At 43.8% G+C, this 288,358-nt stretch overlaps 1 protein-coding gene and 2 long non-coding RNA genes across 6 annotated transcripts; 1 reads left to right on the forward strand and 2 right to left on the reverse strand.

The window, feature by feature from the left end:
• Positions 1–4,988: 4,988 nt before the first annotated feature.
• Positions 4,989–150,202, forward strand: mib1 (MIB E3 ubiquitin protein ligase 1). Of its 3 annotated transcripts, XR_006311503.2 has the most exons (22): positions 4,989–5,339; positions 21,261–21,432; positions 26,929–27,058; positions 49,303–49,407; positions 55,089–55,155; positions 56,414–56,618; positions 56,741–56,924; positions 57,826–57,970; positions 59,559–59,692; positions 63,580–63,687; positions 85,294–85,491; positions 86,421–86,572; positions 130,747–130,879; positions 131,625–131,711; positions 132,077–132,238; positions 135,901–136,082; positions 137,632–137,824; positions 139,375–139,453; positions 140,403–140,516; positions 144,585–144,685; positions 146,598–147,228; positions 149,333–150,202. XR_006311503.2 is itself a non-coding variant. In XM_043689030.2 (21 exons), the coding sequence occupies exons 1-21, from the start codon at positions 5,111–5,113 to the stop codon at positions 146,736–146,738; spliced, it is 3,021 nt and encodes a 1,006-aa protein (XP_043544965.1). In that variant the 5' UTR covers positions 4,989–5,110; the 3' UTR covers positions 146,739–150,202. The 3 variants fall into 3 exon arrangements, 2 of the variants coding, with proteins under 2 accessions (XP_043544965.1, XP_043544966.1); XM_043689030.2 differs by having other exon boundaries at positions 146,598–150,202; XM_043689031.2 differs by having other exon boundaries at positions 140,403–140,489; positions 146,598–150,202.
• Positions 63,083–102,999, reverse strand: LOC122549358 (uncharacterized). The gene is made up of 3 exons (XR_006311504.2): positions 102,864–102,999; positions 90,073–90,186; positions 63,083–63,218 (listed from the first exon to the last, which is right to left on the reverse strand). It is a non-coding gene; the product is annotated as an uncharacterized LOC122549358 (long non-coding RNA).
• Positions 150,203–150,920: 718 nt separating the features above from the next.
• LOC122549356 (uncharacterized) lies at positions 150,921–175,381 on the reverse strand. Of its 2 annotated transcripts, none has more exons than XR_015756910.1 (4): positions 175,209–175,381; positions 172,263–172,341; positions 170,273–170,347; positions 150,921–151,017 (listed from the first exon to the last, which is right to left on the reverse strand). It is a non-coding gene; the product is annotated as an uncharacterized LOC122549356 (long non-coding RNA). The 2 variants fall into 2 exon arrangements; XR_015756909.1 differs by lacking the exon at positions 150,921–151,017 and adding an exon at positions 168,507–168,784.
• Positions 175,382–288,358: the final 112,977 nt, after the last annotated feature.

The following is a 288,358-nucleotide window of genomic DNA, read 5'->3' on the forward strand; positions in this document are numbered from 1 at the left end:
GGATGATCCAAGTCAGCTTCCTCCAGTGGTCGAGGAGAAAGTGAGGACTGCAGGTGCTGGAGATCAGAGCTGAAAATGTGTTGCTGGAAAAGTGCAGCAGGTCAGGCAGCATCCAAGGAGCAGGAGAATCGACGTTTCGGGCATGAGCCCTTCTTCAGGAAGAAGGGCTCATGCCCGAAACGTCGATTCTCCTGCTCCTTGGATGCTGCCTGACCTGCTGCGCTTTTCCAGCAACACATTTTCAGCTTCCTCCAGTGGAGGATTACTAGTCTTGAGCCAATTTGATTCAATCCCCATGATATCAAGAAACGGTGGGAAACACTGGATAGAATAGAGTAGAATCCCTAAAGCGTTGAAACAAGCCATTTGGCCTAACCAGTCCACATCTACCCTCCGAACAGTAACCTACCAAGACCTATTGCCCTACCCTAATACTCGACATTTACCCCTGACTAATACACTTAACCTGCACACCCCTATGGACTATTTAGCATGGCCAATTCAACCAAGCTGCACATCTTTGGATAGTGGGAGGAAACCGGGGCACACGGAGGAAGCCCACGCGGACAAGGGGAGAATGTGCAAACTCCACACAGTCACCCGAGTCTGGAATTGAACTCAGGTTCCAGCTGTTGTGAGGTAGCAGTGCCAACCAATGAACCACCATGCCATAGAGTCAACAAGAAAATATCCCACCATAAAGTCAAGAATAAATGAGACAGTAATACATGAATGAATAACAAAATGAGTAAAATTGATAGAAAAAAGGCATGCAACTAAATATATACGTATTGAGAGGATGATCAAAAGAATAAAAAATAATTCCAACCGACATAAAAAGGAATGCAGAGAGAAGCTAACAGCTAAATCTTATCATCTTTTTGCAACGTACAATTCTCATTGAGTTTCACTGATGGTTTCTGTCTTGAGGCTTGTCATCCTGTATTTGCATAATTAACTGCGTACCAAGTCCCTGTGGTGCACCTCTCATCCAAACCTAGCTCAGTTTTCTCACTGGCTGTACACAGAGGTATTCACCACTGTCAGGATATCCTGGGATGTCTGCTGCTGGTGCCAACTATAAAATACCATTGTGCATCCAGTCAAGCATTGAGAGACCAGACCTGCCCTCATGTCATTTAGCCGGGTATGGTAGATAAGGGGAAATTGTCACTCCACTTTGCAGACAGAGACCCTGAGTGACTGACCTTACACTAACCTCACACACCCCAAACTACACCTTTTCCAAACAACTTATACCCCTCTCCGAGACCTAACCCTGATTCCCCCTCATTGGCAAGATGTGACCCAATACCTCACATGCACATACCACTCACCTATACTGCCAAGGCCACTGCTATGAAAGAACTGTCAGAATGGAAATAATCCTGATCAGAATCTCTTCTTAGAAAGCTCTCTTCTTTCAGAGAAATGGCTGGCGTGGCAATCTGCCTGAAATTGCCACTCCTGGAAAATTTGGGGCTTATCCTTTCTTAACCTAGATCCAAGTTAGCAGCATAGAAATAGGAAAAGGCAAATCAGGTTCCATTTGGACCGTGTCTAATCCATATCCTAATTCCAAAGAGCTCTCAAATTTTGAAAATGCAGCTCCAATAAATCTACATAGAATGCAACATAAATAGCTTTTGATCATATTTGATCAATTTTGATCATAATTTTTCAGTATCTCAAATACTCTGCCTTCAAGCAATATTTCTTGATAAACTTCGGAAAGTACAGTAAAGGCAGTCAACCATTCAACTCCAATGTTGAATTATATACTAGCTGATTTGTATCTGCCTAGTCACCGTGCTTTGATAGCTCACAATACATAATTAACATGTAATTAGAATTTAGATAGATTTTTCACTTTACCTCACCAAAAACTGCTTTCCCAGATTTTTCTCTCCACCCAATTTACTATTTTTTCTGTGTCTGTAGGGAAAACTTATAAGAGGGCGGGGTTAGAGTTTTAACCAGTAGTTATTTTTTGATGGTTAATTACTTCTTGCTATGAAATGTAGTCATTGCGAAGTTCAGAAAGCATGATGACCAGGCAGATACAAATCTGCTAGTATCTAGCCACAGTCCAAATGTCAACTTGGGTCTAAAAGATAGGCAAATTGTGAAATTTTGAATACTTTGATAAAATTGTTAACTTTTGTGATGATTCTGGGAATAACAGGAGTGAATTTCCATTGTGCTACCCCAGTGAGGCGTGACAGAGTTAAGAGTGAGTACTTTGACATCAAGGTAACATTTATATAAAACTAAGAGCAAGAGAAAGTTATTTAGCCTATCGAGCCGCTCCACCATTTGATATGATAATGGTTGATCTCACCTTGGCCCCAAATCCACTTTCCATAACCATTCAACTTGTTGTTAATTAAAAATCTCTCTGTCTCCTCCTTAAATTTATTCAATGTCCCAGCATCCATCACACTCTGGAGCAGTGAATTGCACAGATTCACAATCCTTTGAGAGAAGCAATTTCTCCTCATCACTGTTTTACAACTGCTGTCCCTTATCCCAAAACTATGACCTCTCATTCTAGATTGCCCCACACATGGAAACATCCTTTCGAACAGCAACTTTATTGATCACCTTTAGCACCTTAAATACTTCATTAGATCTCCTCACATTCTTCTAAACTCCAAACAGTATAGGTCTCAACTGCTCAATCTCTCTGCATAAGACAAACCCTGCATCGCAGGAATCAATCTGCAAACAATCTTCTCTGAATTGCCTCCAATACAATTATATCTTTCTTCAAGTCAGGGGACCAATTTTTTCTATAATACTCCAGGTGTGTCTCACTAATGCCTTGAACAGTTGCAGCAACTTTTCCCTCCTCTTAGAAATAAATGTCAAAATTCCTTTTTCTTTCCTTATTACCTGTGCACTACTTTTCTGTGATTCATATACAAGGACACACTAAAGCATTCTGAAATTTCTAAAAACTGAAAGAACTGCGAATGTCTGAAATTTCTCTTCATTTAGGTAATAACTTGCTTTTCTATTCCTCAAACGAAATGGGTAAGCTCACACTTTATCCACATTAAACTGCATTTGGAAAAGTGCTATTAGTGGAAATTAGGAGGATACTACTTCACTGCTTGGAGTCACACCAAGCACAAAGGAAATGGTTACATCATTAGACACCAATCATCTCAGCCATGATATTGCTGCAGGCGTTCCTCATGGGCAGTGTTCAAGGACTAGCCCTCTTCAGCTACTTCATTTATGTCATTTCCTCCATTCTAAGGTCAAACATGGGAATGGCTGCTCTTGATTACTCCATTCCAGTATCATTTGCAACTCTTCAGATACTGAAACAAATTGTGTCCATATGCGGTAAGTGACTAACATTTATGCCACACAAGTGCCTGGCAATGTCCATCTTCAACAAGAGAGAATCTAGCCATTTCTCCTTGATGTTCAATACCACGATCATCACTGAATTCCTAGTACAACCGCTCATGCCCGAAACGTCAATTCTCCTGCTCCTTGGATGCTGCCTGACCTGCTGAGCTTTTCCAGCAACACATTTTCAACTCTGATCTCCAGCATCTGCAGTCCTCACTTTCTCCCCCGGTCAGTACCCCTACATTCAAAAGACTGCAGCGTTTCAAGAAGCCAGCTGACCACTCACTTCTCCAGGGCAGTTCGGCTGGGCAATGGAGATTGGTTTTGTCCTCAGTGTGCACATGCCAGCGACAGAGTCAGAAAATTAGGAAGGCAGAGTTAATAAGGCTCGGCCAAGAAAGGAGACTCGAAACAAAGAGAAAATTCACATCAGTTCATTTCCAGAGGAATAGGGTTGAAAAGCAGAGAAGTTGTGGTCACGGTGGATGGAACATCAATGGGATTCCACCTAGGGTTGTGAAGAAGCTCTTGATCGAGAATGTAGACCATCCTCAGCAAACAGATTGTTGACATTCTTGACAGTGTGGATGTGACTTTGAAAGCCATACAATTATTGTAATAGGGCCTCAAGGAACATATAGCACAGGGAATTTAACCACTGTAAGCATTGCCTTCTTGGCTTGAAGAAAAAGCTTCAAGTTGACAAATGGTAGGGTAACAAAAAAGAGCTGAGTGGGGGGGGGGGTGGAGGAGCAGGTGCTGCTAACTTTGCCCACATGAAAGATGTGGAGTGCCAGTGTTGGACTGGGGTGAATAAAGTCACAAGTCACACAACGCCAGGATATGGTCCAAAGGTTTATTTGAAATCACAAGGTTTTGCACCGTACCCCCTTCACCTGATGAAGGAGCAGTTGTCCGAAAGCTTATGATTTCAAATAAACCTGTTGGACTATTACCTGGTGTAGGAACAAATTACTGCAGATGTTGGAATCTGTACTGAAAACAGCAAAGAATGGAAATCACAGTGGGTGAGGCAGCGTCTATGGGGAAAGAGCAAGCTAACATTTCGATTCTGTGACCTGGAGGTGTCGGTGTTCAACTGAGGTGGGCAAAGTTAAAAACCACACCACACCAGGTTATAGTCCAACAGGTTTATTTGGAAGTACAAGCTTTCGGAGCGCTCCTCCTTCAGACCAGCTACCTGACTAAGGAGCAGTGCTCCGTAAGCTTGTAAATCCAAATAAACCTGTTGGACTCTGATCTCCAGCGTCGACAGTCCTCACTTTGTCCCTTTTGGAATATAACCTGGTGTGGTATCATTTAGGTTCTACAGTCACCTAGACTCGAAACATTAGGTTGCTCTCTCTATGAATGCTGCCCGGCCCACTGTGATTCTCCAGCATCTGTTGTTTTCAGGACTTTAAGCTGGCTTGTGACTTCTGACCACATCAAAGATGGCGGCGGGAATCTGCCCGTATCAAAGATGACGGAGGGGGTCTGCCCATATCAAAGATGGCGGCGACATCTTCCCCCTCCAGTTGAGGGGCCCCTAATGCACATGCGTCGTTTCGCTCTCTTCCCTGCCCCCCCCCCCCACCCCCAGTAGTTCCCGGATTGTGAACAACACACCGAGAGAGATAGAGGGAAAAAAAACCCCGGTTTGATCAAATCTCCCCGGTACCGGCGGATTTCTGCCCCCAACCCCGGGATTGCAGCCACCTCCCGCCGAGCCCAGGCCCCCACTATGAGCGGCTCTAGGAATAACCGGGTGATGATGGAGGGGGTCGGGGCTCGAGTGGTGCGGGGCCCCGACTGGAAATGGGGCAAACAGGACGGCGGCGAGGGGCATGTGGGCACCGTGCGGAGCTTCGAGAGCCCCGAGGAGGTGGTGGTCGTCTGGGACAACGGCACCGCCGCCAACTACCGCTGCTCCGGGGCCTACGACCTGCGCATCCTGGACAGCGCGCCGACAGGTAAAACGGAGCGAGCCGGAGGGCGAGGCCAGAGCCGGGCCCGGGCCCGGGCCCAGACCAGACAGAAGGCTGGCCGCCTCCCATTGTGTTCCTTTAGGCCTGTCTGAGGCGGTGGGCTGGGCTGGGCTGGGGAGGGGATAAACTGGGCGCAGGCCCCCAATCCCGGGAAGGCAATCACCATCCAAGAGCGACACCGCCGATTGGGAATGAATCCGCTCATTCGGGAAAATGCCTCCCTGTTAAGGGCATTGCGATTGACGCCTGGGCAAATGGATCATTGTTGCAGGGGCTGAGTGATGGGCACTTGAAGGGGCATCACCGTGTGAAGAGAGACGAGCGCCTTATTAAAATGCGACCTGGCTCAGGGAATTGATTTGTCCAAATTATACGCGAGTTTTTGGCGATTAATTCAGTCGCACGCAACCGTTTCCTATAATCGCTGCAGCTTTGTGTTGCCTCTCCCTTATCCACTTCCTCCGTTAATCGTTTTCATCACATCGTTTCCGACAAATTGTTCATTTTTGTGTTGTGTGCAGCACAGATTCATTCACGTGTGTTGTGCTCATGTGTTTACAGGCGTGATTAGTTGCATCACTTGATGTAAACAACTGTTTCAATATGGAAAACAAGCTGTGATTGAACGTTATCATTTACTGATAGAAACGTACTCTAGGGGGATGCTTTCACCCACAGTTGTTACGGTTTAATGATCTTGGAATGTAGTGCACGCATGAGTTGAATATCTTGCACGTAATTTAAGTAGACGTTCAATTTTCTGGGCCATGCTACGGTTCTCATCTATATTCGTCTTGTGATTTACAGCAATGCTTGGTTATTCTGGATCAGATGTAATAACTGTCTAAGAAAGTCGTTATCTAGAGAATGTATTTAGTGATCATTGTTATTTACCTAAAGGTCAGTGCAACACATATATCCACACTACTTGCATGTTATTACTAGAATCTGATGCAATAAGAACTCTGCAAATAATTTGTAATCACTTGAACCCATTGGAAATGAAACCATTTCTACAATAAATTGTGGTCTCTGCTTGAATTGAAGATTGGAAACAACATTTTATTTTTTAAATTGTTTTTAATAATCAATACTTATGCACACACTTCTGTTTGAAATTTATTCATCTTTTTTCTATCAATTATATATTTTGCTTTGAATATATAGTACAGGAACAATGTGCATTAAATTACTATGCATTGTTAAGATAATATGCGAAGATAATCACAAACCTTGTTCCTAGTTTCCTCTAAGTAAAATTTAATTCAGCTTTTAAACAAAACTTGATTAATTTTTGAGAGTGTTTAGTTAATTTGATAAATAAATCTAAGCAAGAATGTTTCCAAGATTAGACTGTCTTGGAACAGCTGCTATTCTGATTCATGAATATATTGTTGAGACAATAGAAGTCATCTTGAACTTAACCTACCGTCTGCACTGCTACTTCTAATAACTGCAATGATACTTAAACCTTTACGCCAGTGGCAGTCTGACAGTTTAGCAATGTATTTTTACCTTAGTTAGCTTGAATAGATTTCTGTTAAAACTAGGCGCTGTCAAAGTCACTTCAGAAATTGCATATGTCTGAGATACATTTACAGCTTTTTGCATTTGGCTTTCCAGTATTCTAATTGTTGCTGAAAACAAACTGCATTATAAACAGGCAAGAAGCATTTAGTTGAGCCTAGTATGCTTTGAACATGTGACATCCATGCTGGGAATTGACTACGTTTCACCTTCCCTTAACAAAGTGTGCCCACTATAGACATCTGGAAAGTGAAATGGCTCAATCACATCAACATTGGTAGCACAAGCAGAGGAAATACTAAATGTTCTGTGCTGAGTGGCTCACCTGCTGAACTCTGAAAGCCTCTCCTCTATCTTGCAGTCAAAAGATGAAAGTGTTCTTGCCAGTTGCATGTAAAGCTGCGTCACTTGAATATCAACAGAACATTTATCATTATTGCAGGATCCTGTCCCTGGATTCGAACCATCTCTTCCACCACTGGTGCACAAAGATTGCAATATATAACATTTATAGGATGCATATCACTAACTGGCCTAGGTTTCTGTAAAAAAGTTTCTTTTCCCTCATGACCCTTTTCCAGTTAGCAAGCTAGAAACTCTATGACATAACAACACCACTTGCTTCAAGCTGTATATTGGAGGCACACTTTCTAAGGCAAGACATTGTCAGAGGACAATAAATCTTTGAATTTATTACCTGACATTATGGAAAAACTATAATCTCAAGAACAACACCAGCTCAAGGGAAGAACACTATCATTTACAAAATACCGTGGAAGAACTGTGACAAACAGGCAGAAAGCTAGCTACCAGGATACATGAACATCAACTAGCCACAAAATAACATGACCCTGTCTCACTAGTATCCTTACGTACAGATTAGGAAGGACACCACTTTGACTGGGACAACACATCCATTCTAGGACAAGCCAAACAGAGACATGCACATGAATTCCTAGAAGCATGGCATTCCAACAAACACATCGAGTTAGACCCCATCTACCACCCCCTGAGAAAAGGAACAGGAAACAACATCACCAATCCAAGGCAACCCAAACATATAAATAGATAGCAGGGAACACCAGCAGTGCTTTGTCCGAAGGCTCACTGAAGATGTTACCTAGTATGGTGACAAAACATCTGAAAATGAACCTTCCAGCTCAGCGAGCAAACCTATATCCAGAACATCAATCTGAGCTACAAATCTTCTCAAAACTTACTTGAGATTCTTCAAATTAAGAACATACTTTTCTGAAATGTCTTTTTGAAAATCTAGTCTGGCTACAGTATGTTTTGCTTTATTGTTGAAAGCAATCTCTGATGTTGCAGACAGCTTGATATTGGTCATGGTTTATATGATATGGATTTTTATGTGTTTTTGACAAGAGTGTAAATTGAGACACCACAGATCACTGAGAACCACAGCTTCAATTCTGCAATATAAAGTGGCTTTAGCAATTTTACAATGCCTGTTCTAAAGGTTAAATGGTGCTGGAGATGCAGCTTTCATCTTGTAAAGCAGAATGGTGGACGCTGCTTCATGCCTACTTTGGGGAATAGCTCATGCCAGCAATAATGCTGTGCTTGAAGGCCAGGAAAACTGAAAACAGTTGCAGGATTACTCTCTGACATGTCCTGTCAATTGGTCATAAGAAGCTCTGAAACCGGTGATAATTTAGTCTTATTTCCCTAACTGTTTCCATATTTATGATGGTCAGTTATACTAGGACAACCAGAAAAGACTTGATAGTTGAATGGCTAATTGTTTTGTTAAATTTGCAATTGAGTGGTACATTGGACAATTTAGGAGAGGTGTATTTGAGTCCAAAACATTTCAGGAACTAAATTACCTTAAAGTTATAATGAAGACACATTGTTAAATGGTTTAGTCTTGAACTCATCAGGACAAATGCAAGAATGCCAAATTTTAAAGCGAGCAACAACTTACGCTGCCTGAGAAAAGGGTGCTGATTTGTTTCCAAGTCAAATTTGGTGAATTGTTTCCATGGCGAGTGCACCAGGGAATATTTTTTCCATGTAGCTTTTAATTCAAAAGTGATGTAATGATTAGACATTTTCCTTTTGCAAAGGACAAGTTTCCACTTTCGAATTTATGTAGCTTCTAGCAAGTGAAAATAGATTAGATTGAGTGGTGGGTTTCAATCAGTGTAGGCTGTAGTGTTTGGCCTATTGGGGTGGGGGAATTGGCTGTTGAATTGAAGTTTGGTGTCATGCCAGGTAAAGGGTTAGTTGGGGGTGTCAGTATAGGTTATTTAGGTTTCAGATTGAGTGCAGAGTGATGAGTTCATGTGAGTGGCAGGTTTGTTAGGTAGGTGTTGGGTGTCAGGGCAGGTCAGCAGACGGTGTCAGGTTGGGTGACAGTGAATAATCAATGGTGAATTGAATAGGGATTTTGGGGTTGGGTCATCAGTCATGTCTGAGGATGGAGTGGGATGGTGGATATTAAATCAGGGAGGGGAGTGGGGATGGATCACATTGAGGATGTGGATATTGGTTATTAAATTGGGTTTGAATGTTAGGTTGGCATTGATTCAGACTTGGAGTTGGGTGTCATGGTGTCAGAAGAGTTTTAAAGTTAGGTTGGGGTTGGTTAAATGGATGGGTGTGGAATTAAGAGTGGGATTTGAGGTGGTGGATAATGTTGGGCAAGTAGGCTTCAAACAGTATGGAGTGATTGCGAGGGGAGCGTTTGGGGCAGAATGTGAAGGCAGTTTGGTTAATTTGAGGGCAAGTACTCGGCTGTTGGGTAGAGTATTTTGATTGTTCGATTGTACGAGATGGGGTAGCATGGGTGTCATGATTGGGGTGGGGGTTGTGTGCTGGGGTTATGGGGCATGTGTTGAGAAACGTGGTCACTGTTGGGGTGTGTGTGTTGGTGATGGATGGCTTGGGGTTAATGGGGGTTAGGTGCTGTGGTTAGTGTTTGAAGGTTGTGTTGCAGGGCTGGTGTTTGGAGTATGAGTTGGATGTTACATGGTTATGGGGTGGGGTCATGTCAGAGTTGGATGCAGTAGGCATTGGAAAGAATGCGGTTTGGGCATTGTACTGCCTTTTGCTGTCAGGTCCGGGGTAGATTTTGGGTTGGAAGTGGAGAATTGGATCAAGTTAGGGCATGTGGGATGAATGCTTCATTAGGTCATTGCGTGAGTGTTAGATCGGGCCAACTGGGTTTATTGGTGGATGGAGGTCAGTGGTTGGTCAGGAGTAACTGTAAGGTCAGGCTTGAGAGGTGGTCAGGTCATGAGTAGTGTAGCAATGGGTTGGGACTCGGGCTGAATTGGCTCAGGGATCGAATGGGCCAATATTGGATCAGAATGAGTTTCCAGGCAGGAGAATGTGGGTCTACGGAGACCAAGGTGTTGGTATCAGATTGGAGTTGGTGTTGGATATTCCGCAATTTCGGATCCACGTCCTTCTGGTAGTGTGGCAACCAGAACTATACGCAATTTCCAAATATGGCCTAACTAAACATTTATACAGCTGTAACATAACTTAGCAACTTTGAGGGATCTGTGGACCTGTACACCATCATCCCTCTGTATGTCAATGGTCCGAAGGGTTCCACCATTTGTTGTATAATTTGTGCCTGAATTTGATCTTCCAAAATGCATCACCTCTCATTTGTCTAGGTTAAACTCCGTCAGTCATTGCTGTGCCCAAATCTGCAATGTATCTATACCCTGCTGTATCCTTTGACAATCCACCTCACTATCTGCAACTCTGCCAGTTTTGGTGTCATTTGCATGCTGACAAATCAGAGCACCTACATTTTTCGCCAGATCATTTTTACATATAAACAACAAAGGTCCCAGCAGTAACCTCTGGAACACTGCTAGTTACTGATCTCTATTCTGAAAACATCCTACTACTGCTACTCTTGGTCTTATGTAACCAAGCCAGTTCTCTATCCATTGAGCCAGTAAACCCCAGATTGCGTGAGACTCTACCGTTTGTACCAGCCTACCATGAGGTACCTTATTGAATGTCTTAGTAAAGATATGGACAACATCCACTGCTCTTCAGTCATTTTTGTCACCTCCTCAAAAGCTCTGATGTTTGTGAGATATAGCCTTCCCTCCACAAACCTATGCTGCCTGTCCCTAACAAGTCCATTTGCTTCCAAATGTGAATAAATCCTGTCTTTTAGTATCTTCTCCAACAGTTTCCCCACCACTGATGTCAGGCCTCCCGGCCTTTAATTAGCTGAATTATTTACGTTTCCTTTCTGAAACCAAGGAAGAACATTGGCCATTCTCCAGTCCTCTGGAACCCAGTCTGAGGCCAAAGAGCATGCAACGATAGCTGTTGAGGCCCCAGCTACTTCCTCCCTTGCCTCCTACAATATCCTGGGATAGATTCTGACTAGTCCTGGGGACTTGTCTACCTTAATGCATTTCAAGACACACAACACTTGCTCCATTATGTTGACTTGCCCAAGAGTATTCACCTTTCCCTAACCTCGGTATCCCTCACTTCTCTCTCTTGGTGAATACCGATGTATTAGAGTCATAGAGTCAGAGTCAGAGAGATGTACAGCACAGAAACAGACCCTTCGGTCCAACTTGTCCATGTCGACCAGAAATCCCAACCCAATCTAGTCCCACCTGCCAGCACCCAGCCATATCCGTTCAAACCCTTCCTATTCATATACCCATCCAGATGCCTTTTAAATGTTGCAATTATATTAGCCTGCATCACTTCCTCTGGCAGCCCATTCCACACACACTCAACCCTCTGCATGAAAAAGTTGCCCCTTAGGTCTTTTTTATATCTTGCCCCTCTCACCCTAAACCTATTTCCTCTAGATTTGGACTCCCCCAGCCCAGGGAAAAGACCCTGTCTATTTACCCTATCTCCATGACCCTCATGATTTTATAAACCAATATAAGGTCACCCCTCAGCCTCTGACACTCCAGGGAAAGCAGGCCCAGCCTGTTCAACCTCTTCCCTATAGCTCAAATTCTCCAACCTGGCAACATCCTTCTTAATCTTTTCTGAACCCTTTCAAGGTTCACAACATCCTTCCAATAGGAAGGAGACCAGAAATGCATGCAATATTCCAAAAGTGGCCGAACCAATATCCTATACAGCTACAACATGACCTCCCCACTCCTGTACTCAATACTCTGACCAATAAAGGTAAGCATAGCAAAAGTGACCTTTACTATCCTATCTACCTGCGACTCTACTTTCAAGGAGCTATGAACCTGCACTCCAAGGTTTCTTTGTTCAGCAACACTCCCTTGGACCTTATCATTAAGTGTTTAGGACCTGCTAAGATTTGCTTTCCCAAAATGCAGCACCTCTCCTTTATCTAAATTAAACTCCATCTGCCACTTCTCAGCCCATTGCCTCATCTGATCAAGATCCCATTGTAATCTGAGGTAACCTTCTTCGCTGTCCACTACACCTCCAATTTTGGTGTGATCTGCAAATTTACTAACTGTACCTCTTAAGCTCACGTCATTTATATAAATGACGAGAAGTAGTGGACCCAGTATCGATTCTTGTGGCATTCCACTGGTCACAGGCCTCCAGTCTGAAAAACAACCCTCCACCACCACCCTCTGTCTTCTACCTTTGAGCTAGTTCTGTATCCAAATGGCTAGTTCTCTCTGTATTCCAATGAGATCTAACCTTGCTAACCAGTTTCCCATGGGGAACTTTGTCAAACGCTCTACTGAAGTCTATATGGATGACGTGTACCGCTCTGCCCTCATCACCTCTTTGTTACTTCTTCAAAAGACTCAATCAAGTTTGTGAGACATGATTTCCCACACACAAAGCCATGTTGACTATCCTGAATCTGTCCTTTCCAAATACATGTACATCCTGTCCCTCATGATTCCCTCCAACAACTTGCCCACCACCACCACTGGTCTTTAGTTCCCTGGCTTGTCCTTATCACCCATCTTAAACAGTGGCACGATGTTAGCCAACCTCCAGTCTTCCAGCACCTCACCTGTGACTATCGATGATACAAATATCTCAGTAAAAGGCCCTGCAATCACTTCCCTTGTTTCCAACAGAAATCTAGCATACACCTGATCAAGTCCTGGGGATTTATCCACTTATATGTTTCAAGACATCCAGCACTTCCTTTTTTTTTGGACATTTTGTAAGATGTCACCATCTATTTCCCTACATTCTATATCTCCATGTCTTCTCCACAGTAAACACTGATGCAAAATGCTCATTTAGTATCCCCCCCATCTCCTGCGGCTCCACACAAAGGCCGCCTTCCTGATTTTGAGGGGCCCTATTCTCTCCGTAGTTACTCTTTTGTCCTTAATGTATTTGTAAAACTCCTTTGCATTCTCCTTAACTGTATTTACCAAAGCTATCTCATGTCCCCTTCTTGCCCTCCTGATTTTCCCTTTTAAGTATACTCTTCTAAGGATTCACTTGATTTACCCTGTCGAAACCCTCTGTTTCTTCCATCATCCAGTATTCCCTACATCTACCAGCCTTTCCTTTCACCCCAACAGGCATATACTGTCTCTGCACTCTCATCCCATTTCTGAAGGCTTCCCATTTTCCATATGTCCCTTTACCTGTGAACATCTGCCCCCAATCAGCTTTTGAAAGTTCTTGCCTAATACCGTCAAAATTGGCCTTTCTGCAATTTAGAACTTCAACTTTTAGGTCTGGTTTATCTTTTTCCATCACGATTTTGAAATTATTAGAATTATAGTCGCTGGCCCCAAAGTGCTCCCCCACTGACACCTCCGTCACTTGCCCTGCCTTATTTCCCAAAAGTAGGTCAAGTTTTGCACCTTCTCTAGTAGGTATATCCATGTACCGAACCAGAAAACTTTCTTGTACATGCTTAACAAATTCCTCTCCATCTAAACCCTTAACACTATGACAGTTCCATTCTGTATTTGGAAAGTTAAAATCCCCTACCATAACACACCCTATTATTCTTACAGATAACTGAGATCTCCTTACAAATTTGTTTCTTAATTTCCCTCTGGCTATTAGGTGATCTATAATACAATCCCAATAAGGTGATCATCCCTTTCTTTTTCCTCAGTTCCACCCAAATAACTTCCCTGAATGTATTTCCAGGAATGTCCTCCCTAAGTACAGCTGTAATGCTATTCTTTATCAAAAACGCAACTCCCCTTCCTCCCTTGCCTCCCTTTCTATCCTTCCTGTAGCATTTGTATCCTGGAACATTATGTTGCCAGTCCTGTCCATCCCTGAGCCACACTCCTGTAATTGCAATGATATCCCAGTCTCATGTTCCTAACCATGCCCTGAGTTCATCTGCCTTCCCTGTTAGGCCCCTTTGCATTGAAATAAATGCAGTTTAATTGATCAGCCCCACTTTATTCTCTGCTTTGTCCCTGCCTGCCTTGACTGTTTGACTCGCTGCTTTTCTCAACTGTACCAGTTTCAGATTGATCTCTTTCCTCACTATCTCCCTGGGTCCCAAGTCCCCACTTACTAGTTTAAATCCTCCCGAGCAGCTCTAACAAATCTCCCTGCCAGTATATTAGTCCCCTTCCAATTTAGGTGTAATCCATCCTCCTTGTACTGGTCACTTCTACCCCAAAAGAGATTCCAATGATCCAAAAATGTGAATCCTTCTCCCATACACCAGCTCCTCAGCCATGCATTCATCTGTTCTATCTTCCTATTCCTGCCCTCACTAGCTCATAGCACCAGGAGTAATCCAGACATACTACTCTCGAGGACCTCCTTTTTAAATTCCTGTCTAACTCTTTGTATTCTCCCTTCAGAATTTCAACTTTTTCCCTTCCTATGTCGTTGGTTCGAATATGTACAAGAGTCCTCTTCCCCCTTGAGAACATTCTGCACCCTCTCTGAGACATCCTTGGTCCTGGCACCAGGGAAACAACACACCATTCTGTTTTTTTCGCTGCTGGCACCAGCAACGTCTGTCTGTGCCTCGGACTAGAGATTCCCCTAACACAATCAATCTCTTGGAACCCAACGTACCCCTCTTTGCATTAGAGCCAGTCTCAATACCAGAAACTTGGCTGCTCACGCTCCATTCCCTTGAGAATCCATCACCCCCTACATTTTCCATAACAGCATACTTGTTTGAAATGGGAATAGCCACAGAACACTCCTGCACTACCAGCCTACCTCTCTTACCTTTCCTGGAGTTAACCCATCTATGTGACTGTATCTGTGACTTTACACCCTTCATATAACTGCCATCCATCACAACCCCTTGCTTTTGTAGATTCCTCACTGCCTCCATCTCATGCTCCAACCATTCTATTCGATCTGACCGGATTCGCAACTAACGGCATTTGTTGCAGATATAATCCTTGGTAACATGTAAAGTCTCCCTAAACTCCCACATCCAGCAAGAGCATGTCACTCTACTAAGGACCATTTTTGCTGCTTCCATCTGCAGAACTAGAAAATAGCCCTGTCTTATTCCTCGACAAAACATTGCTCCAGGCTAACTTATTACTTATGGCTTATATTTTTAAGTTTAATCAAGAGACATATCTCAATAAAACATATAAACAAGAAAGGACCCACTCTATTCACTACTGCAGACTTACAGCAAGGACTCAAGGCCACACGTGAAACTTATCTGCTTCTGTGCTGTAACCTCTCCCAAATAAGTTCCTCCAAGATCTGTTGTGAATTTCATTGTTTGTTAATTTTCCCAGATGCACTCCGATGTCCAGCGATACATGAATTCAACAGTAAAGGCAGTAATTGTGCAGGTTCAGTACTGTGTCAGTTAGCAGGGTGGGTTTCTTTCTCTCTTTCTCTCTTGCACTGACCTCACTATGTGCTGCCTTTGTCTGTTCCTCTCCCTTTTAAAACAGTTGTTGTTTTGACTTTTTTTCCCTCCGAAGTTCCAAAACAATGCAACAGCATACAAAACAGTAATTGCTGCTCATGGAATTGGAGGAAATCACCTCCAACACCCAAAATACCTCAAAAAAGGAGCAGCATGTTGCAGTCAGAAAGTTTTCCCATCCTCCATCTTGGATTACCCAGATCTCACCCATTTCCTTTGGCTCCACACACAACCTCGCTCCTTTATCCTTGAGTGGACCTACTCTTTGCAAGTTGCTCCTAATATATGTATAAAACGGCTTAACCTTGCTGGCCACGAACATCTCAAGGCCCTTTTAGTCGTCCTGCTGCTTTCTCTGTATTCTTCAAGCATTTTGTTTTTAGTTGTGTCGACCTTGAGTCTGCTTTTTTTTTTGACTGAGCTGATTATTTCCCCTGTCATCCAAGGTTCCTAAATCCAGCCATTCCTGTCCTTCATTTTCATAGGAACGTGCCTGTCCTGCACTCTAATCAACTGGTCTCTAAAAGACTCCAAGAAGTCAGATGTGGATTTACCCTCAAACAGAAGCTCCCATCCATATTCTCCAATTCTTGCCTAATTTGGTTATAGTTAGCCTTCTCCCAATTTAACACCTTCATTCACAAGGTCTATCCTTGTCCTTATCCATAAATAATCAAAACATGCGGAATTATGGCCACTATTCCCAAATTGCTCCCGCACTGAAACTTTGATCACCTGACTGGTTTCATTTCCAAATAGCAGCTCCAGTCTGGCCCGTTCCGTCGTTGGACTATCCACATACAGTTTCAAAAAAAACCCTTCTGGACACACAACAAATTGCTCCCCGTCCAAACCCCTGACACAAAGGGAGTTCCAGTCCATGTGGGGGGAAGTTAAAATCGCCCACCAGAACAATCCTGTTATTTTCACATCTTTCCAGAATCTAATTATATATCAGGGGAACCTCGATTATCCAAATACCAATTATCTGAAAATCGGATTATCTGAAGGAGATCTCTAGGTCCCGATGGAACCATTATATCAAAGATGTGTTTCCAACAGTGATTGCGTCTTTTGTCTACAGTGATTAAACAGGCACTGTCTCCAAATGACTGGGCTCCCACCCTCTCTCTCTCCCCACACTTTCTCTGGAGTTCTACAGAGGGGTATACCCTAAACCCCCCTTCCCCTGATAATCTCTCCAACATTGTTTTGTATACGGCAAAGCTGGAAACTGTCAAAACGTTGTGTGTGGCAGTGTGTGACTTACCCCACAAACACCAGGAGCAGTAGTCTTGTTGGTGTCCAGTCCAGCTGCCCTGGAGAGGGGACAGGGGTGTACTGGGTTGGGTGGTGGGGGTGTTGGATGGGGTTGGGAGCGGGGGGAGCGATGTTGGAGGGGTTGAAGGTGGGGGCGGTGTTGGACAGGGTTGGGGAGCTGAGGGGGTGGTGTTGGAGGGGTCAGGGGGCAGTGTTGGATGGGGTTGGGAGCGGGGGGAGTGATGTTGGAGGGGTTGAAGGTGGGGGCGATGTTGGACAGGGTTGGGGAGCTGAGGGGGTGGTGTTGGAGGGGTCAGGGGGCAGTGTTGGATGGGGTTGGGAGCGGGGGGAGCGATGTTGGAGGGGTTGAAGGTGGGGGCGATGTTAGCTACATTTGTTTCAGTCTCAAGCTCTTCCCCAGTCTTTATACTTAGTGACCTCCTGTTTCCCTTCCCGCCCCCCATCACACTCATTTAAACCCTCTTGAATTGTAGTGTCAAACCTCCCTGCCAGGATATTGGTGCTCCTCCAGTTTAGCTTCAAGCCGTCCTTCTGCTACAGGTCCCACCTTCCCTGGAAGGCATCCCATTACCGGAGGTCCTTCCCCCTACACCAGCTGTTTAGCCACATGTTCAATTACACTATGCCTCTGTTCCTCAACTCAGGAGCACATGGCACGGAAAGCAAATCCTGAGATTGCTAGCCTAGAGGCCCAACGTTTTTGTTTACTGCCTAACTCCCTGAATTGTCATTGCAGGATCTTGTTACTCTTCCTACCTCTATCATTTGTCCCAAAATGGATAATGCCTTCCTTCTGTTTACCCTCCCGTTTCAGGATGCCCTCTACCAGCTTAGAGACATCCATGACCCTGCTATCCAGGAGGCAACATGCCATTTTGGAGTCTTTCTTGCTGCCACCGAAGTGCCTATATGTGCCCCTGACTATCGCCTCTCCAATTACTGGTGGCCTATGCTTTGTCCCTCCCCTCTGTATAGCAGGGCCAGCCATGAGACCACTGCTCTAGCTGCTGCTGTCACCTGATAGCAGTTCACCCCCCCCCCCCCCCCAAGATATTCAGTATCCAAAATGGAAAAGTTAGAGCAGGTATTTAATCTTCAGTTTTCCTGAGTAATAAGCTGAAATGAATTGCATCTTGCTGACTTTGAGCTATTTTGGAGGGTTCCAGACTCAGGGTATTGCTCATCAAAATTTTGAGTTTGCTGGGTAACTCCCATGTAGTTAACTGAATCAAGGTTTACAAATGGTCCTGATGCGCAACTCTAGTCTACCATTGTTGGAATATCTGGGCCAACAATTCAACTTTCATGAATGTGCAGTTTTAATAGTTAGATTAAACTGCTTTGCAATGTTGACCTCAGTAGTTGCTGTCATACAGTATTCTCCAATTTTGCCCTACTCCATTAAATTGGATATTTAGTGTGAACAATCTCAAAATAGAAGTGTGACTACAAATAATTAGTGTTTGCATTAATTTTAGAAGTTTTGTTTCCTAAGACTAGACTTTCTTGTTCAGCTGAGGTGTGGTTATTTCTTTGGTATTATGTGTCTCGATTTGCCTTGTGTTTCAGAAATTGCTAGTGGCCCTGAGTTTCAGCTGTGGCAGATGTGACATGGAAATTTGATTATAACTGAAGTAAATACATTTGCAACAGTAGTTGTGGTATGGCAATGTCTTTTTTTTTTCCCCCCCTAGGACATCTGGATCTTTTTTATTTTGGAAGGGAATGTATTAACGCCAAGTCTAGTTCATGATCTGAAGAAATAAAGACAGTGTAGTCATGTTGTTAAACTAAAGAACTTTCGGTTAGGTAGGAATTTCAATTGATTCCATTCTCATAGAACTTGAAGAAAAATATTCAGCCCTGTAGCGTTTCAAGCCTTCTCATTCCAAGTTTAGTTTTGTAATTACTTTCTTCAACAAAGTCAATATCTGCAGATTAAGTTTGTAAGACAGGTGAAATTTCTTTACCCTTCCATCTGAATACCTAATTGAGAGTAAAGTTCAGAGTTTGCATCTAACTTTACTCTTCCATTACTCTATCTGAAGATATGTTTTCCTGATCTTTTATCGTTACTGACTTCCAATTCATCAAAAGCTTTTGTAAAGCACTTCATTGCCATGACATTATGGATGGTATCAATGCAAAGAACTGCTTCCTGGAAAACCTACTTATAAAGTTCTGCATATTGTGGGAAATTTAGTCTGAGTTAGGATTTTCAAACTGCAATATTGTGCCTTGGTTGAAACTCTGTCCTTGGATGATGTTTTCATTGGCTTCCTACCTAGATTTAGCAGGCTTTATGTTAATATCAATCCACCGCACAGGGAAAAAAAGTTAATACTGATTCTTGACTTGTGGGCTAGAATCAGTAATTGATAACATGAGAGATATCAAACTTGCTTTTAGGTGGGGTTAACCAGAAATGCACTTCTGACTCCAGAAACGCATCCAATTTTAGTAATCCCTTATTACGAAAGCTAAATCTATTTAAGTTGGAAGTGCAAAATTGTTTATTCTTCCATCCTCCCAAAGTTTCTTCTCATCTCCAACTTACCTCCTAGTATTAATCAATTTGTTTGCTTTGCAATTAGAATTTAACTTAAATGAATTGCTTAATTTTTCATTATTCAAGTGTGCTTTACAAAAATCTGGACAATTCTTTGTAAATAACATCTGAAAGAACTGGGTTGAGTTTCTGCAGTGGAAACAAACCCAGTTCACCACCACACTTTTCGTCGGATTCTGCATAACTAACTAATGTCTCAAATGGTATAACGTCAAACATGATTGGGCCTAAATCTGTGCTTTCTTATTTTTCTTTTTTTTTGTTTGTGCAATCTTTGTGAAAGGTAGCTTGAAATAAGCAAGTGCTGTAATATATGGCTTATGATTTAAATTCTACTTTTACTAGTTGGAGGGATTGGATAGTAATAGAAATAGAAATCCTGGGAACTGATATTCCCATGAGTTCTTTCTGCTTAATTTCCTTTCCATTCCATTCCTGGACTTGGTAAATGTTTTCAGTACAGACACCACTATTTAAGAAGGGCAAGAGATAAACTAATAAATTTATGGGCCTGTTTGATGAGGAAAAAATTATGGGAAAGTTGCTAAGATGTTTTTATTTGGGACAGTGTGACTGAACAGACCATGACTACTTTTTTGAGGAGGTCAGCTGGTAAATGATAAAAGTACATTTGTCTGGATGCTGGAAATCTGAAACAAACAAGGAGAATGCTGGAGGAACTGAGCAGGTCTGGCTGAATCTATGGAGAGAAACAGTTACTATTTTGAACTGTTCTTCAGAACTGTTTACACTGTTAACACTACCGTTGTGACCCTGTTAACAAACAGTAGAGTATGTTGATTTGGGGTAACCTTTTGGTTCGGGGAGTGAAATTAGTGGGGGTTCAGCTGATAGAGTCGCAATAATGGGTATGTACTCAAATTATAGGATATGACTAATCATCCCCCTAGTGGTATGTTTTGGGACCAATGGTTTTTCTTATATTTGACGACTAAATATGTTTTAGTTAGTTGTGTGGTACAATAAATAATGTACCAAGTATTGGAACATTCCATGGTGTGGTTGATAGATTAAGTGGACTGGCAGATGCAATACCGTGCAAGCAAAATGTGTGATCAGTCACTTTGGACGTATCCTGACCAGTACTTCTAAATAATGAGCAGATGCGAACTGAAGGTCCTTGAGATTGAGATGTTCATGTATAAAAGTCACTAAAAGCTATTGGACAGATTCCATAACAGAAAGTTTAAAATGCTGTTGGACTGTTTGTGCTCATCTCATGAGGATCAGAATAAAAAAGGGATAGATATTATGCTACAACGGTATTAGTCTCAGATCTTATCTGGAGTATTGTATTGCATTCTGGGTACTGCACCTCATAAAGGATTTACAAGTCTGTGTTGTGCAGAATGCAGTTGTGACAAGAAGGGTTAAGTTACGAGCATTGTCTTGTGTTCCTTGCGTATTGATGATGGAAGGATGATGAGCACAATTCTAATTGAATTGAAACCAATTCCTAGATTCTTTTTAGTTGAGGATGCTAACGGTTGCAAAACATTTGAGATCCTCTCAGACCTTATTGAGTGGCTTGAAGGGCTCAATGGACTGCTTATTTTACTGTCTTCCTATTCATGAGGAGAACCATCAGGTCCAATAGAGTGTTTCTAGACACTTGGACATAGGACTAGACACATTTTCTTAATTTACTCTGAAATTTTGCTAACTTCCTTTTATTTTTTTTAAACAAAAGGGATCAAACATGATGGGACAATGTGTGATACGTGTCGTCAACAACCAATTATTGGCATTCGTTGGAAGTGTGCAGAGTGTACTAATTATGACCTTTGTACAGTTTGCTACCATGGCGATAAGCACCATCTGAGGCACAGGTTCTATAGGATCACCATTCCTGGTAGTGAGAGGTAAGTTTACAGAAGAATTATGGGTCCTTTACTTTAGGAACCTTTACTGTTTATTCTGATAATTTTCTTGCCATGCAAGTTCAGCATTCTGTAAACATGGTTTGATGGTTAGATCATAGCATTATTTTTGTACTGAAATGGGTGGAATAGTTTGATTATTACTTGATGAGTTTATTTAGTGAGTGACTATTGTACACCAGTGTCCAAGATTTGATTGCTGACATGTTAAGTTGGCAGACCTTAGTTGATGTTGAAGTTGGTGATTTGGCCCTTATATTCAGCTTTAGTTAGGGGAGGGGAATATTGACCAAATATTTGTCCACCTTGTCAACATTTATTCACTATATTTGTAGTATGCACATGTTGGATGAGACAGGTTTGAGGTCAACTCTGATGTGACCTTCCATTTCTTGTTGCATAAGTTGTCAATACTCATTAATTATGTTTGCATACAGATAATGTCTACTTAGGTATCTGATTCATTCAGGTATGGGGATGCCATTTATTGCCTATCCCTAATTGCTGTTGAGAAAGTGGTAGTCAGCTACATTTTTGAACTGCAGTCCATTTGCAATGGGTAAACCTGCAACGCCATTTGGGAGGGAATTCCAGGATTTTGATCCAGCAACTGTATCTGATGTGATGATGCTTAATGTGAAAGCTGTGTGTACTGTTGGTCAGAGTTATTAGTGCAACTGACTTTTCACTCAGGTGATGTCTGAAATGTCAGCAGTAAATCATATTTTTTTAAAAATTTGTCCTTTTTCAGAAATTACTTGCATACATTGTCATTGTAGATCTTGGTATGTTGCTATCCTATTGTGGCATTCATTCTAAAATATATTGGTAATCCAACTGAAGTTTCATTTTAGTTGACATTATTGCTAAAAATGTGTGATATACTAAGTTAAATTAACTTACCTAGTATCCATATAGAAGTTCTTCGTAATGAAGTGGGTACCTGCTTTTTAAATGAATTGTTATTGCCCCTGGCTAAGACTTAAAATTGGCCTGTCAACCTGTTCTGTGTACAAGAGTCCAGGATTAATGCATCCAGTCCATCACTTGTTGAAGAAATATGGTCCACTTGAGCATGTCATTTTATTTGAATTCAGGGGATCAGAGTTAATTCACCTTTTAAACACATTTTCATATTTCAAATTGATATGAAGTTATAGAACAACTGTCACCAAAAAGATCTGTTTTAATCTGAATGCGTAAGATTTAATGCATGCTTATGCCTGAGCAATAAAAATAAAAAGCATTATCATTGCACCCTCGGTAAATGTAGTTATGATCTATATATTGTCTTGTCAGTGAATGCAATATATGCAATTCCTGTGGTTAGACAATTCCCACTTCTTTGATACACAGCAAAGCCTTTGGAATCTGATTTCACCCATTTGTTACCTTGCTATTGTTTGAATGACACATTGACGAAATACGCAATTCAATCTTAATGCCCAAGCCAGGTCAAATTTTCAATTAGATTACTTAGTGTGGAAACAGGCCCTTCGGCCCAACAAGTCCACACCGACCCGCCGAAGCGTAACCCACCCATTCCCGTACATTTACCCCTTTACCTAACACTACGGGCAATTTAGCATGGCCAATTCACCTGACGTGCACATCTTTGGACTGTGGGAGGAAACCGGAGCACCCGGAGGAAACCCACGCAGACACTGGGAGAATGTGCAAACTCCACACAGTCAGTCGCCTGAGTCGGGAATTGAACCCGGGTCTCTGGCGCTGTGAGGCAGCAGTGCTAACCACTGTGCCACCGTGCTGCCCACGAATCTGTAGCTTCTCATGATCCAACTCTGATCAGCTCTGAATTGTTTTGCTGCTGATGGCTGTCCAAATCAAGGAAAGCATGGTGACCTGAGCATTCAGTTATTTTGTCTTAGCTCATATTCGCGTCTAGGTTTTTGAGATGTGACTGTCAAGGTGTCAGTATTTCCTAGTTTTTATGCAACACCATGTTAATTTTTGTTGGATGACTTTTTTTTTTAAAGTGATGTGGTGCCTTTCTAAACCAACTAGTTGATGTACATGGTTTGTAAAGGCCTCAACTCTAATTTCCTTCAAGTTGCACCTCAGCCACTGGAAAGTTTAAACTTCCAATGGGCAATTACCCAGCATCTGAAACCCTCTGAAACAGCCTCTCACCTGACTTAGAAGTTAAACACTTCAGAGGGTTTATAGTCACCTATGCTGAAAATGTTAGAGATTAAAACCTGTTGTAACTTCTGGCAACGATAAAACTAACCTTCCTGACTCACTACTGACACATGCATATGCACATCCCTCCCCCTAGTGTATAGTTGTGCAGTCTGACTCATCCTTCTGCTCCCTGCTCACCTGCCACATAACCCAACCGATTACTGACTCACTCAACTTCTGCCTGTAATTTATGAAAATGCTTCTGCTACCTTTAAACCCTGGAATACAGCAGATACTGCTGTGAAAATAGAAAGGCTTCCAATGATGAATCTATACTGTGATAGAAAAATTGCACATTAAGTGCACTCCTCATTAATGGAGACACCTGGGTTGGAACTCCTACCTGCAAAAGCAGAGCTCCTGGGCAGGGTAAGAAACAAGTAATAAAGTGGTAGTCCAAATGTAAATGTCATTCCTTGAAATATTTGGCTGTTGGAGATACCAGAGGACTTGAACATGACTGTAGCATATGATCTTCCTTCTCTTTCAATCAATGGCTTTTAGGAAGCTGTGAAATAGCAAATTGCAAAGTAGTGTCAAAAAGGAAGGATGTTTCACGGAAAAAATATCCTAGTTATAATATAGAACAGACAGTAGAGAAACAAGCCATGAAGCCATTCTAAACTAATCCCATCTGCCTGCACCTGGTCCACATCCTTCCATTTCCTTCCGGTTCATGTGTCTGTGTAAATGCCTCTAAACATTGCTATAGTCTTTGCTTCTCCCTCCTCCCCTGGCAGCACATTCTAGGCATCTGCCCACCTCCATGTGAAAAAGCTTTCCATGCACATCTCTTTGGGAATTCGTGTCTCTCAGACTTGCTTGAGGTTTCTGAGGACCTGTGCTGGGAGAATAATGAGGGCAGAGCAGTAGGTGTTTGACAAGATTGTGCACGGGAGACTGGTTAGTAAAGTTGGTTCACATAGTATCGAGGGAGAGCTGCCAATTGGATACAAAATTGGCTCGATGGTAGGAGGCTGGTGGTGGAATGTTGGATTTTGGACTGGAGGCCTGTGACTTGCGATGTTCCGCAGAGATCAGTTGGGTGCACTGTTGTTTGCCATTTATATAAGCGATTTGGATGAGAATATAGGAAGCATGTGGATGACACCAAGATTGGTGGTGTGATGGACAATGAAGAAGGTTATCTGAGAGTACAACGGGATCTTGATCACCTGCGCCAGTGAGCCAAGGAATGGCAGATGCAGTTTACTTTAGATAAATGTGAGATGTTGCATTTTGGTAAGACAAAACAGGGCAGGACTTAATTAGTGTCAGGGTCCTAGGGAGTGTTTTTGTGCAGAGAGACCTAGAGGTTCAGGTATATAGTCCCTTGAAAGTGGTGTCACAGGTAGGCAGCGTGATGAAGAAGGCGTTTGGCATGCTGCCTTCATTGGTCAGAGCATTGAGTGTAAGAGTTGGAATGTCAGCTGTGCAGAATGTTCGTGAGGTTGAGGGGTAACCTTATAGAGTTTTATAAAATCACGAGGGACATAGATAAGGTGAATAGTGAAGACTTTTTCCCTAAGGTACAGGAGTTCAAAACTAGAGGGCATAACTTTAAGATGAGAGGAGAAAGATTTAAAAGGCAGCTTTTTCTCTCTCATCGTGGTTTGTATGTGGAATGAATTGCCAGAGGAAGTGCGTGATGCAAGTACAGTTACCACATGGAAATGACATTGGCCAGATGTATGTGTAGTGTAGTGCATAGCAGGTCAGGCAGCATCCGAGAATCGACATTTCAGGCATACGCCCTTCATCAGGAATCTGAATCTCACTCTAAGCACCAGCATCTGCAGACCTCACTTTCTCCAAGATGTATGCATAGGTAAAGTTTACAGGGATATGGGCCAAACGCAGGCAAATGGAACTAGTTTAGTTTGGAAAACTTGATCGGCAAGGTTGAGTTGGACCGAAGGGTCTGATTCATGCTGTATAACTCTGACTCCTTTAAACCTGTCAATTTAAACCTATGCCACCTAGTGTTTGACATTTCCAATCTCGGAAAAAGAGTCCCAACTATCCACCCTATCCATGCCCCTCATAATTTTACATATTACTGTCAGGTCATCCCTCAGCCTCTGATGCTCAAGGGAAAGCAATCCAAGTTTGTCCAAACTCTCCTTAAAGCAGATACAGTCCAATCCAGGCAACATCTTGATAAACCTCTTTTGCACCTTAACCAAATTCTCCACATTCTTCCTGCATTGTGGCAACCAGAACCGCGCACGACTCAAAATGTGCCCTAACTAAAGTCTTATACAGCTGCAACATGACTTGCCCAACTAATGAAACCAAGAATGTCATACTCCTTCACCTTGGTAAAAATAAGACTGCAGATGCTGGAAACCAGATTCTGGATTAGTGGTGCTGGAAGAGCACAGCAGTTCAGGCAGCATCCGAGGAGCAGCGAAATCAGCTTTTGCCCGAAACGTCGATTTCGCTGCTCCTTGGATCTTGCCTGAACTGCTGCGCTCTTCCAGCACCACTAATCCAGATACTCCTTCACCTTATCTACTTGTCTTGCCACTTTTAGGGAGATATGGACTTGATCCCCTAGATCCATTTGTATATGAATACTCCACAGGTCCTGCCACTTACAGTATACTTTCCTCTTGCATTTGACTTCCTAAAATGCATAACCTCATATTTGTCTAAATTAAGCTACATCTGCAATTTTTCTGCCCAACTTTACAGTAGATGATAATCTGCCTCACGATCCATAACTCCACAAACTTTTACGTCATCTGCAAACTTGCTGTTGGGGATTTTCTGCATGGCAATATGCGGGGGAGGTCTTGTCTCATACTTGATTAAATTTTTTGAGGAAGTGACAAACTGATTGACGATGATAGGACAGTGGATGTTGTTTACACAGACTTTGCAAAGCATTTGATATGGTAGGCCCGTCCAGAAGATTGAGTTGTATAGAATCCATGGTGAGACGGCGTTAGATGTAAAATTGGTTTGGACACACAGAGGGTAGTAAAGGAGTGTTTTTCTGACTTGTTTGAAAAAGGCATAGTTTAAGATGCCAAGGAAAGCTAAAATTAAGAGCCAGATATGACATTAATTTGGATTTGGCCTCATTGAACGGCATTTTAATTATGTTTGTGATCTCTGGAAACCTAAAGAGAAGACCTTAATAAATAATGGGGTGGGTTAGTAAAGCGAGTGGAGTAAGAAGGGATGGGTTGTATGGAGATCTGTATACATTTTCTTAAGAATATGTAAATTTCTTAAGCATTTAATCTTCATTTTCCTTTTGATTAGAGTTTTGCTGGAATCTCGACGGAAGTCAAAGAAGATAACTGCAAGAGGGATTTTTGCAGGTGCACGAGTGGTACGTGGAGTGGATTGGCAGTGGGAGGACCAGGATGGGGGCAACGGGCGTAGGGGAAAGGTGAGTGTTTGGATAGGGTGACTGCTCAACAGTTTGGATTAGGTCAGTGTCGCAAGAATTATGTGCTTACTTGAAAGCGGTGTCATTTTTCTTGAAGAGTTAGTACTAGAGTTGGAGCAGAATGATTGTGGATATATCAGTTTGCTTGATGCTATGACATATTTTCCACATGTGGAAATTAATTGTAATGTAACTAATGAGAGCAGTTAAGATATATGGTGGTACAACAAGCATTGCACGAATATGAATTGACTGAATATTTTGGGATGCATTCTCCTTGAACGGTTCTTGAAAAAAGAAACTAAGATATAGAAGTCAGGTTATGATTTGCTTTGTACCTTTTTTGTTTGATTTCAGCGAGGTTCGAGGTGGTGACCGATAGGAGTTGTGATGTTACTCTTGAAAAATCAAACTGAAAATTTTCTTTACATTTCAAAATATAATTGTCTTAAAACTTATCCAGAATATACCTGTCATGTGCCTGTGAAAAACAGTAGTTCACAGAATCTCACCTCAGATGTCACATTTCTGGGGCGAAAATATTACCTTTTTTGTCAACCTGTTCAGAAATGTAGTTACGCACCTCTGAAGCAATTGGGACCTGAACCCAGGTCTCTGGGGTTAGGAGTAGGGACACTACCAATGCACCACAAGAGCTATTTTCAGTTACTTAGGAGTAAAGCAAAGTTAGGCTGAAAATTGTTTTCTCAGAGGATGAATCTTCAGGTGCCTGACACTTAATTTGGTGTATTTGCTTGAGCTTTATCTGTTGAATTGGCTATTGCCTTTTACTTGAAATGATTTTCATTCTTTTACGTTTGTGTAATTTAAGTAGTACCCATCTGCTTTTCTTTCGCTGCATGTACCATCTCAGATGGGGGGTATCTGGCTTGACTTAATCGCTAAATGTTTTGGCCTCAGGTGTTTTAGAATCCATTAGACTTTGGCCAACCATGGCACTTGCTTGTGCTGAGCTTCTGTTTGTGTTGTATCTATTTGTGGTTTTCTCCTCAGTTAGAGCAGAATACATGGATCTGGAGTACTTGTGATTAGGCTGAAAGTGTAATAGCTGATCAATTTATAGGTAAAGAAATAATTTGTTTCAGAGCTAGTTGTGAGATGTTTGGATTGAATCCAGGTGTGTCATTGTAAAGATCTTCTGGTGTCAATTTTTCTGGCCTCACTGCTTTCATTACCTGCAGGCTTGCCATGTGCAGCCATTGCAAGTATTTCGTGACTCATCTATTTAACTTCCTCTTTGTCCAAATAGTTTTTCTGTTTGTTGCCTCAAGTGAATTTTGACAGTTCTCTTTTCTTATTTGTTAATGAGGTGAGCGTTTGCTGGTGAAGCCGATGTTTAATGCCCATCTCTAATTGCTCAAGAAGATGGTGGAAAGCCACCATCCTGAACAGATGCACCATGTGTCGGGTACGTGCTGGTTGATTGCACAGTGGGGACTGGTGAGGTGGAGGAAGGAGAGAGCAGAGAGCGTGTTTCAGCATTGTAAGACCATCAGAAATAGGGAGAGGTGTAGGACATAAGATTCCTTGATCTGCTCTACTTTTCAGTAAGATTATGGTTAATCTTAGTCTCACGTACATTTTCCATGTCTTCCTGACAACTTTTGAGTCTCTTCATAAGTCATAGATTTGTGATGCACAGTGAAAAGTTCCTTCTCAACACTGTCATAATTGGGCAGCTCCTTACTCTAAAACTATGTCCTCTAAGTCTAGAGTGCCCCAGGAGGGGGAACAACCTCTCCCCATCAAGCTCCCTCAACTGCATTCTTTTTAAACTTCAAATGATGATGAGCTCAGCCTTTTCTCATAAGGCAGCTCTTTCTTCCTCTGAATCGGATCAGCGATCCTTTTCTGATCTGCGTTTGATATGATACCTCAGAGTTATAAGGGTTGTAAGTTTCATGATTAGAGTGGTGCTGGAAAAGCACAGCAGTTCAGGCAGCATCCTGCTCCTCGGATGCTGCCTGAATTACTGTGCTTTTCCAGCACTACTCTAATCTAGAATCTGGTTTCCAGCATCTGCAGCCCTTGTTTTTACCTTGTAAGTTTCATGGTCCACAGGCAGAGAGAGACAGGGTGACTGCTGTACAGCCAGGCAGGAATGGATAAGGTAGGGGTCCCCAAATGCATTTCCCCCTCTAGCTAGTTTTCAGTTCTTAAGAAAATGATTTGATATGGTAAAATTGATCAAATAATACCTCCTCAGGAAAAAGCAATCAGAGCCAAGTCAACAGCATAGTATAAAGTGGGGAGAAGAAGGTCAACAAAGCATCTATGTTATGGGATTGAGTAGTGATGGAAATAAATGTGACTTGAGCATGGTGCGTTCACTCCCTGATGTCAGGGCTGTCACGGAACGTATGCTGAATTTTCTTGGATTAAGGGCAGCGACAACACAAGGTCGTAGTCCATGTGGTACTAATGACATAGCTTGAGAGTGGGGTAAGGCCTTCCCTGCAGATTTCAAGGAGCTAGGAAAGAAATTGAAAATTAATATCTCAAAGGCAGTATCTCTGAATTACACTTATTGTCATGTGCAAATGAATACAACACAGGAGGACAGTGTGTGTGACTGAGTGGCATGGTGCCGCGGGAAGACCTTTAGTTTCAGCAAAGGTAGAACCTAACTGTACAGTTGTACTATTTGGAGTCCTATTCAGTAATTAGTGGTATGCCTTGCAAGACAAGGAGTGTAGTGAGAAAGGCAGGTAAGCTGAGGGCACAGAGATATGATATCAAGCAATCACAGCAAATTGACTGAAAGAAAAAGAAAGACATCTGAATATTACTGCTTACTGGGTTCCAGGTGGGATAGGTAGATTTCAATTTTACAAAGACGGGTGTGAGATTCTTACAACCTCGGTTGCATGAACAATTCCCAGTTGTAAGGGGAGTGGTCAGCTGGAAGCAGCACCAAATGAAGCCTTAAATATTGAACTGAGGAACCAGGGATAATCCTATTGTTGGATACTGATGTACCTTTTAGGACCTCTGAACAGTTTGAGAAAGATAAAGAAAATATGATGGATAATTGCTGAGGCACAGAAAAAGGAGGGCAATAATTGAGGCTTTTTAACTAATCTAACAACTGTTCATAAAAGGTAATGAGCTCACAGAATTCTTCATGTATTCAGAACATTTATAGCCATTAGGTGCTAAGTATAACAAATGGAGGGGCTGTTCTGGACTTAGATTCAGGGAATTAATCAAAATCATAAATCAATCCTTTGCCGTGACAAAGGTAAATGTTCTCTCCTTATACTGCTCAACCTGTCTGCAGACTTTAATGTGATTGACCACATCATCCTCCTGCAGCCTATCTAGAGGAGCTAGGAGTATCATCGTTGGTCTGCAGACCACACTACAGGTTTAGATGAAGTGAATAGGAAAAAACAATTTGTTATTAGAGGGGGTCAGTAACTGAAGTATAGGTGTATGAGATGAAAGTAAAGGTTTTTTTTTCAGTCAAGGTGATGAAGTTCTGGAACTTGATGAATCACAGAATCCCTAGATTCTGTGGAAACAGGCCGTTTGGCCCAACACTGTCCACACCGACCCTTTGAAGAGTATCCCACCCAGACCCATTCCGCTATTACTCTACATTTGCCCCTGACTAATGCAACTAATCTACACATCCCTGAGCACTATGGCCAGTTCACCTAACCTGCACATCTTTGGATTGTGGGAAGAAACCAGAGCACCCAGAGGAAACCCATGCAGATACGGAGACAATGTGCAAACTCCACACTGACAGTTGCCTGAGGCTAGAATCGTGCCCGGGTCTCTGGTGCTGTGAGGCAGTAGTACTAACCACTGAGCCATCATGCTGCATTTGCAATATGCCTTTGTTTGTGAGAAATGAAAATCCCCAGAAATAATTTTTAAAAATTTCAAAAAATTATTTGCTCTTGAATTCTTCTGCTTAAACTTTATTTTGCTGTCATTAATTATAGCCAGAAGATGGAAGTGGATTTTGCACTGTTGGAGGAGCAGAGTGATTTATATTCTTGCAGGAGAAAGTATGAGGATAATCGTCACAGTTAATTTGTTTTGGATCATTGTGCTATCATTGCAAATGAATGTAATGTGATGATACTGTGGTTTTAACATGTGCATTCTGTCTTTTTTCTAACAATGCAAGGTTGAGTGATAATAAGCAGTCTGTTCAGAGCCAATAAAATAAACAACTTGAGACCTTGGGTATTTTTTTTAAGTTGGAACAATAGAAGCAGCCTGAATGGGCTAGCTCAGACTCCCACAGAATCAGGATTTTTAGTCTTACTATTTCCAGCAGTAGTTGATGCTTGATTTGGAAGCTGTTTTTCCTTTGTCTGTTATGGCTAAAGGCAGGAGTTCTCTTCCTGCTGCTTAAATTGTATGTGAGACAAGCTAATTTACTGAATTTCCCTTTGCCAAGCATGTGATCATAGTGTGTTACTATATTGGAACAGTTACTGTTTAATGGTTAAATAATCTTGTTATTCTGATAAGTTTTCCAGTAGAATTAAGTTATTCCAATTTCTTTCTTCCTTTTGTTGTCTTTTAACTATACATGCGAATAAAGTGTGTTTTGCTTTAAGAAGGGTAGTTTGACCAATCGAATTACATCTGGAATGTGATGCCTGGCACTTTCCTTAGGAGCATAGTAGGCCATTTGGCTCCTCTAGTCTGTAGAACTGCTTTGTAAGGTAATGGCTGATCTGATTGTGGTAGGCAGGAATGCGGAATTGAAGCCAAAATGAAGTTGAAACCTTATTGTGGTTTTGACAATTAAGATTTCTTTCAATAAACTCAGACCCTTGTGAGCTAACTTTATATGAACATGTTAAGCTCTTGTATATCCTTCACCATCACTCTCAATCATCAGCAATCTTCTTGCCATAAAGCATTTGAGCATAAGTATTATACATCTTTACTTCTGGCAACAGCAGAAAGGACATTACATTAATAACTATATGCTTCAGTTGTACAAATTTGTCTGATGTGCATGTCTGAAGTGTGTCACAAACAGCAAGTTTATCTTATTGTGCCTCAGGGTTGAATTTGTTAACTTTGTGCAAATTTAATGAATGTATATTTACATGAACAAAAAGACTGGCTTTTCTCAATTCTTATGGTATATGGTATCCACATTTTTGAATGAAGATTTACAAAACCTCAGAATTGTTATATATACCGCTGTCAGTATATTGAATTAGGCATGAAAAGACATTCATGAGATTTATAAAGATTTTATTCATTTTGCCCTCTAATTTTATTGTTTGCTGTGTGTGGAGCAACTTCTGAAAGCAGATGTCACTATGTTGTGCACGAGCAGTGAATGAGAAACCTTTGAGTGGCTGCTTGGCTGTGCAGTTTAGAGGGAGCATTGGATTTTATAAATCTGTAGTCTCGAGCAAACATTAATTTCTGTCTTTCTCTTCCCTATCCAGAAGCACTCTGGGGTAAAATGCACTTTTAAATAGACTACATATCACCAGCTCTGTAAATTCTGTAGCTGATCTGTTTGACCCTTACAACTCTCACAGACTCCCTTTCTTTTAAGAAAACAAGTTGTATTCATAAAAAATTCCATAGGTAGAAAAATCTCAAGGCGGAAGTTAATGTTTGTTCTAGACTACAGATTTATAAAAAACAATGCTCTCTCTGAGCTGCACAGCCAGGCAGCCATTCAAAGGTTCCCCACACACTGGCGTGCGCAACATATTCCCACCAGTACATGATGAAACATCTTTCTTCGTGAACCTTCAGCAATGTTTCTGTTGAGACATTCCTCTTATTGAAGTGATCTGACAGCTGATGACTAGTGACTACCCACCCAACCTTCGTGGTTTTTCTCCCTCAAGCATCTGCTTTTCAAAAATATATTTTTATTGAAAAAATAGATTTTTTAATATTACAAAAAGTACAAAACAGTACAATTCTAAACAGTGCAAAAAAAAACCCAAAAAATCCCCAAACCACCCTCATGTACACATGTATAAACATATATAGAAAAGTATAGAATTAAAAAACCCCAAACTGGCTATTTAACTAAATAAATAAATAAACAACAACAAACTAATAAATAGTAATAACTCAGCCCAGCCAAACAAAACACTCATACGTTCACAGTTCCTCCTCCCTAGATATTGGACTCATAAAACACAATCGTTATGGCTCCATAAAAGCCTTTTTTAGTGTGGCAGATAAATTTGTATCAAGGTATTCCAAAAAGTTTGGCTATGTCTTGTAAAAATTCTCAGTTTTGTGGTGTACCATATTTGTGAGAAAATCCAAAGGAATATGCTCCATAACAATCTTCCGCCAACCTGACAAGTCGGGGAATTTTCGGATATCCAAGACATTCTTTCTTGCACAGAACGCGAGGATATTGAAAAGTTTTTTCTTTGCATGTCTGCAGGAAATACGGTGGGCAAGTCTTCTCCACCCTTACACCCAAAATCCTTTCCATTGCACCCACCACAGCACTCCAATATGTTTGAAGCCTATCGCAAGACCAGAGACAATGGGTAAGAGTGCCCGTGCAGACCTTGCGCTTGGGACATGCTGAAGATACCCCTGGTTTAAATTTTGACAAACGATCCAGAGCCAAGTGGACCCTGTGGAGAATCTTCAACTGTAAAGCATGGGTCCTATTGCAAATTGATATCTTCTTTGCATTATCTCAAATATCGTTCCATGCCTCTGAGGAGACTTCAACATCCAGCTCTCTCATCCACATCCTGCAGAATCGATCAAACTCATCTGAGGTGGCACCCCCCAATTGATGATATAAAGTGCTGACAGAAAGTGTACTCTTAGCACTAAGCACCCCCCTCTCTATGTCAGATTTGTAGCGATCAGTCAAAAGTGTGACTTTTTTTTTTAATAAGATCCCTAACTTGAAAAAAATGAAAGCGGTCTCTATTAGATAACTCGTACTTCTACTAACTGTTTGAAAGACATCATTACATCACCCTCAAATAAATCACCTGTGCAAGGCACACCCGTAGCTGCCCAATGTTTAAATCCTGAATCTATCATCCCCCGTTGAAAACCCAGCATACCCACTAAAGGTGGAAACAAAGATGTTTTGCCAATATTGCCTTCCCTCTGCCGAATTGTCCTCCATGCTTTAACAGTATTGATGACTATTGGTTATGGCAATATTCCCTAACTGTCTTGGTTTTGTCCAAAAACAGCAAACTGGTAAGGGAGCACCTTGCCTGGGAGACTTTGATATTTAGCCATATTGAAAGAGGATGTCCACAAACCCAATCACTCACGTAGGTCAAAAGCAAGCTTAATTGGTAATTCTTAATGTCCGGAAGATCCACTTGCTCCAAGCTGTGAGGCAATTGCAGTTGGGCTTATTTAATGAGGGGCCGCTTACGATGCCAAATAAAGGAGCTGAACCAGCCATTCAGCCTCCTGAGTGTTTGCTTATTGAAAATCAGGGGGAGCATCCGTATAGGGTATAGTAAACAGGGGAGAATATTCATCTTATTAAGCACTTTCAGACCCAACCACGAGACTGGGAAGTGCTTTCCATCTTTGAAGATCTTGTTTCATTGGCTTTGAACAGCCGATCCAGAACTGGAGTAATGAATATGCCCAAATACACAAAATCCCCCTGTGACCACCTAAATGGGAATCGATAGTCACCCTCAAGAGTTAGCTCCTTCATAAGACCACCCATAGGCATGGCCTCTGATTTCACAAAATTAATCTTGTACCCCACAAAAGCACCAAACTCGCGAATGCATTGTATCTGGCGAGGCTCTGAAACTGCTGAATTTGTCAAAAAAATTAGGACATCGTCTGCATACAACGAAATCTTATGTAATTTTGACCCCACTTCTGGAGCTGGTATATAGCGATCCCCACGAATGGCCTCCGCCAATGGTTCAATCACCAACGTAAAAAGCAATGGTGAAATGGGACAGCCCTGCTGGCCGCCCCTAAAAATATTAAAATTGCTTGATCGTACCCCGTTGGTGATGACTGCCGCGAGAGGGCCACCGTAGAGAAACGTTACCCATCCTATGAAGACTTCGCCCAAACCAAACCGCTCTAGAGTAAAGAAAAGGTACGGCAACTCAACTCGGTCAGATGCCTTCTCTGCGTCTAGAGAAATTACCAATCCCTGTATTGACTGTTGTTGGCATGCTTGAATTACATTAAGCCTCCTGACATTACTGGATGATCGGCGATCCTTTATGAAGCCTGTCTGGTCCTCTTTAACAATAGAACGTAACACCATCTCGAGCCTTAACGCAAGAGTCTGAGAGAGGATTTTAAAGTCCGCATTTAGGAGCGAGATGGACTTGTATGAAGCACAGTCTTCTGGGTCCTTCCCTTTTTTAAGGATAAGTGAAATATTGGCCTGTCTCAGAAATGGTGGGCGACCCGGTCAGCCCTCTCTATCTTCCATCCTCTCATGCCAGCCTCCAAGTCAAGGAATTTCGGAAGCCAGTCCTCAACAAATTCTGCAGGCTGCTCACCTTCCTTACCCTCAGGTAGACCAATGGTCCAAATGTTTTTTCTCCTGTCCCTGTTCTCAAGATCATCCATTTGGTCACGCAAATTACGGACCTGCATCTCCAGGGCTTGGATCCTATCCTTGGATGAACTGGCATGAGCTTCCACCACTGTGACCCTGTGCTCCACCTCAACCGTCCTCTTGTCTAGGTCTCCCAGCTGATGCTCATGCTTCTGCAGCATGAGAGAGACTGGAGCCAGCTTCTCTTCAATCTGTATTCCCAGCATCTCACATGATTTCGCGACTCGTTCACCAGGGCCTGGAAAATAATTGATTCCGAGGATCCTGCAGGCTGATCTGCAGACCCGGCCTCGGATGTTCCTTTCCCTTTTTTCGGCATCTCTGGACAGCTGGAAACACAGGTAAGTTAATTTTTAGACGTTTCTTGGAACTCCAAGATATCGCGATGGCTTGAGTTTGGCGGGTTAGAGGTTCGTCCCGCTTGTGCTGCGATGCTTAGATTGCTGCCATCTTGAATCCCCCCGAAGTGTCTGCTTTAAACTTATTATATCCATCGCATTTTCGTAGAATGTATATTATCCGCAAAGACTATTGATGTGTGTACCATTCTATTGTGTTGTTGTCGAGACCCTTTTACACAGACCATTTCTTGCAAGATCTTAAAACAAATAAGATACCATATCAAAAGCATCAATGAGAGACCCTGTGTTTCAACAGCTAATGTGCTCTCCACCACTAATTTTCTTTATCTCTCTTGTCAAGGAGCAACATGTCCCACTTTATCCCAAAGCAGTATTACACATCTTTCTGCATTGGAAAATCCAAGAGTTTCATCTGACCATTATTATAATTCACAAAAACAGAAATTACTGGAGAAATTCATTTGATCTGGCAGAATCTGCAGAGATAGAAACAGAGTTAACATTTAGAGTCCAGTGACCTGAAGGTGGATCTTCAGAACTCTTCCGAAAGAGAATCATATTGAATTCAAGATGTTAACTGTGTTTCTTTTCCCATAAACACCGTCAGACGTGTTGGGTTCCTCCAGCCTTCTGTGTTTGTTTCACATTTCTAGCATCTGCAGTATTTTGAAATTAGTCTAGTTTGTCACAATTTCATGAATCAGCAACTAACATACCCATGAAATGATTTCAACCATAAACACAATATCACTTCATGTGAATCCAAATCATATTTACCCTCTGACCTATCTGTTTCGTAACCTGCTTTAAATACTTGACTCCTTATTTACAGATAATTCCTGACATAGTGACGTTGAGTCATGTGAGAAACATCTATTTTCTATTCCCCATTTGATTTCTAGGAGCACCTCTTAAAATAAGTGAATCGAGTAAAAATCAAATATTGTGAATGCTGGAGATCTGAAATTAAAAGAAGTGCTGGAGAAGCCGAGCAGGTCTGTGACAGCAAATGTGGAAAAAGAAACAGAATTAAAGTTTTGAGATGAACAATTATATCAGCTTTAGTGTTAGCTGTTTCTGTCTCCATATGTTGCCAGACCTCCTGACTTCTTCCAGCATTTTCTCTTTTACTTATAATGAGAGTCTGAGTTATGGCTAACTTTAATGATATTCTTTCACGTATGTTTAAAACGTTATTTTGATTTCTGATTTTTATTTAAATTCATTTACAAGATGTGGGTGTTGCCTTTGTGAAGGTGATGCTGAGCTACATGGAGGCTTGACAAAATGTCAAAAACTGTGACTGGATTTAAGGTTGAATGAAGTTGCTGCAGTTGTGGATCTAGAAGAATTTGCAGTTGGGTTTGTAGGGGATTATGCACTGAGTAGGGTGCTACCTCGCCATAAGTGACTGAAGAATGGAATACCGAACTAGTTGAATAATTAAAATAGTGGTCTGAAATTAATTTTATGTTTAACAAGTTATCTCATTTTGAGTAGGTTAAATAGTTAGTGTAGTGTTCAGTGACTTGCTCCATGGCATCACCTGGTGACCAAAGCCTGGAATTGCATAATGATCATCCCTGTAGAAAATGTTTTAAAGGTGTTGGTTATTGGAGAAACATGAAGAAATGCAGCCATAGATCTCCTAATCGGATCTAGATTCAGTTCTTATGTAGTTGTTTCATGTTGCATATGTGTAACCATGACCACCTGGAAATGCCTAAATGCATATTAGTGGTTAAATCTTAGTAGTGATTTTTAAAAAATCAGTCTAGACAAAAGTTTGTTGGCTTGGTATAAAGATTAATTTCTGGCTTGTGATCCTGTGTAACATATGGTTTTAGTATTTAAATCCATTCCAAATTAAAGGATGGCTGCACAAAGCATAATAATGTATAGTTACTCCCAGTACGAAGCTTTTCATAAAGTGTCTAATGTTGCTTAGTTTTGACAGATGCTAGTACCTTTTATTATCTCCCTCAAATGGGCATACTTGAACCTTTCTCTTAATAATATCAATCATATTGGAAGAGTGTTTCAAAGATTTTCAAACTCGAACAGAAAACAATTCTGCTCCTCTCGTCCCCCATCCCGCCCATTTTTAATCTGTCTGCTTTTGTTCGAGTCTATTGAAAAGGGGAAACATCCTTTCACCAACCACCCTGTCAGGTCTTGATACATTTCACTGAGATCATCTCTTATTCGTCTAAACTTCAGTGGATTCAGGACCAGCCTATCCAATCTTTTTCCCCACTATTTTAGATGTTTATTACTGTAAACTGAGCACTTAGGTTTGAAAACTGAACTTCAGAGTTAAAAATACATTGAACTTGATTTCAGTGTGGCATTGATAGTGAAACTGTTAGTGTGTTTTTTAAACTGTGGAACTTTGGATATGTCATCCCATTTTTGTATACCCGTATCAGTTGAAGCAAACACTCAGAAATACAGTATAGCTTTACATTCTTTACTTTTATTCCGAGCCATGGAGAGAGAGTGATCACCCACGTCAACAAAAACATGAGTTCTCAATCTTTCCTTGAACAGCAGATTCTTAAGGAATTACATCGTCACTTACAGGGAGTAGAATCCAAATAAGGTGACATCTATATTGATTAGATTAGATTACTTACAGTGTGGAAACTTGCTCTTCAGCCCAACAAGTCCACACCGACCCGCCGAAGCGCAACCCACCCAGACCCATTCCCCTACATGTATCCCTTCACCTAACACTACGGGCAATTTAGCATGGCCAATTCACCTAACCTGCACGTTTTTGGATTGTGGGAAGAAACCGGAGCACCCGGAGGGAACCCACGCAGACATGGGGAGAATGTGCAAACTCCACACAGTCAGTTGCCTGAGACAGGAATTGAACCGGGTCTCTCGTGCTGTGAGGCAGCAGTGCTAACCACTGTGCCACCGTGTGATTGGGTGACTGTTACAATCAGTAAGTACCAACAGTAAAGATTAAGTCATCTGGCATTACACAATGATATTCTTCACCTCATTAACTGGCATTGCACAATGGATGTTCTTCACCTTGATAAACCACTACCCTTGCTTCCAGCACCTCGTTATTTACTGCAAGTTCTTATCTGGTCAAAGTCGTGCTAGCTGAGCCTTTGTCAAGCAACCCTAAACTTAACTCTTTCCATATCTGATGAAGGGCTTTTGCCCGAAACATCGATTTTCCTGCTCCTCGGATGCTGCCTGACCTGCTGTGCATTTCCAACACGACTCTAATCTAAACTCTGGGTTCCAGCATCTGCAGTCCTCACTTTTGCCTCTTTCCGCACCTGCTCATACCTTATACACTTTCTCAGATATGCGCAGAATAATATGAAAATTCAGAAGGTGTCTGTTAGTTTTTGCTCCCCTGTACGAAGTTCCATAGAGTTTCCCCACAGATTGTAGTTTGCCCTTGCAATTGTTCCCTTTCCAAAAACTGACTACAGACACTGTAATTCTGTTGAACATCTGTATTGCCCTTGAGAAGCTAAAGTGATATAAATTTAGTTTGCTCGTGATCAAAAATCCCAAGCTATTTTCAACAGTTGTCAATAGAGTTTCTTCAGTTGAAAAGTAAATCAAAGTTGATAATGATGTGATTTTAACTTTCTGTTTACGATATGAACAGTTCAGTTTATCTTGTTGCTTAGCTTTTTTTAAAACATTCAGTACTGTTGATGCCAAGATATCTTTTGATTAACTGCCAGTGGGAGACAGAACGTTTCCACCACATTGATTATAGGTATTTGTAGTCAGCAACTGCTGACTTCAGGTTATAGTTCAACAGGTTTATTTGAAATCACAAACATTTGAAGCGCTGCCCCTTCGTCAGGTGATAATGAAAGGCTGTGCTCCAAAAGCTTGTTATTTAAAATAAACATGTTGGACTATAACCTGGTTTCATGTGACTTTTGACTTGGTCCACTCCAGTCCAGCACCAGCACCTCCACATCACTTGCTGACTTCAGCACTGAGTGTCCCTACTTTGTCCTGAATCTTCAAACTGGTGCAACCCACCTTCAGTGATTAGTGCAATGCAAGGAATTACAAAGATGATTGATCAGTCAAGAGAAGTGTATACTGGCTCATGCAACTACTTGGCTAGAGATTGTCTAATTATATGCTGAAGGAGCGACTGTGATTGCTGGGAAAAGGTACACCTACATGCTGAGATAAAACCTGTTCTCATTTCCTCGAAGGCATAATTCCCAATTTGGCAAAGTAGCATTAATATCAAGCCATGCGACTGAAATTGCCTAATGGGGTGAGTTGTTGAAAGAGAAGAGTTGTGTCCAGTTTAAAACCCTTCAATTTGTTTATTCTAATGTCCCCAAAAAATTGTGGAAGGTTTGACTCAAGTTAGAGTCTCCTGTGTGCATATGGTTGCAGCATTTAAGGACTAACCTGTTTGAGGGACTGATTGTCATGAGGATGTGGGAAGTATGTTCTTTTCCAGATTCCCTATCCTTCCTGTATGTTTATTGCATGGCTGGTAGCTAAATTGCTTTAACCTTAGATTTCAAAACAGAGACACTGAGATGTGAGGAAAATAATGTAATGGTGGAAACTGTCAGTGAATAATAGAGGTGGTTGCTTGGTGTCAACACAGACAAGTTAGCACCTGACCAAAATAGTTTCAAAGCTTCCGCACCCAAGTTAAATGCAATATATTTCTTTTGAATGGCGTTTCTTCTTGTTGTTAAAGACATTTTTACACCTAATCTCTAAAGATGGATCTGTGGCTGTGTCAAATTTCCTTATGACACCTGCCTCTTTTCGGTATCCTCTGAAGACACACCATTAAAACCCACAGCTCTGTTTTGCCACCGTCACTCTCGGCTCTTCCACTTTTGTTAATTGATCAGACTGCTGAGCTGACATCCAGTCCTTGGTATGCTGAAATATTTTCCTGTTAAGGAGGCAAGACTGCCACTGTGGGCTTTGCTCCTCAGTCTAAACTCTGTTCTCGTAGCTATTAACTCTGTTGTTCTCTCTGGTCACACTGAGACTAAGACAGTTTGTAAGTAATTTTGGCTGAAAATGTGTTGCTGGAAAAGCGCAGCAGGTCAGGCAGCATCCAAGGAGCAGGAGAGTCAAAGTTTCGGGCATGAGCCCTTCTTCAGGAATCCTGTTAGTAATTTTGGTCATATTTGATCCTACGATGAGTCTCAAATCATGTATTCATGTCATCATTCGAACCAACTAATCCACTTCGATAACATTATCTTACTTTGCCCCGCTACTGAAACTGTCATTCATGCTTTTGTTTCCTCTATTTCAAGCTACTCTTGACTAATCTTCAAGATTCAATTCTGTTGAAAGATGAAGTCATCCAAAGCATTGCTGATTGTCTTTTAACTTGCACTAAGTCTCATTTCCCTATCATCATCATGCTCAGTGTATTGTATGTTGCTTCCTGGTCAAGGAATATTGAATATCTCATCCTTGATTTTCAATCCTTATTCATCTCTAATCGCTTCCAGTCTCTCAATCCATCAAGATGTTTGTGCTTTTTAAATTCTTGAACATCTTTAATTGCTTCAGCACCTTCAGTTGCACAGAATCTTTGCTCTCGAATACCTTCCCTTTATGTAACATTAATATCAAGCCATGTGATTGAAATTGCCTAATGGGGTGAGTTGTTGAAAGAGAAGAGTTGTGTCCAATTTAAAACCCTTCAGTTTGTTTATTCTAATGTCCCCAAAAAATTGTGGAAGGTTTGACTCAAGTTAGAGTCTCCTATGTGCATATGGTTGCAGCATTTAAGGACCAGCCTGTTTGAGGGACTGATTGTCATGAGGATGTGGGAAGTACGTTCTTTTCCAGATTCCCTATCCTTCCTGTATGTTTATTGCATGGCTGGTAGCTAAATTGCTTTAACCTTAGATTTCAAAACAGACACTGAGATGTGAGGAAAATAATGTAATGGTGGAAACATTCTCCTTCAGTTGATATCTTCATATAATACTTCATAGTCTACCATTTTCACCAAACTTTTGGCAGCATTGGCGCCACACAAGTACCAATCAATGACCATCTCCAAAATAAAAATGAATCTAATAATCGCTTCTTGACTTTTAATGGCATTATCATCACTGAATTCCGACCTTGGTTCATCATCCTCAACATGACACTGACTAGAAAATGAACTAAAATAGTAATATAAATCCTATGGTTATAAGATCATTGGAACTATTAAATAGGGCATTTCTTGGCAACCACATGGTTCAAGATAATATCTAATCTTGATTGCTTGAACCCAGTTGGTGGCAAACAGTGAGTTTGTGGTGGTTCTGTTTGAACAGTGTTTTCAGTCTTGGATTTTGTGGTTGGAGTTTGAGTTGAGGTAAGCCTGCTACAGAACAATCTACTTAGTTCGTGTCTCCTGATTCTAAAATACCTTTGCGAAGAGATCAGATTAAAATGTGATTGTTCCTTTGAGTGACTCAGCGTGATTGAAATAATTTCTCAATATTGTATTCCTGAGCAAGCTTTGTTTGGCAAGATCGTAGAGTCAACAATGTGTTGTTATTGACTTGACCACTTGCAAGGATGCCATATTGTCCCACTTTGTTTCTTACTCTTTTTGCCTTCAAAAGTAACCATTATTGGCCAAAAGTGTTTTTTAGTGAATCTCTGCAGAGGGAAAAAAAAATCTGTTTTTCTCCTTTTATTTAAAGTTTGTTTTTTGGGTTATTTAGAGGGGTAAACATATATATTTTCACATAACAAGTTGTGTTAATTAACTGCATTTTACTTGAATGGGTTTTTTTCATAAAGAAATGATGATCTTGCATTATTTAAAGAAATCTGGTTGTTTGCATACCTGAGCAGCTGGGTAAAATATTTTTGTTTTTTGTTATGACCCATGGAGGAATGGGTTTACAGTGATAGTGCACTCTCCCATCTTGATGTTAACTCAAAGCATTTGTCCAATGTGAGTAAGAAAGGCCGAATAATGAACAACTCTGCCAAATCCAAATGATTATGGCCAGAAAATAGCCAAATGGAAGAATCAAAATGAGGGACAATGTCAGGGTTTGAATTTGTTGAGGCTGAGTCCAGAAGGCTAGAAAGAAGGAAAGATGCATTTGGTAGTTAAATCCTGCTCGGGTGTTGATAATAGTGGCAGATAATCGTTTGAATTGATGGAACAGCAAGTGAGGACAAGGGGAACCTTCCTACCATGTCTTCCCCTCCTATGTTGTGACAGCCTATTGATGAAACAATTCCTCTGTGATACTCTTCTTTCATTTTTCAAAATCCCATCTCTTTCTAGTGTCACCTTTGGTGCAATTTGTGAAGGCATGGACGGGTTGGACCGAAGGGTCTGTTTCCATGCTCTACATCTCTGACTCTATGACTCTAAGTATCATTGGCCCCTTTGCCACCTCTCTTCTCACTATCCAAGACCCCAAAACTCTTCCACATAAAGCAATACTTTACGTTTACCAGTATTCATTTGGCATGTTGTATTCATTGCTCAAAATGCTGTCACCTGCAAATTGGCAAGACTAAAAGTAGAATGGGTGACCTCTTTATGCAGCACTGCTAAGTCATATCCCTGTCTCTGAATTTCTGGTTGCTTTGCCCAATTAATTCACTATCTTTATGTCGGGTTTCTGTCTGCTGCACTTCCAGTGAAGCTTAATGCAAGCTCAGGGAACAGCATCTCATCTTCCTGTAAAAAGTTAACTTTGTTTTCCTCTCTCCCTATTTTCAGTATTCTGTTTTTAATTCAGGTTTACTGAGACACAGTTGGAACAATCTATTGACTTGGAATACAAGCATTTCATCTGTTAGCATTGGATATTTTCTCTTGTATATAAGCTGAGACAATAGAGTAAGGGTTAATAAGGTACTATCAGACATCATTCGGTGAAGAGGAATATATAGTATTGTTTCCAAAATTACTGAATCTGTACACAGAACAAATATTCAGGGAATGGATCATTTTCCAGGGGTAACATTTAGGGGCAAGAACATAATATTGCTGCACATTGATAGACAGCACTACTTGCAGATTAAGAAAGGATTGTAAAAAATATTGCAGATCAAGTAAAATGTAGGAAGCTTACACTATGGTTTGAGTATAAACACTGAGAGGACTAAACTAGTACAGGTAAAGGATTTCGAGGAGCTAGTGCTTCCAGATAAACCTGTTGGACTATAACCTGGCGTAGGTAAAGGAATACGTTGGAAGAAACTAGAGTGAGGATTGAAGTAGTTAGCATTGCACTGGAACAGATAGGTAAGTTTGTCTACTGAGGCCAAATTAATACCAGAAGATGGCAGATGTGATGGAGATGTTAAGAGAAGAATGGAGTTATGTTGGTTTAATTTTGAGAAAATGAAAAATGTAATCGCAAAAAATGGCAACATGGTGGCTTGGAGATAAGCACTGCTGCCTCACAGCGCCAAAGACCCAGGTTCGATTCCAGCCTCGGGCGACTGTCTGTGTGGAGTTTGCACGTTCTTCCGTGTCTGCGTGGGTTTTCTCCGGGTGCTTCGGTTTCCTCCCACAATCCAGAGATGTGCAGGTCAGGTGAATTGGCCATGCTAAATTGCCCATAATGTTAGGTGCATTAGTCAGGAGTAAATATAGTATCGTGGAATGTTTCTGGGTGGGTTACTCTTTGGAGCGTCGCTGTGGACTTGTTGGGCCGAAGGGCCTGTTTCCATACTGTAGGGAATCTAATCTATCCTAATTTAAAACTCCAGCTTGTAAAAAGGCAAAACAAAAAAAAATCTACTTTCTATTCACTTTGCTATATGTGTCAAAAACCCGGAGAGTAAGTAAAAATCTAAAGAGGAAAACAGAGGGCTTTATATGTATGCCAAGCATTCCACGTCTAGACTTTAAGATGAACAAAGACGTCCTTGAAATTGTAAGAGCAAAAGGAGATAGCAAGAAACTAAAATGTCAGTATGTTGACTATTCAACTGAGATTTCTACCAAAAGGCAGGGGGCAGCAGAAAGAAGGATCACCCCAGGTGTGGTTGCACGACAGATATAGCAAAGTGGTTGGACATGGCGTCTAGTGGCTGCATGAGAATTGAGTGTGACGTGCCATGAAAAGCAGACCTTGTGGCAGCAGTAACTGCAAGCAGCAGCAAAGCAGTATTGTAGCTTAAATGTAAGAGCAAATTTGTAAATTTGGAGCTGTAAGTAACAGACTGTTAGTACTTGCGCAAATAGCAAGGTGGTACATGGTTAATCTTTTTCCAGGCAACATTTGATGATTGTTCCTTCAGCAGAACTAATATATGATTAAAAAGTATAATTAGAGCCAAACATCTGCATGAAATTGAGGTTTTCTGTTCATATATTGCACAAGTAAACTCTTCACACCTGACTGCATGCAAAACAGATGTGTTAATTTTCACATGCTACCTAGAATTTAGGCCAAATATTTGTAAATAATAGACTTCAGAAGGAATATTTTGTTTCTCTATTTGATGAAACCTATTGGTAGAGATGTGCAATGTCATTGGGAGTAGGCAGGGCCACATTGTACATGAAGATAGACCAAATCACCAATATATGTGGAAAACCAACCTTCAGGTTTTGGATTATTGCAGGAGAAATAACAATTCTTCAACTTCACAGATAAAAATACTTAACCTATGAAGAAGTTTTTCTGTCTAATATTTTTATGCTGCTGTATATTTTCCATAATTCCCAAGAACACACTTGGGAATGTGTGCTTTTCTAGTTGTTGTTTTAGAATATAGTTTTTGGTTTTGGGAATTGCAGTCTTAACTGTAGAAAATTTGATCATTGAAATTAAGGAAAGGTTGGAGTTTCTTACATTAAAAGATGGGAGCAATGTTGACTCAAGGTTAACACCTAAAAGGTGAAGATCATGCAACTGCAGGTGCCTTAGGCTCCTTGGAAAATGGACCTGGGCGATAGTTATGGGGAACAGGTAATAGCAGAGGAGTTAGAGATATTTTGTATCGGTCTTTACAGTGGAAGATACTTTGAATATCTGATTATTACTAAAGAATACAGAGGAGAAATTAAGTCCAATCGCTATCACTGGAGAAGCAATATTAGTACCATCAGACAAGCTAATGGGGCTAAATATAGCTAAGTTCCTTGGCTTGCATTGTAGGAGCCTAAAATAAGTTGCTGCAGAGATAGTGAATGCATTGCTTGTAATTTTCCAAAACTCCTTGGTTTCTGGAGGAGTAGAGGATTGGAGAAATGCGACTGTGACAACCCTGCTCAAAACGGGAGGGAGGCAAAATGCAGGTATAGGCTGATTAATTTATTGCTGGAGTTAATTATTAAGGAAGTGATAGCAGTATGTTTGTACAATCGTAATCTAATCAAGCCAAGTCAGCTTGGCTTCATGAAGGGGAACTTGCATCTGACTAACTTATGAAGAGTTTTTCGACGAAGTCTCAACCAGATTGGATAGAAGGGAACCATAGACGGGTTTTAATTGGACTTCAAGAAGGCATTCAACAAGGTATCTCAGAAAATTAAATCCTAAGATAACAGGTGGTGTATTGGTGAGGATTCATGGGTGGGAAACAGCAAGTGGAGAGAAGGGATTCTTGTTCAGGTTGGCAACCTGCAACCGGTGGGGTTCCACAGAGATCAGTGCTGTGACTGCAACTGTTTACAATATATATTATCCTCTTCAAAGAAAGAAATGAATGTACTGTAGCCATATTTGCAAATGTCACAAAAATTGATGGAAAGGCAGATTGTGAGAGGAATGCAGTCAGTTTACTTGGAGAATTTGATATGTTAAATAATGGGCAAGTAGTTGGTAAATGGAGTTTAATGTGGCAAAATGTGCCATTGTTCATTTTTGGAGGACAAAAGAACAGTAGTATTTCAATTGAGAAAAACTGCAGACAGCTGCTTTACAAAGGGACTTGAGGGCACTTGTGCACAAAGCACAGAAAGTTAGCAGGCTGGTGCAGTTGGTCATCAGGAAGGCTAATGGAATGCTCGTCCTTATTTCAAGGAGTTTGGAATATAAGAGAAGTGAAGTCTTATTATAACTGTACAAGTGCTGGTGAGGCCACATCTGGAGGTACTGTAAGCAATTTTGTTCCTTAGAGGAAGATATTTTGTTTGAAGCAGTTCAAAGAAGGTTCACTGGAATGAATTATCCCATGAATGTGGCAAGTACTTTTTCCATGGTGGTGTTGCCCCTGTACCCTAACCACGTCTGTATCCTGAACTTCTCCACTGATAGGAGATTTTGAAATTTGGTGAGGAATCAAAGCTGGGAGATTGCTGAGACAAGGAACTTGAACAAGGGACTGAAGCATCTGAAGTCAAGAGGTAGTAAATGGGAGTTTTGCCTTTGAAAAGAGCTGAGCTGAGGAGAATTCTCATTGACTGTGGCCCTTTGGGTTTCCCTACAGAAGTAAATAGCTTTAAGAGATTCAAGTGTCTTCTAAAATAATTATTGTGGGAAGTAAGGAGTAGACATCAGTGCATAGCATAAATAATTCAAACCATGTTGATCGTATAGTTTATTTTATTTTGTTTAGAGTCATGGAGTCATAGAGATGTACAGCACAGAAACAGACCCTTTGATCCAACTCGTCCATGCTGACCAGATATCCCAACCCAATCTAGTCCCACCTGCCAGCACCCAGTCTATATCCCTCTAAACCCTTCCTATTCATTTATCCGTCCAGGTGCTTTTTAAGTGTTGCAATTGTACCAGCCTCCACCACTTCCGCTGGCAGCCTATTCCACACATGCACCACCCTCTGTGTGAAAAAGTTGCCCCTTGGGTCTCTTTTATATCTTTCCCCTCTCGCTCTAAACCTATGCCCTCTAGTTCTGGACTCCCCCCACCTCAGGGAAAAGACCTTGTCTATTTACCTTATCCATGTCCCTCGTGATTTTATAAACCTCCATAAGGTCACCCCTCAGCCTCCGACGCTCCAGGGAAAACAGCCTCAGCCTGTTCAGCCTCTCCCTATAGCTCAAATCCTCCAACCTTGGCAACATCCTTGTAAATCTTTTCTGAACTCTTTCAAGTTTCACAACATCTTTCCAATAAGAAGGAGACCAGAATTGCACGCAATATTCCAACAGTGGCCTAACCAATGTCCTGTACAGCCGCAACATTACCTCCCAACTCCTGTACTCCATACTCTGACCAATAAAGGAAAGCATACCAAACGCTGCCTTCACGATCCTATCTACCTGCAACTCCACTTTCAAGGAGCTATGAATCTGCACTCCAAGGTCTCTTTGTTCAGCAACACTCCCTAGGACCTTACCATTTACTTTGTATGCAATGCAGTTTATTTTGTTTCAATAAAGTAAAACCTTGTGGCATAGTTCTTTTGGTTAAAACAATGTGTTTAAGCTTTGCTTTAAATGTTGATAGTTCCGAACTGGATCGAAACATGATAAATGAAATTATAAGCTTCTCATCATCTTATCATACAATTGTAGTGATGACAATGAAACTACTTTGGATTGTCAAAAAAACTCATGGAGTTTAGTCATGTCCTTTTGGGAAAGAAATCTTCTTTCCTTTCCTGAACTGTCCACTATCATGTCGGACCAAGCCCCTTAATTATATCAAGTTGCTAAAAAAACTGAAAAAAGGACTGAAAGCAGACCCACCACCTGACTTTGGACGAGGTACTATAAATGACAGTGGCAGTTTTGATTCAGATTCCATAAAGTCTTATGGCATTGGGCCAAACATGGGGAAGGAAACCACCTTTTGGTTACTGTGTACTACTGTACTAATGATTATGTTGGAAGTAAATAAGCCTGTCTATTTTGGCCTAAATTTTCCATTGTGGGAAAGGGGCATAAATATTCTTCCACCTTTGTTTAGCCAGTGTGACAAATGCCTTTCCGTGGTGATTACTGCTCCCCTGCCCCACCCACTTGTGTGTAATCATTTCCAACACTGATAGGAGATATTCCTTGCATGTTGAAATTCTCCAGTGTACCATATCTCCCTTGTCCTCCCAGTAGCAGAGCCTAATGTTGCCTGTACCTAGGTTTCCTCTGGGTGCTCTGGTTTCCTCCCACAGTCCAAAAGATGTGCAGGTTAGGTGAATTGGCCATGCTAAATTGCCCGTAGTGTTAGGTGTAGGGTCTGGGTGGGTTGCTCTTCGGAAGGTTGGTGTGGACTCGTTGGCCTGAAGGGCCTGTTTCCACACTCTAAGTAATCTAATCTAATCTAATCTAATCTAATCTAATCTAATCTAATCTAATCTATCCTCTGATTTAGCATTGAAATTCTGCTTGTTTTTAATTTAATAGTCTAATAATGTGAATCTTGCTGGTTTCTTAGGTAACTGAAATTCAAGATTGGAGTGCATCTAGTCCTCACAGTGCAGCATATGTTTTGTGGGACAATGGAGCCAAGAACCTATACAGAGTGGGGTTTGAAGGCATGGTAAGTAGGATCAGAATAATGATGCAACATCTGAGTACATATTTGGATACTCAAAGTGCTGCAGTACGGTGATTGTGAAAATGAGAAAGGAGCTTTGTAAGTGAAGGTAGTCATGCATCTTTGTCAATGCAGAAATCATTAATGTGATCTGAGTTTGTTGGTACCAGTGGTTGTTATTTAGAATAAAATGTTCCATATCTGCTAATTTGAAACTCGAAATACACTTGCCTTGTCATTTAAGTTGACTGTCATGTATTCAATTACATTTTTACAATTAATTATACAATGTAGATTGAAATACAACCAAAATGTTACATATGGGAACCACAAATATGATTTAAACATATAAAGGAAACATTGAGGGCCCTTCAGAACGTCTTGTGTTACAAAATAATTCATAAGTGGGCAAGTGGCCTGAAACATACTTTCAAACAGATGTGCATTGTAAAATATAATGGCTGGATTTATGATAGGTATCATAGTGGGCCTAACAGTGCTCAACATGATAATGGAAATTTATAATTATTAATAGGCACATTTGTAATGTGCACGTCTGCTTAAACATGGAAATGCAGAATTTAAAAAAACTACCTGTTTCAGTGGAAGTTCCTCTGATTGAGCTGTTTCTTGCTGTGCTCACAAAAGCCTTGTTGAAAGAGTTATATTGGAACATTTCTTAAGCAGCGAGGCAGGTTTCTGGAAAGTAAGTGGTAAATCCAGTCTGGTATAAATTTTGTAATGTTCTGTGGTTAATGAAACCAATGTCCTGTACAGTCGCAACATGACCTCCCAACTCCTGTACTCAATACTCTGACCAATAAAAGAAAGCATACCAAACGCCACCTTCACTATCCTATCTACCTGCGACTCCATTTTCAAGGGGCTATGAACTTTGTTCAGCAACACTCTCTAGGACCTTACCATTAAGTGTATAAGTCCTGCCAAGACTTGCTTTCCCAAAATGCAGCACCTCACATTTAACTGGATTAAACTCCATCTGCCACTTCTCGGCCCATTGGCCAATCTGATCAAGATCCTGTTGTAATCTAAAGTAACCTTCACTGTCCACTACATCTCCAATTTTGGTATTATCTGCGAACTTACTAACTATACCTCTTATGCTTGCATCCAAATCATTTATATAAATGACAAAAGGTAGAGGACCCAGCACTGATTCTTGTGGCACTCCACTGGTCACAGGCCTCCACTACCACTCTCTGTCTTTTACCTTTGAGCCAGTTCTGTATCCAAGTGGCTAGTTCTCCCTTTATTCCATGAAGTCTAACCTTGCTAATCAGTCTCCCATGGGGAACCTTGTCGAACACCTTACTGAAGTCCATATAGATCACATCTGCTCTGCCCTCATCAATCCTCTTTGTTACTTCTTCAAAAAACTCAATCAAGTTTGTGAGACATGATTTCCAACGCACAAAACCATGTTGGCTATCCCTAATTAGTCCTTGCCTTTCCAAATACATGTATATCCTGTCCCTCAGGATTCCCTCCAACAACTTGCCCACCACTGACGTCAGGCTCACTGGTCTATAGTTCCCTGGCTTGTCCTTACTACCTTTCTTAAAGAGTAGCACCACGTTAGCCAACCTCCAGTCTTCCGGCACCTCATCTGTGACTATTGATGATACAAATTTCTCATCAAGAGGCCCAGCAATCACTTCCTTAGTTTCCTACAGAGTTCTAGCGTACACCTGATCAGGTCCTGGGGATTTATCCACCTTTGTGTTTCAAGACATCCAACACTTCCTCTTCTGTAATATGGACATTTTGCAAGGTGTCACCATCTATTTAGCTACTTTCTACATCTTCCATATCCTTTTCCACAGTAAATACTGATGCAAAATACTCGTTTACTCATTTTCTGCAGCTCCACACAAAGGCCGCATTGCTGATCTTTGAGGGGCCCTATTCTCTTCCTAATTACCCTTTTGTCCTTAATGTATTTGTAAAAACCTTTTGAATTCTCCTTAATTCTATTTGCCAAAGCTATTTCATGTCCCCTTTTTGCCCTCCTGATTTCCCGCTTAAGTAAACTCCTACTGCCTTTATACTCTTCTAAGGATTCACTCGATCTATCTTGTCATATGCTTCCTTCTTTTTCTTAACCAAACCCTCAATTTCTTTAATCATCCAGCATTCCATATACCTACCAGCCTTTCTTTTCACCCTGACAAGAATATACTTTCTCTGGATTCTTGTTATCTCATTTCTGAAGGCTTCCCATTTTCCAGCCATCCCTTTACCTGCGAACATCTGCCCCCAATCAGCTTTCGAAAGTCCTTGCTTAATACTGTCAAAATTGGCCTTTCTCCAATTTAGAACTTCAACTTTTAGATCAGGTCTGTCCTTTTCCATCACTATTTTAAATCTAATAGAATTATGGTCGCTGGCCCCAAAGTGCTCCGCCACTGACACCTCAGTAACCTTCCCTGTCTTATTTCCCAAGAGTAGGTCAAGTTTTGCACCTTCTCTAGTAGGTACATCCACATAATTGGTCAGAAAATTTTTTTGTACACACTTAACAAATTCTTCTCCATCTAAACCTTTAACACTATGGCAGTCCCAGTCTATGTTTGGAAAGTTCAAATTCCCTACCATAGTCAACCTATTATTCTTACAGATAGCTGAGATCTCCTTACAACTTTGTTTCTCAATTTCCCTCTGACTATTAGTGGGTCGACAATACAGTCCCAATAAGGTGATCATCCCTTTTTTATTTCTCAGTTCCTGATGAAGTGCTTTTGCCCGAAACGTCGACTTTACTGCTCCTCGGATGCTGCCTGAACTGCTGTGCTTTTCCAGCACCACTCTAATCTCGACCCTTGCCTTTTAGGCCCCTTGCATTAAAATAAATGCAGTTAACTTATTAGTCCTACCTTGTCCCTGCTTGCCCTGATTATTTGACTTGCTTCTGTTCTCAACTGTACCAGTCTCAGATTGATCTCTTTCCTCGCTATCTCCCTCAGTACCCCCCCCCCCTCCAGTAGTTTAAATCCTCCCGAGGCAGCTCTAACAAATCTCCCTGCCAGTATATTAGTCCCCTTCCAATTTAGGTTGAAACCATCCTTCTTGTACAGGTCACTTCTACCCCAAAAGAGATTCCAATGGTCCAAAAAATGTGAATCCTTCTCCCATACACCAGCTCCTCAACCATGCATTCACCTGCTCTATTCTCCTATTCCTGCCCTCACTAGCTCGTAGCACCGGGAGTATTCAAGATATTACTACTCTTGAGGACCTCCTTTTTAAATTCCTGCCTAACACTCTGTCCACGTTGGAACCAACAAAGTAGAAAGGGAAAAGGTGGAGACTCTGAAGGGAGATTACAATGACCTCCTCTGGCCCCTCTTCCCCCTTGAGTACATTCTGCACCCTCTCTGAGACATCCTTGATCCTGGTACCAGGAAAGCAGCACACCATTCTGATCTTTCTTTGCTGGCCGCAGCAACGTTTGTCTTTTGTCTGTACTGGAGAGTCCCCTAACACAATTGATCTGTTATCTCTTGGAACCCGACGTACCACTCGTTGCATTAGAGCCAGTCTCAATACCAGAATCTTGGCTGTTTGTGCTGCGTTCCCCTGAGAATCCATCACCCCCTACATTTTCCAAAACAGTATACTTGTTTGAAATGGGTATAGCCACAGAAGGCTCCTGCATGACCTGCCTACCTCTCTTACCTTTCCTGGAGTTACCCCATCTTTGTGACTGTATCTGAGACTTTCCCCCCTTCTGATAACTGCCATCCATCACATACTGTTGCTGTTGCAAATTCCTCATTGCTTCTAACTGTCTCTCCTGCTGATCCATTCAATCTGATAAGATTCACAACCAACAGCATTTATTGCAGATATAATCCACAGTAATCCTTAAACTCTCTTTAAACTCCCACATCGGACAAGAAGCGCGTATTACTCTGCTAAAGGCCATTTTTGCTCCTTCACAATCTACAGACCCAGAAAATAACACCGTCCTATTCCTCTACAAAACACTGTCCAAGGTAAATTAATAGTTATGGCTTATATTTTAAGTTTAATCAAGAGACATATCTCAAAAACTGTTGGAATATTGCGTGCAGTTCTGGTCTCCTTCCTATCGGAAAGATGCGGTGAAACTTGAAAGGGTTCAGAAAAGATTTACAAGGATGTTGCCAGGGCTGGAGGATTTGAGCTATAGGGAGAGGCTGAAGAGGCTGGGGCTGTTTTCCCTGGAACGTTGGAGGCTGAGGGGTGACCTTATAGAGGTTTACAAAGTTGAGGGGCATGGATAGGGTAAATACGCAAAGTCTTTTCCCTGGGGTGGGGAGTCCAGAACTCGAGGGCATAGGTTTAGGGTGAGAGAGGAAAGATGTAAAAGAGACCTACTGGGCAACCTTTTCATGTACGTGTATGGAATGAGCTGCGAGCGGAAGTGGTGGAGGCTGGTACAATTGCAACATTTAAAAGGCATTTGGATGGGTATATGAATTGGACGGGTTTGGAGGGATATGTGCCAGGTGCTGGCAGGTGGGACTAGATTGGTTTGGGATATCTGGTCAGCATGGGCAGGTTGGACCGAAGGGTCTGTTTCCATTTTGTACATCTCCATGACTCTATGACTCTAAGTGGATGTGGAGTAAAGTGAATCAGTAGTCTGACTTATATTTTCTTGAGAAGAGAACAAAAGTAAAACATGTTTTCTTTTCCTCGAACGGACAGCAGCTTTGAGAGTTTAAAGTTGAATATGGCACAGGCTTGATTGGCAAATTCTTAAGCAAATTAATACTCCCATTCATTCAGCCCATTCCTTGACAAATCTGAACTTGTACTCTTCCTGCAAGAGGTAAGGAATGTAACATAATATGCACATAATTTTAACTCTGAATTATTGTATTAATTGCACGGTGCCATCAAAATTTAAACGTTCTGTGTCATTTAGCTCGCTGTAGGGCTCTTATTCTTTGAGTTTTTTACTATGTCCAAGTGATAAGAAAAAAATTAAGAATTGACAGCTTTTATCATTTATGTCTTGTGGTAGATTAATGCATCTAAGAGGATTGGTAATAAAATTAATTTGTGAATTCATGCCCAAGATGATGATATGTATATAATTTTCTGATTGATCAAATTGGTGACCCTCCACTCTGACCCTGGAGACGATTTTGCCTGAGGAATTAAGATTAGCTAAATCAGCTCTGAGTAGTATTTGGATATGGAATCTTTATATTTCATTGTACTTGATCATTATTTTTTATTCACTCTTGGTGGAATGTAAGTCTCTCTGGCCTGGAGTCACATATAGGCCAGACCATGTAAGGGCAGCAAATTTCCTTCCCTAAAGCACATTAGTGAACCAAATGGATTTTTCCGGCAGTTGGCAGTGGTTTCATGTTCATTATTAGACCCTTAATTCCAGACTCTGTCATGGCAAGTTTTGAACCCAGGTCCGCAGAGCATTAGTGGAGTTTCTACTTAATTAATAGTTGAGCGATAATACGACTAGGTCATTGCCTCCTTTTTTTAAATGTCATACTGGATGACGTTGTTGAAACATTTTGAAAATGTTCACCCACTGTTAACTGAAATGAGCGAATGTATCCTTCAGTATTGACTTCGGTTTGTGTCAGTGTGAGGTAGATATTGTTTACGTGCGCATTGTTTAATCTGATCTTTTTCACCCTTTTCACCAGTCTGATTTGAAATGTGTCCAGGATGCAAAAGGAGGTTCTTTTTACCGAGATCATTGTCCTGTGTTGGGTACGTAAAGTCGCAATCATTGTTAAGCATTCTAAACACAAATTAGATGAATGCGGTGTCCACCATTGTTAGCTGATATGCTTCTGATCGCTTCACACATCCTGTCATCATTTGTGATCGCCAATCTTAATGTTGCCTTTGACATTCCCCAAAGTTCTTCTTTCTTTGATGTTATGTTATGGTCTGGATAGATAATGCTGATTAATTACTCCTTTAAGGACAGTGAGAAGTTGTAATGTTAAGGGATTGACAGCTGTTTGGATGTTGAACTGGTCAATTAAGGGAGGCCAGCAATTACAGAGAATGTTGAAAAAGAAAGAGAAAATAGCCTGAACTGGTACTGTCTGGGTTTTGGGTGGCAGAAAGTTTTCCTTCAGAAGCTGCTGGGCTGGCAAGCTTTTTTCATGTTTTTGCTGTCTGCAATCATTCTCCAATCATCAATTTGTTTGAAGTTGTTCAGTTGTAAGAAGTAAGTAATAGTCAGCAGAGATCTGTGGAAGCTGTTTGTATTGAGCAGTGGCCTCTGAATTCAAGCAAGTTATTTGGTCCTTATGCGTATAATACAACCCATCATCAAATGATTTCATGAAGGCCTGGTATTCATTGTTGAAACCATTATCAGACTGACAAATTACAATTATTTTTACTTCCTTTTTTTTAGTTAATCCCTTTACTTCAGTCAATACTGAAACTGGGGTTTGTGTTCATAAAAAAATTGGACTTAGATTGTCCATGTTAATTGTTTTCATCTGTGTTCTGCTACGTTACATGATTAATAATAAATTGTTAATTTTTGTTTGTTATGAACTTGGTGTCCAAGAACTGTTATTTGTCAAATCTAGTTAGGGACAATTGAGCAATTGTTGAAGTCATTGAATGTTTTAATTTCACTTCATTGCAGATCCATTGACAGGGAGGCTGATTTAGTTTGCTTTGCTCTCCCTGTTGTAATGGAATTAATGCAGTATTTCCATATGAACTTTGAAGGTTGAGCAGCTTTTATTGTTAGAGACCATTTGTTAGAAAATGTAATGATTTCAGTGTAACTGTACTCAAACCTATTTTGTATCATGAAGTGCCTATCGCCATTGCAGTATTTCTTGGTTGGAATGAAATTGTAACCACCAGGTGGTAGCATTGTCGACTTTATTGTTCAGACTTTCCATCAAACATTACAAGTCAGAGTTTTATTTCAAGAGTTTTATGCTTTTTAATATGCTAACCATTTCATTTTTCTCTTTACAACAAATGATACTAGGTGAACAAAATGGAAGTCGAAACCCTGGTGGTTTACAGATTGGTGATCTTGTAAATATTGACCTGGATCTAGAGATCGTTCAGTCATTACAACATGGGCATGGTGGTTGGACTGATGGTATGTTTGAGACATTAACAACCACTGGAACAGTCTGTGGCATTGATGAAGATCATGACATTGTAGTACAGTATCCAAGTGGCAACAGGTATGTAAGATAAAAATAAGAGAAAACTGCATAGTACTGAAGTATGGCAGAATTAATTATTTCCAGTTTATAGAATTTTGTTTCTTGAAGTGAAATGTCTGAAAGATTTTTTATGCCCCTAGGTGGACATTCAATCCTGCAGTACTGACTAAGGCTAATGTGGTTAGAAGCGGGGATGCAGTTCAGGGAGCAGAAGGTGGATCTTCACAGTTTAATGTTGGTGACTTGGTTCAAATCTGTTACGACTTGGAGAGAATCAAGCTTCTTCAGCGTGGTCATGGAGAATGGGCTGAAGCAATGCTCCCTGTATGTTGATATGAATTTTTATAGCTATGTTTTAAGAGTGCATTTGCACTGGAATTTTCATGTTTGTTGTACAATTTCTGTTTGCTTACACATGCTAAACCTGGCGATATAAACCCAGAGATGAGGAATAACCTGAATCTGGCTGACAAGGAGAGAGAGTTCTTTCAAGGAGCGTGCTTTCACTGTTTGATACTCTGAATTTGGTCCCTTTAAAATAGAAGTGAACTCTGTCAGCTTCTCAAATGCTGTTTTTAGTTCCTTGCAGTTTTTGCCTTTGTCTTTACATCCTTTTTACTATTTGAAATCAAAACTGAATTTGCCAATTACGAAAGCATTACTTTATGTTCTGAGAGATGTGTGCTTGTTAAATTTCAGTTAAGCTTTTTAAAGCTATCAAAATGTTCCAAGAATTTTGTCTGTCATCAAAAGTGGAAGAAACGAGAGACTTAAAAGTTGTTAAATCTGTAAGTTTTCATTAAGACGAAAATTCATCAACCTTAAAAGTTAATTCTGTCTTTCTCACTTTCTATGGATGTTGCCAGACCCTGCTAAGTGTTTCCAGTATTTTATCTCTCTTTCTGTTTCTAGTTTCCAGCATGTTCTTCTCATTTGTTTTAAAGCTTCTTTTAAGGTATACGGCACTGAAATGATGATCAAGATGTAGACTTTATAGCAACTTAAGCCAATGGTAGCATTAAAATCTTGTCACATGATCGGAGAGCTCAAATGAGAGAATCAAAAAATAATTAATCTGACCAGGAATCTATGAAATTTACCTGCTATTGGTTATGGGTGCAAATTAAATGCAATGTTGAAAATAGTGAATTGATCCACAACCCACTAACACCTGACCATACTAGCATATTGTCTAATCTGTGAAATGTTTTTGTTTTTAATGCAGACTTTGGGGAAAGTTGGGCGTGTTCAGCAGATTTACTCTGACAGTGATTTAAAAGTTGAGGTTTGTGGGACTTCATGGACGTACAACCCTGCAGCTGTTACTAAAGTGGCATCAGCTGGATCTGCAGTGTGCAATGCATCTGGTGGTACATATCAGCCTCTGAAAAATGTTTCTCTTGTTGTTTTTATACTGCACACCACCAGTTATACTGGATGTTAGTGTTGCTCACTGTACTGAAAGGCCAATATATTTTTGTTCATATTATTTTGGCTCAATTTTTATCACTTTCAGTTTTACACTGGAAAGTTCCATTTATTATTATATGACTGAACGTTTGACTGTATCCATTTTGAATGTACTTGTGCCTTTTGCCTACATAACATTTCACTCTGCCCCTCAGTGTTGCCAGCATACTAACAACCTCTGTACTCTGTAAATAAAGTGAGATTTAGTCTTCAGGGTGTAAAATGCAAGCTTTGGGTGTAAAGAGAAAATAGTGGGACAAAAAACCAAAAATAATTAACGCAAGGAGGCTGAGATCTGTATGGAGTAGACTGGCTGGGAGAGAGCTCACGGTTGGAATGGGCTGTGGAGAATGTTATGAAACTATTACTCGTGATCAAGGGTCAGAAGTGGCTGAACAGCCAACCAGTAAAAACAGAGGATGAGTGAAAGGAACTTGGTGGAAGTAAAGAGTAAGCAAGATGTGAAAAGTTGATCCTAAGACAGATGCATTTAGCTGTGAGCGGTACTGGCAAAATGTGCGAGTTGAATGCGAAAATTATTGTTCCCTGAATAATATTTAAGGTAAGATGTCTCCCTGTAATATGAATGAAGTCATGTCCATAACCAGTGTTCAACTTGTGTATCAATTTTGTAGATTTTTTTTAAGAACAAAACCATTGAAGCAGTCACGTCATGGGTAATAGAGACTGAGCTTTCGTTAGTGTTTGATTTGAATCCCTGTTTCTTTTTTAAGTAAACAAAATAATTAGTTTCCGATCAGCCACCATTACAGTAATCATTCATGCTGACCAAGAATTCATACCTTATCTCTAATAACTGGTGTTATGCTCACCTTCTAAAAGGCTTCAAGCACTACTTTCTACAGCTTGCTTCCTGATTTCTGGGACTTGGGTATGATGGTACCACTTTGTTATGACTTTTCTTCCCATCCTATAATTGTCTTTGGCCATCATAATTTCTTATTATTCTAGGCAAGTAATGATCAAGCTTAATGGTGAGCCACTTTTGTTCTTAGTTTTGGGAAAATTGACAGATCTTAATTGCTATTACTCAAATGAGAGATTCACGCAAAAGTCACATTTGAACAACTTTTTCTTTGTAAAGGTTCTTACATAAAGTTAACTCACTTTCTTTTCTAAGCACAGGGTTGGCTTTTTGTTTGAAAAAAAAAGTCCCTGATGTATAGAATATGACAACCATCAAAATGAGTTTGAGCAATCAAGATTGGGAGGAGCATGAGTCCTTAATGAGCTGTAGATAGCCAGTCACGTGGCCTAGGTCCATAATTAACACTGAATTAATTCTTTGTCTTGATGGTGCAGTTTTGTCCTTTTCTGGAACTTTGCTTCACAATTCATGAGCAATATTACAGCACCGTGAAAAAAATCTTCTAAAAAAAAATTAAGAAAATGCATTTTTTTGTTTCATTAGATTGGAGGGTGTACATTATTGTTCATTGTTCTCTTCACAATATTTTGTTTTATCAGAGCGTTTGTCCCAGTTGTTGAAAAAGCTATTTGAAACTCAAGAATCTGGAGACATCAATGAAGAGCTGGTTAAAGCTGCAGCCAATGGTGACGTTGCGAAAGTGGAAGAAATAATGGCACGACCCGATGTTGATGTGAGTCTTAAACATCTTATTCCATAGTGCCATTTGCATTGACAAATTACTTTTGTGGTAATTGGAACATGGGAGTAAAAAAAAATCCAAGTATTTCCGAAATTTTAAATCTTTACTGATACTTTGCAAAATGTAGCATTTTTAAAAATTCATTCACAAGATGAGGGTGTTGTTGGTTAGGCCAGCATTTATTGCCCTTCCCAAATGGCAGTTAAGAGTCAACCACATTGCTGTGGGTCTGGAGTCATGTATGGTCCAGACCAAGTAGGGTTCACAATTTCCTTCCCAAAAGGATATTAGATAGGCTTTTCCTGACATTCAGCAATGTAAATCCTTAATTTCAGATTTTATTGAATTTAAATTTCAATATTTGCTGTGGCAGGATTTGAACCTCGGTCCCCAGAACGTTACCCGCTCTCTGAAGTAACATTTCCAACAAGAGTGCCACTAGATCTTTGCCTTTCCTTGTCTCTGATCGATCAGGTGAACAGTGTGCAAACTGGCCTTTAATGTGGTTACCTGAGCAAAGTAGTAGACACATTTGAGTTTTGTACAGCTAGGAAAAGAAATTGGATTTGTTTTACTTCCAAGTGAATGCTTTGCTTTTCATTTTTTTTTCAGATTTTAAGAGCGATAGGCAGTTTACATATCACTATGTAAACAGAGGATGAGGATGTTGAATTACAAACTCTAACATATTGTGAGATTTATTTTGTCTCAGCATTACCTAAACTGCTTTCTTCATTCTCACTACAATTTGAACAGGTTATTTTATTAGTCCTTTAGTAATTACAAATGCTTGTCTTTCACTATTGTCAGCTTCAACAAAATGTGATGAGGAAATAGATTTTATATTCTTACATTAGGAAATGGGTTTAATTCTACAAACTTGTGGCATGTATAAGCTGTTACAAGGATATTTTGAATTTATTCAACTCTGTCTATAACTTCAATTCATATAATTCTGAGATAGTTTTGTATAACATGAGACGGAATTCAATTTTGGGACGTTGCAGCTGGTGTCATTTGGTCTGTCAAATGATATTCCAACATGCTACTTGTAGTTTGAAATTACGACTTGTTTTAAGTTTTAATAAGGAGCAAATGGTTCAGCACTGTTTTATTTCAATTTTTATTGAATTTTTTACTTATTAAATTTATGATCATCTTTATGTTAACACTCTAGCGATAATGCCACTTGATCATTGCCTCCCCTTGTCTCTGATCTACGATATGAATGATGTGCAAACTGCCTTTAATGTGTTTGTTGAAGCAAATTTACTTGAAATATCAAAGAGTGAAATACTTAGTTTTCTTGTTTTGTTCCATAATTGGCGTACAGTATGTCACTAAAAGTCTTGATCAGTTTTGGCTGAGTTGTGGAAGAGTATGATGAGTGGCAGTGTCTGTTTCAAGATAAGTAATTTTTTTAAGAAGTATGGATTTTTGTTGTACTCCAGGTGAAGAATATTATGCAATGAACAATACCTTTTATGTTTCAAAGTTAAAAATCACACAACATCAGGTCATAGTCCAACAAGTTTATTTGGAAGCACTAGCCTTTGGGAGTGCTGTCAGTTTCTTGTGTTTTGTCAGATGTAATTTTGTACAAAAAGATATAAAATCAAATTGTCCAATTCTGCTTTAAAGTTATGACTTTTGATCGTGCCTTATACCAGAAGACCAATTTTCCATTACTCATTCAGCCAACCTTTGGCTTTTGGGTGCTGTTAACAGTGGATCCCATGTTCATTCAAATTGTTGGCCCACATATGATATGGAATGGAATAAGACTGTAGAAAACAATCTCATCTTATAGCCAGTGTAGCAAATGGCATTAACTATCATTTTGCCTTTCTGCCTCAACTTTTGCATAAGTTTTGATGTTTCCTTTGTTTTAAATTCCTTATGCACACTTCTCTCTAACTTATGAAATTTCTATCAGCCTATTTAGGTAGCTGATGTACAGAATTTTTTTGTGCAGGAGCTGCTTTATTTGACTGGATCTGCACTAAATCAGCATTTTGTTTTTAAAAACGTAGATCCTTAATTGGCATGACTGTCTCTCAAGTTCCCAGCACAGTGAGTTATTAGACAGTGACTTAGTAACATGCGACTAAATTATTCACCCACACACAAGTGGACATGATACCGGTGTTTCTTGCGTGACTTTGTGAATATTCAAAAGCATGACCAGTTTCATTTAAGTCCCAAATGGATGTAGATAAGAGTTACATACCATTGCAAACCATTATTTAATTTAAGTAAAAACATAACTAGCAATAATATGATATTGTGTGAAATTTATAATTTAAGCTGATTTTGTTTTGGGTGGTAAAAGTATGTGAGGGTCTCTGAAAATAATATGATTGATATATGTTTGTAAAAATCAAATTTTGAAGACCATTTTTTGAGTCAAATGTAAGGGGTCTACTTTTACATAAGTAGTGTTTTTGACTGGCTTGCATTGAACTATGAAAAAAAACTGCCTGGTATGTAGAGTGTGGCTGTTAAAAAGAATCCCAAAGGTAGCGGTTGAAGTGATAACACACCAGCCATTTATTCTGTTGTGTTCACTTGAGTGCATTTTCTCTCATTCATGCTCCCTCATTTTGCTTTTTACTGTCTGTGTCTGGCTCCTTCTCAAAGATTTGCTGTCAGAATGTGTAATACTGAAGATCCCATTTCTTGGCCTAGCCCTTGGTGAAGGGTGATTGCATTTCGGCACTCGTGAGGCCCAAGCCTCCATATCCTTCCTCTTCCTAGAAAGGCTGGTTTTGATGGTTGATGACTCAAGGCTTGAGATTTTATTTATTTAATATTTGCTGTGTAAGTTAGTCTCTGCACACAGTTTTCATATGCACTGTTTACTACTCTTCACTCACTTCTCCATCTCCCCTCCCCCCAAAAAAATTGATATATGTTCTTTCAGTCTTCATTGACTCTTAGAAACTGAAGCAAATATGTTTAAAGTAACATTCTTACTGAATTAAGCTTTTTGTCTTCACATCTGCTTGTGGTGTGTGGGTAAATTATGATCTTGCAGACCTGAGCCAACCTTTACGTGAGATCATTTTGTAAGAGTATAACATAGGGTAAATGCTAGAATTCCTTATTAAGGAGGTAGGGTATTTGAAAAATCATAACACAATCAAGCAGATTAGCATGGTTATATGAAAGGAAAGTCATGAACATGGTCTAGGGCCAGTACATCTTCCTGAGATGTTGGGCCCAAAATTGCGCACAATACTCCAAATGTAGTCTGACCAGAGCCTTTTAGAGCCTCAGAAGTACATCCCTGCTTTTATATTCAAGTCCTCGCAAAATAAATGCCGTCATTGCATTTGCCTTCCTAACTACTGACTCAACCTGCAAGTTTACTTTGAGAGAATCCTGGGCTAGAACTCCTAAGTCTCTTTGCTCTTCAAACTTGTGAATTTTCTCCCCATTTAGATAATAAAAATGTTGGGGTGCTGTCTGTTGGGCACCTTTTCACCTTTCAATGTTGTTGCAGGAGTCCACGGCACTATTGGAAGAAAAACAAATATTTAGCCTCTCTGCTAGCTACTATGATATTTTAAGCAAAACTAGATGACAAAAAAAAACATCTGGCCGTTTGTATCATTGACTCAAAAACTGATGTTGCATTTGGTTTTGTGAAGTAATGTTGGGAACTTGTTTCAGGTGCTGCTTTCAAAGCAAATTTAGTGAATTTAAGGTGACCAAATGTAACACTAAAAATGCAATGAAGGATGTTATTATTACATTAATTTTCCATATAGTCATTTTATATTCTAGCACATTTCAATTTTGCAATGTTATTTTTGAGTTGGGATAGAATAGTATTTATGAACTTAAGCGGTGACAGCCAGTTGTTTTTATTGCAGGTGAATGGTCAGTGTGCAGGACACACTGCAATGCAGGCAGCCAGCCAGAATGGACATGTGGATGTTTTGAAGTTACTTCTCAAGCATAGTGTTGACTTAGAAGCTGAGGTAGGTTCTTGAAATGCTTTAAATTATTGACATTTGTCCTAAATGGCTCCCTACTTCAATCTATCAAATCTGTTTTGATAGTAATGTAGAATTTTTGTTAATGTTTTAGTGGTTAGAAAGCATTGTTTATTTACCAACATACTTGTAAAGTAGTTTAAAATATTATTTGTATATGTCTATTATTATGAGCATTAAATACAGCATTGCAGTATTTAAATTGCATTTTCAGTTAAATTTTAAGAAATAGCAATTAATGTTATTGGCTAAATAGCTAAATATTATTAATACTGGCCACCCCTAGGTTCGGGCCTCATGCCAAATTAAGAATTTTATACAGTATTGTGTATGTTATAAGAACTAAATATAGTCGCCCCCCCCCCCCCCCCCCCCCCGCCCTTTCCTGCAGGGGATATGTTCCAGGACCTACTGCAGAAGGGTGAAAGTGTGCATAAGAGCAAACCCATTCGTTTAAATGGGAAACGTAACTTTCCGGCAGCCTCCTGGTCCCTGGTTCTGCAATGTTCCCTTTTGTATGATCAGACTGCTGGCAACTGAAACCATGGAGAATGATTCTGCGGATATGGGGGTGTCCCCCTTTATTTAAATATGGAATGCAATATATAAACTCAGTGTTTTGAAGCTCATGTACATATTAGATGGTATGGCATGGCCATTGTTGAAATAAGGCTGCAATCTGACCATGATTTGTAGTTGAATATTCCAGGTCATAGTAGTCTGTGTTTTGCAGTCAGCAACAAATAATGCTCACTGTTTCTTATATTTACATTTACCCACAGAATTTCTGTGGACGGTTAAATGGCAATTTATGGTCAATGTGTATCAGAAACAGTGGAGGGCATTCTGCAGGGGTTCAGGGATCTTGTGAAAGGCAAGGAACATTTGTCCTACCTCCTTAACCACCAAGATTGAAGAATTCTCACTAAGACGTATGGAATCCTAAACTAGGGTGAACAAGAATTGAAAATCAATCAGCAGAAAATGAAATGGGATGAAAGATGAGATTAAGAGAATGAGACCAAAAGTAAGTTAAGTTCATTTTTAAAGAAAGAAAAACCTTCAGTAACTAAAATCTGAAGTATTGAGTTCAACGTTCCTAAAATTAAATTTTCATTCCCAGTGAGGTTGTTTGGCAATAGTTAAGATCTATGGGGCTGTTCAAAATTAATGCTTGCATAAGTGAATAATCTGTAACTTTTTCTGGTGTGTATCTATATAGATATCTATGGAACTTCACAATTTTGAATGTATTTTAACATCAAGTCTCTCAGCCAGATATTGATGCAGCAAATTGTGGCACGATGGCTCAGTGGTTAGCACTGCTGCCTCACAGTGCCAGGAACCCAGGTTCAATCTCAGCCTCGAACAACTGTCTGTGTCTGTGTGCAGTTTGTACGTTCTCCCCTTGTCTGTGTGGGTTCCTCCCAACATCCAAAGATCTGCATGTTAGGTGAATTGGCCATGCCCAGCTACCCATAGTGTTCAGAGATGTGTAGGTAAGATGCATTAGTCGGGGTACATCTAGAGTAACAAGGTAGGGGAATGGGTCTGGATGGTTTACTCTTCAGAGGGTTGGTGTGGACTTGTTGGACAAAATAGCTTATTTTCACACTGTAGGGATTCTCTGAAAGCTTGTGGGGAAGAAGGGAAATTGGAGTTAACTTCCTGAATTCTTTCCACTCTAAGAATGGTAAATGTTGAAGCTTTATCATTATTATTCTGTCAAATCCAAGCCATGGTCTTTTGAAAGAATTGGGAAGTAAGAAGAGAGGGAGCAATAACCTCTATTTATTAAAGGTAATAGAATAATCAAGGATATAAGTGAAGGAAGATTCTCAGTGAAAACTCATGGAATTGAACAATGAAAGGATTTAAAATATTAATGGTGGTTTCCTACGTGCCCTGAATGTCTCTTAGCAGCAGAAATGAAATGGCAGAATATATGAATTCTGCCGTGCAACAACAAGACCTTTTTTTTCCAATGGAATACTTGAGCAATATGTTCTTGAACCAATAAGGAGGTATGCCTAGCTAGATTTAGTAATCAGAGGAGAGCACTAATTGTTTGGCAGTTGATGTGGACAGCATTTATTGTCTTTCCCAAGATGTCCCTGAGAAGGTGGTGTGAGCTGCCTTCTTGAATAACTACAGACTACCTACTATGGTTTGACCCACAGCGCCGTTAGGCAGGGAATTCAATGAATTTGGTCCAGCGACAGTGAAGGATCTATGATACATTTCCAAGTCAGGCTGGTGTGTGGCTTGATGGGTACTTGCAGGTGGTGGTGTTCCTATATCTGCTGATCTTGTCCTAAATGGGAGTGGTCGTGAATTTGGAAGGTATTGTTTGAGGATCTTCGGTGAATTTCTGCAGTGCATCTCCTAGATATTACACACTGCTACTACTGAGTATTGGTGGTGGAGGGAGTGAATGTTTGTGGATGTGGTGCCAATCAAGCGGGCTGCTTTGTCCTGAATGGTGTCAAGCTTCTTGAGTGGTGTTGCAACGGCACTCATTGAGCAAGTCTTCCATCATACTCCTGACTTATGCCTTGTTGATGATGAGCATGCTCTTGGGAGTCAGGAGGTGAGTGACTTGCTGTTCTATTTCTGGCCTCTGACCTGAATTATACCACTGTTAATGTGGCGAGTCCAGTTGAGTTTCTGTGTTTGGATGGTCTATACCTTCCAGTCTCGTTCTGGTTATCATTAACTAAATTGTTGCCTTGCAATGGTGCCATATTCTTTTGCTTTGTAAGCCTACATTTGCCATCTTCTAACCCCTCAGTCTACCATCTACAATTTCCCTTCCTATTTCCCACTGTTGCTCTAGCATTTACTGTCTTCTTCAATTTGTGTTGGTTAAGTCATTTTCTTCTATACATCGCTCTTTTCTAATCAATGAACTATTTTTCTATTCGTTTATTTTCTCTGTTTAAACAGTGAAGCTAATCTGTCACTGTGCCCTAAAGTTTCGTCTAGTTTCTGGTGTTAACAGATTTTTTCCTGTTTGTTACGCAAAACCAATTCAGATATTGCATTTCTTGATGCACATTGATTCAGAAAAGATTCATGAGTGCATTCAATATATCACTCTCATTTTGTCTTCCTGCTGAATTTTTTTGTTGCAATTTATCTTAAGCAGTTGGTAATAGGTTTTAATTACCCAGTTATTTCTACACGTTTTGCTGAACTTTCTGCAGTTCTGCATGATTCCAATAAAATGCCTTTTCAATTATATTAATAGAGTCCTAGAGATGTACAGCATGGAAACAGACCTTTCAGTCCAACTCGTCCATGCTGACCAGATATCCCAACCCAATCTCGTCCCACCTGCCAGCACCCGGCCCATAACCCTCCAAACCCTTCCAATTCATATACTCATCCAGATGCCTTTTAAATGTTGCAAATGTACCAATCTCCACCACTTCCTCTGGCAGCTCATTCCATACACGTACCACCCTCTGTGTGAAAAAGTTGCCCCTTAGGTCCTTTTTCTATCTTTCCCCTCTCACCCAAAACCTATGCCCTCTAGTTCTGGACTCCCCTACCCCAGGGAAAGGACTTTGCCTATTTATCCTATCCATGCCCATCATAATTTTGTAAACCTCTATAAGGTCACCCCTCAGCCTCTGACGCTCCAGGGAAAACAACCCCAGCCTGTTCAGCCTCTCCCTATAGGTCAAATCCTCCAACCCTGGCAACATCCTTGTAAATCTTTTCTGAACCCTTTCAAGTTTCACAACATCTTTCCAATAGATTGTTGCATTCTGTTTTGCAATCTTTGCCTCAATTATTAAGGGAGTTATAATATGGCGTTTAGAAAATTATACAATTAGGCAGAGTTAACATGGTTTCACCAATAGTAAAGGGTGTTTGAAAGATTCATTGGCAGTGCAGATAAATGGATAAATGGATGTGTGGCAAACATTGTTAAAGTGCCACGTGAAAGATTGTTGCATAAAGCAAGCACTGATGGGGTTGAGGCCATATGTAAGCATATATAGAGGAAAGTTGAGAGAAAATGGTAGAATTAAACGTGTAAGTTTTGGGTTGGACTCTTAACAAATGGAGTGTTGCAGGGATTAGTACCGTAGCCTCAACTGTTCATCTATATTTATGACTCAGATGAAAGGATTAACTGTTTTGAATCCAAGCTTGTTGATTGTACAAAGCTGGATGTGAATTTAAGCTACTAAGAGACACAGGGTCTGAAATAGAATGTCAGTGTGTTAAGTGAGAAGCAAAAAGGTAGAGGATGAGTACAATTTTGTAAATGTCAAGTTTATCAGTTCGCTGGAATAAAAAAACACTTTTTAATTTGTGCAAAACTATTGATTGTTGATGTTTAGATGATTTGATTAGTTTTGTACAAGAAACAAAGCTAAAGTCCTGCTGCGGTGAGTTATTAGAAAGTTAAATGTTAGCCTTTACTGTGAGGGGCTTGGAGCACAGGAGTAGAGACATCTTGCTGCAATTATACTGAACTTTTGTGAGATCATACCTGCAGAACTATGTGTATGTTTGGTCCTACTACTTCAGGAAGGATATGCTTATATTGGAGTGAGTATGTCATTGGTTCACAGAATTTTCTGATTTGTTCCAGGAATGAGAATGTTGTCCTATGGGGAGAGATGGAGTAAAATGGCCTTATAGTGTTAGAGGAGTTTTAGAAGAATCCATGTTAGTCTTGTTGACCCATACAAGATCATGATTATGGTAATAGATTGGGAAAGGGGAGGTGTGACAAGATCTGAATGTCCTTGTACATCAGTCACTGAAAGTAACTATGTTGGCAGTGAAGAAGGCAAATAATGTTTTGGCCTTCATAGTAAGAGGATTCATGTGCAGCATCAGGGAGCTCTTGCTGCAATTGTGCAGGGCCTTGATGAGACCACACTTGGAGTATTGTGTCCTTATTTGAGGGTATATGTTCTGGCTATGGAGGAAAGACTAACATATCAAGGAAGACTGAATTGGTTAGGCCTATATTCAGTGGAGTTTAGAAGAATGAAGGTGGAATCTCATCGAAACCTGTTAAATCTTAATAGTATAAGGTAAATGCAGGATGGATGTCCTGATGACTGGGGGTCCAAAACCAGGGTTTATAGTCTTAGGATACGGAGTAGGTAATTTAGGACTAAGATAAGGAGAAACGTTTCACCCAGAGAGTTGTGAGCCTGTGGAATTCTCTGCCATAGTTAGAGGTGGGCTAAAGAGATCAAAGGGTATGGGGAGTTAAGTGGGCCAGGGTACTGAGTTGGATGATCAACCATGATCATGTTGAATAGCAGAGCAGGTTTGAAGGGCTGAATGGACTAATCCTCCTCCTAGTTTTTTTCTGTTTCTCTGAGAAGGCTTGATAAGGTAGATCTGAAAGAATGTTCTAGATGGAGAAACTATAACATGGTGACGTGGTGTTAGCCATTTTGGACTAAGGAAAGGAGAAATATCTATAGAGATTTATGTAAATCTGATGGTTTCTGCTGTGGATTCTCAGATATTTAAAGGGTATGGAGATTGGTTTGGGGTCTATTCTAAAGATTAATCATGATTTTTGTAAATGACAGAGCACTCTTGAGGGCCATATGGTAATTTGGTGCTGTTCCTTTTTGTACTCTGAATATCTGTTTTGCTGATAATATTTGAACTAATGCCCTGTTTGTATGAGTGTATTGATCTAACTAACGTGTAGAAGAAATTGAGATACAAGAGGATCATAAGCTTTTGCTGTTCGGTGGAATTCCAACTTTTGGGAAATAAGTTGTCTTTTTTTTTAAATCACCAGTCTGCCTAGTCCCGGGAAGCTGTCACTCAGCTTATATCTGTTGAATCTGCTACCGTTTTGACATACTGTTGTTGATTGGAAAGCAGCAAAGACCATGTTCCTAGTAGTCACTGCCTTCATCCATTTGTTAATGCTGGAGGTGATGCTCTTGATCTTGGGAAAGAATATTGGATGAGGGTTCTTGTAATTAGAACATAGAACTGTTACAGCATAGGAACATACCCTTGTCTCATCGTGTCTATGCCGACTGTGATGTCATCCTCCACTCACCTGTCTACCTGCATTTGGGGTTCGTATCCCTCTTTTCTGTCTGTTCATGTGCCTGTCTGAATGCCTCTTAAAATTGGATATTGTATCCTGACAGGAGGTTCCAGGCACCTACCACCCTTTCCCTTCCTCGCACATCTCCTTTAAACTTTCTTCTCCTCAACCACGCTCCCTGGTATTTGTCCACACTGGGGAAAAAGACTCTGACTATCCACGCTGTCTGTGTCTCTCAAGCTTTTATACACTTCTATAGGGTCACCCCTCAGCCTCGAAAGCTGTGGTGAAAACATTCCAAATTTGTTCAACCTCTCCTATAGCTAATATACTCTAATTCAGGCAACATCCTACTCTTGCACCATCTCCAAAGCCCCTACATGGGAGGCTTTCAAAAGGGTGATAATGAGAGTTCGGAGGCATTATGTTCTTTTAAAGTGAATGGTAAGACTGTAAGAAAAGTAGGAAACAATGGATAAATGTGTGGGTTTAAACTAATTCAGCAGGGGATGGGAACCTAATTTGTAGTTCAGGTATAGAGGAGGCTGAGAGTAGGGAGGTCTGAAATAAGGTTACAGGGTCGCAAAAGGGCGCCGGAAAGCCAGAAGTTGGTTTGAAGTGTGCCTATTTCAACGCCAGGAGCATCCGGAATAAGGTGGGTGAACCTGCCGCATGGGTCAGTATCTGGGATTTCGACATTGTGGCCATTTTCGAGACATGGATAGAGCAGAGACCGGGAATGGTTGTTGAAGGTGCCGGTATTTTGGTATTTCAGTAGGAACAGAGAAGATGATAAATGAGGTAGGGTGTGGTACATTAGTCAAGGGCAGTATTACGGTGGCAGAAAGGATGTTTGACGACTCGTCAACTGAGGTAGTATTGGTTGAGATTAGCAAGAGGAAAGGAGAGGTCATCCTGTTGAGAGTTTTCTGGGGGCCTCCGAGTAGATGTAGAGGGAAGGTTAGCAAAGATGATTCTTGAAAGGAGCAAAAGAAACAGGGTAGTTGTTATGGGGGACTTCAGCTTTCCAAATATTGACTGGGAATACCATAGTTCAAGTATTTTAGATGGGTCAGTTTTTGTCCATGGTGTGCTGGAGGGCTTTCTGACACAGTATGTGAACAGGCCCACAAGGGGCGAGGCCACATTAGATTCGGTACTGAAATGAACCCGACCAGGTGTTAGATTTGGAGTTGGGGAGCATTTTGGTGATAGTGACCACAATTCAGTTATGTTCACTTTAGCGATGGAAAGGGATAGGTATACACCGGAGGGCAAGAGCTACAGCTGGGGGAAAGACAATTACGATGTGATTAGACAAGATTTTGGGTGCATAGGTTGGGGAAGGAAACTGCAGGGACTGGGCACAATAGAAATGTGGAGTTTATTCAAGGAACAGCTACTGTGTGTCCTTGACAAGTGTGTACCTGTCAGACAGAGAGGAAGTTGTCAAGCACAGGAGCCGTGGTTTACTAAGCAAGTTGAATGTCTTGTCAAGAGGAAGAAGGCTTATGTTAGGATGAGATGAGAAGGCTCGGTGATCGAGAGTTACAAAGTAGCTAGAAAAGACCTAAAGAGAGAGCAAAGGTGTGTGAAGAGGGGACATGAGAAGTCATTGGCAGACAGGATCAGGGAAAACCCTAAAGCTTTCTGCAAGTATATAAGAGATAAAAGAATGATGAGAGTAAGATTAGGGCCAATCAAGGACAGTAGTGGGAAGTAGTGTGTGGAGTCAGAGGAGATGGGGGAAGTGCTAAATAAATATTTTTCGTCCGTATTCAGACTGGAAAAAGATAATGTTGTCGAGGTGAATACTGAGATACAGGCTACTAGACTAGAAGGGATTGAGGCTCACAAGGAGGAGGGGTTATAAATTTTGGGACGTGCGAAAATAGATAAAGCCCCTGGACTGGATGGGATTTATCTTAGGCTTCTCTGGGAAGCCTCTGAGGAGATTGCCGAGTCTTTGGCTTTGATCTTTATGTCGCCATTGTCTTCAGGAATAGTACCAGAAGACTGGAGGATAGCAAGTGCTGTTATCTTGTTCAAGAAGGGGAGTCGAAATAACCTTGGTAATTATAGGCCAGTGAGCCATACTTTGGTTGTGGGTAAAATATTGGAAAAAGTTAAACGAGAATGGATTTATAATCGTCTCGATAGGAATACATTGATTAGGGATAGTCAACATTGTTTCGTCAAAGGTAGGTCGTGCCTCACAAACCTTATTGAATTCTTTGAGACCAAACAAGCGGATGAGGGTAAAGCTGTTGATGTGGTGTATATAGATTTTTCAGTAAGGCGTTTGGTAAGGTTCCCCACAGTAGGCTACTGCACAAAATACAGAGGCATGGGATTGAGGGTGATTTAGCAGTTTGCATCAGAAATTAGCTAGCTGAAAGAAGACAGAGCGTGGTGCTTAATGGGAAATGTTCATTCTGGAGTTTAGTTACTAGTGGTATACTGCAAGATCTGTTTTGGGTCCACTGTTGTTTGTCATTTTTATAAATTACCTGATGAGGGTGTAGAAGGATGGGTTAGTAAATTAGCGAATGACACTAAGGTTGGCACAGTTGTGGATAGTGCAGAAGGATGTTGTAGGTTACAGAGGGACATAGAATTGGGCTGAGAAGTGGTAAATGGAGTTTAATGCAGAAAGATGTGAGATGATTCACTTTTGAAGGAGTAACAGGAATGCAGAGTACTGGGCTAATGGTAAGATTCTTGGTGGTGTAGATGAGCACAGAGATCTTGGCGTTCATGTACATAGATCCCTCAAATTGCTACCCAGGTTGATAGGGCTGTTAAGATGGCATACAGTGTGTTAGCTTTCATGAGTGGAGGAGTCAAATTTCTGAACCATGAGGTCATGCTGCAGCTGTACAAAACACTGGTGCGGCCACGCTTGGAGTATTGCATGCAGTTCTGGTCACCACATTAGAGGAAGGATCTGGAAGCTTTGGAAAGGGTTCAGAAGAGATTTACCAGGATGTTGCCTGGTATGGAGAGAATGTCTTATGAGGAAAGGCTGAGGGACTTGAGGCTGTTTTTTGTTAGCGAGAAGGAGGTTGAGAGGTGACTTAATTGAGACATGTAAGATAATCAGTGGGTTAGATAGGTTGGACAGTGAGAGCCTATTTCTTAGGATGTTGATGGATAGCATGGCGGGGACATAGCTTCACATTGAGGGGTGACAGATATAAGACAAATGTCAGAGGTAGTTTCTTTACTCAGAGTAGTAGGGGCGTGGAACACATTGCCTGCAATAGTTGTAGACCTGCCAACGTTATGGGCATTTAAATGGTCATTGGATAAGCATTTGGATGAGAATGGAATAGTGTAGGTTAGATAGGCTTCAGATTGGTTTCACAGGTCGGTGCAACATTGAGGGTGAAAGGGCCTGTACTGCACTGTTATGTTATTTGAATAGAGACATTTGAGGTTCTGGTCAAGAATAAGAAAGAGTCATATGTTTGATTTAAGTAAATGGCATCAAATGAATCTTGAAGAGTTTAAAAGGTGGAGGGGCATTCTCAACAGGGAAACCAGGAGGGCAAAAAGGGGACATGAGATAACTTTATCTGCCAAGGCTAAGGATAATACAAACCAATTCTGTAAGTATATTTAGAGCAAAAGAGCAACTGGGGAGAGAACGGGGCTCCTTAAAGATTAATAAGGTCATCTATGTGTTGACCTCAAGAGATGAGAGAGACATTATTTGAATATTTTGTGTCAGTGTTTACTGCGGAGAAAGAAATGGAGGTGAAATAAAGATTAATGTTTTATTAAAGAACAGCAAGTGCTGGAGGTCATAGAAGGCATAACGGTAGATATATTTTCAGGAACTGATCAAGTGTACTCAGGACATTGTGGGAAGTTAGGGAAGAAATTGCCTGCACAGAGATATTTGTATCATCGATAACCACAGGTGAGGTGCTAGAGAATTAGAGGCTGGTTAATGCTGTGCATTTAAGGAAAAGCCTAGGAACTGCAGGTAGACATAATAATGCAGGAGGCATTTGGTACACTTGCCTTTATTGGTCAATGCGTTGTGTATAAGAGTTGGAGGTCATGTTATGGCTGTATCGGACATTGGTTAGACCAGTTTTGAAATACTGCGTTCAAATGTGGTCTTCCTGCTATAGGAAGGATGTTGTAAAACTTGAAAGAGTTCAGAAAGATGCACAAGGATGTTGCCAGGGTTGGAGGGTCTGACTACAGGGAGAGGCTGAATAGACTAGGGCTATTTTCCCTAGAGCCGTTGGAGGCTGAGGGGTGATCTCAAAAGAAGTTTATAAAGTCATGAGGGGCATAAGGTGAAGAGCCAGGGTCTTTTTTCCAGGATAGGGGAGTCCAGAACTAGAGGGCATATGTTTAAGTTAAGAGGGGAAAGGTTTAAAAGGGACTTTAAGGACAACGTTTTCATGCAGAGGTGATGCATGTATGGAATGAGCTGCCAGAGGAAGTGGTAGATACAAGTACAATTACAATGTTTAAAAGGCATCTGGATGGATATCTAAATAGGAAGGGTTAAGAGGGATGTAGGCCAAATGCTGGCAATTGGCACTAGATTAATTTAGGATAAGTGCTCGGCAAGGACGAGTTGGACCGAAGGGTCTGTTTCCATGCTGTATAACTCATTAAGTCTATAAACCTATGAGTCTGACATCGCTGGTGGATAAGTTGTTGGAGGTGATTCTGAAATATAGGATTTACCTTCATTTGGAGAGGCAAGGAATCATTAGAGATAATCAGCATGGCTTTACGCATGGAAAATTGTGTCTCTCAAACTTGATTGAGTTTTTTGAGAAAGTAACCAAAAGAATTGAAGGCAGAGTGATAGATGTTGTTTACTTGGTCTTTGACAAGGTTCTGCATGGTAGACTAATTAGTAAAGTTCGATCAATTGGGATTCAGGGAGAGCTTGCCAAATGGATGCAAAATTGGCTTAACGGTCAGAGATAGAGGGTAGTTTTTTTTTGGACAACAAGCCTGTGACCATTGGCGTTCCACAGGGATCAGGATTGGCTCCACTTTTGTTTGTCATTTATATAAACAATTTGGAAGGGAATTTAGGAGGTATGGTTAGTAAATTCGCAGGTGACACCAAAATTGATGATCTCGTGGACAGTGAAGAAGGTTTCATTAGATTACAAAGAGATCTTGATCAATTGTGCCAGTTGGCTGAAGAGTGGCAGATGGAGTTTAATTTGGATAAATAAGAGTTGTTGCACTTTGATAAAACAAACAAGGGCAGTACTGATACAGTTAATGGTAGCACCCTGAGTAGTGTTGTAAAACAGAGTCACCTAGGGGTTCAGGTTCATAATTCTTTGAAATTTGCATCACATATAGACAGCATGCTTGACTTCATTTCTCAGATCTTTGAGCATCAGAGTTGGGATGTCATGTTGAGGTTGTGCAGCACGTTGGTGAGGCCACTTCTGATGTACTGTATATAGTTCTGGTCACCCTGTTATAGGAAGGACATTGTTAAATTAGAGTGTTCAGAAAGGAGTTACCAAAATGTGGCCAGGAATGGAAGATTTGAGTTGTAAAGATAGGCTGGCATCTTTTTCATTGGAGTGTAGAAGGTTGAGGGGTCATCTCGTAGAGGTTCATAAAATGAATAGGGGCATGGGTAAGGTGAGTAGTAAGGGTTGTTTTCAGTTGGGTTGGGAGTTCAAGCCTGGGGTGACATATTTTTAAAGTGAAAGGAGAAAGATTTTAAAATGACATGGGCAACGTTTTTACACAATGGTTGGGATGTGGGATGAACTGTCAGAGGAGATGGTGGATGCAGACGCAGTTGCAACATTTAAAAAGATACATGTATGAATAGGAGAGGTTTGGAGGAATATGGGCCAAATACAGGAAAGTGGGACTAGTTTGATTTGAGAATATAGTCGGTGTGGACTAATTGGACCTAAGTATGACCTATGATGTCCCTCCTGTAGTGTGGCAATCAGAACTACACACAGTACTTCAAATGAGGCCTCACTGAAGTCTTGTGCAGCTGCAACGTATCTTGCTAGCTTTTTTACTCAATGACCTGCATAAAGGCAAGCATGCCATCTGACTACTTTACTGCCTTATCCATTTGTGTTACCACTTTCAGGATCTGTGGACTTGCACTCCAAGTAGCCCTGTATATCAGTACTCAGAAGGGTCTTGCCATTTACTGTATATTTTCCTCTTGCATTTGACCCCCCCAAAATGCATCATCTCACACGTTTCTGGATTAAACTCCATTTGCCGTTTCTCCATCCAGTTTTCCATCTGACCTATATCATGCTGTATCCTTTGAAAACTTTCCTCACCATCCACAACTCCTCCAATTTTTGTCATCTGCAAATTTACGAAACAGACCACCTACGTTTTAATCTAAATTATTTACAAATGTCCAAACAACAGCGGTCCCAGTGCTGATCCTTGTGGAACAGTAGACTTGGTGGTAGACCTCCAGTCAGCAAAGCACCCCTCCACAACAGCCCAACCCCCCAACAGCCACCCACCCACGCACACATGCACGCACGCACATCTTCTATGACCAAGCCAATTCTGTATCTGACTTGCCAACTCTGATACAAAGCGGAGGTCAACATGCCTCTGATAATTAAAATGGAACCACCCAGAAAAGATCACCTCTCTGTGATAAAACAAGTCTGACAAGTGGTATAACCTATCTCTTAGCCTCCAATCTGTTATAAAGGAGTGGTTAAATTAACTAGAATCCTTTCACCCACTCTGTAATTGACAAGTAACAATTTATCTAACTCCAACAGTGAATAAAATAACAGAATTGCTAACAAATAGAATAAATCTCTTCTAACCACTGCTTATTCCCTTCCTGAATTAAATTCTAATAGGCATGCTATTTTAGTAAAACAGGTCCACTTATATAAATCCAGTTCATAAGAATAATGAATTAAAACTTAATCTCTCAAAGTTCACACTGGATTTGTCTTCCAGAATGTTTGTTTGTCTGTCCTCTCCAGCCTTTCTCCTCTGTCTCCCCTGTTGTCTTCCTCTGTTCGAAATGCCTTCTCAATCTGCCCAATTCAGGTGTCTTGAATAAGAGATTAATGTGCCGTGGTACCGTTGATGGATAGATGGTGCTTTTCTTTAAGAGAACGTGGAGATTTCTTGAGCGCGCCTGGTATTTCTTTCTCAGATGGCACTTTGCTCACACCTTTCAGATGGCAGTTGGCTCTCCCTCTCTGTCTAATTGCCCCTGTGTTATATACCCCTATCCATGTCAAATTCTGATAGTGTGATTGGTTTCAGTTTGTCAACACCATCAGATTTGAATTTAATTAGTCCTTAGTTTCCAAGTGCCTTTTTAAATTAATTGGCTGAATTTAAACTGTTGCCTGGGTAAAAATGCTGCTTGGTCCTGCCAACTGAACAGCTTTTTGATACATTGTGTCAATTCAAGCACCTGCAGCTCCTTACCTACAGGCATTCATTTTTAAAACTCAAAGCTTTGTAATCGCTGTATCTTAAAGGGATGATGCCATACTTTCCCGATTTTACAACTTTACCATTTTTACACAACAGCTTTGTGAAAACGCACTATGTGGGATCCCACAGTGGACTGGCCTACCATGAGAGACCTTGTGAAATGGCTGTAGTGAAGTTCATGTTGGCAACATCCACTGCCCTATCCTCATCAGTTGTCATCATCATCACTTCCTCAAAAAACTCAAATCAAATTTGAAAGACAAACTAAGCCATGCTGACTATCCCTGATAAGTCCATTCTTTTCCAAATGCGTGTTAGCTCTGTCCTTAAAAATCTTGTCAAACAATTTCCATAACACTGATGGAAGGTTCAGCAGCTTATTATTTCCTGGATTATCCCTGTTGCCATTCTTTAATAAAGGAATAACATTGGCTTTTCTCCAGTCTTCTGGGACCTTGCCTTTGGCTGAAGAGGATACAGGTAGGCCCCAGCAATCTCTTCCCTTTGCTCCTTTGTATCCTGGGACAGATCCCACCAGACTCTGAAGACTTAAATACCTCGATCAAGACACCTAACATTCTTCTCAATATCCACATGCCCTAAAATATCAACATGTCCCTCCCTACTCTTGCCATCATCGATCATGTTCTTCTTGGTGAATATTGATGCGGAGTACTCATTTAAAGACTTCACCCACTTACTCTAGCTCCACATATAAACTCCCTCCTTTGTGCTTGATGGACCTTCCTTTTCCTTAGCTACCCTTTTGTTCCTAATATATGTATAAAATGCTTTGGGATTCTCTTTAATCCTACTTGCCAAGAATATTTAGCCTTCCTGATTCCATGTTTTCAGTTCTTTTCTGCTCCCTTTAAATTCCTCAAGGGTTCTGTCTGATTTTTCCTAAACCTTATGTATGCTTCCTTTCTCTTTTTGACTAAATTTTTAATGTCTTTTGTCACTTAGGATTCCCGAATTTTTCTATCCTTATTCTTCATCCTCATAGGAATGTGCTGGTCCTAAACCGGCTTTTAAAAAAGTTCCCACATTTCAGATGTGGATTTACCATCAAAAAGCCACCCTCAATTTAATTTTACCAGTACCTGACTAATACTACTGTAATTAGGGTTACCCCAATATAGCGCTTTCACCCAAGGACTAGTCTTATCGTTACCCATAACAATCTTAAAACTTACATAATTATAATCATGATTCCCAAAATGTATCCTCACTAAAACTTTGATAACCTGGCCAATCGCATTCCCCAATATAAGTTCAGGTTCTGTCCCTTCCCGAGTTGGACAATCTACATAATATTTCGAGACCCCCCTGGATGTACTAAACAAATTCTCTTCCATTGAGTCCCTGCAACTAGGGAGTCCCAGTCAGCACTGGGAAAGGTAAAATCACCCACCGCACCACTTGTTTTTATAGCTTTCCATGATCTGCTTATATCTTTGTTCCTCAATTCCTCTTAAATGAGGAATTGTTGAAGGTGCAAGAATACAAAGTACTTTTAGAATTTATAAATCATTCATGATTTATAAATCTCTCTGCAAATGTTGAAGAAAATACATTGTTGAATCAAGGAAAGGACACGTAAAGAACATTAAGAAATGTATGGTTTAAAAATACTCAACAAATCGTGATTTGGATTTCTATGCAGTTCTGCCGTGACCCTACATTCTCTGATGCAGCTGAGCAAAAGTCAGAGGAATAGTGGTCAAACACATTATTAGCTACTGATTGATTGCACATGTGGTTATGCTGAAGTCATTTTGACATTTTGCATCCTGCACAAGGTCAGTATCATTAAACAGTGGATTATTAACCATTGGCTGTCCCTAGTATCCTTCAAACTACAAATCTGTTGATTGAAAAATGAAATTCTGTCATGTTCTGAGGGCATCTGTGCTGTAGGGCAAAACTTTATTGTATTGAATTGACTTGAATCATTTATTGTCACATGTATTCAATAAAAAATACAGTGAAGAGTGTGTACCGTCACCATGTATGGCTCCATTCACATTATAGAATCACAGGGTCATAGAGATGTACAGCACGGAAACAGACTATTCGCTCCAACCCGTCCATGCCAACCAGATATCTCGACCCAATCTGGTCCCACCTGCCAGCACTTATTAATTTAAGATAAAGAAAGATAGCTTAGGTAGAGTCCAACATTTCCTCCTACACTGCTACAGTGTCTCTCTGGGCTTCACTCGCCCATGCCATGTGTCGCCAGAATCCCCGCTCCGAGTTACACCGGCTCACACCGTGTTGCCGCCAGAATCCCCGCTCCCAGCTACACCGGCCCACGGCATGTCTCCGCTAGAGTCCCTGCTCCGAGCTCCACTTGCCCACGTCATGTCTCTGCCAGAGTCCCTGCTCCGGCCTACACCGACTCGCACCATGCTGCCGCCAGAGTCCCTGCTCCGGGCTACACTGGCCCACGTCATATATCTCCACCAGAGACTCTTCTCCGGGTTACACTGACCCATGTCTCGTCTCTGCCAGAATCCCCATTCTGAGCTCCACTGGCCCACGCCATGCCTCTGTCAGAGTCACCGCTCTGAGCTACACCAGCTCACGCCGTGCTACCACAGGTGCCTGCTCCGGGCTATACTGGCCCCGTCATGCTGATGCCAAAGTCCCTGCTCCAAGCTACATTAGCCCATGCCGTACTATCGCTAGAGTGCCCGCTCCGCGCTACACCAGCCCACACCCTGCCTCCGCCAATGTGCCCGCTCTGGGCTGCACTGGGCAACACCATGCCTTTGCCAGAGACTCTGCTCTGAGCTACACTGGATTATGCCATGCTGCCACCAGAAACCTTACTCTGAGCTACACCGACTCATGATGTGCCTCCACAGAGTTCCCGCTCCGGGCTGTACCTCCGGCTGATTCCCAGCACTGGGCTATACCAGCCCATGTGGTGCTGTCGCCAGCGTCCCTGAGCCACTGACAGGCGGACATGAGAGTCCTGCTTCAGGCTTCACAGGCAGGTCGACTCTGTAACCACACTGCCTTTGAGCTACAGCCGTTCTAGAACCCATGGAAGCCACCTTCCTGCTGATAACTCTTTATCAGATAAATTTGAGTGAATCCTAAACAAAACTGAGAAAAGATGAAGGGGAAAAAAAGAAAAAGCGGAAAAGCCTGGACATAGAATCCTGGACACTGTCTTCCATGGGGAACCTTGTCAAATGCCTTACTGAAGTCCATATAGATCACATCTACTGCTCTGCCCTCATCAATCCTCTTTGTTACTTCCTCAAAAAACTCAATCAAGTTTGTGAGACATGATTTCCCACACACAAAGCCATGTTGGCTATCCCTAATCAGTCCTTGCCTTTCCAAATACATGTACATCCTGTTTCTCAGGATTCCCTCCAACAAATTTAGCTAACTTTTCATTTTAATTTAGAGCCATAGAGTCATAGAGATGTACATTATAGAAACAGACCCTTCGGTCCAACCCTTCTATACGAACCAGATATCCAAACCCAATCTAGTCCCACCTGCCAGCACCTGGCTCATATCCCTCCAAACCCTTCCTATTCATATACCCATCCAAATGCCTTTTAAATGTTGCAATTGTACCAGCCTCCACCACTTCCGCTCGCAGCTCATTCCATTCACGTACCACCCTATGTGTGAAAAGGTTGCCCCGTAGGTCTCTTTTATATCTTTCCCCTCTCACCCTAAACCTATGACCTCTAGTTCTGGACTCTCCGACCCCAGGGAAAAGACTTTGCCTATTTACCCTATCCATGCCCCTCATAATTTTGTAAACCTCTATAAGGTCACCCCTCAGCCTCCAATGCTCCAGGGAAAACAGCCCCAGCCTGTTCAGCCTCTCCCTATAGGTCAAATCCTCCAACCCTGGCAACATCCTTGTAAATCTTTTCTGAACCCTTTCAAGTTTCACAACATCTTTCCGATAGGAAGGAGACCAGAATTGCACGTACAACAGTGTCCAACAGTGGCCTAACCAATGTCTTGTACAGCCGCAACATGACCTCCCAACTACTGTACTCAATATTCTGACCAATAAAGGAAAGCATACCATACGCTGCCTTCACTATCCTATCTACCTGCGACTCCACTTTCAAGGAGCTATGAACCTGCACTCTAAGGTCTCTTTGTTCAGCAACACTCCCTAGTACCTTACCATTAAGTGTATAAGTCCTGCTAAGATTTACTTTCCCAAAATGCAGCACCTTGCATTTATCTGAATTAAACTCCATCTGCCACTTCTCAGCCCATTGGCCCATCTGGTCAAGATCCTGTTGTAATCTGAGGTAACCCTCTTTCCTGTCCACTACACCTTCAATTTTGGTGTCATCTGCAAACTTACTAACTGTACTTCTTATGCTCGCATCCAAATCATTTATGTAAATGGCAGAACGTAGAGGACCCAGCACCGATCCTTGTGGCACTCCACTGGTCACAGGCCTCCAGTCTGAAAAACAACACTCCACCACCAACCTCTGTTTTCTCTCTTTGAGGCAGTTCTGTATCCAAATGGCTAGTTCTCCCTATATTCCATGAGATCTAACCTTGCTAATCAGTCTCCCATGGGGAACCTTGTCAAATGCCTTACTGAAGTCCATATAGATCACATCTACTGCTCTGCCCTCATCAATCCTCTTTGTTACTTCCTCAAAAAACTCAATCAAGTTTGTGAGACATGATTTCCCACGCACAAAGCCATGTTGGCTATCCCTAATCAGTCCTTGCCTTTCCAAATACATGTACATCCTGTTTCTCAGGATTCCCTCCAACAACTTGCCCACCACCGATGTCAGGTTCACTGGTCTATAGTTCCCTGGCTTGTCCTTACCACCCTTCTTAAACAGTAGCACCACGTTAGCCAACCTCCAATCTTCCGGCACCTCACCTGTGACTACCGATGATACAAATATCTCAGCAAGAAGCCCAGCAATCACTTCTCTAGCTTCCCACAGAGTTCTCGGGTGCACCTGATCAGGTTATTGGGATTTGTCTACCTTTTCAAAGTTTGTGCGAAGATTTGTAGCTCGGGTGCTCGTTGTTGTGATTCTGTTCGCCGAGCTGGAAGTTTTTGTTGCAAACGTTTCGTCCCCTGGCTAGGCGACTTCATCATGCTTGGGAGCCTCCTGCGAAGCGCTTCTTTGATGTTTCCTCCGGTGTTTATAGTGGACAACCGGAAGCGGCAGGGGCAGACCACTATAAACAGCGGAGGAAACATCAAAGAAGCGCTTTGCAGGAGGCTCCCAAGCACTGATGATGTCGTCTAGCCAGGGGACGAAACGTTTATCTACCTTTACCCATTTCAAGACATCCAGCACTTCCTTCTCTGTAATATGGACATTTTGCAAGTTTGGTCTCAGCAGGAGTGTTGCATTTATATCTAAACCCTCTCGTGAAGGAATTGGAGACAATGTACAAAACATTCATGAGAATGATTCCAGTGATGAAGAACTACAGTTATAAGATTATTAATTATGTTAGGACTGTTTTTCTTGGAGAAAAGAAGGCTGAGAAGAGATTTTGGCAAAAGTATTCAAACAACGAGGGGTCTAGACCAGTGAAAAGGGAGAAGCATTCCATTAGTGAAAGGAACAAGATGAGAGAAGGTAGATTTAAAATAATTGACAAAAGAAGAAAGTTAAAAATCACACAACACCAGGTTATAGTCCAACAGGTTTAATTAGAAGCACACTAGCTTTCAGAGCGTTGCTCCTTCACCAGGTGATAGTGGAGGGCTCAATTCTAACACTCCACTATCACCTAATGAAGGAGCAACGCTCCGAAAGCTAGTGCTTCCAATCAAACCTGTTGGACTATAACCTGGTGTTGTGTGATTTTTGTCTTTAGGTCAGAATCACATACTACATAATGTGTGGAGGAGGCAGTTTCAATTGCAGCATTCATAGGTGAATTTGATTATTATTTGTAAAGGAACAACGTGCTAAAGGGAAGAAAAGAAGGCAGGGAAATTGCTCATTTCAAATTGGGATCTGGGAAAGAGTGGTACAAGAGAAGTATAGACTACCAGATTTCAAAAGATATGCTAGTTGATCTTTGAGAACTTTTTGGAAAATGATATTTATTTTCTAAAAGCAACTTTTACCACTACAATCCAGTTATTTGCAGTTATGATGAATCCTTGGACACATTTTGTTCCAGGAGTCTAGAGTGGTGCTGGAAAAGCACAGCAGGTCAGGCAGCATCCGAGGAGCAAGAAAATCGACGTTTCGGGCAAAAGTCCTTCATCAGGAATAAGGACAACGTCGATTTTTTTTGCTCCTCAGATGCTGCCTGAACTGCTCACCACACACATCTTGACTCTGATCTCCAGCATCTATAGTACTCTCTTTTGCCTACATTTTGTTGTATGCTGTTATCATATAATGTTTGCAACAGTTCCCACATTGAAATTGGCAGGTGGACTTAGATGAAGCAGGAATAATGTGCTGTCATATAGCGTCTATTTTGAATTAATTGTTGTTGAGCTAATTTCTGTAATAAACAGCCTCGGTGTTGTTTGAAATACAGATTTCAGTGCTCTGGATTCCTGTCATCAAAAAGAGTAGTGGGCAAAGGCTGGCCATGTGGCATGGAGCCAGACATCTGCTTTTCTGCCACATCCATAAATGAATTAATCTCTCACCTATAAAATGTTTCCATTTATCCATCATCAATATCACTAGTTTTCCACTTCAGCTGCCCAACCTCAAGGCATCGTGGAGCGATTTAGTAGCATTGAGAATGGAGGTGCTGGGTCAATGAATGAAAAGTTTTCTGTGGAGAGATGGTGTAGTGGTTGTGGAGGAAGTGTGTGTGTGTGTGAGAGAGAGAGAGAGAGAGAGAGAGAGAGGTGGGGGTAAGGTGGTGGGAAAGAGGAGCTGATTGCCAAGTAACTGAGCAGGTGAGAGACTTCACTCAAAATCTATCATGGTAGAATGTGGAGAGTTTAGCTGAATCCTCGCTGAGTATACAAAATATTTTTGTGTGGTAGTTTAAATCCACAGATTTTCATATTTGTATAATGTATTATTTTCTGTTGATCTTTAATGTGCAAACTTCAGTCATGTACTAAATATTTTGATGCTGGTGCCTGGAAATTTTCAGTAGCTGTTTCTGTTCAGTCATGCGATGTAGCCATCATTGGCAAGGCCACTCTTTGTTGTCTGTACCTAATTGGTCCTAACAAAGTGGTAGTGACTTAAAATTCTGTCACATTGGGTAAAAATTCTCAAAGCAAAAACGTACATAATCCTGAAGCAATGTGTTTTGTTATTAGTACAGTAAGTTCTCTATCCATCAGATCGCCAATTGCAAATTTGTCTATCTGCGCCAAAATAAGTAACAATAAAAGTCAACACCCACAGGCAAAACCTGCATATTTGCGATTTATAACCTCTCTTTAAAAACTCCACACTCGTAAATTTCATGATTTGCGGGGTTCTCAGGAACGGGACCCTCATGGGTACAGAGGAATGACTGCATGTCCATCATTGTTTATTTTAACTGCACTGTCATGCTTAAGATCACTCTGGTAACTGGACATGTTGGTCCACAATCTTGAAGATAATGAAGGTAAATGAATGAATACTAATGTTTCTGGCTGTTTGAAGTCTAATAGTTTCACCCATTTGAAAAGGCCGAGAAGTATTTGCATTTCACAACATCATAACAAGTGCTTTAATTACTTGATTGCTTGTCCAAAAAAAACTTTCGGACCTTTTTTCTTTGTCTACAAATTTTCAAATGTTTTTGCATTCAGTCCCCTTCACGCCTGGGAATCAGCTTTAGTGTTTTACATAACTTGTATTCACTTTAAGAACATAAGCAAGAGCAGGACTTGTGTTTGTTTTGGGAAATTTTGAGTCAATTTTCTTTTTGATTATGTTAGAAATATCAAGTTGGCTGCTGTTTCAAGCACTAAAATGTCTCTGATGGGATTGAAGCAATTTAGGATAAATGACCACTGATTGAAACAGGTGAAGTCCCAGAAGCTAGAGTATATTTTGCACTCTAGGGCATGGCTTCTTTGCCCTTCTTATATGCTTGGGTGTCTTTCTTCAAAGGATAAAGATGGAGACCGAGCCGTTCACCATGCTTCGTTTGGGGATGAAGGTGCTGTAATTGATGTTTTACATCGAGGAGGAGCTGATCTAAATGCTCGGAATAAGCGAAGGCAGACTCCATTGCACATTGCTGTAAATAAAGGTCATTTGCAAGTTGTTAAAACTTTGCTTGACCTTGGATGCCATCCCAGTCTCCAGGTAAGGAATAGAATATATGATCACAATGTTAAAGTTAAAACTTTAAATATTGAAGTTTACTAATTTTCCACTTTGGCTTACACTTAGCATTTATGATTTTTTCTACCAAATTCAGTCTTTAATCATTCTAAATATTCATAGTTTTACAAAATAAAACTGTAAATGAAATTCATTTCAGGCAGTTTTGAATATTGCTGAATATTTTACACTTAACTGCAACTGATTTAAAAAACAACCAAAAGCAAGGTTTAATGGTGCAAGGCAGAGATAATGCCTGTTTGAAGAGAGAAATACAAGTAAGAATAAAGGCAATAGCATACAAACATTTTTTAAACCTCATACAGACACTTTGATTAATCCTAATTTATGCTGGAATAATTGCAGGTGTATTTCCATAATTTTTAAGTCATGACTATACCAACCATAATTGAGGCTATTTTTTTCCCCCTAAACCTTTACTCCATTTTTCACTGTGGTGATCTCCACATAAATTACATTATGTTAGAAAATGTCAGCCAGTTTTTAAAGCTTTCCTTTATGAAAAAGAAATATTTGTGATTAATGAATCTGTCTTTGAGAACTGAATGACACTCATAATGTTTGGAAAGAATTGATTTATGATTTGCTCATTCTGAATTCTGTTATTCAGTTAAGAATAATATAATTTAGCATGAGCAGTCATAGAGAATTTGTGTTCGGTGCATTCTCCAAAATGCTAGAGCCATCCAAATTAATAAATATGATTCCAATTTTATGTTAAGTTGCATTTAGGTAGTTTTTGTAAGTTGTATTTTTGTTCTATCTTCATCTGCTTATAAAATGTCGAGATTATTAGTTTATTTTGACATGATCTTCTTTGAATGATCTTAGAGGGAGGGAAACTTATTGCTTTTAAACTTATTTTAAATTTATGTTGTGTATCTCTGCAGGACTCTGAAGGTGACACACCCCTTCACGATGCAATAAGCAAAAAACGTGATGATATGCTTTCTGTGCTGCTAGAATCTGGTGCAGATGTGACAATTACTAACAACAATGGTTTCAATGCTCTTCATCATGCTGCACTGCGAGGCAATCCCAGGTATTCTTAGATATCAGTTCATGTGGGAATTTTGAAAAAATCAGTTGTAATGATTTGATTATTTTAACTGTGTCATGGATTTTGTGTTGTTTATTCAGTTTTTACTCTGTAAAGATTACACATACTTTTCTTGAACTCCACTCAGTGGAATGTCCAGTGAAGCTAGTTTAAATATCTGGTCCCAACAAACTCATTGAGAGAACCTCAAACCACATATATCTCTTCAGCTATATCTTTCAACTTTTCCTTAACATTGCCTCGCACTTGTGTGGAGTGAATGACCATCTCAAAACTGAAAAATCTAACCATCATTCCTTAACTTTCACTGGCATTACCATTCCTGAATTTCCCACCTTCAACATCCTTGTGGTTTTCATTAACCTGAAACTGAGCTGAACCAGCCAGATTGTTACAACTGAAATTGGAGAAATGCATATTGCATTTACTGCACTGGTCACAATATATGTTTAAGTTCTTTCGCCCATCAGTGATGTAGCCAAAGTGTGCTTCATTTATATTATGTTTAGAATAAAATGACGGCAGCACAGAGGCTCAGTAATTAGCACTGCTGCCTCACAGTGCCCAGGAGGTGGGTACAATTCCAGCCTTGGGTGACTGTGTGGCATCTGCACATTTTCCCCTGTCTGTGTGGGCTTCCTCCAGGTGCTGTGGTTTCTTCCCACAGTCTACGATCTGCAGGTTATATGGACTGATGGTACTGCAATTGTCTATTGTATCCATTGTGTAGACTAGATAGATTAGCCATAGAAAATGTGTGGTGATGGGATTTGGCAGAACTGGGTCTGGGTCAGATGCTCGTCAGAGAGCTTGTATGGACTCGGGCCAAATGGCCTCCTCTCATGCTATAGGGATTCTATGAAAACAAAACAGGTTGCTTTAAAAAATGGCAAAATTATTAATTTATTCTGAAAATAGTATGTATTCAACCAAATTGTAAAGCTCATTAATATAGTTTTAAATATAAAAGTATAAATATTTACTCTTCTAAATAACCACACAGGCATGTATAAATTGTGCAAACCAGTTAAGAAAAAATGAAGAACCTTCCTGGCAGAGAATAATTTTAAGAAAACAATTTTAGCAGAATAATGGTTAGTTATTGAAGGAATAAAAGGGTAGATTAAAGGACACGAAATGTTCAAAATAATTGTCAATCAGCTTCCTGGCACATTCAGAAGGGTGCCATGAAACGTGGGCAATTTTCACTGGGACTTTTACAAATGCAATTCCTTCAGGAATCACCAAGAAAAAATATTTTAAGGGCTTTCTAGGACAACAGGAGGGTCGGTATTATATCCATCACACTTAGCCCTTAAAGTGTTCACTCCAAAGAGGATGTTCTGAGTAGCTTTTCTCTCTCTACAGGCTGTAGTCCGCCTGAACTCCAAAGAATATCAACACAAAGACTAACTCCTGACAGCCATAAACTGAGTGCAATTTTGAGCAAGTCCAAGCAATTAGCTTAAGCCATGTGACTTCCAAAAAATTTATATTTAAATGTCCCAATGTCCTTTTTGTAATTGCATTTTCTTAAACAATCAAAGTAACTCAAGTGAATCACTATCCACAATTATTAAGTATTAATTCTCAAAAGAAAAGAGTCTTCATAGCATTACAAATATATAGGTACAAAAGCAGATCAATAGCTAGGAATTCTGTAGTGAGCAACTGACTCCCTGACTACCTAATGGCATCCTTTATTCAAAAGGCACAAATCAGGAGGGTGATAGAATCTCTCCACTTGCTTGGATGAGTACAGCCCCATCAACACTCAACTTTGACACCATCCGGGACAAGGCAGCCAGCTTGATTGACGCCCTATCCAGTGCATTCCACATTTACACCCTTCACCATCAATGCATAGTGACAGCAATATGCACCTTCTGCAAGATGCACTGCTGTAATTCAAAAGGCTTTTCAACAAGCATTTTTCAATCCTGTCATCATAACCTGCAAATCCCTCTCCAAGCTGCTCATTATTGACATTGCTTCACTGTTACTTGGTCAAAGCCCTGAGCTTCCTTCCTAAATAACTGTGATGTGGAGGTGCTGGTGTTGGATTGGGGGTGGACAAAGTCAGAAGTCCCATGACACCAGATTATAGTCCAACAGGTATATTTGAAATTACAAGCTTTTGGAGCACTGCTCCTTTATCAGGTGAAGTAGGCTTTGACAATAACTGTAGGATACCTATACCAGAAAGACTGCGGTGGTTCAAGAAGGCAGCGCTAGGGCAATTGGGAATGGGCGATAAATGCAGTCTCAGCCACAAATTGCTGCATCCCAGGAATAAATTTTAAAAAAGAACAAATTGCATGGATTTGCATCGTGCTGTGAATTTGCCAGGATTCTACATAAGGGTTACATTGTTACTGTACCAACTGGTTAACCTAGCAGCATTCCCCATGGGTTCAAACACCACTCTTATCAAAATGTAAGGATGCCAGTTCATTGTAGTACTGACGGTATGCTGCATTTTTTAAAACCTGTTTAGTGCACTTAATTTGAAAACTTTCATATCTGTCTTGTGAGAATTTCATTGAGAAAATGATTAGCTTTAGGTGATGTGCCAGTAGATAGTGATGTGCATGTAGCTAGTACTGTGAAAGTAGCTTTCTAGGTTCCAAATGTCATAACTTAGCTGTCACTTAATCTATGACACCTGGTAGTGTCTTGTGGTGTGCAGATAGCATCCCTACCTTTGAGCCAGCAGGCCTGAGTTCAAGTCCCACCTGCTCCATTGGTATGTGATAACGTCTCTCTAGAGTTTGATTCAAAATTATCTAAATGACACCTGCCTTGAATGATGCCTTATAGTAGCTGCTGTTTACTGACAAGAATACTAAGGAATGTGAGTCTGCATGCTCTCTCGCTGTACAGTTGTTTGTTCTGAAATTTCTCTCTAGCTAACAGCAGTAGGTTATTAACACTTCAATTGTTTTTGTACTTGATACTTTGTTTTGCCACTATACATTTTCTTTATCCAGATGTTATTTTAATTATTCAGTGAATATTTGATCACCTCAAAGTGTCTGAAATACTTCTCCACAACCAATATTCAGTAGTCTGTAGTTAACCTGGTTTAAGTTTTTCCTCCTTTCTTAAGTAATGAAGTGAGATGTTGAGAGTGTAGCGACCACATCACCAGACTAGTATTCCAAAACCCAAAGGTAAGCCTCTGGTGAGACAGCAAGGTGGTAGAATTTTAATTCAATGGATAAATCAGCAATGGACACCTGTTCTCAGTATAGTGACCATAAAACTGTTGTTGTTTGTTGCAAAAGCCCATCTATTTCACCAACATCTTTTAGCACCTTACCTTTGTGTGCCTTCAGACCCACAGCAATGTGGTTGACTTGTAACTGCTGTCTGAAATGGCCTAGCAAGCCACTGAATTCAAGGACAGTTAGGAATGGACAGAAAATTATGGCCTTAGCTGTGACACCCACATCGCATGAAATAATATTTTTAAAAATTACCATGTTAGAAATCCATTGATGCAATTCCTGAATCTGAACCCGAATTCTGATGATAATCTATGTCCATAAAATGGGATATAATGTTCGGTTTGGGTTTAGCATTGAGTAAATGACCTAAGATGTGAAGAGAAAAAAAAATTGTGAAATACTGATCATCCACTGAAAATACAGTGAAGGAGGAATTCAAAATGACTGAAAATTAGCCTGTTTCAGGGACTTGTAAATTGATTAGGAGAAAACAATGGCAAACCTCAACAATTAGTAATGAGAGATATACCAAATGAAAATTTAAATTCATCACAAACAGCAGTGGCAGGGATACATTTATAAGCTAGAGTTTACAATAAAAATAGTACAGATTATTGGTTCGTAAAAGAGAATAAATTTATTGAACAAATAATACTTCAGCAATGTTAGTGGAAGATTACTGAAAAGAATTCTCTGATTGAGACCAAGAGAAGGAAGCATAAACTTATAGAATCATAAATAGGTATAAGCACAGAAAAAGGTCCTTCAGCCCATCACGTTTGCACCAGGCAAAAGCACCCATCTAACTAGTTTAATCCCATCTTCCAGCCCTACACCCATGGCCTTCTATTCCTTGTTATCGCAAACGCACATCTAAATACTTCAATGTTATGAGGATTTCTGTCTCTCCCATCTTTAAAGACAGTTTCAGTTTCTGACCAACCTTTTGGGTGAAGAAAGTTTTCCTCACCTCTCTGAACCTCCTACCCTGAACTGTAAATCTATCTCCTGGTCATCGATCCCTCCATCAAGGGGTGAAGTCTCTCCTTATCTATACCCCTCATAATTTTATACATCTCAATTGTGCCTCCTCTCAATCTCCTCTGCTGGAAGGAAAAGAATCCCAATTTGCTCACTTTCTTTTCATAGCTAAAACTTTCCAGCTGAGGCAACAATTTCTTAAATTTTCTCTGCACCCCCTTCAACGTAGTGAAAGCCTTCCTAATGTGGATTTTACTCCTGCACACAATGTTACCAACCAATGTCTTATGCAGTGCCAGCATAATCGCTCTCTGTTCAACTCTATGCCTCAGCTAATACAGGCTATGAAGAGTTTTTTTTGAAAAAATTTCAAGCAGTCCATTAACATGTAATAGGACTAAAAATAGAAACATTACAAGCCTAGATGGGAATAATGAAGGAATTTGGTTTTAATCGTGAGCATATAACAAATTCAAGAAATGAAAAGTTATTCCCTGGACAGAACTGAAGGGTGGTAAAATTAGATTTTGTTTTTAAGTGGGTGAAGGAAAAGGCAGGACATAAAAATTTATTCTTGCTTAACTGGGAGGAAACCTTAAGTTTGGTATAGAGTGGCCTTGGTAGGTATTTAGAATATAATGGTAGTTAAAATAGTCAAATATTTATCAAAGGCATGTTTCTGAATTTGTTTTGGAAATATCTGAGTATTACTATTACCATCTATTTTATGGTTGATATGAATACTTCGGAGGTAAATTTTGGTTTGGGGAAGTTTGAAGGTTCACCGTTAAGTAAAATGCTAGACTTCAGAAATTGCCAGAATGCCTCAAATTAAGGCAGTTCAAAGAATCCCACATGTGGTGAGAGGTCAGAGAAAGGAAGGTGAAAACCATAGGAATGGCATGTAGTGTTCATTTAGCTGGCAATGTGCCTGAGGAGAATTGCCCTGACTTCATTAGAAATTTAAATTATTCAGATGGATCGAAAATCTAAGGTTTGACTTTGAAGCCAAAGGTAAGTTCATCGAAGGATTATTCTCATGTCTCAACTGATGCATGCTACCCATAGAGATGATTCATTTGGGATGGACCCTCAGTTAAAATTGCAACAATGTGAAATTTTTCCAGTAAGTCTTTGTGGTAAAAGCACCTAAATTGATGGGTGTAAGTCCAGACTTCAACAGACCAAAATGGGAAGAGTTTGCAAGGAGTTATAAGGCTTCTATAGATGAGAAAAGAATAATAACAATCAGCAGTACGTCTCTAATGGAGATGCAACGCAAGATTGCAGTGAAAACCAGCCGCATCTAGCAATCAAGTATTTAAAGTGAAATTTACTGTTCTATTTCAGGTATCATTTGCCTGAACTTTCATGTTTAGTTTATGTTGGTTTTGATTAGTGTTAAAGTTGGAAAAACTGGAGATAAATCTTGTTGGTAATTTTGTCAATTGGGGGTCATTTCATTTTGTTTTGAGTTATGATTTCCTCAGGGATTGTAACATGACATTAGGTAGTCATAATACAATTAACTAAGTCAGCATTGGTCTTTGAGGATGGGACAAGGAAGATAGACATCAACATCTTGGAGAGTTTCAGACATGGAGCAGTCTCTTATTTCAGTGCTGTTTATCATAAACAAGAAAGTAAAGACTGTAACTGAGTTATAAAAGTATTGAACATATTTTTGGAAGAAGGTATTGGGAAAAATGGTAGGTACCATGTTCGTATTTGGAAGGGAGTATTGGAAAACTTCCTTTTAGTTTTGGGTTAGTTTTGTATCTAACTCAGCCATACTACTTCAGCTGTCAATGATAACTTAGTATACACAGAAGACATAAGCTGGATTTTTTCAAATTAAGTCTGTTATTCATAGCTGTGTTTATTGTCAATACCATTACTAGACAGCATAGTGACTGCACATGCACGAAACTCAAGTTTGTAGTGCCACGTCACTTTAAGCAACAGAATGGCAGTTCGCAGGACCAAATTTGGGTTAGAAAGATGAATGGCAGTGGTACCCGTGAAACTCCATTTGCAACCCTTTTGCTAGCCTGAGCAGTTCCCCTGCGCATCTACATTATGCTACATAATTTTCGTTTCTCTTGCCTTTTTGTTGACTTTATATGGTAGCAGTAAAGGCAATCAGCCCTCGCTCTGCACATTGACTTGAACAGACTCATTGTATGAATGTTAGAATTGTTTTGCCAATACACTGGCTTGCTTAGTTTGACACTGTTTGCAAAACAACAGATTTACATTGACTTTAAGTCCAAACCTCTTGTACAAATTAGAAACAGCAATAGTTCAACACTAATGCCTGGGGACCAGCACTCTCATCAACAAAGAAATGTGTGTTTCTTTAAATATTTGTTGTTTTCTATTTTATGCTAATTTATTACTAATCTGAACACCAGTGATAAGATTAGGGTTACCCTAACCCTAACTCAGTTTGCGAATGAACTTTTTCTGGATTTGTGTCACTTACTTTCAGGAAGTCTAAATATATCATATCCTCAAATTTGCCACAGTCAGCTTTGGATGTAACCCTGTTCAGTAGGTTGGCGAGATAGGATCCTTCCCTTCTGATAAGCAACTATATTGGTTGCTGTTAATTAAGAATATTTTTTCTGGTGATCTTCAAATCTGCATCTGATAAGTAATTCCATTGTCTCTATAGCACTGAACAAAAGTCCCTGGTTGGTACTTATTCTCCTGTCCTTTACCATATCCATGACACTATCATCATTCTTCTGGTCATTTTGATTGTGCAGTTGAATTTGGGGAATCTTCTTTATTATTAAACATTTCCTTTTTAATTGTAAAGCTATACCATTTCATCCATCATATATATTTTATCTACACACAGAATGTATCATTTGAACCAGTTGTTTAATTTAGTTCTGACTGGAATAGGTTGTACAGACTTCATAAATGCTTTATTGGTGAACTGTCAAAACAAGATAAGCCATACCATGTAATTAATGAAGCTGTCTTAATGGTTCACATTTTACTGGAGGGAGGCAGCACACAATGTGCACATTATTTCGACTGTTTCCAGCACTGAGTAGCTCTAGCGTTTTTTGCCCTTTAAATTTCTGAGGGTTTAAACTGGTAATGGCATGATGAGGGCTTTGGGATACTTGGGGCAAATGACTTACCTTTGCTAATGAGATTTTATGTTTTAAAACAAAGTGAGAACAGTCAGAGAATGGTAAATTGAGGAAGCAAAGCAAGAGCAGAAAGATGTATAAAGACAAAAGAATCATGATTTTAAAAATAACTCTTTAAAAGAATGATTGCAAACAGGAATGAGATACAGCTCTTTAAGCTATTGCCTTTTCAATATTTCATGAATAATTTTCAGTGACGGGATACTTACGCTAATGCATGCAAGCCCAAACTTTGTACCGTGAGTTTGAGTTTGCTGTACAAGTCCAGCAAGTTCTTATGAGTAATAGTGGCTGCTTGTGAGATGCAGCATAATTGACAAGCAAATTTAAGCAATTCATAACCGAGTGTATTTCCTCTTTGCCTGAACTTGCTGATAAATGTGCACTTTAATGATGGCATTCATTGTGAACTCAGGTATTTCTCTTTGTAGTTGAAATCTAGAATGATGAACATTTTTGTTTAACATTAAATTTCAAGTGCACTGTTTTCATTGCTACCGAACTGCGATTGCTATCACCTAATTCCCTGATGTGCTGTGTTTAGTTCCTATTCTGAGTAATGAATGCACTGTTCAACTTGTGTCAGTCAGTAACTGTAACTGCATTGCAGATATGAGAGTACCTCTATGAAGGTGACTAAAGGATGTTCAAGGGTACTGCTGTAGAGTCAAACACAAATTCACCAGAGTATGTTTAAGCTGTCATGTCTGATTACAGATACACAAGCAATATATTTTATCTTTGTTATACTGTATCCAAATACATTTTTTCAGTGAAGAGAGCAGAATTTTAAATTTCATGTAGTGTATGTTTTTGGCTGAGACATTATTGCAAGATTTAATTTAACAGTTTCTAATTGATCTCAATGCAATCTAACATTTTAGTGAGTAATACATATAATTTTCCAAATCAAAAAGAGATTTTCTGAATCAGTCTGTAACTATTATATTTATGAATATGTTAACGCTGACAGTTGACTATACTTGGAATCAAAAGCATGTTAGAAGCAAATTTTTTTCCTGAATCAAATTTTTTAAACAAATTATATGAACATTTTTATAAATTAGTCAAGTTATGGAGCTATTAAGTCATTATAATAGTGTACAGTTTTCAGGTTATATATTTCCCCCCATGTGTTGAACCATCAATGTAGCTTTTTCTGTTAGTTTTAATCCTTTTGAAACAATAGCATGATTTACATGATGTTTACTAATTGACAAATATTTCAATACCTTGTAAAAACTTCAAGTTGAGATTTTATTTTAAGTTCCTTTTTATTTAATGGAATACAGCAAAAGTATTGAATTGTTCACGATGGCATTTGATGAAAACCATTTCATGCCATAAATTTTACCTTCACAGTTCATATCAGTTAAAATACAATGCAACAGTACTTTCAGTACAAGTAGATATACAGACACGTACTAATTGCAGTGAAATTAAAGGACAACATTTTGAGTTTAAAGTTATGTCCAATTTAAGTGGTTTGACTGGTTATCTTTATATCAAAGTCAATTTTTTCAGAATATTGTACATTGCATAATTCATTTCCTAACCAAGGTGTCTGGGTTGATGAATTGGTGACATACCAGTGGTAATGGCAGTGAGTGAGTATTGTTTTCACTCTTCTTCCTAGTTGTGATCAATGCATAGCTACAGCTGGTTGAAGGGGACCAAATCCATTGAAAAGTTGATTTGGTTCCATTTTACCAGCTTTAGCAAAGCATTGGCCAGTGAAAATCTCTCTCAAGTAGCAGCATTTCCATGTACTCTTTCTTTCAGTTTGCTTTTCCCTTTATTTCCACCCTGAAATTCTTGGTGTTTTAATCAAAAGTATTGAAGTAGTATCAGTCACTCGTTAATTATGGACACAGTATACTAATATTGGCTTACTTTTGAATATTAGTTTGTCACTTAGTTTTTCTACAAAATTGTTTGCTTGTGAAAGATTTTTTAAAAATTTGTTGCTCCCTCAATCTACCTCGGATGATTTAGCAAGGAAAAGTACTCAAGTGTCACTTGTACATTTATCACGTTAATTTCCAAAAGGTGCTTTGATAAAAGATGAAGGTTATACTGTGGAAGAAAATATTGATTTTAATCAAAGAAATTGCAACATTCATGTTTGAAGAATATATAAGAAACATTTGAAGAATTATTTCAATCCAATATGCAAAATTAAGATTGAATTTTTAAAAATATAAGGTGAGGAGACAAAGTAAATTAGAAAATCTGGTATGATGCAAGAACCAAGACTTAGTGACACAGTTTTGACAATTTGCATTTATATTGGGTTTCTTGATTTGTGTCTTGTAATGCTAGTTTGAAAAGTGCACAACCAGCAGCAAAAGAAATGTCAAGAAGTATTCAGAGGGAAGAAAGTAACATTTTGGAGAAGTGACAAAATGCCTTAAATATTTGCTTCAAAGATGACACTTATGCTCAAGGTTCCATTTCCAGTGGCTACCTCAAACCAGTGTCCATATAATCTTATTACACAAATGTTTTAATATAATTGATGGGTGTTACTAACAATCACAAAATCCCAGCTTATTTTATAATTACACTTCTGTAATACAGTAATGTTATGTTTCATTTCAAGAATTTAAAAATACACATAGGATCAGGAGAAGCTTATTGAATCTGCTCCATCATTCGTTACGATAATAATCTTTGGCTTTCATTTCACTTTCATATATAAACGTAATGGTTTATCCTGTTCTCCACACTCCCTCTCCACTCTCTCAACCACCTTTTGGTGAAGCTGTGTTTATATTCTTGGCCTTGAATTTAATTTTATTCAAACAGACTTATCATTAGTGGTTCTTGGCTCACTTCATTTTTTTTTGACAAGATAAATAAAGATGTCATGTCTTTTGTAGTCATGATTTGGAGATGTTGGTGTTGGACTGGGTTGTACAAAGTTAAAAATCACACAACACCAGGTTATAGTCCAACAGGTTTAATTGGAAGCACACTAGCTTTCAGAGCGACGCTCCTTCATCAGGTGATTAAGGAGCGTCGCTCCGAAAGCTAGTGTGCTTCCAATTAAACCTGTTGGACTATAACCTGATGTTGTGTGATTTTTAACTATGTCCTTTGTAAATCTTGATATCTGATGTCCAAGTCTTTTGGAGTTGTTTTCTGCTCTGGTAAAATGTACATGTTCTTAAATTCAATCTTTTGGCATGATATTGCTGCCAGTTGATACAAGTGAATTGGAGTTGGAACAGTAATGACAAAATCAGCTGTACATTGGTGCTATTAATATTCACTGTGGTACTGTTCTTGGGTAGTTTAGACCGTTGAGTGTCTGTATGAAGAGCTGTATGCTTGAATGGAATATCCGTATCTGGGCATGAAGAAACATTGGAATATGCAGTGTAATACTTGAATGTCGACATGTGCCCACCATGTTGGATGGCTGATAACTTTTTGAATTACCAAGATTCATCAAATGTGAAAATAACTTTAACTGTTGACTGAGTCAAGCTGGTCAGGCTAAGAGATGTTTAGCTTTGGATACTTGATTTCAGCAATAACGAAGTAAATTATCCCAAAATAAGAATATCCCAATTCCTGATGAAGGGCTTATGCTCGAAGCATCAATTCTCCTGCTCTTCGGATGCTGCCTGACCTGCTGTGCTTTTCCAGCACCGCACTCTCGACTCTAATCTCCACCATCTTCAGTCCTCACTTTGTCCAAAATAAGAATGCCCTCGTCTTTCAAGCACATTCATAAATCTAACTCCTGTAATTTCATGATCTTTCAAATTACATTTTGTAATCGTTTTCTGTAACTGTTTTGTATTACGTACCAATAAGAAAGTAATTTTTACATTATTTTGACTTGAATACAGCCAGAGTTATAGAAGGACTTTGAACAAAAAAATCCCCAAAGAACTACAGATGCTGGAAATCGGAAACACAAACAGAAATTTCTGGCAGAACTCTGCAGGTCAGGCAGCATCTGTGGAGAGAAAGCAGAGTTAATGTTTCTGGTTTTACCAGCAATTTCTGTCTGTGTTTGAGGTTCTGAATCTACTTTTCAACTAATGTGGTCAATTAGAATGCAATTGTTACCTGTGCAATTAAAGTCAGTCAATGTTGTGATGTTTTTCTGATGCAGAAGAATCCTCCAATATAAACAGTTTTTTTTTTGTTAAATTCACACTAGCAGTGTTCAGTGTTGCATTGCTAAATGAAGTAAATTCTTACAAATAATATCTTATTTATTACGAAGCTTTAGAGAATATCAAAGTTCCACTCAAGTAAATGGATGTAACTAAATGTAGAAAGCTGATAAATACTTCTGCACACAATTCTTTGTTGTTTAATATTTTGGAGCTAGCTTATAACAATATAATTTTGCTTTCTATTTGGTATTTTAGTATATTTATCTAGAGTGCACATAGTCTTGCATAAACAAACACCAATTAACAGGAAAGTAGGTGGGGAAAGATTTGTTTAGATGTTTTTAGGATTTGCTTATTAGGATCTTGAAACTTTACTGTATTTTTGCTACAGTGCTTAGATAGACAGGTCAGATATCATTATGCACTTGTTTACTACTACTTACCCAGTGTGCTTAAGGACTTGCCATCAGTGGATGAAGTACTAAGAGAATTTAGCTTGTGACATAACCATTTAATGGCGCATTCTTGCAGTATTCTTCTCTGAAGGTTGATATGACAAATTTGGAGCAATACTTAGTGTGGATATCTTATTCAGGAGCATACTTTACTGGGTATGCAAGTGGGCTATGCAGTTTTTATCAAATTAACAGTGTTGTGTTTCTGTTATCTGTTGGTTGTACTGGATGATTTGATTGAGTCAGTGGCAGCAGTTGGTATCCTACATTTTTGTTGATCTGTGAGCTATGAACAGTCAGATTAGTTGGCTGGCAAACATGGCCAGGAAAAATCTACATTGTCAGTGAGATAAAATAGGAGGGGTGAGGGAGGACAAAAAGGTGTATCTGCACCTTTTTTTGTTAATCGGGCTTAGTCATTGAAATATTAAGCAAGGTTTAATGGAAATTGCTGAATGAGCTTTGAAAACGATAAATAGGAGCAATGTAATGTTTTAAACCACTTAAAGAATCTTATCCTGCTGCAACTGAACCAAATTGCTTTTAAAACCTTTTAGTTTTAAGACTGTAGAGCCGTTATTATTTGATAGGATTTGGCATTACCTTTAAACAATTTCAAACATTTCTGTGAAAATGTAAAGTAGTGTTTTAACCTTATGGAAAGAATAATTTTAGAAACTGGATGAATGCATGTGGAAATCTACCCTGCATGGTGTTTGAATCCCTCAAGTAATTAACTCAATAAGTTAACTTGATGGGAAGTTTTTACATTTTCAGAAATTGTAATTTCTATGTACAGGGATATTTTAATTTAAAATATATATTGCAAATACGCTTATCTTTTGCAAAGTTTGTTCAACTTTCAGAATTCGAATTGCAGATATCATGAATCTTTTATGCAGTTTAAAAACTGAGATATGATACAATATCAGTAATCATGGTATGTTCACACTATGGCTTCCCATGAAATGCAGTGCTGTTTACATTTTGGAATTTTTTTAATGAGCTTTGCAAAACTATTAAATTCACTGCTTAATCTGTTAAAATACTGAAAGCACCACAGCTCTTTGTAGGTGCTGTGATTAACATTTGATATTTTCCCCATTTTAATTCCAAAACATTCACTACACTTTTGGAACATTATATGACCATTTGTGTTTTAGGAACTATCAGTTTTCCATAATTTTAAATTTAAAGCTGTGAAATTTATTATACTATTAGAATAATAATTGATGTGTAACGGTACATTAAAAGTAAACTGAAGTGACTAAGTCCAATGTAGTCCCTGAATGTAAATTAATTTGAAAATTGTCTTATTTCACCCACTGAGAATTACTGGTCCTCATGTTGTGGTGATGATCTGTGTTCTTTGAAGTCATGTTTTCCATGTTTGCTGTAAAAGAAGGGGCACAATCCTTCTAAGTATTCAACAAGCAAGAAAGACACCAATTTTAAGGGCTCAAGAACTAAAAGAGTGCTGTAAAGGTATATTACAACTGCTCAAGTTAATGTCATTGTCCAGTGCATAGTTTATCAGTTAGTTAAAAGTATAAAGTCTGTTTTAACCGGTTTCTCAGTGTTGCATTTTCAGTGGAATTTAAGTGTGATGGTACTGAAATTGCATTCTTCTTTCTTAACTCAATACTTGTTAAAATTTTAAGTCCATTGGTTGTTTCATTTCACATATTGCAGTCAAGTTAACTGTGGAAGAGACTGCAAATTTCCAATTCTGTATTTTGTGCTGAAACATCTAATTTTTAACATTTATGATTCTTTATTTTGTGTGATTTTAAGGAGTAGAATCAATTTGTATATCTTGTGGTAATCTTAGCTACAATCTTCAATTACTTATACAACTTGCATATCCTATCTGTGCACCCAGGACAGTCTTCTAGCTGGTTTAAAGTGTAGTGCTTCGATGCACATATTTCTGTTGTGTCTATTTTTAGTGGCTTGATTCTTAAAACACAAACTGTCATATAATGTTCCAAAAGTTTAGTGAGCGTTTTGGAATTAAAATAGGAAACCTTTCAAATGTTAATCACAGCATCTGTGAAGAGCTGTAGTGTTTTCTGCATTTTAACTGATGAAACAGTGACTTTAATAGTTTTGCAAAGCTCATACATTAAAAACCAGTCATGTGTTTGCTTTAAAATCTTTTTCATCCAAGTTTGTTTATGTAGAAATTGTGTTTAGAATTTTGATAAATGAACTTTAATATAAGATCTTGTTTACACAACAGCCATGCAAGTGCCTTATATATTTCCCATTGTATTTTTTGGTCCACCTTATGTGCCTTTCTGTTCTTCATGGTTGTTCATGGCCCACCAGAAATACATACTTCTTTACATTCCATAGTTTTTTAGGAGCATATGGGCATATAAAGAAGTATGTGTTCCAGGCAGGAAATATCATTGCAGTTCATTGGTCTTGAATATAACTGCTTAAAAACAATGCATCTTGTTGTAAGATTCACCTGTTTGCTGAAGCAGAATTAGGTCAGTTTTGAAATGCTACCAACCAATCTTGAGAAATTAAAAAGCTGCAAGTTACATGGCAGAAATAGGAGAGAAGGTATAGTTTTTAAAAAAATGCAACTTGCCCCAAAGTAATTTTGTCATTACCTGAAAAAGTTTAAGGTGAACAAGTTAAACTTTCACCAACTCAAAATCAATCCCAGCAATTGTAGTTTGTTTTCTGTTGTCTGTATCTCCAAAATTGAGTACCACTTGGTGCAAAAGTTAGCTTGTTACTTTTTAATGCATTTTAAAATTCCACTGATTCTGCAGCCTTGTTTGAAGACATCAAAACGTACTTAATCGTTATCAACTTATTTTTCTTCTTAACATTCACTGTTGCTATGTTCATATAGCACAATTCATATGCAGATTTTTTTAAAGTCCTTTCAGAATTTGTGGAATTATATCTTTAGGAAATATGTCTTTGATTTTTTTGCTGTTAATATGAGTAACAGAATCAGTCCATTGCTGATCAATTTTTCTGTTTTCTCCTATCCCTGATGCCAAGCTTCAAACACCTTGCAATATGTTATTGCTGGTACTATTTGAAATGGTCACATGGAATCAGAAGTTAATTGTGTTTGGGATTTAAGCTACAAGCAAATTAGATGTTGCAGGGAAATTTGCTGCTAACTCAACATTTCTTTAATATTTCAGTTTTTTCTGGACAATCACTGCTATGGGAGTGCATTAAGGGGGAGGTGCAAGAAGCATGCATCTATTCCAGGCTTTCCATAACAATAGCATGAAAATGTGAAATAAATGGCATGCTGTTATGAGTTTTTCTTGAATTACACAAGTAGCAATTCTCTTGAAGTAATTATTTTTGCAGTAATCATGTGAGAAACATAAAATTATGAAGTGATGCCCATGTTCAATGTGTAGTTCAGGCATACTTGAAATTTATCAGCCATTAAACTGTTAAGAGTGGCATAGTGCTTTCAGATGTATTATTTATCTAAATACCTTCCACATGGCTGGATAATGGTATCACATTCAGAAAATTTTACCAAAGGTGGGATAAGCATTGAAACTAAATTCATGCAGCACAACGTATTTTTAAAAATAAGTTCAGTGGTTGAACAAATCTGTGTTGTAATTTGCAGGGAAGCCAAAGCACTGCAGCATTTTTAAAAATCTAGTAGGCAGTCTGCATATTTAATATAGGTTATTCCTTTCACAGCCCTACGTGTTAGTTTCATGCATATAAACTGAGTTATTTAAAAAAGAAATTCAGACCAATTATTGTTCAACGTTAATGCAGGTTCAGACCCTCTGTCTTCTGTTTAAATTCCGATTTTGTTTGAGATTGCTATTACTGTTGACTTGGAAACTCATTTTTAAAAGTGTTTTAAACTCAATCCAAATCTTACGCAATTAAACTTACAGCTTTACATTTGCACTTGAACAGGGAGGACATTTTCAGGACACATGCACGGAGCTAAAATCTGCTGCTGATAGCACCATATTAACTTCCTTCCCATATAATGACTTTATGACACTACAATGTAAAATAGATTTGTTAGAAACATGCAGTATTTTGCAGTTGAACAAATTAACAAGGAGGGACGCAATCATTCATCCACAAGTATTTGCTGCTGTTAAATCAGCCCATTTTTTGCTGGGTAAAAGTACAAATCAGTTAGACACTGATGTAAAAAAATGCAAAATGATTCCGTTATTAATGCACCTAAAAAAATTTAAATGGGCAATTTGTACAAGCCTTAACAGCTTTCTAAATAAAACTATACAGTTCTGCCTGCATTATTGGGAAACAAATACCTTTCACTTGCCCTGTCAGAAGTTGAACACTGCAGGGTGGTTGTTCAGGTGATTATCAGAGGCTGAGAAGTAGATATAGAGAGAGGGAGAGAGAAAGAGATGCTGAGAAAGGTTCGGCACTTTAGTTGGAAAGATGGATCTTCTGCCTGCTTCGACGCTGCACTGCGTCACTTCTCACTTCTGGCTTTACGTATAGATTGAACATCTGTTCGAGACTACTGTGGTCCTTTAGAGGTCAGGTCTGCTACTGAGGTCAGTGCTTCCATACACGCGAAGCTGCTGGACACATTTTATACTCGGAAGAAAAAAATGAAACTGCTCTAGCTTTATAGTCAGCTAAGCATTTGAAACATGCACTGCCAGGCAACCAGGCTCTCCAGTATCGCTCCCTCCCTGACCATATTTAGTCAACCATAGCAAAAAATAGCCTTTCAGCTGTCGATTGTCGATCCAAGAACTGGAGTAGTTTTATCATGTGCTCAGCCTATCGATTGCTTCTCCTGCAGATCCCTGACGAGGCTGTGCCATTTGACTTCTATTTTTAGTTGAGCCAAATAAAGCAGTCTCTCATGTTTCTACTAATAATTTCCTGGCTTTTCAGTGTTCCTCTGCTGCACATGGTAGAGTCTGATGCAATCTGCACTATTGTTAGCAGCACTGCAGAGGATATGAATTCTAGAACCAAGGAATTCTGTCAACTGGGGAAAAAGTGGGGAAAAATCTATCAGCAAAAATGTAACTTGATTTCTTATCATTATAAAGTAATAAAATGCTAAGGGGAAAATATGTTTGCTGCAGATGTTGCAGAGATTATGGAGTGTGTTAAGTCAATTGTTTGTTAAAACAAGTTTTTTTTTGAGAAAAAGAAATGTGGCATATATTTAGTATTGCTGTTTCAAAGATTCTACTGGCTTTTTCAACATTTTGAAAATCTGTTAAGAGCAACGTATCTAATAAATCAACCAGTCCAAAGTTCTTTTGTATTTTAAGTATAGAAAGATGTTAGCCCATGATTTTCCCTCAGGTGTGGATTTAATCATGACGTTATCAGAGATTTGATGGTCATAAAGATATTTGCAATATTTCACTGTTGAGATGAAGACATTTGTGCTGAAGGTCATAAATACATTGAGTGCCAATTCATCAGCTGCTGTCTATGTGGACAAGTCCAAACCAATATTAAAAAGGTCCTTCAGATTATATTTAACCTCTGAAAATACTGTAATATTAATTTTGATTTGCCCACAGCAGCCCAAGATTTGCTCTTCTATAATAAATTTTATTATAAATGTTTTAAAATCCTAGCAGAAGGAATTTGAATGCTCAGCATAAATATGACTGAACAGGATAAAGGTTTTCTCAATTTGTATTACCGCCAGTTTATTTATAAGAGAGCAAAGAACTAAAGACAGCATAAACTACCTAGTTGCACGCTTTAATAAAATTGTTAACTTTTGTGATGTAACAGTTTAAAGACTTTTCCCTTTAAAATAAACACTAAATGGAAACATACTGCTTATGAAGTCAACAATTGTAACTAAACCTTTTGTTTATGCTTTCCTTTTGGGTAATAACTTTAAGGTGTATCTTGAAAGGCAAGGCTATATGCATGAAATGTTTGCAGTGACAATGTTAAAATGATGTTTTGACAAAATTTAGTTGATAAATAGAAATTAAATTGATACCAATGATTTTCTGTTTTTGGATTTTTAAAATAAAATTCAACCTACAAATATAACAATACCTCTGCACTGATAACATTTTTCTGAAGTTCTTTTTTACTTTGCAATGATAAATCAGATTACCTGATCTGTTTTTTTTGGCGACCTAGATGTTTTCTTCCCAATTGATACGTTTTTCCCTTTGCGTGGATGGAACTATTGACCTCAGAAGTAGGCCCAACTTTGGGGGAATCACAGTGGCCTCTAACATAGGTTCAGTCTGTAGATAAAGTGGACCTGCAGGTTTGCAAGCAGGGTGGGTGGCTCTGAAATTCCTTTTGTGATCTACCTGCTGCCACCCCTGCGCCCATTACCCTCTCCTATCCATACTTGAGAAGAGACAGGGGAGGCCCAGAACTTGCTGTCAACTGTCACCCCAATAATGGGCACTGATATTCCATTTAAGTGCCCTTTCCTATCTGGTCTTGTCTTTGGTACTATTCGGAAGGTTCTCGGAGTGGTGCGGAGCTTAGCAGGTCACCTTCCCATTTTCCAAAACCACCTTCCACCCACTGCTACCTCCCACTGGCCTCTCCATCAAGAAACCCCTTCCCCCAAACATCAAGACCCACCCTCCTCCTCTCTGACATGCCTTCACTCATCTAGTTCAGTGGGCTGCTTAAAGTCTCAATTTTGGCCACTGTTGCCATGTGCTGTTGGGATTACATAGCTGTCCTCTGATTTTAAGGCTGACTCCACCACCCATAAAATTTTCCCAAGGATGAGAATTAGACAGTGATAAGGCAACTCAATCTTCTTTGTTGTATTTCTCATTCAGTTCATCCCCTCTTCATCCCACCTTGGCAGTTATCTGTTCTACTGTCTTCATTTTAGTCTCCAGAATCCTTTACATTACTATTATTGCATCTCACTGGGGTAAAATGCTGGGAATCAGGCCCTGCTTTTCCTGGAGTCATCCCAAAAGTAAACTATTTTTTCAAAATATGCAAAATTGCAATTTACCTGTCCTTTAGACTCAGATTAACAGAAAGCATGGACTAAGTTTCTGTATTTAACAAGAATGATTATTTATTACTTCACCGGCATTATATAAGTCCACTAGTTAAACTCTAACCTCCTTATAAATGCCCTTACAAAAATAGACATATACAAAAAAAAGGCATGGGTTTTATGGACAGTTGGAAAGGCTTGGAAAAACAGTTCAATGGCCGCATTCCACACGGCTCACTGAGATGATACTTTTGGATTGTCGGGACCTCATGCTCCTCCATCTTCCTTGTCCACGTGCTTGCGCTTGGTGCAGGAGGCACAGAACAACTGGTTCACAACTTAAAGTCTCTGACTAATTAGATAAAATCCATAGTTTGTTGCAACTGATGAGGGAATTAAACTGGCTGGTTTCAGGTGTTTCTACCGTTATCTTCAAACACAAACTATTAGCCACCTAGGAACCACTTGCAAAGTAGTTGGCAGGCAGAAGGTCTTTGTCGCTTGCTGCTGGCTGAATCTCCCTTTCTACATTGTCCTTGGCTCCAGCATCTCAGTTGCCCACTGCTTGAACATATGTCTTTGTGAACAGCATTTACAGTGAGTGCCAGATTACTTGATTTGTAAAGGTGTAGTGATTCTCTTCACAAGCGGTTTTGCGAAGAGCCCTGTTTACCAATTTTACAAGAAAACAGAAGGATATAGTTTTCAAACTGTGCTTTTCACCCTTTTAGCAAAGGTTTCGAGCTTTGTCTCCCTCTTTCCAGTTCAGAGCCACTTCGAGGCCTAAATATTTTTCAAAAGTTTTTTTTAATATAAATGTTGCATTTATTTAGCACCTTTCATGCTATTGAGACTTCTCAAAGCTGCTTACAGTTAGTGACGTACTTTTGACATTCAATTACTATTATATGGGAATGAAACTAATTTGTGCAAAGTGATATTTCAGAAGCAATCATTATAATGACTAAATCATCTGTACTAGGTGTTGGCTGAAGGATAGCTATTGATCAGGACACCAAGAGAATGCCTTGTTCACCACATGGTGCCAAGGGATCTTTTACATTTGCTTGAAGTCACATGGCATCAACTTGCTTCTTCCCAACCATGCCACCTTAAGCAATGCAGCACCTTCTCAGCTACCCACGGAGTTGTCAGCGTAGACGTTGTCATCAAGTCTCTGAATTAGGACTTGTTCTCACAACCTTGTGGTTCAAGTAAGGATATTACTTATGGAGCCACAGCTTTTATGGACTTTATGTGAAAAATACAGGAGAATTTCAGGTAGATGTAGAGATCTCTGTACAGCCCTCTAGTAATTTTGTATAGCAGCTCATGGAAACCTAACTGGGTATTTATTCCGATCTGTTACTTCTATGTCAATTTTGGAAGGGAGTTGATCATTTTGGATGAAAAAGCTGAATTACTTTTGATTATAATACAAAAGCAGGGGGATGTCATGTGATTCAAAGAAAGCCTGTTCCACCATTCAGTAGCGTTGTAGATGAACTGCTACAGTGACTGCTTTTACACTTGGTTCCCATATCCCTTGATTCCTATTGAGCACAAAAATCTGTTAATCTCAGCCTTGAATCTCCTTACTTACTGAGCATACATAGCTCTCCCAAATTCATCCAACAATTCCTAACCTACCAAATGAAGAATTTTCTCATATTTGTCTGCTTATTGAGATTAGATACACGACAGTGTGGAAACAGGCCCTTTGGACCAACAAGTCCACACCTACCATCCAAAGAGTAACCTGCCCACACCCATTTCCCTACATTTACTCCTGACTAATTTAACATGGCCAATTCCCCTGACTTGCACATCCTTTGGAATGTGGGAGGAAACCCACGCAGACACGGGGAGAATGTGCAAACCTCGCACCTGAGGGTGGAATTGAACCCGGGTCCCTGGTGCTGTGAGGCAGCAGTGCAAACCACAGAGCCACCGTGCCGCTCCCAATATTCTGAGATTATGACTGTCCTCAGCTCAGGGAAGTCAATCTCTGCATCTGCAGTACTGTATCAACTCCTGTAAGAATTTTATACATTTTAATTCAATTGCTTTTCATATTTTGAACTTAGAACCTAGGCATATTTTTATTAAAATATCGATGTTTCCTGCTGCAGCAGGCTCAGTGACACAACCTGTAAATTTAACCATCCAGTATCCTGACCTTGCTTTACTTTTGATTGTCATATTGAAGATAATTGGTGAGTCCTTGGCATGGTCATTGTTTCCCAGCATTTTTACAAATATGTAAACTGGGTTCAATGTAAAGTGTAAGGTGTGTGGGGGAGAAAAAAGGTTTAGCTACAGCAGTCATCAAAATCACGAATCCAACTGGACCATTCCCATTTAAATCCTAGAATCCCTAAAGTATGGAAGCAGGCCATTCAGCCCATCAAGTCTACACTGACCCTCTAAACAGCATCCCAATTAGAGCCACCCTGCCTATCCTGTCCCTCTAACCTAGTATTTCTCATGAAATCCACCCACCCTACACATTGCTGGTTCGTATGGGCCAGTTTAGCACGGCCAATCCACCTAACTTGCACATCTTCTGATTGTGGGAGGAAACGCGCACAGACCTGGGGAGAATGTGCAAACTGGCACAGTCACCCTAGGGTGGAATTGAACCTGGGTCCCTGTCATTGTGACGTCATTTTGGCTGTTGTTGTTCAGACAATGTTGGGTAATGTGTCATGACCTTAAGTACGAAGAATGGAATAATCACCTAATTATGCTTGAGAGTCACTGGACCCAAAACATTCACCTCTGCCTTCTCTGCACAGATGCTGCTAGATCTGAGTTTTTTCCAGAATCTCTGTTTTTGTTTCTGACCTTCTAGCATCTGCAGTCTTCGGTTTTTCAGTTACTGGGAGCGTGTATTCTTTCTGACGAGTTTTTGTTTGTCTTCCTCGGCCATGAGTAAAGCATGTTGTAGTACATCCAACACTGCTGTCTTTTGTTTTCAGGTTCAGTTTAATAAAATGGCACTTATTAACAACAGAATTTGTTAATTTGTTAGTACTTATTAATCATATTTGGAGTGAAAACAAAAAGCAAAATTCGTGCCAATTTTGTTCAGTTATTGGCTTTCTAATAGAGTCATAGAGATGTACAGCATGGAAACATAGCCTTCGGTCCAACCCGTCCATGCCGAACGGATATCCCAACCCAGTCTAGTCCCACCTGCCAGCACCTGGCCAATATCCCTCCAAACTCTTCCTATTCATATACTCATCCGGATGCCTCTTAAATGTTGCAATTGTACCAGCCTCAACCACTTCCTCTGGCAGCTCATTCCATACCCGTACCACCCTCTGTGTGAAAAAGTTGCCCCTTGGGTCTCTTTTATATCTTTCCCCTCTCACCCTAAACCTATGCCGCTAGTTCTGGACCCCCCATCCCCAGGGAAAAGACTTTGCCCATTTACCCTATCCATGCCCCTCATGATTTTATAAACCTCTATAAGGTCACCCCTCAATCTTCCACCCTCCAGGGAAAATAGCCGTAGCCTATTCAACCTCTCCCTATAGCTCAAATACTCCAACCCTGGAAACATCCTTGTAAATCTTTTCTGAATCCTTTCAAGTTTCACAACATCTTTCCGATAGGAAGGAGACCAGAATTGCACGCAATATTCCAGCAGTGGCCTAACCAATGTCCTGTACAGCTGCAACATGACCTCCCAACTCCTGTACTCAATACTCTGACCAATAAAGGAAAGCATACCAAAATCTCATCTTCATGGTTGAAGTTTGAAACCTCAGTATTGAGCATGAATTGACAATTCAGTGCAGCTTCAAGTGAGGGCTGGATTGTCAAAGCATGAACTCATCTCTTGTTCAAGTGGACACAAATATCCTGCGATATTATTCAAAGAGCCAAAGGTTCTTGTTCAATCAAGGCCATCAGTTTAACTAACTCATCTCAGTGGCTTTTGTGAGCCATTGCAGTGTACAGTGGCTTCCTCATTTGCTTATCAACATGATCATATAGTAAAAAGAAAAACACAGCCAGTGCATTAATATGTCCATAGCTGTGTCGTCAATTCTTTATTTATTGTGAGTTACATTTCATCTTGTAAGTAGATATTTTATTGCTCAAAATGTGCGCTATCAACACCCATATTTCATCAATTAAGGAGGCACTTCAAAGTTTTGCTGATGCAATCCCGTAAATATATCAAAGATATCGTCTTGAAGTAAAATGAACAACTCTACTGTGTTCTTTGCATAAATCATCTTGAGATGGCATCTGTGCAGAAGTGACAAAACAGAAGTTAATGATACATAAGGAAAACAAAGAGAGCTTTTGGACGCTTTTGACGTGAGGAGGGCATTGATATTAATGGAACAGATGGAACAAGGAGCTGGTGTTGAACACCTGACACCCACATGGGAGAATTGTAGATCATCAGATATTGTTAAGCCTTGGCTCACTCCATTTTGAAAGAAATGGATTCAAGTAGGATTTGAATGGATTCCGGAGCCTTATGTGCAATATTTAGGATGACGTGTTACTGAGGAATATTCTGTTGTAAATTTTTTTAAAATGCATTAGATGTTCAGCTAAGGTACATCTACTCTCTTGGGTGAACATAAAAGTTCTCATAACATGTCTTGTGTAAGAATAGAGTGCACTATCTTGTGTCATTGTGCATATTATACTTTGATCATTAACACTAAAATAAATAATCTGATCGTCATCTCATTGCTGTTTGTGGTACCTCCTTGTGCTCAAATTAACTGCTGTATCTCTATTATACAGAGAGGTTGTTCCCGTTTGTCTGTTCACCCTTCTCTCCTCCGCATCTACCCTGTCAAGCCTCTTCAGAATCTTATTGCTTCAATAAAGTTGCACCTCATTCTTCTAAACTCCATTGAGTACAAGCATAACCTACACATCCTCTCCTTAAAAGACAATCCCTTTTTATCTGGGATCAATTTAGTGAACATTCCCTGCACAACCTCCAATGGCTGTAAATCTTCCCTTAGGTAAGGGAACCAACACTGATCAGAGCATTGCAGCTGTGGTCTGATTAGTGTATAATTTTAAAAATACATCCCTATTTTTATATTTCATTCCTTTTAAAATAAAAGTATTATGGACCAGGCCAGTCCCCCTCAAAACATTTCCAGAAAGTAGCCTGGACCCAAATTTTGCTCGTTGTTTTAAGCAGGTGTGTAGCGGATATTTCTAGGAAGGATGCACCTGTTCAAGCCACTTAGTTTTAAACTAAACAGAATTCATTTTCAAGATTACCGAATGAAACCCAAACAAAAGAGAACAGAATATAAAATAACCGAAAACCCAACCTATCCCAACTTAATGATGTTGTTCCAAATACTTGCAACAATCCCCATAAACACTCCTTGGTACAAAAGGAAAAATCAAATGCAGGTTCTGACAGGAGAGATGCCAGGGAGAGGGGGAGGATCAGCATGGACCTGCTTCTTTGGATCCAGCAACTTTAAAACTGACTGCTTGCTAAAACCAAACCAAGCCAGAGAAAAGCTGAGCTGGGAGAACTAGCCACCCCCTTTTCATCGTACAAGTTTTTTAAACTTGAAAGCCTTCTGCCTGAGGCGGTATCTGTTAGCTTTAGTCAATTTGGCTCTAAAACCCTTCAAACCTGGACACCCAGAACTTGTGTCTTTATGACCACTCTGGAAAAAAAAACAAGGACAACATAACCTTGTTAAGGAGCATCATCATCACAAATGTTCAAACTGCCTTTTTTATAATTTACACTATAACAGCCAAGTTTACAGATGACCTAAAATAGGTGGGCAGGCAAATGGTGAGGATTATACCAAGAATTTGCAGAGGGATATAGACAGTTTAAATGAGTTAGGTGAGTGGACTGCCTTATTCTAAAGGGAATTGAGTTTAAAAGTTGGAAGGTTTTGCTAAAGCTATACACTGGACTAGTCAGACCACAGCTGGAAGAACATGAACACTTTGGGCCCCTTATCGAAGGAATCACTTATCAATTATGATAGATGCGGAATGGTTATTTCCCCTTTTGTAGGAGAGTCTGCGACCTGGTTGCATATTCGCAGAATAAAGGGTTGTGCGTTAAAGACAGAGATAAGGTGGGACCTCTTCTCTGAGGTAGTGAATCTGTGGAATTCTTTACCACATAGGTCTGTCGAGTCTGGGTCTGTAAGAATATTCAAGGCTAAGACAGAGATTTTTAATTAATAAGGCAAAAGGCAAGAAAATGGAAATGAGGATTGCTAAAGTAGTCATTAGTTAAAAATCACACAACACCAGATTATAGTCCAACAGGTTTAATTGGAAGCACGCTAGCGATGAGCCCTCCATTTCCACCTGATGAAGGAGTAATCTAGGATCGAGCCCTTCATTACCACCTGATGAAGGAACATCGCTCCGAAAGCTAGTGTGCTTCCAGTTAAACCTGTTGGACTATAACCTGGTGGTGTGTGATTTTTAACTTTGTACACCCCACCCCAACACCAGCATCAGCAAATCATAAAGTAGTCATGATCTCATTGCATACTGAGCAGCCTCAATGGACTAAATGGGCAACTTCTGTCCTATGTCGTACAAAAATCTGGAGAATGCAGGCTTAGTTTTCCCAGTCTCCATCCCACCATGCTGGGACCAATTCTAATTAAAGTTTGCTGCACTCCCTCCATGACAATAGTACTTTGCCAAAGATGCCCAAAGCAGTGCGTTGTATTCCAGGAGTGGTCTCACCAAGGCCTTTTACGTTGTAGGAAGACTTTGCTCTTCCTGCATTCAAATGTTTAACATGTCATTCGGTTTTCCTATAGCTTGCAGCACCTATATACTAGCCTGGGCTGGCTCAATGATGAGATTCCTTTGTAGATCTAAACTTTGTAATTTCTCACCATTTCCAAAAATACTGTGCACAACTGTTTATTTCAAGAAAGTGGATAACCTTGCATTTGACCACATTGTACTTCTGGGCAAAAGTGAGGACTGCAGATGCTGGAAACCAGAGTAGGGATCCAAGTGGTGCTGGAAAAGCACAGCAGGTCAGGCAGCATCCAAGGAGCAGGAAAACCGACGTTTCGGGCAAAAGCCCTTCAGGAAGGGCTGATGAAGGGCTTATGCCCGAAATGTCGATTTTCCTGCTCCTCGGATGCTGCCTGACCTGCTGTGCTTTTCCAGCACCACTCTGATCTCCACATTGGACTTCTGTCTGCCTATTCATGAAGTCTGTCCAATCTTCTTTGCATCTTATAGCATACCTTCGCACTGTGTTGGATCCCCACATCCAATTATTGATACGTCTGAGCAGCTGGGGTCCAAGAGCTGTTCCTCTCAGTACCCACTAGTCACAGCCCTCCAATGCAGAATGACCCACTCTGCTTTCTGCCTGTTAGACAATCTTTAACCTATGCCAGCATATTTATCTTGCCCTTTTATTTTGTTACCAATGCTCATGAGGAAATTTCTCAAAAGCTGACTGAAAATGCAAGCATTCGTCTACTGACTAATAGTTAAATGTAAATATTGTGAGGTCTTGAAAGGTGACAAATCAATGCAAATTCTTTCTTCAAGGTCAATTTAATACAAGTTAAACTTAACACCTGATTTTTTTAAACTTAAGTTATTACAGGCAGAAAGATACAGAATGGCTGTGAGAACCTGAACGATTAACTGTTCAGAGCAATATATAGCTTTAAGTTGAAATAATGCTTTGCTTTTCATGTGGAAAGAAGGGGAAAGCATTTTTTAAACTTTAGGGTTTGGTGCCGAGGCGTCTGAAGTTCTTTTTTATTTGCTTGCATATTAGTAAGGTCTTTTAACCTTGACTTGAGAACTGGGGAGGTTACCAATTCAGTACATCGAAAAAATAAGTTGTACTGCTGCCCACTGACTCATCAAATATTTGGTGACATAAAGCAATCCTGAAAGTCAGTCAGCCTGTGTGCAGATATCATAGAGTATCATAGAATTCCTACAGTGTGGAAACAGGCCATTTGGTCCACACTGACCCTATGAACTGCATCCCACTCAGACCCATCCCCTTACCCTGTCCCTGTAATCCTGCATTGCTCATGGCTAACCCACCTACCCTGCACATCCTTGGACACTCTGGGCAATTTAACATGGCCAGTCCACTTAACCTGCACCTCTTTGGAGTGTGAGAGAAAACTGGAACACCCGGAGGAAAACCCCTGCAGGCGCAGGGAGAATGTGAAAACTCCATGCAGTCGCCTGAAGGTGAAATCAAGCCTGGATCCCTGAAGTTGTGAGGCAGCACTGCCAACAACTGAGTCTCCGTGCTGTCGAAGGGTGAAGGCATGGCAGCTGATGTGTTTGCTCTGAAGCATAAGTTGATAGTGAGTTTAGTTTGCACTTTATTTTTGGTGCCAGAGGGACGGACAGAGAAGTAAAGAGAAAAAAATCTGGTGACTGTAGAGAAGGAAACATTGCAGCTGTCTCAGCCTGAGTTTGAGCAAGGAGCTATCATGTGGAGACAGTGGGGACTCTTCACTTCAGTTTTAGTATTTGTCAGGATTTTTTTTGTGAATAAAAGGGGTACTGTTGTATCTTTTTCTGATGTCCACAGTGAAATATTTCCAAGCTTTCACTTTGTCTCGTGGAATATTGTTTGTTTTTCCCTTGTTTAATAAATTTGTTTGTGTTAAGAGTAAACTGGCAGCCTATTGTGAATTGGTTTAGTAACTGATCTCCTTAGAAGATAATAGAATTAGAAAATAATGAAGTTCTGAACTGACAAGCCAGGTTTTACTCTGGGACTTGACTTATTCAGTATTAACATCTTAGGTGCCAATAATACTATCTAATGTTAACTATCTTCTTTTTAAACTCTGCAGTTACTGGAGTTTTGGCTGTTGGAGGAGAAAATTAGATTGTTAAAGCACAGTGACCGATTTGCGTTAATCTTAAAGCACATTTTTCATTCTGCCATAATGCAGCATTCAGTTTCCCTCAAAGCATAAATGCAAAATTGTTGTCTTGTAAAGCAAAACAAAACTTGCTTGTGTTATGCTTTCTTTGCACTCTGATGTTCAGAATCTGAATTGAGATGAGGGCAACAGTTTATCCTGTCTTCATATGTTCGTAAATCCACATGAATTAAATAACAAATTGTGAGTACATGGTGTTCAGACTTCTCACAAATGCATGATTTGACACACAATTCTTGAAAAGCAAGCCATTGCATGGAAAGTGCAACACAAAATGGCTGTCTGTATTAGCCTTTATTCTATGTAAAAACAAACGAATTATATTCGGAATTATTGCAATTGAAATTATTGATATGCAACACCATTTGGAATTGAAGAACGAGCCCATTTATATAAAAGCTGTGGGATTTTGGGGACGGGGTGGACAGTGGGCAAAAAGATACTATTTATTTTCAAGTCGAGCTTTTGAAATTATCTCCCTTCCAGCTGGCTGCCCTCGTTCTATCCAAGTGCAACCAGCTTTGGTACTGTGCATGATTGTGTTATTTTTAAATGCTCCCACTTGCTGTTTTTCTCCCCTGTGTGAGGTCTTGGGAGAAGTGCAGTGCAGCAGGAGCAGTTTTGAAAGTCTATTTCAAAGAAAAAGGACTGTAAAAGCCCAAGCATTTCTAAACCATTGGGTCTCTCACTTCTACAATGTCAGAACTTCTGCTTCAGGTACAAACTGCACATTGAATGGGAGCCTAAGTCCAGGATGGGGGAAGAGGCCATGACTGGGTGAAAAGGAGTAAGTGGCTACAACCTGGAGGCCAAGGATTGGAGAGAGGCAGCAACTCTCAGACTGGGGAGGGAGAAGCCTGAAACTTGGAGATTGCTTTACATAGGAATCAATTTCAAAATACATCTCATAACCAAAGAATACAGGTGCTCGAACTTGCTGACATAAAAGCAAAGCAACATTAAATCGGGATTTAATGTAGCTAAAAGGCAACAAGTAAGCTGCTGTTTGTGAGACAGCGAAGTAGGGCAGCTGAGAGCGGAATTCTGGGAGACATCACCGCAGTCATCACTAAATAGGAGACCTCCGCAGCGCACCCTCCCTCATCCAATCACAGTGCAGCGAAGACATCACTGAGAGGCATTCTGGGAGATAGTACTGCAGTCACAACGATTGGTCTGAAAATCGCAGAGGGACTAGAATGAGGGATGATTGATTAAGAAATAGATGACGCATGTAAGACTGGAATGGCAATAGTCAAGGAGGACTTCAACATGCATATTGATTGGCCAAATCAGGTTGATAGAGGCAGTCTTGAAGAGGAATTCATAGAACTCATCCATGATAACTTTCTTGAACAACATGTTACTGAACCTACAAGGAAGCGTGTGCAAGCTTTGATTTGGTCCTCTGTTATGAGACAGGTAAAATTAATGATCTTGTAGTTAAGGATCCTCTCAGAGTGATCACCATATGATCAAATTTCAAATACAAATGGTGGGTGAAATAGTATTATCTAAAGCCAGGATGTTATGCTTAAACAAGGGAGACTATAATAGCATGAGGAAGGAGTTGGCTAAATTAGATTGGGTGCACAAGTTGTATGATGGAAGAGTTAAGGAACAGTGGAGGACTTTCAAAGAGATATTTTACAGTGCTCAAGGAAAGTATATTCCAATCAAAAACAATAATAGAAAGGGTAGGACGAGCCAGCCTTGGATAACCAGGGAAATAAAGGAAGGCATCAAATTAAAAGCTCAAGTTTGGAAAGTAGCCAAGAGTAGTGGGAAACAGGAAGATTGAGAAAACTTTAAAAAGCCATAAAGAACAGCAAAGCAAGCAAGAAAGAAAGGAAAGATAGATTATGAATGCAAACTAGCAAAGAATGTAAAAATAGGTTGGAAAAGTTTTTGTAAATGTATAAAATGGAGAAGAGTGAATAAAGTGGATGTAGGTCCCTTGCAGGATGAGAAAGGGGATTTAATAAAGGTTAATGCTGAAATGGTTGAGGCATTGAATAACTATTTTGTGTCAGTTTTCACAGTGGAAGATGTGTCTAACATGCCAAAGAATGACGCTAAGGATACGATGGGAGGTGAGGACCTCAATTCAATTGTTATCACTAAAGGGGTACTGTTGAGCAAACTTGATGGTCTAAAGGTAGATAAGTCCCCTGGTCCTATGGAATACATCTCAGGGTGCTGAAAAACATGGCGGAAGTTATAGTAGATGTGTCAGTGATAATTTACCAAAATTTGCTGGACTCTGGACAGGTCTCGGCGGACTGGAAGACAGTGAATATTATGTCGCTGTTTAAAAAAGGGTGTAGGCAAAAGGTAGGTAACTATAGGCCAGTTAGCTTAACATCTGTAGGTGGGAAAATGCTGGAAGCCATCATTAAAGAAGAAATAGTGAGACAACTGGATGGAAAGGGTTCCGTCAGGCAATCGCAGCACGGATTCAGGAAGGGAAGGTTGTGTTTGACAAACTTACTGGGGTTCCTTAAGGATGTAACAAGTGCAATGGGTGGTGGAAAACAGGTGCATGTTGTATACGTAGATTTCCAGAAAGTGTTCGATAAAGTGCTGCATAAAAGACTTATCCCTAAGATAAGAATGCTTAGAGTTGCAGGGAATGTACCAGCATGGATAGAGGACTGGTTAACCAATAGAAAGCAGAGAGTTGGGATAAATATGTGTTTCTGTAGTTGGAGATCAGTGGTGAGTGGGGTGTCGCAGGAGTCTGTGTTGGGCCTGCAACTGTTCATGATATATATAAGTGATTTGGAAGAGGGGACATATCCAAGTTTGCTGATGACACTAATTTGAGTGGAAAGGTAAACTGGGCAGGGGATGTGGAGTGTCTGCAGAGAGATTTAGATAGGTTAAGTCAGTGGGCAAGAGTCTGGCAGATGGAGTACAATGTTGGTAAATGTGGGATTATCTACTTTGCAATTAAAAGTAGTAGGTCAGAGTATTATTTAAATAGTGAAAGGTTGCAGCATGCTGTTGTGCAGAGGGACTTAGGAGTGCTCAGACATGAATTGCTAAAAGTTGATTTACAGGTGCAACAGGTAATCAGGAATGCAAACGGAATATTGGCTTTCATTGTAGAGGGATTGAATTTAAGAGCAGGAAGGTTCTGCTGCAATTGTACAAGGTGTTGATGAGGTCACGCCTGGAGTATTGTGTGCAGTTGTGGTCTCCTTATGTGAGGAGGGATATATTGGCTTTGGAGGCAGTGCAGAGGAAGTTCACCAGGTTGATTCTGGAGATGAGGGAGTTACCCAATGAGGCAAGGTTGAACTGTCTGGTACTATACTCACTAAAATTAGAAGAATGAGAGGGGATCTTATAGAAACATGTAAAATTATGAAAGGGACAGATAAGATAGAGGCAGGCAAGTTGTTTCCACTGGTGGGTGAAACCAGGATTGCGGGGCGTGGCCTCAAGATTAGAGAAAGTAAATTTAGGACAGATGAGGAGCAACTGGTTTTTCCAGAAAGTATTGTTCTGAGGAATTCTCCGCCCAAGGAAGCATTAGAGGCAGCTTCATTAAATATATTATAGAGGTTTACAAAATTATGAGGGACATGAAAAGGATAAATAGACAAAGTCTTTTCCCTGTGGTCGGGGAATCCAGAACTAGAGGGCATAGGTTTAGGGTGAGAGGGGAAAGATATAAAAGAGACCTAAGGGGCGACTTTTTCATGCAGAGGGTGGTACGTATATGGAATGAGCTGCCAGAGGAACTAGTGGAGGCTGGTACAATTGCAACGTTTAAGAGGCATTTGGATGGGTATATGAATAGGAAGGATTTGGAGGGATATGGGCCGGGTGCTGGCAGGTGGGACTAGATTGGGTTGGGATATCTGGTCGACATGGACGCTTTGGACCAAAGGATCTGTTTCCATGCTGTACATCTCTATGACTCTATTCAAGATGCAGTTGGATGGGTGTTTGCATGGTATAGAAATTGAGGGTTATTGGGATAATGCAGGTAAAGAGGAGACGATGGATAGATCAGCCATGATCTTAATGAATGGCAGAGCTACTCCTGCTTCTGTGAACGTAATTGGTACTTAGGACTTCAGTCCTAGACTATGATGGCCACCCTCAGACAACACTTATCGTTATGCTTGAGCAAAATCTTGATAACCCTGTAATTTGCCACTGCTTTTTGTGGCTTCAGGAGCAGTTCAGGTAGCCTTGGTTGTGACATACTGAAAACAAGAAATGCTGGAGATCACTTAGTCAGGCAGTATCCGTGGAGAAAGAGCAAGCTAACATTTGAGTATATGACTCTTGTCAGAGCTGGTGTGAAGTGTGGAAGGGCCAACATTTATGCAATACTTGTTGTGGGGGAGGTGGTGGCATGCTGGGGGAGAAAGGGTGTTGATAGAGCAGATTAACTGATTGGAATGTGAGATTGGCAGAACAGCGTGTCTAATTGCCATACTGGAAAGAACAGACAGTCTCACTGGGGTGGGGGAGGAGAGACAGAGGACACGGTAACAGCATTTAACAAGTAAAGCTAAAAGAAAGGAAAGGAATGGGAGTGGGTTCACAATCTGAAGGTGTTGAACACAGCATTAAGTCCAGAATGGTGATTGTGATGTACTTGTTCTTGAGTTGTTGTACCTCTGCCCTTCTGTAAAGTGTTTAAATCAAGCCTAGTGGGTTTGCAAGGGATGCCCGATGGCTTGATTGAAATATTTAACTTTTTTTTTATTCATTCATGGGATGTGGTGAGGCCAGTGTTTGTTGACTGACCCTAACTGCCAAGACAGCACTTACAAGTCAACCACACTGCTGTGGGTCTGGGGTCACATGTCGGTCAAAACAGATAAGGATTGCTAAATGCTTTCCCTAAAGTACATTACTTAGTCATATTGGTCTTATGTCACAAAAACAGAAATTGCTAGAAACGCTCAGCAGTTCTGGCAGCATCTATGGAGGGAAATCAGAGTTAACGTTTTTGATCCAGTGATCCTTCCTCAGAATACCGGACCCAAAATGTTGCCAGACCTTTTCCAGCATTTTGTTTCTGATTTACAGCATCCACAGTTCTTTTGATTTTTGTTAGGTTTTATGACAATTGACCATGGTTATATGGTCACCATCGGGCTAACTTTTTTTTTCCGATTCCAATTTCACTATCTGCCATGGTGGACTTCAAGCTGATGTCTCCAGAGCATTGGTTTGGATTTCTGAATTACTTGTCCAGTGATGGTATCACTATGCTACCTCTCTCCTATCTACTGTTTAAAGGTACTTTTATCAGATAGAGATGTGTGGCATTGCTTGAATTGCATTTCCCATGTAAGCACTCCAAGGTTTTTGAGTGCTATGTGAACAGAATTGGATATTGATTCAGAGATGGATTTTAACAGGGCCCTGAAATAAGGAGAGGGAGATGAAGTGGTTTATGTATGGCATTCCAGGCTGCTTAACCCAGGCACTTTAAGCCATAACTCTCAATAATGGGGTCACGATGTGACAGTAATGAAAAGTTTGGTTTCAGGTGAGTTTGGTTGAGATGATTAAAGAAGGTGGTTAAAGAAGGAAATAGCTATGCAGCTATTTGAAAACTTAGCTGAGAATTTTAGATGCAGATTAAACTGAGACAGGAACAAAAATATGTCAGTGAACACTGGGATACTGGTTGAGCAGAACATGATGCAAGATACAGTAGAGTTAAGTGTGCTGACATTTACAGTTGGTGCTAAATAGGAGGCCAATCAGGATAGCATTGAAATAGTCCAATACCAAAACTGTCCAGTTTCCTTCCATTACTGGACTTTGATCATGAGTACCAAATGTAAGCTGTTTGTGCTGAGACCATGTGAAGGCCAAAGAAATTTACAATCCAAGCAGAATTACTTGTTGATATAAGTGTAGAAGTTGATATCCATCACACAGCTCATCAATCTTTAGTAATTTGATTTTAAACGTTTATTAAAGCTGTGGAATGGTTATAGTACAAAATGAGGTCATTTCACCTTTTGTTTGTGCTGCCTGTCTGCCAGAGCAGCTTTGTTTCTTCTACTTCCTGACTTTGTCATATAGTCATACAGCATGGAAACAGGCCTTCAGTGCAACCAGTCCGTGCTGAACATAGACTCAAACTAAACTAGTCCCATCTGCCTGCTCTGAGCCATATCCCTCCAAACCTTTCCTATTCATGTATCTATCCAAATGTCTTTTAAATGTTGTAATTGTACCCAAGTCCACTTCCTCAGGGAGTTCATTGCACACACAAACCCTCACACCCCCATGTGTAAAAACAAATCTGCCTCATCTTTTTTTAAATCTCTTTCCTCTAAGCTTAAAAATATATACCCCCAAGTCTTGAGAACCCCCATCTTAGGGAAAAGACAACTATGATTATCTCTATCTATACCCCTCATAATTTTATAAACTATTATCGGGTTGCCTCTCGACCTCCTACACTCCAATGAAAAAAGTCCCAGCCTTTCTTCATAATTTAAACCCTCCATACCCTGCAACATCCTGGTAAATCTCTTCTGTACCTTCTCCAGTTAATAATATCCTTCCTATAACTTGGCGACCAGAGCTGGACACAGTTGTCCTTGTAAGACAGCTTTTTTTTTCTTCAGATAATTATCCAACTCACTTTTGAAAGGCACAGTTGAATCTGCCTCTGTCAAACTCTTAAGTCCATTCCAGACCCTATGCACTCAATGCTTGAAATTATTTTGTCTCATGATGTCCTTGCTTCTTTGGACAATTATTTTAGTCCATGTTCTCTGATTTTTTACTCTTCTGTGAACAGAAACAGTTTTACCCTGTCTACTCTATCCCAAACCCCTTGTGCAAATTTTCTGACCAAGTTGTATTGCCCTCGTCATCCAGATATGTTGATTCTAACCGAGAATGTGAATATTTGAAAGATTAGATGAAATTGTATTTCTTTCTCTGGAGCCAAGATGTTGTGTTTTGGTGTGCAGTTTTTTTTTGCTGAGTTTCCCTGTTATTAATTAGGCTTTATTATGACTTATTTATTAGTTAGTCACTACTGATTAGGAGAGATTGAGGATCAATTGGCTCAAATTGCCTTTGGTAAGTTTTGTCAGGAGTGCATGATAACTGTTTTGAGGATCCTTTCCAGCTGTGAAACAAAGCCTTAACCAGAATGAGCACCTTAAGTGTTTTCAGTTGTGCAAGGGCACTTTCTAAGTGCCATCTGCCACCACAAGTGGTACACCGGTATGTATTTCACTAAAGCAATTGTGGCAATCATACACATTATTCAAATGTTCAGTACACAATCCCAAGGTCAGACTGTTCCTGACCATTTTTGCCACTTAAATGAAAAGCCCCATCTCTTGGGTTATTTAGGAATTACTTGAATTTCAATATCAAGTGGGAATCCAAGTTGGTGATTTGAATATTTATTCCTGAAGTGGTGGGGTGCCAAACAAGTCTTTCATTCAAATCAGTTACGTAAAATGCAGTCACAGTATTGCATAACCGGTTCACTTGTGAGACAATAAGCTGGCAATGTTATGATGTGATGTGATTTGCATTGAGTTAAATGTGCAAACTGCTTTTCAATAGTGGAAATGTTTTTTGATTGTCTTGTGTTGCTTGTTTTGTTTGTACAGGTTTTAGACAACATGTAGGTTCAAAATAATATGAATACTGGCAAATGATCAAAGTTTGTGAGAAGATTTGTAGCTCGGGTGCTTGTTGTTGTGGTTCTGTTCGCCGAGCTGGGAATTTGTGTTGCAGACATTTCGTCCCCTGTTAGGTGACATCCTCAGTGCTTGGGAGCCTCCTGTGAAGCACTTCTGTGATTTTCCTCCGGAGGAAACATCATAGAAGCGCTTCACAGGAGGCTCCCAAGCACTGAGGATGTCACCTAACAGGGGACGAAACGTCTGCAACACAAATTCCCAGCTCGGTGAACAGAACCACAACAATTGGCAAATGATCTTTACCACTTAATCCATATTGGGGTTTGAACTTTATACTATATTCATTCATAGCTTAATTCAAGAACTGAAAGTTATATATCCACATTTGATACCAAATGAGAAGGGATAAGTTGGTTGGATAGGAGAAGAAAATTACAAAGTTTCAGATCACACATTTTAAATCTGAGAAGACAACTTTATCTAGTTTCTTCATGTTGAGAGACTACAGAAGAACAAAATAACTTTTGTTTCATGTAGACGTCATCACTAAAAGTTAGTCTGCAGGTTTTTAAGTCATCAAGAGTGCTGCAGAACATCAAGCATTGGAGGCTCAAGTTTCTCATCTTGCATTTTTTTCATCTTCCACTTTTCTTCCGTATCTCCTTGTTGTCAGCTGTCTTCCAGTTTCTCACCATTCTTAGTCTGACTGACCATGACTGAGATTTTTGATTTAACGGAATCAAAGTTTCCAGTTCGCTTGAGAAAACATTATTATTCCAGCTATGATATTGGCTGTTGAATATAAATGAGTTGAGATGTCTGCTTCAAAATAAAGATAATATTTTTTGATAGTTGTGCTGACACTTCAGATTATTTAGCAATGGTTGTTAAAGTGCCTTTATTTCTCTGACATTGAAGTGACCTTTGTTTTCATGAGTTGGCTTCTGTTTAATGTACCAAGATCCCTAGCTGACTCAGCAGACAGCTGATTCCTATTTTAATGTGTGACAGTGATGCCTGCACTTAACCCATATGCCTCACATGAGATGTGTGCTGAAGATTTGTGTTCTAATCTACAACAGATTATTTCCTGCTGTTCTGAAATGTCTTCACAATGTAGATACTTGTGTTAACATTATGAGTTAAAGCATCCAAATTGTACACTTTTGGTTTGTGCTACAAATGTATATTTTAGCAAGAAAGCAGCACTAATCTCATTGCTATTTAAAAACGGTCTTAAAATTATTTGCTGGGTGTAACAATACATCTTAAAAGTTTTAAGTAATTCAGTTTTTTTTATTATTGACACATGGGACATGGGCGTCACTGGCTGGCTAACATTTATTGCCCATTCCAATTTGCCCTTCAAAGTGCTGCCTTGAACTGCTGTAGCCCATGTGCTGTAGGTTGACCCACAATGCCCCTAAGAAGTGAATTCCAGGAATTTGACCCTGCGACAGTGAAGGAATGGTGATATATTCCCAAGACAGAATAGTGAGCGACTTGGAGGGGTACTCGCAAGTGTTGGTGTTTTCATGTATCTCCAACCTTGGCCTTCTAGATGGAAGCGATTGTGGGTTTGGAAGGTGCTGTCTAAGGATCTTTGAATTTCTGCTCTGTATCTTGTAGATAGTACACACTGCCGCTACTGAGTATCAGTAGTAGAGGGATTCTTGTGCATTTGGTACCAGTCAAATGTGCTGCTTTGTCCTGGATGATTTCGAGCCTCTTGAGTGTTGTTGAAACTGCAGGGAGTAAGACATAAGACATACAAACAGAAATTTGGCCATTTAATTCATCAAGTCTACTCTAACATTCGATCATGGCTGATTTTTCAACCCCATTTTCCTGCTTTCTCCCTGTAACCTTTGATCCCCTTGGCAATCGGGAATTTATCTATCTCTGTTTTAAATATATTCAATGCGCTGGCCTTCACAGCCTTTTATGGACCTGAGGGGACAGACTTGGAGTAAAAGCAATGAATTCCACAGATTCACCACTCTCTGGTTAAAGAAGATTTTCCTTATCTCCATTCTAAAGTGTCTTCCCTTTACTCTAAGTCTGTCCCCTCAGGTCCTCTTCTCTTCTGCCAATGGAAACATCTCCTCAACGACCAATCTGTCCAGGCCACTCAGTGTTCTGTAAGATTCCCCTCATCCTTCTAAACCCCAGCATGTATAGTCCGAGTCTTTTCATTCTTTTAAGTTTTTCATTCGTGGGATCATTCTTGTGAACCTCCTCTGGATCGGGTCCAGGGCCGGTGCATCCTTTCTGAGGTATGGGGCTCACATTACTCCCATTACTCCAAATGTGGTATGACCAGAACTTAATAAAGCCTCAGAAGTACATCCCTGCTTTTACATTCTAGTCCTCTTGAGATGAGTGACAGTATTGTATTTACCTTCCTAACTACTGACTCAACCTACAAGTTTACCTTGAGAGAAACTTGGTCTAGGACTCCCAAGTGCCTTTGCACTTCAAAGTCCGTGCCTCTGTTCTTCGTACCAGAGTGCATGACCTCACACTTTTCCACTTTGTATTTCATCTGCCACTTCTTTGTGTTATGACACGATGGTGAACCCTTCGATTAATTAAACCAAACACCCAGAAAAGCCCACCTCACCTCATAATCTGTAAAATATGAGTGACAGAAAATTCCCAAGTTCCACCACTTAAAGAAAAGAATATTAATTTATTCTTCAACTCTAAAAGTGAAAATTAAACAACAGCTGTTCAGAACTCTAAGTCTCCCTTTCTCTTAGCTGCTTATTATCTGCCTTGAACTCTACAATAATATACTGTTCCAATAAAACACTTAGAAAAATTACGTCAACTTGCTGTCAAAACCATATAGTGGCTGTCATCACTGGTGTCTTTCTTCTTCTGGCTGAAGATCTCCCTGGGTTGTTGTCTTTCTTTGATTGCAAATATGTCTCATATGAAAAGGTACCTTTGATAGAGTGTTTCAAATGGCAGTTGCTCTGTCTGACTTTCAAACTGCCTGCCTTTTCTATGCGGTCAACATCGGATCATCTCATTGGTTCGATATTGGCAAAATATTAAATTCAAACTCAATTGGGTTTTAGTATCCTGGGCCATAATTTAAACTGGTTGTTGTCAAAACAGCAATTAACTCAGGTATCCATTTCACAACCAAATGTTACATATTTTCAATTTTCCAGTACACTCAAAGTGCAAGCTAGTCATATGACAGGTGTTTGTAAGTTCTCTGTGCAAAGCAATGTTCACTCTCTCTTAAAGATACAGTATACGCCCTCAACTTTGTAACATTTTCCCACTCTCCTGACCTGTCTAAATCTTTCTGCCTGCTCAATACTACCTGCGTCTCCACCTATCTTTGTATCATCTGCAAACATGGTTAAAATGCTGAGTTCCTTCATCTAGATCGTTAATGTATAAAGCAAAAAGTTGTGGACCCAATATGACCTTTGTAGAGCACCACTAGTAATCGGCTTCCTTCTTAAGAATGACCCTTTTATCCCAGCTCTCTGCCTTCTGCCAGACAACCAATCTTCTATTTGTGATAGTACCTTGACTCTGATATCATGGGCCCTTCTCTTACTCAGCAGCTTCCTGCATGGCATCTTATAAAAGGCCTTCTGGAAGTCCAGATAGATAACATCCATTGGCTCTCCTTGGTCTAACCTGCTCATTACCTCAAAGAATTCCAACAGATTTGTCAGGCATGACCTCCCCTTGATGAAACCATGACTTTGCCCTATTTTACCATGTACTTGCACATATTCAGAAATTTCATCCTTCACAATGGACTCCAAAATATTACGAGCAACTGAGGTCAGGATAATTGGCTTATAACTTCCTGTCTTTGCCTTACTCCCTTCTTATTTCGTCAGGAGATGAGTTACTCACTGCAGTCTCACTGATGTCATGGGCTGTCACTAACGCTCGCATATATGTTGCAATCTTTGTTAAGATAAGACACATGAAAATTTCAAATTTCTCTTTAAAGCTAACAAATCTGAAATACTTCAGTTGACTGCACGGCTGGTTTTTAGTGCATAGTGATGCCAACAGTGTGCGTTAAATTCCTGCAATGACTGAGGATATAAGGAAGGACTCTCCTCATTCTCTTCCCTCTCCTGAGGTGTGGTGAACCTCGGGTTAAACCACTCACCAATCTCTCATTAATGCGAGAGCTGCTTCATGGTCCGGGAGGATGGCAACTTTAATTTTTCATAGGGAAGAATGTAACTTAATCTGAAAATGGTTTCTCTCTCCTCTTTCCATGTAAATACAGTAGCTTTGTATAAAAATAGAAATGTTAGTTATTTATCCTTGATCCCATTTCCTTCAGTCTTAGAAATGAAGAGGTGGATTATGATACACTGTTTACAACTCGCTACCTATGAAATCCTTCTGGGACACTGGGAGATTTAGGATCTACTCATGAATTACTCAAAGGCTGTGATCATTATCTCAATGTAAAAAGCCTTGCACTTTCAGTTCAGCGATTCTGCCTTTCATTTCCAAGGCTCATTGCCAGGCAGGTTACTGAACAGATCACACAATCCCCTCATGTAATCCAAATTTAAAGTCCAGTTCCAAAATGTGATAATTTTACAAACCTCTTAATTGTAACTCTAAAAGTGGGGATAAGTATTTTCGTAAGCTGAAAGTATGTAACATATAAACAGAAGAGTATATATACTCTGGAAGAGACTCTGAACAATTTGTAAGCTTTATTAAATCAACACTCATTCTTTGCGATATGAGATGGCTAGGAGTTCTCAGTTTAAGTCTATCTGAATTGCATTTGAGATAATACTCTTAGTTTTAGGTGAGTATGATACAGAATTGGGTGTACGATAGTGGCTTTTCCAAACTTGCCAACAGTAAAAGTGCTGGCTGGTTTCTGACATTCTACTCTGTGTAAATTGGAGACCTACCAAATGTCTGCTGCCTCTGTCTTAACGTCTGCAAGTGTCATTCATGCATCATCTTCATGTTCAGTGATCAACATGGGCTCCCAGTTTTAAATTCTTGTTTCAAATCTGTCCATGACCTGTCCACTTCCTAACTATCTAATTTCCTTAAACAAACAACACATATGTTATTCATATCCCTTTAATTCTGGTCTCTTGGGTATTTTGTATTTCAATTTACCCACCATTGTAGCTGTATCTTCAGGTATAAGAGAGAGGGTGGTGGTGGAGGGTTGCTTTTCAGACTGGAGGCCTGTGAGCAGCAGAGTGCCGCAAGGATCGGTGCTGGGTCCACTACTTTTTGTCATTTATATAAATGATTTGGATGTGAGCATAAGAGGTATAATTAGTAAGTTTGCACAAAATGCACCAAAATTGGAGGTGTAGTGGACAGTCAAGAAGGTTACCTCAGATTACAATTGAATTGTGAAAGATGGGCAGTGGGCTGAGGAGAGGCAGATGGAGTTTAATTTAGATAATTGTGAGGTGCTGCATTTTGGGAAAGCAAATCTTAGCAGGTCTTATACACTTAATGGTAAGCTGCTAGGGAGTGTTGCTGAACAAAGAGACCTTGGAGTGCAGGTTCATAGCTTCTTGAAAGTGGAGTCGTAGGTAGATAGGATAATGAAGAAGGTGTTTGATATGCTTTCCTTTATTGGTCAGAGCATTGAGTACAGGAGTTGAGAGGTCATGTTGTGGCTGTACAGGACATTGATTATGCCACAGTTGGAATATTGCGTGCAATTCTGGTCTCCTTCTTATCAGAAGGATGTTGTGAAACTTGAAAGGGTTCAGAAAAGATTTACAAGGATGTTTCCAGGGTTGGGGGATTTGAGCTATAAGGATAGGTTGAATAGGCTGGGGCTGTTTTCCCTAGAGCGTCGGAGACTGAGGGGCAACCTTGTAGAGGTTTATAACATCATGAGGGGCATGGATAGGATAAATAGACAATGTCTTCTCTCTGGGGTGGTGGAGTCTAGAACTAGAGGGCATAGGTTTAGGGTGAGAGGGGAAAGATATAAAAGAGACCTAAGGGGCAACTTTTTCACTCAGAGGGTGGTGCTTGTATGGAATGAGCTACCAGAGGAAGTAGTGGAGGCTGGTACAATTGCAACATTTAAAAGGCATCAGGATGGGTATATGAATAGGAAGTGTTTGGAGGGATATGGGTCGGGTGCTGGCAGGTGGGAGTAGACTAGACTAGATTTAAACCTGCTGTTTCCAGATCTCCTCTCTTGTTTTGGGAGTAAAAGCAATTTTTTCAACCGAGTACTGAATATTAGACTATTAAGCTAGGTGGAATTCAAAATAATGAAAACTAGTATCATGTTTTTTAGATTCCCTACAGTGTGGAACAGGCCCTTCGGCCCAACCAGTCACACTGACCCTCTGAAGAGTAACCCACCCAGACCCATTTCCCTCTGACTAATGCCCCTAACACTATGGGCAATTTAGCATGGCCAGTTCACCTGACCTGCACATCTTTGGACTGTGGGAGGAAGCCGGAGAACCTGGAGGAAACCCACACAGACATTGGGAGAATGTGCAAACTCAACACAGTCACCCAAGACTGGAATCAAACCTGGGACCCTGGTGCTGTGAGGCAGCAGTGCAAACCACTAAGCCACCGTGCCGTGTTGTTGAATTACCTTTGGAAAATGAGCGCAGTCAGAGTAAAGCAAAAGTGTGTCTGCAGGAATGAATTTTTTTGCAGTGTGTGCTGCGTAATTTTTAATTTCTGTTATTACTAGTCTAACTGGTCCAAAGGTGTATATGATAAAATACTGAAAAATCAGCTGGCTGCTATTCGATTTATTTATGATTAATAAATTCGACAAAATATCGGAAGCTAACAATTAAAGACATTTTAGAAATATACACATATTAAGTTTTCTATTAATAATTAGTATAAGCTGTATTGCATTAAGGTATTGAGTAAATCAAACAAACTCAATATGAAAGTTTGCAGATAAAACATTTTTTATGTTTACAGAATCTAAGCCAATTTAAACAAAAATATCCTTGTGTTAATGCTGGGATTTTATAAAGTTTAATGTAGTAACCCACAATCCTCTTCAATCAACGCAATGGTATTGAGACACTAGTTTCATTATATTTTGCTTAAATTGATAATATGTATGTTTTCTTATCCCTTTCTGAGCATATTTTGCACATTAGAGATGGCTTTATGAAAAGGCTAAATTAACTTAGGTATTTAATTTTTGGTAAGTCATTTTTACAACAGATGGAATAATGTTTCAAAGTTGGACCTATGATAGAGTAGTACAGATGGGAAGCCATTATTTGGAAATTTGTCATTTTCAGGAAGAATATGTGTAAATCATGATGATACAATGACAGAAAAGTAGGAAAGATAGATGGTGAGGCAGATGGTAAGGATATCTCCAGAGGTACATAGATAGATTAAGCAAGTGGGCAACAATTTGGCAGATGGAATATAATATGGGAAAATGTGAGGTTATGCACTTTGGCAAGAAGAATAGAAGAGTTGAATATTTAAATGGGGAAAGAATGCAGAAAACTACAGCACAGAGGGATTTGGGAATAAAGAAAGGGGCACTCTTAGGAGTGTAATGTAGGCTCCCAAACAGTTAGCAGGCAATTGAGCAGATCTGCAGTCAATTCAATGAGGCATTAAAAAGAATAAAAGGATAATTATATTATGGGATTTTAACTATTCTAACATTAATTTGGATAACCATAGTGTAAACGAGAGGGCATAGGTTTAATGTGAGAGGGGAGAGATTTAAAAGGGACCTGGGGAGCAACCATTTCACGCAGAGTGTGGTGTGTGTATGGAGAGATAACAGAGGAAGTGGTGGAGGTTGGTACAATTACAACATTTACAAAGGCATCAGGATGGATATATGAATGGGAAGAGCTTAGATGGCTATGGGCCAAATGCTGGCAAATGGGATTAGGTCAGATTGGGCCAAAGAGGCTGTTTCTGTGCTGTATGACGCTATGACTCTGTTTCAAGCCTCTCAACAGGCTCAAGTGAAGGCCAGTTGCAAACTGGTCACCCGTCCACTTCAAACACTACCTGCTCGCTTGTTGTAGGGGGATGTTTCACACAAAAAACTCTTTTAGTTTGAAGAAAATGGTTATTAATTAACTGTTTTGTATTCTCTCCTTCAATGAAAATAGGCTGTGCATCTCTCATCATCCTCGTGATAGTTTATCATCCTCGGTGTTCTCTTTGTAAATGCAACTATAATACATTTTATAATACAATGCACATTATGTACATTGTACTATTGTCTGTTTTTAATTTTGTACAGTTTGTTGGATATTAGTCAAAAATAGGAATCTATGATTTTTTTTACTCAAATACCTTAATTCTGATACTGATTAGAACTTTCTAACTGCATAGGTAACTAATTCAGCGCTAACCAGAGATTTCTTAGTTAATGAGCTGTTCGGTGGATAAACTTAATGAATTATGTAGTGAGTGAAGTTGAAGAGACTTTTTTCTTCTTCTACTTAGGCTTACTGAGTTATACTTTTTCATAAATTGGAAAAGGTTGAGTAGTTGAAATTGCATGTTAGAATTTTCTCTGAAATGGAATGTAAAGAAGAAAATGATGACTGAATGAATACTTTTAACTGATTTTCTTTTATTTTAGTGCCATGCGTGTGTTACTTTCCAAGCTCCCAAGGCCATGGATTGTGGATGAGAAAAAGGATGATGGATATACTGCTCTGCATTTAGCAGCACTTAACAATCATGTTGAAGTGGCAGAATTACTGGTACATCAGGTAAGACCTTGCCTTGGAGTTTATATTCGGAAATGTTTGTTTCACAATGCAAAAAAGCTGCTGCAATTCAATGAGGACAATTTATACCTGCAGATTCACTAATCTCATGATGTGTTAATCCTAAATTACTTACTTTAACCTTGTATAGCTTAGAGCTCTAAATTTTGGAACAAGTGGGTTCGAAAACAGATGAGAGCAGCATGGCCTCACAAAAGAAGGAAATGCTAATCTGTTGAGATATTTCAAATTATTGTGACTGCTGCTATTTTGTCAGTTGTAGGTGGTTGTACCATTGGTAGTTAGAGTCTGGGAGAGGTACTTGAAATGTGGAGGCTGAAGGTGGGTTGATAATGAAGGACTTGCAGGAGTGATGTGAAGGTTTTATTGTAGATTTTTTGCTCGAAATTCTGGTCTACGAGAAGCTGAATGTTTTTTACGTCTATTTGTCACCAAATGGATTTTTTTGAAATGTAACCTGTTTTATTTTTCTAATGACCCTTTTCAGAGATGTTATTGTGCACCTCAGGAACAGGCGGGAACTGAACCTGGGCATACCAGTCCAGGAGTAAGGGTACAAGAAGGCCCAAGAAGTTGCTTTGTCTTCTGGTCATGCAGTAATTTCACCCGAGTCTCCTTATTCCTAAGGCTGCTCTTCCAATAATGAACTCTTCACTGCTGTTAGATAATTGGTATGATCCATCAGTCAGGACACAATGTTTAAGTATTTGATGCACTTTTGTTTTAGGGCAATGCTAACCTGGATATCCAAAATGTAAACCAGCAAACTGCATTGCATCTCGCTGTTGAGCGTCAACACACTCAAATTGTTCGGGTAAGAAAATCTGTTCAAATGCAAAATAATCTGTGTAAAATGTGATGTGCGGATAATTAGTTGATTGTTGAGGAAAATGATTTTTTGTAGTTTTTTTGTAGAAAAAATATATCTTTGAATGCTCAGTGCCCCATTCTGCAACAATAAAATTTATACAAATTTTTATTTGGATAACTGTTTAATATATTGTGACAATTTATTTGTTCAGTTAGAATATGACTGAACACATACAAAGTTTCCACTCAACTCTTGATTAAGAGGGCTAATAATCGTCCAATTTAGAGTTTAGACAAAATGGCATTGTAAAACCAATTGCTCTGTGAGGGAAGATAATAACCACTAGAATTTCATTTTTTGTTAAAAAGCTACTAGTTCGTGCTGGTGCAAAATTGGACATCCAGGATAAAGATGGTGATACACCTCTCCACGAAGCCCTGAGACATCATACCTTATGTCAGCTCCGTCAACTGCAGGATATGCAGGATGTGGGAAAAGTTGATAGTGGCTGGGAGCCCTCCAAGAACACAGTAAGAATATTTTACTCCTTAATTGTTAGTTTTGTGGCGTACTATGTACATCTCAACATTTTTGCATAATATTTATATAAATGGCTGTTTTGCATTTACAGGACTTGAAAGTGATGTCGTCGCAGTCATATTGGGACTATTGGGCTGCTGTCTTGTTATAGAGACAATTGATGGTAGCTTATCTACATGAGGCAAGGGAGAGGTTGAGGAGTGTCTTCATGGTAACCTCAACCAGTGCAGGAATTGCATAAGCATGCCCTGAACTTCCTGTTGCTTGCCATTCCAACATTTCCATCCTGGGCGTCTGCAATGTTTCAAAATGCTTAGCACAGGCTGCAGGAATAGTACTTCATTTTCTTACAAACTTTACATTCCTCTAGCAACAATATTGAGTTCAACAGGTTCAGTGCATAACTTCTGTTCTCTGGGACAGCACAGTGGCTCAGTGGTTAGCACTGCTGCCTCACAGGTTAGATTCGAACCTTGGGTGACTGTGTGAAGTTTGCACATTCTCCTCATGTCTGCGTGGGTTTCCTCCGGGTGCTCCGGTTGCCTCCCACAGTCGAAAGATGTGCAGGTCAGGTGAATTGGCCATGCTAAATTGCCCATAGTGTTAGGTGCATTAGTCAGAGGGAAATGGGTCTGGGTTACTGTTCGGAGGGTCAGTATGGACTTGTTGGGCTGAAGGGTCTGTTTCCACACTGTAGGGAATCTAATATTGACAGCAACCATTATACCTAAGCTGCACTGTTCTGCCACAGCCTGTCCAATAGCCTGAGTTCTGTAATCAACATGCCAGGGCAGTTCCTTTATTGACTTCTGATACTGTAAGTCACTACTGCACATAATATTTGGAGGTCCATGCAGTGGGAAAAATGATCTTATTGGGAGCCCTGCTTGTAAATCCCTATCACCACCACCCAAAAACAAGTGTATTGCTGGCTTTTCTCTCAGCAAAGGTGACCATTTTTCTCCTATTCACACTGATCATTTATACATCATCAGAAATCACTCGCTAACAAGGATGAATGTCCATCAAGGAAATCTGCATTACTGATCATCAGTTCTGTGGGTTCTTACATGATTGATGAGCTTGATTCTAGAGCTTCATCTCTGACCACACATTTGGCAAATGTTTTCAGGAGATGGAATTGAACCTTGACGTTGAAATCAGTGGCATTCCTTTCTCCAGATACTTTGCCGTATTTCCTTTTGCCAACTGGTTAAAGAATTGTGTCCTTACAGCTTCATTCAAGTTGGTTTCTTCTGAGAGTCTCCCACATATTGATGTCTGTGTTGCATTTCTTGAGGGAATCCTTCAGGAAGTCATTGAAATGCTTCCTTTGTCATCCTCTTGCCTTTCTTAAGCTGGACGAAGGAGATTTGCTGTTGAAGTCAAAACTCAGGCACCCTAAGCAGGTGGCCACCCAGCGGAGCTAGTTTCAGATGATCATGGTCTCAGTGCTGGTGTTGTGTCAAGGTAACTAATGTTAGGATGCCTGTTCTCCCAGCTGGTGGAGGCAGTCAGACTCAAATAATGTTGATGATGTTTCTCGAAGACTTGAAGTGGTGTTAATATGTAATCCAAGTTTTGGAGCCGTATGAATTGGTCATTGAAGATGCTCATCCTTAGGCATCCAAAGACAGCTTTTGAAGATTGGAGATAATGTTGAAACCCCATATCGATGTCAGTCTTAATTTAGATGTAGCTTTCCAGATGATAGAAATGTTTGGGAGGCTTTTTCCATTGCTCTTAATGGAGGGGTGGACCAGACTGTGACCTGAGAGGTTAGTGAGGAATTGAGTCGTCTTGAGGTTGAGGCTGAGACCAGTTTTTCATTATGCTTTTGCGAATGCATTAAGCGAGGCTTCAAGATTCTCTTCCAAGAGAGCAGAGGTGCCATCCATGTACTGAAATTCCCCAAGTGAGGTCGTTGTTTTCTTCTTGGATTTCAACCGGTTGATGTTGAAAGATTTTCCATAGATCCTGTCCACACCACTAAGGAGCTTGTTCTTGACAAGGTGAAGGGTGATGATGATGAAAATGGAGAAAAGAATGGAGGCAGTGTTACATCCCTGCTTGACTGCTGTCTTGATCTCAAAGAATTCTGTCATATTACCATCGGTGAGAACTGTCGCCAAAATCTTGTCAAGGAGGAGACAGGATGTTGATGAATTTCTCTGACAGCAGGCATTTGACAGTTTTTCCATAGCGCTCGAAGATTGACTTAGTCAAAAAGCCTTGGTTAGATGGATGAAGGTAATATAGAGTGGTTGATGTTTCCCTGGCATATCTCTTGGAGTTGCCAAGCAGTGAAGATCAGGTTTGGTCAGAAACCACACTGGCTTTCAGGAAGGATTTCGTCAGAGACTGGCAGAAGGTGCCTAACAAAGATTCGGTAACTACCTTCCTGGTGTTGAAGTGTAGGGAGATTCCTCAGTAGTTCCCGTAGCTCACTTTTTCTCCTTTCTTGAAGACGACAACAGCAGAATCCCTGGGAGCAGCAGGGATTTCTTTTTTGCCCCAGATCTTCAGGAACAGTTGATGGAGATGATGTGTATGCTCTGCTCCTCCAAGTTTGAAAATCTGCATTGGACCCCAGTCTACACCTACAGCTTTTGCATCGATCATGTATCTAGTGACCGTGTCAACTTCTACGCTAGTTGGGAGTCCAAGTTCATCTTTAATGAGAGTCAGGAATTTCTTCAAACACATCCCCGTTAACAATTGTATCGCAGTTTAGGAGTTCTTTTGAAGTGTTCTGTTCATTTGAGGCTAATGTTTATATTTACTGACATCACACTGATCATTTATATTCTACCCAGTAGTCAGTGGACAAACTACCTTTGTTCTTTCTTTCAAGTGAATGAGATATTGGTAAGGTTTAATGCAGTGTTTTTAAAATTCTAACACTATGTTTTCCTTTCAGAAATAGGAATAGTAATGTTTGACGTTGAGAATTGCTATTTTGAACTGACCATACAGGTTGTTCTGAGATACAGTTGTAACAGGTTTTGGGAAGGAAGACTCTGTGTCCACAGTTACCTGGGTTTGGTCATATTGAATATAAAAAGGCAAAAACTTTGATTCAAGGTGAACAAATTGCTGGAAAAGCTCAGCAGGCCTGGCAGCGTCTGTGGAGAGAAATCAAAGTTAAAGTTTTGGGTCCAGTCACCCTTCCTCAGACTCTCTCCACAGATGCTGTCAGAACTAATGAACTTTTCCAGCAATTACTGTTTTTGTTTCTGGTTTCCAGCATCCGCAGTTCTTTCAGTTTTTATTTAAAGCTGAATGAATCTCCATCATATTTTTATCTGCACAATAGACTTTTTAAAAGTTAAATCTGATATTACACTTCTTAATTAATGTTTCCTCTAATATTAGCTCATATTTATCAAATCAGAAGCGGTGGCATATGATTGTTCAGATATACTCTGCTGTGACTGTTAGATTGAGTCGACACCTGAAGCCAGAAGATTTTTATTTGTAATTTACATGTTCTACATGACAAAATTGGATTGATCTTTGATTTACTTTAATAATCTTAGAACTTTTACATGTGAAGACTTTTGTCTTCTTTTTAGAAGTAACTCTCCAAAAATATAACACTTTGATCATTTGGGTATGTCTTGTGCAAATTTGTAATACATTCCTTTTTCAGTTACTTATGGGTCTTGGAACGCAAGGAGCAGATAAGAAGAGTGCTGCTTCTATTGCTTGTTTCCTAGCCGCAAATGGAGCAGATCTTGCTATTCGCAACAAGAAAGGACAGTCACCACTCGATCTTTGCCCTGATCCAAACCTCTGTAAAGTCCTTGCAAAATGTCATAAGGAGAAAGTCAGGTCTGTATGTCAATATTAGTTCATCACTGTTGGTGTTGCAGGCTACGTTCATTTTGTCAACTCATTGCATATTAATTTTTAATATTAGTGAAGCTTAACTTGTAAGGGTTAATGGTAATTTGTTTTAAATCATTCTTTTAGCAATTTTTAGCAAATGTGCACTGTTTAGTGAGCACTAAATACATCTGGTGATAGTGAGTTAAGCACTCAGTAGTAAAGATGAAGCTACCTCATGGCTCAGAAGATTTATTGTGTAGGAAATTTCCAGTTTTGCACAGGTCGTTTAGCAGCAAGTGGGGAAAGGCTAGCCATAGGAATGCAGAATTTTATACATAGTGTATATATTCTTGTCTACTGACTGCCATAAGCAGCGTAACTGCCAATAGCCTTTTGCGTTACCTTTTAGATGCCGCACACTGGTTCCATTTTATGATGTCTCGATAACAATTAGTACATGCCTTAGAGAAACTAAGGGAAGAAAATAAGGTTTTTTGTGTATAGAATATTTTTGAAAGGATTATGCCCAATGGATTAATGCAGTGAAGAGCTGAAGTAGGCAAACCTGGAATGGTCTCAGGTTTGGCCTCTAATCTGTGCTGACAGATGTTCTGCAATTGAGAGTCATATGCCTAAAATTGGGAATGGTTAATTAATCTCTGTGGTTGAAAATGATACCTTCACCTTCTGTCTGGTGTGTGGTCCTTTCAAGGTTGTGATGCAGCAGTTTAATTGTCTGTGTGTATTTTATCAGAAATGGTGCATGTTCCCGGCCTGTCCACTCAGTGAGATTATCCATAATGCTAAAACCACTGCCATACGTACATAGTTGCAGCTCTTGAGCCTTGAGCTCTTGACTGTGACTGCAGGAGGCTTCTGCAAAATGCATCAATGACATCAGACCATTCCATGCAGGGTGATGTCATTATCAGTGCAAGCACGGCTGGCAAGGGGCCAAGAAGTCAAGTTGGAGGCTGGGGCTCAGCATGATGTTGGGCAAGGGCTGGTGCTGGAACTGGAACTGGGATCAGTGGGATTGAAAATGGGGTGAACCGGTTGAAATTTCATCAATTAGATTTTATTTTTAAGAACAATTTTAAAAGTTTTCAAATGTTTCTAAACATGCACATCCTGCAGTTCCATCTTTAAAACTGACTGCTGCTTTGTTTTGCTTGCCAGTGGCATCAGTGTGCTCTTTGCACCATCTACAGGTGGTGTTTATATGGATTACAGTCATTTGTACTGTACAAAGAACAATCCTGATTGCTGCATGCCCATGTACATGTGCAGCAAAGAGGGAGCATTGCTGATGACTATGTTGGAAGTGTGCATGTCAAGGTTCCCAAATAACTGAAAGCCATTTAGCCAAGTACCTGCAACTACCTTCAAAAGGGATGGGTTGAGGAGATAGAGAATAGGCAAGTGTTTTTCAGCAATCCTTCAATGTGCTTGATGTGTCTTGAATTTGAGGATTTGATTTTAAAATTCAGTCTCAACAGGGAGCTGATACACTTCCAGTAGGCATAGTAAATAAGCATCTTCTGTATTTTAGTGGACAGGTTGGATCACGTAGCCCTTCCATGATTAACAATGACACAGAGACTTTGGAAGAGTGCATGGTTTGTTCAGATATGAAGCGTGACACTTTGTTTGGACCTTGTGGACACATTGCGACTTGTTCTCTCTGTTCACCGCGTGTTAAAAAGTGCCTCATCTGTAAGGACCAGGTTCAATCGCGAACAAAGGTAAAAGAAAAATATCTCTCCCTTTTTCTTTACAGTTGCAATCTTTATTGCCATTTTTTCCTCTCAAATAAATTTCCTTGGACCTTCAATTTCTGTCCTTTCATAAACCTAATTAACTCCCAACATTGATACTCTGAATTAAGTCTTTCTGATTGCTGGGGTGGGCTTGTATAATTGGAATAAATTGAGCATTGCCCAGTCTTTCCTGAGCAAGTACTCACTTTTGATATTTTCTGTCTTCTGCCTCCATCTCTCCACTTTGTATTTTATTATCCTGAATGTGAATCAAGTTCAAATTTGGCTGTATTAATGACTTAGCAATTTTGGTTCACCAAACTGCACAACTTAAATTGTTCTTTTTATCAACCTAAACTGCATTAAATTGATGCATATACTTTTGCACCTAATTGTACTTCTAAACTTTTTTTTATCGCAGAAATAGGTGAGATTGTTAGGAATTGTCATACAAACATGAAGTAGGAGCAGAAGTACACCAGTTGGATTCTCAAACCTGATCCACTATTCAATGTGATTGTGGTTGATCTGTTTGTGTTTCGCATTCCACATCCTCAACTACCTGGCAATCTTTGATTGTCTTGCCTAATATAAATCTTAAAAATGTTTAATTACCCCACCTCCACTACCTTCGAACATAGAGAGTCCCAAAGTCGGACAAGAATTTCTTTTCATCTCTGCCTTAAAAGATCGAATTCTAACTTTAGAATAGTTCCCCCGATTGTGGACTGGCCCACAAGAGGAAACATCCTTTCCAGGTCAACCTTGTCAAGACCATTCTGAATTTTATAAACGTTAATCAAATCACCCGCTTTGAAACTCCAGTAAAAACAAACCCACCTGTCCAACCTATCCTCCTAAGATAACTGACTCAGTACAGGTATCAGTTGAGTAAACCTACTCTGCATCATCTCCAGCGCATTTATAGTCTTCCTTGCATAACGGGACAAAAGTACACTCAGTATTCAAGATCTGGTCTCACCAGTGCACTTTATAACTGACAGGACAGCATCCTTTCATGTTCAGTTCCTCTCGTAATGAATAATAGTATCCCATTCTTGATTGTGTGTTGTACCTACATACTAACTTGGTGATTCATGCAGTAGAACACCTAAGTAGTTCTGCACCTCAGAGTTCTGCAATGGATTTGCTTTTATATAATACTCTGCTATTGCATTCTTCTGCTATTGCCAAAGTGAACAACTTCACATTTTCCCATGTTATACTCTATTTGCCAGACATTTGCCCACTCAGCCTATCTATATCCATCTGCAGCCTCCTTTTGTCTTCAAAGCATACTTTCCTACCTATCTTGATGTTATCTGTTCTTTAGTTACTGTGCCTTCGCTCCCATCATCTAAGTATATATTTTTCTGACCTGCATTCGTTTTTTCATGCAAACAGTGGCAATATTTTAATCTGATTGACGATTAAATGATTAAAAGCTACAATGTTTTGAGCTAATTCATGATGAGAGAAATTCCAGTTAGATCTTAATTTTCAAAATAACGTCAAGTGTATTGAATTACCCACAGATTGAGGAGTGCGTGGTATGTTCTGACAAGAAGGCAGCAGTCCTTTTTCAACCCTGCGGTCATATGTGCGCCTGTGAGAGTAAGTGACATAAATATTCATTCATATTTCAGATTCCAGCAACTGTAATATTTTGCTTTTATTAATTGATAATCTTTTGGATTGACATCTTCTACTATTTATATGCTACTGTGGATGTAAACTAGACAATATCTAGAATGTTCTGCTTTTTCATTGAAATTTTAAATCACTAAAAAAAAATTGTGATATTCAGGGACCTGGGTTCGATTCCGCCCTCTGTTGGCTATATGGAGTTTAGTTGTTTTCCTAGTGTCTGAATGGGTTTCCTCTGGGTGATCGTGTTTCCTCCCACAGTCCAAAGATGTGGATTGGCCATGCTAAATTGCCCATAATGTCCAAGGGTGTGTAGGTTAGGCCGGTTAGCCATGGGATATGCAGGGTTGCAGGTATAGGGTAGGGTTGTGGGACTGGGTAGGATGATCTTTGGAGGGTCAGTGTGCACTTGATGGGCTGGGTACTATAAGGATTCTATGATTGTTGCAATGTCCACATGTCAAACAAAAACAGATGAATGTGTATTGTCAGCTATGACTCGACTGAAAGCATCTTTGCCTCAAAAGTTTGTGGATTTGAATTTTGCTCCAGAACTTGAGCACAACAATCTTGGCTATCACTCCATTGTAATATTGAAAGACAGCTGCACTATTAGAGCTGCCATCTTTAGGATAAGATGTTCAACTGAGACCCTGTCTGTTCTCTTAGTTACTGTGGTAAACATTTGAAGAAGAGCTGGTAAGTTCCCTGCAATGTCTCCGTTGATATTTATCCTTGAATCAAAGTCGCATGATCGGATCATGAAAAAATTGCACTTTGTGGCAGTTTGCTTTGCCCAAATGGACCGCTACATTACAACAGTAACTGCAAAGGTCTTTCATTGTGTGCCGTCCAGTGATCATGAAAAGCACTGTATATATGCTTGATTTTTTGATTTTTTAAAAAATATCCACAGATTGTGCAAGCCTGATGAAAAAGTGTGTACAATGCCGGGCTGTCGTCGAGCGAAGAGTGCCTTTTATTATGTGTTGTGGTGGGAAAGGTACGGAAGATTCCAATGATGATCTTAGTGAGTGACTTCTTACCACAATCCATTTTTTTTTTTTTCTTATGATTTTCATTGCATTTAAATCTAGATTTTTTTTTCCTCAATATAGATTTGGTTTGTGCACTTAATCCCATTTCCACTTGTGTGACAGCTTGCTTACCTGTAAAAATGTATATGTAAGATCATCTTAGAACTATATTGTCAGTACTGACTTGGAGCTATATTGCCATTCCTTTACTATTACTGAGTCAAAATCCTGGAGCTTCCTTCCTGACAGCATTGTGGCTGTTCTACACCTAGCGGACTGCAGCAATTTGAGAAGTCATCTCACCATCATAATCTCAAGGGCAATAAAAGATAGGCTATAAATGCTGGCTGAGCCAATGATGCTCACATTCATGAATGAATCACAAACAAAATTGGGTTACTTTTTTAATAAACGGTTAAAAAAAATTCCAATTTGGACAAGCAGAATTAATACTTTTTTTCAACAGCATGAAGAGAAGACTGGAATTAGCCTATTGCATACATCATAAATTCAAATATAAAGGTTTAGCAAATCTTCTTAAACGTGGAGTGTTTTTTGTTAAGTTATGCCTGATAAAGCTACCATGTGGCTCTGACAGAATAATTATTTTAATCACAGAATCTACCACGGAATTTACGAGGCATAAATTACACTATATTTATGTTAATACCTCAGTAACAGTGTATCAAATGGGTATGCAATATTCAAAAATAATGTAATTGTTTACCCTCCTGTTCTGAAGGTTGTCATTTGATGTTCCTGATTGAGCCTAGACAGTGTCATCAGAATATTCATTTCCAGTGGGCTTCAGAACTGAGCTTAGTAATATTAGTTCTTATTAAGCATCCATAAATATGCAACAAATAGAAGTCAAGTTAGCAATGAAGGGAACCTGGGATGATTCTTTTTCCCCCTCTTCCCATAGCTATGATATTTGATGTTGTAATTTCGTAGCTACGCAAGAAAGCATAAATCTGTCACAGTGAACAAAATCTGGACCAATCTTGTTGGAAGCATTAAAGATGACGGTCAATTTTCTGCTTTCATGTTCAATGTTAAACAGTGCATTTCAGGTATGCCCATCAAAATGTGAGAATAAGAGAACAATGGAATTTTGAATGGACAGAAATCAGGCAGGCTTTATAATGCGCACAATCCTTTATACCAAGGTGATGTGATGTGTACACCTGATACATGTTACACAGCATTTACATATACATGCCTATGTATTCAGGTTGATTAACTACATGCCCCAGTAAATTTATAGTTTCAAATAATTTTCTACTGCCTAAGTAGCTATTAAGTAATCTTACTGTGAGTTTAATAATAATCGCTGCTTAACATCATAGGCTTCACTGTACCTCTATGTGCCAAACCTTGTGAGAATTATACTTGTGCTATCATAAGGCCTACATGAATTGACTCCATCCCCTACAGCAGATATCCTGGATTACATCACCCAGTGTGGTCAAACTGCTGTTATTGTCACAAATTACAAGCTGCTGCTACTACTTCTGACAAGAATTTCATGATATACTAAATTGTTTGTCATTGGTTTAGTTTTCCATATCTCTCCAGTGTTTTCATTGCTGGGTAAATTAATTTTCCATTCATTTTATTCAATTATTTATTGGCCAGAAATTGCCGTTATGCTTCTCTAAAGTGCATTCATGAAGTCTTTCTAAATATTAATAATTATGTAATATATGAACACATCATTGGCATTTGTTCACTTGAGTGCCACCTCTGATTTGACAACAGACTACATTTTGACACCATGATGTAGCAAAATGCATCACTGGATAATTTCTTTGTTTGTTCGCTGGCATTGGAGGCTAGGTCTATTTATTGGCCATCTCTCACTGCCCTTAAGGAAATGTTAGTCACCCGCCTTGAATCATTTCATTTCAGGTGGGCTTGGTATGCCCACAGTCCTGTTAGAAAGGAAATTCCGGGTTAGTGCAGGAATGGTGATATTGTTTCAGTCAGGATGGTATATAGCTTGAATGGTAATTTGCAGGTGATGTGACCTCGCCCTTCTCTGTGGTAGAGGTTGAAGGTTTGAAAGTTGCTGAGGAACTGAGATTTCTGAGGTTGAGATATTGAGTTGACACCTTGTTAAGTGATGGTTCATCTATAGTTATAGAATCTTTTTAAAGTCTATCCAGTAAAAAATAATCACCCACTCTTGTGTAATTAAGTACTTGAAAATTAGCCAATAATGTTTGCTGTAACACTGTTTAACGCTGAAAAACTCTAGTTTTACATGATGTGCTCATAATTTGACTTGTTTTTTTCAGTCAGCCTTCTGATAGACAGAAAAACCTTGCAGACTGTTCATTTTACAGGTCCTTTAGTTGGAAATAATGTTAGAAGGTCACATTTTTAAAACACTCAATACCATATTCCATTAAGTTGGCTTTTGGGCAACTTTCTTGGGTAGTTTGCTAGATTTATATGTTTTTGCCTTTCAAAAATCTTGATTTATTCTAAAACATTAGTCTGGTTATTAGACGTACTCACCCCTGGAATCTGACTTTGGTGACCAGTTTCTGCTTAACGATAAATATTTTCTGAAAATGTAAGTAGTTTATTTTGGTTCCGTTGTAAGCACATTGCACAAATTGTCCACAATTGAAGAACAGATTAAAACCTCATTTGCTGGGTATAAAAATGGAAAGTGTGAGAACAGTAGAATTCAGTCTGGTGTACCATTCTGCGTTCAATTAAAAGTTAAACAAACTAAAATGAGCTGCAGCCTAGTTTCTGCATCAGTGCAAATCAAAGGAACATCCACACCAGTTGGCCCTTCAGACAACTCGTTAATAACTGGGTTAGTTCCAAATTTATGTAAACTGTTGTGTGATTGCCTATTCAATTATTCTCCTAAAATCATGTTTATCATCGCGTCTCCAAGGCTGCTGCTGCTTCATCCCTGGAGACGTCCTGTTCATCTAACAGGACAAACCCAATAAAAATGGGTGCACAGCAGTATGTGTTTAGTATCTTTGTTGACTTAAAATTGCGTGTCATGACATCTCATTGTTTCACATTACACATAAGAAAGGAAAACTTGTGCTGATGATTAAATATTGTAATATTTCAGCTGATGAACCAGTTTTCTTCCATTGAGCAAGCACTAACAAAAGCAAGGCACACACTACACTCTGTATGGTTCATTTCAATGTCCATCACCATACTGGCGGAGGTCTGATGGATGTATAAGATGGTGGGGGAAACGACATTAGGATATAACCTACTTGAAGTTGCTTTCACCAGTCTCCCTATTGCAGACATGTCTGCCTATGACATGATTGGTAGGTCTGAATTCTGTACCGTTGTGGAATTCCATGTTCTGCCTTCACATGTAGGACACTGTCTATCGCATCATTTGACACAACCATTATTTTCTGTGCGAACAGCTCAAAATTGGGCATCTGTGAGGCAGGCCATCAAGAATAGTAGAACTATTTTCCAACCCAATCTTACAGTGCCTTTGCCTTATATATTCCCACTTCTCAAAAGCTGTCAAGTTAAATGGCCAAATTAGTTCAAACATCATTACATAACAGAGGAACATATCGAACAATAGATGCAGGTAGAGTTAAAGCAGGACTTTTTCTAACCCTGTATTGGAGAAATGGAAACTTAGTTTGGTGACTAGGGAATAAGTAGGCAAGAAAGTATTTTCAGAGCAATGGGCAAAAGCTTTTCCAGATTTGTACTGGACTGACAAGACCTTAACCATGTTGATGTTTGAGTTGAAAGGATTTTCATTTAATTACTTGGTATTGAGTAGAAGTAATAAGGATCTTAAAACCCATGACCAGAGCCATATCCAGTGAAAATGATTAGCAGGGATGTTTCTTTTAAGATTTTTTGAATAACGTCCAGTATTGATACTGGATAATATTAGATAGCAAGGTAAAGAAATCAATATTTAAGCTGTTACCAAATTGTTTTATGTCAGTGATGCATGACTGGCAATGACCAAATCAAGTATGTGTCCATTGAAAATTTTACACTGTAATGGATTTCTCAGGAGCTTGCTTGTATTACAGGTAGTGGAAACATTACTGCTCTTCAGCGAGACAAAGACAATACCAACGTCAATGCAGATGTTCAGAAGCTTCAGCAACAGTTACAAGATATCAAAGAGCAGGTACAATGCTGACAAGGATAAGACACTGATCTGAGGTGCAAGTTCTGCTCGGTGAACATAAAGGAAATGGTTTAAATGGATGAGAACCAAGTAGCAAATAAACTGCAGATGTACTTTTATCATGCAGTACATGTTCTAGGTTGATTAGAAAGTTGCTGGAGGTTCCTTTCAGACTGCCATCTGTTAATTCTGCAATTCAGTCCTCATTGTTTACAGGTTTACCTTTCGTGTATTTTAATAGTTTTGGAAGGAATTAAGCCATATCTTATTTCTTTTAATAGAATTTAGAGCACAGAAGTAAACTATTTCACCTATCTTGCTATAATACTTAAGTTTTGTTGCAATGTACTGATTTGCAGAATTGCAAGTTGATGGCGTATGTTAATAATACATATGGTATATAACAAATATTTTGCTCGGTGTTTTGCTGGAGATAGGAAAGGCAAGATCAATATATGTGCTTTTTTCTGAAGTGGGAAAAGTGAACTCTATGCCACCAATCGCTTGTTACCTGAGTTAATGATCCAAAAGCAGGTTGAATATGTAACACTTTGACTAAATAATGCATTAAGATAGAAACACATTGCTGGAGAAACCAAATAGAATATTAGAAAATCTTTATATTGCTGACTTTGATCTGCAGTCTAACCCTGAATTTAATTCCAGAGAACCTGTTGAAATGGGATTTTTATATAGTAAAGTTCATTGTCCAGTAGCTGCTCACTTATTAGAGTGAGGTGACTGGTGGTGAGTTTCACCTGAGCCTCAGGTGAAGGGAAAGGTTGAGAAGGAGAGTCCTCATGATGACTTCAGCAGGGGTGGGAATTGAACCCATGTTACATCGCAAACCAGCCATCCAGCCAACTGAATTCACCTGACAAAGGTTTTGTACCTCCTAGGGTATCCTCTAAACAAAATTACTGTTAACGATATGTTGTAAAACTGCAGAAGTTGCTCCTGAATCTGAAGTTGCTCCTATGCTTACCTTGAAATTATTAAATTCAGCTTTAGCTATGTGTCTGAGCAAATACATACTACTTGGAGCAACTGTCCGTGAAATTGGCCACTCAGTATGTTTTCTTAAAATCTGATCTCAAGGTTTTAGTGTCACTTTCATTTTCAATTATAGTGGGTGGTTTTTGGTGTTGTCCTGCTTACTGGGACTCTTTACTCCCCAGCTGATTGCCCTTCCCCCACCCAACCCCTTAAAGAGCTGAAGCTTGCCTTGTATTTAGAGTAATGTAACTCTCCAACTCGTTTTCCCCATTTTGATTAACAGGCAACACCCATTCCCAAACATGACAGAGAACAAATATTTTGTAAACTCCTACTAAATTAGAAGTAAATATCACCATCCATCCCAAGCTTTGAGATATCAATTTCTGAGGAAAATATGGACCCTATGGCAGCATGGTGGCACAGTGGTTAGCACTGCTGCCTCACAGTGCCAGAGACGCAGGTTCAATTCCCGCCTCGGGCAACTGTCTGTGTGGAGTTTGCACATTCTCCCCGTGTCTGCGTGGGTTTCCTCCAGGTGCTCTGGTTGCCTCCCACAGTCCAAAGATGTGCAGGTCAGGTGAATTGGCCATGCTAAATTGCCTGTAGTGTTAGGTGAAGGGGTAAATGTAGGGGAATGGGTCTGGGTGGGTTGCTCTTCAGAGGGTCGGTGTGGACTTGTTGCGCCGAACGATTTGTTTCTACACTGTAAGTAATCTAATCTAATCTAATCTGAGCAGCGTAATAGAGCTTCATGTTCCAGGGAAAAGTCATATCGGACTTAACTTCTTGTTCCTCTCTCCACAGGTGCTGCTCGACCTGCTGAGTTTTTCCAGCACATTGGTTTTATTTTCAGATTTCCAGCATCTGCAGTATTTTGCTTTTGTTTTCGTAATTCTGATATTTTCTGTTTCAGACCATGTGCCCAGTATGTTTGGATCGCTTAAAGAACATGATCTTCCTCTGCGGGCATGGGACATGTCAGCTTTGTGGTGACCGAATGAGTGAATGCCCTATTTGCCGTAAAGCCATAGAACGCAGGATTCTCTTGTACTAAACATAAACATTGTCTGAGTACAAAGTGAAGCACTACAACCACACCTGTATAATATTTGCAAATAAATTATTTTGGGTAGCTTTTTTCCTGTTTTGGGCTATAACATTTGGATCCTAACCTCTAGAGTCTTTTCCATGGCATAATATTATCATATGAAAAATCTTAAATTTATATGCATCATCATCAAAAGACTTTACTGATCAAACCTGTTTGGAAAGATTCTCCCAGCTTCACGCTTAGCTCCTAATGTACCTGATTGCATTCCTAGCACAGTTAGAAGAGTTCTTCGGTCAAAATAGGAAAGCAGTAAATAAGGTCGTTGTCTCCTCGGTGCAGAAAATAGAAGCTGACTCTTTAAACTTTGTTCAATAATAATTTGTTTATTTTCAAACACATTTCTGTTTTACGTTTCTGACTTTTTTTTGCAGGTTTTGAACTTAGATTGCATTGGTTGAGACATTTTCTGTGGGCAATCATTTATAACGCATAGGTAACAGTACTTCCTTTCTAAAGTCCCGCATCTTGGGTAAAAAGCCTACAAAATTAAATTGGCTGTATAAATTCACAATTCAACAAATCAATTAATTTTTGCAGTACCTTATCTTGCATGCATGTATTCAAAGTGTGTTGTCTGAACCTGAATTGTTTGCCGATTAAATCAGTGCTATTTTGTACTACATGGAGAAGTTTAAATAGACTGGACTCTGTGCGTGGTGTGGAATTTTAATATTGCAGTATTCTCGTCAATGCTACTATATCAAACTGACATAGATTTAAAAATGACTTTATATTGTGTTTCCAAAGCATTTTGTAGACTGTCCTCCAAAGAAACATGATCGTGTGCACAAGCTTAAGTAGCCCTTGGGTTGGCATGGTAGTTTGGCAGTTATCAGAGTTTGGTACAAATATTAACAGACAAAATGAACAATTGTAGGAAGAAGCATGAGCAATGTGTGCTGCAAAAGCCAGCAAAGTGATTTGAGGTTTATTGCAATTGAAAACTGAAAGGAGTTGAAAGCTTTGCTAGTTAGAGTTCAAGATGTGTGGGAGAGTCTGAGCTGACAGGCAGTAGTTTGAAGTATATGGAAATACTAAATTATGCTGTCAGTTTCTGACGGTGTTTAATTGCATGTATGTTTGCATGTTCAGGTGTTTTTACATACTTTGAATTCTAATCATGCATATATTGATCATCATGGAGTTATTTTGAAGTTTAATTTATTTGCAAACTTCAGATAATGTAGGTGTGCAAAGGCAGATATTCCCTTCTCCTTTCTGGTAAAGTGCGCAAGCCATTTCATTAGCAACATTACATAACCTGGCTAAAATCAGGAGGTCAGTGTAAAATTATAGTTGGCAGTCCAAATCCCAGCAGTGAATGCTGTTCATATACTTGCACCAGTGGATTGCTGAAACAGCAATGAATTTTGATCTCAAGTCATCTTCTCTGTTGCCAGTAGCTGTGACTTTTTAAGCAAGAACTAAATTTTTAAATATGCAGGAATGCATTAATAAAATTTTGTTGAGTTTGGATAACAGTGTCCTCATTTTCATGCTTTTTTAATGTGGTTTCCTATTGACATTGATACATTGAGTCCAAATCAGATTTTTAAATATCTTTCTACAATGCATTGTGGCCCTGGTTATCTTGTATGCATTGATATATGTGATTTCTGTGACAAAAACAAACCGTTAAATTCCTCAAGCAACTGTTAAAACTGTTCTGCATGCTAAAATCAGATAGGATATCTTGGAAATCTAACATGGTAGGTTTCAAGGATTCATTTATTTGGAATGAAGCAATTTTGAATCAAAATGGCAATTGGCAGGGAAAGCAATGCACATTAAAAAAAAGATCCAATAAAAATTCTGAAATGAAATTAGAAGGTATTTGCAATTAAGTAAGATAGCATTTACATAAACAGTTTAGCCATTTTCTTTACTTTGAAGTCTCTGCGGTGTGCAAATGTCTGTAGTTTGATTCTGGCAAATCACGACACAGGGTCACATTGATAGAATTGCTAGGTTTAATTTCTTGAATTTATTTTGAAACCAAGAGCTACTTCTCCACACCACAATAATTCTAAACATCTACGGAATGCTTAGGACCAGATTGCACAGCTTATCAACGTTTAAATTTAAAATCCAAGCAGAATATTTGTCCATTTTACTTGAGCCTGTCTTGTCTTACTAATGTTTAAGGTTTGTTTCATTTGTTTCAGATTGTACTTTGGTACAACCTCAATTGTTTTGCCATAGTACAATAAAATGTTTGAATATTGTACTAATTTTTTATTAACATAATTTACAAATTAATTCAGTGATAACAAGAGGACTTGTACAGCAATATTTCTTGTCAAATTGCATTTCATATTTAAAATTAATGATTTCAGATCATTAGTGTTAAGCTCTTGGCTTTGTGTGGTAATCTGGAAACCCTGAAGTCAAGGAGGCCACACAACTTTGGGGTGGTCTCGGATAGTCATGAACATGTCTTGCTAACTTGTACTAAAAGTTTGCATTTATCATTATTTGAAGATTGGCACCATTCCAACTTTTCTCCACACTATCTGCTTGTATTCCGTTTAATTCAGGAATGAGAAAATAGCTGATCAACCATGCCTCTGTTGAGCCTGAGAGTCTGTCTGTATTAAGCATAAGAAGGAAATGGACTGGGACAAAGTAAAGAAGGAAATCCTAGTTTTTACTATGTCTTACAATAGGATTCTATCAAAAGACTGATGCAAATTGGGATGAATTGCATTTTGCAAAATAAACACATTTTGAGTTTGATTTGCCTCTGTTTGTAATTGGTTCATCAACAATGCAACTGGCTATAGAACAAGATTAGCTGCATTGTATTTATTTTATTTATTTAATACTTTGCTTTAATTGCCAGTGGCATAATACCTTTTCTGTTGGGTCCTTATTCTCCAACAATAAGGCTCTTGCACTAATATGGACTTGCTTTAATTTTACAATAGAATAAGCCAGTGTAACGTTTGAAAGTCATTCTTGCCTTACTGACTGTTCTGTTCAACACAGCTTTGTATTAGTAAGTAGGTTTGCTGCTGATTGTATGATGAAGTTTTTGTAATGTTTATGCGAATTGCATTTAAAGCTATTTTGATTTATCAAATCACTTCACATTTTGTAAGTCAAATGCTTGTTACTAATGGATAAGTGGACATTTTAACTTTAGTTGCCCTTAAATGTTGAGTTGAATATTTTATTGCCTTTGTCTTTTATTTTTAATGGAAAATTGTCCTGCTTTAGACATCAGTGCAACTTAGGTTTCTGGGACAAAATCTGAGAACATGCCCATTACAGGGGATGGTTGCTGACCAAATTCTTTCTTCATTTTGTTAACTGTATAATGTCTGAATGCAGCTGTATTGTGCTTTGTCACTTAAAAATTGCACAACCAAGTTAAAACTTTAGAAATAAAAGCTCATTTATATTCATTTGTTAACCACCTGAAGTGATTTAAAATCTGAGAAAATAAAACAAATGTTTCAAAAATTAAATGCTACATGACCAACACTGCTCTCACATCACAAGTGCGGATTCTGTGAGCCATCTTGAGGTTCCACTAGATACACAGGAAAATGTTTGTTGACAACATTTAAAAGTAGGATGTTTGTTTTAAAATAGGATTTTAAAAACTTTATGTAAAGCACCATGCTTTAGTTTTGTATGATTGCAATTATTTTCGATGGCGAATGTGCCTGCACTTCAATCTGTTTGTATGTATGAACGTATAAGCTTAATTAATTTTTTTTAAAACCATGGAACAAATGTGAAGTACTTGTTTTAATTCAGCCTGTAATCATGGCATATTTTATTAGGAGATTACAACATGTCCCAGAATGAAGTGAAATCATTATTCAGTTAATGCCTTTTGATTACTGACTAAAGTGTGTATTTTCTGAAATGATCCATATTTAACCTTCTGTTTTCATATTTTATAATTTGCTTTGTCTCCATAGTGTTAAATTATTTGCATAATAGGTGAACTTGTTGCCATGAGGATAAATGTAACCAAAACAATCAAATTTGCTGAATGAACCCCACATGAAACAATTGCCAACAACGTTTTGCTTTTTGCTTTTATTTCAAAATAACTCAGTTGCTCCATAGAAGTGTTCTCATAATTTGCGATGCCACCATTCTGATAGAGATCTGAGGCATGGTGCATTTAGCATTACTTGGCTAAGTTCCTGCTATACCTTTTTAATTCTTCATTTCAATAATAGCAGCCAGGGTTCAAACAATGTGCCTGTAAAAAACACTTGAAGTTAGATAGCATCCAGAACAAAGTTGCCAACTTGCTTTTTCTATTCAGCTTCACCCTTCATTCCCTTAATCAGTGAAGGACGGAGGCAACAGTCAGTACATTTACAAGGTGCACCGCAGTAACACACTTTTAACCAAACCTGCAAGTTCTGCCACCTAGAGAGACTAGGTGAACAGATACATGGGAGCATCACCAGTGCAAGTACCACTATGAGTCACTTGCCTTCCTGACAGCATTGTGGATGGAACTGCAGTAGTTCAACAAGGCAGCTCGCCACTTTTTTGAGCAATTTTGTGAAATAACTGCTGGCCTAGCCAGTGCCAACCACATTCCTGGAATGAATATAAGATAAAAATAAAAGTTTCTTTATCTCTGGTGTCTTCCAATTAATTCCAACATTATTGCAATGAAATGTCAGGAAAACTTTCTATAAAATAATCTTCAAGAATACTTTGCCAATTTGATTGTCACAGTCTATACGAAGATTGAAGTCATCCATTATTATCACACGATCTGTTGGGTTTTGCTCTTGCTTCATGTCTAACATCCATCCCAAAGATCTTCAATTTACATTTCTTTCTTGTCCCTTTCCTTAGAGGTAAGATCACATTACTTGGGAGGGGACTGGAAATGCTACAGAGCTTAGGATGCAAAGCTTGGTTGTCAGAAGTTAGTTTGTAAAGATAAGTTTAGATTGCAGGTTCTGAATTGTAATTGACTTTGGATTTTGCCACACAATTGCAACCTCCAAATTTTATTCCCCTCAACCAAACAAAAACATGCACACCAGAAAAGGCCAGAACATCTCCGCATTCTGCTGTTCTGGCCAGAGACTGTAACGAGTAGCATTGCAAATTTAAATTCCAGGATTGGGAATCATAATATTCAGTTGATGTCCTGTGGGTTTGCTTTAATGGTGAATTTATGAACATGCATTTCTCAGAAAAAATTGACAGCATTTCGAAAGAAACGGAAGCAATTATCAATGTTTCTGGTCTAAACTGTGATCATTTCCCCATCTCATTTAAATACTGATCTCTCAGTCCTTGTGCATTACTATGCAATATCCAACTTCTTCTTTAATGAACTCAAAATCGAACTACTGATCATTTTCAATTGCATAAAGCACAAGTGTGAAAGGACTAATTTTGCATGAATCTGTCAGAATTTTTCATTTCTTAGTAAGGCATTACTCACAAATTATTTGCTTGCAACTGAGGCATTATTTGTTAAAATTAATTACTGGCATGATTTCTGAGAAAAGCAAACCACATGATTCCAAAGTTTAAAACTGTACAAATAATTCCTGGAACCTTCACCCTTTACGGTCTGGTGTAAATGGCATATAGGGACTACTCATGGACACAATAGCAAATTGTATTGTTTACAGCTGAATTCAATCAATTTCAACTGATATAAAACCAACCATTTGACATTGAAGATGCATGATTACACCTGATTACTGTAGTTGCTTATACATATGCCTGTCCAATTGTTTTTAATGTAACTATACCTACATCTACCATTTCCTCCAGCAGTTCAGTCTATATGTGAGCCATCCTCTGAAAAAAAATTGTCCCTCAGCATTGTTTTTAAATCTTTCTCCTCTCACCTTAAAATTATGCCCCCTATTTTTAAACTCCCTCAACCTTGTTTACCATCCAGTCTACCTGTTGCAGCTTTCAAAGAACGATGTACCTGAACCCCTCGGGCTCTGTTTGACAACACTGCACAAGGCTCTACCTTTAACTAATTAAGTCCTCTGTTTATTTTGCCAAAATGCAACACTTCACATTTATCCAAATTGAACTTCATCTGCCACTCCTGTGCAAATTGACCCAATTGATGAAGGTGCTTGTGTAACCTTAGATAACCTTCACTGTCCACTCTACCACAGATTTTGGTGTCATCTGCAAATTTACTATGCTGCTTACATTCTAATTCAAATTGCTACATAAGTGGCAAACACTAGAGCACCCAACACTGACCCCTATGGAGCACTGCTGGTCAAAGGCCTCTGGTTGGAAAAATAACCACTATCTCCTACCATTAAGCCAATTTTGTATCCATCTGGCAAGCTCTCTCTGAATACCATGCAATCTAACTTTAGTAACTAGTTGGCAATGTAGAACCTTATCAAAGGCTTTACTAAAATCCATATGGACAATGTATACTGTTCTGCCTTCGTCTATCAAGAAACTTAATCAAGTTTGAGAGACAGACAAAATTTCCCACCGAGAAATCCATGCTGACAGTCCCTAATCAGTCTTTGTCTCTCCAAATGTCTGTAAATCCTGTCTCTCTAAAACCTCTCCAGCAACTTTCATACCACTGATGTTAGACTTACCAGTCTGTAGTTGCCAGGCTTTTCCTTACAGCCTTTCTTCAATAAAGGCATAATATTAGCCACCTTCCAGTCTTCCAACACCTCACCTGTGGCTGGAGGTTATACAAACATCTGCTAGGGTTTGTGCAGTATCTTCATTAGCTTAAATGTATGGCAAGCATTTCTCAACATGGAGAGGTTGGAAATGTATTCATATCTACATCAGGGCCCAACAACGCAATTAGAACCTTGATTTTAAATTCAATAGCTGTGAAACCAGACAACAAAACAGATGGAAGCTGCTGATGAAAGAAGCGTAATGAGTCTATTTGGAGCACTCCTTATGGATGAAGAGAAATGGCTGTGCTTCCTTAAGTCCCTTGAGCAGATCTACAACAGGAATTCTACTTTTTTCATCCTCCCACACAATGATCAATGACTTTACCCATCTCTCCCTGCACCACTTATAACCAACCTCATAATTGTGATTGTTGGAGACCACCCCCATCGTTACCTGGGTACAGCTTCCTGATGGTGAATATTATGGTCAACCAGTCAATTTGGTTGACTGGTGAGTGGGCAACTGAAGATTACGTTATTTCCTGTCTCTACCTTTCTTGCCGATTGAACCTGCATGTTAACCTTAAGAAATTCCTAAACTAGAACTCTCCAAATGCCTTTGCGCTTCAGATTTCTGAAGTTGCTTCCATTGAGAAAGTCTTCTCTAATCACCCTACCAAAGTGCCGATTCCACATTTTCTGACATTGTATTTTATCTGCCACTTCTTTGGCCACTAGCCGAGCCTGTTCAAGTCCTCTGCAGCCTCCCAGCTTCCTCAACACTACCTGTCCCTCTACCTATTTTAAATCATCTGCAAACTCAGCAACAATGCTCTCAGTTCCTTTGTTCATATGGTTAATAGTTGTGAACAGCTGTGGTCCCAACACTAATCCCTGCTGAACTCCACCTGTCACTGGCTGCCATCCTGAAAAAGACCCTTTCATCCTCACTCTCTGCTTTCTGCCAGTCAGCCAATCCTCTAGCCATACTGTACCTTGGCAAAGGCCTTTTGGAAATCCAAATATGTCCATTGGCTCTTCTTTGTCTAACTTGATTGCTACTTCTGCAAAAAATTCTAACTTCAAAGATTTGTCAGGCAAGGCTTCCCCTTCATGAAGTTGTGCTGACTCAGCCCTATTTTATGATGCAGTTCCGAGTGCTGTGCAATCTTACCCTTAATTATGGATACTAAAATCTTACCAATGATCAAAGTCAGGCTAACTGGCCTATTGTTTCCTGTCTTCTGCCTCCCTCCCTTCTTAAACGGGTATTTTATTTGTGACTGAAGTAAGTCCATCTGCTTTCTGGGCCACCAATGTATCAAAGGACAGGACAGTGGGGGTAGGCCAATCTGTAATTACATTGTTAGTGGAGGGCTATTGAAGTGTTAGCTTACTTATTGAAAAGAAATGTTGCAGAGGGATCTTTCAACAGACCTTAGTCCCTGTAATAACTCAGTACGTCCGACTGGAAAGGATAATTTCTAGTTGAACACCAAAACCGAGCCAATACTCCTGGGTCTGCCTCTTTTCTCCCCTTCTAAAGCTGTTTTTTCTTTGTTATATTCAGAAGTGCTTTTACACACAACTGAATGTATTTTTCCATCACCAAATCACCATGACATTTATTTTGTTTTTAGCTATTAACTGCCACTTAGGTCTGCTTTATTCTTTTTACTGTCTTCATAATCAGTCTTTAAATATTTTCATCATCTACAACCTGGATCTGATTTATTTTAAATTATCCTTCAATTTTATCACACCTTTCCCACCATCAAATCATCTTGACTTTGTTTTGCCATTAACCCCCAACCAGTAAATCATTCTGGTAGCCAATTAGAAATTTATATGTAAGGCCCATCATGTGCAATGCAAACCATCAAAAGTGAGGGAAAGCAGGAAGGGTCTAATTCTGATTTGGTTTCTATTAAATTGGTTAGCGTCACCTCTGCCTTTTGCCTATATTGCACCTGGAAAAACAGACTCAGAGTATGCAAATATCTTTACATTTTAGTCATATAACAAAATTGCAAGCATTTAGTTTGGGGAGATCATGGTTTTTGAAACTGCCAAGAAAAGTAAGTAACATTGTACTTGCCACTAAAGTTAGGTTTCAGAAATATGCTGATTTCAGATTTGAACACCGACTGCTGCATTAGAAGAATTATATACTTGGGGGGATGTGTAATATCCTACTGTGTATATATCCCAAAAATTGAGAGATGTGAAAAGATTATTTTTCTGTCAGGCAAGCTGGCTTGATTTCTTCTTGGTTTTGTCTATTTACAGTATAAGTAACAATAAAGCAAATTCAGCTTCATAAATCAGTCTCAGTAATAACAATCCATAAGAATGGGCCTGAATTTTTTTTCCTGTTAGTTTTAACTTTAGAATATATTTGTTTATGCATTGAGTAATGATGATACTGGGGTCATTTTGATCTTGAGAAGCTACTGAGGCTATGTCAGTAGAGATACTTTTGTTAAGTGGAATGCTTAACTATGTATTCAACCCACTCATTCTGTCCAAGACGGATGAACTGCTACCAACTCTCACTGGTACAAATATTTCAAAACATCAGAAACTGGGAAAGGGGTGGGTGGTGTACTGGTGAAATAGTGCAGTAAGTAAATTTAAAAGGATCACAAAGATATAAAAAGAAAAATGTTGATTTTATATCATGCACTTCAAAATGTATTTTGCACAGTCTGCTAGTATTAAACGATTATGCCAAATGATACAATAAAAGCTATATTTATTTCACCAAACCATATATAATATATAACGCATTAGCAATAAGAGCACCCCTCCCCACATTCCCCATGCTTGTTAAACATAATAATGTTTCCGAGCCTTGAGGTGAAGATTTGTTTTATTTCTCAAATGTATGTAACAATCATAACTATCCAAATTGGACTTACATTTGAGATGTAAGAAAGCTGTGCTTTCCATACATAAAACCATGAGCCATACAAGCAGAAGTAGGTTTCACCACATTTTCAGCATTTGCTACTTTCCCTTTTAATCTTATTGTGAAGGCAAAAGCAGATTCCTTCCAGGACTTTTTAAAAAATGTGCCTAATGTCTACAACTGAAAAGGTGAATAGACTCTGGGTTATACGTGTTGCAACCTGCAATGTGACTGGTCATGTCTATGAAATTATTACACTTAGATGCAGTGCATTTCTAGGGAGATTTATAGCTTCTTATGGCCTACAATGAATTCTGGTTGTAAACCTTTGTTGTATCGAAAAGCGGGTGGGATGTTGAAAACTTTAGAGATCTTTTATAATGTAAGAAACAATTCAAATAGCGGCAATTCGATTTTGATCAGCTGCCAGGCCTTAAATTGTGCATCGTTTATGTTGCAGTTACCAATAACGCAAAAACAATGAGTTTCGTTTTTAAAATCCTGTTTCTCCAACTGTTGTTACAGTATAAACGCCACTCCATGCTAGAAAAAAAATGACTAACAGCTTTCTAAGTGGTGCCCTGAATCTGCTCATGTGTCAAGTGAGGCCAAACTGGATTTTGAGATGCTCATTGACACCATAACTGATTTTAGGGCTACTGCTACTGATAGAAAAACAGGACAAATGCAGCATATATGTAAATAATTTTGAGAAAACTTTAACCTACTTCATCTGAATATGTTGTCACTTCCATCTTTTTTTTCTCTGAATCAGATTTTTTTTTATTTCACTGTTTAGAGTGAAGTAGCAACTGTTTGATCAGAAGTTATGTAAACTTCCTGGAAAGGGAGTTGTATTTCAAGTAGCAGTCAGCAGAAAAATCATGGAAATTTTTATTCTCCCTAATACAAGAAGAGTGATGCCAATTGAGTAAAGATAAACAAAGATATAGAGTAAATAATGCCTTATCATATCTTTCAGAAATTGCCTCTTCTTATTGAATTAGCCATTTTGAAACCAGGGGACCATTTTAATGTAAATTAAAGTCATGGTCATTTCCACATGGCAATATCTTCCAAACTAGTGTATCATCCATTCATTTCTCAGCCTTTGTTTTCCTCTGCTTTGTTATAAAATTATTCATATATGACAAATATTATTTAAATTAATTATTACCTTGCAGGAATCTTTTGACCATTTTTCCACAGATAGCTTTTTAATGGTAACGGTTTATCTTTAAACATGAGTTTTAAAATGAAATTTAGTGGCCCATATTTGAAAAAGGAGGATGGGAGATATAAGTAAAATGTATTTAAAAGCCTAACCTTAATATGATCAGCAATGAAGGGGACGTTATAGAATCATACAGCACGGAAACAGACCCTTCAGCCCAACCAGCCCAGGCTGACCATAAACCCAAACTAAACAAGTCTCAACTGCCTATGTTTGGCCCTTATCCTGCCAAACACTTCTTATTCATGTATTTTTCTAAATATCTTCTAAATGTAACTGTACCTATATCCACCACTTTCTCTGAAAGTTCATTCCACAGACAAACCACTCTGTTTTAAAAAAAAAAGTTGCCCCTCTTGTCTTTTTTACATCTTTTTCAAAAATATCCCCCCCCCCCCCCCCCCCCCCAGTATTGAAATTCTCAACCTTAGGGGAAAGACATTGAGAGTGTGTTGCTGGAAAAGCACAGCAGGTCAGACAGCATCCGAGGAGTGGGAAAATTGATGTTTCAGGCCAGAGCCCTTCATTGGGGCCTGACCTCCTGCGCTTTCCTAGCAACACTCTCTCAGCTCTGATCTTCAGCATCTGTAGACCTCACTGTCTCCTTAAGGGAAAGACACCTGCCATGCATCTTATCTATGCCTTTCATGATTTAATGGACTTCTATTATAAGGTCCCCCTCAAACCCCTATACTCTAATGAAAAAAAAACTAGACTATCTGGCCTCACCTTATAACTCAAACCCTCTGTTCCTGGCGATACCTCAGTAAATCTATGGTCTCACCTTTGATTTTTGCATGAAACCAATTTTGAGTGTTGTTACAGGTTCCTGCCATCCAGAAAATTGGACTGGTCAGAAACCAAATTCCAGCTTATTGTAAAAATAGTAAAGAGGGACTGAAGGCTTACTTCTTACCTAGGAAGCTCAACCACAAAAATCTTTTAAAAACTGGAAGATAATAAAATTATTTGTTCAATACTGATAGGACTACCTAATGATGTAGGAAAGTGTATTCTTTATTTTATATACTTACAAGGAAATATATTGCACCAATTGTGAATCTGATCATAATTATTGCTCTGCACATTTTACAATGAAATAAACAATTAATTGATGTGTAGCATGCCTCATATATTGTTAGCTTTACTCTTGGCCAGATCAAGACATTTAAAATGTTCAAAAAAGTTCAGGTCACATATTATTGTTTCATCTTCAGTTACATTATCATAGAAGCACATGATAAGTCAACTTCCCCAAAGTTAAGATGCCAGCCAAATTGTGGCCAATGAATGTTTTTCCACAAGATTTGAATTAAAGAAGCAAAATTTACTAAAATGACATGAATGGTTGAACAAAATTTGGACTTGGCACATTCTTGATAGCTGAGGTCCAATGCCACAGCATTACCTAAAACTCTCTCTCTCTCTCTCTCTCCTCACATCATGTACACTTGGTAATCCCCCACTCCCACTTGAGGTATTTACTTGAACTCACAATATACAGACCTAAACAGACATTCATACATGTGTGTGTGCTCCTGTTTTTAGATTAGATTGAGTTATCAGGAATGCTAGGTTACAAAAGAGAAGTTTCACGATAGAAATCCATCAGAGACACCTCTGACTACATTTGCACATGCCCCCTGATACTGCAGAAAAGGAACATGAACGATCTAGAAGCTGCTCCTTTGTTTTCCCTTGATATTGAGACATTGTGTCAAGTCAGTGGTATACCTAAAATGGTAAAGAAATTATTCCAATTCAGAGTAAAATTAATACAGTCATACAGCATAGAAACAGACTCTTTGGTCCAACTTATCAATGTTGACCAAGTTTCCCAAACTCAATTACTTCTACTCACCTATGTTTGGCCCATATCCGTCTAAACCTTTCCTATTCGAATAGCTGTCCAAATGTCTTTTAAATGTTGTAACTGTATGTGCATCTACCACTTCCTCTGGAAATTCATTCCACACACGAACCACCCTCTGTGAGAAAAAGTTGCCCTCAGGTCCCTTCTAAATCTTTCTCCTGTCACCTTAAAAATATGACCCTTGATTTGAACTCCCTCACTCAAGGGAAAAGACTGTCGCTAATCACATTGTCAGTGTCCCTCATGATTTTATAAACCTCTATTAAGTCATCCCTCAATCTCTACATTCCAATGAAAAAGGTCCCAGCCTATCCAGTCTCTTTCTATAATTCAAACTGTCCAGCAGAACCCTCTCCAATTTAATAATAAGCTTCCTATAGCAAGGCAACCAGAACTGTATGCAGTACTCCAAAAGTGGCCTCACTAAGGTTCTGAACAACTGCATCATGGCCTCCCAATTCCTACACTCAATGGTCTGAGAATTGAAGGCAGGCATGCTAAATGACTTCTTAACCATCTTGTCTACCTATAACGCAACTTTCAAAGAACTGTGTACCTGCACTCCTTGGTGTCTCTGTTTGACAGCACAACCCAGGACCCTGCCATTAACTGTATAAGTCCTGCCCTGCTTTGCCTTACCAAAATGCAATACCTTACATTTATCCAAATTATACTCCTCTGTCACTCCTCTGTCCATTGACCCAATTGATCAAAAGCCCTTTTTAATCTTAGATAACCTTCCTCAGTGTCAAACTATACCCTCCAATCCTGAGATCAGTCATGAACATTCTCTGGAGGGTGTTATCAGCAAACTTACTAACCATACCTCTTAAATTCTCATCCAAATTGTTGAGGTAAATGACAAACTACAGTGGACCCAGCACCAATCCATGTGGAACACCACTGGTCGCAGGCCTCCAATCTAAAACGACACTAATTTCCACCTTCCCCCTCTGTCTCTTACTGTTAAGCCATTTTTGTGTCCAACTGACAAGTTCCAAGCGATCTAACTTTATTAATCAGTCTACTGTGTGGAACATTGTCAAACACTTTCCTATAGTCCAACAACATCTACGCCAAAGATTTTACAGGTATCCATAAAGGGGATTTATAGACAGATTTAAATAAGCATGTCAAACCTTAGAAAATTATTCTTATTTTTTATTTGGCGCAATAAATTGTGAGAAATGCAGAGGAAATCCCTTTTTGTCCAGGAGACCTTATTCCTAAACTAACTCTCTCAGCTGAAACTCTGTAAGGGTTTATTAATCTATAATCACTCATTTGTCAAAAGAACTGGCCTTGTAGAATGCAATATTGAGAGACTGTCGCCATGTGCTTGATTCCCATACATTCTAACACGCTATTTGCTATGGGTTCCACATGATGGCAGTGTCATCAGTACTTCTGGGTACTTCCAAGCAGTTATGCCTCTATGTACTTTTGCACATAAGATTGGACTGAAGTGACACTTATGACCTGAATAGGATTTAAACTTCATTTGTATCTAAAAATACATTCGGTTGATATGCATTACACGGGTTTGGATTTTATTTGCCTCAACTGGAGTTTGATCCTTTGACAGTTGGAACCTGTAGCTCATTCAAAGGCTCCCACGATCCTGTGCACTTAATGCATAGGGCAGAGTTCCAAATGGCTAATTGCTCTCGGCTCCAAAAACTTACTAGTTAACTGATGATAAGAGAGTCGGGAAAAAGAGGCGTAAATTTGTTTTTCCACATCCTTTACATACACAGCTTCAAAATAAGTACTGATAAGTGGGTCAAAGGCAAGTTTAATCCATTCAGATTTCCAGTTGAAAGTGCTTATTGAATTGATTTTTTTAAAAAAATGCATCAACTCTGCAAACAGCAAAGGTAAAATCAAAATAATAACGTTCTGCAAAAGGAGAAAGTTCATCCAATTCAGTAAAGGTTTATCGCAATTTCTGAATGTATTGCAAAGCAAATTCTGTTTTTTCAAGTGGTTAAAGGGTGTGTCAGTGGCTACCTCACAATGGTATTATGCAGGAAAAACAGCTTCGAGATCTACTGCTGTTGGCTAGTTTCCAATGAGGTGAGAGAAAAGTAGGTAGGTTTCTCCTGCCAGTTCGGAGTCCCTGCACCACCAGTCTCTCTCATAGTGACACATAGCAATTAGGAGGGATCACCAGAGGTGTCATATGTAACGTGTAACATGCCCTGAAGTCCACCCAGTAGGTCCCAGCTATGAGTTTAGATTAGATTAGATTAGATTACAGTGTGGAAACAGGCCCTTCGGCCCAACAAGTCCACACCGACCCGCCGAAGCGAAACCCACCCCTACCCCTACATTTTGCCCCTTACCTAACACTACAGGCAATTTAGTATGGCCAATTCACCTGACCCTGCACATCTTTGGACTGTGGGAGGAAACCGGAGCACCCGGAGGAAACCCACGCAGACACGGGGAGAACGTGCAAACTCCACACAGTTAGTCGCCTGAGGCGGGAATTGAACCCGGGTCTCTGGCGCTGTGAGGCAGCAGTGCTAACCACTGTGCCACCGTGCCGCCCACAACAAGTCCACACCGCCCCGCCGAAGCGCAACCCATCCATACCCCTACATTTACCCCTTACCTAACACTACAGGCAATTTAGCATGGCCAATTCACCTGACCTGCACATCTTTGGACTGTGAGAGGAAACCGGAGCACCCGGAGGAAACCCACGCAGACACGGGGAGAACGTGCAAACTCCACACAGTTAGTCGCCTGAGGCGGGAATTGAACCCGGGTCTCTGGCGCTGTGAGGCAGCAGTGCTAACCACTGTGCCACCGTGACGCCCTATTACTTTCAATTTGTTTTGTAGCTTCATAGTTGGCCATGATTTGGAAATAGAGAGCTGACCAGCATCTTTTCTTCCTTGGGGTTTTATGTGTGGAATCAAGAGGAAGAGCAGAAACTGCTATATCTGGAGCCTGCTGGGTTACAGCCTGCAAATCTGATTTAGTGTGGAGTTTGCAAGTTCCTGCCTGCAAATCTGATTTAGATGGCTGGACTAGACCTTTCCACTTAGATGATGATCCCTTTAAGTAAGCACCTTCCATCTAAATCTGTAACCCAGCAGGCTCCAGATATAGCAGTTTCTGCTCTTCCTCTTGATTCCACACATAAAACCCCAAGGAAGAAAAGATGCTGGTCAGCTCTCTATTTCCAAATCATGGCCAACTATGAAGCTACAAAACAAATTGAAAGTACACCATACCTTTGAGGGCTCAAAGGCGGAAATGCCTACTCCTGCTCATAGTTTATCAGTTCTTCATAATAAATGGAGAGACACTTTCCACTGAGAGAATCTGTATGTGACTTGGGAGTTCATGAGTTGTAAATTCAGCTTGACTCATGTCAGGATAGGTCAGTACTGGTTGCCTCTGACCAAGGGAGGGATCACTGCATTCTCTCAGTCAGTCATGATGAAGGAGCGATGCTCCGAAAGCTAGTGCTTCCAATTTAAACCTGTTGGACTATAACCTGGTGTTGTGTGATTTTTTAACTATGTATACCCCAGTCCAACACCGGCATCTCCAAATCATCCCACAGCAAGCATTGTCATTTTATCAAAGCACAAAGATGATCGAGGGGATAGCAGAAACGTTGTATTGTTTATATGTAGAACAGAATTTTACACTGGGTGAGAATGAAATGAAGATGATAAGGATATTCTCAGGTAAAGATATTAATTTATAAGTATTTTTAATACCATTTTTCCACAAGGTATTTGAAAATAAATGATTTTTCCTATTGTTTGAACAAAATGCATGTCCACAAATTTTGTAAAAAGATGCCTTAATGAGAAATGGTTAATATTATAAACAAGTTGCTTTCTCCACTTTGGCCTATCAGTCTTGTGTGTACAGAAACCAGAGGAAGCAGGATTTCAAACCTGGCAAAATGACTGCAGCTTGTTAAAGGTTATGAGGAGATGGCTGTGGTGAAGAGTTTATAAATGCTGGAGATTGTTAGAATCCATTAGTCACATTGTGTATCAAAGCATGCTGCTTATTTTATACTGTGTAAATTAGTTGTAACTTTGAAACAAATAAGGTGGATCATTGTGGCTATTCTGTTGGCTTACCTTGCTGTGAAATACTGATTTGATTTTTGATTAATTAGTTGATTTCTATCAAACCTCATTTCACCAAATTGTTTCTCAGTCTGCTTTCCAACAGATTGAATTCTAAACGGTACAAATATCCAATTCAAATCAAACACAAACGCATTAAGAGCATTATCTCTTACCTTGTGGTGCAAAGAGGTAAAGGGAAATGTGAGTCAATTGCAGAAAGCACACTAGTGTGACTGATCCTTTTGAACCTGAGAATGTATATCTAGCATACACACACACCAAAAGTTATACAGAAGATCAAATGATGTATATCACATATGTTTATTGGTTTGCCTTGATACAAAACGTGAACTTACCTTGTTTCAGGCTCCAGGAGAAAGTGAGGACTGCAGATGCTGGAGATCAGAGCTGAAAATGTGTTGCTGGAAAAGCGCAGCAGGTCAGGCAGCATCCAAGGAGCAGGAGAATCGACGTTTCGGGCACGAAGGGCTCATGCCCGAAATGTCGATTCTCCTGCTCCTTGGCTGCTGCCTGACCTGCTGCGCTTGTTTCAGGCTCCAACAAAGATTCAATTTTGAGTAGGATACGAGTGCCGACACATAATGAGACAAGGTGCATATGCTCTGTGCCACAAAACCATAAGACGTAGGACAGAATTAGGCCATAGGGCCCATCGAGTCAGTGCTATCATTCAATCGTGGCTGATATTGCCAATCCCATTCTCCTACCTTCTCCCTGTTTCCCTTGATTCCCTTACCAATGAAAAATTTATCTATCTCTGTCTTAACTACACTCAATGACTTGGCTTCGACAGCTCTCTGCAGCAATGAGTCCATAGGTTAACCACCTTCTGGTTGTCCCTTCACTCTGAGGCTATGACCTCAGGTCCTACTAGTGGAAACACCTTCACAATGTTCACTCTATTCAGGCCTCTCAGTGTACTGAAAGTTTCATTCAGATTCCCCTCATCCTTCTAAACTTTATCAAGTACAAACCCAGAGTCCTCAACTGCCCCTCATGTCAGGCTCTTCACAGAATCGTAGAATTCCCTACAGTGTGGAAGCAAGCCATTTGCCCTATTGAGACCACACTAGCCCTCCCAACAGCATCCCTCCCAGACCCACCCTGCATCTCATCCACCTAGCTTGTGCATCCTGAGACAATACAGGGCAATTTAGCTTGGCCAATCCACCTAACCTGCACATCTTGGGACTGTGGGAGGAAAAGGGAGCACCCGGAAGAAACCTGCGCAGACACGGAAAATATGCAAACTCCACACAGACAGTCATCAGAGGGTGGGATTAAACTTGGAGCCCTGGTGCTGTGAGGCAGCAATGCTGACTACGGAGCTACCATACTGTCCCTGGGATCATTTTTGTAAACCTCCTCTAGACCGTCTCCAAAACAACACATCCTTCCTTAAATATGGTGCCAAAACTGCTCAGATTATTCCAAATGTGGTCTGATGCAGAGCCTTATACAGCCTCAGCAGTACATCTCTGCTCTTGTATTAGTCTTCTTGAAATGAATGCTAACATTGCATTTATCTTCCTAATCATTAACTGAACCTGCATGTTAACTTTAAGAAAGTCCTGAACTAGGACTCCCAAGCCCCTTTGTGCTTCAGATTTCCAAAGCCTTTCCCTATTTAGAAAGTAGCCTACACTTTATTCTTCTAACCAAAATGCATTACCTCACACTTTCTGACATTGTATTCCATCTACTACTTCATTGCCCACTCTCCTGCCTGCTGAAGTCTTTCTCAGCATCCCCACTTCCTCAACACTACCTGATCCTCCACCTATCTTTGAGTCATCTACAAACTCAGCAACAATGCTCTCAGTTCCTTTGTCAAGATTGTTAATGTACAATGTGAATAGTTGTGGTCCCAACATAGACCCTTGTGGATCTCCATTAGTCATTGGCTGTCATCTTGAAAAAGCCCCCCTTATCCTCAAGCTCTGCCTTCTGCCAGTCAGCCAATCCTCTATCCAGGCAGTATCTTGCCCCAGTATCATGGACTGTTATCTTATTTAGCAACCACTTTGTCAAAAGCTTCTGGAATCCAAATGGATCACGCCCACTGGCTCTCATTTGCCTGACTTGCTCATTACCTCCTCAAAAAAGTCTAACAGATTTGTCAGGCATGACCACTTCATGATGAAACCAGACTGGCTCAGCTCTATATTGCAGCAACGTCCAAGCATTCTACAATCTCATCCTTAATAGTAGGCTCTCAAATCTTACCAGTGACCAAGCTCAGGCTAACCAGCCAATAGTTTCCTGTCTTCTGCCTCTCTCTCTTCTTAAACAGGACTGTTACATTAGCTACGTTCCTGTCCTCTGGCACCCTCCATGACTCTAGTGATATCTGAAAGATCATCACAAATGCCTCCATAATCTCCTCAGTTACCTCTTTCAGAACTCTTGTGTAGTCTATCAGGTCTAGATGATTTATCCACTTTCAAACCTTTCATCCTCCCCAGCACCTTCCCCTTCTGTTAGCCACTGCCCCAGATTCTCTTGAAGTTCTGGTATGCTGCTCGTGTTTGCCACTGTAAAATCTGATGTAGAATTCCTGTTCAGTTCCTCTGTCAATTCTTTGTTCCCCATTTCTACTTTTCCAACCTCATTTTCCAGTGGTCCAATGTTTTCAGTCTATCCACAAAACTGAAGGTCCCCTTCATCATAGAGTCGTATAGCACAGAGAGAGCTCTTCATACCATCGAGTCTATGCTGACCTATCTATACTATCACACTTGCCAGCACTTGGCCCATAGCCTTGAATGTTACAACATTTCAACTGCTCGTCCATGTCCAAGTTTGTGAGGTCTCTTCAGGCTTCTCTTACATTTTGTAATTCTAAAGAAATGTGTTAATTTCTTGTCTAACAATAAGGCAATATCACATGAATTTCTGTATAGCTTAGGTCCCTATATGAAGAATTTGGAATTTGAACTCTGCTTGAAAATTTGATACCTTTTATCATTGACATTATTTCTGACTATTGTTGTTTCTCTTATTTAAATTATTTACTTGAAAGCTGTTTCAATTATTTTCTGATTTTATTCTGTGGATGTACATCTTGCTGATTTAACCATCCTATGGTTTAACTGGTTCATTCAGTCCAATCATATTAAATATTGAATCTTCTTCAACAAGTTTTCTGTAGATTGTAATTATTTCTTTTATTGCAGGATAATAAAGTATAAAATTTTATAAGGCCTTATCCTTAAGGAATTTTAACTTTTGTTTTCTCTTAATCTGAATTTTTCTTTAATTTCTGTTAAAGTTGATAAAGATCTGACTGACACAATGTGATCTTCTCTGCATTGCAGCGGGGAGATGCAGACCAGGTGATCACTATATAGAACTTCTACACTCTGTCTGTAAAAATGATCCTGAACTCCCAGTTGCCTGCTACTTCATCACATCATCGCTTCCCCACCTCAATGTTCTATCACCAGGTCGACTGCAGTGTTCCTGTGAGCCTCAACAACTCAAAGAACAGCATCTCATTTTCATTTGAGATACAGCAGTTGTTAGGACTCATAATCAAGCTCTAAAGTTATTGAATTTGATATTGTCTTTCCATGTTTATTACCCATCCCTCCGCACCCTGGTCCTGCCTTGACATGGGTTGTTTTCATCACTGCCTATCCATTCTCTGCGACTCTCAGATCTCATCATCACTAGTTCAGCTTTACTTCTATCCTGTTTACTATCAATAATCCCTTTGTCTGCCTATCTCTTTCATCATCTCTCTCTCAGCTCTGTCTGTATCCATCCAATCATATCTACATCACCCCCAACACCCCCACCCCTATATTCAGCATAAACACCTTTTCCTAATTGTTATCAGTTTGGATAAAATCTCATTAGATTCAAAACATTAACTCAGCTTTCTCTCAACCGATGCTGTCAGACTTGCTGAGTTTCTCCAATGGTCTCTGTGTTTGTTTCCGATTACCAGCATCCTCAGTTCTTTGATTTATCCAACATAACATCCCTGTTCTTACAACCTATGTAACAAATACCTTAACCATCCTATTAACCTGTCTGGTCAACTTTGGGCAAGAACACAACATCCCTCTGTTTCTCTGAGCTCCCCAGTGTCTCACCATTCATTAAGAATTCTCTCATTTTGTTACTACTTTACCTCACACTTATCAGTGCTAAGTTTCATCTCTCACTGATCTGCCCACCTGATTAACCCATCTGTATTTTCCTGTAGCCAAAGACCTTCTTCTGCAGTATTACAACCTGATTAATCCTTGTGTCATTTGCAAACTTACTTGTCATCTCCCCCCATATTCTCATCTCTAATCATTTACATATATCATGAACAATATACCTGGAATAATTCTCATATCTTTCATGCACTATCTTTAAACTCTCCACATCTTTCAGAGTGCTGTGCCCTGATTAGGACTTTGGGTACCCAATAATTCAGCTGAGTTTGGAACAATTCTAGAAAGCTGCATCATAGTTCCTTGCTTTTGTACTGTGTACCTCTGTTTATAGAACCCAGGATCCCATCTTTATTACTGCTCTGCCACCTTCAACAAAATATGCACATGTACTCCTGGTCCTTTCTATTCCCACTCTCTATTCAGAATTGTGTACTTTACTTTGTATCGCTCCCCCTTATTCTTCCTATTAAAATAAATAATTTCACAATTCTCTGCATTAAATTTCATCTGTCACGTGTTTGGCCATTCCATTGGTCTGCCTGTTCTTCTGGAAACCATCAAGATCATTTCCACAAACCATACTTTCAAGTTTTGTGTTGTCATCAAATTTTGAAATTATGTTCTGTACATCCAAGTTCGGGGATAGTGATAGTGATGGATGTTTTGCAGCAAGGTTTTCACCATCCTGGGAAGTGATGCTTGGCCAGATTCCTGATGAAGGGCTTTTGCCCGAAACATCGATTTTCCTGCTCCTCAGATGCTGCCCGACCTGCTGTGTTTTTCCAGCACCACTCTGATCTAAACCCGAGATTATTGTTCTTGTTTATTGTTGCAAAACTTAGTAAATTTGTAAAGATTGAAATTTTTTGACATTCAATTTGAGAAAGAAATTAGAATATGAGTTTATGTATCATTCCTCTGACACTTTTTATTATAAGTCTTTTTCTACTTATAGATGTGCCAAAGTAAGAGGCATGGCCTGTCATTCTTCCAGTTCATTATTAAATGGCATCAGGACAGATTGCAGGAAGGACACTTGGATGAAGCTAGAGGAAGAAAATAAAGCAAAAAGAACTGTTGAGGCTGGAGATCTGAAATGAAAATAAAAATTGCTGAAGAAACTCGGCAGATCTGACAGTATCTGTGGTGAGAAAGCCGAATTGTCCACAGTCCAATGGTGTGCAGGTTAGAGTGAATTGGCCAAGCTAACTTGCCCATAGTGTTCAGGGATGCGTAGGTTACGTGCATTAGTCAGGGGAAAAAGGAAAATAATAAGTAGGGGAATAGGTCTAGGTGGGTTACTCTTCGGAGGGTCAGTGTGGACTTGTTGAGCTGAAAGGTCTGTTTCCACACTGTAGGGATTCTAATTCTAATTCATTCATGTTTTGAGTCCAGTAACGCTTCTTTAGAACGGAGAGGAAGAAATCTGATGTGCACTTCTCTTTAGAGGTTCTGATGTGACTCTAGCTTGGCAGATTAAGAATTGCATTCCTATGCTCTGGGCATCTTACCCTGACACACATGAATGACATGGCCAGGAAGGGACATGGTGAAGCTAAGGTTATAAGGGGTATAGAACCTTATTCCTCACTTTAACTTGTCTTTAAGGAACTGTGGTTTGCTGTGTGGTTTATGTCATTGAACAAATATGTTGATGTGATTCACTGTCTTAACTGTCCTATGTTGACCTTTCAGCATACAGTTCTGGTTGCCACATTACCAAAAGGATGTGGATGCTTTGGAGAGGGTGCAGAGGAGGTTCACCAGGATATTGCCTGGTATGGAGGGTTAGCTATGAAGAGAGATCGTGTAGATTAGGACTATTTTCATTAGAAAGATGTAGGTTGAGGGGGGACCTGATTGAGGTCTGCAAAATCATGAGAGATATAGACAGGGTGGATAGCAAGAAGCTTTTTCCCAGTGTGGGGAAGTCAATAACTAGGGTCACGAGTTCAGGATGACAGGAAAGGTTTAAGGGAGATATGTGGAAATTTCTTCATGCAGAGGGTGGTGGGTGCCTGGAATGCACTCCCAGGGGAGGTGGAGGAGGTGGGCACGATGTTGTCATTTAATGTGTATCTAGACAGATACATGAATGGACAGATCCTTAGAAAGTAGGCGACAGGTTTAGATAGAGGATCTGGATCGGCACAGATTTGGAGGGCTGAAGGGCCTGTTCCTGTGCTGTAATGTTCTTTGTTCTTAAAGAAAAACTACAAATCTCCATCAGGATCTGCACAAATTACTGAATTAATCCTTTCTTGACAATTATCAATATCAGAAAATTAGCAATTATTTATCAACTGAAGAATGATAAATGATGAATGAATATGGTTACAGAGGTAGTTCACAGCAATTCAGCAATAACAACATTCTACTTTCCAATTTAATGTTTATGTTATTGACTAAGGTTGACATTAATTGGTGGAAGTCATTTCTGGTTACACTTTATAATATGATAAGTTTACAGTAAGTAATGAGACTATGGAAATAGATGAAAGGCTCTGTGTTTGTAGTTAGAAATATTTCCAGACCTTGTATGATGTCCATCAGCGCTCCATGATTGAAACTCCTGTCTCGTGATCCTATGGGAAAATGGTGTTATCCTTCTGAAACAACAACAAAAAAATCACTTGTACTTTCTGTTTCTGGTAAAATTCACCTCCCACACTCATGCCTCTGTGAGGGTAAGCTGTCTTAAATCACACCCACCCAAAAGAAACTGAACTCAATGTATCATACTGTCTCTCCTGTGATATCACTGCCCTCCGAACCACTCCTCGGCCCGTATCTCTCGGCCCGTATCCCTTAACAATGCATCCAAATGTGGTTTTGACATCTCACGTGGTCTCACCACTTACATTAGGTACCAATCAGGAGTAAGACCATCTCTAGTCACTTCCTTGGATCATTCTCCACTCCCATATATTTTCTCCAAACTTACTTCCTTCTTTCTCCCTTCCCGAAGAAAAACAGAACTCTTTCCCAATTCACTTCTATCTTCATTTTCAATATCCCAGCTGTTCTGTCACTGGCCTTTCTTTCAGCACAACATTTCTGCAGCTAACAATCTTCTCCATCACAACCTCACCCCCACCAATATTGCATTATTCCTCAAGAAAACGTTACTCTCTTTCTAGCCCTGCTTGTTTTTCCTGGTCCTGCCTCCAATTCCAATCCTTTAGCTCTAAAGGATGGAGAATTAAACCAGTGTCCTTCAGATTGGTCTGGACTACATAAAGCACTATTGAGTCATTCCCTTCCCTGCACAAACTACTCATCAATGCAGGATGATCTTGCAGTGGTGTTGCACTGTTGGTGTTGATGGTTCCTTGTGCAGATCATTTTCATATTGCTATTTTGAGAATTTATATTCATTAATGTGAGTTACAGACTTGCTGATGATCCACACTATCCTCTCACTCTATACTTCCCAATACTCAAATGGCCTTTAACCCTCCCATCATTTCAGTTGAATCAGTTTTATGTTTCCACCAATGTACACATTTTACCCCCAGAGACCCTGACCAGCGAGGTCCTGATGCCCTTTCTGCCACTGTGATTTCTGTGTCTTGAGGTCAGAGTGAGTTGACTTTTCTTAAACTCCCCCCAACTCCAAGACCACCCTATCCCCTTCCCTTTCCTACCAGATGCTACCCTACTGTCTTCAATTGACCCTTCCCCACTCCACGACTGTAATTATTCCCTCAGCTAGTGAATACAACTTAGTCAACCTCCAGTTTCAAGTTACCTACAACTTCAGCGACACTCGTAGGAACTCCCAAAAGATAACGTACAGCCCCTTCCCCACTCCTTTCGCACCTTACTGGCAGGCCATGCCCTAGAGAGTCTTTGCCAGACAACCCGACAGACCAGACATCATGGAATGGGCTTGATTATGCTGAACATCCATCATGGACACAGGTGTGAAATGGAACTGATCTCCAGATTTGATTTGGCCCAACCTGACTGACCGAGCATGGCCTATCCTGCTGACAAGAAATGGTCCAGCCTCTGGACTTACGGTAGCAATATTCCCTGCCTGACAATATTCCACCCTTGGCCACCTCTCGCAAATGTCCTACTTGCTTCACACATTGCTATGCTGTTAAGCACATAGCACTGGGTTTGTCCCTTAAAGTGCTGGACCATGCACCACCTCTGATACGGATGCAGCATCGAGCAATACAGCAACATGTCACATTGACACCTCATTGTTTGCTGCAGTCACATGCTCCTGATTCACCTCCTATACAAAGGTCTTCCACTCTTCTGTGAACTGCCTGCTTTGCTTTCTGTACTAAGGTACCATCGGTGAAACAAAAGCTGCTGCTTGACTCTGTCTACTGACAGGCCACCTGTGAAGCTTAGTCTTTTGCCATTCTCCAGTTGGGTGGACCAATGAATGAGGGACATACCCAGCCTTAAATCCCAAGGAGGAACCTACAGCAGTTGTAGAGGTTACAGCGAAGTGAAGACAATAGCCATTGAGAAAGGTTCCAACAGAGGAAACTGCATACTCACCCAGACTGGAGGCAGAAGAGTAAAGTTGACAGGTACACCCTTGGTTTCAGCAGCCAAGTTTCTGAAGCATCAAGTATCTCTTGGGCAGAAGTTAAATGGGAAGAGCAAGTTAATCAAATAAGCAGGGTCGTTAATGAGATGCAAATACATGTATATCAGCTTCTCATGATCTCGTGGCTGGACTCAGGTCTGAAGAGCAACAGTTTTTCTCAATTGCAGTAATCTGACCGATGGTTCCTCACCTGAATCAAGTCATTGCACTCAGTGTTACTCTCCCATCTCAGGGACCCTTTCAGAGTGAAAACAACTTTAGTCACAACAATATACTTTGCTTGTATTAACCTTCCTGGTTAAATTAGCATTAATTGTTTTGGGGAATAAAATGCAATGGTAGAATCAGAAAGGCGATCAATCGAGAATAGATATATTTTCTAACAGAAATCCTGAGCGGGAGAGTGTTTGATTATATCCTGGAGAAGTCACAGTAACCGCCTAGAATTAAGGTTCAACTTGGAAAAGATAAAAATTGCTCGCATTTCCTAGTAGAAGAATTTCCCAAGCTGTGGCAAGAATCACCATATGAAGGAATATGAACATGGCTGCCAAGTCTCAAAAACAGATGGGGGTGCACTTTGGACTGGTGGTGGGCATGTAAAGACGGGAGCTGTCTCCAATAATAAAACCATTCAATTTGTTCCTGCTCATGTCTGAAAATGGGTATAAGGTGCCTGACTGGGCTATGGGTTCTCTATGTGTGTGAGTTGCACGCAGTACATCCGGAAAAGATGACCTGCAAGTTTGGAGGAACTGGTTGTGACAAGGACACAGGAAGCATACATTCTTTTCCAGAATCCTTATCTTGCTTGAATTTCTATTGAATAACCGGTAGTTAAATTTTTTTGCATAATGAATTGTTTTACATTTAGGATTAAATGTCAAAACAAAGACATTGAAGAGCTCCTTTATGAAAAAAAAAACAGTTTCCATCATTGCTTGCCGTTATTGTTATCGGTACGGAATAATCGAGGTCATTGTCTAGTGACATTAATGGGGGCAAGTTAGAATCTGACTAAAATAATTAAAAACTTCCCCACTTAAGTTACATGTAACAACTAACTCGCAAGTTCCATGATGTATTTTTCATTGATAAAAGCATAAATATATTGATGCTAAACAAATCTTCAAGACAATTGTAACAAAAGCAGAGGTTACCCAAATGCAGTCAATCTAACACACACTGCAACTTAAGAGAACAACAGTTACAATAAAAATAGATCAGAGGCAGTAGTCATGAGGGTAAAAGCATCTGTTACAAGTGTCCCTCTCTCACTATTGCAGAAATACCAGAGTTATTATTATGCTGGTATTTATAGAGTGCTACATAGTATTTACAGCACAAAAAACAGACTAATGACCCACACAAGCCTCCTCATGTAAGTTGAACAAAACAACCTACTCTTTTCTCCTTCATGTGTGTACCTTGCTTCCATTTACCTATACTCATCAACTCAAATACTTCATGTGGTAACACATTCCATACATTGTATAACAAGTTTTTCTTCAATTCTTAATTGGATTCATTAATTACTATCTTATATTCATGAACTAGAAATATTTCCTCATGTTTGCCATATCAATCCCTTTAATAATCACCCCTCAATCTCTTCTGTCCTAGAGAATCAAGTCCCAAGTCTGTTTAATCTTTGCTAGGTATATACTTTCACTTCTGGGTTCAGCTTTAATTATTTGTTCTGAATAACGTGTTGAATTTACAGACATAAGTTAAAAACAGAAATAAGGCATACATGCCTCTGAACATTTTCTACCATTTGGTAAGATCTGATCCGTCTTCAACGCCACCTTCCTGACTGTTTCCTATAACCCTCAATTCTCTTATAGTTCAACAATCTATCTCTCTCCGTCTTGAATATGTTAAATGGTTCAGCCTCTGGGGTCCAGAATTCCAACGATTCACAACCATTTAACAGAGAGGAAAAAAAATCTCTGTCTTAACCTTTCTCTGAAATGATGACACCTAGTTCTGATTGATCTAAGGGTAAAATTTCTTCTCAGCATTTACTCTGTCAAGTCCTCTCAGTACCTAAGATAAAATCACCTCATGCACTTTTAAATTCCAGTAAGTGTCATCCCAACTAGTTCAAACTTTCCACATAATACGACCCCTTTAACATAATAATCAGCCCAGTGAAGTTTACATCAACTGTCTCAAAAGCACGATTATTCCTCCTTAAATCAGAAGACCAAAACTGCATGTAGTACTTGAGATCTGATTCCATCAATGCCTGTTTGATTGCAGCAAGAGTTCCTTACATTTAATATTTTATCTCCATTGCAAAAGCATGTCAAACATTACAATTGCTTTACTATTTGTTTTTGATACCCACAGATAAACTTTCTTTGATTCAATTATCAAAATAGTTTAGAGTGCAACAATATTTTATTGTCTATCTCCATTTAAATAATATTGTTTTTTCTATTGTTTCTACTTGCTTCCCAGATTATGCTCCATTTTGGAAACCTTTGCTCAATTGCGAATATTCCTTTGCTATTCGAGACTCTTATGCCTTCCATGGCATTTGCTTTCCCGTTTGTATGATCCAACGAATTTGATCATATTTCACTTGGTTCCCTCATCCAATTTACTAACATAGACTACAAATAATTAAGTCTCCAGCATTGATTCTTATGGCATCCCACTGTTGTTGCAATTTGCCAACTGGATATGACATTCATCCCTGTTCTTTGTTTTCTGTTACTTAGCCAAATCTCATTACATTCTCAAATTAATAAATCCGTCAGACACAATTTAGTTTTCTTAAACGCGTGCTGACTCTGCTTCATTGCAGTATGATTTTCTAAATGTCCTGATACTGCCTCATCAATAATTGATTCTGGAATGGTTTTAATATCAAATATTGAACTAACCGGCCAAGTGGTTCTTGGTTTCTGCCTCCTTCTATTCTTCACTTGGGATCTTACAGATACTGGGTTTCAGTCTGATTGCTGGCTGGTACCACAGGATATAGATTTAGGAAACAATCCCAAATAAGATGATCTTCATTGCCAGTTGGTTTGTCCAGTTGTTTCCAATGTGGCATCAGTCACTACAATTCAAAAAGTATTTCATTATATGTAAAGCACCTTTGGACCTCTGATAATCATGAATAGCAATATATAAAAGCGAGCGTTTCTTTTTAAGATCAAGATTGAAGTTGCCAGCATTATTGCAAACCGTGTCTTACAAGCCTACACTATTTCTTGGTTATGTTCTGTCCAAAGTGCAGCTACTATTAGGGAAACTACTCTCACTCGGTACTTCATTCCCTTGCTATTTCTTATCTTCAGGCAAATTAGTTTTACACCTTTCATCCCTTGATCTTTTGAGCTCATGAGCATGTTAATTTCATCCTTTATCAAAAGAGATACCCCAAAAGAGTTTCTGCCATATTCCTGAAATGGCAAGTATTCTATTCAGTCATCTGTAATAGTTATATTATCCATTTTGTGTAATCCATTTATTTCTATTTTTCTGTTCCTAACTGAAGGGAGATAGAATCATAGTAGTAATGTTACTGGAATAACATAGCAGCTGGCGGCATTTTAATTCAAGTAGTTTATCTACAATATAAAATTACTCTGAGTCACAGTGGCCACAATAACTAACATCAATTATTGCAAACATCCATCTGGTTTCCTATTGTCCTTTCAGGAAAGTAATCTGCCATTCTTACATCAGGAAGGAAAGCTATGTGGTTCATTATTACCTGACCTCTGAAATGCCCCAGCAAGCAATTCAGTTTAAGGGAACTTAGGGATGGGCAATAAATACTGAATCTCCCAGTGATGTCTCCAGCGCATGAAAAAAATGTGAAAAGTCAATTAACCTATTTTCTATGAATGCTGCATGAATTCAGATTTTAAAAAACGTTTCATTTATTCCTTCATCCACTTTTCCCAACACTGACCCCACTTGCCGGTGCACTCTTATGTTTGGACATTTTATTCCTTTCAATCACATTTAGATCATGATGCTTGACTCGTTGTTTTTGCTTGCTAAATTTCAAATTGAAAAGCAAATCCATTATTACAGGAGAAGTTAAGATTCTTTGTACATTATATACTTCTTCTATACCATCTTTTTCAGGTCTTCTGGATGGTCATCATCTTCATACCTCCTATAACGCGCCAAACTTCAATAACAAACAAATGGGCTTCTGCTGAGTGGGTTTATTGCATTCTACCATGACTCCACTGCAGGAGTTGCAAAACCTGCGCCCACACCTCACCACCTCACCTCCATCCAAGGCCCCAAAGGAACCTTCCACATCCATCAAAGTTTCACCTGCACTTCCACACATGTCATTTACTGTATCCGTTACTCCCGATGCGGTCTCCTCTACATTGGAGAGACAGGACGTCTATTCGCAGACCTCATCAGAGAACATCTCCAGGATATTCACACCAACCAACCCCACCGCCCTGTGGCCGAACACTTCACCTCCCCCACCCACTCCGCCAAGCACATGCATGTCCTGGGCTGCCTCCATTGCCACTCCCTAACCACCAGACGCCTGGAGGAAGAATGCCTCATCTTCTGCCTTGGGGCCCTCCAACCCCATCAGTTTCCTCATTTCCCCTCCCCCCACATTATCCCAGATCCAACCTTCCAACTTAGCACTACCCTCATGACTGTCCCATCTGTCCATCTTCCTTCCAACATATCTGGCCCACCCTCCCCTCTGACCTATTACCATTAGCCCCACCTCCATCTACCTATTGCAATCTCAGCTACCTTCCCCCAGCCCAACCCACCCCCCCCCCCCCCCCCCCCCATCCCATTTATCTCACCACCCCCTCAGCTCACAGCTTCATTTCTGATGAAGGACTTTTGCCCAAAACATCAACTCTCCCACCCCTCGGATGCTGCCTGACCTGCTGTGCTTTCCCAGTGCCACACTTTCGAGACTAATCTCCAGCAGCTGCAGTCCTCACCTTCGCCTATACTTTTCAACAGTTCACCCATTTCCAAACATGTTAACTATTGTGTCAAAACTGAATGTTCTTTGGCTAATCCAGTCCACAGCTACTGGAACTATTGGTAACAAATAAGTCTGAATCACTTTGTTAAATAGTGACATTAATCTATAGAAACCTGTATTAGGATTAGACTAAAAATGGACTGTCAATATTCAGTTTTCAGCATTTAACATTAATACTTCAGACTTTCATAGACTCAGAGGGACTTTTGAAAAGGAAAGTACTGCCCTAAAATGGCTTTTGTGAAGACCAAGCAACCCACATGGAATATGTGAAACTGGCTATGCTATAGTTACCATTTTAATCAAGAGGTACTGACAGTCAGTGAGATGTTCTGAAATTCGCACCTGTTGGTTTGCTCACTGTTTTGTGATAAATTCACATATTGAGACACGAATGGTTGCCTACAGCTATCGAAGGTTTTTGGAGCAGAGTGGTGCTGGAAAAGCACAGCAGGTCAGGCAGCATCCGAGGAGCAGGAAAATCGACGTATCAGGCAGAAGCCCTTCATCAGGACAGCTATCCAAGGTTGGAATGAAACAGTAAATGGACACATAGGATCACTATAGCAACAGCAGTCTTTGAGCTACAAAGAAGATAGGGAGAAAAATGAGCTGGTAACAGCAAGGACACTGACAGCTCCTTTCTCACCGTCTATCACAGTGCGGTTGGAAAAGCAATTTGAAAAAACGCCCATTCATCGAAAAATTATGCTTGTCTGCAAATTTCACCACTTCTGAAAAACAGGGTAACAAGGTAACTCACGATTCACCCTTGTAACCCAAGGACTCTTAAAAACTTCAAGCTCAAACTGCTTTTACCTACCTTTCTGTACAGACACCTTTCACCCCAGTCAGTTCATTTCAAAATGGATTAGCTGTGCTTGTGTATGTGTTTGCTCTCATACTTACTTATTTTTCTCATGTCTAAAAGATAGTAAACAAACATTCTCTTTCACTAGTGACAACCTTGGAATTTGGGTTTCTATCATTTTTTGATCTGGTTTTCTAAGTTTAGCTGAAGTGTGAGAGCTGCATGTTAAAAAATTGAATTATAAATATTAATTGGGTCCAAGAGCAGTTAAAAAGAAGAGAACTGATCACCCCCTCCTCAACAGATCATAACAAATTTAGACGTCTGTGGTCTAATTACAACCCAATGACTAATTAAAGAATTCGAATGGGGAAAATAAATCTTTCTTTTTAAAGCTGCTTTTAATAAATGTCAAATTATTTTCTTGAGCCTCTAAGATGAAAATTATTAAGATAATGATGTTTTCATACACCAGAACAAAATAAGTTATGAGAATTTAAAAGCCTTGTCCTTAGAAGACTTAAAAGGAAAGGTAGAGATCAGCCTGCAAACCAGGAAGCCAAATTTGTGAAATGGATTTCAGACCTTCTAAAGTAGAAACTAAGAGAATAAAACAGTCAAGTTAAAGCTGGATCAGCCAAGATTAGAATTAAAATTCCAACAGAAAAAAACAGGAAAGCGAATTCCAGGAATAGAATGGAGAGAGAAAGACAGAGAGAGTCAGGAAAAAAGGAAAAAAGAAAATTCTGAAAAAGAGAGTTCCAACGGAGACAGTTCAATCTGAGAAAATGGAATGAAGGCAGGTTGGAGTGTGCTTCACTCAGAATTAAGAGCTGAAATATTCAGGTTTGCCCATTAAATTCCTAAGTTCTGATGAAGAAAACGTGGACAGCTTCTTCATCCCTTTTGAAAGATAAGTGCAGCAGTTAAGGTGATCCGTCCACTGTTAGCCACTGGTGTCACAGAGCATGCAGTCAGGGAAAGCTCATAAAGTTTACTGTCACCAACTGAGGAGTATGTCACTGGCTATTAAACAGAAAAAGGAGCTATTTTAAATGCATACCAGTTTGTGCTGTTAGAATCCTAACTAATATTTTATTGTTCGAATTTAAATTTGATAAAATAATAAAAATAATCAGCTGGAAATGACTGGTGAACTTTGGGACAATTTGTGACAAACAGAAATGAACACATTAAACACGTTTTTTGTTTGTTTCGGAGGTCAGGCCTGGAGGTTAATTGCAGGCTGGGCCTTGATTTAAAATGGTCTAATAGGCACAGCAACCCAGGAAGAGCATTGTGTTTAAACAGATAGCAAACATTGGTTATTTATTCATAAGATCAGTACCTGGGAATTGGTTCTGGCAAGTCTGGAAGACACCCCAAATTCAAGCAGATGAAAGTTGTTGAATAATAATTGAAGCCTGAAGAAGAGTTGATCAGGATGGAACCAGAATTAAAGTTGTTTTTTGTTAACTATGTTTTCTGCGAGATGGTTCTGGGTTGCTGCTGAGACAACATGAAGATTTGTAAGTTCCCTGCCTAATCTTTTACACCAGCTTCCAGAAGCCCAAAGGGAGAAAAGCTAGGTTAGAAGTATTCATCCCTTTGCCAGGGTGAAACAAGAAGGTGACCTTGATCAATGTTTCAGAAAAGCAGCCAAGAATTCTACATTTCTTAGGATCTCTGCAGTGTGGAAACAGGCCCTTTGGCCCAACAAGTGCACACCGACCCTCTGAAGAGTATCCCACCTGAACCCATTACCCTGACAATGCACCTAACCTACACATCCCTGAACACTATGGGCAATTTAGTATGGCCATTTCACCTAACCTGCATATCTTTGGATTGTGGGACGAAACCGGAGCACCCAGAGGAAATCCACACAGACACAGGGAGAATGTGCAAACTCCACACAGTCACTTGAAGCTGGAATTGAATCTGGGTCCCTGGCACTGTGAGGCTTCAGTGCTAACTTTTGAACCACCACTCCACCCTGTGAAACCTATTTATACATGTGAAACAGTGTAATGTGAAAGCTATTTCAATAATCTAGCTTGTTTTTTATTTCATTTATCCAGTAATTGTGCTTGTTTGTCTGTCTTTTGTGTGAAAGGCAGTTGAAAATAAATCTTTAAAGCACATTCATTAAATTAGCTTAATATATTGTTAATTTTCCATCATCTAAAGGTATTGTGTATTTCATAAAAAGTTAAGCTTTTGTTTGTAGTACGAAATCTGGAAAATAATTACTTGCAAAGTCTAGGATTGGTAATTAAAAGTATGGTTAGAAACCATTGCAGTGACTATATGGGAGCATTCAAAGGTTTAATTTTACTATGCTGCAAATACAGAGGTAGAAAGGCTGATTTGATTTGGCTATCTGTCTCCATGTCATAACTGTGCCAAAAGTATGTAGTCAAAATTCCACATGCTCAAGCGATAGCCTGACCAGGCCTAGAATGCAGTAAGCAGCTCACTTTTGATCTGTGGATACAGACACTTTAAATTGATGTCACCAATGAAAACCTTAATGAAGTAATTGTCCTCGATGAATTCGAAAACTCCAACTGAGACTTACATACAGGAGCCGAAGGTAGCAGTGCCAGAATTCTGGCTGATGATTGACACAGGGAAGCTGGGGTCTGGAAGCTGTCACAGACCATAGAGAGAGGCAAGCACGAGGTAAATATTCCCGAGACAACCTTCAACAGAAAAACAGACTACATACTTTTGGCACTGTTATTACATGGAGTCATGATTTGCAGATGCTGATGTTGGACTGGGGTGTACAAAGTTAAAAATCACACAACACCAGTTTATTAAAGGGTTGAAAGATTATCAGAGTGTGCAGGAATGTAGAGTTGAGGTTAAGATTGGAATAGCCATGATCTAATTGAATGGTGGAGCAGGCTTGATTCATATGGAGGGCCCAGAAAATCATTACTCTTTTGAAACACCTGAGCCACAGCTTGATCACCAACTCTAGCTGTCTGCTCTCGGCTATCAATCTCACTGAGTTGATCCACTCAAGTCCTTTGCAGTTCCAGGTATTGAAACTTTAATGAGTCTGGATGATTATCACTTCTATTACAACACTCATGTAGAATAAGTTTTTTTTAAGATAATTGAAACTCATCAATGAATTTCTTTGTTTCTTGAGTGTTCTTTTGAAACATCCTTTGGGTCCATTGTTTCTATCGAGGATATTGTGGGTGAATGGGTTGTGCTCATTCACAATTATTTATTTTATATGTTGTGACGCGACAGAATTTTCATAGTATTTTACTTCAGGAAGAAGCTTTGTATTTCAATGAGCTTGCTGATGATGACCTACATAATTAATTGTAGAGGAGAAAGTTCCTGGCAGAAGTTTAAATAACATATTTTAAGTTTATTTGATATTTTCAATGAAGGCTTTTCCTGATGACTAAACAGGTTTAAGATGAAGAGCACAAGGTTTAACTGAACCAGCAGGTCTTTACTGGAGTAGAATTCTGGATTGGTCAGAACATTTCTGATTGCTTTATTTAGCAATTAAATTTTTTAAAAAACTCATTGTATTCAGTTAGTACCAGAAAGGGTTAACTGAGGTTCCATCCATCAGGACATAAAGTAACAAGCATTTGTCCAAAATTGTTAAGAGTTCTGTGCTTGTTACCAATTCTGTATGAGAATATTTTAGTTGCTGAACTGTAAACTCATGCTCAAAATGAGCCCAATGTCTCAAGTGGTAAATGAAAGGAAAATTCTGGACTGAGAAGCTAAGAGAAGGTTTAATTGTTATAATAAGCAAAAAAGGATTGTCATAATGTTTTTTGACTTGGAGGTGCTGGACTGCGGTGGACAAAGTTACAAGTCACACAACACCAGGTTATCGTCCAACAGATTTATTAGGAAACACTAGCTTTTGAAGCCCGGCTCCTTTGTCACATGGCTGTGGAGCCGCAATTCGAAAACTAGTGCTTCCAAATAAACCTGTTGGACGATAGCCTGGTATTGTGTGATTTTTTAACATAATTTTTTTTGTCATTTTGAAAAAAGCAGCAATTACTGCAAGAAGGTTTTCTTAAAGAAAAGGAGGTACATTGAGAAAATAGGGCAAGTAACAATATAAACAGATTAATGAGCATGGAAACTTGAACACAAAAGAAGAGTTCATTTAAAACACTTTGGAAGAAGAAAATAAAACTTATATTGTTGAACTGTAAATATTTCTTCGAGAAACATTAGCAGTGTGATGTTTTTCAATACAAAATGGGGAAGAAACTGAAAGGGCTCAAAGTTGTGACAACCACAGAGGTTGGTCAAAAGGAAAAGATTTTCCTCCAGAGCATCTGCAGCTTAAAGAATTTCTCTATCTATATATGATTGAAAGCAATATTTACTGCAAAAATGAGGGACAATATTGAAACAGTCAGAACTTTTCAACTCTAACAGTAATTAAGGGAAATGTCTGATTAAGAGATGATAAAGCCTTATTAGCGATGATTTGGAGATGCCAGTTTTGGACTAGGGTGGACAAAGTTAAAAATCACACAACACCAAGTTGTAGCCAAACACGTTTAATTGGAAGCACTAGCTTTCAGAGCGCTGCTCCTTCATCGGTGATTGTGGAGTACACAATTGTAAGACACAGAATTTATAGCAAAAGTTTACAGTGTGATGTAACTGACATTATACACTGAAAAATACCTTGATTGTTTTTTAAGTCTCTCATCTGTTAGAATGACCATGTTAGTTTCACTTCTTTCATATGTAAATCACAAAACCTTTTAAAAAAATTACGTTTTCAGGTTAACTTTAACAATTGGTGTCATTCCAGATAATGTGTTGAAGGTGTTAGCCCCCTGTGTGCTGTTGTATGTGCCATAGCATTCAGACTGATTCTAATAAAAAAAAAATGAGTTAACAGAGTCTTACATGGATTCATGTAGTTTTTGAGCAAAGTACAATGTAACTCGGCAAGTACAAATTCACCCCACAAACATATATGTTGTATGTGTCTGTGTTACTCAAAAAAATTCAATGAGGAACAGTCAATACATTTAATTTTGTTGGTCTATTTACAGACCATGTTTTAAAATGAGAAAATGTAGAAGAGACAGATACCTTTGATATTGTAAGAACATTTGACAATTACTCTGTACCAAGTACAAATAATTTAATGGAGACAGTACAATTTAACTAAAGAATACAGCTCCTTGGAGAAGCTATTGACAATGTTTTTAATCACCTTCACAGAATTGCCAGAATTTTGTGATGATAGTAATATGCAACCAGATTTCAACTTGAGACAGAATTGTCGTTGGAGTTTCTGGCATATCGCTTTCAGAGATCTAAAGGATCTCACATTGGAAAGAATAATCCAGGTAGTATTTGAAGTTGAGATTTGAAAACACCACAAGTGACTGATAGGACAGAAGCCAGCTTGCTCAAGGACACGCATAGAATCCCTACAGTGTGGAAGCAGACAATTCAGTCCATCAAGTCCACACTCACCCTCTGAAAAGCATTCCAACACCCCTACACCTGCATTTCCCATGGCTCAACCACTTAGCCTGTACATCTCTGGGCACTGTGGCTAATCCACCTAACTTGAGCATTTTTGGACTGTGGGAGGAAACCCATGCAGAAACAGGGTTTCTGTGCAAACTCCACAGACAGTCACCTTTAAATCTCTTTAAATCTTTTGATATTAGAAGCTACTGTTCCAAATATGAAAAGACACAAGCAGAAGCAATGCTCAGCTTTATCACACCATTGCAATTTTTGTAAAAAAGTGGGACATTTCCAGAGAAAGTGAAAAGCTCAATGAATAACTATTGAATCCCAGAATTAATAACGCTGATGTGTCTAAATAGCTAACACCTAACAGCAAGTGTTTTTGCAAGAAAACCCAGACATCGTATCACCTTTCAAAGATACAAATCAATCTTTTTTTAGTGGTTATAGATAATTCATCCTAATCACATTTGTTTCTGCATCATCTCATACTTCTGCCCTCTCAGATTTTGCTAACGTCCTTTGCTTTTTCCCATTACTTTCTTTAAATGAATTTTAAGAATAGGGAGAATTCAGAACATTCTTCAAATACATGCAGCCAAGTAAAGGCTAGTTCAAGAGATAATTGCTCATTTACAAAGCACTTAAGTAGATTTCAAGCATCAGTTCATGTTGATCAGTCTAAATGGGGGCGCTAGAGAGAGCAATCTGCTCTACAGAGATACAGAATGCACATCAGAGAGCGATAACAGTGAATGTGTCTTGGAATTAAGAGTACAAATTTTTTTAAAAATCTTTTATACTTTGCATTGCAGTTTCAAAATATTTTTCTTCAGCTCAGTTTGACTTTAAGATCATGGGCATATAACAGATCCCCAATATATTGGGCCATTTTTATTAACAAATGGAATCTACAACCACCTACCTTGCGACCCTTTTCCTTATAGCAGTTGACAACTACCATAGGAAATACTGCACAATTTAATAAAACTTTATTACTTGGTATTTAATTAACTAATGATTAATCTTGTGTAGGCAAGGTGTGGATTCAGAGTTTCCGTTGCATTATATGGTGATACGCCTTCATAGTTACAATTATTGCTTCATTTGAAATGTTAATGTATGTGATTGCACGCATGTTTAATATGTTCTAAAAATGTCTTTGCCCCTGGTGGCGGAAAACAGAATGCATTTGACACCCTCCCCCTCCTTAACAGTGGATCCAGTCCTTCTAAATTTGTACTTTTTCCACAATAATGCACAAACATAACAGTGGGAACTGATCAAGTGCACAAACAGATTTCCAGAAGTTTAAAACAAGTTCCACAGATCCACGTGCTGACAATGTCCTTTGCTTGAACAGTATTTTTAGCTTTTTGTTTCATTCTGTAAGACTTTCTTTGAAAATGCTTGCCAGTTTTGAAAATTAAAATATGGAACATAATACACGCCTTTTAATAAACACAAGTATTATGTTCCATATTTTAATTTTCAAAACTTTTAATAAAAGGCATGCGCATTAAAATAGAATACAAAGGACACAAATAAAGTCAATGCAGCTAGCACAAACTTAAAATTAAAACATTCTTATCAGTTCGGTTTTATTTTCTTCGAAGTGCCTTACTGACCCTGCCATAGTTTTATACCCAGAGCACTCAGGTATTTGTAGAATGACTATTGATTTGGGTACAGCCCCATGGCTATAAAATTTGATAAATATGTTACTTATTAACTTCTCTGGAGGTCATTTGTTTGTTTCTCATAGGTTATGTTAAAAGCTCCCACAAATCCTTAAATCAGCATTATTGATTTTTTTTGTTGAAACTCTAATCATGATGTGTCAACCTTAAAGTAGGCATGCCAAGGTTAATAGTTCATTTATGCTTTGCATTCTGGGAATGCAAAGATTTAAGCTTCTTTGTGTTTTTAGGGGATATGTATTTCTTTGCTGTCAAAAGTAAAAATGCAATTGTATTACTTAATTCTAGCTGCTGTCACAATTAGCTTTTTGTGTAACTATGCTTTTACAATCACTTTTTTAAGGAGTATGATTTGGAGCTGCGCGTAGTAAGGCACCCAGGATTGTGGCTTTTTTTTCCATCACTTCCACATGTGATTTGCTAAATGTTAACACAGAATGTCAGGGCAATGGCACAAAATGTCCACAAATAAAGCTTGTTCAATATGATTGCCTATCATAATGTTAGATTTATTTTTCAGCCTGATAGTTATCAGAGTACTGTCTACCTCTGCTATCCAAGAATAGAATAGTTATTGACCTGTCCTACTCTATGTGTAATAAAAAAAACAACGAAGAATTGAAGGAGAACATATTGAAACAGGTAAATATCTAAATGGAATTTTATAGAAATGGGAGCAGCGTAAAAACAAATAATGTTATTAAATTCCAAAGACGTTTGGCCACATAACGTAGTATGTGTAGTAACTGTAGTAAGACAGTCAGGCCGGGTGCTGGCAGGTGGAACTAGATTGGGTTGGGATATCTGGTCAGCATGGACAAGTTGGATCGAAGGGTCTGTTTCCGTGCTGTACATCTCTATGACTCTAATACGTTAACCTTCATGATGTATACCCCCATTAGATTTGAATATTTAAATAATACACATTTTAGTCATGTAAAGATGGTCAGAAGATAGAAACAGCAGATATTCAGTGAGGGAGCAACGAATGCTACAGAGTAGAAGGAGGCTATTTGTCCCATTGAGTCTGTGTCAATATTGCCGAAGATCAATTCCCTTAGTCCCACCACCCCATTCTTTCTCCATATTACAGGAAATTGTTCTCCCTTCTTCTGTTTATTCAATTCACTTTTGAAGTCTATTGCTGAATCTGCATCCAGAAGGGAAAGAGAACAGGGATTTTAAATTAAAGTGGCTTGATCAGTATACAATGTTCAAGGTAAAGGTGCCAAAAGTTTAGGAAGATAGACCACAGGGTGTCGTGGTGAGAGCCACACCATACTGTGCAGTGCTTTGGGTGAGGCAGGTGGTGAAATAATAGCCTAGAGGGGTGGTATCACTAAAAGGAAAGGTGTCTTCACCAAAGTTTCTGTCAAAATGACAATGATAAGCTCATTGGTGTCAAGAGAATTGTTCACAAGTGAATTAATGTTCTGGAGGCAGAGGCTGTGACTCAGTCTGATTGTTCCGTTTTACTTACTGAGACACTAGGGTAGAGCAGAGCCAAAAAATATATTATGGGTTGCTACTCAGAATGAGGAAGAGGTCTTAAAACTATAAGACATGGAAGCAGATGTCAAGTATTTGACCCCTTGAATCTACTCCTGCATTCAGGATCTGAACATCTCAATTCCACTTTCCTGCCTTATTCCCATAATAGAGGGGAACGGAAGTATTATTGAAATTGTTGTGGTAATTTCATGGTTAGTGCCTTGCTGAGAGCATAGGAACAAAGGTCGGGTTGAAATGCTAAACCTGATTCTCTGATCCTCAGTTCTTTCACATGTAGCTCTCTGTTGCTGGAAGTGGAGTCATGTAATTATCCTTAAAAGGCATTCCATAGTGCTGCAAAAAGGAGATAGATAATTGGGACCGATGCAGATTCTCATCAAATGTCTTGTATTTAGGGTGAGTGAGGAATTCAAACAGATTTGCAAAAGCTGAGAACAAATTCAGCTGAGGGCGGAGGGTAAATGCACCATAGAGTTGTACAGCACAGAAACAGACCCTTCAGTCCAACCAGTCCATGCAGACCATCATCTAAACTGAACTAGTGCCACCTGCCTGCGCTTGGCCCATATTCCATTTCTTATTTGTGTATTTATCCAAATGTCTTTTAAACATAATTGTACCCGCATCTACTACTTTCTCTGGAAGTTCATTCCACGCACGAACCACTCAAAATAAAATTGCCCCTCATGTCTTTTTAAATCTTTCTCCTCCCACCTTAAAAATATACCCCTGGTTTTGACATCCCCCACTCGAGGGAGAAGACACCTGCCATTCATCTTATCTCTGTCTCTCATGATTTTATAAACCTCTATAAAGGCACTCCTCAACCTCTTATTCTCCAGTGAAAATAGTCCCAGCCTATCCAGTCTCCCCTTACAATTCAAACCCTCCATTTCTGGCAACATCCTGGTATATCTTTTGTGAACTCCCTCCAACTTAATAATTGTCTTCCCATAACAAGTTGATCAGAACTGGACACAGTACTGCAGAAAAGGCCTCATCAATATCTTGTACAACCTCAATATGATGTCCAGAATTTGATTCTGTTCAAGTGGCAAAAGACGGAAGTGGAGTTACAATTGCAGGTTGGTACAACTGAGCAAGAGGACAAAGGATACAGTCATGGTAATCGCATATTAATTTGTCAAGACAGCCTGGCTAACTACAACTTGTTTCCTAGCACTATTGGTACCATCTCAGTTCAAACATAGGCATCTTAATTAGTTATGACCAAAAGAGTTGGAAGGGAAGGCAAAAATATTGTGGAGGAATTTCTTACTTGTAAATTTTTCTTGGTTTTAATTTGTCTCAAATGTTTAGGTTCTTAAAGTTTGATCATTTTGTTCAACTTGTTCAAATGTATACCATTTCGGACTAATATATTTTTCTTGAAGGTTATTGTCCAAGACTGCATTCCAGATGGGGCCTGACTAAGATTCTGTACCATCAAGCATCAATTCCTCATTTGAATTCCAATGTCTCTATTTTTAACAGCCAACAGTTTACAAGTGTTCTGGATTACTTTTTGTAGCTATGCAGTGCTTTATGTTTATGGATGGACAGACCCCATTGCCCTGCCTCAACAATGAGACCTTCACAGTGAAGCAAATATTTTAATTCATATTCAAAGTGCAGGATCTCACAGTGAACCTTATTCAGTCATAGTTTTGGCCACTGCCCTGGTTCATCTACATCCCTATTTAACTTCCTGATGCTATCTGCACAATTTATTGCATCTCCTAACTGTGTGACAATGGCAACTTGGAGATACAACTTTCTGTTGTTCAAATCATTAATATACAATGGCCCAGTAGAACCTATCATATTCTGCTAAACAGAGAATATATCCCTTCACCCAAACTTTTTTATTTCCTACCTGTCAATTATCAATCTTTGGCAGAAGGTAGCTTTTAGTTATGTATTTATAGTTTTACTAACAATCACATGTGTGGAACCTTATTGAATGCCTTTTACAAATTAATACAGATAACATCCATGGACAATCTCCTATGCACCATGCTAGTGATCTCATAGAATCATAGAATCCCTACAGTGTGGAAACAGGCCCTTCGGCCCAACAAGTCCACACCTAACTGCCGAAGAGCAACCCATCCAGACCCATCCCCCTACCCTATTATTCTATATTTGCCTCTGACTAATGCACCTAACCTATATATCCCTGAACTCTATGGGCAATTTAGCACAGCCAATTCACCTAACCAGCACATCTTTGGACTGTGAGAGGAAACTGGAGCACCCGGAGGAAACCCACGCAGACACAGGGGGAGCGTGCAAACTCCACACAGACAGTCACCCGAGGCTGGAATTGAACCCGGGTCCTTGGCACTGTGAGGCAGCAGTGCTAACCACTGAGCCACCGTGCCGGCCCAAAATGCTCACCTAAATTAATCTGACATGACCTGCTACTCACAACTCTATGCTAACTCTCTTTGGCCAGCTAACATCAGATCAAACTCTCAGTTATTCCACCATATTGATGTGGTCCAATAACTTTCATGCTAAACTGGTAAATGGGTAGTTATCTAGTTCTATCTCCCTGCTTTCCTGAGTATTGGTATGGCATTTACAATCTTCAAATGCAAATCTGGAGGGCATTGGGAAAGCTATGACTCATGCATTTGTGATTCACTTACCTGTTTCTTTTTGATGGGTGGAAACAAATGGATTTGTGATAAATCACAATATTTTCTTTCACCTTGAATTAAATACATTTGGTCTCTACCCAGGCTAATTTTAACATTCCTGTGAAGTGAGGGTATTTTGTTGTCTCCAGTGTGGAAACAGATATAAGCTAACATTTAACAAGTCTTCTATTTTCTTATTCGAGAGTGTGGTGCTGGTAAAGCACAGCAGGTCAGGCAGCATCCGAGGAGCAGGAGAATCAATGTTTTGGGCACAAGCCCTTCATCAGGAATGAGGCTTGTGGGCCGGAGGCTGAGAGTTAAATGGGAGGAGGTGGGTTTGAGGGGGGGGGGGGAAGTAACTGGAAATGCAATAGGTAGATGAAGGTGGGGGAGGAAGTGATAGGTGGGAGAGGAGGATGGAGAGGATAGATGGCAAAGGTGATGGACAGGTAAAGAGGGTGGTGCTGAGTTGGAGGCTTGGGATTGGGATAATGTTGGGGGGAGGTGTGGGGGGAGAAAGGACTTCCACATCCGACAGAAATGTACCTGTACCTCTACCAATGTCATCTACTGTACCTGTTGCACCCAATATGGGCTCGTCTACGTTGGGGAGACAGGATCAACTTGTGGATTGTTTCGGAGAACATCTCTGGGACACCTGCACCAACCAACCCCACCACCCCATGGCTGAACACTTCAACTCCTCCTCCCACTCTGTCAAGGACATGCAGATTCTGGGCCTCCTCCATCGCCAAACTATTATCACCCGATGCCTGGCGGAAGAAATGCCTCTTCTTCTGCCTTGGGACCCTGCGACCACACGGGATCAATGTAGATTTCACCAGTTTCCCCATTTCCCCTCCCCCAACATTATCCCAGTCCCATGCCTCCAACTCGACACCACCCTCCAGATCCGTCCATCACCTTTCCCATCTATCCACTCCACCCTCCGCTCCAACCTATCACCTTCTCCCCCACCTTCATCTACCTATCCCATTCTCAGCTACCTTCCCCCCAGCCCCATCCCCCCTTCCATTTATCTCTCAGACCCCTAGCCCATAAGCCTCATTCCTGATGAAGGGCTCTTGCCCGAAACATCGATTCTCCTGTTTCTCGGAGACTACCTGACCTGCTGTGCTTTTCCAGTGCCACACTTTCTCCTTCTATTTTCTTATTCTCCATTATAGACTAACTGGCACTTGACTTATCAGTCCTCATTTCTCTTTATCTCTCTCTCTCTTTCTCTTTCTATATGTATAAAGTAAACTTTAACTTTTGACTTTCTTAACCCTTTCAAGATTTTCGTATTTATTTTTGCACATCATTAATTTTCTTTGTGTCCCTCAGTTGTTATTTATTGTTCTCTAAGTTTGCTAGTTTTCTACTTTGCCTTGAATTTATGTAAGCCTTTGCTCTGAGCATGATAATGTCTCATTTCACGGTCATATTTGCTTGACTATACAAGTGGGGTCTTCAACGCCTTACACAGTCCACATAGTCATCTGGCCTGAAGTTTCCTGGATCTATCTGATGATCAATATATTAGGGAGCTGTACTGTTCAAGAGAATTTGTTGCTGATTACTGCATTTTAAGTATTATGGTTTGTGTTCTTCTTCAGAGGAGTAATGCTAAGAAGCAACCAAAGGAATATGGAAGATCTGACATGATAGGCTGGAACTTGTTTTGGACCAGACCAAAACCCCCTCAAAATTTATTAGGAAGATAGCATGGACCCTAACTTTTTCTTACTTTAAAGGCAAGTGCCAGGCATTGCATTCTGGATGCAATTTAATTGGTCAAATGTTAACAAAAGAAAGAATTAATTGAAATAACCTAACTGCATTGGAAACCTTAACAGAAATATATATTATTTAACTACTAAACAGTCACTGTTCCAATATAATAACATCCCATAAACCCTTGGCAAAGGCAAATTCAGTGAAATACAGCGTCTCACATGCAATTCTCTAGTCAAAGATGAAAAACACCAAGAGAAAATTTTGAGAGAGAGTAGCAGGGGGAGATCTTCCAAACCCAGCTTCAAAGCCCTGGCAGAAATTGAAAATTCTGGTTCTATGGGAGCTTGACCACACCCATTCAGGCTGCTTCTATTGTTCCAACTTTCAAGCAAAAAAAGTCTCGCAAGCTGTTTACTTTATTGGCTCAGATTAGATTGATCATCATCCCTTTTTTTTTTCATAAAAAAGCCAGGACAAAATACACCTCTTAAAGCCATACTATTGTCACAAAATGCCACTAATTTGCAGAGCATTCTGCTCCATCTCAGTGAGGGTCATGTTACCGGCCTGATACATGATTCTCCCTGAGTCCTACTTTCTTTTTTGCACCAGCCTGGCCTGTAGCAAGACATTAAGAATTAGTGAATGATATTGAAAATGAGAATATGTGGGACTTCTGCTTGCAGTCCTTGTACAGAGAGGGAGAAGGAGCAAAATACAAACAGAATGGAAAATGTTGAATGGAAAGTAAGCATCTGGAATGTGAAGTGCAGATAAAGACAACATATGAACTACACAGTTGGAATCTTGTAATTATTGTGAAAATTACAAACAAGATATATGTGTGTCTGTTTGATGTGTGAATGAGAGGTGATTATAATATGGCCTTTTGGTTAACTGTAAAGAATATAAAGCAGATGAGGAGAAGAATCATTTCTAGGCATTATTGGGAGGGGTAAACATGTAGAGAACTGCCCCCACTCTTACTGTTCTTTTCAAATCATTATAAAATTTCTTATATTTCATATAGATCCCAGAAAGGAGAACCTAAAGTTGACCACCTCTATCATCTATCTCCAGACTGGGCCTAAGCAGGTCTTGACAATCTTCTTTCTACTTCTTAGAACCAAAATGCCTTTCCTGCTCCTCAAACCTCGTACAAAGACCCCCAAATACAAGAGAACATGGGACAGGGAGAGCAGGGAGCCTTCTGATCCAGTGATGAGAATCTCCATTTATTGTAGAATTATTCATCTCCAATCTTGCATTAGTGTGTGCAGTCATGCCAGGATGAGTGACAGTATCACATTAAATAGGTTTATAGATGGCAACTGAAAATCCCAGATGTAAACAGGATGCACTGATTGTTTGTGATGTAATCTTTAGGCAGCCCACCTATCGCATGTAAATGAGTACCAGGAAATGAAATAGTCCAGCCCTCAAATTTTCACATCAAACAGTTTGGCATTCAGCTAGATTTCTTCCAGTAAAAGTGGTTCACAAATAAAAAGTGATTAAAGTTTCGCATTATGGCAGTAAAGAGTCGTATTGGTCTCGAAACTTTACCTCTGTTATTCTCTCTGAAATTGCTGCCAAACCTACTGAGTTTCTCTGGCACTTCCCATATGTATTCTTTGGCGAGCTTGAATTACCCCAAGATGCAGTATTTAGGCGTCATGTGTTGTACTTCTGTGGTACTGTTGTGAACTCTGGAGCTATTTCTTCTGCTTAAAAATTACTTAAGAGGAACTTCACCCCCACCATCTCTACTATCTCAGTAAAATACCGAGAAATGTAGGCAGAAAACTAAAACAGAAAGTTTGAACACACTTACAAATAGAAGAAAGGCTCTGTTTTCTTGTAGGAAATAACTCCTACCTGAAGGAAACACTAAATGTATAATTAGTATTGGACTGTCAAACAATCATTTAAAATGTCACCGCGTTTTTTTTTCCGCGTATGGGAATGTGAACAGTTTGAAAATGATTCCATTGCATGAATTCAGTACCGAATGATCTTTTAAATCTGAGGATTTTTCCAATCTTTATTTTGATGCACACCTTGACCTAATAAATCCTCGCCCTTGCAGCCTTTCAAAGTCTTCAAATACTGTAGCTTGTGAGTTATTTGGCTTAAGACAGTCTTGCACTCTTATCTCCTCGATGGAAGCATCAGTGAGTACTGTCACATATACCAGGCTTAACAATACTACTCCATCCTTCCCCATAACACTTAGGTTAGCTTTGGGTTGAGAATTCAGTCTATTTGATCTTGGGCTATGTAAAACCATGCTGTTTGGTCTGTTTGTGTGATTGGCACATCATTATTAGTTAATGATCACTCTGAACTGTCACCACAATTGCTTTGACAAGGTGACAGTGATGAATTAGGCTGAAGAGGGGAGGGTGCAATTACTATATCTAAAACAAAGTTTATTTAAGGCTTTTACATCCAAGCTTCTAATTGTTTTCTAAATTTAAACTTTGGTGCTGCCAGCCAGTGAAATGTTCCCAGGACACCCATTTTTATTGAGTGAGAATTATTAAGAATGAGTAATTCCAGGTGTCTTCCTTTCAGATGAATTGGCTCTTGAAGTAGTAACAACACATCAGTCAATTTATGTAAAATGCGTTTCAAAATGATTAGCATGGACACATCTTCAAATTTATAATGATCATTTTCATGTAATAAATAGTGTAAGAGTGCCACAGTATTCTTCTGAGCATGCTGAATTCTCAGCTTCAGCTAGATATAGAGGCCAGGTAAATCAGTACAGAAGGCTTTCTAGGCTGTTGCTGTACATTTCCCAGTCACTGGGTTTCAATAGCTGATGCCTTTCAGCCTGACTGTAATTAACTGAAAAAGCCTAGCTGGCAATGAGAGATAATGGAGTCTAATTCTCACTACTTAAAGTTGCTTTCTCATTCGAATATTTGAAGTGTGTAATCTTTTCCATGAAACAATGCTGGGGGAAAATAATTTTCAAATATTTCAAATTAAGCAACTTTGAATATAAAACCAAAGATCTGCGGATGCTGAAAATCAGAAACAAAATCTGTAACTGCTGGAAAAACCCAGCAGGTCTGGCAGCATCTGTGGAGAGTAAATAGAGTTAACGTTATGGATCCAGTGACCTTTCTTCAGAACTGGGTTCTAAACCAGCCCTCTTCAGTTCTGAAGAAGGGGTCGCTAGACCCGAAACATTAACTCTACTTACAGTCCACAGATACTGCCAGACCTGCTGGGTTTTTCCAGCAATTACTGATTTTGTGAAGCAACATTGAGCTCAGAGAAGTAGATGTAATGTTATAATGCATCAAAAGTGTACTGAAAACAAAATACTTCAAACTCACTTTCAAAGTTTATACAAGAAATGAGCTTATCATAATCATATGTCTTTATCATCTTGGTCTATGACAAGACAAGTGCGATAAATTAATAAATTACTTGATTATCAGTAATTTGTATGGTAAATAATTTCTATCTACAAATGTTTGATCAGTACAGATCACTATCAAACAACATAATCTGTGCCAAATATAACCATATCCTTTACTTGTTTGGCATATGCCACAAATATCCTTCAGCCTGAGAATGAACATGGTTTTTGTAGCTAGTCTTCTTCCAAGAAATACACAGCAATGAGCCACAGGCTTGGTTACAAATTGTATCTCACTCTGGAACACACTGTGCAAAGAATTGTGAATGTGAACTTTTGTTTAGCTGCTCAGTGGCACAATGCCTCTGTGCCAGCACAGTAGATCAGCAGCCTGCCTTTCACAGTGAATGGAAAATGATAAGTGCAAGCATGAAATCTCCTACTGAAAAAGCTCAGAGAGTGTCTGCTCATACAGACCATTTCACATGGCCTGGCTCTGCAGCAAGTTAAAGCGTTAATTCCTATGGCATTTTCAGTAGATCAGTAGGTTTGAATTACCTATGAACTTCTCTTTATAATCCAAGCTACAAAATACAAGGCAGAGGCAATATGCACAATACCCTTTGTCATATTTTAACATATTACCGTTGCCAGTATGTGGTACCCTGGTTTGGGGAGTTCTCACCAGTACTCTTTCCCCTGTGCTGAGTCTAGGACTTGTTAATTATCAATGATAAAGGATCAACTACTGAAGAGTTTAAACAGAAGAGGCACTTGCATTAGTCATGGCTTGCATGGTAGCAATTGATATGGTTTATATTAACTTACGAGGCACAGTTACTTAAGGACTATGCAGAATACCATTTTCCCTTTGCTCAAAAACTGCATGAATTCATGTAAAACTCTGTTATCTCACTTTTTAGATTAGAATCAATCTAAACATCATGGCATAGACAGAGAACACAGAGGGCTAACACCTTCAACATATTGTCTAGCTAACACCAATTGTTACAGTTAACCTGAGAATGCAACTTTTAAAAAAAGGTTTTGGGACTTACACATGAAAGAAGTGAAACTATCATGGTATTTGAACAGATGAAAGACTCAAAAGATAATCAAGATATTTTTCAGTGTATAATTTCAGTTACATCTCACTGTAAACTTTTGCTATAAATTCTGTGCCTTACAATTGTGTCCTCCACAATTACCTGATGAAGGAGCGTCGCTCTGAAAGCTAGTGCTTCCAATTAAACCTGTTGGACTATAACCTGGTGTTGTATGATTTTTAACTTTGTACACCCCAGTCCAACACTGGCATCTCCAAATCATTGTTCCCTTCAGTTGCTTGTGCAGAATTTGGCTGTCTCCACCCAAGACTACCTGACCTCATCAGAATGGGTGATGCTCAATGTAACATGAATATTTACTCTTTACAGTCATTACATTAGAATCATATAGAACATACTTGATCGAACCTCTATGCTTATTAACGACATTACTTATCAAATTGTAACCATAGAATTGCCTGCAACAGCTTCTTATCCCATTCCGCTAATGTTAACTGTGGCATCTTTATGGATCTATCCTTGACTTCCTACTATTTGTTGTATACTTGCTGTTGTCTCCTGTTTTTATCTGAAGATGTGACGGGAGGTGGTAGTGTCATAGTTGTGGCCATTGGACTCGTGATATATTGATGACATTCAGGCTGAACTTTCCATGGAGCAGCGATTGCATACAGATTCCCACTTAGGCTTTCCTTTATATGAAAGAAAGAAGCTTTGCAGTCATGAGAGGAAACTTTGTTCAGGACTCCCTCAGAATTCTGACAGATCTTTTATAGAGCAAGAATGTTGCAGAAAGTGAGAACCACGTTCCCTTTACACAGCAGTCAGTTGCTATGTTCTGGCATCTAAAGGACCTGGCAGCTATTGTAAGGACATAAAGTAGATGTGACGTTAGGATGTCAGATGTGTAGGGTGGATAGGGTGCTAGGTTCACAGGGTTCCAGCTGGGTAAGGTGCCAGGTAAATAGAGGCCAACAGGAGAAAGGATAGGGTGCCAGATGAGTAGTCGAGAGTGTGGTGCTGGAAAAGCACAGCACGTCAGGCAGCATCCAGGGAGCAGGAGAATCGATGTTTCGGACAAAAGCCCTTCATCAGGAATGAGGGTTCTTGCCTGAAACATCAATTCTCCTGCTTCTCGCAGGCTGCCTGACCTACTGTGCTTTTCCAGCACCACACTCTCGACTCTGATCTCCAACATCTGCAGACCTCACTTTCTCCTGCTAGATGAGTAGGATTAGGGTGCCAGGTGGTTAGGGGATAGGGTGCCAAGGTGGAAGATGAAAGCTAAGTTATGCAGTGTTTAGAGTAAGTTAGGGCAGGTGGGAGAAATCAGGTCCAGCCAGGGACTATATTGTACTGGCTCACTTTGGATCTGGTGGAGCTGGGTGGGGGATCGGGCAAATTGGTTTGGTTGGGGTCCAGCAGTGGGGATGGGAAGTCAGGTCTTGGTAGATGGTGGGGGTCAGGGGTTGGATCTTGATCTTTGGCTTAAAAGGTCTGGGAAAGGTGTAGTTGAGGGAATATGATGTAAGTACAGGGTCAGCTGATTAGTTACTGAGGTTAGACTATGTATTTAATAATCTGACTTTTCCTGAGTATCTAGTTCACTTAGTTTAGTTCATTTGAAGTCCCCAATTTAAATGGAGACTTTTCAGAGGTTTCGAGGCAAGTGCAATTTCCTCCACAATTTCTTCAGAATCTACTACCACTGAGATTCTGCAGGGTCCCCATGCTCAGTTCCTATCAATGCTGGCATATTGACAGGCAGTGTGGACCATGTGTTCAAATCCACGATGACAAATAGTGAAATTTATATTCAATAAAATACAGTCAGAGTCTGGATGTACAGCACAGAAACAGATCCTTTGGTCCAACTCATCCATGCTGACCAGATATCCTAAATAAATCTAGTCCCATTTGCCAGCACTTGGCCCATATCCCTCTAATCCCTCCCTATTCATATACCCATCCAGATGTCTTTTAATGCCTTTTAATGTTGTAATTGTACCAGCCTCCACCACTTCCTCTGGCAGCTTATTCTGTACACATACCACCCTCTGTGTGAAAAAGTTGCCCTTTAGCTCTGTTTCAAGTCACCTTAAGCCTATGCCCTCTAGTTTTGGACTCCACTGCCCTGGAGAAAACACCTTGACTATTCACCCTATCCATGTCCCTCATGATTTTATAAACCTCTATAAGGTCACCCCTCAGCCTCTGACACTCCAGGGAAAACAGCCCCAATCTATTCAGCCTCTCTCTACCGCTCAAACCCTCCAACCCTGGCAACTTCCTTGTAAATCTTTTCTGAACCCTTTCAAGTTTTACAACATGTTTCCTATTGCAGGGCGACCAGAATTGAATGCAATATTCCAAAAGTGGCCTAATTGGAATTAAAAGCTGGCCTAATGGCGAACAACATTGTTGATTGTTGTAATCCTGATAAAACTGATAGAATACAATCTAGGAATTGCTGTTGGTACACAGTGGGTCTGTCACCATCTCAATCACGGAACAATAGGCTGATTCCTCAGGTAGAGACCATTGGTCAAAATTAATCCAAGTACAGGTTTATGTATATTGCTTAGCATATATTTTAGTTATATTACTTATTGCTTAGACTTGAAAGAGATGGGAATCCATTCAGGAGTGTATTGGAATAATCAAACTTAGAGATAAGAAAATCATGGGTGAGGCTCATAGAACCGATAAACTGAAGCAGTGGCAGAAAATCATGTTACTCTGGTAATGCCAAGTGGTCTTGAAAACTATTTACATTGGGTACTATTTTATTGGTACATTGAGGAGTCTTATGAGCATGGAGGGCTTGTACAGCTGCTGAGATCGCTGTTTCACTTCATTTTCACTTCATAGAGAATGAAATACGAGTTTGTTTTAGGTTATTCGCCTAATGCCCTAGGTTTAACAAAAGCCAATGGCAGAGTCTTGCTACCCATTGACTCTCATGGGACCGAAGAGACTAAGGGTCTCCATAAGACTCAGCACAGCTTCCTGGTTCAAAGCCCTGTCATGCCTCTGTTGTTATCACTTAGGCTTCGAAATTGCACTCTGCACTCCATCCCCCTGCCCCCACTCCCCCAGCCTCAGTACTTTCCAGGTCCTTATGCTTACCAACACAGTTCATGTAATCCCGTTAAACTTTTACATCATAGTATAAATGATAAAAACATAAGTTAACAATGCTTTGATTAAAGCGTTGTTCACATGTTAGCAAGATTACGTTACTTGTGTAAGTTATTCTAATATATGGGGAAAGCGCGGAGATATTTAGGTGACACAGGCAGTTTTCTGGGGCCTGCATCAAGTTTATGCTCCACATGTAATCCCGTTGTCAGTGTCTGCTTACTTTACAGCTGGAGACTGGCTCCCAGGGAGTACAGAGAGGCAGCTTTAGGATGTGTGAATGCAAGCTCTGGGATTCAGAGGTCTTAGATCCAGCCCGAAGATTAAAACAACAGTTGATGGTGAGTGAAGCTAGTATGTGCTGTCCTGAGGCTGGGGTCAGTTGCAGGTCATTCTGAAGTGAGTATGTGTATTCTGCTCAACTGGCAAAAGCAAGAGAGGGGGTGGGGATGGAGAAGGTGGCAAAGGTGCAGGAGAGACCTCCTCTGCTTCTTGAGCAGTGAAGGTGTTTATCAAGGACAAATCATGTACAGGTCATGAACCATGCAATTGCAGACCTACAAAGACATTACCTTTAGATCCAGGGGTGGATTACTCCTGGCCAGTGTAAACAAACACAGAGGAGTACAAAAACTACTGTTAAAACATCTGAAGACATTGTGTGCACGGTTACAATATTCTGTGTTAAACTAATACTGTTTGTTGTCCCAGCAAATGAGTATATCACAAGTGTGAGCAGAGAGTGCACATACATTGTGAATGGTGCTTTCGGTTATCTGATCGACTTGAATGTAATTGTAGTCATTCAAACTGGCAAGGGGCTGGGACAGAGATAAAACAGACAGACTACAGCAGGAGATGGGGGTGGAGGGTAAACAAACAAACATTTTATTTGGCTTATTTAGAATTGGATGTAAAAATTCACATAAAACCACAAATTTCCTGAAAAATAAATTTACAAACTCTGTTTCAAAGTTACTGAAGTAAATTACATTGTATCGGATGTCAGGCTACTTTCCTTTTTCTTAACAAAAAGCTGTAAAATTATCTAGTAACTGGAGTAGCTGCATTGGTCTTCGAATGAGTTTGTAATGAGGCACAGTTGTATCCTGACTTTATCAGTCTTATTCTTGGGTGAATTTTGTCAGTTTTCAATAGACTATAAGGCAGCATCACACAGTAGAAAACTATTTCACTTGCGGAATTGTGTCTGATGAAGGGAAGATGCTGGTTCTCTGAGGCTTTAATTGGATGGATACATTATTGAGCTGATCACAGAATTGTGCTCACAGCACCAGTGGATCCACACATCTCAATTTTCACATCATGAGCTGGAGGAAGTTGGTTGCAAAGACAGCAATATTCTAACTTATGATAGAGTGACATGATAACATGGGCTGACCTAATCTACCTGATAGACTTCACCATCTCGTTTCAATATTTGGCATGAGCTCTCCAAACATGCAGTCCCCTAGAATAAGCAAAATAAAAAAAGAAAAATATGGATCACTTTGTCAAAAAGCTCATCTTAGAAATTCCTCTCTGATCAACAAAGGCAGTTAATTGACAATTAAGCAATCAAGGTAGGCTAGTGGTTAGCACTGTGCCTCACAGCACCAGGTTCGATCCCAGTCTCGGGTGACTGTCTGTGTGGAGTTTACACCTCTCCCCGTGTTTGTGTGGGTTCCCTCCAGGTGCTCTGGTTTCCTTCCAAGTCCAAAGATGTGCAGGTCAGGTGGATTGGCCATGGCCAATGTGGGGTTATGGGGATAGGATGGGGGCTAGGTCTTGGTAGGATGCTCTTTGGAGAATTCATACAGACTGGATGGGTAAAATGGCCTCTATCTGCACTGTAGGGATTCAAGGCTGCATATAACTGAACATGCCTTCCACTTGCATGAACTTATCCAGCTCTACTTTGAGCATTTGTAATAAATCCAAAACGCTTGCACAGTCGAGCAATGCCTTTGATTACTCAAACCAAACTCAATATAAGGATGGATTTTACAAATGCCCAGTTTTTCTTGGGGGGGGGAGAGGAAGTGGAGGATGTGGGGGTAAGGGGGATGCAACTGGTAAACTATGTCAGAGGAGCACCCTATCACAGTCTCACTGGTGCTGAGGTTTTGCAGTAGTGATCTCAGAGATAGATAGCTGCCCATTCCATGGAGGCAAGCAGTGGTTTGTTTACGTATGTCTTACTTTATGGGAACTTTGTTGATGGTTACTTTCCCACGTGCAGTGGATCATGGATACACTGTCTCTGATAGTGCCTGCACTGCCAAAAGAATGCTGCCTCCCTAAATGATATGGGTATATGTGGGCAAGACTGCCATTGGTAAAATGCTTTGAAAATGGCTCATAATTGGGGGTCTTGCTTGGGTGGATTGATAGGGGTAGCCCATCTGTCCTGTAACCCATTGCTGGAGCAGGGAGCTGTTGCGACATTTGCCCTTCTTATCTTACTTGACCTCCAACCTCTATTCCTGTGACAGATGGTCTGGAAAAAGTCAGCTCTATATTTCCCTCATTTTGCTATGCATGGTAAACACCCTAATTATCACCTCACACTACTGGACATAGAATCTCAGCATCTCTTAAAAAAATCACCTCCAAATGTCCCCCCGCTTCATATTAGTCAACATCTGAATGGGATCCATTCTCCCAGAATCAACCTACATTCTGTTTACTTCATCCAAAATCTCAGCTGCTAGACACACCTTTGTTCCATCAGCAAACTTAAGGATTGTACTTTCCCAACCTAACTCAGAAAGATGGCAAATAGTTAGGGCATGAACAAATTTACAATTCAGTTTAAAATGAGATTGTCAATCCCCAGAACTTATGTTTGCTTAATATATTTTTTTAATATAGAATTTTATTTTGGAAGCCAAATACACAATATCTATTATTAGCTGTCATTGTTTGACATCATCAAAATTCCTGAAGAAGGGCTTATGCCCAAAACGTTGATTCTCCTGCTCCTCGGATGCTGCCTGGCCTGCTGTGTTTTTCCAGCACTACATTTTTCAAACCATCATCAAAATTAAAGTAAGATAGGATTCCTTTGGCATAAACTATGTTGAGAATTCCTGATAATTAGTTCCCTTTCCAACTGGATTATAGAGCTCAACTCAGTTCTGGGGAAGGACTGGAAACATTAACTTTGATTTCTCTTCATAGATGCTGCCAGACCTCCTGATCTTTTTCCAGCAACTTCTGTTTTTGTTTCTGATTTAGAGTATCTGCAGTTCTTTCAGTTTTCACCTCTGATAATGCTTTATTATAACTCCTGCCAAGTTATGTGGGTTATAATTCCTACACTCTGACTTAATACTCTTATCTCTCGACACTTCATGGCTTCCATCCAGCGCTAGATTTCAACAAACTGAAAAGTATGTGAGCATGTAGCTGATACACTATTCGACGTATTTTGTTTGTATTCAAGGGTCAACACCATTAGAGTGAGAAACCAACTCTATCTTGAGAATCCTAATCTCAGTGGGCATTCATTTGGCTATTATAGCATATTCATCTTGATATTACAAGGATAAATTCCAATGCAATTTGACCAGTTGTTTTTGATTCACCCTCCCATTACAAGTTTAATTTATCAAGATTTACAGAAGCATGTAATGGATTTGAAGGCTGCTGGCTATTCTGCTTCTGATGTCACTGATTTAGAACTACGCTCGTTGTTACATACTCCCCTCAATTCTCTGGGTTCGTTTGCAATGGGAAGCCTAACCAGCAGAATAATGTAGATTATGATGTGCACTGGTGACTGCAGTATCTCAGGATATTCTGCATATCATAGCAATGATAAGATTGCTGAAACACACTGAATTAATTATTCCTCTGCCCCTTCCCTTTCTATCAATGGCAGTACCCTCTAATCAAGATTTCTGGATTCAATCAATATTTCTTGTCTTAAAGTAAGATGCTCTCAACCAGAAAGGGAACTGAAATAACCCCACGAGAGTTGGTATCCTGTCACCAAGACGCCCTTTATTTACACGTATATAGTACATGACACTGAACAGCTATCTCATAGCTGGCTCCGAGAGTGAGCAGAACCTGTGATGCTCCTGCTTATATGTGCCAGCCTGATCAGACCATGTTAACAGCCTCAGTCAGGGATCTCATGTTCTCTGAGGTCCACCTAGCTGACATCATTCAAATTACTACAGGAACAAAGTGCAAATTCCTAGTGTAATGTAGTTTGTCGTATTTAATTTAACTTATTATGGAAATAGATTTCATTTGTAGGGCTTATGACTCTACAATGGGAGCTTCCATTAATGCAAGTATTGCTTTTCAGCCTGAAAGTTTCATAGTCTTTATAGCTTTGGCATTCCAGATAAATGCAGTCAAAATAATCATGCTAATAATAACATTGATAAAAGAAGTACAATAGTCTCAAGTATGTCTAGTCTTATTCTAATCCATTGTTCATAATCTCTCCAATTACAGCATAAATTACCCTAACTGTACAGGAATCAGAACAGATTTGCTACTTTATTTAATTTGAAATTTATAAGAGGCCAATGGGAAATGGATACCACAGTTCATGGACATCTTTGGTGACCTCAAAACCAAAATAAATGGAACAGTAAATGTTGGAAATCTGAAGCAAAGAGAGGAAATGCAGGAAATAACAGTAGATTAGTCAACATTTAGCTAGTCTGCATCTGATGAAAAAGAGGATTTAAAGTTTGATGTATAAACTGAATTCTAATAAATGTTCTTCCAACATTTCCTCTGAGCTCAGTTCACAGTTGAAATGTTCACTTCTTACTAATCTGTTATGTTGTTTTCTTGTTTTTATTTAAGTTTCCAGTACATGACTTTGAAGCTTTTTAATTATATTTTCTCACTCCAGTTAGTCCAACACAGAGCTCCAATAGTCACACTTGAACTAGGAGGTTCACTTTTTGCCTACCTGTAAATATTCATGACTAATTGCCAAACGTACCACTTCATTATATAATTGCTTTGGAGGTCTTAGTGAATACAATGCGATGCATTATTCTTGTGTTGGTCACTGGACTGTGTCAACCCTTCACCCTGTCACATTTCCTTCCCTGTCGCACCTCCATGACTCTTGCTGAAAAGCCATTCCTCTCTCAGATCTACCAGTTGTGATGCAAGGTCATAAATCTGAAATTTAAGTCTCTCTGCAAGTATTGTTTGGCCCTTTGGATACTTGTGGGTGATTTCAATTTTTATTTTGGATTTCCAGTATTATAGAATTTTTCTCTTGTTTTATGTTTATCCTAAGAATATGATTGTCTTTCAATTTCACACATAGGGCTGAATATTATGTTTTCTAAGATACAGTTTTGTTGCATTTTTTTGGAGGGTGTCTTGTCACAAAGTCAGACGAAATCTATTGCCATAATTTACCAAACTCACCTCATTAATTACCTATACTACCCTTTGGTGTCCCTCCTGCTTGATTCTAGCCTAATATCACTCAGTGTCATTTGTGGAACAACTCTCTGCTGAGATATTCCAGAATTGACCAGCATCTCTGGTGTGGTATCATCTTTAAAAGGCCGTTGTACACCTGCATGATCATAGTCAATCCAGAGTTACCCTGCATGGTTCCTGACATTCGCCCCAGACAGGGCAGGCATGGAAAGTTTCGTTCTCTGCTTTGCAGGCAGTGTCCTGGAGGTGCTGCTGGATGGGGTGATGTAGACGCAGGATGCCTTCTTCACCCAAGACCAGCAACGGAGGCCACCCACTGTCAACCTGGGCTGAGGTTGCCACCCAGGTCAGTGCAACCTCAGATGTCTGGTGGAATGCACTGCAATGGAGGAAATTCCACCAATGTAGCCGTCACCATTCTTCTCTCTGCTACCTCACATTCAATCCATCCCTGTTACTGCACACATCTCCCACCACACATCTGCCAATCTCATTATTACCTGTAGCATCTTCCCTCATTTGCTGTCAACCATACCAACCCCTGACACCATTAACACCGTATGCTCTCATTGCTGCCTACTCACTTACTCAGGATGCCTCTCCCCCATTATACCAAAAATAAGAGATAGGCCACCCAATTATGATGGACTGCTCAACATTTTCCTCCCCACCCTTTAAGTAGAGAGCATCCTGACTCTGACCATTCCAAGTGGCTGACTGACTGGGTCTAAGCCCCTGGACTGATATCAGAGGCTGCCCTGTGCGTGGCTCCCCTGAGCAAAGGCTGATGTAGAAATACAGATAACCCTGTCAAGCTTCCTGCCTCTGCATTTGCACTAAACAGCCAAGCAATTCAGCAGTACTGTGTGAGCCTGATATCTATGGCTGAGGGGGCAAAGTGCAGAAAAGGCAAGGCAGAGATGCTGTGAGCATCCAGGGAGGCTCAGACAGAGTAAGTTCAATAACAGAGAGTGAGAATTCCAGAGACTCAATCTGTGAGCTGGGTATGTGTTCCTGAGTGCGCAGTGTCCTTGATGCAGCATTACAATAATAATTGGTGTTGTGCTCTGAATTCACCATTGAAGTGCAGAAGCATCCTGTAAGTGGCTGGAGATGTGCCTTGAAGGTTCTTAGAGACTGGCATGTGTTGGATGCCAATGTCCATGGTCATGGAGTGTGTATGGGGTAGGTGCCCATGGAGTGTTCCCTGAGATGGTAGTGCCTGCTGTCCAACATGGAGGTACTTTGTAGCATGCTGCAAGCTGAAGTCCCTCGGTACCCACTCTCGTTTCCAGATCAAGAATTTTTGGCGTCCAGTTTGCTTGATGTTTTCGGTAAAATTGGAAGCTGTGTCTCAATGAAGCACTGTTAATAAGGTTGTTAACTAACAATAACACCTCTTAATAAGCAACCTGCAGCTTCCTAGTTGGATAACAGATAAAGTGAGTTGCTCCTGACAGTGAGATAGGACTCACCAGACTCCTTACACAACTCACCATAGACTCCTTTAGGTCTCTGCAAGATTCCACCTGTGGTAACTGTGATTAATCATTAATGTCATGTTACAGCTCCACTAATTGAAATTGAAATTGCTAGTTATGATTCATCAAAAAATGCCATTGGATCTGATTTGTGCTCCACCTGAATACACCAATCATCCCTCCAACTCTATTTTGATTTAGTCCCTACCCTCCCCTTCACTGTTTTGATCACGCAGCACTGCCCTTTGATGTAAAGGGCAGTGTTTATCACTGGCCACCCGGGTGTTTTCCTATCTTCCTGGTGGTGGAATTTGAATAAAGATTTGTGCACGTTGTGTCTTTCACTGTGTCTCACACCTGCACACACACACCATGGGTGCTAGGGAAAAAATAAGCACTACCACACTTAGGTGAAGAAAAAAAAAATACAGCGATCATTAAACCTACACATGACTAAATTCCTCCTGGTTAAAAAGTGCCACAACAAATTTTGGGAGAGGTTTTAGAACTTACTGGTTTTAGCTTTATGCGTGACCTGTTTTGTGAAGGAAGCTTGAGTCGATGCATGGTTGAAAGGCTGAAGAAGGCAGATGGAAAACTCATCCCCTAATATCCAACTATTACTCTTCAGTCTTGATTTGAGAAAAGCTCTAGTGCCTAATAACATCTCCAATATCTTAATAGGTCACTTCTGCACTTCGAGACACAAAAGCAACTGTCATTGTAATGCTGCTTTACATTGTATGTAATGTTTGTTGGTGAATGACTTCCAACGGTATCAGCTAATGTGCTAAAAGTTGCTCTAAAGCTCTTAAAATGGTAATAACAAATAATCACTGTAGCTTCAGTCCCAACTCTACATTGGTGTTTTTACCCAAATCAAAGGCGTGATATAAATGGTAGTGGCAGCTTCATTATTCATTTTTTTTCTTTTTAAAACCACCAAACTCCCGCCTAACTGTGGTAGTGCTTATTTTTTCCCCAGCACCCATGTTGTGTGTGTGCAGGTATGAGACACAGTGAGAGACACAAGGTGTCCAAATCTTTATTCAATTTCCACCACCAGGAAGTTGGGAAAACACCTGAGTGGCCAGTGACAAGCAGTGCCCTTCACAAAAGGGCAATGCTGTGTGATCAAACCGTGAAGGGGAGGGCAGGGATTAAATCAAAATGGAGTTGGAGGGGGAAATAATGCACTCCACTCCCTGAACAACTCCAGGGTTTTGGTGGACACCGCGTGCTCCTTCTCCAAGGACACCCGGGCTCTAACGTAACCGCGGAAGAGGGGCAGGCAGTCGGCCCTAATGACCCCCTCCACGGCCCGCTGCCTGGACCTGTTTATGGCCAGTTTGGCCAGGCCCAGGAGCAGACGCACGAGGAGGTCTTCAGACCTGCCCTCCCTCCTCTGTACCAGGTGCCCGAAGATCAGGAGCGTGGGACGGAAGCGCAACCAAAAGCAGAGGAGAAGGTTTTTAAGAAAATCAAAAAGGGAGTGCAAACGCCCACACCCAATATATACATGGTCCACGGACTCCACAGCACCACAGAACAAGCAGTTGGGCTGGGAGTCCGTGAACCACTGCAATCTGTGGTTGCAGGGGACTGCTGTGTGCAGCACCCTCCACCCCAGATCCCCAAGAGAAAGGGGGAAGGACTCCCACGTAGAGAGCCCTCCACTGGGGATCCCCACCGCCCGGTGGCAAATGGGCACGCCAAGGCGTGTCCGGACGGTGGATGAGGGAGAAGAGGTGGATGGTGTGCAGCAGCAGTCTATTTTTTTTTTTCTCTTTCGGTAGTGCTTATTTTATCCCCAGCACCCATGGTGTGTGTGTGCAGGTGGGAGACACAGTGAGAGACACAAAGTGCACCAATCTTTATTCAATTTCCACCACCAGGAAGACAGGAAAACACCCGGGTGGCCAGTGACAAGCACTGCCCTTCACACCAAAGGGCAGTGTTGTGTGATCAAAACAGTGAAGGGGAGGGTAGGGACTAAATCAAAATAGAGTTGGAGGGAGAAATGATGCACTCCACTCCCTGCGGCGCCCACCTCTCCCTGAACAACTCCAGGGTGTTGGTCGACGCCGCGTGCTCCTTCTCCAAGGACACCCGGGCTCTAACATAACCGCGGAAGAGGGGCAGGCAGTCGGCCCTAACGACCCCCTCCACGGCCCGCTGCCTGGACCTGTTGATGGCCAGTTTGGCCAGGCCCAGGAGCAGACCCACGAGGAGATCTTCAGACCTGCCCTCCTTCCTCCGTACCGGGTGCCCAAAGATCAGGAGCGTGGGACTGAAGTGCAGCCAAAAACAGAGGAGAAGGTTTTTAAGGAAATCAAAAAGGGAGTGCAAACGCCCACACCCAATATACACATGGTCCACGGACTCCACAGCACCACAGAACAAGCAGTTGGGCTGGGAGTCCGTGAACCACTGCAATCTGTGGTTGCAGGGGACTGCTGCGTGCAGCACCCTCCACCCCAGATCCCCGAGAGAAAGGGGGAGGACTCCCACGTAGAGAGCCCTCCACTGGGGATCCCCACCGCCCGGTGGCAAATGGGCACGCCAAGGCGTGTCCGGACGGTGGATGAGGGAGAAGAGGTGGACGGTGTGCAGCAGCAGTCGATACAGGGCCTGCCTTTTTACGTCCTTAAAAAAGGGACAAAATTAAAATTTCGGAGGCGGCTCAGGTTGTGGGGCACAGGCTCCCGCAGGAAGTAAGGGATCTTGGGGCCAATGTGAAATTCCGTCCTGGCTGGGGTGAGCGCGGACGGGATCCCACCGCACACCTGAGCGTCCTCCAACTGGTGCACTACGTCGGGTCCGAGGACCACCGTTTTAAGGCGTCGGATGGCGGTGGCCACGTACCGGACGTCTACCGCTGCCCTGCTCGCTATGTCCTGCGGCAGCGTCCAGCCCAGGCCCCCGGCACCTCCCCGACCCTGGTCACCCTCGCCGCCACGGCCCTCCCCTCCGACAGCCACTCAAACCCGCGAGTACGGAGGTGCGGATTCCTGAGCAACGGCTCCCTGACGACAGCCGCTACTCCAGCCGGAGGGGAGGCGCGACGCGATTCGACCATGTTCCAGACAGTGATCAGGTCCTGGTAAAAGACAGGCAGCGTCTTGAGGGCGACCTCCAAACCGTCACGGTCGACGAACAGGAGCTGCGTGTCGTAGTTGAGGTTACGCACCTGGCAGAAAAAATACGTCGCCAGGGCGCACCACCTAGGAGGAGGCTCGACGTAAAGGTATCGCCGCAAGGTCTGAAGGCGGAACGTCGCGACCTGGGTGCGGACGCACACCAGCGACTGACTGCCCTCCTCAATAGGGAGACTCAGAACCTGCGCAGTGACCCAGTGCATCTTTTTGTCCTGTCCAGCGGCCTAGGCAAGCCAAGACTTTGGCCTCCAGCTCCTGCCAGTTGACCGGCCAGGATTCCTCAGCCGGGCTGAGGTAGACCCCCAGGTAGAGGAGATGGGTGGTACTCCAGCTGAACCCCCGTAACTCCTCCGGCAGAGAGTCCACCCGCCATGGACCGACCAGTAGTCCGGAACATTTGGCCCAGTTGATCCTGGCGGAAGACGCTACAGAGTTCACGGCCTGGCACTCGCGCATCCTCCCCAGGTCAGCTGGGTCGGTGAAAGTGAGGAGCACGTCGTCGGCGTAGGCCGAGAGGATCACCCCCGTGCCTGCGCCGCGCAGAACCAGCCCCGACAACCTCCTCCGCAAGAGGCGCAGGAAAGGCTCCACGCACAAGGAATACAGCTGGCCGGACAGGGGGCAGCCTTGATGCACTCCTCTCCCGAAGCGAAGGGGCGCCGTCAGGGACCCGTTAACTTTAACCAGACACTCTGCGGCGGCGTACAAAAGTCGGATCCGGGCGACGAACTGTGTCCCGAACCCGAATGCCCGCAGAGTCGTGAGCAGGTACACATGATTGACCCTGTCGAACGCCTTCTCCTGGTCGAGAGACAGGAAGGCGCTCGGCAGACCAGCCCGTCGACAGAAATGGATCAGGTGGACGTTGTCGTGTATCCTCCGGCCCGGGACTGTGTAGGACTGGTCCGGGTGAATCATGTGGGCCAGCACGGAGGCCAGGCGAGAAGACAACACCCTGGCGAAGATTTTGTAATCCGTGCTGAGGAGGGAGACCGGACGCCAGTTCTTCAAAGAACGAAGGTCCCCCTTCTTTGGCAGCAGGACGATGACCGCCCTGCGCCAAGAAAGGGGCAGCAGTCCGGCATTTTGACACTCCCCCAGCACCTGCGTGTAGTCACTCCCCAGGACGTCCCAGAACGCCCTGAAGAACTCCAGTCAGCCCGTCCAGCCCCGGGGTCTTGTCCCTCGAGAGCCAGTCGAGGGCGCCGGTCAGCTCCTCTAAAGTGACGGGAGCGTCGAGCCTTCCGGCGTCCTCCGGGCTGAGCTGCGGCAGGTCCTCCCACAGAACTCTGCGAACATCCTCGCTGGATGGATCCGGAGAGAACAGGGCCGTGTAATAGTTTCGGACGTGGGCCCTGATGCCCTCCGGATCCGAGACGAGGGACCAGTCGTCGGCCAGCAGCACAAAGAGCTGCTGACGGGTGCCACGCCTTTTTTCCAGTGAGTAGAAGAAGGGGGAGCCGTGGTCCAGGTCCTGGAGGAGCTGGATCCGCGACCTCACGTACGCGCCCCGAGCCCCGACGAGCTACAGGTCCCGGAGCGCGGCCTTCTTATCTTCGTACACCCTGCGCAGGGCCGGGTCCGCGTCGGGCTGACCGACGCGTGACTCCAGGTTGAACAACTCCCTCTCCAACTCCCCGATCCTGGATTTCCGCCCCTTCGTCAACCCCCTCGCGTACTCCTGACAGAAGACGCGGACAGTCCCACCATAGCCTCAGGGAGAGGAAGCTTCCCCGCTTCCTTCTCCAGCCGGCCCAGAAACGACGGAACGAGTCCCGGAACCGCTCGTCCTCCAGCAGCAGGTTGTTAAAGTGCCAGTACGCGGAGCCGAGCCTGGCGCCGAACGGAAGGAGTTCCGCCCACACCAGGTGATGGTCTGTGCACGACACCTTCCGCGTGGAGGCCTTCGGAAAACAGGAGGCGTACGCCCGCGAAACGTACAGGCGGTCGATTCTCGACGATCCGACCCCAGGCCTCACAAAGGTGAAGGCGATGGAGTCGGGATGGAGATTCTGCCAGATGTCCACCAGGTCGAAGGACTTGACCAAGTCCCCCAACCTCTTCCCCGACGCTCAGCCAGTGCGGGCACCGCCGTGGTCCCTGCCCTCGAGGACGCAGTTAAAATCTCCCCCAAGGACGACGCACTGGTTCTCGTCGATGGAAGCGAGATGAGCGGACACTTCTTCGAAGAAGCTCGCTTGCCTTGGCCCGGCCAGGGGAGCGTAGACGTTCACCAAGTGAAGCACCGCGCCCCCCCAGCCGAACCGTCAGGTGAAGCAAACGGCCTGGCACTGGATCCCTGACCCCCAAGATCTCCGGCTGAAAATGCGGGGCCAACAAGATAGCCACCCCGCCAGATCTGCGGGTGAGGTGACTCATGTAGACCCCCCCCCTCGCCACTCCAGGAGCCAGGTGGCTTCGTCTCCCGGGGTAGTGTGGGTTTCTTGCAGGAAGCACACCGCATACCTCCCGTCCCGAAGGACCGAGAGGGTCTGGAATCTGCGCTGTGACTCCCTGCTGCCGTTGATGTTGAGGCTGGTTATAGTCGTCTCCATGTCGGAAGTATTGTGCAACCACCACCAGTATAGTTAAAAACCTATATACATATTTACTGGGAGGATGGGGGAGGGGTACAAAAGTCCCTCGCCCTCACCAGGAGCGCCCCCAGGAAGTTCCTGACTCGCTTTCGCTCATTAATGTCGAGCCCAGGCGCCTGGTGGGCAGCGTGGGCCGACCAGTAAACACTTTCAAAGGAACTCCAGCGGTCGAGCGCCAGTTGGGCTCTATCCCGGCGACTCAGAGTTTCCTTGACAAATTCCCAGAGTTCCTCGAGGGGGATGAGGGGGAGATCGGTGAGGGGCACCCGGGATTCGAAAACATCGCTGCAGACGGAGTCCGCGTTGTCCCCGGTGTCTGCCACCGATCCCAAACCCTCCTCCGGGAGGTCGCCCTCGGTCACCGACCCCTCCCCCACCGAGAGGATGGTGGCTGGTCCGGCGCCGCCAACTGGCCTTAAACCCCCGGCTACCCCACCCCCAGGGTCACTGGCAGTACCTTCCTTGGCGCACCCCTTCCCGGAACGCCCCGAGTTCGGGTCGTCGGGCTGCAGAGGCTCGGGGCCCTGCTCCTCTCCCGACACCGGGACGCCTGGCTCCTCGGGGAAAAGGTCATCCCCCAGGAAAACGTCATCCCCCAGGGCCAAGGCCCCCAGAAAAACAGTCTGGGAGGGAGGAGCGAGGATAACACCCTCCTCCCCTCAACGACCCGTCGTCGCCCACACCGTGGCTCGTGTGGTTGTTAAAGTCCTCCCCAGGGGCCGGAGGAGTTGAGGCAGCAGAAGGCCCTGCTGTAGCCCCTGGGGGTTCGGGTAGGTTGGGCTACGGTGCAGGACAGTCGAGAAGAGCAGCGCCACCGGCGCGCTGCTGGAATGTCTCTCCCCTCCAAGGATCAGTGCTTCTTCCCCAGAAAGACCGGGGGGAGTTTTTTTTTTTTTTTTTTTTTTTTTTTTTTTTTTTTTTTAGTGCCTCTTCCCCAGAGAGACCGGAGGGGATTTACTTTTTTTTTTTTTTTTTTTTTTTTCCCCTTTAACCCCCACACTACCACCTAAGTGCGGTAGTGCTTATTTTTTCCCCAGCACCCATGGTGTGTGTGTGCAGGTGTGAGACACAGTGAAAGACACAAAGTGCACCAATCTTTATTCAATTTCCACCACCAGGAATATAGGAAAACACCCGGGTGGCCAGTGACAAACACTGCCCTTCACATCAAAGGGCAGTGCTGTGTGATCAAAACAGTGAAGGGGAGGGTAGGGACTAAATCAAAATAGAGTTGGAGGGAGAAATGATGCACTCCACTCCCTGCGGCGCCCACCTCTCCCTGAACAACTCCAGGGTGTTGGTGGACACCGCGTGCTCCTTCTCCAAGGACACCCGGGCTCTAACATAACCGCGGAAGAGGGGCAGGCAGTCGGCCCTAACGACCCCCTCCACGGCCCGCTGCCTGGACCTGTTGATGGCCAGCTTGGCCAGGCCCAGGAGCAGACCCACGAGGAGGTCTTCAGACCTGCCCTCCTTCCTCCGTACCGGGTGCCCAAAGATCAGGAGCGTGGGACTGAAGTGCAGCCAAAAACAGAGGAGAAGGTTTTTAAGGAAATCAAAAAGGGAGTGCAAACGCCCACACCCAATATATACATGGTCCACGGACTCCACAGCGCCACAGAACAAGCAGTTGGGCTGGGAGTCCGTGAACCACCGCAATCTGCGGTTGCAGGGGACTGCTGCGTGCAGCACCCTCCACCCCAGATCCCCGAGAGAAAGGGGGAGGACTCCCGCGTAGAGAGCCCTCCACTGGGGATCCCCACCGCCCGGTGGCAAATGGGCACGCCAAGGCGTGTCCGGACGGTGGATGAGGGAGAAGAGGTGGATGGTGTGCAGCAGCAGTCGGTACAGGGCTCTCCTTTTCACCTCCCGAAACAAAACAAAGTTAAAATTTCGGAGGCGGCTCAGGTTGTGGGGCACAGGCTCCCGCGGGAAGTACGGGACCTTGGGGCCAATGTGAAATTCCGTCCGGGCTGGGGTGAGCTCGGACGGGATCCCACCGCACACCTGAGCGTCCTCCAACTGGTGTACTACGTCGGGTCCGAGCACCGCCGTTTTGAGGCGTCGGATGGCGGTGGCCACGTACTGGACGTCTACCGCCGCCCTGCCTGCTATGTCCTGCGGCAGCGTCCAGCCCAGGCCCCCGGCACCCAGCACGTCCCCGACCCTGGTCACCCTCGCCGCCGCGGCCCTCTCCTCCGACAGCCACTCGAACCCGCGAGTACGGAGGTGCGGATTCCTGAGCAACGGCTCCCTGACGACAGCCGCTACTCCAGCCGGAGGGTAGGCGCGACGCGATTCGACCATGTTCCAGACAGTGATCAGGTCCTGGTAAAAGACAGGCAGCGTCTTGAGGGCGACCTGCAAACCGTCACGGTCGACGAACAGGAGCTGCGTGTCGTAGTTGAGGTTACGCACCTGGCGGAAAAAATACGTCGCCAGGGCGCACCATCTAGGAGGAGGCTCGACGTAAAGGTATCGCCGCAAGGTCTGAAGGCGGAACGTCGCGACCTGGGTGCGGGCGCACACCAGCGACTGACCGCCCTCCTCAATAGGGAGACTCAGAGCCTGCGCGGCGACCCAGTGCATCTTTTTGTCCCAGAAGAAATCGACCAACGTTCTCTGGATGCCAGCGACAAAGCCAAGAGGAGGGACCAAAGTGACCAGCCGGTACCACAGCATGGCGGCCACCAGCTGGTTTATGACCAGCACTCGACTCCTGTAAGATAGCACTCGGAGCAGTCCTGTCCAGCGGCCTAGGCGAGCCGAGACTTTGGCCTCCAGCTCCTGCCAGTTGGCCGGCCAGGATTCCTCAGCCGGGCTGAGGTAGACCCCCAGGTAGAGGAGATGGGTGGTACTCCAGCTGAACCCCCGTAACTCCTCCGGCAGAGAGTCCACCCGCCACGGGCCGACCAGTAGTCCGGAACATTTGGCCCAGTTGATCCTGGCGGAAGACGCCGCCGAGTACACGGCCTGGCACTCGCGCATCCTCCCCAGGTCAGCCGGGTCGGTGAAAGTGAGGAGCACGTCGTCGGCGTAGGCCGAGAGGACCACCCCCGTGCCCGCGCCGCGCAGAACCAGCCCCGACAACCTCCTCCGCAAGAGGCGCAGGAAAGGCTCCACGCACAGGGAATACAGCTGGCCGGACAGGGGGCAGCCTTGACGCACTCCTCTCCCGAAGCGAAGGGGCGCCGTCAGGGACCCGTTAACTTTAACCAGACACTCTGCGGCGGCGTACAAAAGTCGGATCCGGGCGACGAACTGCGCCCCGAACCCGAATGCCCGCAGAGTCCCGAGCAGGTACTCGTGATCGACCCTGTCGAACGCCTTCTCCTGGTCGAGAGACAGGAAGGCGCTCGGCAGACCAGCCCGTCGACAGAAATGGATCAGGTCCCGGACCAGGTGGACGTTATCGTGTATCCTCCGGCCCGGGACCGTGTAGGACTGGTCCGGGTGGATCATGTGGGCCAGCACGGAGGCCAGGCGAGAAGACAACACCCTGGCGAAGATTTGTAATCCGTGCCGAGGAGGGAGACCGGACGCCAGTTCTTTAAGGAACGAAGGTCCCCCTTCTTTGGCAGCAGGACGATGACCGCCCTGCGCCAAGAAAGGGGCAGCTGTCCGGCATTTAAACACTCCCCCAGGACCTGTGCGTAGTCGCTCCCCAGGACGTCCCAGAACGCCCTGAAGAACTCCACAGTCAGCCCGTCCAGCCCCGGGGTTTTGCCCCTCGAGAGCTGGTCGAGGGCGCCGGTCAGCTCCTCCAAAGTGACGGGAGCGTCGAGCCTTCCGGCGTCCTCCGGGCCGAGCTGCGGCAGGTCCTCCCACAGAACTCTGCGAGCATCCTCGCTGGACGGATCCGGAGAGAACAGGGCTGTGTAATAGTTTCGGACGTGGGCCCTGACGCCCTCCGGATCCGAGACGAGGGACCCGTCGTCGGCCAGCAGCACAAGGAGCTGCTGACGGGTGCCACGCCTTTTTTCCAGCGAGTAGAAGAAGGGGGAGCCGCGGTCCAGGTCCTGGAGGAGCTGGATCCGCGACCTCACGTACGCGCCCCGAGCCCCGACGAGCTGCAGGTCCCGGAGCGCGGCCTTCTTCTCTTCGTACACCCCGCGCAGGGCCGGGTCCGCGTCGGGCTGACCGAGGCGTGACTCCAGGTCGAGCAACTCCCTCTCCAACTCCCCGATCCTGGATTTCCGCCTCTTCGTCGACCCCCTCGCGTACTCCTGACAGAAGACGCGGACGTGAGCCTTGCCCACGTCCCACCATAGCCTCAGGGAGGGGAAGCTTCCCCGCTTCCTTCTCCAGCCGGCCCAGAAGCGACGAAACGAGTCCCGGAACCGCTCGTCCTCCAGCAGCAGGTTGTTAAAGTGCCAGTACGCGGAGCCGAGCCTGGCGCCGAACGGAAGGAGTTCCGCCCACACCAGGTGGTGGTCCGTGCACGACACCTGCCGCATGGAGGCCTTCGGGAAACAGGAGGCGTACGCCCGCGAAACGTACAGGCGGTCGATTCTGGACACTCCGACCCCAGGCCTCACGAAGGTGAAGGCGATGGAGTCGGGATGGAGATTCTGCCAGATGTCCACCAGGTCGAAGGACTTGACCAAGTCCCCCAACCTCTTCCCCGACGCTCAGCCAGTGCGGGCACCGCCGTGGTCCCTGCCCTCGAGGACGCAGTTAAAATCTCCCCCAAGGACGACGCACTGGTTCTCGTCGATGGAAGCGAGATGAGCGGACACTTCTTCGAAGAAGCTCGCTTGCCTTGGCCCGGCCAGGGGAGCGTAGACGTTCACCAAGTGAAGCACCGCGCCCCCCCAGCCGAACCGTCAGGTGAAGCAAACGGCCTGGCACTGGATCCCTGACCCCCAAGATCTCCGGCTGAAAATGCGGGGCCAACAAGATAGCCACCCCGCCAGATCTGCGGGTGAGGTGACTCATGTAGACCCCCCCCCTCGCCACTCCAGGAGCCAGGTGGCTTCGTCTCCCGGGGTAGTGTGGGTTTCTTGCAGGAAGCACACCGCATACCTCCCGTCCCGAAGGACCGAGAGGGTCTGGAATCTGCGCTGTGACTCCCTGCTGCCGTTGATGTTGAGGCTGGTTATAGTCGTCTCCATGTCGGAAGCGTTGTGCAACCACCACCAGTATAGTTAAAAACCTATATACATATTTACTGGGAGGATGGGGGAGGGGCACAAAAGTCCCTCGCCCTCACCAGGAGCGCCCCCAGGAAGTTCCTGACTCGCTTTCGCTCATTAATGTCGAGCCCAGGCGCCTGGTGGGCAGCGTGGGCCGACCAGTAAACACTTTCAAAGGAACTCCAGCGGTCGAGCGCCAGTTGGGCTCTATCCCGGCGACTCAGAGTTTCCTTGACAAATTCCCAGAGTTCCTCGAGGGGGATGAGGGGGAGATCGGTGAGGGGCACCCGGGATTCGAAAACATCGCTGCAGACGGAGTCCGCGTTGTCCCCGGTGTCTGCCACCGATCCCAAACCCTCCTCCGGGAGGTCGCCCTCGGTCACCGACCCCTCCCCCACCGAGAGGATGGTGGCTGGTCCGGCACCGCCAACTGGCCTTAAACCCCCGGCTACCCCACCCCCAGGGTCACTGGCAGTACCTTCCTTGGCGCACCCCTTCCCGGAACGCCCCGAGTTCGGGTCGTCGGGCTGCAGAGGCTCGGGGCCCTGCTCCTCTCCCGACACCGGGACGCCTGGCTCCTCGGGGAAAAGGTCATCCCCCAGGAAAACGTCATCCCCCAGGGCCAAGGCCCCCAGAAAAACAGTCTGGGAGGGAGGAGCGAGGATAACACCCTCCTCCCCTCAACGACCCGTCGTCGCCCACACCGTGGCTCGTGTGGTTGTTAAAGTCCTCCCCAGGGGCCGGAGGAGTTGAGGCAGCAGAAGGCCCTGCTGTAGCCCCTGGGGGTTCGGGTAGGTTGGGCTACGGTGCAGGACAGTCGAGAAGAGCAGCGCCACCGGCGCGCTGCTGGAATGTCTCTCCCCTCCAAGGATCAGTGCTTCTTCCCCAGAAAGACCGGGGGGAGTTTATTTTATTTTTTTTTTTAATTTATTTTTTTTTTTTTTTCTTTTTTTTTTTATTTTTTTCTTTTTTTTTTTTTTTTTTTTTTATTTCTTTACCCTACACTACCACCTAACTGCGGTAGTGCTTATTTTATCCCCAGCACCCATGGTGTGTGTGTGCAGGTGTAAGACACTGTGAAAGACACAAAGTGCACGAATCTTTATTCAGTTTCCACCACCAGGAAGACAGGAAAACACCCGGGTGGCCAGTGACAAACACTGCCCTTCACATCAAAGGACAGTGCTGTGTGATCAAAACAGTGAAGGGGAGGGTAGGGACTAAATCAAAATAGAATTGGAGGGAGAAATGATGCACTCCACTCCCTGCGGCGCCCACCTCTCCCTGAACAACTCCAGGGTGTTGGTCGACGCCGCGTGCTCCTTCTCCAAGGACACCCGGGCTCTAACGTAACCGCGGAAGAGGGGCAGGCAGTCGGCCCTAACGACCCCCTCCACGGCCCGCTGCCTGGACCTGTTGATGGCCAGTTTGGCCAGGCCCAGGAGCAGACCCACGAGGAGGTCTTCAGACCTGCCCTCCTTCCTCCGTACCGGGTGCCCAAAGATCAGGAGCGTGGGACTGAAGTGCAGCCAAAAACAGAGGAGAAGGTTTTTCAGAAAATCAAAAAGGGAGTGCAAACGCCCACACCCAATATACACGTGGTCCACGGACTCCACAGCGCCACAGAACAAGCAGTTGGGCTGGGAGTCCGTGAACCACCGCAATCTGCGGTTGCAGGGGACTGCTGCGTGCAGCACCCTCCACCCCAGATCCCCGAGAGAAAGGGGGAGGACTCCCGCGTAGAGAGCCCTCCACTGGGGATCCCCACCGCCCGGTGGCAAATGGGCACGCCAAGGCGTGTCCGGACGGTGGATGAGGGAGAAGAGGTGGACGGTGTGCAGCAGCAGTCGGTACAGGGCTCTCCTGTTCACCTCCCTAAACGAAACAAAGTTAAAATTTCGGAGGCGGCTCAGGTTGTGGGGCACAGGCTCCCGCGGGAAGTACGGGACCTTGGGGCCAATGTGAAATTCCGTCCGGGCTGGGGTGAGCTCGGACGGGATCCCACCGCACACCTGAGCGTCCTCCAACTGGTGTACTACGTCGGGTCCGAGCACCGCCGTTTTGAGGCGTCGGATGGCGGTGGCCACGTACTGGACGTCTACCGCCGCCCTGCCTGCTATGTCCTGCGGCAGCGTCCAGCCCAGGCCCCCGGCACCCAGCACGTCCCCGACCCTGGTCACCCTCGCCGCCGCGGCCCTCTCCTCCGACAGCCACTCGAACCCGCGAGTACGGAGGTGCGGATTCCTGAGCAACGGCTCCCTGACGACAGCCGCTACTCCAGCCGGAGGGTAGGCGCGACGCGATTCGACCATGTTCCAGACAGTGATCAGGTCCTGGTAAAAGACAGGCAGCGTCTTGAGGGCGACCTGCAAACCGTCACGGTCGACGAACAGGAGCTGCGTGTCGTAGTTGAGGTTACGCACCTGGCGGAAAAAATACGTCGCCAGGGCGCACCATCTAGGAGGAGGCTCGACGTAAAGGTATCGCCGCAAGGTCTGAAGGCGGAACGTCGCGACCTGGGTGCGGGCGCACACCAGCGACTGACCGCCCTCCTCAATAGGGAGACTCAGAGCCTGCGCGGCGACCCAGTGCATCTTTTTGTCCCAGAAGAAATCGACCAACGTTCTCTGGATGCCAGCGACAAAGCCAAGAGGAGGGACCAAAGTGACCAGCCGGTACCACAGCATGGCGGCCACCAGCTGGTTTATGACCAGCACTCGACTCCTGTAAGATAGCACTCGGAGCAGTCCTGTCCAGCGGCCTAGGCGAGCCGAGACTTTGGCCTCCAGCTCCTGCCAGTTGGCCGGCCAGGATTCCTCAGCCGGGCTGAGGTAGACCCCCAGGTAGAGGAGATGGGTGGTACTCCAGCTGAACCCCCGTAACTCCTCCGGCAGAGAGTCCACCCGCCACGGGCCGACCAGTAGTCCGGAACATTTGGCCCAGTTGATCCTGGCGGAAGACGCCGCCGAGTACACGGCCTGGCACTCGCGCATCCTCCCCAGGTCAGCCGGGTCGGTGAAAGTGAGGAGCACGTCGTCGGCGTAGGCCGAGAGGACCACCCCCGTGCCCGCGCCGCGCAGAACCAGCCCCGACAACCTCCTCCGCAAGAGGCGCAGGAAAGGCTCCACGCACAGGGAATACAGCTGGCCGGACAGGGGGCAGCCTTGACGCACTCCTCTCCCGAAGCGAAGGGGCGCCGTCAGGGACCCGTTAACTTTAACCAGACACTCTGCGGCGGCGTACAAAAGTCGGATCCGGGCGACGAACTGCGCCCCGAACCCGAATGCCCGCAGAGTCCCGAGCAGGTACTCGTGATCGACCCTGTCGAACGCCTTCTCCTGGTCGAGAGACAGGAAGGCGCTCGGCAGACCAGCCCGTCGACAGAAATGGATCAGGTCCCGGACCAGGTGGACGTTATCGTGTATCCTCCGGCCCGGGACCGTGTAGGACTGGTCCGGGTGGATCATGTGGGCCAGCACGGAGGCCAGGCGAGAAGACAACACCCTGGCGAAGATTTGTAATCCGTGCCGAGGAGGGAGACCGGACGCCAGTTCTTTAAGGAACGAAGGTCCCCCTTCTTTGGCAGCAGGACGATGACCGCCCTGCGCCAAGAAAGGGGCAGCTGTCCGGCATTTAAACACTCCCCCAGGACCTGTGCGTAGTCGCTCCCCAGGACGTCCCAGAACGCCCTGAAGAACTCCACAGTCAGCCCGTCCAGCCCCGGGGTTTTGCCCCTCGAGAGCCGGTCGAGGGCGCCGGTCAGCTCCTCCAAAGTGACGGGAGCGTCGAGCCTTCCGGCGTCCTCCGGGCCGAGCTGCGGCAGGTCCTCCCACAGAACTCTGCGAGCATCCTCGCTGGACGGATCCGGAGAGAACAGGGCTGTGTAATAGTTTCGGACGTGGGCCCTGACGCCCTCCGGATCCGAGACGAGGGACCCGTCGTCGGCCAGCAGCACAAGGAGCTGCTGACGGGTGCCACGCCTTTTTTCCAGCGAGTAGAAGAAGGGGGAGCCGCGGTCCAGGTCCTGGAGGAGCTGGATCCGCGACCTCACGTACGCGCCCCGAGCCCCGACGAGCTGCAGGTCCCGGAGCGCGGCCTTCTTCTCTTCGTACACCCCGCGCAGGGCCGGGTCCGCGTCGGGCTGACCGAGGCGTGACTCCAGGTCGAGCGACTCCCTCTCCAACTCCCCGATCCTGGATTTCCGCCTCTTCGTCGACCCCCTCGCGTACTCCTGACAGAAGACGCGGACGTGAGCCTTGCCCACGTCCCACCATAGCCTCAGGGAGGGGAAGCTTCCCCGCTTCCTTCTCCAGCCGGCCCAGAAGCGACGAAACGAGTCCCGGAACCGCTCGTCCTCCAGCAGCAGGTTGTTAAAGTGCCAGTACGCGGAGCCGAGCCTGGCGCCGAACGGAAGGAGTTCCGCCCACACCAGGTGGTGGTCCGTGCACGACACCTGCCGCATGGAGGCCTTCGGGAAACAGGAGGCGTACGCCCGCGAAACGTACAGGCGGTCGATTCTGGACACTCCGACCCCAGGCCTCACGAAGGTGAAGGCGATGGAGTCGGGATGGAGATTCTGCCAGATGTCCACCAGGTCGAAGGACTTGACCAAGTCCCCCAACCTCTTCCCCGACGCTCAGCCAGTGCGGGCACCGCCGTGGTCCCTGCCCTCGAGGACGCAGTTAAAATCTCCCCCAAGGACGACGCACTGGTTCTCGTCGATGGAAGCGAGATGAGCGGACACTTCTTCGAAGAAGCTCGCTTGCCTTGGCCCGGCCAGGGGAGCGTAGACGTTCACCAAGTGAAGCACCGCGCCCCCCCAGCCGAACCGTCAGGTGAAGCAAACGGCCTGGCACTGGATCCCTGACCCCCAAGATCTCCGGCTGAAAATGCGGGGCCAACAAGATAGCCACCCCGCCAGATCTGCGGGTGAGGTGACTCATGTAGACCCCCCCCCTCGCCACTCCAGGAGCCAGGTGGCTTCGTCTCCCGGGGTAGTGTGGGTTTCTTGCAGGAAGCACACCGCATACCTCCCGTCCCGAAGGACCGAGAGGGTCTGGAATCTGCGCTGTGACTCCCTGCTGCCGTTGATGTTGAGGCTGGTTATAGTCGTCTCCATGTCGGAAGCGTTGTGCAACCACCACCAGTATAGTTAAAAACCTATATACATATTTACTGGGAGGATGGGGGAGGGGCACAAAAGTCCCTCGCCCTCACCAGGAGCGCCCCCAGGAAGTTCCTGACTCGCTTTCGCTCATTAATGTCGAGCCCAGGCGCCTGGTGGGCAGCGTGGGCCGACCAGTAAACACTTTCAAAGGAACTCCAGCGGTCGAGCGCCAGTTGGGCTCTATCCCGGCGACTCAGAGTTTCCTTGACAAATTCCCAGAGTTCCTCGAGGGGGATGAGGGGGAGATCGGTGAGGGGCACCCGGGATTCGAAAACATCGCTGCAGACGGAGTCCGCGTTGTCCCCGGTGTCTGCCACCGATCCCAAACCCTCCTCCGGGAGGTCGCCCTCGGTCACCGACCCCTCCCCCACCGAGAGGATGGTGGCTGGTCCGGCACCGCCAACTGGCCTTAAACCCCCGGCTACCCCACCCCCAGGGTCACTGGCAGTACCTTCCTTGGCGCACCCCTTCCCGGAACGCCCCGAGTTCGGGTCGTCGGGCTGCAGAGGCTCGGGGCCCTGCTCCTCTCCCGACACCGGGACGCCTGGCTCCTCGGGGAAAAGGTCATCCCCCAGGAAAACGTCATCCCCCAGGGCCAAGGCCCCCAGAAAAACAGTCTGGGAGGGAGGAGCGAGGATAACACCCTCCTCCCCTCAACGACCCGTCGTCGCCCACACCGTGGCTCGTGTGGTTGTTAAAGTCCTCCCCAGGGGCCGGAGGAGTTGAGGCAGCAGAAGGCCCTGCTGTAGCCCCTGGGGGTTCGGGTAGGTTGGGCTACGGTGCAGGACAGTCGAGAAGAGCAGCGCCACCGGCGCGCTGCTGGAATGTCTCTCCCCTCCAAGGATCAGTGCTTCTTCCCCAGAAAGACCGGGGGGAGTTTATTTTTTTTTTTTTTTTTTTTTTTTTTTATTTCTTTTTAGTGAAGGGGAGGGTAGGGACTAAATCAAAATAGAATTGGAGGGAGAAATGATGCACTCCACTCCCTGCGGCGCCCACCTCTCCCTGAACAACTCCAGGGTGTTGGTCGACGCCGCGTGCTCCTTCTCCAAGGACACCCGGGCTCTAACGTAACCGCGGAAGAGGGGCAGGCAGTCGGCCCTAACGACCCCCTCCACGGCCCGCTGCCTGGACCTGTTGATGGCCAGTTTGGCCAGGCCCAGGAGCAGACCCACGAGGAGGTCTTCAGACCTGCCCTCCTTCCTCCGTACCGGGTGCCCAAAGATCAGGAGCGTGGGACTGAAGTGCAGCCAAAAACAGAGGAGAAGGTTTTTCAGAAAATCAAAAAGGGAGTGCAAACGCCCACACCCAATATACACGTGGTCCACGGACTCCACAGCGCCACAGAACAAGCAGTTGGGCTGGGAGTCCGTGAACCACCGCAATCTGCGGTTGCAGGGGACTGCTGCGTGCAGCACCCTCCACCCCAGATCCCCGAGAGAAAGGGGGAGGACTCCCGCGTAGAGAGCCCTCCACTGGGGATCCCCACCGCCCGGTGGCAAATGGGCACGCCAAGGCGTGTCCGGACGGTGGATGAGGGAGAAGAGGTGGACGGTGTGCAGCAGCAGTCTGTACAGGGCTCTCCTGTTCACCTCCCTAAACGAAACAAAGTTAAAATTTCGGAGGCGGCTCAGGTTGTGGGGCACAGGCTCCCGCGGGAAGTACGGGACCTTGGGGCCAATGTGAAATTCCGTCCGGACTGGGGTGAGCTCGGACGGGATCCCACCGCACGCCTGAGCGTCCTCCAACTGGTGTACTACGTCGGGTCCGAGCACCGCCGTTTTGAGGCGTCGGATGGCGGTGGCCACGTACTGGACGTCTACCGCCGCCCTGCCTGCTATGTCCTGCGGCAGCGTCCAGCCCAGGCCCCCGGCACCCAGCACGTCCCCGACCCTGGTCACCCTCGCCGCCGCGGCCCTCTCCTCCGACAGCCACTCGAACCCGCGAGTACGGAGGTGCGGATTCCTGAGCAACGGCTCCCTGACGACAGCCGCTACTCCAGCCGGAGGGTAGGCGCGACGCGATTCGACCATGTTCCAGACAGTGATCAGGTCCTGGTAAAAGACAGGCAGCGTCTTGAGGGCGACCTGCAAACCGTCACGGTCGACGAACAGGAGCTGCGTGTCGTAGTTGAGGTTACGCACCTGGCGGAAAAAATACGTCGCCAGGGCGCACCATCTAGGAGGAGGCTCGACGTAAAGGTATCGCCGCAAGGTCTGAAGGCGGAACGTCGCGACCTGGGTGCGGGCGCACACCAGCGACTGACCGCCCTCCTCAATAGGGAGACTCAGAGCCTGCGCGGCGACCCAGTGCATCTTTTTGTCCCAGAAGAAATCGACCAACGTTCTCTGGATGCCAGCGACAAAGCCAAGAGGAGGGACCAAAGTGACCAGCCGGTACCACAGCATGGCGGCCACCAGCTGGTTTATGACCAGCACTCGACTCCTGTAAGATAGCACTCGGAGCAGTCCTGTCCAGCGGCCTAGGCGAGCCGAGACTTTGGCCTCCAGCTCCTGCCAGTTGGCCGGCCAGGATTCCTCAGCCGGGCTGAGGTAGACCCCCAGGTAGAGGAGATGGGTGGTACTCCAGCTGAACCCCCGTAACTCCTCCGGCAGAGAGTCCACCCGCCACGGGCCGACCAGTAGTCCGGAACATTTGGCCCAGTTGATCCTGGCGGAAGACGCCGCCGAGTACACGGCCTGGCACTCGCGCATCCTCCCCAGGTCAGCCGGGTCGGTGAAAGTGAGGAGCACGTCGTCGGCGTAGGCCGAGAGGACCACCCCCGTGCCCGCGCCGCGCAGAACCAGCCCCGACAACCTCCTCCGCAAGAGGCGCAGGAAAGGCTCCACGCACAAGGAATACAGCTGGCCGGACAGGGGGCAGCCTTGACGCACTCCTCTCCCGAAGCGAAGGGGCGCCGTCAGGGACCCGTTAACTTTAACCAGACACTCTGCGGCGGCGTACAAAAGTCGGATCCGGGCGACGAACTGCGCCCCGAACCCGAATGCCCGCAGAGTCCCGAGCAGGTACTCGTGATCGACCCTGTCGAACGCCTTCTCCTGGTCGAGAGACAGGAAGGCGCTCGGCAGACCAGCCCGTCGACAGAAATGGATCAGGTCCCGGACCAGGTGGACGTTATCGTGTATCCTCCGGCCCGGGACCGTGTAGGACTGGTCCGGGTGGATCATGTGGGCCAGCACGGAGGCCAGGCGAGAAGACAACACCCTGGCGAAGATTTTGTAATCCGTGCCGAGGAGGGAGACCGGACGCCAGTTCTTTAAGGAACGAAGGTCCCCCTTCTTTGGCAGCAGGACGATGACCGCCCTGCGCCAAGAAAGGGGCAGCTGTCCGGCATTTAAACACTCCCCCAGGACCTGTGCGTAGTCGCTCCCCAGGACGTCCCAGAACGCCCTGAAGAACTCCACAGTCAGCCCGTCCAGCCCCGGGGTTTTGCCCCTCGAGAGCCGGTCGAGGGCGCCGGTCAGCTCCCCCAAAGTGACGGGAGCGTCGAGCCTTCCGGCGTCCTCCGGGCCGAGCTGCGGCAGGTCCTCCCACAGAACTCTGCGAGCATCCTCGCTGGACGGATCCGGAGAGAACAGGGCTGTGTAATAGTTTCGGACGTGGGCCCTGACGCCCTCCGGATCCGAGACGAGGGACCCGTCGTCGGCCAGCAGCACAAGGAGCTGCTGACGGGTGCCACGCCTTTTTTCCAGCGAGTAGAAGAAGGGGGAGCCGCGGTCCAGGTCCTGGAGGAGCTGGATCCGCGACCTCACGTACGCGCCCCGAGCCCCGACGAGCTGCAGGTCCCGGAGCGCGGCCTTCTTCTCTTCGTACACCCCGCGCAGGGCCGGGTCCGCGTCGGGCTGACCGAGGCGTGACTCCAGGTCGAGCAACTCCCTCTCCAACTCCCCGATCCTGGATTTCCGCCTCTTCGTCGACCCCCTCGCGTACTCCTGACAGAAGACGCGGACGTGAGCCTTGCCCACGTCCCACCATAGCCTCAGGGAGGGGAAGCTTCCCCGCTTCCTTCTCCAGCCGGCCCAGAAGCGACGAAACGAGTCCCGGAACCGCTCGTCCTCCAGCAGCAGGTTGTTAAAGTGCCAGTACGCGGAGCCGAGCCTGGCGCCGAACGGAAGGAGTTCCGCCCACACCAGGTGGTGGTCCGTGCACGACACCTGCCGCATGGAGGCCTTCGGGAAACAGGAGGCGTACGCCCGCGAAACGTACAGGCGGTCGATTCTGGACACTCCGACCCCAGGCCTCACGAAGGTGAAGGCGATGGAGTCGGGATGGAGATTCCGCCAGACGTCCACCAGGTCGAAGGACTTGACCAAGTCCCCCAACCTCTTCCCTGACGCGCGGTCAGTGCGGGCACCGCCGTGGTCCCTGCCCTCGAGGACGCAATTAAAATCTCCCCCGAGGACGACGCACTGGCCCTCGTCGATGGAAGCGAGATGAGCGGACACTTCTTGGAAGAAGCTCGCTTGCCTCGGCCCGGCCGGGGGAGCGTAGACGTTCACCAAGTGAAGCACCGCGCCCCCCAGCCGAACCGTCAGGTGAAGCAAACGGCCTGGCACTGGCTCCCTGACCCCCAAGATCTCCGGCTGAAAATGCGGGGCCAACAGGATAGCCACCCCGCCAGATCTGCGGGTGAGGTGACTCATGTAGACCCCCCCTCGCCACTCCAGGAGCCAGGTGGCTTCGTCTCCCGGGGTAGTGTGGGTTTCTTGCAGGAAGCACACCGCATACCTCCCGTCCCGAAGGACCGAGAGGGTCTGGAATCTGCGCTGTGACTCCCTGCTGCCGTTGATGTTGAGGCTGGTTATAGTCGTCTCCATGTCGGAAGCGTTGTGCAACCACCACCAGTATAGTTAAAAACCTATATACATATTTACTGGGAGGATGGGGGAGGGGCACAAAAGTCCCTCGCCCTCACCAGGAGCGCCCCCAGGAAGTTCCTGACTCGCTTTCGCTCATTAATGTCGAGCCCAGGCGCCTGGTGGGCAGCGTGGGCCGACCAGTAAACACTTTCAAAGGAACTCCAGCGGTCGAGCGCCAGTTGGGCTCTATCCCGGCGACTCAGAGTTTCCTTGACAAATTCCCAGAGTTCCTCGAGGGGGATGAGGGGGAGATCGGTGAGGGGCACCCGGGATTCGAAAACATCGCTGCAGACGGAGTCCGCGTTGTCCCCGGTGTCTGCCACCGATCCCAAACCCTCCTCCGGGAGGTCGCCCTCGGTCACCGACCCCTCCCCCACCGAGAGGATGGTGGCTGGTCCGGCACCGCCAACTGGCCTTAAACCCCCGGCTACCCCACCCCCAGGGTCACTGGCAGTACCTTCCTTGGCGCACCCCTTCCCGGAACGCCCCGAGTTCGGGTCGTCGGGCTGCAGAGGCTCGGGGCCCTGCTCCTCTCCCGACACCGGGACGCCTGGCTCCTCGGGGAAAAGGTCATCCCCCAGGAAAACGTCATCCCCCAGGGCCAAGGCCCCCAGAAAAACAGTCTGGGAGGGAGGAGCGAGGATAACACCCTCCTCCCCTCAACGACCCGTCGTCGCCCACACCGTGGCTCGTGTGGTTGTTAAAGTCCTCCCCAGGGGCCGGAGGAGTTGAGGCAGCAGAAGGCCCTGCTGTAGCCCCTGGGGGTTCGGGTAGGTTGGGCTACGGTGCAGGACAGTCGAGAAGAGCAGCGCCACCGGCGCGCTGCTGGAATGTCTCTCCCCTCCAAGGATCAGTGCTTCTTCCCCAGAAAGACCGGGGGGAGTTTTTTTTTTTTTTTTTTTTTTTTTTTTTTTTTTCTCTTTTCTTTTTTTTCTCTTTTAAATTTAACCACCACACTACCACCTAAGTGCGGTAGTGCTTATTTTATCCCCAGCACCCATGGTGTGTGTGTGTGCAGGTGTGAGACACAGTGAAAGACACAAAGTGCACCAATCTTTATTCAATTTCCACCACCAGGAAGATAGGAAAACACCCGGGTGGCCAGTGACAAACACTGCCCTTCGCATCAAAGGGCAGTGCTGTGTGATCAAAACAGTGAAGGGGTGGGTAGGGACTAAATCAAAATAGAGTTGGAGGGAGAAATGATGCACTCCACTCCCTGCGGCGCCCACCTCTCCCTGAACAACTCCAGGGTGTTGGTGGACACCGCGTGCTCCTTCTCCAAGGACACCCGGGCTCTAACGTAACCGCGGAAGAGGGGCAGGCAGTCGGCCCTAACGACCCCCTCCACGGCCCGCTGCCTGGACCTGTTGATGGCCAGCTTGGCCAGGCCCAGGAGCAGACCCACGAGGAGGTCTTCAGACCTGCCCTCCTTCCTCCGTACCGGGTGCCCAAAGATCAGGAGCGTGGGACTGAAGTGCAGCCAAAAACAGAGGAGAAGGTTTTTAAGGAAATCAAAAAGGGAGTGCAAACGCCCACACCCAATATATACATGGTCCACGGACTCCACAGCGCCACAGAACAAGCAGTTGGGCTGGGAGTCCGTGAACCACCGCAATCTGCGGTTGCAGGGGACTGCTGCGTGCAACACCCTCCACCCCAGATCCCCGAGAGAAAGGGGGAGGACTCCCGCGTAGAGAGCCCTCCACTGGGGATCCCCACCGCCCGGTGGCAAATGGGCACGCCAAGGCGTGTCCGGACGGTGGATGAGGGAGAAGAGGTGGACGGTGTGCAGCAGCAGTCTGTACAGGGCTCTCCTGTTCACCTCCCTAAACGAAACAAAGTTAAAATTTCGGAGGCGGCTCAGGTTGTGGGGCACAGGCTCCCGCGGGAAGTACGGGACCTTGGGGCCAATGTGAAATTCCGTCCGGGCTGGGGTGAGCTCGGACGGGATCCCACCGCACACCTGAGCGTCCTCCAACTGGTGTACTACGTCGGGTCCGAGCACCGCCGTTTTGAGGCGTCGGATGGCGGTGGCCACGTACTGGACGTCTACCGCCGCCCTGCCTGCTATGTCCTGCGGCAGCGTCCAGCCCAGGCCCCCGGCACCCAGCACGTCCCCGACCCTGGTCACCCTCGCCGCCGCGGCCCTCTCCTCCGACAGCCACTCGAACCCGCGAGTACGGAGGTGCGGATTCCTGAGCAACGGCTCCCTGACGACAGCCGCTACTCCAGCCGGAGGGTAGGCGCGACGCGATTCGACCATGTTCCAGACAGTGATCAGGTCCTGGTAAAAGACAGGCAGCGTCTTGAGGGCGACCTGCAAACCGTCACGGTCGACGAACAGGAGCTGCGTGTCGTAGTTGAGGTTACGCACCTGGCGGAAAAAATACGTCGCCAGGGCGCACCATCTAGGAGGAGGCTCGACGTAAAGGTATCGCCGCAAGGTCTGAAGGCGGAACGTCGCGACCTGGGTGCGGGCGCACACCAGCGACTGACCGCCCTCCTCAATAGGGAGACTCAGAGCCTGCGCGGCGACCCAGTGCATCTTTTTGTCCCAGAAGAAATCGACCAACGTTCTCTGGATGCCAGCGACAAAGCCAAGAGGAGGGACCAAAGTGACCAGCCGGTACCACAGCATGGCGGCCACCAGCTGGTTTATGACCAGCACTCGACTCCTGTAAGATAGCACTCGGAGCAGTCCTGTCCAGCGGCCTAGGCGAGCCGAGACTTTGGCCTCCAGCTCCTGCCAGTTGGCCGGCCAGGATACCGGGGGGAGTTTATTTTTTTTTTTTTTTTTTTTTTCTCTTTTTTTTTCTTTTTTTTTTTTTTTTTTTAAAACCCCCACACTACCACCTAAGTGCGGTAGTGCTTATTTTATCCCCAGCACCCATGGTGTGTGTGTGCAGGTGTAAGACACTGTGAAAGACACAAAGTGCACGAATCTTTATTCAGTTTCCACCACCAGGAAGACAGGAAAACACCCGGGTGGCCAGTGACAAACACTGCCCTTCACATCAAAGGACAGTGCTGTGTGATCAAAACAGTGAAGGGGAGGGTAGGGACTAAATCAAAATAGAATTGGAGGGAGAAATGATGCACTCCACTCCCTGCGGCGCCCACCTCTCCCTGAACAACTCCAGGGTGTTGGTCGACGCCGCGTGCTCCTTCTCCAAGGACACCCGGGCTCTAACGTAACCGCGGAAGAGGGGCAGGCAGTCGGCCCTAACGACCCCCTCCACGGCCCGCTGCCTGGACCTGTTGATGGCCAGTTTGGCCAGGCCCAGGAGCAGACCCACGAGGAGGTCTTCAGACCTGCCCTCCTTCCTCCGTACCGGGTGCCCAAAGATCAGGAGCGTGGGACTGAAGTGCAGCCAAAAACAGAGGAGAAGGTTTTTCAGAAAATCAAAAAGGGAGTGCAAACGCCCACACCCAATATACACGTGGTCCACGGACTCCACAGCGCCACAGAACAAGCAGTTGGGCTGGGAGTCCGTGAACCACCGCAATCTGCGGTTGCAGGGGACTGCTGCGTGCAGCACCCTCCACCCCAGATCCCCGAGAGAAAGGGGGAGGACTCCCGCGTAGAGAGCCCTCCACTGGGGATCCCCACCGCCCGGTGGCAAATGGGCACGCCAAGGCGTGTCCGGACGGTGGATGAGGGAGAAGAGGTGGACGGTGTGCAGCAGCAGTCTGTACAGGGCTCTCCTGTTCACCTCCCTAAACGAAACAAAGTTAAAATTTCGGAGGCGGCTCAGGTTGTGGGGCACAGGCTCCCGCGGGAAGTACGGGACCTTGGGGCCAATGTGAAATTCCGTCCGGGCTGGGGTGAGCTCGGACGGGATCCCACCGCACACCTGAGCGTCCTCCAACTGGTGTACTACGTCGGGTCCGAGCACCGCCGTTTTGAGGCGTCGGATGGCGGTGGCCACGTACTGGACGTCTACCGCCGCCCTGCCTGCTATGTCCTGCGGCAGCGTCCAGCCCAGGCCCCCGGCACCCAGCACGTCCCCGACCCTGGTCACCCTCGCCGCCGCGGCCCTCTCCTCCGACAGCCACTCGAACCCGCGAGTACGGAGGTGCGGATTCCTGAGCAACGGCTCCCTGACGACAGCCGCTACTCCAGCCGGAGGGTAGGCGCGACGCGATTCGACCATGTTCCAGACAGTGATCAGGTCCTGGTAAAAGACAGGCAGCGTCTTGAGGGCGACCTGCAAACCGTCACGGTCGACGAACAGGAGCTGCGTGTCGTAGTTGAGGTTACGCACCTGGCGGAAAAAATACGTCGCCAGGGCGCACCATCTAGGAGGAGGCTCGACGTAAAGGTATCGCCGCAAGGTCTGAAGGCGGAACGTCGCGACTTGGGTGCGGGCGCACACCAGCGACTGACCGCCCTCCTCAATAGGGAGACTCAGAGCCTGCGCGGCGACCCAGTGCATCTTTTTGTCCCAGAAGAAATCGACCAACGTTCTCTGGATGCCAGCGACAAAGCCAAGAGGAGGGACCAAAGTGACCAGCCGGTACCACAGCATGGCGGCCACCAGCTGGTTTATGACCAGCACTCGACTCCTGTAAGATAGCACTCGGAGCAGTCCTGTCCAGCGGCCTAGGCGAGCCGAGACTTTGGCCTCCAGCTCCTGCCAGTTGGCCGGCCAGGATACCGGGGGGAGTTTATTTTTTTTTTTTTTTTTTTTTTTTTTTCCCCTTTAACCCCCACACTACCACCTAAGTGCGGTAGTGCTTATTTTATCCCCAGCACCCATGGTGTGTGTGTGCAGGTGTGAGACACAGTGAAAGACACAAAGTGCACCAATCTTTTATTCAATTTCCACCACCAGGAAGATAGGAAAACACCCGGGTGGCCAGTGACAAACACTGCCCTTCGCATCAAAGGGCAGTGCTGTGTGATCAAAACAGTGAAGGGGTGGGTAGGGACTAAATCAAAATAGAGTTGGAGGGAGAAATGATGCACTCCACTCCCTGCGGCGCCCACCTCTCCCTGAACAACTCCAGGGTGTTGGTCGACGCCGCGTGCTCCTTCTCCAAGGACACCCGGGCTCTAACGTAACCGCGGAAGAGGGGCAGGCAGTCGGCCCTAACGACCCCCTCCACGGCCCGCTGCCTGGACCTGTTGATGGCCAGTTTGGCCAGGCCCAGGAGCAGACCCACGAGGAGGTCTTCAGACCTGCCCTCCTTCCTCCGTACCGGGTGCCCAAAGATCAGGAGCGTGGGACTGAAGTGCAGCCAAAAACAGAGGAGAAGGTTTTTCAGAAAATCAAAAAGGGAGTGCAAACGCCCACACCCAATATACACGTGGTCCACGGACTCCACAGCGCCACAGAACAAGCAGTTGGGCTGGGAGTCCGTGAACCACCGCAATCTGCGGTTGCAGGGGACTGCTGCGTGCAGCACCCTCCACCCCAGATCCCCGAGAGAAAGGGGGAGGACTCCCGCGTAGAGAGCCCTCCACTGGGGATCCCCACCGCCCGGTGGCAAATGGGCACGCCAAGGCGTGTCCGGACGGTGGATGAGGGAGAAGAGGTGGACGGTGTGCAGCAGCAGTCTGTACAGGGCTCTCCTGTTCACCTCCCTAAACGAAACAAAGTTAAAATTTCGGAGGCGGCTCAGGTTGTGGGGCACAGGCTCCCGCGGGAAGTACGGGACCTTGGGGCCAATGTGAAATTCCGTCCGGGCTGGGGTGAGCTCGGACGGGATCCCACCGCACACCTGAGCGTCCTCCAACTGGTGTACTACGTCGGGTCCGAGCACCGCCGTTTTGAGGCGTCGGATGGCGGTGGCCACGTACTGGACGTCTACCGCCGCCCTGCCTGCTATGTCCTGCGGCAGCGTCCAGCCCAGGCCCCCGGCACCCAGCACGTCCCCGACCCTGGTCACCCTCGCCGCCGCGGCCCTCTCCTCCGACAGCCACTCGAACCCGCGAGTACGGAGGTGCGGATTCCTGAGCAACGGCTCCCTGACGACAGCCGCTACTCCAGCCGGAGGGTAGGCGCGACGCGATTCGACCATGTTCCAGACAGTGATCAGGTCCTGGTAAAAGACAGGCAGCGTCTTGAGGGCGACCTGCAAACCGTCACGGTCGACGAACAGGAGCTGCGTGTCGTAGTTGAGGTTACGCACCTGGCGGAAAAAATACGTCGCCAGGGCGCACCATCTAGGAGGAGGCTCGACGTAAAGGTATCGCCGCAAGGTCTGAAGGCGGAACGTCGCGACTTGGGTGCGGGCGCACACCAGCGACTGACCGCCCTCCTCAATAGGGAGACTCAGAGCCTGCGCGGCGACCCAGTGCATCTTTTTGTCCCAGAAGAAATCGACCAACGTTCTCTGGATGCCAGCGACAAAGCCAAGAGGAGGGACCAAAGTGACCAGCCGGTACCACAGCATGGCGGCCACCAGCTGGTTTATGACCAGCACTCGACTCCTGTAAGATAGCACTCGGAGCAGTCCTGTCCAGCGGCCTAGGCGAGCCGAGACTTTGGCCTCCAGCTCCTGCCAGTTGGCCGGCCAGGATACCGGGGGGAGTTTTTTTTTTTTTTTTTTTTTTTTTTTTTTTTTTTTTTTTTTTTTTTTTTTTTTTTTTTTTAGAGTCCCTCCCCTCCGAGGGCCGGTGCCTCTTCCCCAGAGAGACCGGGGGGGGATTTATTTTTTTTTTTTTTTTTTTTTTTTTTTTTTTTTTTTCTCTTTACCCTACACTACCACCTAACTGCGGTAGTGCTTATTTTATCCCCAGCACCCATGGTGTGTGTGTGCAGGTGTAAGACACTGTGAAAGACACAAAGTGCACGAATCTTTATTCAGTTTCCACCACCAGGAAGACAGGAAAACACCCGGGTGGCCAGTGACAAACACTGCCCTTCACATCAAAGGACAGTGCTGTGTGATCAAAACAGTGAAGGGGAGGGTAGGGACTAAATCAAAATAGAATTGGAGGGAGAAATGATGCACTCCACTCCCTGCGGCGCCCACCTCTCCCTGAACAACTCCAGGGTGTTGGTCGACGCCGCGTGCTCCTTCTCCAAGGACACCCGGGCTCTAACGTAACCGCGGAAGAGGGGCAGGCAGTCGGCCCTAACGACCCCCTCCACGGCCCGCTGCCTGGACCTGTTGATGGCCAGTTTGGCCAGGCCCAGGAGCAGACCCACGAGGAGGTCTTCAGACCTGCCCTCCTTCCTCCGTACCGGGTGCCCAAAGATCAGGAGCGTGGGACTGAAGTGCAGCCAAAAACAGAGGAGAAGGTTTTTCAGAAAATCAAAAAGGGAGTGCAAACGCCCACACCCAATATACACGTGGTCCACGGACTCCACAGCGCCACAGAACAAGCAGTTGGGCTGGGAGTCCGTGAACCACCGCAATCTGCGGTTGCAGGGGACTGCTGCGTGCAGCACCCTCCACCCCAGATCCCCGAGAGAAAGGGGGAGGACTCCCGCGTAGAGAGCCCTCCACTGGGGATCCCCACCGCCCGGTGGCAAATGGGCACGCCAAGGCGTGTCCGGACGGTGGATGAGGGAGAAGAGGTGGACGGTGTGCAGCAGCAGTCTGTACAGGGCTCTCCTGTTCACCTCCCTAAACGAAACAAAGTTAAAATTTCGGAGGCGGCTCAGGTTGTGGGGCACAGGCTCCCGCGGGAAGTACGGGACCTTGGGGCCAATGTGAAATTCCGTCCGGGCTGGGGTGAGCTCGGACGGGATCCCACCGCACACCTGAGCGTCCTCCAACTGGTGTACTACGTCGGGTCCGAGCACCGCCGTTTTGAGGCGTCGGATGGCGGTGGCCACGTACTGGACGTCTACCGCCGCCCTGCCTGCTATGTCCTGCGGCAGCGTCCAGCCCAGGCCCCCGGCACCCAGCACGTCCCCGACCCTGGTCACCCTCGCCGCCGCGGCCCTCTCCTCCGACAGCCACTCGAACCCGCGAGTACGGAGGTGCGGATTCCTGAGCAACGGCTCCCTGACGACAGCCGCTACTCCAGCCGGAGGGTAGGCGCGACGCGATTCGACCATGTTCCAGACAGTGATCAGGTCCTGGTAAAAGACAGGCAGCGTCTTGAGGGCGACCTGCAAACCGTCACGGTCGACGAACAGGAGCTGCGTGTCGTAGTTGAGGTTACGCACCTGGCGGAAAAAATACGTCGCCAGGGCGCACCATCTAGGAGGAGGCTCGACGTAAAGGTATCGCCGCAAGGTCTGAAGGCGGAACGTCGCGACTTGGGTGCGGGCGCACACCAGCGACTGACCGCCCTCCTCAATAGGGAGACTCAGAGCCTGCGCGGCGACCCAGTGCATCTTTTTGTCCCAGAAGAAATCGACCAACGTTCTCTGGATGCCAGCGACAAAGCCAAGAGGAGGGACCAAAGTGACCAGCCGGTACCACAGCATGGCGGCCACCAGCTGGTTTATGACCAGCACTCGACTCCTGTAAGATAGCACTCGGAGCAGTCCTGTCCAGCGGCCTAGGCGAGCCGAGACTTTGGCCTCCAGCTCCTGCCAGTTGGCCGGCCAGGATACCGGGGGGAGTTTATTTTTTATTTTTTTTTTTTTTTTTTTTCCCCTTTAACCCCCACACTACCACCTAAGTGCGGTAGTGCTTATTTTATCCCCAGCACCCATGGTGTGTGTGTGCAGGTGTGAGACACAGTGAAAGACACAAAGTGCACCAATCTTTTATTCAATTTCCACCACCAGGAAGATAGGAAAACACCCGGGTGGCCAGTGACAAACACTGCCCTTCGCATCAAAGGGCAGTGCTGTGTGATCAAAACAGTGAAGGGGTGGGTAGGGACTAAATCAAAATAGAGTTGGAGGGAGAAATGATGCACTCCACTCCCTGCGGCGCCCACCTCTCCCTGAACAACTCCAGGGTGTTGGTCGACGCCGCGTGCTCCTTCTCCAAGGACACCCGGGCTCTAACGTAACCGCGGAAGAGGGGCAGGCAGTCGGCCCTAACGACCCCCTCCACGGCCCGCTGCCTGGACCTGTTGATGGCCAGTTTGGCCAGGCCCAGGAGCAGACCCACGAGGAGGTCTTCAGACCTGCCCTCCTTCCTCCGTACCGGGTGCCCAAAGATCAGGAGCGTGGGACTGAAGTGCAGCCAAAAACAGAGGAGAAGGTTTTTCAGAAAATCAAAAAGGGAGTGCAAACGCCCACACCCAATATACACGTGGTCCACGGACTCCACAGCGCCACAGAACAAGCAGTTGGGCTGGGAGTCCGTGAACCACCGCAATCTGCGGTTGCAGGGGACTGCTGCGTGCAGCACCCTCCACCCCAGATCCCCGAGAGAAAGGGGGAGGACTCCCGCGTAGAGAGCCCTCCACTGGGGATCCCCACCGCCCGGTGGCAAATGGGCACGCCAAGGCGTGTCCGGACGGTGGATGAGGGAGAAGAGGTGGACGGTGTGCAGCAGCAGTCTGTACAGGGCTCTCCTGTTCACCTCCCTAAACGAAACAAAGTTAAAATTTCGGAGGCGGCTCAGGTTGTGGGGCACAGGCTCCCGCGGGAAGTACGGGACCTTGGGGCCAATGTGAAATTCCGTCCGGGCTGGGGTGAGCTCGGACGGGATCCCACCGCACACCTGAGCGTCCTCCAACTGGTGTACTACGTCGGGTCCGAGCACCGCCGTTTTGAGGCGTCGGATGGCGGTGGCCACGTACTGGACGTCTACCGCCGCCCTGCCTGCTATGTCCTGCGGCAGCGTCCAGCCCAGGCCCCCGGCACCCAGCACGTCCCCGACCCTGGTCACCCTCGCCGCCGCGGCCCTCTCCTCCGACAGCCACTCGAACCCGCGAGTACGGAGGTGCGGATTCCTGAGCAACGGCTCCCTGACGACAGCCGCTACTCCAGCCGGAGGGTAGGCGCGACGCGATTCGACCATGTTCCAGACAGTGATCAGGTCCTGGTAAAAGACAGGCAGCGTCTTGAGGGCGACCTGCAAACCGTCACGGTCGACGAACAGGAGCTGCGTGTCGTAGTTGAGGTTACGCACCTGGCGGAAAAAATACGTCGCCAGGGCGCACCATCTAGGAGGAGGCTCGACGTAAAGGTATCGCCGCAAGGTCTGAAGGCGGAACGTCGCGACTTGGGTGCGGGCGCACACCAGCGACTGACCGCCCTCCTCAATAGGGAGACTCAGAGCCTGCGCGGCGACCCAGTGCATCTTTTTGTCCCAGAAGAAATCGACCAACGTTCTCTGGATGCCAGCGACAAAGCCAAGAGGAGGGACCAAAGTGACCAGCCGGTACCACAGCATGGCGGCCACCAGCTGGTTTATGACCAGCACTCGACTCCTGTAAGATAGCACTCGGAGCAGTCCTGTCCAGCGGCCTAGGCGAGCCGAGACTTTGGCCTCCAGCTCCTGCCAGTTGGCCGGCCAGGATACCGGGGGGAGTTTATTTTTTTTTTTTTTTTTTTCTTTTTTTTTTTTTTTTTTTTTTTTTTTTTTTTTTTTTTAGAGTCCCTCCCCTCCGAGGGCCGGTGCCTCTTCCCCAGAGAGACCGGGGGGGGATTTATTTTTTTTTTTTTTTTTTTTTTTTTTTTTTTTTTTTTTTTTCTCTTTACCCTACACTACCACCTAACTGCGGTAGTGCTTATTTTATCCCCAGCACCCATGGTGTGTGTGTGCAGGTGTAAGACACTGTGAAAGACACAAAGTGCACGAATCTTTATTCAGTTTCCACCACCAGGAAGACAGGAAAACACCCGGGTGGCCAGTGACAAACACTGCCCTTCACATCAAAGGACAGTGCTGTGTGATCAAAACAGTGAAGGGGAGGGTAGGGACTAAATCAAAATAGAATTGGAGGGAGAAATGATGCACTCCACTCCCTGCGGCGCCCACCTCTCCCTGAACAACTCCAGGGTGTTGGTCGACGCCGCGTGCTCCTTCTCCAAGGACACCCGGGCTCTAACGTAACCGCGGAAGAGGGGCAGGCAGTCGGCCCTAACGACCCCCTCCACGGCCCGCTGCCTGGACCTGTTGATGGCCAGTTTGGCCAGGCCCAGGAGCAGACCCACGAGGAGGTCTTCAGACCTGCCCTCCTTCCTCCGTACCGGGTGCCCAAAGATCAGGAGCGTGGGACTGAAGTGCAGCCAAAAACAGAGGAGAAGGTTTTTCAGAAAATCAAAAAGGGAGTGCAAACGCCCACACCCAATATACACGTGGTCCACGGACTCCACAGCGCCACAGAACAAGCAGTTGGGCTGGGAGTCCGTGAACCACCGCAATCTGCGGTTGCAGGGGACTGCTGCGTGCAGCACCCTCCACCCCAGATCCCCGAGAGAAAGGGGGAGGACTCCCGCGTAGAGAGCCCTCCACTGGGGATCCCCACCGCCCGGTGGCAAATGGGCACGCCAAGGCGTGTCCGGACGGTGGATGAGGGAGAAGAGGTGGACGGTGTGCAGCAGCAGTCTGTACAGGGCTCTCCTGTTCACCTCCCTAAACGAAACAAAGTTAAAATTTCGGAGGCGGCTCAGGTTGTGGGGCACAGGCTCCCGCGGGAAGTACGGGACCTTGGGGCCAATGTGAAATTCCGTCCGGGCTGGGGTGAGCTCGGACGGGATCCCACCGCACACCTGAGCGTCCTCCAACTGGTGTACTACGTCGGGTCCGAGCACCGCCGTTTTGAGGCGTCGGATGGCGGTGGCCACGTACTGGACGTCTACCGCCGCCCTGCCTGCTATGTCCTGCGGCAGCGTCCAGCCCAGGCCCCCGGCACCCAGCACGTCCCCGACCCTGGTCACCCTCGCCGCCGCGGCCCTCTCCTCCGACAGCCACTCGAACCCGCGAGTACGGAGGTGCGGATTCCTGAGCAACGGCTCCCTGACGACAGCCGCTACTCCAGCCGGAGGGTAGGCGCGACGCGATTCGACCATGTTCCAGACAGTGATCAGGTCCTGGTAAAAGACAGGCAGCGTCTTGAGGGCGACCTGCAAACCGTCACGGTCGACGAACAGGAGCTGCGTGTCGTAGTTGAGGTTACGCACCTGGCGGAAAAAATACGTCGCCAGGGCGCACCATCTAGGAGGAGGCTCGACGTAAAGGTATCGCCGCAAGGTCTGAAGGCGGAACGTCGCGACCTGGGTGCGGGCGCACACCAGCGACTGACCGCCCTCCTCAATAGGGAGACTCAGAGCCTGCGCGGCGACCCAGTGCATCTTTTTGTCCCAGAAGAAATCGACCAACGTTCTCTGGATGCCAGCGACAAAGCCAAGAGGAGGGACCAAAGTGACCAGCCGGTACCACAGCATGGCGGCCACCAGCTGGTTTATGACCAGCACTCGACTCCTGTAAGATAGCACTCGGAGCAGTCCTGTCCAGCGGCCTAGGCGAGCCGAGACTTTGGCCTCCAGCTCCTGCCAGTTGGCCGGCCAGGATACCGGGGGGAGTTTATTTTTTTTTTTTTTTTTTTTTTTTTTTTTTACCCTACACTACCACCTAACTGCGGTAGTGCTTATTTTATCCCCAGCACCCATGGTGTGTGTGTGCAGGTGTAAGACACTGTGAAAGACACAAAGTGCACGAATCTTTATTCAGTTTCCACCACCAGGAAGACAGGAAAACACCCAGGTGGCCAGTGACAAACACTGCCCTTCACATCAAAGGACAGTGCTGTGTGATCAAAACAGTGAAGGGGAGGGTAGGGACTAAATCAAAATAGAATTGGAGGGAGAAATGATGCACTCCACTCCCTGCGGCGCCCACCTCTCCCTGAACAACTCCAGGGTGTTGGTCGACGCCGCGTGCTCCTTCTCCAAGGACACCCGGGCTCTAACGTAACCGCGGAAGAGGGGCAGGCAGTCGGCCCTAACGACCCCCTCCACGGCCCGCTGCCTGGACCTGTTGATGGCCAGTTTGGCCAGGCCCAGGAGCAGACCCACGAGGAGGTCTTCAGACCTGCCCTCCTTCCTCCGTACCGGGTGCCCAAAGATCAGGAGCGTGGGACTGAAGTGCAGCCAAAAACAGAGGAGAAGGTTTTTCAGAAAATCAAAAAGGGAGTGCAAACGCCCACACCCAATATACACGTGGTCCACGGACTCCACAGCGCCACAGAACAAGCAGTTGGGCTGGGAGTCCGTGAACCACCGCAATCTGCGGTTGCAGGGGACTGCTGCGTGCAGCACCCTCCACCCCAGATCCCCGAGAGAAAGGGGGAGGACTCCCGCGTAGAGAGCCCTCCACTGGGGATCCCCACCGCCCGGTGGCAAATGGGCACGCCAAGGCGTGTCCGGACGGTGGATGAGGGAGAAGAGGTGGACGGTGTGCAGCAGCAGTCTGTACAGGGCTCTCCTGTTCACCTCCCTAAACGAAACAAAGTTAAAATTTCGGAGGCGGCTCAGGTTGTGGGGCACAGGCTCCCGCGGGAAGTACGGGACCTTGGGGCCAATGTGAAATTCCGTCCGGGCTGGGGTGAGCTCGGACGGGATCCCACCGCACACCTGAGCGTCCTCCAACTGGTGTACTACGTCGGGTCCGAGCACCGCCGTTTTGAGGCGTCGGATGGCGGTGGCCACGTACTGGACGTCTACCGCCGCCCTGCCTGCTATGTCCTGCGGCAGCGTCCAGCCCAGGCCCCCGGCACCCAGCACGTCCCCGACCCTGGTCACCCTCGCCGCCGCGGCCCTCTCCTCCGACAGCCACTCGAACCCGCGAGTACGGAGGTGCGGATTCCTGAGCAACGGCTCCCTGACGACAGCCGCTACTCCAGCCGGAGGGTAGGCGCGACGCGATTCGACCATGTTCCAGACAGTGATCAGGTCCTGGTAAAAGACAGGCAGCGTCTTGAGGGCGACCTGCAAACCGTCACGGTCGACGAACAGGAGCTGCGTGTCGTAGTTGAGGTTACGCACCTGGCGGAAAAAATACGTCGCCAGGGCGCACCATCTAGGAGGAGGCTCGACGTAAAGGTATCGCCGCAAGGTCTGAAGGCGGAACGTCGCGACCTGGGTGCGGGCGCACACCAGCGACTGACCGCCCTCCTCAATAGGGAGACTCAGAGCCTGCGCGGCGACCCAGTGCATCTTTTTGTCCCAGAAGAAATCGACCAACGTTCTCTGGATGCCAGCGACAAAGCCAAGAGGAGGGACCAAAGTGACCAGCCGGTACCACAGCATGGCGGCCACCAGCTGGTTTATGACCAGCACTCGACTCCTGTAAGATAGCACTCGGAGCAGTCCTGTCCAGCGGCCTAGGCGAGCCGAGACTTTGGCCTCCAGCTCCTGCCAGTTGGCCGGCCAGGATACCGGGGGGAGTTTATTTTTTTTTTTTTTTTTTTTTTTTTTTTTTTTTTTTTTTTTTTTTTTTAGTGTCCCTCCCCTCCGAGGGCCGGTGCCTCTTCCCCAGAGAGACCGGGGGGGATTTATTTTTTTTTTTTTTTTTTTTTTTTTTTTTTTTTTTTTTTTTTTTCTTTTTACCCTACACTACCACCTAACTGCGGTAGTGCTTATTTTATCCCCAGCACCCATGGTGTGTGTGTGCAGGTGTAAGACACTGTGAAAGACACAAAGTGCACGAATCTTTATTCAGTTTCCACCACCAGGAAGACAGGAAAACACCCGGGTGGCCAGTGACAAACACTGCCCTTCACATCAAAGGACAGTGCTGTGTGATCAAAACAGTGAAGGGGAGGGTAGGGACTAAATCAAAATAGAATTGGAGGGAGAAATGATGCACTCCACTCCCTGCGGCGCCCACCTCTCCCTGAACAACTCCAGGGTGTTGGTCGACGCCGCGTGCTCCTTCTCCAAGGACACCCGGGCTCTAACGTAACCGCGGAAGAGGGGCAGGCAGTCGGCCCTAACGACCCCCTCCACGGCCCGCTGCCTGGACCTGTTGATGGCCAGTTTGGCCAGGCCCAGGAGCAGACCCACGAGGAGGTCTTCAGACCTGCCCTCCTTCCTCCGTACCGGGTGCCCAAAGATCAGGAGCGTGGGACTGAAGTGCAGCCAAAAACAGAGGAGAAGGTTTTTCAGAAAATCAAAAAGGGAGTGCAAACGCCCACACCCAATATACACGTGGTCCACGGACTCCACAGCGCCACAGAACAAGCAGTTGGGCTGGGAGTCCGTGAACCACCGCAATCTGCGGTTGCAGGGGACTGCTGCGTGCAGCACCCTCCACCCCAGATCCCCGAGAGAAAGGGGGAGGACTCCCGCGTAGAGAGCCCTCCACTGGGGATCCCCACCGCCCGGTGGCAAATGGGCACGCCAAGGCGTGTCCGGACGGTGGATGAGGGAGAAGAGGTGGACGGTGTGCAGCAGCAGTCTGTACAGGGCTCTCCTGTTCACCTCCCTAAACGAAACAAAGTTAAAATTTCGGAGGCGGCTCAGGTTGTGGGGCACAGGCTCCCGCGGGAAGTACGGGACCTTGGGGCCAATGTGAAATTCCGTCCGGGCTGGGGTGAGCTCGGACGGGATCCCACCGCACACCTGAGCGTCCTCCAACTGGTGTACTACGTCGGGTCCGAGCACCGCCGTTTTGAGGCGTCGGATGGCGGTGGCCACGTACTGGACGTCTACCGCCGCCCTGCCTGCTATGTCCTGCGGCAGCGTCCAGCCCAGGCCCCCGGCACCCAGCACGTCCCCGACCCTGGTCACCCTCGCCGCCGCGGCCCTCTCCTCCGACAGCCACTCGAACCCGCGAGTACGGAGGTGCGGATTCCTGAGCAACGGCTCCCTGACGACAGCCGCTACTCCAGCCGGAGGGTAGGCGCGACGCGATTCGACCATGTTCCAGACAGTGATCAGGTCCTGGTAAAAGACAGGCAGCGTCTTGAGGGCGACCTGCAAACCGTCACGGTCGACGAACAGGAGCTGCGTGTCGTAGTTGAGGTTACGCACCTGGCGGAAAAAATACGTCGCCAGGGCGCACCATCTAGGAGGAGGCTCGACGTAAAGGTATCGCCGCAAGGTCTGAAGGCGGAACGTCGCGACCTGGGTGCGGGCGCACACCAGCGACTGACCGCCCTCCTCAATAGGGAGACTCAGAGCCTGCGCGGCGACCCAGTGCATCTTTTTGTCCCAGAAGAAATCGACCAACGTTCTCTGGATGCCAGCGACAAAGCCAAGAGGAGGGACCAAAGTGACCAGCCGGTACCACAGCATGGCGGCCACCAGCTGGTTTATGACCAGCACTCGACTCCTGTAAGATAGCACTCGGAGCAGTCCTGTCCAGCGGCCTAGGCGAGCCGAGACTTTGGCCTCCAGCTCCTGCCAGTTGGCCGGCCAGGATACCGGGGGGAGTTTATTTTTTTTTTTTTTTTTTATTTTTTTTTTTTTTTTTTCTATTTTTCTCCTTTTTTTTTTTTTTTTTTTTTTTTTTTTTTTTTTTTAAACCCCCACACTACCACCTAAATGCGGTAGTGCTTATTTTATCCCCAGCACCCATGGTGTGTGTGTGCAGGTGTGAGACACAGTGAAAGACACAAAGTGCACGAATCTTTATTCAATTTCCACCACCAGGAAGATAGGAAAACACCCGGGTGGCCAGTGACAAACACTGCCCTTCACATCAAAGGACAGTGCTGTGTGATCAAAACAGTGAAGGGGAGGGTAGGGACTAAATCAAAATAGAATTGGAGGGAGAAATGATGCACTCCACTCCCTGCGGCGCCCACCTCTCCCTGAACAACTCCAGGGTGTTGGTCGACGCCGCGTGCTCCTTCTCCAAGGACACCCGGGCTCTAACGTAACCGCGGAAGAGGGGCAGGCAGTCGGCCCTAACGACCCCCTCCACGGCCCGCTGCCTGGACCTGTTGATGGCCAGTTTGGCCAGGCCCAGGAGCAGACCCACGAGGAGGTCTTCAGACCTGCCCTCCTTCCTCCGTACCGGGTGCCCAAAGATCAGGAGCGTGGGACTGAAGTGCAGCCAAAAACAGAGGAGAAGGTTTTTCAGAAAATCAAAAAGGGAGTGCAAACGCCCACACCCAATATACACGTGGTCCACGGACTCCACAGCGCCACAGAACAAGCAGTTGGGCTGGGAGTCCGTGAACCACCGCAATCTGCGGTTGCAGGGGACTGCTGCGTGCAGCACCCTCCACCCCAGATCCCCGAGAGAAAGGGGGAGGACTCCCGCGTAGAGAGCCCTCCACTGGGGATCCCCACCGCCCGGTGGCAAATGGGCACGCCAAGGCGTGTCCGGACGGTGGATGAGGGAGAAGAGGTGGACGGTGTGCAGCAGCAGTCTGTACAGGGCTCTCCTGTTCACCTCCCTAAACGAAACAAAGTTAAAATTTCGGAGGCGGCTCAGGTTGTGGGGCACAGGCTCCCGCGGGAAGTACGGGACCTTGGGGCCAATGTGAAATTCCGTCCGGGCTGGGGTGAGCTCGGACGGGATCCCACCGCACACCTGAGCGTCCTCCAACTGGTGTACTACGTCGGGTCCGAGCACCGCCGTTTTGAGGCGTCGGATGGCGGTGGCCACGTACTGGACGTCTACCGCCGCCCTGCCTGCTATGTCCTGCGGCAGCGTCCAGCCCAGGCCCCCGGCACCCAGCACGTCCCCGACCCTGGTCACCCTCGCCGCCGCGGCCCTCTCCTCCGACAGCCACTCGAACCCGCGAGTACGGAGGTGCGGATTCCTGAGCAACGGCTCCCTGACGACAGCCGCTACTCCAGCCGGAGGGTAGGCGCGACGCGATTCGACCATGTTCCAGACAGTGATCAGGTCCTGGTAAAAGACAGGCAGCGTCTTGAGGGCGACCTGCAAACCGTCACGGTCGACGAACAGGAGCTGCGTGTCGTAGTTGAGGTTACGCACCTGGCGGAAAAAATACGTCGCCAGGGCGCACCATCTAGGAGGAGGCTCGACGTAAAGGTATCGCCGCAAGGTCTGAAGGCGGAACGTCGCGACCTGGGTGCGGGCGCACACCAGCGACTGACCACCCTCCTCAATAGGGAGACTCAGAGCCTGCGCGGCGACCCAGTGCATCTTTTTGTCCCAGAAGAAATCGACCAACGTTCTCTGGATGCCAGCGACAAAGCCAAGAGGAGGGACCAAAGTGACCAGCCGGTACCACAGCATGGCGGCCACCAGCTGGTTTATGACCAGCACTCGACTCCTGTAAGATAGCACTCGGAGCAGTCCTGTCCAGCGGCCTAGGCGAGCCGAGACTTTGGCCTCCAGCTCCTGCCAGTTGGCCGGCCAGGATACCGGGGGGAGTTTATTTTCTTTTTTTTTTTTTTTTTTTTTTCTTTTTTTTTTTCTTTTTTCTTTTTTTTTTTTCCTTTTTTTTAACCCCCACACTACCGCCTAAGTGCGGTAGTGCTTATTTTGTCCCCAGCACCCATGGTGTGTGTGTGCAGGTGTAAGACACTGTGAAAGACACAAAGTGCACGAATCTTTATTCAGTTTCCACCACCAGGAAGACAGGAAAACACCCGGGTGGCCAGTGACAAACACTGCCCTTCACATCAAAGGACAGTGCTGTGTGATCAAAACAGTGAAGGGGAGGGTAGGGACTAAATCAAAATAGAATTGGAGGGAGAAATGATGCACTCCACTCCCTGCGGCGCCCACCTCTCCCTGAACAACTCCAGGGTGTTGGTCGACGCCGCGTGCTCCTTCTCCAAGGACACCCGGGCTCTAACGTAACCGCGGAAGAGGGGCAGGCAGTCGGCCCTAACGACCCCCTCCACGGCCCGCTGCCTGGACCTGTTGATGGCCAGTTTGGCCAGGCCCAGGAGCAGACCCACGAGGAGGTCTTCAGACCTGCCCTCCTTCCTCCGTACCGGGTGCCCAAAGATCAGGAGCGTGGGACTGAAGTGCAGCCAAAAACAGAGGAGAAGGTTTTTCAGAAAATCAAAAAGGGAGTGCAAACGCCCACACCCAATATACACGTGGTCCACGGACTCCACAGCGCCACAGAACAAGCAGTTGGGCTGGGAGTCCGTGAACCACCGCAATCTGCGGTTGCAGGGGACTGCTGCGTGCAGCACCCTCCACCCCAGATCCCCGAGAGAAAGGGGGAGGACTCCCGCGTAGAGAGCCCTCCACTGGGGATCCCCACCGCCCGGTGGCAAATGGGCACGCCAAGGCGTGTCCGGACGGTGGATGAGGGAGAAGAGGTGGACGGTGTGCAGCAGCAGTCTGTACAGGGCTCTCCTGTTCACCTCCCTAAACGAAACAAAGTTAAAATTTCGGAGGCGGCTCAGGTTGTGGGGCACAGGCTCCCGCGGGAAGTACGGGACCTTGGGGCCAATGTGAAATTCCGTCCGGGCTGGGGTGAGCTCGGACGGGATCCCACCGCACACCTGAGCGTCCTCCAACTGGTGTACTACGTCGGGTCCGAGCACCGCCGTTTTGAGGCGTCGGATGGCGGTGGCCACGTACTGGACGTCTACCGCCGCCCTGCCTGCTATGTCCTGCGGCAGCGTCCAGCCCAGGCCCCCGGCACCCAGCACGTCCCCGACCCTGGTCACCCTCGCCGCCGCGGCCCTCTCCTCCGACAGCCACTCGAACCCGCGAGTACGGAGGTGCGGATTCCTGAGCAACGGCTCCCTGACGACAGCCGCTACTCCAGCCGGAGGGTAGGCGCGACGCGATTCGACCATGTTCCAGACAGTGATCAGGTCCTGGTAAAAGACAGGCAGCGTCTTGAGGGCGACCTGCAAACCGTCACGGTCGACGAACAGGAGCTGCGTGTCGTAGTTGAGGTTACGCACCTGGCGGAAAAAATACGTCGCCAGGGCGCACCATCTAGGAGGAGGCTCGACGTAAAGGTATCGCCGCAAGGTCTGAAGGCGGAACGTCGCGACCTGGGTGCGGGCGCACACCAGCGACTGACCACCCTCCTCAATAGGGAGACTCAGAGCCTGCGCGGCGACCCAGTGCATCTTTTTGTCCCAGAAGAAATCGACCAACGTTCTCTGGATGCCAGCGACAAAGCCAAGAGGAGGGACCAAAGTGACCAGCCGGTACCACAGCATGGCGGCCACCAGCTGGTTTATGACCAGCACTCGACTCCTGTAAGATAGCACTCGGAGCAGTCCTGTCCAGCGGCCTAGGCGAGCCGAGACTTTGGCCTCCAGCTCCTGCCAGTTGGCCGGCCAGGATACCGGGGGGAGTTTACTTCTTTTTTTTTTTTTTTTTTTCTCCTCCGAGGGCCGGTGCCTCTTCCCCAGAGAGACCGGGGGGGATTTATTTTTTTTTTTTTTTTTTTTTTTCTTTTTCTTTTTTTAACCCCCACACTACCGCCTAAGTGCGGTAGTGCTTATTTTATCCCCAGCACCCATGGTGTGTGTGTGCAGGTGTAAGACACTGTGAAAGACACAAAGTGCACGAATCTTTATTCAGTTTCCACCACCAGGAAGATAGGAAAACACCCGGGTGGCCAGTGACAAACACTGCCCTTCACATCAAAGGACAGTGCTGTGTGATCAAAACAGTGAAGGGGAGGGTAGGGACTAAATCAAAATAGAATTGGAGGGAGAAATGATGCACTCCACTCCCTGCGGCGCCCACCTCTCCCTGAACAACTCCAGGGAGTTGGTCGACGCCGCGTGCTCCTTCTCCAAGGACACCCGGGCTCTAACGTAACCGCGGAAGAGGGGCAGGCAGTCGGCCCTAACGACCCCCTCCACGGCCCGCTGCCTGGACCTGTTGATGGCCAGTTTGGCCAGGCCCAGGAGCAGACCCACGAGGAGGTCTTCAGACCTGCCCTCCTTCCTCCGTACCGGGTGCCCAAAGATCAGGAGCGTGGGACTGAAGTGCAGCCAAAAACAGAGGAGAAGGTTTTTCAGAAAATCAAAAAGGGAGTGCAAACGCCCACACCCAATATACACGTGGTCCACGGACTCCACAGCGCCACAGAACAAGCAGTTGGGCTGGGAGTCCGTGAACCACCGCAATCTGCGGTTGCAGGGGACTGCTGCGTGCAGCACCCTCCACCCCAGATCCCCGAGAGAAAGGGGGAGGACTCCCGCGTAGAGAGCCCTCCACTGGGGATCCCCACCGCCCGGTGGCAAATGGGCACGCCAAGGCGTGTCCGGACGGTGGATGAGGGAGAAGAGGTGGACGGTGTGCAGCAGCAGTCTGTACAGGGCTCTCCTGTTCACCTCCCTAAACGAAACAAAGTTAAAATTTCGGAGGCGGCTCAGGTTGTGGGGCACAGGCTCCCGCGGGAAGTACGGGACCTTGGGGCCAATGTGAAATTCCGTCCGGGCTGGGGTGAGCTCGGACGGGATCCCACCGCACGCCTGAGCGTCCTCCAACTGGTGTACTACGTCGGGTCCGAGCACCGCCGTTTTGAGGCGTCGGATGGCGGTGGCCACGTACTGGACGTCTACCGCCGCCCTGCCTGCTATGTCCTGCGGCAGCGTCCAGCCCAGGCCCCCGGCACCCAGCACGTCCCCGACCCTGGTCACCCTCGCCGCCGCGGCCCTCTCCTCCGACAGCCACTCGAACCCGCGAGTACGGAGGTGCGGATTCCTGAGCAACGGCTCCCTGACGACAGCCGCTACTCCAGCCGGAGGGTAGGCGCGACGCGATTCGACCATGTTCCAGACAGTGATCAGGTCCTGGTAAAAGACAGGCAGCGTCTTGAGGGCGACCTGCAAACCGTCACGGTCGACGAACAGGAGCTGCGTGTCGTAGTTGAGGTTACGCACCTGGCGGAAAAAATACGTCGCCAGGGCGCACCATCTAGGAGGAGGCTCGACGTAAAGGTATCGCCGCAAGGTCTGAAGGCGGAACGTCGCGACCTGGGTGCGGGCGCACACCAGCGACTGACCACCCTCCTCAATAGGGAGACTCAGAGCCTGCGCGGCGACCCAGTGCATCTTTTTGTCCCAGAAGAAATCGACCAACGTTCTCTGGATGCCAGCGACAAAGCCAAGAGGAGGGACCAAAGTGACCAGCCGGTACCACAGCATGGCGGCCACCAGCTGGTTTATGACCAGCACTCGACTCCTGTAAGATAGCACTCGGAGCAGTCCTGTCCAGCGGCCTAGGCGAGCCGAGACTTTGGCCTCCAGCTCCTGCCAGTTGGCCGGCCAGGATACCGGGGGGAGTTTATTTTTTTTTTTTTTTTTTTTTTTTTTTTTTTTTTTTTTTTTTTTTTGCGGGACAGTGGTGGGGCACTGTTGGTTCGCCCCCTGGAGAGGGGCAGTGCCGCCGGCGCGCTGCTGGAAAATCTCTCTCCTCCAAGGGCCGGTGCCTCTTCCCTAGAGCGACAGGGGGGAATTTATTTTTTTTTTTTTTTTTTTTTTTTTTTTTTTTTTTTTAAATTTAACCCCCACCTAAGTGCGGTAGTGCTTATTTTATCGCCAGCACCCATGGTGTGTGTGTGTGCAGGTGTGAGACACGGTGAAAGACACAAAGTGCACCAATCTTTATTCAATTTCCACCACCAGGAAGATAGGAAAACACCCGGGTGGCCAGTGACAAGCGCTGCCCTTCACATCAAAGGACAGTGCTGTGTGATCAAACAGTGAAGGGGAGGGTAGGGACTAAATCAAAATAGAGTTGGAGGGAGAAATGATGCACTCCACTCCCTGCGGCGCCCACCTCTCCCTGAACAACTCCAGGGTGTTGGTGGACACCGCGTGCTCCTTCTCCAAGGACACCCGGGCTCTAACATAACCGCGGAAGAGGGGCAGGCAGTCGGCCCTAACGACCCCCTCCACGGCCCGCTGCCTGGACCTGTTGATGGCCAGTTTGGCCAGGCCCAGGAGCAGAACCACGAGGAGATCTTCAGACCTGCCCTCCTTCCTCCGTACCGGGTGCCCAAAGATCAGGAGCGTGGGACTGAAGTGCAGCCAGAAACAGAGGAGAAGGTTTTTCAGAAAATCAAAAAGGGAGTGCAAACGCCCACACCCAATATACACGTGGTCCACGGACTCCACAGCGCCACAGAACAAGCAGTTGGGCTGGGAGTCCGTGAACCACCGTAATCTGCGGTTGCAGGGGACTGCTGCGTGCAGCACCCTCCACCCCAGATCCCCGAGAGAAAGGGGGAGGACTCCCGCGTAGAGAGCCCTCCACTGGGGATCCCCACCGCCCGGTGGCAAATGGGCACGCCAAGGCGTGTCCGGACGGTGGATGAGGGAGAAGAGGTGGACGGTGTGCAGCAGCAGTCTGTACAGGGCTCTCCTGTTCACCTCCCTAAACGAAACAAAGTTAAAATTTCGGAGGCGGCTCAGGTTGTGGGGCACAGGCTCCCGCGGGAAGTACGGGACCTTGGGGCCAATGTGAAATTCCGTCCGGGCTGGGGTGAGCTCGGACGGGATCCCACCGCACACCTGAGCGTCCTCCAACTGGTGTACTACGTCGGGTCCGAGCACCGCCGTTTTGAGGCGTCGGATGGCGGTGGCCACGTACTGGACGTCTACCGCCGCCCTGCCTGCTATGTCCTGCGGCAGCGTCCAGCCCAGGCCCCCGGCACCCAGCACGTCCCCGACCCTGGTCACCCTCGCCGCCGCGGCCCTCTCCTCCGACAGCCACTCGAACCCGCGAGTACGGAGGTGCGGATTCCTGAGCAACGGCTCCCTGACGACAGCCGCTACTCCAGCCGGAGGGTAGGCGCGACGCGATTCGACCATGTTCCAGACAGTGATCAGGTCCTGGTAAAAGACAGGCAGCGTCTTGAGGGCGACCTGCAAACCGTCACGGTCGACGAACAGGAGCTGCGTGTCGTAGTTGAGGTTACGCACCTGGCGGAAAAAATACGTCGCCAGGGCGCACCATCTAGGAGGAGGCTCGACGTAAAGGTATCGCCGCAAGGTCTGAAGGCGGAACGTCGCGACCTGGGTGCGGGCGCACACCAGCGACTGACCGCCCTCCTCAATAGGGAGACTCAGAGCCTGCGCGGCGACCCAGTGCATCTTTTTGTCCCAGAAGAAATCGACCAACGTTCTCTGGATGCCAGCGACAAAGCCAAGAGGAGGGACCAAAGTGACCAGCCGGTACCACAGCATGGCGGCCACCAGCTGGTTTATGACCAGCACTCGACTCCTGTAAGATAGCACTCGGAGCAGTCCTGTCCAGCGGCCTAGGCGAGCCGAGACTTTGGCCTCCAGCTCCTGCCAGTTGGCCGGCCAGGATACCGGGGGGAGTTTACTTCTTTTTTCTTTTTTCTTTTTTCTAGTGCCTCTTCCCCAGAGAAACCGGGGGGAATTTATTTTTTTGCGGTAGTGCTTATTTTATCCCCAGCACCCATGGTGTGTGTGTGCAGGTGTGAGACACAGTGAAAGACACAAAGTGCACCAATCTTTTATTCAATTTCCACCACCAGGAAGATAGGAAAACACCCGGGTGGCCAGTGACAAACACTGCCCTTCGCATCAAAGGGCAGTGCTGTGTGATCAAAACAGTGAAGGGGTGGGTAGGGACTAAATCAAAATAGAGTTGGAGGGAGAAATGATGCACTCCACTCCCTGCGGCGCCCACCTCTCCCTGAACAACTCCAGGGTGTTGGTGGACACCGCGTGCTCCTTCTCCAAGGACACCCGGGCTCTAACATAACCGCGGAAGAGGGGCAGGCAGTCGGCCCTAACGACCCCCTCCACAGCCCGCTGCCTGGACCTGTTGATGGCCAGCTTGGCCAGGCCCAGGAGCAGACCCACGAGGAGGTCTTCAGACCTGCCCTCCTTCCTCCGTACCGGGTGCCCAAAGATCAGGAGCGTGGGACTGAAGTGCAGCCAAAAACAGAGGAGAAGGTTTTTCAGAAAATCAAAAAGGGAGTGCAAACGCCCACACCCAATATACACGTGGTCCACGGACTCCACAGCGCCACAGAACAAGCAGTTGGGCTGGGAGTCCGTGAACCACCGCAATCTGCGGTTGCAGGGGACTGCTGCGTGCAGCACCCTCCACCCCAGATCCCCGAGAGAAAGGGGGAGGACTCCCGCGTAGAGAGCCCTCCACTGGGGATCCCCACCGCCCGGTGGCAAATGGGCACGCCAAGGCGTGTCCGGACGGTGGATGAGGGAGAAGAGGTGGACGGTGTGCAGCAGCAGTCTGTACAGGGCTCTCCTGTTCACCTCCCTAAACGAAACAAAGTTAAAATTTCGGAGGCGGCTCAGGTTGTGGGGCACAGGCTCCCGCGGGAAGTACGGGACCTTGGGGCCAATGTGAAATTCCGTCCGGGCTGGGGTGAGCTCGGACGGGATCCCACCGCACACCTGAGCGTCCTCCAACTGGTGTACTACGTCGGGTCCGAGCACCGCCGTTTTGAGGCGTCGGATGGCGGTGGCCACGTACTGGACGTCTACCGCCGCCCTGCCTGCTATGTCCTGCGGCAGCGTCCAGCCCAGGCCCCCGGCACCCAGCACGTCCCCGACCCTGGTCACCCTCGCCGCCGCGGCCCTCTCCTCCGACAGCCACTCGAACCCGCGAGTACGGAGGTGCGGATTCCTGAGCAACGGCTCCCTGACGACAGCCGCTACTCCAGCCGGAGGGTAGGCGCGACGCGATTCGACCATGTTCCAGACAGTGATCAGGTCCTGGTAAAAGACAGGCAGCGTCTTGAGGGCGACCTGCAAACCGTCACGGTCGACGAACAGGAGCTGCGTGTCGTAGTTGAGGTTACGCACCTGGCGGAAAAAATACGTCGCCAGGGCGCACCATCTAGGAGGAGGCTCGACGTAAAGGTATCGCCGCAAGGTCTGAAGGCGGAACGTCGCGACCTGGGTGCGGGCGCACACCAGCGACTGACCGCCCTCCTCAATAGGGAGACTCAGAGCCTGCGCGGCGACCCAGTGCATCTTTTTGTCCCAGAAGAAACCGACCAACGTTCTCTGGATGCCAGCGACAAAGCCAAGAGGAGGGACCAAAGTGACCAGCCGGTACCACAGCATGGCGGCCACCAGCTGGTTTATGACCAGCACTCGACTCCTGTAAGATAGCACTCGGAGCAGTCCTGTCCAGCGGCCTAGGCGAGCCGAGACTTTGGCCTCCAGCTCCTGCCAGTTGGCCGGCCAGGATACCGGGGGGAGTTTTTTTTTTTTTTTTTTTTTTTTTTTTTTTTTTTTTTGCGGGACAGTGGTGGGGCACTGTTGGTTCGCCCCCTGGAGAGGGGCAGTGCCGCCGGCGCGCTGCTGGAAAATCTCTCTCCTCCAAGGGCCGGTGCCTCTTCCCTAGAGCGACAGGGGGGAATTTATTTTTTTTTTTTTTTTTTTTTTTTTTTTTTTTTTTTTAAATTTAACCCCCACCTAAGTGCGGTAGTGCTTATTTTATCGCCAGCACCCATGGTGTGTGTGTGTGCAGGTGTGAGACACGGTGAAAGACACAAAGTGCACCAATCTTTATTCAATTTCCACCACCAGGAAGATAGGAAAACACCCGGGTGGCCAGTGACAAGCGCTGCCCTTCACATCAAAGGACAGTGCTGTGTGATCAAACAGTGAAGGGGAGGGTAGGGACTAAATCAAAATAGAGTTGGAGGGAGAAATGATGCACTCCACTCCCTGCGGCGCCCACCTCTCCCTGAACAACTCCAGGGTGTTGGTGGACACCGCGTGCTCCTTCTCCAAGGACACCCGGGCTCTAACATAACCGCGGAAGAGGGGCAGGCAGTCGGCCCTAACGACCCCCTCCACGGCCCGCTGCCTGGACCTGTTGATGGCCAGTTTGGCCAGGCCCAGGAGCAGAACCACGAGGAGATCTTCAGACCTGCCCTCCTTCCTCCGTACCGGGTGCCCAAAGATCAGGAGCGTGGGACTGAAGTGCAGCCAGAAACAGAGGAGAAGGTTTTTCAGAAAATCAAAAAGGGAGTGCAAACGCCCACACCCAATATACACGTGGTCCACGGACTCCACAGCGCCACAGAACAAGCAGTTGGGCTGGGAGTCCGTGAACCACCGTAATCTGCGGTTGCAGGGGACTGCTGCGTGCAGCACCCTCCACCCCAGATCCCCGAGAGAAAGGGGGAGGACTCCCGCGTAGAGAGCCCTCCACTGGGGATCCCCACCGCCCGGTGGCAAATGGGCACGCCAAGGCGTGTCCGGACGGTGGATGAGGGAGAAGAGGTGGACGGTGTGCAGCAGCAGTCTGTACAGGGCTCTCCTGTTCACCTCCCTAAACGAAACAAAGTTAAAATTTCGGAGGCGGCTCAGGTTGTGGGGCACAGGCTCCCGCGGGAAGTACGGGACCTTGGGGCCAATGTGAAATTCCGTCCGGGCTGGGGTGAGCTCGGACGGGATCCCACCGCACACCTGAGCGTCCTCCAACTGGTGTACTACGTCGGGTCCGAGCACCGCCGTTTTGAGGCGTCGGATGGCGGTGGCCACGTACTGGACGTCTACCGCCGCCCTGCCTGCTATGTCCTGCGGCAGCGTCCAGCCCAGGCCCCCGGCACCCAGCACGTCCCCGACCCTGGTCACCCTCGCCGCCGCGGCCCTCTCCTCCGACAGCCACTCGAACCCGCGAGTACGGAGGTGCGGATTCCTGAGCAACGGCTCCCTGACGACAGCCGCTACTCCAGCCGGAGGGTAGGCGCGACGCGATTCGACCATGTTCCAGACAGTGATCAGGTCCTGGTAAAAGACAGGCAGCGTCTTGAGGGCGACCTGCAAACCGTCACGGTCGACGAACAGGAGCTGCGTGTCGTAGTTGAGGTTACGCACCTGGCAGAAAAAATACGTCGCCAGGGCGCACCATCTAGGAGGAGGCTCGACGTAAAGGTATCGCCGCAAGGTCTGAAGGCGGAACGTCGCGACCTGGGTGCGGGCGCACACCAGCGACTGACCGCCCTCCTCAATAGGGAGACTCAGAGCCTGCGCGGCGACCCAGTGCATCTTTTTGTCCCAGAAGAAATCGACCAACGTTCTCTGGATGCCAGCGACAAAGCCAAGAGGAGGGACCAAAGTGACCAGCCGGTACCACAGCATGGCGGCCACCAGCTGGTTTATGACCAGCACTCGACTCCTGTAAGATAGCACTCGGAGCAGTCCTGTCCAGCGGCCTAGGCGAGCCGAGACTTTGGCCTCCAGCTCCTGCCAGTTGGCCGGCCAGGATACCGGGGGGAGTTTACTTCTTTTTTCTTTTTTCTTTTTTCTAGTGCCTCTTCCCCAGAGAAACCGGGGGGAATTTATTTTTTTGCGGTAGTGCTTATTTTATCCCCAGCACCCATGGTGTGTGTGTGCAGGTGTGAGACACAGTGAAAGACACAAAGTGCACCAATCTTTTATTCAATTTCCACCACCAGGAAGATAGGAAAACACCCGGGTGGCCAGTGACAAACACTGCCCTTCGCATCAAAGGGCAGTGCTGTGTGATCAAAACAGTGAAGGGGTGGGTAGGGACTAAATCAAAATAGAGTTGGAGGGAGAAATGATGCACTCCACTCCCTGCGGCGCCCACCTCTCCCTGAACAACTCCAGGGTGTTGGTGGACACCGCGTGCTCCTTCTCCAAGGACACCCGGGCTCTAACATAACCGCGGAAGAGGGGCAGGCAGTCGGCCCTAACGACCCCCTCCACAGCCCGCTGCCTGGACCTGTTGATGGCCAGCTTGGCCAGGCCCAGGAGCAGACCCACGAGGAGGTCTTCAGACCTGCCCTCCTTCCTCCGTACCGGGTGCCCAAAGATCAGGAGCGTGGGACTGAAGTGCAGCCAAAAACAGAGGAGAAGGTTTTTCAGAAAATCAAAAAGGGAGTGCAAACGCCCACACCCAATATACACGTGGTCCACGGACTCCACAGCGCCACAGAACAAGCAGTTGGGCTGGGAGTCCGTGAACCACCGCAATCTGCGGTTGCAGGGGACTGCTGCGTGCAGCACCCTCCACCCCAGATCCCCGAGAGAAAGGGGGAGGACTCCCGCGTAGAGAGCCCTCCACTGGGGATCCCCACCGCCCGGTGGCAAATGGGCACGCCAAGGCGTGTCCGGACGGTGGATGAGGGAGAAGAGGTGGACGGTGTGCAGCAGCAGTCTGTACAGGGCTCTCCTGTTCACCTCCCTAAACGAAACAAAGTTAAAATTTCGGAGGCGGCTCAGGTTGTGGGGCACAGGCTCCCGCGGGAAGTACGGGACCTTGGGGCCAATGTGAAATTCCGTCCGGGCTGGGGTGAGCTCGGACGGGATCCCACCGCACACCTGAGCGTCCTCCAACTGGTGTACTACGTCGGGTCCGAGCACCGCCGTTTTGAGGCGTCGGATGGCGGTGGCCACGTACTGGACGTCTACCGCCGCCCTGCCTGCTATGTCCTGCGGCAGCGTCCAGCCCAGGCCCCCGGCACCCAGCACGTCCCCGACCCTGGTCACCCTCGCCGCCGCGGCCCTCTCCTCCGACAGCCACTCGAACCCGCGAGTACGGAGGTGCGGATTCCTGAGCAACGGCTCCCTGACGACAGCCGCTACTCCAGCCGGAGGGTAGGCGCGACGCGATTCGACCATGTTCCAGACAGTGATCAGGTCCTGGTAAAAGACAGGCAGCGTCTTGAGGGCGACCTGCAAACCGTCACGGTCGACGAACAGGAGCTGCGTGTCGTAGTTGAGGTTACGCACCTGGCGGAAAAAATACGTCGCCAGGGCGCACCATCTAGGAGGAGGCTCGACGTAAAGGTATCGCCGCAAGGTCTGAAGGCGGAACGTCGCGACCTGGGTGCGGGCGCACACCAGCGACTGACCGCCCTCCTCAATAGGGAGACTCAGAGCCTGCGCGGCGACCCAGTGCATCTTTTTGTCCCAGAAGAAACCGACCAACGTTCTCTGGATGCCAGCGACAAAGCCAAGAGGAGGGACCAAAGTGACCAGCCGGTACCACAGCATGGCGGCCACCAGCTGGTTTATGACCAGCACTCGACTCCTGTAAGATAGCACTCGGAGCAGTCCTGTCCAGCGGCCTAGGCGAGCCGAGACTTTGGCCTCCAGCTCCTGCCAGTTGGCCGGCCAGGATACCGGGGGGAGTTTATTTTTTTTTTTTTTTTTTCTTTTTTCTTTTTTTTTTTTTTTTTTTTTCTTTTTTTTTTCCTTCCGACCCCTACCCCACCAAGAGGATGGGGGCTAGTCCGGCGCCGCCAACCGGCCTCAAACCCCTGGCGACCCCACCCCCAGGGTCACTGGCGGTACCTTCCTCGGCGCACCCCTTCCCGGAACGCCCCGAGTTCGGGTCGTCGGGCGGCAGAGGCTCGGGGCCCCGCTCCTCTCCCGACACCGGGACGCCTGGCTCCTCGCGGAATAGGTCATCCCCCAGGGTCAAGGCCCCCGGAAAAACAGTCTGAGGGAGGAGCGAGGATAACACCCTCCTCCCCTCCACCGCTCGACGACCCAGCGGAGGGTCCTCCGTCGTCGCCCGCACCACGGCCCTCATGGTTCTTAAGGTCCTCCCCAGGGGCCGGAGGAGTCGAGGCAGCAGGAGGACCTGCTGTAGCCCCTGGGGGTTTTGTCAAGTCGGGCCGCGGTGCGGGACAGTCGAGGGGCACCGTTGGTTCGTCCCCTGGAGAGGGGCAGCACCGCCGGCGCGCTGCTGGAGAGTCCCTCCCCTCCAAGGGCCGGTGCCTCTTCCCCAGAGAGACCGGGGGGGATTTATTTTTTTTTTTTTTTTTTTTTTTTTTGCTTTTTTTCTTCTTTCTTTCTTTCTTTTTTTTTTTTTTTTTTTTTTCTTTCTTTTCTTTACCCTACACTACCACCTAACTGCGGTAGTGCTTATTTTATCCCCAGCACCCATGGTGTGTGTGTGCAGGTGTAAGACACTGTGAAAGACACAAAGTGCACGAATCTTTATTCAGTTTCCACCACCAGGAAGACAGGAAAACACCCGGGTGGCCAGTGACAAACACTGCCCTTCACATCAAAGGACAGTGCTGTGTGATCAAAACAGTGAAGGGGAGGGTAGGGACTAAATCAAAATAGAATTGGAGGGAGAAATGATGCACTCCACTCCCTGCGGCGCCCACCTCTCCCTGAACAACTCCAGGGTGTTGGTCGACGCCGCGTGCTCCTTCTCCAAGGACACCCGGGCTCTAACGTAACCGCGGAAGAGGGGCAGGCAGTCGGCCCTAACGACCCCCTCCACGGCCCGCTGCCTGGACCTGTTGATGGCCAGTTTGGCCAGGCCCAGGAGCAGACCCACGAGGAGGTCTTCAGACCTGCCCTCCTTCCTCCGTACCGGGTGCCCAAAGATCAGGAGCGTGGGACTGAAGTGCAGCCAAAAACAGAGGAGAAGGTTTTTCAGAAAATCAAAAAGGGAGTGCAAACGCCCACACCCAATATACACGTGGTCCACGGACTCCACAGCGCCACAGAACAAGCAGTTGGGCTGGGAGTCCGTGAACCACCGCAATCTGCGGTTGCAGGGGACTGCTGCGTGCAGCACCCTCCACCCCAGATCCCCGAGAGAAAGGGGGAGGACTCCCGCGTAGAGAGCCCTCCACTGGGGATCCCCACCGCCCGGTGGCAAATGGGCACGCCAAGGCGTGTCCGGACGGTGGATGAGGGAGAAGAGGTGGACGGTGTGCAGCAGCAGTCTGTACAGGGCTCTCCTGTTCACCTCCCTAAACGAAACAAAGTTAAAATTTCGGAGGCGGCTCAGGTTGTGGGGCACAGGCTCCCGCGGGAAGTACGGGACCTTGGGGCCAATGTGAAATTCCGTCCGGGCTGGGGTGAGCTCGGACGGGATCCCACCGCACACCTGAGCGTCCTCCAACTGGTGTACTACGTCGGGTCCGAGCACCGCCGTTTTGAGGCGTCGGATGGCGGTGGCCACGTACTGGACGTCTACCGCCGCCCTGCCTGCTATGTCCTGCGGCAGCGTCCAGCCCAGGCCCCCGGCACCCAGCACGTCCCCGACCCTGGTCACCCTCGCCGCCGCGGCCCTCTCCTCCGACAGCCACTCGAACCCGCGAGTACGGAGGTGCGGATTCCTGAGCAACGGCTCCCTGACGACAGCCGCTACTCCAGCCGGAGGGTAGGCGCGACGCGATTCGACCATGTTCCAGACAGTGATCAGGTCCTGGTAAAAGACAGGCAGCGTCTTGAGGGCGACCTGCAAACCGTCACGGTCGACGAACAGGAGCTGCGTGTCGTAGTTGAGGTTACGCACCTGGCGGAAAAAATACGTCGCCAGGGCGCACCATCTAGGAGGAGGCTCGACGTAAAGGTATCGCCGCAAGGTCTGAAGGCGGAACGTCGCGACCTGGGTGCGGGCGCACACCAGCGACTGACCGCCCTCCTCAATAGGGAGACTCAGAGCCTGCGCGGCGACCCAGTGCATCTTTTTGTCCCAGAAGAAACCGACCAACGTTCTCTGGATGCCAGCGACAAAGCCAAGAGGAGGGACCAAAGTGACCAGCCGGTACCACAGCATGGCGGCCACCAGCTGGTTTATGACCAGCACTCGACTCCTGTAAGATAGCACTCGGAGCAGTCCTGTCCAGCGGCCTAGGCGAGCCGAGACTTTGGCCTCCAGCTCCTGCCAGTTGGCCGGCCAGGATACCGGGGGGAGTTTATTTTTTTTTTTTTTTTTTTTCTTTTTTTTTTCCTCCAAGGGCCGGTGCCTCTTCCCCAGAGAGACCGGGGGGGGATTTTTTTTTTTTTTTTTTTTTTTTTTTTTTTTTTTTTTTCCCCTTTAACCCCCACACTACCACCTAAGTGCGGTAGTGCTTATTTTTTCCCCAGCACCCATGGTGTGTGTGTGCAGGTGTAAGACACTGTGAAAGACACAAAGTGCACGAATCTTTATTCAGTTTCCACCACCAGGAAGACAGGAAAACACCCGGGTGGCCAGTGACAAACACTGCCCTTCACATCAAAGGACAGTGCTGTGTGATCAAAACAGTGGAGGGGAGGGTAGGGACTAAATCAAAATAGAATTGGAGGGAGAAATGATGCACTCCACTCCCTGCGGCGCCCACCTCTCCCTGAACAACTCCAGGGTGTTGGTCGACGCCGCGTGCTCCTTCTCCAAGGACACCCGGGCTCTAACGTAACCGCGGAAGAGGGGCAGGCAGTCGGCCCTAACGACCCCCTCCACGGCCCGCTGCCTGGACCTGTTGATGGCCAGTTTGGCCAGGCCCAGGAGCAGACCCACGAGGAGGTCTTCAGACCTGCCCTCCTTCCTCCGTACCGGGTGCCCAAAGATCAGGAGCGTGGGACTGAAGTGCAGCCAAAAACAGAGGAGAAGGTTTTTCAGAAAATCAAAAAGGGAGTGCAAACGCCCACACCCAATATACACGTGGTCCACGGACTCCACAGCGCCACAGAACAAGCAGTTGGGCTGGGAGTCCGTGAACCACCGCAATCTGCGGTTGCAGGGGACTGCTGCGTGCAGCACCCTCCACCCCAGATCCCCGAGAGAAAGGGGGAGGACTCCCGCGTAGAGAGCCCTCCACTGGGGATCCCCACCGCCCGGTGGCAAATGGGCACGCCAAGGCGTGTCCGGACGGTGGATGAGGGAGAAGAGGTGGACGGTGTGCAGCAGCAGTCTGTACAGGGCTCTCCTGTTCACCTCCCTAAACGAAACAAAGTTAAAATTTCGGAGGCGGCTCAGGTTGTGGGGCACAGGCTCCCGCGGGAAGTACGGGACCTTGGGGCCAATGTGAAATTCCGTCCGGGCTGGGGTGAGCTCGGACGGGATCCCACCGCACACCCGAGCGTCCTCCAACTGGTGTACTACGTCGGGTCCGAGCACCGCCGTTTTGAGGCGTCGGATGGCGGTGGCCACGTACTGGACGTCTACCGCCGCCCTGCCTGCTATGTCCTGCGGCAGCGTCCAGCCCAGGCCCCCGGCACCCAGCACGTCCCCGACCCTGGTCACCCTCGCCGCCGCGGCCCTCTCCTCCGACAGCCACTCGAACCCGCGAGTACGGAGGTGCGGATTCCTGAGCAACGGCTCCCTGACGACAGCCGCTACTCCAGCCGGAGGGTAGGCGCGACGCGATTCGACCATGTTCCAGACAGTGATCAGGTCCTGGTAAAAGACAGGCAGCGTCTTGAGGGCGACCTGCAAACCGTCACGGTCGACGAACAGGAGCTGCGTGTCGTAGTTGAGGTTACGCACCTGGCGGAAAAAATACGTCGCCAGGGCGCACCATCTAGGAGGAGGCTCGACGTAAAGGTATCGCCGCAAGGTCTGAAGGCGGAACGTCGCGACCTGGGTGCGGGCGCACACCAGCGACTGACCGCCCTCCTCAATAGGGAGACTCAGAGCCTGCGCGGCGACCCAGTGCATCTTTTTGTCCCAGAAGAAATCGACCAACGTTCTCTGGATGCCAGCGACAAAGCCAAGAGGAGGGACCAAAGTGACCAGCCGGTACCACAGCATGGCGGCCACCAGCTGGTTTATGACCAGCACTCGACTCCTGTAAGATAGCACTCGGAGCAGTCCTGTCCAGCGGCCTAGGCGAGCCGAGACTTTGGCCTCCAGCTCCTGCCAGTTGGCCGGCCAGGATACCGGGGGGAGTTTATTTTTTTTTTTTTTTTTTTTCTTTTTTTTTTTCCTCCAAGGGCCGGTGCCTCTTCCCCAGAGAGACCGGGGGGGGATTTTTTTTTTTTTTTTTTTTTTTTTTTTTTTTTTTTTTTTTTTCCCCTTTAACCCCCACACTACCACCTAAGTGCGGTAGTGCTTATTTTTTCCCCAGCACCCATGGTGTGTGTGTGCAGGTGTAAGACACTGTGAAAGACACAAAGTGCACGAATCTTTATTCAGTTTCCACCACCAGGAAGACAGGAAAACACCCGGGTGGCCAGTGACAAACACTGCCCTTCACATCAAAGGACAGTGCTGTGTGATCAAAACAGTGGAGGGGAGGGTAGGGACTAAATCAAAATAGAATTGGAGGGAGAAATGATGCACTCCACTCCCTGCGGCGCCCACCTCTCCCTGAACAACTCCAGGGTGTTGGTCGACGCCGCGTGCTCCTTCTCCAAGGACACCCGGGCTCTAACGTAACCGCGGAAGAGGGGCAGGCAGTCGGCCCTAACGACCCCCTCCACGGCCCGCTGCCTGGACCTGTTGATGGCCAGTTTGGCCAGGCCCAGGAGCAGACCCACGAGGAGGTCTTCAGACCTGCCCTCCTTCCTCCGTACCGGGTGCCCAAAGATCAGGAGCGTGGGACTGAAGTGCAGCCAAAAACAGAGGAGAAGGTTTTTCAGAAAATCAAAAAGGGAGTGCAAACGCCCACACCCAATATACACGTGGTCCACGGACTCCACAGCGCCACAGAACAAGCAGTTGGGCTGGGAGTCCGTGAACCACCGCAATCTGCGGTTGCAGGGGACTGCTGCGTGCAGCACCCTCCACCCCAGATCCCCGAGAGAAAGGGGGAGGACTCCCGCGTAGAGAGCCCTCCACTGGGGATCCCCACCGCCCGGTGGCAAATGGGCACGCCAAGGCGTGTCCGGACGGTGGATGAGGGAGAAGAGGTGGACGGTGTGCAGCAGCAGTCTGTACAGGGCTCTCCTGTTCACCTCCCTAAACGAAACAAAGTTAAAATTTCGGAGGCGGCTCAGGTTGTGGGGCACAGGCTCCCGCGGGAAGTACGGGACCTTGGGGCCAATGTGAAATTCCGTCCGGGCTGGGGTGAGCTCGGACGGGATCCCACCGCACACCCGAGCGTCCTCCAACTGGTGTACTACGTCGGGTCCGAGCACCGCCGTTTTGAGGCGTCGGATGGCGGTGGCCACGTACTGGACGTCTACCGCCGCCCTGCCTGCTATGTCCTGCGGCAGCGTCCAGCCCAGGCCCCCGGCACCCAGCACGTCCCCGACCCTGGTCACCCTCGCCGCCGCGGCCCTCTCCTCCGACAGCCACTCGAACCCGCGAGTACGGAGGTGCGGATTCCTGAGCAACGGCTCCCTGACGACAGCCGCTACTCCAGCCGGAGGGTAGGCGCGACGCGATTCGACCATGTTCCAGACAGTGATCAGGTCCTGGTAAAAGACAGGCAGCGTCTTGAGGGCGACCTGCAAACCGTCACGGTCGACGAACAGGAGCTGCGTGTCGTAGTTGAGGTTACGCACCTGGCGGAAAAAATACGTCGCCAGGGCGCACCATCTAGGAGGAGGCTCGACGTAAAGGTATCGCCGCAAGGTCTGAAGGCGGAACGTCGCGACCTGGGTGCGGGCGCACACCAGCGACTGACCGCCCTCCTCAATAGGGAGACTCAGAGCCTGCGCGGCGACCCAGTGCATCTTTTTGTCCCAGAAGAAATCGACCAACGTTCTCTGGATGCCAGCGACAAAGCCAAGAGGAGGGACCAAAGTGACCAGCCGGTACCACAGCATGGCGGCCACCAGCTGGTTTATGACCAGCACTCGACTCCTGTAAGATAGCACTCGGAGCAGTCCTGTCCAGCGGCCTAGGCGAGCCGAGACTTTGGCCTCCAGCTCCTGCCAGTTGGCCGGCCAGGATACCGGGGGGAGTTTATTATTTTTTTTTTTTATTTTTATCTTTTTTTTTTTTTTTTCCTTATTTTATTTTTTTCTTTACCCTACACTACCACCTAACTGCGGTAGTGCTTATTTTATCCCCAGCACCCATGGTGTGTGTGTGCAGGTGTAAGACACTGTGAAAGACACAAAGTGCACGAATCTTTATTCAGTTTCCACCACCAGGAAGACAGGAAAACACCCGGGTGGCCAGTGACAAACACTGCCCTTCACATCAAAGGACAGTGCTGTGTGATCAAAACAGTGAAGGGGAGGGTAGGGACTAAATCAAAATAGAATTGGAGGGAGAAATGATGCACTCCACTCCCTGCGGCGCCCACCTCTCCCTGAACAACTCCAGGGTGTTGGTCGACGCCGCGTGCTCCTTCTCCAAGGACACCCGGGCTCTAACGTAACCGCGGAAGAGGGGCAGGCAGTCGGCCCTAACGACCCCCTCCACGGCCCGCTGCCTGGACCTGTTGATGGCCAGTTTGGCCAGGCCCAGGAGCAGACCCACGAGGAGGTCTTCAGACCTGCCCTCCTTCCTCCGTACCGGGTGCCCAAAGATCAGGAGCGTGGGACTGAAGTGCAGCCAAAAACAGAGGAGAAGGTTTTTCAGAAAATCAAAAAGGGAGTGCAAACGCCCACACCCAATATACACGTGGTCCACGGACTCCACAGCGCCACAGAACAAGCAGTTGGGCTGGGAGTCCGTGAACCACCGCAATCTGCGGTTGCAGGGGACTGCTGCGTGCAGCACCCTCCACCCCAGATCCCCGAGAGAAAGGGGGAGGACTCCCGCGTAGAGAGCCCTCCACTGGGGATCCCCACCGCCCGGTGGCAAATGGGCACGCCAAGGCGTGTCCGGACGGTGGATGAGGGAGAAGAGGTGGACGGTGTGCAGCAGCAGTCTGTACAGGGCTCTCCTGTTCACCTCCCTAAACGAAACAAAGTTAAAATTTCGGAGGCGGCTCAGGTTGTGGGGCACAGGCTCCCGCGGGAAGTACGGGACCTTGGGGCCAATGTGAAATTCCGTCCGGGCTGGGGTGAGCTCGGACGGGATCCCACCGCACACCTGAGCGTCCTCCAACTGGTGTACTACGTCGGGTCCGAGCACCGCCGTTTTGAGGCGTCGGATGGCGGTGGCCACGTACTGGACGTCTACCGCCGCCCTGCCTGCTATGTCCTGCGGCAGCGTCCAGCCCAGGCCCCCGGCACCCAGCACGTCCCCGACCCTGGTCACCCTCGCCGCCGCGGCCCTCTCCTCCGACAGCCACTCGAACCCGCGAGTACGGAGGTGCGGATTCCTGAGCAACGGCTCCCTGACGACAGCCGCTACTCCAGCCGGAGGGTAGGCGCGACGCGATTCGACCATGTTCCAGACAGTGATCAGGTCCTGGTAAAAGACAGGCAGCGTCTTGAGGGCGACCTGCAAACCGTCACGGTCGACGAACAGGAGCTGCGTGTCGTAGTTGAGGTTACGCACCTGGCGGAAAAAATACGTCGCCAGGGCGCACCATCTAGGAGGAGGCTCGACGTAAAGGTATCGCCGCAAGGTCTGAAGGCGGAACGTCGCGACCTGGGTGCGGGCGCACACCAGCGACTGACCACCCTCCTCAATAGGGAGACTCAGAGCCTGCGCGGCGACCCAGTGCATCTTTTTGTCCCAGAAGAAATCGACCAACGTTCTCTGGATGCCAGCGACAAAGCCAAGAGGAGGGACCAAAGTGACCAGCCGGTACCACAGCATGGCGGCCACCAGCTGGTTTATGACCAGCACTCGACTCCTGTAAGATAGCACTCGGAGCAGTCCTGTCCAGCGGCCTAGGCGAGCCGAGACTTTGGCCTCCAGCTCCTGCCAGTTGGCCGGCCAGGATACCGGGGGGAGTTTTTTTTTTTTTTTTTTTTTTTTTTTTTACCCTACACTACCACCTAACTGCGGTAGTGCTTATTTTATCCCCAGCACCCATGGTGTGTGTGTGCAGGTGTAAGACACTGTGAAAGACACAAAGTGCACCAATCTTTATTCAATTTCCACCACCAGGAAGATAGGAAAACACCCGGGTGGCCAGTGACAAGCGCTGCCCTTCACATCAAAGGACAGTGCTGTGTGATCAAACAGTGAAGGGGAGGGTAGGGACTAAATCAAAATAGAGTTGGAGGGAGAAATGATGCACTCCACTCCCTGCGGCGCCCACCTCTCCCTGAACAACTCCAGGGTGTTGGTGGACACCGCGTGCTCCTTCTCCAAGGACACCCGGGCCCTAAAGCTTCATTATTCATCAATGAGATGTGGGTTTTGCTGATTGGGCCAGCATTTATTTCCCATTCCTAGTCGCTTCTGAGAAAGTGGTGGTGAGCTGCCGTCTTGAACCGCCACAGCCCATGTGCTGTAGTACACTCACAGTGCTATTAGGGAGGGAGTTCCTTTAGTTGTTATAATTAGTTTAAGATGCATAATTCATACCTCTCATATTCAGAGCACTGGCAGTTTCCATGAAGTAAGCGCACAAGTTCGAATTCACTTAAATTAAAATTATAGTCTCAGACTTACCTCAACAACAGGTATAAAACAAAACATTTAACTTAAAGATGGGTTGAACAAACATTTTTTGTTTGAATGACTGTGTTTGTTGTATGTGATACATTGTTGACAAAGACATATGACTACACAGGATGGTCCGTCTCCTAAATTAAAAAACAACAGATAAACACTATATCATAAAGTCAACAGATATCAACAGATAAAGCTATATTTATTGTTTAAGTACAGATTCAAGCCATGCTGGATTTGAATATTGCTGAACTTCAGTTTGAGAGATTTGGGTCAACCTGGGTTCGGTGGAGTGAAGGTTCACTCGGTATGTGGAGTAAAGCAATATGCAAAGCAGTGAAACTGATAACAAATCAGGAGCCGTACTTTTCCAACGCTGCCCTACCTGAATTGCCCAGAGAAGTTGCCGTTTTAAAATTTTACACAATTGATGGATGGAACAAAATACAAATGTCTCTTTGGTTTTGAACAATAGCACCTTTGTCTCAATGCAAAGGAAGGGAGTACAGTACACCATGGCAAAATAGAGAATCAGAAGTGCCCCTCAAGCCAGCTCAGAATTAATGGTTGCAGAAGAGCTGGCATTACTGTCAGAACTGGTGATCAATGTAGTATTGGCATCGTCTGGCTACCTGAGGTGGGATGATCGTCTTGGCTTCCTGTTATAAAATTAAGTATCTGTCAGTCACATGGCCTACAATACGTTCGCCTGTTGATTTAATTCCTTGTGATAACTTTGAATAATCCTTTAAAGTTATTAGCCGTGAGTTAGTAAAGGTTGGGAAGCAAGATTGTTTGCTTCATGCAAATTGCTGACAGTAGAATGAGTGTTTAGTCACAGGCATGAGCTGTAATGTAATAAAATTTGTAAACAACACTGATTATGTCCCCTGCTCGATAACCAAAAGCATCATGACAATAATAAACTAATCAAGCGTGTTACTGATCAGGAGGACAATGAGCTACAGTAACCTAATCAAGAGAGCCAAAGATACTCAACCATGAACCAATCAATTATCTTGTAAGGAAGGCAAACTGAATGATGGCGTTTATTTCAAAGGGAATGGAGTATAAACATCGAGGGATTTTGCTAAGACTGTAAAAAACACAACTCGGAATACTGTGGACAGCTTGGGTCCCATATCTAAGGAAAGACACATTGGCATTGGAGGCATTCCAGAGAATGTTCATGACTGATCTCAGGATTGGAGGGGCTGTCTTGTGTGGAGGGGCTGAGTAGGTTGGGCCCATACTGTTTGAAATTTAGAAGAATGAGGGGTGACTTTATTGAAGCATTGAAGATTCTTTGAGGATAGATGTGTTGGGTTGTTTCCCTTTATAGGCAAATATATGACCAGAGAGCATTATCTCAGAATAAGGGGTTGCACATTTAAGATAGAGATGAGGAGGAATTACTTCTCTCGAAAAGTTGTGTATCTGTGGAATTCTTTATGATAGAGACTGGGACATTAAGTATATTCAAGGCTGAGTTGGACAAATTTTTAATCAGTAAGGGAATCAAGGGGTGGCATAATAGCTCAGTGGTTAACCCTGGGTTTGATTCCAGCCTCGGGCTACTGTCTGTGTGGAGTTTGCATAATCTTCTTGTGTCTGTGTGGGTTTCTCCTGGGTGTTTCAGTCTCCTTCCACAGTCCAAATATATGCAAGTTAGGTGATATGGCCATGCTGAATTGTTGTGTAGTAGGTAAAAACAATGACTGCTGATGCTGGAAACCAGATTCTGGATCAGTGGTGCTGGAAGAGCACAGCAGTTCAGGCAGCATCCAAGGAGCTTTGAAATCGACGTTTCGGGCAAAAGCCCTTCATCAGGAATAAAGGCAGTGACCCTGAAGCATGAAGAGATAAGCTAGAGGAGGGTGGGGGTGGGGAGAGAGTAGCATAGAGTACAATGGGTGAGTGGGGGAGGGGATGAAGGTGATAGGTCAGGGAGGAGAGGGTGGAGTGGATAGGTGGAAAAGGAGCTAGGCAGGTGGTGTCCAGGGGCATGCAGGCTAGGTGGATTGTGGAATATGGGATTATGAGGATAGGAGGGGATGGGATGCTCTTTGGAGAGTTGGTGCAGACTCATTTGGCTGAATGGGCCCCATCTTCACTGTCGAGATTCTAGTTCCTAGTTATGGGGAAAATGGTAAGAAAGTGAAGTTGAGGATTATCAGTTCAGCCATGAGCTCACTGAATGGTGGAGTAGATTCAACAGGATGAATGGACTACTTCTGGTCCTATGACTCATGGCCTTATGGAATAAAGCAAAAAACTTCGAGCAAGTTTGAAGAGAAGGAAGGAAAAAAGACAGTAAGTAGAGCTACAACGATAGGACTTCCATAATTTGGAATGCAGCTGGATCAGCTGTACCCTATTACATACTCAGAGTTGCCACAAAAGTTCATGATTTAATCAAATTTTGCAAAATCCCTAAATTACCCATCTGCTGAAATCAGAAAACATTGACCAGGTTCTTTATCATAACAAGAACTGCTATTTGTTACAAATAAATAAGTTCCAGTCACAGATGAACAAAACTGATTTGTCAAACTATCAATAATCAAAAGCCCCTTTTAAAATCTCTGCACACACGTACAGTTAGACACAGCCAAAGAAAAAAACAGTGTGATGAGTGGAGGAAAAAGTATTGGGAAACAGATTCAGTGGCACTATCCATAGGATTTCACGACGTGTTACCTTTGCTTCCTTAGATACTTTGTTCTCAGAGCTCCTTTCTAGACTCTTTCACTTCTTCACAGGAGGCTTTTGGCAATTGCGACTCTAATTGTAAAATCTCTTAGTTACTGCTTAAAAGCAACAGTTTACAGCAACTGGTGGGAGAAGGTAAACTGACATCCTTCAGACTTTGATTACTTTTACTGCAGACAGATACAGACAGACTCCGATTCCTCCAGCCTAGGGTCTTTCTGCCTCTGTGTCATTCATACACAACATCTGTCCAGGAATCAATCCACATTGTCATCAGGTATCCCTCAAACTATAACAATTTGGAGAAAGAAAAATGCAGAATGGACTGAAGTCTGGAATAAAAACAGAATTTGCTGGTGACAGTCAATCAGCCTGGCAGCATCTGTGGGAAGAAAGCAGAGTTAATGTTTCAAGTGTGGTGATCTTTCATCAGACATGAGGGCTGGGCATAGATAAGCCTCCGAATCTTAGAAAATCACTGTTTTTAGTGTCTTTTAAGCTACATTCTCTTCCAGAGAAACTTTGGAACTGTGCGTTCAAGACTGTTCAACCGCCATTTTAAATAAAAACAAATCTGTAGCCCCTTTTAATTAATGAGAAGGAGTGGGGTAGAAATTTGGGACACGTCTGAAGTCTTTGGTTGCATTGAACTTCTGCCTTTTTTTATTTTTAAGCAAGTCATTCTTAGATATTTTGTCTGCTGAAGGTACTTGCATTCTGTTCTAAAAGAAGTTAGTGCTGTCTCCTTCCTGGTCAATGCCCTAAACACAGATCTGTGTAGCTGTCAATACAGTCAGAATCTGACGCTGCTGAACACCCAAACTCTCTGGTGTCCATAGCTGTGGCCTGATTGATTTTCAATTAGTTTTCCAAATATCTACCCATGAGATACTGGAGGGTTTTTTTTGCGTAGACCGTCGCTATTGCTAATGATGTGAATTGTCTCCAGCAGGCTATTTTAGCTGATGCAGCACAGTTTATGTTATCCTTCATAACATAAGAAACTGGGCACTGATATTGTGTTGAAAAATCCAACAGACATCTATTACGACTAATTATTATACACAAGCATGTGGTTACAATTGGGCAGCATGCTCTTGTCATGTTTTAAGTGACCCTGCGGTAAAGGTAGAGTATGAGGACTTCATACCCTTACGTTATGTGCTATGATCCAGTGATAATATCATGAAGTTATTATTGACATACTGACTGATAGATATAACAGAAAATTGTGAACAAACGCTTTTGTGAAAGTAAGAAAACACATTTTATGTTCATAACATCAACTGCCTCAGTTATTGTTTTCTTCTCATTCCACTTTTATGAGCAAGTTCCAGCAAACCTGGAATCCCCAGACTCAAAGCTGAAATGAAATATTACATCAGCATCACTCTGATTGATTAACATTTGTTAAATTACCAAATGCATGTACCGAGTGGATGCTCATTTTATATCTCATGCGCTGCATTGAAATTGCATTGCATTCAGCCATTTTTTTACATCACATGGAGTGATTTGAGTTGGATGACGAGTAGCATCTACGATGCTGGAGACCTCAGGAGGTGGCTGAGATGATGTTGCCAGGTTTGCAGAGTTGATCTACAGGGAGAGGCAGAATAGGCTGGGATTATTTTCCCTGAAGCATTGGAAGCTGAGGGGTGACCTTACAGAGATTTATATCCAGACGTTTCGTTACCCTACTAGGTAACATCTTCAGTGGGCCTCATGCGAAACAATGCTGAAAATTCCTTTTTTCTATTTATATGTTTGGGTTTCTTTGGGTTGGTGATGTCATTTCCTGTGGTGAAGTCACTTCCGGTTCCTTTTCACAGGGGGTGGTAGATGGGGCTTCTGGCTGAAGAATGGATGCAAGTGCTTCAGCCTTGTTCTTTGCTCTGGCATTCTGGGCTCCTCCACTGTTGAGGATGGGGATATTTGTGAAGCCTCCACTTCCTGTTAGTTGTGTAATCACCCACCACTATTTATGTCCACCGATTTCTCAGCAACAATTCCAAACAAGCAGACAAAACACGTCCAGAGACCAAAGCCACTCTTCCCTACATCAAAGACATCTCAGAAATGACTGCCAGACTACTCAGACCCCTTGGCATCATGGTAGCCCACAAACCCACCAATACACTAAAACAGCAGCTAATGAACTTGAAAAACCCTATACAGACAACAAGCAAAACTAATGTCATTCACAAAATTCCGTGCAAGGACTGTAACAATCACTACATTGGACAAACAGGCAGAAAACTAGCCACCAGGATACATGAACACCAACTAGCCACAAAAAGACATGACCCTATCTCACTAGTATCCTCATATATGGATGAGGAAGGACACCACTTCGACTGGGACAACACATCCATCTTAGGACAAGCCAAACAAAGACACACACGAGAATTCCTAGAAGCATGGCATTCCAACTGGAAATCTATCAACAAACACATTGAGTTAGATCCCATCTACCACCCCCTGTGAAAAGGAACCGGAAGTGACTTCACCACAGGAAATGACATCACCAACCCAAAGAAACCCAAACATATAAATAGAAAAAAGGAATTTTCAGCATTGTTTCGCATGAGGCCCACTGAAGATGTTACCTAGTAGGGTAACGAAACGTCTGGATATAAATCTCTGTAAGGTCACCCCTCAGCTTCCAATGCTTCAGGGAAAATAATCCCAGCCTATTCTGCCTCTCCCTGTAGATCAACTCTGCAAACCTGGCAACATCCTTGTAAATCTTTTCTCAACACTTTCAAGTTTGACAACACCCTTCCTATAGACGAGAATTACACACAGTATTCCAATAATAGCCTAAACAATGTCCTGTATAGCCGCAACATGACCTCCCAACTCCTACACTCAATGCACTCCTCCTGCAATCTTCATTAAACCAAGGTTAATCTCCCAGCTTTATAGTAATAGTTAGTGTGTTGGAGCTGCCTTCTCAACGCATTATTAATTTCATTAGTGTTTCACCACGACCCCCCCCATCCTTCCCAGATTCATGGAGATATTTATATCATTGACAGCCACAGGTGAAGTGCAGAAGACTGGAGGTTGGCTAATGTGCTACTATTGAAGAAAGGTAGTAAGGAAAAACCAGGGAACTGTTGAGCCTGGCATCGGTGGTGGGCAAGTTGTTGGAGGGAATCCTGAGGGAGAGAATTTACATGTATTTGGAAAGGCAAGGGCTGATTAGGGATAGTTAACATGGTTTTGTACATGGGAAATCATACCTTACTGACTTGGCGGAGTTTTTTGGAGAAGTAACGAAGAAGATTAATCAGGGTAGAGTGGTGGATGTGCTTTAAGGTTTTTCCCCTCTCACCTTTAACTTCTGCACTATAGTTTTGGACTTCCCTCATCTCGGAGAAAAGACCTTGTTGCTTTATCCTATCCATGCCCCTCATGATTTAATAAACCTCTATAAGGTCACCCCTCAGCCTCGAATGCTCCCGGGAAAATACCACCAGTCTATTCTAGACTTCAGTAAACATGGGTGTAAACATAATGTTAATAGACAAGGTCTTTTCCATGTGTTGGGGGAGGCATACGTTTAAGGTGAGAGGAGAAAGATTTAGAAGGGACCTAAACAGCAACTTTGTCATGCAGAGGGTTCTGTGTATATGGAATGAGCTGCCAGAGGAAGTGGTAGAGGCTAGTACAATTACAGCATTTAAAAGGATGGGTATATGAATAGGAAGGGTTTAGATGGATATGGCGAAAATGAGGACTGCAGATGTAGGAGGTTAGAGTCGAGAGTGTGGTGCTGGTAAAGCACAGCTGGTCAGGCAGCATGTGATGAGCAGCAAAATGAATGATTTGGTCTAAAGCCCTTCATCAGGAATATGGGCCAAGTGCTGGCAAATGAGACTAAATTAGTTTAGGATATCTGGTTGGCATAGATGAGGTGGGCTGAAGGATCTGTTTCCATGCTATACATATCAATGATGCAATGACTCTATGACTGCTGCATATTGAAATGCAGCCATTTGTTTCCACAGGTTATTCTTGAATTTGCCCACATTCAAATGCACGCCATGTCTCCTACCCCTATTGTTGTGAACAAAATGAAACACGTTGCCATAATGTACATCCCGGTCCCTTCAGAATTTTGAAAACTCTGAAACTCTGGATCTCTCCAACCTTTTCCATCTTGGTGATGAAGTGTTTCTACCAATTGTTGAAGGCTTTGTCCAAATAAAAATGGAGGACAGAGACGAAAACTTTCTGCCATTAACACCCACTCTTCTCCTATATCCCTTCTCCATGACCATTTTCTCTTTGCATATGTTGTATTTTTGCTATCTGAGCCACTTGCTTCTCCTCCTCCACACCCTCTACCACAACATCTCTCTCCCCCCCCCCCAACAATCCCTCCAACCCCTGCATTGTCCACAGCATATAAACCATCATTTTACAGGTCATCTCACTGATGGTTGGGATCTAGTCTGTCTGAATTTCCAGCCATTCTGACAGACTTACAGTGGGAATCTCACAGATTGGTGACATAATTTCAAGACCGTGACCTTATGCTTTAATGTGATGTGAAGGAGCAAATTTGTTTAAACATTGCAGCATTTATTGAGATGGATAAATTAATTCGCCATGCAATGAAGAGAAATAAATGCTGTTCAAACCTTTGGATCAATTAAACAAGTGGGCTATGAAGTCAATTTAAAAAATGAATGGGGATAGACATAAAGCATACCATAAAGGACCAACAACTAGCAAATGGAAATGTGATGAAGTGCTATTCATTTAACAAATGTAGGAAAATACCTGGATATGATTATTAATCATTCACCCAAGGCTTATAGTCAATATGAAGCTTTATCAACAAAAGCAAACAGATATTACAATCTATCTCAAGGAGGTTTGACAAATATGACCTTGTCTATATCATGCCTAAGGCCAAATTTGGAATGATATTCATTATTAGGCACACGATCTTTCAAAAGGACAGTAATTTGAGAGGGAGTTTAAAAGAATAATAAAAATGATGAGTGACTTAAGGGCACTTTATTGTTGACTTTTTAAAATGTTTTTTTCTTTATAAGGGCACTTGTTGGCTGAATGGATCAGTAAGAGGTCAATATTGTAAGTGTTTATTGCATGACGCTTACTGACACACATTCCTCGCAAGTCCAAGTCAAGACTGCACATAACTCCAGGCAGCAGGAGCTAACTGGAGTGGGTATAGGAAGCTGTGCCCTTACCCCTGTGGAGGAGATACTGATGGCATTATCAGGACAGCTACTGCAGATGCTGCAGTCGATAGATTAGCTGACAGGGCTCTACAAAGCTCCAGATCTGAATGTTTCTCATTGAAAATGTTGATTTTTCTAAGCTTAGTCATCTTCTCAGCCTTCCCTAGTTGTGTCACCTCCATCTGTTGAACAAGCCCTGTTATTGTCTACTATTTAAGATGCTGCAGATGTGAAATAAAAAAATAAAGTGCCAGAAAAAATCAGGAGTTGTGGGCAGCAGAGTTAATGTGATTCGTGTTCAGAACTAAAGAGGGCTGTAAAATGATGCTTTTTGTGAAATTATGCTGTTGGCAAAAACGAGGGGTGGGGATGAGGGATGCATGGAAGAAGCAAGTAGAAAGGTGCTCCAGAGCAATTGGCAAATTTGTAAATAGTGATAGAGATTAAGAGTCGGTGTTAATAGCAGAAAGCTTGTTCTCCACTTTGATTAGGCCTCTCCTTCAGTGTCTTGTTGGCATAGGTTTACTCTTAGCAGAACTAACTATTTTCTAGATTTGTTCTGCTTTTTGAGGCTAGGATATACCTGGGCAATTTTCTGCATTGTCAGGTATATGTCAGTGTTGTAACTGCACTAGAGCAGCTTTGATACAGGCACAGCCAATTCTAGAGCACATGTTTTCAGTACTATTGCTGGAATGTTGTCAGGGGACATGCAGAATGAATCTACCAGCTCAGTGTACAAACTTACAACCTGAACTTCAACCTGAGCTACAAATCTTCTCAAAAATGACCAAGGGCACATAGCCTTTGCAGTATCAAGTACCTCCAAATCTTTTTCAATATTACAAAGAATGAATTGATTTTGCTGAAGACTGACATCTGTGATGCTGGGGGCCTTAGGAGGAGGCTGAGATGGATCATCCACTTGGTACTTCTGGTTGAAGATGGATGCAAGTGTGCCAAAGTGATTTTGCTTTACAGTGTATTTTCTAATGTTCTTGTATCCATCTCCATAACACCAAACTTGTTAGTTTCTACATTGCTGACACAAAAAGAGTGACTCAGCCATTATAAACCTACTGAAGCACTCAGAATCATAAGACAATTTTGCAATCCATTTTGCACAAAGTCCTTAATCTCCCTGTGTCTGCGTGGGTTTCCTCCAGGTGCTCTGGCTTCCTCCCACAGTCCAAAGATGTGCAGGTCAGGTGAATTGGCCATGTTCAATTGCCCATAGTGTTAGGTGCATTAGTCAGAGGGAAATGGGTCTGGGTGGGTTACGCTTCAGAGGGTTGGTGTGGACTGATTGGGCCGAAGGGCCTGTTTCCGCACTGTAGGAAATCTAATCTAATCTCTTGTCATAAATATTGGAGAAACTTATTGCTAATTTACAAACCTCCCACATTGATGGAATTGGGATTGTGCAGGTACAAGCAGTTGTGAGAAACATGAGGAGCGAAGATTCACTGAAATTGTTACAGGTATCCCCTGCTATTTGAAAGTAGAGTGTTCCCAGGAAACCTTTTGTAAGCTGAAAATGGCGTAAAGTGAAGATGCATGATTTATATGGGAACAATTTTGTCGTTTCTCGTAAAAGTGAAAATCCTCTTTGGATTTGTGAAATCAGGTACTAATATAGGTCTTTCCTAAAAGCATAGTGGTAGAAAGCGAACGTTCGAAAAGCAGGGGATACTTGTATGTCAAATACTATCCCAAATTATAACATTATCAAGTTGATAAATAGATCTCACCATTTTAAAAGAATGTCTTTTTGTAACATGTTTTCATATTAATCAAAATTCATTTTATTCTATAATTATTAGTTTTCAGTTGTGAATCCTACCAGAAAATAGACAGGTTCTGATCAATAACATATACAATGTGAAATACTGTGACAAAAAAGCAACAACAAACAAACTTGTACAATCATATTGAGGAAGGACTTGGTGTTACCTATTTCATAGTCTATTGTAGTTCATCAAAACAAACTGTCGACAGTTTTTAAAAATAGTGTTTATAAAAGGAGCCAGTCCAAGTAACATGAAACCTATTAACTTTTTAGGAGTGCTTCTAGAGAGTTACAACTGCTGGTAGGATAATATTGAACATTTAATACAAATTTCTACTTAAGCTACCAATTCTTTTCAAAACCTAATTTTAAATCAAGAAAATTAAGTAATTCAACAAGATTGCGCCTTATTCCCTCTATTTTGGATGGTACTTCTGACTCTGAGTGCTGCAGAGGAATGGTAAGATTCCATTCTGACTTGGGCTCAAAAGACATTATTGAATATTTTGCAGGAGAAAACAAATTTCTGTTTTAGCAATAATTGTTGCTGCAATATCTAGATGAAAGACCAGTTGTGTAAGGTCAGGACAAAAACCAAGTGTGAATAATTTAAAAGGTACCATGAAGCAACTGAACTTGATTCCATTATAAGGAATGATACATACCATTTTTCCTGTTGTTCAGTCTTTTGAAATGTATTGGCTACAACATTCAATGAAATGGGCCAATGTGTACATAATAAGACAGCCACATAGGTATTAAGCTAATGACTATCTTCAATAACAAAGAGCAAAACCACATCACCCTGACATTCATCAGCACCATTATCACCAAATCGTTTGCTATCAAATCTTGGATGTGTTGAATAATGAATCCTCACCACTGCTCATTCTGTTGTATAAGATATATAGATTACTGGTCAACAAAAGGCAGATGTTCTGGCACCTTCCTCTTTTTAGGTTGCTGTCTTGAGGGCCTGCTTACTTTAATGTGGTAGAGGAAAACCACCAAGTGGTCAAACAATCAGCAACTCTTGTCTTTTACAATATGTAGTTCATAGCATGGCAGCAATCATGACGAAGGCTATGAGTGAGACCTGGATAATAGGTCTACCTGCTTCAAGATCCAGTGTTTTACTCCCACCCAAATGCATGTGACATCATCACATGTGCTGCACTCTTCAGCATAAATGCTTTCCAAGCTGAAAATCTTATACAACAGTGACTAGAAGCCAATCAGAATTTGACCTTTCAGAACCACAGCTACTTGACCAGAAGCTGGGTACATATATTTGAGTAGCTAGGCTCCTCATTCTTCGAAAACCCTATATCACCTATAAGCCTCAACATAGGTATCTGATGCAATACTCGTCACTTACTTAAACTAATACAGTCCTTAAGCAACTCAAATTAATCCAGGCGACAGCTGTATGCTTGATTAGGGTCTTCTGCCACTTGACTTAATATCCATCACTTCATTACGAGTGCACTGTGGATGCGGTTATATACCACAGATTAAATACATTACACCAAGGATAGTTCACCAGTATGTCCCAGACCTATCACCGGACATAAGAACTGAAGGAACACCATCATTTCCAAATTCCCCATCCCCATTCCCCAGTTCTAAAAACACATTTATCCAATGTGAATTTCCTTGTCTCTAGGCAAATTTAAAACTTATTGGCAGGGCTAGATGTTTAGATAACTATTAGGTGGAATAGAAGGTTTCTCAAAACAATCTCCAGTGATAAAATCTGCTTCTCCAATCGCAGGCCCCATCCTGCCATCCATTAAAGGACTTTCATGGATAGGCAGAGATTCTGCTGAAACAAAATCTTACAGCAGCCCCTGTGATAGATTGTAATCTGATGGTGAATCCAAGGCTTAAATTCAGATGCATTCACACTGAGGTTATTACGAAATTGTGCTGAAAAGGTTCTGGATTTTTGGACCTCATGGATTCCTGTTTGTATCTCCAATCTTAGCCAAGTTAACACATTACAAATCTATGTCAATAAGAAATAGTTTCCTTTATGTACCATCTTTACAATTAGGTCATTGCATCAGCTAAATTTAACATAGACATGAGGAGTAAAGGCACCTCTCGGAGTTAGTCTAATGTTAAACTGTTCCAGGCAGTGCAAAATAATCTGAACATGTGGTACCTTCCAATGGTTAGGAATACTTCATGCTTAATGTCAAACCTTTATGATGTCCCAGCTAAGAGTTCAAAGGTCAGCGCCCTGTCTGCTAACAGTTTACAGCTTGAAACCACAAAGAAATGTTTAGTAGAGTTGTGTCAACGTACTTTCTCTGCACAGAAAGTGGCATGAAGCTAGCAGCTAGACAAACCTCTCAGCATGTTAGTGCCAGTCTGAAACCAATGCTAGTCATATAATTTGCATCTAAATGGACAGATGGGAATAAAGCAAATGACTGTAAGGATGACCACCATACCAACCTCAACTGAAATCATCTACAATACAAATGCTGCCAGAACAATCATTTTACTAAAATCCCTGAGTAAAAGAAATTTAATGAAATGAAACTTTATTTAAGGATAACATCAAAACAATTGTTCTGCCTGTTTTGCAGGAGGTTGTGAAAATGTCAGTTGGCTTTGTTGGAGTATGGACACACTTGTAAATTGTGGTCAAGGTTTACTCAACTAAACTGCCATTGTATTCTGATAAAAATACCCCAAGATTTTACAGCAATATCAATAACTGAGATTTACTTTGATAAAAGATTTGCTATGTAAAAATGGGTTCCAATAGATGAAGCTGAGGTGCAAAAATGAAACAGAGCAAAACTTGAATAAAGTAAGAGAAACCTTATTCCAATTCTGCCCCAATTTTCCATGATATCTTTTGGCTCATGACATTTTAAACTTAGAATAGCAAGTAACAATTTCATTGTCTCTTATATGAATAGAGACTGTAGGAAACATAAATTAATATGCAGATATATTTTAATTCAAAAACTGTATATCTTTCCCTTGCTGTTTCAGGTTTATGAGACTGGGATGGTGAACATTTCTGTGTACTTTTTCTAAGGTACCATATCTTCATCTTTTTATTTGTATTAACTATGTATAAACCATGCACAACACTCCATCCATAAATATGTTGGAAGTGGCAGCAATGTTAAAACACATTTATACCAGCACTTGGAATGACTCGGGTAAAGTTCAATTCAGGTATCACGGAGATAATTAACAGATCTTCCCTTGTTTACACTGCAGACTCACCAGGGTACCTTCAAATGTTGATAAGTGTGGTGATGGACAGGCACCAGCAGGATGACATCATGACAGTTGACATCACCTAGTTAGCATTCTCTGTCGCCAAGTAATGGCAACGTCTTTCATGGAAGTCTCCTGAAATTGTTTACACTACTACCTCTCTGGAGTCATATTGGTCTGAAGCAATAGATTGCTCTTTAAGTTGGGCACCAGACCAATTGCGTTTTACTGGTTTCACTTAGGCACTGGAATTCACAATAGATGCACACTTCATATTTTATAACAAGGTGTGGGATTCTCCTGAATGCAAATAAATATAAAATATTCTTGAAATAAATGAATGAAAACAATCATTGAAGGAATACTGACATTTTAATGTAACTTATTATGTTGTAGAGACAGCTCAGACATTTCATACATTAAATTTATTTTCATATGTAATAATTTATCATTATGTAGACAAATACAGCAGTCATTTGGACCAGCAATATTTAACTAAAAACATCAAGAGAAAAGTGACAAGTTACTCTGTTTTTTGGGAGCTCTTGGTTGAAGTATTATCATTGGCTAGGGCATCCTTAAGGCAACATCTTGTACTTCTTAGTAGTACTGTGGAATATTTAACAGTTGTATGAATAAACAAATCATTGTCCGAGGTTATATTACTTGGCTATTTGCTAAGTATAGCTGACTCACTGAAAGCATGGTCCTTCTATAAATGTAATAGTTTCTCAGTACTGCACTTCAATGCTAGACACTTACTTTAATTTAGTGATTTCTACAAACCATGTTACTGAAAACATGTGGCATTAAATCTTTCACGATTTCAAGGAATTTTGGACTGCCTGGGTTGGATTTTATTTAAAATAATTTAGCTCCCTCTGCACAGTAAATCACTTAATACTGCAATAACGATGTGACTGAGATGTAAGATTTCCAGTCTCTGCTGGACATCATCCCAAAAGTTTCATCATATGACCTCTTACCCCCAAACATTCCACCATGTCAACCAAAATTTTTCTCAATTTCCAATACTGCTTTGCTGACAGTAGTGTCAGGCAAGGATTATTTCATAATTCATAGAAACTTCAGATAAAATCCAGAGGGTTTGCAATATTCTTATAAATTGAGCATATTTGCAAATGACAATATGGTTTAAACATAAACAAAAACATAACTGAGTAAATATTTTATACACTTTATTTTGTTGTCCTTTTTCTCTTTTTTCTCCTGTTTTTCTTCGACATCAACTTGCATTTATATAACACCTTTACAATGTTGAGATGTTCCTGGGAGCTTCACAGGAGTGTGGCAATCATGAATTGATTGAGAAACCATATTCCCATTTTTGATAAAACCCAACAGCAAACCAAAGAATGAATAATCTACTCTTAGTTTATGTAGTTTGGTGATTAATTTTGTTTGATAATGTTCCTGGGAGATGATTAGGGATATTTTTATGTAACTTGTTATGTTGTAGAGACAATCTTAGACATTTCATTCAATAACATTGATATGCAATGACTTATCATTATGTAAACAAATGCATGTTCAAAACATTATACAGGTGTAGGCCTCCATTGTAACTTTATGTCAGCATAATTCAATCCCTGTTTTAAAATGCATTCTATCCTTACTTTTACCTTTTTTATTCACTGTGGGACATGCGAATTGCTGGCTGGCCAGCATTTATTGCCTGTCCCTATTTGCCCTAAAGAAGAGCTGCCTTTTTGAACCTCTGCAGTCTATTTGCTCTAGGCTGACCTACAACGTCCATAGGGAGGGAATTCCAGGATTTTAACTCAATGATAATGAAGGATCTGTGATACATTTCCAAGTCAGGATGATGAGTGGCTTTGAAGGGAATTTGTAGGTGGTGACGTTTCCATGTGTCTGCTGTCCTTGTCCTTCAAGATGGAAATGGTCATGGATTTGGAAGCTACTGCCTCAGGATCTTTGGTGAATGTATGTAGTTGTAAATCTATGTATAATTTAATGGCAAAACGTGAAGTAATTTGTAAAGCAAAGGGATAGCGATTTTGAAATCTCAGAAGGTCTCTGCAGCAGAAATAAACTGAGTTGCTGAGGAATGGCACAACTGTGATAATGCATTTATTTAATACTCCCACAATTGTCATTATTTTAGTTTTAGTTACTGTTGCACCACTGCTGGTGAAAGGCTGCGATTGCAACATGACAAATATACATTGACAGTTATCAGTATAAATTGCAGACATCGGAATTTATAATGTTTAAAGTTCAGACAAGAGTGAGACAAGAACATGTCAATAGCTCATAAGCCTTTGTAGACAACAACTGTACATAGATGTAAAGAGCACCTCATCTTCTGCCTAGGAACCCTCCAACCACAAGGGATGAATGCAGATTTCTCCAGCTTTCTCATTTCCCCTCCCCCCACCTTATCTCAGTCCCAAACCTCAGACTCAGCACCGTCTTCTTGACCTGCAATCTTCTTCCCGACCTCTCCACCGCCACCCCCTCTCTGGCCTATCACCCTCACCTTAACCTCCTTCCACCTATCGCATTCCCCACGCCCCTCCCCCAAGTCCCTCCTCCCTACCTTTTATCTTAGCCTGCTTGGCACACCCTCCTCATTCCTGAAGAAGGGCTTATGCCCAAAACGTCGATTCTCCTGCTCCTTGGATGCTGCCTAACCTGCTGTGCTTTTCCAGCAACACATTTTTCAGCATAGATGTAAAGGCTTCAACATGTTACTTTATATTAGTTATGCTATTTCTATTTTTAAAAGGTGAAGGAACAAGTGTCAAATAAAATGGTTATGTTAGTCATTCATGAAATGATTGGAGAAAGATTTCACATATAGAAATAATACAAGTGGTTGACGGTGCACATTGTGAATTTATATTGCCTCTTTCATAACACTGAAGAAGAAAATACTAAGGGATGTGAATCACAAAGTGCTGAAGGTGATAATTAATGTATAGAGTCTTTCTTAAGATATTACTGCGATCTGCAAAAGTGCCTCTGGAGATAATTGGTAAAGGAACAATGGAACCTTTGCTATGAGGAGATGAATGGGATTTTCATCCCTTCCCTCTGAGAGTGGAATGTAATGAAGCATAGTCTTCAATGGGTTGATATTTCACCTCGGCATAAAACTGGTGTGAAGAAAAGCTACTTTAATGATGGTGGAAGATTTTGACTTGAATAGTACACAGTCACTACTTTCTGGCTATTATCACAAACCTACCTAAAAGTTATTTGGATTCTATTATTTCATTTATTTCTTATAAAGCATCAAACGTCTTGCAGTGGTGACACATGCATTAGCTGTCACGTGACTTACACTGTTCATTTAAATCAAATACATTTTAATCTATCAGAGATGGTCCATCAAACCATCCAGTCAAGGGTTAGAAATGGAAGTGACCCATTTGACTTATGCAATTGAATGTGATGCACAGCGATTCTAAAGCTGTAAATGGCAGCTGGTCAAAGGATCCCAGTCAGGAGTGGAAGACCAGGCACAGTTTTCTATCCATTAAATGTTTAATTTAACATTTAATTAAAATGTAAATTAATACAGCTCTACTTTTATGTGAGTTGATACTAACAAACTCAGCACTAACAAACTGATACATTGCTGCTTTTTTGTGGTGTATGTATCACCAAAGTTGCACTGTTAATTTCCACCTTTATAAACGGAAGGAGAATTGCCAAGCTTGCAACAAAGAATAAGAAATCACCGTATTTATGCATAGCTGGGAAAATACGTGCAAGAGTACTGTTTAATCACTCAACACTGCACATTGTACTGGACTGTCTACCAGAAAAGGACAAAGTTCAGCCGACATTGTGCTTGCATTTTATTTCCTGGAGCAATACCATGAGTGGAGCGGTAACTAATTCTCAACATTTGTTAATTTGACTAAAGCCATCTGGGCCAATGGAAACCCAAGGCAAAATTTGGATAAGCTGAAAATCTATCATTGTGATAGGACCATTCTCCAACAACATGTTTGCTTGTGTCCTGGATAGTAGTGAGACTTCTGATGCTTTGCCAGACATATATGGAGTGAAGCAAGGCTGTGTGGTGGCTCCTACTTGAAGATATTAATTGTCATGCTTTCTGTTTTAGCAAAAGTGGCATTTACGTTAGATATACAGAAAGTAAAGTGTCACTTTACGGAGATTACAAGGCAAAACCAAACAGCATGAAGCTGTGGTTTGTGACTTTTGTTTTGCCAAGGAATGAGCTCTCTATCCCTGTTCAGGACAAGAAATGCAAACACTTCCAATCTGCATGCAATGTGAAATTCAACCTTGCAATCAGAATCAAAAGGATTGATGTCATGTACCAACTTATGCCACAAAAGCAGTCCACATCCACAAGACACAAGTCAGGAAAGTGATGGAATACTCTCCACTCGTCCGGATGAGTGCAGCTCCAATGACTTTCAAGAAACTCAAGACACTACTCAGGACAAAGCAACCTGCTTGAGTGGCCCCACATCCACAAACATACACTCATTGAACTCAGCAGCAGCATTTACTGTGTAGAAGATACACTGCAGAAGTTCACCTAAGACCCTTAGACAGCACCTTCCAAACCTACAACCATTAACACTTTCCACATTTAAATTAAACTTTGAACTTACATGGAGGAACATAATTCATACAGAAGCTAAACTAGTAAAAATGGTAATAAAAATGTATCGGTGTTCAAAACAAGATCATTATTAGTAATTTCATCAAAGCCAAAGCAGCCTGCTTAATTAGAAGACCATCCACAAACTTAAACACTCGCTTCCCACACCAATGATGCACAATAGTGTGTCCAATAACCTAAGCTGCAGCAACTCATCAAGGCTGCTTTGACAATGTCTTTCAAATCCATGACCTCTCTCCTACAAGGACAAGGACAATTCTGGTCTCCTTCCTATCAGAAAGATGTTGTGAAACTTTCAGAAAAGATTTAAAAGTATGTTGCCAGGGTTGGAGGATTCGAGCTGTCAGGAGAGGCTGAACAGGCTGGGGCTGTTTTCTCTGGAGCGTTGGAGGCTGAGGAGTGACCTTATAGGGGTTTATAAAATTATGAGGGACATGGATAAATAGACAAAGTCTTTTCCTTGGGGTGGGGATGTCCAGAACTAGAGGGCATAGGTTTAGGGTGAGAGGGGAAAGATATAAAAGAGACCTAAGGGGCAACTTCATCACAAAGAGGGTGGCATGTGTATGGAATGAGCTGCCAGAGGAAGTGGTGGAGGCTAGTGCAATTGCAACATTTAAAAGGAATTTGGATGGGTATATGAATAGGAAGGGTTTGGAGGGATAGGGGCCAGGTGCTAGATTGGGTCAGCATGGATGGATTGGACCGAAAGGTCTGTTTCTGTGCTGTACATCTCTATGACTCTATAAGGACAGCAGATACATGGGAACACTACAATCTGCAGGTTCCCCTGCAGGTTCCATGCTATCCTGATGTTTAAATTGATTTGGAGATGCCGGTGTTGGACTGGGGTATAAAAGTTAAAAATCACACGACACCAGGTTATAGTCCAACAGGTTTGTTTGGAAGCACTAGCCTTTGGAGTGCTGTTCCTTCATCAGGTGGATGTCACTGATGTTTAAAAACATCATCATTCCTTCAGTGTCACAGGGTCAAAATCCTAGAACACACTCCCTGACAGATCGGTTGAAGTCACTGCGCCAGAAGCATGCAGTGCTTCAAGAATATATCTCCCCACCACATTCCCAAGGCTAATTAACCCCACCACATTCCCAAGGCTAATTAAGGATGCCTAATAAACACTGGCCTTGGACCCATGCAAGAATTTTTATAAAGCTTATTTTTGATTACAATTTTAGCATAGTTTGCGATAAAATATTTCTTTAAGTCAATTTGGTCACAATAAATCTGCTCCCAATGTAGTTTTCAGTGCTGGAATTGTGTGTCTTCATTGAAATATGCAATACTGTATTAACTAATATACAAATTGAAAATGCTGGTAATATCAGCAGGTTTAACAGTATGTGCGGTGTGAAACAGTAAGTGGGTGTAGTTATATGTGAGTTACACTCTTGCGTGTGAATAGCGACAAAATATATTGAACATAACTATACTCAGTGGATGGTAAGAGAGGGTGTCTTATCCAGAGCCCTACTCACCCAGGCTCCAGTTCTGACATCTCTGTGACTTTGTTCCTTTTTCACAAACTCATCAGCTACACTTAGGATGACGATACAGTTCCCATTGCACTATAAGTTTCATCTGATGTGCTTGGCTGATACAGTAGGATATACAGTTGGTCATGTAATTACAGCTGGAGTGGGCTTTACTATAAACGTTTTAACTTCCAGTTCGCCAATATTGAGAGGGAACTGATGTACTGAATTTGCCAAGGACTGTTTAGATAGAACAACCCTAATAGAGTCTGAAGGGACTGCTAAAGCAATTAGAAGCAGGAGAATGGCAAGAAGGTCCCCATGATTCCCTGACCCTTTACTGAAGGCTATGCTGGAGGCAATAAGGGCAAGACAGAAGTCTTTTTTCCTGAGGATAGGAAGAAATGCCAATCAGCCTCACAAAACTGGTATGACGTAAGTAGCAGAGGTGGTTATATTAATGATAAGAGGCTGCAGAGCTCTGAGATGCAGAGGGATCAGGGTGTTCTTGTATGCAGGTACAGCAAGTAATCAGGAAAACTAATAGGATTTTATTATTTATTGTGAGGGGAATTAAATGCAAGAGTAAGAAGGTTATGCTTCATTGGTGAGACTGTATCTAGATTTCTTGTTACAATATTGGTCACTGTTCTTATGAAATGTACTTGTTTTGTAAACAGTTCAGAGAAGGTTTTATAAACTATTGCTTGGAGTGAGGGGATTGCCTTCTGAAGAAAGGCTAGATAGCCTTAGGCCTATATATTCTGGGCTTTAGAAGAGTCAGAGGAGATGTAATTGAAACATGTGAGAATCCTGAGGGGACGAGACCAGATGGATGAGGAAAGGATGTTTCCTCCTGTGAGAGAATTTAGTTCTACCGGTCATCAGTTTGAAAATTAGGGATTGCCCATTTAAGACAGAGATGTGGAAACAATGTTCTCTCAGAGGATTGAGAATCTTTGGAATTGCCTTTCCCAAACACAGAATCCTTAAATATTTTTAAGCCAAAAATAGATAGATTTTTGATTACCACGGGGATTTGAAGATTATCAGGGGAATGGAGGAATAAAGAGCTAAGGTTAAAATCAGATCATCCTGCTCTACCACTTATTGAGTGGTAGAGCAGGCCCGAATGGCCAAAAGCCCTATTCCTATGCCTTGTTTTTTTTAATGTGTGACTGTCCAAAGTCTGCAGGGCTCAATGATGTGACAGCGTGAGAGGACTTTACTTGGGATGGACAATTTACAACTCAATACTGGGATCATTGGTTCTTTAAAGATGGTGGTTACCTTAATTGATGCCTACCTTCAGTTGACAGAAGTCTGAGCTGCTTCTGTTTCCACCTTACAAAATATCTCTCGGTGGCAGGAAGATAGGAGTTTCCCTCCCAGTGCTTTCTGAAATAACTTCACAGAGGCTGGAATCTTGGCACCAAGTCACCCTTTATTTACACGCAGACAGTCCTTGATACTGGTTTAGCTCCCACAGACCCATGTCTCAGAGTGAGCATGATGTCTGATACTCCTGTGCTTATCTGTTGGCCAGGGCTCCCTGATTGGATCAGGTGAACAGCCTGAGTCACGGAACTCATATTCTGTCTATCTGGCTGACTTCATTATAATCGCTCCACTTTCCATTGTCACTTTACCAGCTTTGCTATCTGTCACTCCTTCTGCAAGGACTGGTTACGTCCCTGTCTTTTGTACTTGAGGGATAGGGAAAACTTACCTGGGACCCAATCAGTATTATTAGTATAATGTGGTTGACAATGCACTGAAATGTCAGCCTAGTTTGTGTACCCAGTTCTCTTGAACAAGGCTTGAACTTGTAATGCTCTGGTCCAGAGGTAAATGCAGTGGTACTGAACATTCCTCTACTGAAAGTCAATTGTCTGAATGCTCCCACTGAAGGAAGGGAAATTAGCAACAGGATTATTGCCCATGATTGTGTCACTGCAGAATGAAGATTCTCTGAGTCTATACTTGATGAGTCTGCACATCCTGTCAATGTTCAGGCACAGAGTGACCACATGGATGAGACATAGGGAGGGTAGATAGCACCTGTGGAATTTTGCATCAGATTGAATTGATGCTTCCTCAGACAGAAGAATTTAAATTAACAGGAAAATATTATAGAATAATGACATAGAAGGGGGCCACTTGGCTCACGAGGTCTGTACTGGCTCTTTTAAAGGGCATCTTACTCAGTAGCACATAATATCGTGTAAAATAGAGATGATAAAACAAATAGGAGAAAACCATTTTCTGAAAATAATTTAATTGAGACTGCATTTTGATATATTATTCATTCATGGGTTGTGAGCATCACTGGATAAGCCAACGTTTATTGCTCTGACGCTTGTGGTTTTAAGTGTATGATTAAATATGTTGCGCTACCAATTAGGAGACTTTAAACTGACTCTGTCCTATGTACAATCAACTGCTCACTTAGTCATAGAGCCTGACTGATGAAGTCTGGCATGCCAAGCTTTCATACTAAACTTTAAAATGAAGCTCTCTTTCATCATTTGGTCATTTTAATTGGCACTTCTAATAAAAGATGTAAAGTTTCAATGTACATTTTGTTTGCAATTTAATAGTGATATCAGAACTTTGCCCAGCAGCACTTGTAAGCAGTTAGCATCACAAGGTCATACACGTGCACATTCAGTGACGACTTTCTGTGTTTGTTATCTGCAATGTAGCAAGTACCAAGGTCACTCTGTTCGTTAGTAGTTGATCCAGCTAAGAGGTGAAATTTCATGGAGATTGTGGTCTCTGTCAAAGACACAACAACAACTTTCAAGATGAGACAGTGAATGAAACAGTAAAAAAGTTTTTTTGTGGATCTGAAATTTGATGCGTTCGTGCAATCAGAACTCAATTCCAATAAAGATGATTGAATGGTTCTAAATAATTGTAACTAATGCATTGGATTGGGTTCTATCCAACAGAAACCTAGTATAAATGTTGTGCTAGATTTTATTAACATAGACATTTAACAATTAATGTAGCTTTAGCTGGTAATCTATAAGTAATTTAATATACAATTACTATTGATCACTGTACAATTCCACTTCATATTGTTATTCAAACTCATGCCAAAAGTAACCGCATCTCTCTGTGAAACTTAGAAAGCAAACTTTGGATGAATGGGATGGGCTCCAAGAGGGGTCAAGTGTGAAATAGAATTTAAAACAAAAAGTAGCACGAAAACACAGAAGAAAAATGTATGCCTATGTGACTGGGAAACAGAGAAGAGTAATAATCTAAGGGCTGGATAAAGAGGTCAAAAATAACTCAAAGGTCATTCAAAGGCATTTAAAATATATAATTATATGTGAAACAAAAATGGTGAGGACTGTTAATCATGCAAATACCACTTGAGGCATATTAAAAATTATTATTAAAAGAAGATTGGAGGAAAGGTGGTTTGTGAAGAGAAGCAAAAGGTATTCACATTAATTATTTTCTTCTTGATCTTCGTAGATACAGGGAATACCCTTTACTGGGATATTTCAACTTGACCAGATATATAACATTTTTAAAAAATGAGACATTGAATGTGTTTTTTTCTTGCATCACTCCTACAAATGATAATCAGGGACAAATCTGAACCAATTTAGGGTCAAGTACCTGTAATGTGTTTGAACACAGTAAAAAAAAAGTGAATATGATGCTACTTCCTATATATTGTGATTGGC

The sequence above is a fragment of the Chiloscyllium plagiosum genome, unplaced genomic scaffold, assembly GCF_037043375.1.
Source record: "Chiloscyllium plagiosum isolate Xiang-an unplaced genomic scaffold, Cpla_swu_hap1 HiC_scaffold_4, whole genome shotgun sequence".
Taxonomy (NCBI): domain Eukaryota; kingdom Metazoa; phylum Chordata; class Chondrichthyes; order Orectolobiformes; family Hemiscylliidae; genus Chiloscyllium; species Chiloscyllium plagiosum.

Coding starts and splice junctions, on each gene's coding strand:
- mib1 (XM_043689030.2), top strand. CDS start 5,111: ATGAGCGGCTCTAGGAATAACCGGGTGATGATGGAGGGGGTCGGGGCT. Junction 21,433..26,928: donor ACCATTCCTGGTAGTGAGAG/GTAAGTTTACAG, acceptor CCTTTTGATTAG/AGTTTTGCTGGAATCTCGAC. Junction 130,880..131,624: donor CAGAATTACTGGTACATCAG/GTAAGACCTTGC, acceptor CTTTTGTTTTAG/GGCAATGCTAACCTGGATAT.